This window comes from Corvus moneduloides, chromosome 5 (assembly GCF_009650955.1).
Source record: "Corvus moneduloides isolate bCorMon1 chromosome 5, bCorMon1.pri, whole genome shotgun sequence".
In the NCBI taxonomy this organism is placed as follows: Eukaryota; Metazoa; Chordata; class Aves; order Passeriformes; family Corvidae; genus Corvus; species Corvus moneduloides.
Window position 1 is genome coordinate 59,115,959 of NC_045480.1, and position 288,358 is coordinate 59,404,316.

The 288,358-nt window shown below is 39.4% G+C and overlaps 3 protein-coding genes across 4 annotated transcripts; 2 read left to right on the forward strand and 1 right to left on the reverse strand.

Annotated features, from left to right (window-relative positions):
• The first annotated feature begins 14,980 nt into the window (after positions 1-14,980).
• POU4F2 (POU class 4 homeobox 2) lies at positions 14,981-17,064 on the forward strand. Its single transcript, XM_032110392.1, has 2 exons — positions 14,981-15,575; positions 16,023-17,064. Exons 1-2 carry the CDS (start codon positions 15,270-15,272, stop codon positions 16,962-16,964), a joined length of 1,248 nt encoding a protein of 415 aa, XP_031966283.1. The 5' UTR covers positions 14,981-15,269; the 3' UTR covers positions 16,965-17,064.
• A 3,809-nt stretch (positions 17,065-20,873) lies between these two features.
• Positions 20,874-22,662, forward strand: LOC116444413 (translation initiation factor IF-2-like). The gene is made up of 3 exons (XM_032109783.1): positions 20,874-20,962; positions 21,215-21,304; positions 22,359-22,662. The coding sequence occupies exons 1-3, from the start codon at positions 20,881-20,883 to the stop codon at positions 22,583-22,585; spliced, it is 399 nt and encodes a 132-aa protein (XP_031965674.1). The 5' UTR covers positions 20,874-20,880; the 3' UTR covers positions 22,586-22,662.
• A 10,933-nt stretch (positions 22,663-33,595) lies between these two features.
• On the reverse strand, positions 33,596-151,299 carry TTC29 (tetratricopeptide repeat domain 29). Of its 2 annotated transcripts, XM_032110314.1 has the most exons (12): positions 151,225-151,299; positions 148,379-148,475; positions 145,953-146,036; positions 132,319-132,542; positions 122,489-122,674; positions 105,325-105,537; positions 102,609-102,694; positions 87,418-87,509; positions 81,804-81,927; positions 78,573-78,810; positions 35,655-35,727; positions 33,597-35,274 (listed from the first exon to the last, which is right to left on the reverse strand). In XM_032110314.1, the coding sequence occupies exons 1-11, from the start codon at positions 151,232-151,234 to the stop codon at positions 35,690-35,692; spliced, it is 1,392 nt and encodes a 463-aa protein (XP_031966205.1). In that variant the 5' UTR covers positions 151,235-151,299; the 3' UTR covers positions 33,597-35,274; positions 35,655-35,689. The 2 variants fall into 2 exon arrangements, with proteins under 2 accessions (XP_031966206.1, XP_031966205.1); XM_032110315.1 differs by lacking the exons at positions 145,953-146,036; positions 148,379-148,475; positions 151,225-151,299 and adding an exon at positions 139,300-139,392 and having other exon boundaries at positions 33,596-35,274.
• Positions 151,300-288,358: the final 137,059 nt, after the last annotated feature.

Genomic DNA, 288,358 nt, shown 5'->3' on the forward strand with positions numbered 1-288,358 from the left:
ACACATGACAAGTGGACTACTTCAAGTAAATAGAATCTGGCATTAGTAAACATATCACTAAACAGCTAAAAATTTCAGAAAGACAGCAAAAATTTCAGAAGAGGCACAACCACGGTTGCTGAAAGAAGTTATTCATTTAATGGCAAAAGTAAGCTATTCCCATTTTCTCAGATCAGTATATAATTTGGGGGGCTGTCTATCTTGGGATAGCCTATTTTTACCCTTAACGAAGGAACATAAAAATTCTAATCAGTTTTCAAATCTCAGGAGTCCAAAGAGAATTTGCATATCTGCATAAAGAAGGACCTGGTACAGAAGAATAAAACAGGAATCTTTTGGATTACACAGGCTCAGGTGGGATGCTGCTGTGGTCAGTTCCCCAACAGGATTTAGCACAGTTGGAAAGACCTACCTTCTTTCAACCCCTCCTCTGGAATGATGCCAGCTGTAATTATACATTATAATGAGCGAGAATCTTGAATTCACAGTAGAGCAGTGAAGTTGTTTCTTCTCACCTTCAGTAATGTATTTCTGCCCTCCTTCTTCATCTTTGCTGTGTTGTTTTGTAGTTTATGCCAAGCAAGTCTCATTCTTCTCATTACAGACAAAAATCTCTGCTTGTTGAAGTGCTGAGAGAGCTAATTCTTGTTGTTCTCACTTGTTACAGAAAACCTCCTGCCAAAGGAACCGTTTGGCTTAAAATATTGTAAACAACCTCTCCTCCTTTACCCGCCACCACAGCTTGCTTTTAAGAAGTCTGTTTTCGTAAACAGTGCATCTCATCTGCTCAAAACAGCATAACTGGGAGTTGCCATATCAAATACATTTATAGAAGATGGCAGCAAAGGAATACCTTGACAGACTAATGATGACCTCCTGCAAGTCAGGCACTTAAAAGGCTCGTTTTCCTGGTTAGCATATTAAAAAGTAATGGCTGAGTGGCACTGCTTCCACTCACCTGTCAAGGGTAATACCTGCCCTGTGGGCTACTGTGGAAATAACACCCAAGCTCACCACAAAGGTGGCTACCAAATAAGTCAGTCTGACAGGGGGATATGAAATACACAAGTTAATATCAGCTTCCAGCAGACACCACAAGAGACTGAAGCTAGAAAAAAAATATGGACTTGCTTTTTCCTTTGCATGCTTTGCCTTGGTAATGCCCATGGATTTCTGCAGCGTTTCTTCCAGGTTAAAAGCAGGGTGGGAAGGATGAGCTTTGTTAAGGAGAAAAGCTGTCTTTGTATCTATCTGGGTATTTCACCTGGTGCCTAAGCACTAGTCTCTTAAAATACAAATGCACACAAGCATTAAAGTTATTTAAAAAAATAACTGTAGTCATTATCTAAACAGGTCTGTGTACTCCTAATGTAAGTAGAAGGGGCAGGAAATGCCTCATGTCCATGACTTAGAAATTCACTGACCTATGGTCTTGCACTTAGATACTTCCACTCAGCCCAAACATTGGAACTGGAGGCAAAAATGAAGTTCACGCTTTGAATTTGATTTATTCCTCGAGACTTCAAAGCTGGGCAGAAATTCTTGGTAGAAAGGGTGAAGAGTGAAATCTTGATTCTATTCAGGTTAATAGAGCAAGTGCTCTAAACAACTGAAGCTTATCCTGGCTTTAGTTTCCAAATTCAAAGTCCCAACCTCGTGGAAGTCCCATTAGCATTTCTGAACGTATCAGAGACCGACACACTTCTGCTGAAATAACCTTTGTGTCTGAGTGCATGATTGCTCATAGGGGTCCCACACACCCCAGCAGGTGCTGGGTGATGTTGGGTGAATTAAATTAATTCTTCCTTGGACAAAACTCACGCTAAAGCCCACTGAGCTCCTCCAGGTGGAATGAGCAAAGCCATATGCAAGGAGCTGGGGCTGTTCCCCAGAGACAGGGATTAGTGTTTGAAAATGGGAGAGCAGAAAGAATTGCTCTAAAAAGCAAATTGTTTTTCCACATAAACAGGAAAAAAACCCAAACAACAGAATAAACAGCAAACTTAAACCAACTGGGATGATTAAACCAGTTTTGGGCTCAGCATGTAAGACACTTGCAATGCCATCGGCTTCCAGATAGGTATTTTTCATTAGGCTTTGTGCTTGTTGTTTGCTAATAAGAACAAACTTTTTGTCACCTTTGAGTGGGATACATAGGTATCACAGATTCTTAGAATGGTTTGAGTTGGAAGGGGACCTTGAAGATCATCTGGTCCCAACCCCCCTGCCATGGGCAGGGATGTGTATGGCAGGACGTGTCCTAGAGGTTGTTTGTTTGTTTGTGTTTCCCTCCCCTCACCCCCCCACTGGAGAGTTTTGAGAAGTTTCCTTCTTTGTTTTCTATTTTACCTGCTGTATTACCCTCCAGCTTCTGAAGTTGCATGGGTTACTATTTATTCATCATTTTGCTTTATTAAGATGCAGTTCAGGTTTTCACCTACGTTGTATGTTTTGCAAACATGAAATAAGGATCTAAAAATTCAAAAGACTCGAGAGTATAAAGAACTTTTCAGACACCTGCTTTCTGAAGAAGCCTCAGCAGATAGAGCAATTCAGCAGTGCAGAGCTGTTACCTGTGACCTAAAATAGCTTCTAATGCAGCAAATTATTTTAGATATCAACATTGTTATGCTGGAATAAATGTAGAGCTCTTTCTACATTTTTGTCATGTTCTGATAAAATCCCAGGTCTGACAGGATATCTTGACGAAAGAGTCCACATGAAATATGTTGCTAATTATTTATACACCTCTTCAAAGGCTCAGTGCTGCTACTTGTACTTCTTACTACTCGTACCTACCCAGGCCCTAAAGCTGTTTTTCAATCACTGAACTGAAACCCCTTGGAGTAACAAGTTTGTAATAGAGGTTCATAAACCTGGCAGTGATTAACAGCACAGGTTAATCAAATGGGTGTAGAACAGGCTTTTCCTCCCTTTTTCTTTAAAGGAAACTGGCCCCAAGTGTTTTTCCCTTTTTGCTACGTGGAAATAAATTTGCAATTAACTTTTACTTATTGGTGTTGTAGCGGCCTCTGAAGACCCGAGCCAGAAGCCAGCACTGTTGTGCTTCCCAGCACATAAATGTGTGCCAGAGGACAGCAGTAACTCTGAAGAGCTGACAACTCAGCACCATCCCACAGCTGAGCTCCAGGGGCCAGGAATGGGCAGAGCCCAGCTCTGCCAGGACCCACTCCTGCCTGGAAAAGAGCAGGCAGCCTCATGCTCATCTGTCACCCTGGTTACTAAAGCCACTTGATGATTTAAAATAATTAAGAGGAATTGTCCTCCACTGGCATCGGTTGGTCAGCTTCTTATGAAAATCAAAATGACCAAGTCCACCTACTGCTGAATCTCCTGCATTCAATCCACTCCAAGACCAGCAGGACATAAGACTCCAGCATGCCCTGCACACAGGGAATCAGTATCCAACTTCAGCTGTTTGCAATTGGACTCTCACTGAACATGCTGGAGTAACAACAGGAGAGGTGAATTTGGGGTGGTTACCAGGCTGGATGGCAGCTGGGCCTAGAAGCCTGAACTTCCAAAAACTTGAGCCAGTAAGAAACTTCAAACAGAAAACAGCTGTCAGGGGCTGGTTTCTAAACCCTGAGCACATTGTTTATCAGTCAGCAGCCACAGCATTTTTGTATAGGATTTTTTGGAGCATGGTCATGAAATAAATGGAATTAAAATCTTGATTCAATTCAATTCCAATTGAGAGAAATAAAAGGAAATTCCTGCACTGCATTAGCTAAGTGTAAAGATGAAAAAACCCTTTTGAATTAGTACTGAAATGTATGAGATTTGCTTCACCTCACTAAGTCAGTGGGGTTTTTACTCAATGTTAATTGCTTCTAAAAATTGCAGACTCCAACCACCCACAGTCTGGGTGTGTGACAGACTGAGCATGAACACCCAACACCTTCTCTCAAGACCCTCCCTTGCAGTTATGCAAACCCCAGACCTCCCCCGCTACCAGCTGAGTTTATGATAACAAAACCACCACATTAATCCAGAGCAAACTCATCTTCCTGTTTTACAGCTCACCTTCCCCACGAGGTCCTGGCAGTTCCCAGGAGCAGCATGCACCCCTCATCCCTTGCCTTCTGGGACCTCTCCTTTCTCCCAGGCTGTCAATGCTCGGGACTGGAGCATCCAGGTGCCCTATGGGGGCTACGCTAAGCAGTGCAATGACTGCCATGGGGTTACTCTGCTCCCTTACCTCATCTCAGCCACTCACCAGGATGGATTTTTTAAATTCCTGCTTAGATTTTCATGTTTCTAGAGCCCCCCCCTATTTCACTTTGTTTTGGTGATGGGCATGGGATTTTTGTATCAGCAAGTCAGAAGAGCAATTGAGACCTGAGGTAGAAGGTAGTAAGCATCAGTCCCCAGCCCTTGGGTGTGTTTGTTCCATACCTTGGACCAGTCCTGAAGGAAGATTTTCCTTCTGCACAGTCAAGGATCCACAAAAAGTTTGAAAACCCCATCCCCTACAGCACTAACCTTCACCACAGCAGAGGAGCAAAACCCCGAAGAAGCAGTGGTTTACTTTTTCCCCTCTAGCACCAAGTACTCTCTGTCCTCTACCACTTTTCCTGTGAAACACAGACCTTTCTAAATAACAAAAGCTACCTTCAGAAGGCATCTGTTTCCTGCTCACATCTTGCTCTGCCATCACCTGTGATCCCACTGTCCTCTACCTGCTTTAAAATGCTGTTCTCATTTTTCATGACAGATTACAGCAATCAGGAGCAGATTAAAAAAAAAAAGTTATTTGCACAGAAGCATAAACTATTGGTAGACTTCAAGCAAGTTCTGAACAGCAATATTTTAGGAATCTAAATGAGACACAGACAACCAAACTTGTTGCTCTTTCAGGTAAAGGCCAAATTTCTCATTTATGTCCTGTACAAAACTGTTGGGGGTGATTTATCTAGAAGAGGATGTTCCCTCTTCCTTGCTGCTACTTAGACAAACTCTCAAAGAGGGGGAAGAAAGGAGTTGGCAAGAACATCACAAAACCTGAAATAATTTCTTTGTTAACTTATAGTTGGTGTTGTTTTTACTACCGGAAAGGGTTCAAAAACTGATGTTATAGTCCTGACCTGAGCAATGCTATAACCTGAAATCTTAATATTCTGACAGATGCCAGTATAGAATTTAAGGTCCAATTCATACATACATTTACTAACAAACTAGGAAAGTGCTAACTTACAACAGAATTTCTGCTTGCATAAAATAGAGGGATGATGATTTCAAGAGGTAACTGCGTGTATGCACTAAAGGACTAAGTTTTTGTAGTCTCTGGTTTGCCAGCAATTTCTTTAACTGGAAAACTAAACAAAAAAAATAACAAGCAAACCTCCCCAACAAAATAAGACTGCAAATTCCACTTAGAAGTTCCTTAGTTTTAGTACTACTAGTACAGCCTGTCTCTCCTCTAGGTTCAGCTCAAACTCTGATTTGATGGCTGGTCTTTGACTTGGCAGGGGCTTTGCCCACTAAAAGTGCACCAGTCCTGCTTTCATTTTTCATTTCCATGGCTTTTGCTCTGCAGATGCCAGTGGCACTTTAGAAGCACAAAGTCCCTGAGTTCAAGAAAAACCAGCCACTGTTCATACAAATGCAGAGATCTGTTTTCCATTTTACATGGAACAGCTCAATTTATGAAAAAGAAAGCTGATTATTGCAATGAAATCTCGCCTTACAACAGATGAGGCCGTACCACACAAACTCAAATAGTGAATTGCAGCCTGTTTTGAAGCCAGATTTAACATTGGACTGCCTCTTTAAAATAGGCAGTCTTGCCAAAGAGCAGCACATCTCAGCTCTCAGAAGAAAGCTACCCAGCTATTCCCAGGTCTGGCTGAATTTTTAAAGAACACTGAAATGTTTGGAGCATTCACACGTGTTAATGCAGCAAAGATGCTTCCAATTCACTCAGTTTTTTCTGGCTTAAAGTGGAATAAATAAAAGCAAAATCTAGTCATGTACCTTTGCTGAATTAATGTTTCTTCCCTCCCTCTTTAACCAGCTTGGCTTCTTTATACACAGATGGTGGTCTTGGTTAGGGTCAAGGTTGACACAGCAGCTCCTTCTGTTCCCTGACCCATTGTCACCACCTTTCACACCACTATAATGAATGTGTAAAATCATTGTCAAAATGTTACCAAAAAGATAAATTGTGCAGGTACAGAAGAAAGTCTGCTATCTCCTCCAACATCATCCATTTTTATTACGCCACATTATAAATTACATTTTTCATCATGTATCTTAGGCATGGAAAATAAATGCACTAACCCTCTAAAAATAAGATTCCTCACTAAAACCCTCTACAGAAGATACCACTCCAGAGCACACATTTACAGCTACATCATAAATCTTTGGTAAAAATGGGATTTATAAAAGCTGTGCTGACACAGCTTATCTACAAGATTGTGAAAACGACAGCCGTGTGTAGAGTGCTCACCCTGCTAAAACACAGCTGTATGAATATTGAACATCAAACCCCACACAAGCCTTCTGACCTCTGCAGCAGCTCCCAAACCAGCCCTGCCTGTGTCCCTTCCCAAGCCAGGGTCCCACTCACAGCTGGAGCACAATTGTGAATCAAATAGAGCAAAACTCTTTTCATCACTTCCTTTCCCTCACTTGCCTGCAGGAAGGTATTCTCTCCACCTACCTGTTCTGGGTTTGTCTCCCCACCACATTTTAGTATCAAAAGCAGCTGGGCCTTGCTAATTGATTAACTTCTGTGGCTTTGGCCTCCAGACAAGTAACCCTTACTTGTCAGGTTGCTGAACTTGTCTGGTCCTCTGGTTCATTTTTAAGTATTCTGAGCAATTGATGAGCAGAGATTGAGCCACCTTCTTTCTCACTCGACATGTGCCCTGCAACATACTGTGACATGCCATGAAACATCCTTCTGGGGACACAGAAGGGTATGAGATGGTAGAGAGATATGAAGTAAGAGCTAAACCACATTTCATTCCACCATAGACCTCTGGCATACTCTTGCAGCAGCTGAGTCACAACAGTCTGCTGGCCACTTGGAGCAGGATTTGCTTCTGGCTGTGGTTGAGGACAGGAATTTTCCCAGTTCCCTAGAAACAGGCAGTAGGGCCAAGCAGCAAGAAGATGCCAACACTAGGGCACCCAGCCAAATTCTCTGGAAGCACTTCCAGGAGTCACCCTTCTCAGAGCAAACTTTCAGGGCTCCCCAGGGCCTGACCCCGGGTTTATCCATGGGAACACAGAGGAGCTCTGGCTGTCGCTGGCCACCACGGCACTAAAGTATCACTGGGACCACGGCGGGAGAAAGAGGAGGGCCGAGGGAATCATGGTCCTGAGCTCACCTCTCCAGCACCTGGGCTGCCTCGACCTCCTGGGAAAAAAAAACAAAACAAGCCCCTCAAAAAAACCCAAACTTTCTACTCACTACCACAGACTGCATTTTAATTTCCTGGTTGCCCCTGCTGTATTTATATGGATGGGGTGCACCCCAGCCCAGCCCATCCCACCGTTCCGCTCCTCTTCCTTTCCCTTCCCTCCCCTCCCGACTCTGCCGTGGAAATCCTCGCAGGACCCCGCCCTTCAGCAGCGCAGGGCCCGACTCCAAGCAGGGCACTCCCGAGTGCATCCCTGCTCACTAAAAGACATTGCACAGCTGTCAGCACTCACAGCAGACCGGTTCAAATGGTTGTAAAAGCCTCTTCAGATCCCACCTCCTTATTTGAAAATGTGCACAAACACTATTAAAAATCATATCAAGCTAATAAAAACAAAAGCAAAATCATGCCCTTAAATAAACTCCTAATTATCCATGCCAAGCAAACAGAAAAAAAAAACCACCACAAAAAGGGCAAAAACCTCCTCGCCATTTTGGCCTACTTTGGGCTAGAGTGTCTGGACCCAGCAGGAACATTTTCAGAGGCAGGCGAGCGCACTGGGAGCCCAGGTCACTGGGAAAGACAGGGATGCTGGGACCTGTTAGGAAGTGTTTCCTCGTCTCATGGGTGTACAGCAACAAATTCACTTACCCAAGGAAACACGCTGGCCTAAACAAGGAAAGAAAAATGCATTTTACTCAAGAAAGTTCACCATGTCAGGGCACCTACCAGGCAACAGAACTGCTAAGGGATTAACAAGTAAAAATATGATTTGATTCTGCATTTCCTATATATACACAGCAACAGACACAGAGTCAGACACATGCAGCTTGATGATTTGAAAGGTTTCAAATGACAGCTTCTTTGGGTTGTCCCAGGTCTCCCCTGTCAAAACAAACAGTAAAGAAGTTTAGCATGAATTTAGTTCACCCCAATTCAGCAAAATATTTAAAGCAGGATGTGTGGATAGAAGTCCTTGTGAGTAAATTCCTCTACAGAAGTTTGTGTTACATGCTATAGACTGAGTTGTCTGCATTTTAAACTCTGCTTCAGATTGGCTGTATATACATCTGTCAATTATTAATCTCCTGCATTTTTTTTTTCTGGGCATCACTTCTTTTTTTTCTTCAATTTTTCTTTACCTTCACAGTTCCATTTTCTGAGCTGTCTTCTTTCCTGCATGTCTGTGTGTTTGCAGTTCTTAACACAGAACCATTTAATAAGCTTTGATGTTCCTGGCAAAACTCCCATTGATTGTCTTGATTGCCTTTGTAAGAGATTTCACTGGAATTCAATGGCTGTCTCAGGACTGGGAAAGATACGTGATAACACAGTCCTAACCCGCTGCTTCCAACAGGAAATGTTGATGCAAGCTGGAGATGCGTTTCACAACTTGATTTCATTATATTAACAGTCTTCAAAACGTACAGTATTTCATTTATAAAAAGGGATAGGAGCACAGGTGGATGCCTGCCCATGCTCTGTGTGGGAAGGGAACGGCTTTGATGTATGCCTGGAGGTTGTACAAAAGGTGGAAAGCATTTCTGCTGAATTTTAACCAATAAAAAAGGAAGAGGATTTGTGATTAGCTTTGAATAGAACTTAACCAAGTGTCTGTGCCCACAGGTAAGGTGGACAGCCCCCAACATTATCATTGGTGTTACGCACAGATACATCTACTGGGAATTAAAGCCTGGTTTTCCAGGGCTAGGTGAGCTCAGCATGCCTGGCCTTGCAGGGACCGATGCTCCAGCACACACATTTCCAGGAGATGCTGGGCCTAGTGGGCCTTCCCCATCAGTCAGGTTCCAGTCCCACCATGCTCTGATTGTGTGGACATAGAATCAAAGGAAGAAAACAGTAATTCCCAGACATTTTCCACCACCTATTCATGGAGCAGGGTGGGTCCATGCCAGACCTCACCAAAACTACAGAGACTGTGAAAGCACAATCCATGGCATGGCACACACCAAATACCACAGGTGTACATTACGCACCTCTCACCCGGGGCCACAGGACCCTGTCTCCCTAAATAAGTATTTTAACACACTATTTAATGGCTCTGGGGTACAACACCGACTCAGTGACACAACTGTGCCTGCTCAGAAACACGAGGTTTTCATCACTTTTTCAAATGCACGTCAACTGTCATAGTTTTTTCTTCCTGGCTGAAAGGAGAAGGCTGCCTGGTGAATCCTGGGGACATGTCAAGAGATCAGCCAACACCTTGCATGGCAGAAGGGGGAGAAAAAGAACTCAGATTTACCTTGAAAACCCTGCAGAAGTAGACGGAAGACACTGAAAAGTTACAAGGGCTAAGAGCTCCGAGCTGAGGACGTGCACATGCTGGTGATCAAATTAAAAATTACAATATTTTCCCTAAGTTAGAGCAACTCCTGAAAGATATCTGAAGTGCAAGCACCATCTTTTGTTGCACCAAGTGCCTGGCACCAGCCTGCAGGCACCAGGCTGAGCACACGCGTCCTCATTGCTCCAGTTAAATGGCATACGGAGGGAGAGAGGAATTTCGTGCTTAATTAGGGAATGTGTTTGGAATATGATTTGTGATAATACATCTATAACAAGGGGAATTAATGAAAATAATTAATGAAGGCTAATCCGAGATACCAGATCAGCAAGAGTAGGGTCCCAAGGACATTCACACTGTGATTTATACTTTTTTTTTTAATGATCCATGAGATCTTAATGTTTTCAATGCAAGTAGGAGTTGAGGATGTGGTTAGGGAGGGCTCCCACCTGTGAGAGTATTTGCAAGGAGGGTTCCTGTGTTCCTGAGAGAGTTAGATCTGAATTTATTTGCTTTGTATTATCCAGTGTTTCTTTTCCTTTAGAAGCCACTTTATGTCTGAATTCCCCTCTTCACAATTTTATTTTGATCTCTAAGGAAGAGCAGTGAAGTTTGTTGCACATCCAGCTGCTCTAATTTTGCGGTGTTTGGACAGCAGGTGTATCTCAAAAAAAACCCCCCAAAACCAAATCCAAACAAGCAGAAATACAGGCAAAATCACAGCCTTTCAGGACGCTCACGACCCTTGAGCTATAAAGCACACAATGGAAACTTGGATTAAAATGAAGGTATTCAAAATAACTTTTATGCAGCGCCATGGCAAGCCAAGCAGGTGATTGCTGTGCTGCTACCAGATAGATGGCACAGAATAGGGGGCAGGACAGTCACCATTGCCTCTGGTGTTAGCCAAGGCTATGGATGAAAAAGGCCTTTCCTGAGGTCTCCAGGGCTGGCAGAGCCTTGGGAGAGCCTGAGGATGTGTGGGAGCATTCTTGGTGCCCCACTGCCATACTGGGCCCACCTCAAACAGCAGCTCCAACAAAGAAGAGAGGTTGAAATCCATGCCAAAATGACTGCCAAAAAGCCCTGTACAAAGCCAGGGCCTGCCTCCACCTCCACCCTCCCTCTTGGAAAAGCAGTTTTGGGATAGCATCCTGGGTGCTGTGGGGAACGTGCAGTGTTTGTGAGCAGAGGAGAGGCAGTGCGAGCTGGACGGCTCCTGCTTAGCAGTCTGCTCACATCGTTCTCCCACGAAGAATATTCAGCTTTCTTTGTCTAAAATGTTGAGTGGTTATGAATAGTAAGGATAGACTATCTGTAATTATTTTTAAATTATTAATGGTTTTGTTAGATCCCTTCACTTCTACATTAGGTTTCTGTTAATGTAAGTTAAATCAAAATGTACTTCGGTTTCCAGGCAGCTCCCAAATGTATTTTTCATTCTTTCATAACATTACTTCAAGTTCTCGATGAGGTGTCTATGATAAAGTTTGCTCCTGAGCCGGCAGACTTCCAGTCCTAATGAATTCAGTGAAAGGCTCACCAGGCAGGGCTCTCATCAGCCGGGCCGGATGGCGAATGAGGAGGCCGTGGCTGCATTGCCCGTCAGGGTCCCACCCCCAGCTTCTAGGTGTCATACCCTATCCATGAGAAGGAGCATGAGATCCACGGGGGGAACACCAATGACAGAGGGAAATTTGTCAGAATAACCGAGTTACTTTATTGGTGCTTCCCATCGCGCTTAGGAGACTCAGCTTGTTATGCCAGGCACTCCTGATCAGAAAATATCTGCGGAGTGCCTGGCTCAGGGGACAGACCCTGCAGGAGGGGAGGAAAGGTTCCCGCTTGCCACCCTGCCCCAGGAGATGCTCTCGGCTGGGGAAAAAGAGAGGGACAGAAACACGGTTTTCTCCCTTCTCGGAGAAAGAGCAGGCCGGGCAGGGTCCGAGGGTCCGGGAGAAAGAGCGAGGCCGGGCCCTCACCCCCCGCCCGCCCGGCGCCCCGCTCCTGCCGAGGGGGCGGCGCTGGGGAGAGGAGCGTGTGGAGTTAAACGCGTGCATTCAACACAAACGCCACGAAAAATGCCTGGATAAATTATGCAGAGGGATTTCTGGATTTCTTTCAAGTAATTAAGTTTCGATTTCTTGCATTTATTTTAGTGCCAGGAAGCACGAGGCGCCACGGACGGCAAAACTCTTCATTGATCGTTCCGGGCTTGAAGTTTGACTTCGTGACTTGACTCGGCTCGCGGCGGCGGCGCGGCCGCGGATTTGGAGCGGGGGAGGAGATTTGGGAGAGGGGGAGCAGGGGCCGGTGCGGGCGGCGATGCCGGGCTGGAGGCACAGAGGGGGCCGGGGATGCCGAGGCATCGCTGGCGTGCGGGGATGCCCCAAGCGGGGTGTCCCGGGCCGGTGCATCTGTCCGCACCCGCGGAGCCCCCGCAGCTGCGGGGCCGGGTCGCCCCCCGTGCCCGGATCCCCGAGGCAGCATCCCGGAGGCGGCGGGGGCCGGGAGCCGTGTGGGGCACCGGGCGGCAGGGCCGGGGCTGGCGCTGCCCTGCCCTCAAAACAAAGGTAGAGTTTGCTCAAAGTGTAGCCCGCATCTTAATGGATTAAAAATTCATAGGGCGCATTAGGTTCGGTAAAATATGAATGCGCGTCTTTAAATTTTAATCGTAAATCAGAACATAGATACATGAGAGGCGACAGTGATTTCTCCCCAGATGTCTGCGTGGGTCAGGGTGTGGGCGTGGGTAAGTTGGAGGGGGGGATCTCCTTTTATTTAGGCAGCCCAGCGGTGCGCAGAGCCGGCTGCGGGGCCCGCGGGGCCGCTGAGGTGCCGGGGGGCGGCGGAGGCTCCGCGCCTGCTGCGGCACCCCCGGAGCCCCTCCCGACTCCGGGCGGGGGTGCAGATGGGCAGCGCGGGAGCTCTACGAAAAAAACCCAACACCCAAACACAAACAAATAACCCCAAAAAATGACCAAGAAAAGGGAGGAAGGGGGAAGGCAGGATGTGCTGGGTGGAGGAGCCTCGGGCAAAGCGCTGCCGGCAGCGGGCACAGCAGCAGCGCGGCGCTGCGCGGGGCCGGAGCCGCGGCGAGTCCCTGAAGCGCGGGGAGCCACCGCGGGGACCCCCGGGGTCACCCCCGGGCCCGGCACCGAGGAAAGCTGGCCCAGCTATGCGGCCGCGCCGCTCCGCGTCCCGGTAGCGGCCGTTCGGAGCGGCGATGAGTGCTCAGCGTTTTGGAGATCGGTTGTCAGTTGCTATTAAAATCAAGATTAATTCATATTAACGATATGCGTTCTCAATTCTCCCGTGTGACAGCATACATTAGAACAACTATTGCGAGTAATTAAACTCAGTGCGGGAGGGGTTAAATGTATAGCGGGGGGGGCGAGGGGGGGTCCTTCTCGCATTTCTTTCTGCCAAAGTTGAGCCAGAGACCCGGGCGGGCAGAGCCCCTTCCCCGGCTCCACGCACCCGGCAGGCTGGCTGCCCTCGGACCTCCCCGTGCCAACGAGGTATTTTCTTCTTCTTCTTTTCCTTTTTTTTTTTTTTTCCCTTTATTTTTTTCCCCTTTCCCCGGAAAGCGGGAGCTTTCCCTCGTTCTCCCGCACACCTCCCGGCACGCCCGCGCCGAGGCGCGCAGGGCTGCGGCCGCTGCTGGGGAGGCGGAGGCGGGGGCGCAGGAGCGGCCGGGCGCGCTGCGGGGACCCCGGCGGAGGGAGGCGGGGGACAGCGGCCTCCCTGCCAGCCCTGCCCGCCACGGGCGGGCCGCGCCCCGCGTGGGCTCTGCCCGCGATCGCCTCAAAACGCGCAAAATATTATTGATAGCTCTTTCTTGGGCGTTGGAGATGCTTGATGCTTTAGACTAATTAGACAAGCCAAAAGCCTTTTGAAGATTAAGCAAATTGGACAACCCTTGTTAATTAGAACATAATTTAAAGTTTGAAATTATATCACTCATGAAGTAGCCTAATTAGTATGACGATATGTTAATAGCCTACCGAGACACGAAGCGCGGAGGTTTGGCATGAACTCCTTAAAGACTTGCAAGAAAATCCTCTTTCCTATGTTGTCATTAATAAAAGATTTCTATAGACTTCAGCCTTTCAACGGTGACATACAATTTATAGTACACCCAATGCATTAGCCCATAGTGCTGCTCAATTTTTTTACTATTATGAAAACTAATAAATTCGTCAAGCTGAATTAAGCATACAAATCAGATGAGGCATAACAGATTACATATTGAAGCGCCGTGTCTCCCGAGCCTAAATGAAATTTCAATCTAATAATTCCTTCCTGGCCCGGCCATAATTTGTTTAGAGATGTTGTTCTACTTCTTTCCAAGCGCTATTCACACCATAATTAAATGATACTCAAGCTTTTAACTTTGATTTATTTCATTTCTCTGAGCTGGCGACAGTGAGAGCTGATACAATGTAATTTTTTTTATTTCCCTTAAAATTACCAAGTCTGCTGTTTAGGTGAGAAATTAAACACCTAAGCACTTATTTTAACCTTTCTGCTGCAAAGTGAAATTCATGGAAATAAACCCGACCACCTCCAGGAAAACTGACTTTCCCCGATTTCTTTTCTCTCTTTCAATTTTTTTTTTTTTCCTTTTCTTTCCTTCTTTTCCTATTAGACAGGCGTAGGAAATTGGCGGGATAGCGGTGCGCTTTTGCAGGAGGATCCCTCCGGCTCCCCGCCGATGGGGGACGCCGGCGGGGGCAGCCCCCGGCCGCCGCTCCCGGCCTTTCCCTGTGCTGTCCCCGCGCAGCGCCTGGCGCACCCCCCGCCCCTGCCGCCCCCCGGAGCGGTGCCGGAGCAGCGGCGGGACACTCTGGCTGTAGGACCGTGGTGAGCCCGGACGGGACTTTTCCCCCCTCTTTTTTTAAAATTATTTTTTCTTTTAATGGAGGGTAGATTTGAGGCGGTGGGGTGGTCGCTTCCCCCTCCTTTCTATTTTTTTCTTTTTTTTTTTTTTTTGCCTTTTTGGCTTTTTCCCTCCCCTTTCCGGGAGGCGACGGGGCGCGGCGCGGCGGTGAGTGTGGGAGCACGCGTGGGCGTGGGAGCGGCGGGGGGCGGGCAGGGAGCGGCGGAGGAGGGGGCCGGGGCCGAGGAGGCAGGCGCGGAGGGCCCTTCCCGAGGAGTTGGGCTGTAGTGACAGGCGAGAGGGGAGGGGAGGGAGGGGAGAGAGTAAAACCCACCGGCGCGGCGGCGGGGAGGGCACTTCGCGAGAGGCGAGGGCCGGCGCCGGAGCGGAGGCGGCGGCGGACAGCGGCGAGCGCCCGGGCGGAGGGCGGGCAGGCGGGCGGGAGGCATCCCGCGCATCCCCCGCGCATTCCCGGCTCGCCGGAGCCGCCTCTCCCTCTCGTCCCCGGCGGGGCTCGGGCAGCCGGCTGGGGGGCGAGTGGGAATTTTTTTTTTTTTTTAATTTTTCGGGGGGTGGGGGCGCGGGGCTCCTGTGGCTTTTCCGGGGGGTTTAGGCCCCCGGCCCCGCGCCCCTGCCCTCCTCCGGCGGCCGGCTGCCGGCGGGCCGGGCCGCGGCGGCGGCGAGCACCATGATGATGTCTCTGAGCAGCAAGCAGCCTTTCGGCCTCCCCCACGGCGGCGGCAGCGGCGGCGGCCTCCACGAAACCAAGTACTCGGCCCTGCACACCGCCTCGCCCTGTCCCTCCGCCGGCGCCGCCGCCCCCGCCGCCAGCTCCCCCAGCAGCACCGGCACCGGCGGCTCCGCCGGACGCGGCTCCGGCTCCGGCTCTGGCCCCGGCGGCAGCGGCGGCTCCGGCTCCAGCTCGGGCTCCGGCCCCGGCGGCAGCGGCGGCGGCGCGGAGGCGATGCGGCGGGCCTGCCTGCCCGCCCCTCCGGTAGGTGCCCGCCGCCCGCCGCCCCGCTTTAAGGGGAGCCCCTCGGTGGCCCCCCGGATCCGCCTGATGATTTTTTCATGGCCGTGCAGCAAATCACCCGGCGCCGCCGGGCGCTCGCCCAACTTATGCATGCGGCGGCTCTTGCCGCTCGTATTAATTTTTATGACCTGGGATGCTGCGTGCGGCTGGTGCGTGTGTCCGTCCGTCCGTTCGCTCGCCCGCCCGCCCGCCGCGGCTCCTCTGTGCGAACGGCTGTGCGCCGCGCCCGCTCCCTCGCCCCGCTCGCTCCCTCTTCTCCTCTCCTCTCCTCCCCCCCCCACCCCACCCCCCTCCCTTCTCCAGGATTTCTCTTTTAACATGCTGGGAAGGTTTTAGTGGCACGGCGGAGTGCGCGGGGAGGCGAATTCCCTGCTGAGCGTTATGTGTGCCTTCTATTTGCAATTGCAGAGCAATATATTCGGCGGTCTGGACGAGAGCCTGCTGGCCCGCGCCGAAGCCCTGGCAGCGGTGGACATCGTCTCCCCGAGCAAGAGCCACCACCACCACCCGCCGCACCACAGCCCCTTCAAGCCGGACGCCACGTACCACACCATGAACACCATCCCCTGCACCTCGGCCGCCTCCTCCTCCTCCGTGCCCATCTCCCACCCGTCCGCCCTGTCGGGCACCCACCACCACCATCACCACCACCACCACCACCACCACCAGCCTCACCAGGCGCTGGAGGGGGAACTCTTGGAGCACCTGACGCCGGGACTGGCGCTGGGGGCCATGGCGGCCCCCGACGGCGCCGTGGTCTCCACGCCGGGCCACGCTCCGCACATGGCCGGCATGAACCCCATGCACCCGGCGGCGCTGGGCATGGCCCACGCCCACGGGCTGCCGGCCCACATGGGCTGCATGAGCGACGTGGACGCCGACCCCCGCGACTTGGAGGCCTTTGCCGAGCGCTTCAAGCAGCGCCGCATCAAGCTGGGGGTGACCCAGGCCGACGTGGGCTCGGCGCTGGCCAACCTGAAGATCCCGGGGGTGGGCTCCCTCAGCCAGAGCACCATCTGCCGCTTCGAGTCCCTCACCCTCTCCCACAACAACATGATCGCCCTCAAACCCATCCTGCAGGCGTGGCTGGAGGAGGCCGAGAAGTCCCACCGCGAGAAACTGGCCAAGCCAGAGCTCTTCAGCGGCGCGGAGAAGAAGCGCAAGCGGACCTCCATCGCCGCCCCCGAGAAGCGCTCGCTGGAGGCCTATTTCGCCCTGCAGCCCCGGCCCTCCTCCGAGAAGATCGCCGCCATCGCCGAGAAGCTGGACCTCAAGAAGAACGTGGTCCGCGTCTGGTTCTGCAACCAGCGCCAGAAGCAGAAGCGCATGAAGTACTCGGCGGGCATCTGAGCCGGCCGCGAGCAGCACCGACAACATCAGCGTCATCGTCACCGACAAAAAATTCAGTAAACGAGAAGAACGACAAAAAGGAAAGGAGGAAAACAACCCCAAACAACCCCAGCCCACCCCGCCGCCCGCCCCGCGCCCAACTTTTGGGGGGAACTTCCCCGCGGAGCCGCGCCCGGACCCGCCCCGGCAAGTACCGCTGGTTTTTATTCCTAACAGACCTCGCCCGGGTGGCAGCGGGGTGGCCACGATGTCATGGCTTTCTCGGGACCCAAACTTGAATCTAGAGTTGAGGCTTCGCACCGCGAGAGACGTCTCAAAAGTATTTTGATTTAAATAATAATAATAATAATAATAATAATGATTAAAAAAAAACAGATGGCAGGTTTTTCTGCATTTACACTGCGTATTATAAATATATAAATATATATATATTTTTACTGTGGTTATTATCCTTTTCCTTCTCTGAAGTTATAACGCTTAGGGAAAGAGCTGATCCTGCTGTGTTCACTGGTCTTCAAAAGCTATTATTAGATTACTGCCAAACAACCCCTTGTAAATTATTAATTTATCTCTCTAGCAACTTCATTTTGTGCTCATTCTAATTAATTACACCTCTTTAATCTAAGTCTTGATAAAAGTAAAAAAAAAATTGTTAGTGAGAATCAAATATTTTGTGTTGGTAGGATTTATGAACGTGAGCTTTTCTTCTTCTGAATGTCCCTTTTGGCCATTTGTAAATTGTCACCTGAACCTAAGGTATTTCTCTGGCGAGTATTCTTATTCGTACGGCGTCGGCACCCTATAGTAGATGTCCTACATTATTTGTGTAGCCTGATTCACTGTCCGAGGTATTTGTTTACCGCGTTACATATTTAATGGGGATTCCCATAATGTCCCCACCACACGCTGCTCCCGAAGTGAGAAAGGACGTGGCCGCGTAGGTGACAGCGCTTGGGGGGTGGGGGTGGGGTGGGGATTGTCGCTTCGGGTTTCTTGCCAGCACAATATCCGTCTTTCTCGGTTTCAAAGGTGTATCGCGACGATATTCAGACCGGCTCGGTTATTTATTTATCTATCCGATATTGTTTATTTATTTGGTCGGTTATTTATTACCTTTAATTGCAACACTTTCCCACGGAGGAAAGTCCCTTTTTGGAAGTCTGTTTGTAGAAAAGCCAAATTAAAATTTGTAGGGAAGGGGAGCGAGCGAGCGAGCGAGGCTGCACTGCTTGTAAATTCACAACCGGTTTGGTACATTTCTTTTTGGAACAACAACAATAAACTGAGGGTACTCGGTTGGGTACCTGTATGTATTGTAAATATTTCATTGGCGTTGACGCACATATAGATATATTCTTACAGATTTCGCTGTATCGCTGTTCTATCCGAGACTGTTTGAAGTCTTAAGTTCTGTACATGACCCGATTTCGTTGGTTTTTGTTTGGGTTTTTAATTTTGTTGTTTTGTTTTGTTAATAGGAGGTTTATTTATTCTAGTAATGTACTAAGTTATTTTTAAATGTTGTTAAATCGTCTTTCATTAAAAAAAAAAAGAAAACAGGATTTTAACGTTTTATTGGCAAAGCGCGTTTGCTGCTTCTTGTTTTTCCAGCGCCAGCCTCTGCCCGAGCTCCGTGCCCGCTCCGGACAGGGGGGAGCGGCCCTGGTCGGGGAGCGGCCCGGGGAGCGCCGGGGCTGCGGCTGCAGCACCAGGGACAGCTCCGCGCCTGCGGCTCCGCGTCTGCGCGGCCGCGTCTGCGCGCGGGAAGGGGGGACATGGGGCTGTGCAGGGTCCCCGCCGAGCCCCTGCTCCCCGAGCCGCTCTGTCCCCCGCCCCGGCGCGGGGGAGCCGGGGGTGCCACGCAGGCAAACGCGTGAAGATAAACCCCAAATTTGAAAAGGGAAAAGTAATTTCCCCGCGCGGTGCTCACAAAAGCCGGGGGAAAAAACCGACGGCAGCGGGCGAGGTGGGGGGGAGGGAGATCATACACGAACCGCTATTAAATATTCATATTTCCGCCCAGCCACCAGCTCCGGCTGTAGCTTCAAAGCCGCCCGGGCACGCCAAGGGTGCCGGCGGCTCCGCGGGCGCGGAGGCAGGGCCTGGTGTCCCGAGGTCCGGCGGGCACAGGCGCCGTGTCCTCGCCGGTGTCCACACCCCCGCCCTCCCCACGGCCCCCTCTAGCCCTTGTCGCTGTCGCTACCGTCGCGGCCCCCGCAGCGCCACGGCTCAGCCCCGCGGGCGCGCAGGGCGGGTTGCCTGCTCCTCCATCCGCGCCCGGGGCTGGCAGCTTTTTGGGAGGGGGTGGCGCTGTCCCGCGCACCCTGCGCGCCCCGCCGAGACCCCCCCCGCGCGGGAAGTGCCTCCCTGCCCCCTCCCCCGTGGGCTGGGCTGCCGCGCAACCTCCCCGGGCGCGGGGCTCGTTCTGAGAAGTGAGACAGGGCAGGAGGAAGCAGGGAAGCGGCGGGTCAGGGGGCCAGGGTGAGGCGGCCCGGCGGGGGCAGGGCCCGGGCGCACCCCGAAAGCAGCAGAGAGCCCCCCCAGACAGGCAGCAGGCGAAGGCAGCGAGCGGCGAACAGCCCCTGAACCGCCGCTGCGCCCTCTTAAATGAGCCATTCACTTAAAGGCTATTACGGGCGAATTAATAAATTACACAGCGAATTATTAAATCCAGATAATTACAAGGAATAAGTAAGTAATCATTAGTTATCTCAGCTAATTACTGTGGGTCAGAGCGAGCGAGAATGTGAAATCCTCCTCGGGAATTGAAATTAACTTTGCACAGTGAGTCTCTCTGCTTGACATCCCCAGTCTGTAGGCACATGGCAGCTCCCCTGTGAGCTCGGCTTTCTATTTAACTTGGAGAGAATGGAAATAAAATTAAGTGGCGATGTGATAATAGGAAGCTGCTTAGAAAGCAAACGCGGTGGGTTTTATTTTTTACCTTTTACTGCCTGGAGATAGATCGCTCTCTGGTTTGCCAAATTAAAAACCTGGGGCAATTAACCGACTTCTCCCACTACCTGCCGGTCCCGCACTTGCACATGATCAACAAACGAAAAGGCAGGGAAGAGCCGGCGGGCTGTGGGGTGTGTGGGGGTGCAGAGGAGCCTGGGATCCGGGAGAAGCGGGGCGGGCGCCAGGGCAGCCCCTCCGCTGCCCGGGCCGAGCAGGGCTGAGGCACCGGCGCGCTTTGTTTTGGGAGACAATAAGCTGACGAGCTCTAATGAGGGTCCTCGTCTCTTCCGCTGATCTTTCGCCAGATCCTCCAGGAGCCCCCCCTCTCCCCCAACACCCATCTACAGCATCACTTCCCGGCTTTCCTTCACGTGCATCTTTTGTAAACAGCAGATCTACAGGCGGAGATGCTCACGCTGCTCTCGCCGGGCTCTGCCCGCATTAAAACAACAACAACAACAACAACAAAAACAACTGCTGTGCGTGCACGGCGAGGAAAAATATCTCGGCTTCTTTGCCTTTATCAATTGCAATTAGGTGGACAGTCTTCCCCCTCTTTCCTTGCTCCAGTCTGGGATGATAATTAAAATTTAATGAAGCCTGGGAGTAGCAGAGCTCTGTCTGGGGACTGTGGAATAGAATATTTTAACTGTACATTTACACCAAGTGTCTGGCTTCAAAGACGTGACTGCTTTTAATCTCGAATTAGAAAACCACAGACCTGAAATTAAATATTAGCCACCCTCGGCTCCCCTTCCTTCCCGCCACACTGTCACGCCTGTGTTTGCCTGCCTTGCCCCACGACACGCACACACCCGCGTCTCGGCTCTCCAATTACCCTCGCGTTAATAATAAATGGCTTTGCCAGGGTGCGGATTTTCCCCTTTCTTTTCCTTTTTTTTTTTTTTTTTTTTTAATAGGGTTAATGCAATATTAATTGCTCGTAGATGCTATAAGAATGCGCCGCGTTTTTCCAGGAACAAATCGATGGAACGGGGCGGCGAGCGCAGAGCAGGAGGCGCAGCCCCGGGGCCGCCCGGGTGAGTACGGCCGCTGGCGGGGCCCTCCGCGCCCGCGCAACTCCCGCGCCCCTTCCCGCCCCGGCCCGCTGCCCCGCTGGGGATGGGGGCGGGTCGTCCTTTTCCTCCCCAAATCCTCTCTCCGGGGAAACCCCAGCAGCGCCCACTCCCGGGACAGCCCGGCTGGTTTGTGATCCCGGAGCGGTGACCGGGGCGGGGAGGATGGGAGACAGCGTTCCCCTCCCTCCTTCATGGTTGTTGTTATTTTGGCAGGTGAGACCCCCAAGCCCTCCCGGAGGAGGGAGCCCGGCGGCGCAGGACGAGAACCTGCCCCGCGGCTGCGGCTCGGCGCGCCCCGCAAAGGTAAAGGAGGGGCTTGGAGGGAAGACGAGGATACCCCGCAAGTCAGAGAGGCGGGGGGTGGGGGATAGAAAAAGCATCACAGCCTCCACCAGCCAAAAAATCCCCAGGCAGCCGGGACCCGCTTCCCGGGGTGGGGGCGTTGCTGACCTGCTGACACGGCTCCTCCGTGCGGGAGCATCCCGGAGGCCGGGCAGGGCCGGGGGTGGGCGGGCAGGAGCCGCGGCCGCTGCGCGGGGTAGGTCACGCCTTCCCTGGCCCGGGGCCGGGCCCTCCGCTGGCACTTGTTGACAGAAAAAAAAAAAAAAAATTAAAAGCAAGAAATAGAAAAAAAAACCAACCTAAACGAGCAAACCAACCCAAAACCTGCCCCCAAACTGGCCACGACCCCCGAACGAAAACAACGGAGGGAAAAAAGAGGCGCTCCAGCGCGCCGGGCGGCAGCTGGGACACCCCGGGAGCGTCTGTGTGCGTGCGGGATCCGGCTCCGCAGATGGGCCCCCGCCCCTGCCCAGCCCTCCGCGGGGTGCAGCGCTGCTCAGCCGGGCGGGCTGAGGCCCCCGCGGGCGCTGGGCACTGTCCCCCGCAGCGGCACAGCCGCCCACTGCCCCCGCCACCAGCCCCAGCAGGACGAGCCTTCGGCCTCCTCCTCCTCCTCCCCCCGCCCGGGAAACCCGGGAGCCCTGGGGCGTGCGGAGCGGTGCCGCTGTGCGGGGACGGTGGTGCGGGCGCGGCGCCCCGCGGAGTTTGCGCGGCGGTGGGGCCGGGGGCTGCGCGCCCCGTCGGGCTGCGGCATCGCTCGGCGGCGCGGCGGGGCTGGGCTGGGCTCGCCTCCCCGTTTATACAGAACAGGATCATTTACATAAAGTCCTTAAGGCAAATAACTGTTGGGGCTCTAATTTATATCTGATCGAAAATTAGCCGTCATTATGCGCTCCATTAGCAGCGTCTTTAATGTGCTTCTAAGCACCATTTGTCAAGCGGCTTGTTAATATCCTTCAAGTCTTTAAAGTTGAGAGCTCATTAAAGAGTGCGCTCTGTTATTGATGTAATTTAGATGAGTTTGGAGGAGCGAGTGCGCCGCGGACAACCTGGACGAGCGGGGAGAGGCTGGGGCTCCCCCCGGGGCTGGGGGAGCAGCACCCCCGGCGCGGTGGCCCCTCACGGTCGCCCCTCACGGCGGCGCCGGGCCCGGCCCGGGGCCCGCTCCGCTCCGCGGCGGGGCCGGGGGGAGCCTCTCCGGGCCGAGGCGGAGCAAACCCGGCTAATGATGTGCAGACGTGACTCCGCCGCCTTTCCCCCACTCCATCGGAAGAGCATAAAGGCCAATAAATTACCTCCGCTGCTTATCTGAAAATCCATCTATCCTGTCGCTATTTTTTTTTTCCCTCCGCTGGAGGAGATCGCGTTTGTGCAACACGCCGAAGCCGCCCCTCGAAGGCGGGCTGTGGGGCAGCGCCCTCCGGCCCCCCCGGGAGGCTTCGGAGCCCGGCTCGGCCCCTCCCCGCCCCAAATCCTGCCGAAACCAGCTGCTTGTGGGGGCAGCCCCGGCTGAGCTCTGTGTCCCCCCCTCCCCCGGGCAGTGCGGAGCCGAGCGGGGGCTGGCGGGGAGGGTCCTCCCCTGCGCCGCCGTCCCCGGGCTTCCCCCGGGCGAAAGCAATAAAGCGGGTAATTAGACTGCTAAAGACGGATGTAAATAACGGGGAGGAGGCGGCAGTGACAGGCGTGCGACTGGGCCGCTGCCCCCCGGGGATGAGAAAAGGAACCCGCAGTGCTCCCCCCCCGGCTCTGTGAGAGGTGCCCGATGCCCCAGCGGCCGGAGGGCCCCGGCAATTCAGGAGGGAACTCACCACCCATCAGAGGGGCCCCGTGGCCCCCGGAACCCCCACAGCGTGCAGGGCGAGGGCCAGGGCAGAGGGGATGCGGTGGGGGAACTGCTGCAAGTATCAGCAGCCTTTCAAACCCCGCTGCAGCCCGGCAAACCCCCTGCAGGGGCTTTAAGTGGCCTTTCACGCAGGCTTCTGTCAAAGAAGTGTTTCTGTGACCCCACGGTCCCAGGGACCCACGGACACGGTATTTTTCCCAGAAGCGTGATGTATAAGCAGCCACACGTGTGATCCAGCCCTGCTCAGCTCTCGGGCAGTGAGCCTGGGGGTGCTCCCCATCGGTGCAGGGTGGGGTGATCCAGCCCTGGCCCTCAGGTGACAGATGGCTGATCCTGACAAGCTGGACACATCTTCTGCTCTTTGCATGCTCTAGCACGGTGTCCTAGTCCTAGATCCTGGAGATGACCTGTCCTAGAGCCACCACCTCCATACTGGTCCCCAAAGCTCTCTGGGCAGAGGAGGAGAAAAGTACCCTCAAGGCAGCAAGCAAAAACACCACCCTGGGTGGGCAAAAGCATGAGGCACAAAGAACCACCAGGCGGCCCGAGGGTGACGTGATGAGCTGTCTTTGCAGATGTGATTGTCACCAGGAGCACACAGGAGCTGCAGCACAGCAGCACATTGCCCTGAGCTGGCTGGCCTGTGTTTGCTTTGTCCATCTGTGTGTGGCATTTGGGGACAAAGTCCTCTCAGGGTGTGTGTGGGCACATGTGGGTGGCCTGCTGGATTTGAGGAAGGCTCGTTGCGTGTGGGAAGCCCTTTCTTACCCATCTTTTCACTCACTCACAGCTTTTCTCTTGCCTGTGGCACCACATTATTTTGAAGGGAAGACCACGGAAGTAGGCAGGATAAACTTTGAGAACACATATTTTTTTTAGGGAGGACAATTACAGGGAGATAGCTTTGTCTGTATTGAACAAAGCTATTAAAAACCAGGGTGTCAAACATGGACTTGCCCATGCCAGATGGGGAGGGAAACCCATGGAAGAGTCTCATGTTATGACCATGCCAACATTTTATGGCAGCAGTGGTTGCAGCTTTCACAAAAGTGAAAAGCAGTTCAGTTTCTTGCCACATTTTGTGGGCAGAACTTGTGGATGTGCAGCAGTGAATGAACCATGTCCTATTCCCACTCCCAGACACTCTTGTGGGGGGGCTTCTGGCAGTGACAGGTATGGCAATGCCCACTGGGCAGCAGCAGGAGCCCCCTGGGCCAAAGAAGGGTTTGATGAGGAGGGCTTGTGCAAACCTCAGCATAATAAAAGCCTCCACCCCACAGGTACAAACACACACATAGACACAGTGGATGTCGTGTAAAAAAAGGCAAAAGGTGTCACCTTTTGAAATAGTTTTTACATCCTGAGTTGTTGAATTTCTTTCCTGATTGCTCTTCACTTCAGAAATACAGATTCTTTAAGAATACAGTCTTAAAATGCAGTGTCTTTAAAAATTACTGTGAATGGACACATCTGGTGCTTGATACTAACCCTCCCGAATTTCTTGCACCTAAATACATTACACAAAGGTGCCCACAAAACTTTCCTAGTGGCCCTTCCTCATGGAGAAGGGGCACCAGTCCCTGGGGGAGGCCCAGTTAGATCCCCTTGCTGATGGCTGCAGCTCACCTGTGATGGGGGAAGTGTCTCCCTGCTCCCTGCTTCCCTCCTACCTGGCTGCACCTTAAACCACTCTTCCTTTCAGCCTCCACCGCCAGGCAGACACGACGGGGATGTCAGCAGTGGGCTGGGGGTGGTGGAGCGGTGATGGGTCTGATCCCTGTCTCTGTGCCTGGGTTATTCCCCTGTCTGCTCAGGAAGGCTGGGGAAACACCTCCCACAGCCAGGGCATTCGGAGAGGGGTGGCAGCCCAGACGGTACCTTTGCTGCTGGCCCTGCTGGGGACACTCTTAACAGCCAGGGGCAGGGCTTGCAGCACCTGCACTACAACAAGTGTCTCACTACCCTCCCAGGTCAGCCGAGGGCATGGGATCCTTGGAGGCCACCTAGTTCAGCCTCTCTGGAGCCTGAGATGCTGAAGTCAGCATCTCCTGGCTGTGCCTGCACCAGGGAACGAAGCAGGGCAGGGCACGAGCCTGGCCACAGGCAGGTCTGCCTCCCCTGTGCTGGCTGGAGCTGATGGACACCCTCCCAAGCAATGCTTGGCCATGGGCTGGGGACAGTGTCTGCTCCAAACAGGCTGTTCAGTGGTGCCCACGCTGTTTTGAGGGGGCAGGGGAATAGAGGAAGGGAATCAGCCATCATGCAGCGCTGCTTGGCCCCAGGCTGGAGAAGGGCTCCCAGCTGGTTCTGCAGACTGGCTGGGATGCAGCCACCAGAGACCTAAAGCTCTCTCTCTTCTGTAGAGCCTCTTCCCTGACGGGGAGGTTGGGCTGTGTTTGGCCCGGATATGAAGACCAGACCCTCTCCCCCCAACCTGCTGAGCTGCTGTGTCCCCCCAACCCAGGCAGCAGCACTTTTAACACGTGGAATGGTCTGGATTAGAGCCAGACAGCTGATGGGCTCTTGCCCACACCCAGGTTTGCCAAGCATTGGCACCAGGACTCGCTGAAATTCTGACCTCGCCAAAGACCCTATTGCCTGTCCTTTGGATGATCCCAGAGCAGCCCTGCATCCTGGTGGCCCCACATGGGTGCCGATGAGCAGGGACAGGGCAGGTGCGGGATGGAGCCAAGGGGCTGCTCTCCCAGGCAGCCCATGGGGATGGAGCACGAGGCAGCCCTGGGAAGGTGTGGAGAGGGTTTTCCTTCTTTGAGGCAGCTGTTAAAATGCTTTCATTTAATCAGCCACAGAGCGCACGGCTCAGTTAAACAGCTGGCACCTGGGCTGATGCGTGGGGATGTGTAATTCTGATTCCTACCTTTCTGTTTCAAAGCTGTGTCGTTTTGAGCACTTTGATCCAGAGACTAAACTTATTGTGGCATATTTATGTATATGACATTTTCCTTCGCTCCTTTATTTATTTATTTCTGTGAAACACAGCACTGACAAGGTTTCCTAGTGCCGAGGCGGAGGCGCTTTCTGAAGGAAAACACACGGTCCAAACTCCAGCGTGTGCTGCAAGAGTCCTGTTTTATACATGTCAAGGCTCCAACAGCAGGAGCAGTGGCAAAGTGCGGAAGAGCTCATGCAGGAAAAGGAAAAACCAGGCTGGGGGTGAGTGACAGTGCTGCATTCCAATGGACCAACTGTTCTTTGGTTCTATGAGGATGCTTTCTTCCCAGAGTTTTACAATTCTTTCAGGGCCATTATGGCAATTCAGTGCTTTTACCCCTCCCTGATAGTAGCATACTGATCCCCAAAACATTCCCAGGAAGCAGGGATGTGCCGCTATCCAACCTTACAGCAGAGGAAAACAGAGAAGTTTGGGACGAGGAACTGGAAAGAAGTTTCCCAAGTCCTAAGAGGGCTCTTAGAACTGGGACAAACCCTGCCTCATCTGACAACCTCCAAAAAAACGGAACCAGTACCACCCTTGAATTTCTCACTCCCAGGACACTGGCAGTATGAGATGCTCCATGAAATACCATTCCCCTTGAAGCAGTGGTTTTAATTCCCCAGCAGTGGCACTGCAGTTTTCTTAAAGCTCAGCCTCAGGTGTACTGCAAGGGGGAGGTGAAAGCTGACTTCCCTGAATTTGGGCCTTTGGGTTGGGTTCTCTGGTGTCAAATAAGGCACAAACTCCGGCTGACATTAGAAGATGGAGCATTAATAAATCCTCTTGCCTGGGGCTTTCAGTACCTGTGTGATTTTCTGCCTTTTCCCTTGCGTGGGACACACATGGGGTCTGTCACCTCTGTCGGCTGCACAAAACCTGTGGGGATATATCCACAGCTAAACCCCTTCCCCATCTGTTCCATTGGCTTGAAGTGGGCTTAAAACACTTTTTAAACTGGTTTGAGGCTGGGGAGGTACAAACAGAGGCACGAACAGACAGGGACAGCCATGTGGAGTGTGGTCCCCTGGGAAAAGAAGGGGGAACCAGGAAGCCAGGTACCATCCATGACTGAGCTACATGAGGAAGAGATGCTCCTTGTGTGGACATTTCAGCACCTGGGGCACCTCCTTCACCCTTTCCTGCCTCCCAGACAGCTTCTGTTCCAACAATCCTCATCCTGCCAATGCAGCAGCAGCCCCAGCTCTGATGGCTGAGGCTGGCATTTATTATGTGGATCCTCCTGTCTATGGACACATGTGAACACCAACAGCCCTGTTACCCACGTGGAAACGGGAAACCTCCTTTCGGCAGAAACATTTTAAACATCCTCAGCAACTGTTATAGAAGGTCTTGGGCTTCACCTTAAGAGACCCCTGACTGATGTTAAAATTTAACTGGGAAAACCCAAAAGGCTAAATTTAAAAAAAAAGGTTACTGCTTGAAAAGCAATGGAGGAATTGCTGGGGCAATTCCTTCACTTCTCATCTTTAGAAAAGACTCTCTGACTCATGTACCTCCAAGCTGAATCCCTGGGAAGTGCTGACACCAATTCTCCCTTCACCCCTCCAGATCACTTTTCCCTTCTTTGCCCCTATGGGTGTTTGTGGGCTGAGTCTGCTTGCCCAGAGGAAATCAGCAGGTGGCTGGGCTGCTTCACTGGCTTTTGTGCCAGATCACAGTGAGATCTCAACCAGGTGCATGTTTTAGGCATGACAGTCTTTGAACTGTCCCTGACTGAAGAGAGAAAAATCAGAAGCTTTTATCGCATAAAGGTACCTGTACATCCGAAGGAGGAAAACCACCCACAATTACAGGAGAAATATAACACTGAATGTAGTTCATTTTCAGTCCAGGCTTTCTAGGAAGAAGATGTTGCTCCACCTTTTCTCTCACTTCAAAATTGCAAGCCTTGCCTTGATCTGGGAAAGCACTGTGCTCAGATTACGGGCAAATACGATAAACCAACATCTCAGAACATGTGTAGTTCTTTATTTTGAGGTACCTGTAGGCACTTTTGGCTGGCATTTCATCACACCTCAATCTTTTTTCTACAGAGGCAGAATCACCCTGATACACTGTAAAACAACATTGCTTGCTACCTTACACCCTAGGCAGTGAGCTGTAACTAAGATGCACACATGCAACCTGATATTTCTTGTGCCAAACACCTCTGCAAAGCCAGCTGCATGACAGCGTCACATATATAAGTCATTGTATTGCCCTGCTGACACCCCCTGGTTAGAAGTACCCCTGAAAATCCTCTTGGAGTACAAAAGTGCCAGAAGAATAATAATTGTAATTACAAATCTTAACTAAATACACAGTATTTATGTGGCCCTTTCAATATTACATTTCCGTGGCAAGTTTTTCCATTGTGTGTCGTTCAGTCATGTTGGGACAATTTGTTAAATAATGTAGAGGCACTTCATCATGGAACAACATTTGAGGTGATTTACAGTTCCATCTTTTAGCAGCACACCTGTAAATCGCTATAAATAATGCTACCCCCTATTAAGGAGACATCAGGGTGCTTCCAGATAGACGGAATTAATGGGGAGGCAGTTGTGGATGATCCTGGGTAGAAAGCACTGCCAGTTTGGGTTGTTCCAAAACACAGACCTGCACAGCCCACAACCAGGCCTGCAGGGGAATTTGTGGGATGTCCAATCAAGTTGCAGAATGGCAGAGTTTGGAAGGCACTTAGCAGCAGGCTGGTGTCCAGAGATCAGTGACATTCCAGGCTTAAGTACCTTTGTTTCTCTTGCGGCTCTAATGGAATTTTGACAGGTAAGATGTTTGCAGTGAAGCTTAATTTGAAAGAGCTCATCTTTACTTCTCATCTGTATCAAGTCTTCATTCAGCAGCAAGGATAAAACGAAGGAAGGCTATGAAGCATTGGAATTGTGGAGACAGAGGGGAGACTTTGAATAAAGGTGAAGAAGATAAAAAATGAGTCTAAGGAAAAGTGGGGAAGAGGATACAGTAGGCTCAAAAATCTCAGATTTACTGTAATTAGTATTTGTGTGTCAACTCAAAGCCTTTCTGCTGGGGAGTGAGATTCTTAGTTCTGCTATGAATATCCACCTACCTGAAAAAAGAGTTGGGTTTTTTTTTAATGATGCAATGCTGTATGTGGAAAATGGTGAGAAAAGAGGATCAAGCTCCTAACCAAGGACTGGCCATGGCAAACCAGACAAGATCATAGAAAGTACTTACCCCAGATGAGTGATCATCATGCAGGGAGGCAAAAAACCAGCTGAAGATGGCAGGACCACTTTAAATCAGGAAATAAACCTTTTCAGCTCATAGCACTGTTATGAACACTTGCATTTCAAAGGTGTTGAAGATGATTTCCAGGTAGAAATTCAAAAGGCCCCAGTACAGAGATCAGGAAGAAAAGGTATGATGACCCATAATTTGGGGCTGCCACATGCAGATTTTTACTTCAGCTTGCAATACCTGTGAAGACATTGAAGCCTTTGCTTCAGAAGTCAAGAGCTGACCTGTCCTTCCGTTACAGGAGAGCTGTCACAGGAAGGAGCTTTAGCACACACCTGGAATGGTCTTCAAAGGTTCAGAAACCAGAGGAAAAAGTAAAAGAGCTTCCTCTTGTCTTCCTTGAGCACAGCTCTGACCTACACCTGAGACGAGACTGAACCAAACTTACTCTGTTTTAGAGGTAGAAAAGCCTCTTCCTGGCTCTCTTAGTCAACACCATGACAGGCTCGTGAGTCTGGGTTTGGTTTCACAGACTCTTTCAGCTGATGAAGACCACTATATATTTCCAGCACCTTTTTCCTTTGAAAAAATAGTTAACTTCAGTCTCACAGTCCTGAAGATATTTTGCTCTTGTCTGATATTAAGAAGCGCACAACAGGGACTGCAGAAATGAATCACAGCATCTGATGGTGAGATTAAACCCAGCAGCTTTCAGGGGAAAGTGCATTATCTCACTGATGGAAATACCCCAACTCCCTACAGTGGGACGTGGGATGTGGGAGAAACAGAGAGGGTGACTAAGGCAAGCATACTTCTTGCAAATATATTAGTTTAGTTTTTTTAGTCTTTTACTTTCCTCATCCTTACAGCTTGTTTTTTTACTTACTTTCTATAAACTACCAAGTTTTGTGGCACAGATAGTTTCAGAAAGTAATTTTCTAGGCAGGTTCCACTATCCTGAATTTTCTAGTCAGGAAGAAGGAGGAAAAAACCGTAAACATGACTTACATAGTGACTCCACCCAGGAACACTGATTAAACATCACCTGCTCCGAGGTGGTTTGGTGTGTGTGTGGAAGTGCAGTCTTCAGCAGGTGTTTATTTGTTTCTGCCAAAAGCACAACAGAACCTGAACGTGTTGGTGATGTTGTCCTCCAAGAACAAAGGTTTGTAGAGGCAAAGTAAAAGCAAAAGCCCTAATTAATCTAAATTTTCTAATATCACAGAGCTCCTCTGAGAGTATCAGGGCTCAGCAGATATGAAAGCTCATTGCAATTTAGAATGTAAAAGTTAAAGGGGTTGCTGTGAGAGAGAAGCAACCAGGAGATGGAAAGCAGGTAATCCTGAACTTCCCTTATCATAAATAAATTTTGGGTTAATCTGTACTGCAAGCTTGGCATGAGCCGTCTGCCCAAAAAGCAGCCAGCAATGCCAAGGAAACCTTTTTCCGGGTACTTGTGTGGAAATTTCCTCAGCCGAATGATGCTGAGGAGCCGGGAGGCGGACAACACTTATGAAAGCAAACAGCAGAGAATAACAGTGACCACCAGGCTTCAAGGAGGGCTCTCTCAAGATGTTTTGCACTGCTGTGGTTAAGTCCAGATTTAAGTCACTACAATTGTAAACTGTGAACTTGTGGCCAGATGGGACAATGTTTTCTGACAGTCCAGGAAGACCAGAAGCAATGTTGTCAGGATTAGAACAGCTCAGTGCAGGAGGCAGCAGCTTGTCAAAGCTGATTTACTTCTGTGTATGGGTAAGTATGTCCCAAATCAGGGGCTGGATGTGCCAGTCACAAAAGCTGCCTCCCAGAGACAAGGGTTACCTCTCATCCATCTGTCTGGTGTCGGAGATCTCCATCCTAGCTGGGTTTGGAGCTGAGTGGGAGCCGGAGCTACTGCTACTCCGAGACACTCCTCTTAGGATGCTCAAGTTCCCAGACCCTGGCTCGTCCACGTGCTACTGAAAATCTGTTGTCCACTGGTTTTCTGTGCCACATGTCCCATGCTTCAGGAGACCAAGCTGCAGAACTGAGCAGGAAAGTGAGCAGCTGCTGGGACCACTTGAAAACAAATCCCCCTGGGATTCTCCTCAGCTCCTGGAGACTCCAGGCCTGTGTCAAATGAAGACTCACACATGGAAATACCCATTAACACGAGTTATCTTCAAAGACAACACACACATTCTATCTACTTGCAAGCATTTGTGTGGCAAATATGAAGGTATTATGAAGTTATGTTGTCAAACAAGACACAGGTTTGTTAAAAAAAGAAAAAGAACGAAGTCCTCATTCTCTTCTTTGTAGGAGCCGTGTTCAGAAATACCTGCCTGAATCTCAGGACAAAGTCCCTGATGTACACCACTGCTGAAGGCTGAGGAGTTCTCACCTCATGTGTAACAGCTGAACCTCACAGAACTACTCAAGGCTTTAACCTATTTCTTGCATTTTTACATGTATATTATTGCTTCTTCCAGTTACAATCTACTTTTTCCTAGCAGGAAATGAAAGTGTATCTTTAGTAATACCTATCATCAATCTTATTTATTCCATATCTCTAAGTAATTATATATAGAGTATTTCTTAGTCTATATTCGGACGGCCTATTTAGAGATGAATGGATTCCTTCCAAAATAGCAATGACCTTTCTGTGACTCAAACATTAATTTTCTAAATGGCATCACAGGTGAAATACCTTATACATCATCATAATTAACAAGAGATATCCTATTAACTCAGAATAAAAACATGCTTTTCATAATTACAAACAGAATCCTTTCTGAGATACAACCTTCCTCTCTGCTACGAGTTGTTAGTCAATACCATTGGATACATCCACAGTGAAACTTACTAAAACCCCACCAAAAAACCACCTTAGTTGTCAGCCTAACATGTCCTAGGCACACACAAAATGTAGATTTTAGAGACATTACACTTCAGAACTATCCAGAGATTCATCTGCTATAATATGTTTGACAAGTCTCTTGTTTGAAATGGACAACTGGCATTATAGGCTAAATTGATCTGCCTGCTTTTCTAACTTTGTTAAAGTCAACTCTGCCTGTGATTTCTCAGCGCACAGAAAAATTTGTAAACTGCAATTCATAATCTCTCACGAGTCCTCCTTTCTGGCTGCAAATGAAGGGTCAGGAGATCAGGTGCTTTCTGGTAAAACTTGGAGGAAGGATTGCAAGGATAAAGAACGAGGCAGGGTGGAGAATAATTGTGTTCCATAAGAGGAGCTCCTTAAATTAAAGCACCTCTCACGTGAAGAGATAAAGGACAGAAGTTCCATTACACCAATGTGAGCTCTGATCCCTGCAGATCTTACAAGCAGGACTGTGTCTGATGAGATCAGCAAAGGGAAGTGATGTTGGGAGGGCATTGGTGATTCAGAGAGTGGTGATTTGTCTTCTGCAGTAGCACTGGGTCAATACCTCAGCCAAGTACAGCGAGCACTGTGCTTTCAGCTGGAGCCTGTGAGGTGTTACAGCAAGGCTGCCGTGACCTGTGGAGCTCTGACTGCTTCTAACAGCGGAGAGGTTTATTCCAGGATCCTGTCCAAACAGTAACATATGGAACAACATCCTGCCTAACCTCCTGGCCCCATTAATTTGAAGAGGGAAGCAGAGCCTTCATTTTCCCACTGAAAAAGTCTGCAAGGGGCAGAACAACGCCTGCATTCTGCCAGACTGAGAGTTACTCATCAGACAAATTGTTACTGGTATGGGAGACAGGTATATTTAGCTCAATAAACATAATTTGCTCCCAAAGCTTCCTGACTTTCAAGAACAGAACTCACATTTACATTGCTATAAGATGATAAATTTCCCCTTATTTTTATTAAAAGCTGTATGATGAAAAAGTGTTAAAAAGTATGGGAGAGTTAATGCTCTAGGGGATTAATTCATGACCGTTTTTCACAAGCAAACAAGAATTATCATGTAGTAACAAGTGCAGATTGGCAAAAAATAGTGAAAACCATGGATGCTATTTAACATAACTACACAATAACTTTTGAGACACATGAACAGAATGTTCACTTCCTGCAGAAATGTACACGGGATTAAAGGCCCTTAAGAATTTAGAAACCTGCCCTTGACAAATTGATAATTGTCTTTTCTAGACTATTGGTGTCATTTATGTTATTTTATGTACTTTTTTTTACTACAAAGGCCAAATCCAAATACGTAATTTCTTTCAACAATATTTTGATAAAAGAAATTTCAAATATCTAAAATTAGTAGTCATGCTATACTTACAAAGATTAGAAGAGCTTGTAGATAAACAGGATTTAAGACATTATTTGCAAAATTGTGCCAGTTTCAGAATGTTTTTCTTATTTCATATTAACACTACTAAAATATAAGGGGTAAACCTAAAGGGTAAACAATACAGATGTTGTTTATATTTAATTCATAGTCCTGTTTCTCTTTCTGGTTTCCATAAAATGTTTGCCTCTTTTTAGCACTCAGCAAAGAGATTTGTTGCCTTTGTGTGTGCATAATTGCATGTGGGAATATTTCTATACAACTTCTCAGCCTTGCAAAAGCCTTCTAAATTAACATTGTTATAATAAGCATGGTGTTCAGACAATAAAGACCTATAAACAAAAGAATAAAATTATTGAGCTATTTGTATTTAAATTGCATGTACACAGCATTTTGGATCAAAAATAGTCTAATAAGAGCTGGTTAATGATACATTCTTACTATTCTTTAACAGGGAGAAACCCTATTGTCAGATGTCAACCAAATACTCAGACTACAATCCTGAAGAAAACCATGAATTGAGTTATTACTATGGCAAAAGCTAATGCTTGCTCAAACACCATCATAAAACCTGATTATAGTTCTAATGGACCTCGCTACAAACTCTGAGTCTGGAAACCTCCATTTAAAGAAAGGAATGGTTGGCTATTGGGAGTGATAAAGCTTTGTTTGTTTAGTTTAAAAGAAGGGGTTTTCTAATATGTGAAATTATGCATCATCAATTTTCCTAAATACAATTTGAAGGTTCCAAATCCTATTTTTATGTGTATTTTGCAAAGTGTTAACTTCCATCTTCTGTCCTCTAACTCTGCCTTGAGCCAACAGTGGTGGCAGCAGATTCTGAGGACTCTGAGGTGTCTGAGGACTGTGAAGACCACAGGTGTCAGTGGGTCATGTGGGGAACCCATTGTCAGGAGTTTCATCAGCTCAAAATGGGACACAATTCTCTACACAGAGTCTAAAAACAGTGCTTCAGATTATTAATCAGAAAGAACCTAAGCAGAATTTTAGTTTACCTGCTGATGTAAGCGCAGAGTCACCGAATGAGTCAGGTTGGGACGGACCACAGGGGGTCATCTGGTCCCATCTTCAGGCAGGGTTATCCCACAGCACATGGCACTGGATTGCATCCAGATGGATTTTAAACAAACCTAGTCATGTTTTGAGTCCAATCTGTGTTATAGATTGGATCAAAATTGCACCATAGTGTGTCACCCAGGCTGGATCTATTCTATTTCAGCTACTGGTGAACCCCAACCTTTACACACATGATAAAATCACTGGTAGTTCTATGTATAAGTTTCTCTGAAAGGGATCATAATCTGGGATTTAAAAAAAACTCTCCAGACACATTTGGAACCTGATCTTTCAAGGCACTGAGCATCTTGGATTCCCATTCATGTTTAATATCTTAACAGGAGGATCTTGACACTTTGGAAGACATTAAGCAATAGGGGCACAAAGTACAAACCTTCTATTCCGCTACTCTTTTTTTAAAAAATTTATTTCAATGACAGATGCTTTTTTTGATAATAGAATTTTTATGACAAAATCCTTGCTGAAATTCCTACTTTGTTGCATGTCTCTTCAAGGATCTTCCTGTACTCATTATACATCAGCTTCTCGGTCAGTAAGCAGGCAACCTCTAGAATAAAAAACAGCAAATAGAAAAATATTAAAATGTCAGAAGTTTATGTATATACATTGATATCTACATGTTTTATGTTTGGGGTTGGCATCTGATTAAGCAGATTTGTTTCTGTCTCAAAGGCTTATTTCTGTAAATTAAAAGTAATTACACGATCAAAGGCAATTAAATTCTAAAACTGGGAATATGTGTAAAAAAACTGAGGGAAGTGTGAATTCATTCATTTATGAGCAGGAAAAATACTATTATTTAGACATAGTAAGACAGAGATGATGTGCAATTGCCTGTCAGAATCAGGTTAAGTATTGATAGCAATGACAATTTGTAAAAATAAGCATATTGGTATAAAGTCTGCAGATTATGAGCAAATACTGTACCAGGAAGATCTAGAGCTGGTGTCTTGGACAGAGGCTCACAGAGGCTTTGAGGCACTTGTTTCTTCATCAGGTTCTGTTATTAAAAAAAAAAGTACGTTGTTGTTTTAGACTTACAACACTTTTAATGGTTAAAAGGCCTAAAAAGTTTAATTGAAAAACACATCATACAGTAAAAAGTCACAAGAGAAGGAAATCTAAAAAACACAGAGATGAGCCACAGAAAACATAATCCTAGAAATACAGAACTGAAAGGGATTTCTGCTCTCATTTGCAGCACTCCTGTACAGCAGTTCTCCAACAGGACAGCTGGGTGGGACCAGCTGGGGAGCCGACAAGGGAGATGCATTTGGGAGAAGACGATGGCCAAGACAGCACTGAAAGATGGTGGGCAAGAGGAACACTGTGCAGGGGAGGAAGTGAGCAGTGCAGGAGGCAAGAGAAGGCTGCCACCTCTCAGTGGGGTCTTCCTCATGGGATGTGATCCAAAGAACAGGTGGCTGGAAGGGCATGGCTTGACTCTGCAGTTCTTGACAGCCACACGTTTCCTTTGCTCCAGTGATCTGTGAGGCTCAGCCTCATTCCTTCCTCACTCCATTTCCACACCAAATTCCCACCTCCTGGCTGCACTTTCTGCTCTGCGCCCAGGGACTCTCCAGAAACATACCTCCCTCTACCTCATTCCAACCACACCATCCCTGGGGCATTGTTCCTTATTTTGGGAACTACTGATCTGCTTCACCTCCTCAAATGAAGGAAGTGCACATATATCTAGTCCATCCCTGACATCTATTCTCCAAGGCTTCTGATGAAGGCTGTTTCACAACATCCCTAATCTCTCTGTTTCAGTGCTTCACAGCCCTATTGCTCAGTTTCTTCCCTAATACTTAAGATAAATATTTATTGCAAATTAAACTGATTTTTCTCTTGTCCTACCTTTTGCAGACACACAAGAGCAATGGAAGATTGAATAACTCCTTATAGCTTGAGAGACTATTTTCCTTTCTCTAATCTTCTCTTTTGGAGGCGAAGCAAACACAGTCTCTTCAATATTCAAAAGGAATTCACGTTTTCTTGACTCGATCCTCCTCCTCAGTTTGTCACTACCTCTTTGTACTGTGATGCCTAAACCTGGACTTTGTCTTTCAGTCACAGCAATACCAACAGTGCTTGTATGGCATCATAGTTTAATTCATGGCCAAAATAAATCATCCAGTTCTGGTGGGGATGAAAAATAATGTTTAAGGCAGTGTATCTGCTGGTGCAATGTTTGGAACAGATTAAAACTACTGGACTACTTAAGACTCAACAAAATTTATGTTTTGTCATTTCATAGACTTTTATTAAGTATAGTTGCTAACTAGGATTTTATCCACAGTTGTATGCAAGCAAGAACAGGATAAGTAAATCTGTGAAGAATATCAGAGAATTAGCATTCTCATATGAAGTCCCATTTTGTATGAGGGCACTGTACATGTTAGTCGTTTACTCTGTATTTAACAGTGTAGTTATTCCAGGTGACATGTCCTGAAACCAGGCCTAAAGTAAATAAATCGGAATTCCTTTCCTAGCAGACCATGTCTAAATGAAAAAAATCTAATAAAACCTGCACATTTGGTCTGGTTTAGGAACTCAACCAGTAGGAAGCAGCCCAGAGCCCCAGGCAGTCCAGAAGTGTTTATAGGGGTCGGAACTATGCTGTCCCACCCCAGTTTTACACCAGCGCAGTGTTGTTGCTCTTTCCAGAGGCTGCACTTTGGTGGAAAAGTGGTGCAAAGCAGGTGATTCAAGCCCAAAATGTGTCTGAGTACAGCAACATCTGTATTTCCTGGGAAACACGAAGAAAAGCGTGTCTCTGACAGCTACAGACACTGATACGTGCAAGAGACGGTGGCGATGTGCACATGACAGATGGGGAGTTACAGCAGAAATTGCTTTTCTCGTGCACCTTTTGGCCTTTTGCCTTCACACTTGGACACCAAGCTATTATTGGCTGATTAACAGTTCTGCCCTCCCAGCACATATTAAGCATATCAAGGATAACTGATGGAATACTGAGCCATAAATGTTTTCTTGGCATTTGTTTGGCCTCTGCTATTTAGAAACAATAAAAGCATCTCATATTCATAATGATAATACATATATACCAACACAGATCACACCATCAAGCATTCTCCTTCCATCTTATTGTGCAAAATGTGGATATAACATTAATATGTATTAATAGAATGTAAATATAATTAATCATAATAGGATGTTCCTGACAGATTATCATTACTGTTGATAAAATATAATTAGAATTGCCTGATTGGATTTTCAGTGCAGCTAGAATAGGCATCTCTCTTCCTTTTGTTTCTGTGTGTCTATCTACACAACACTACACTTCTAAAAATCTCATTATTTCATGATGTCTCTGGGAGAAAACAATGCAGAGCTGCAAGTCCTTTACATGATATAATTAGTGAAAAGTCATACAAAAAAAAAGAAGGCCACACCAACAAAGACTGAAGCTACAACTAACTCTAGAGAGGACAGGAATTTTAGGCACCATTCTCTCAAAAGATTATAAAGAAAATGAAACAGTTCACAACTGTATTCCTGAGACTGCATGCCCATGTGATGGGAAAGCATTCAAATCCAAGGTCTGCATTATTCAAAGACTGCTGGACTTTATTAAACAAGAATTCCACTGAAAGCTCCATGAAGTGATGAAGTCATAAGTCATTATTGTTTCGGGCAGCTGAAACTGCTTCGAAAAAAAAAAAAGAAAATATTTTGAGGAGATGACAAAAGTAAGAATGAGAGTAGCCCACAGGAACCCAGAAACCATTTTTCAATGTGTTTTCCAATAAAAGAATGAGGTAGAGTCTACTGGAAGTAGGAGGTGGTGGGCTTGGATACAAAGAAAGGTCTTGCTTGTGCCCTGCCACCTCATCACTGGAACTCCCTGCTGCAGGATGCTGAGGATGCAGTAGTTTTCTGTGGGCTCAAGAAGTGCCATGGCAAACAAATAGGGGAAAAGTCCATAGCCTCTCCTACTCCTCCACTATAGCTCACCTCCTTAAGCAGCATCCTACAACACATTACCTCAAACAAGAGATGGAAACATGCTGTTATGTTCTCACATGGATTCAGGTGCAGGTACACAAACAAGACCCCATTTGCAACTCCTGCTAATGAGACTGAACTCTCTGAACTACAAAAGTAGTAGCATTTTCATTACATCTATTTTACTTTAACAGAATTAACTTCACATATTCAGATTCACCATTAGCCAATACTGCATTTTTTGTCACAAAAGGGAGAGAAAGTGACACTATCTCGACATATTATCATGTTGGTGTAACGCAGCTGATGAGATATAATCCATTATTGTAATTTAAAAATTACTTGCATTTTTAAAGGTCATGCCGCTGTTTTGAGTTATATAACCTGAAGAATGATGCAATGGTGTAGGAATAGAGACAGAGCAGAAAATAATATGACTTCCAACAACATGTTCATCCCACACTTGTAGATGATCTTCCCATGTATTTTTCTGTCTTGATAAATGAAAATGGATGTAATGCCTTTCTAAAAGCAAGTTGGGCCTACCTGTTTAACCATGTATTCTGACTTGGTTCACTTGGAATGGAGGTAGTTGTACATGGAGGTTTTATGAATATAAAGATTAACGAATTTGTACAATTTGGGCATGCAAAGCATTTTCATCAGGCATATTCCATTTAGAATAAGCAGTAAACCATATATAAGGGTTGTGTCAAAGTTTACTGAATAGGGCCCTTGGTAGCTAATGTAACATTTCTCCAACAAATCAAAGGTATTGTTCTATGCTCACATGAATATACAGTAGCCATTACCTTAAATTTAAAACTCACTGTGAGCAGCAAACACACTGTGGGGATATGAAGGCCATATTGTATCAGTGGAGTCTGCAGAGATTTTCTTCATATGGCTTTGCCTGGTTGAAATATAAGTTGCAGTTGAAAGCTAAAGGGATTACTTTTGAATAGTCATCACAAAGGTTGATTATATTCGTATATCATTTAGCTGGACCCTGCAGGCTATTATTCCATTAGCTGTGCTGGCCCTGCACTGTCAAAAAGTTGATCGTATAATGTAAAAAGGGTCTATGCTATGTTAAGGTATGTGGAGTAACTTGAAGCAGTAATCTTTTAAGAGCAGTACAGCTCTGTACTTCAAGGTAGATTGCATTTAAAATAAATACCCACAAAATGGAATAAGTACAATAAACCTACCCCTGTTTCCTATTTTTCCTTCTTCGAATAGTCTGTATGTAATTTGAGTAAGTTAATTGCACCAGGTAAGATATTGGCTATGGAGTATTTTTTCATGCTCACCGCCAAAGAACTACACCCCAAAATAGCTGTGTCTTTACATGAAACCCTCATGGAAATGACATTTCTGGTGAAATAGGTTTGCTGATTATGCTTCCATTGCACATGCAAACACACACGCATTTTCTTCCAGTGCTTAATAAAATGGATCTTCAGACGGTTCCATTATGTGGATGCCATAATATTATTTTATGCTAAAACATGGACAGTGCATTAGATTGAAAGCATCTGACTGTTCCAGGAGGCAGAGTAATCATGGACTATCCCTAGATAGCAAATGCTCCCATTGGGGAAACAATACCAACAACACAGGCTAATGAAGCACAGCAGTTATTAATCATGGGCATTTGTAAAAGCCACACATAATAGAGACGGACTCCCAAGATTAGGAAGGTTAGAAGGTGGGACCGAGAAAAAGACAGAAGATCATCCAATTGCATTTTAGAATAAGTTTATGGATGAGTATTTGCTTCAGTACAGTTGTGCCCGTGCTTGCCTCTGTCTTTCTAAGCAGGCAGAGAAAGAGGAACAATTTAGGCAGCTTGGCTCTCTCAGCTTTCAGATCCTTGAAGGACTATTTGGCAAAAATAAATAAATAATAAACACACACTTACAAGACCCTTAGGGCTTATGGCCTAGTTGGAAGTGAGACAGTGCTTCTTTTATCAGACAAAGTTGTTTAATTTAGATCGTAAAAGCAAGAGTTGGTTCTCTTTCCGTACACCATATATATTATTCAGGGCAATGAATGAGTCTTTATGAGTACAAATGGGAGCCTTTAATGAACTACAGCAAGCACTTGAGCACGTAGGTTTCTCTGAATAAAGGCTTCACAGATGGGTAAGTTTATGAATGAGAAGCAGAATTTATTTCATAAGCTTTTCAAGAGCCTACTCAGGCTATTGCACTATAAGGAAAGTGCAAGGTTTTTCTGGTTTGGGTGAGAAACCCTAATGGGAATCCGAATTTTTCCCTGACTAATAACTTGCATTGTTTACTTATTCATATTCAACAGTTCTCAGACAAATTAATCTTCCCCTCTTACATAGTTTGGGCATGTTCCAGACATTTGTACGACAATGGAGATCTCTCTTGATCTTACATTTTTCAGTTCTGTGCATTGTTATACACTCATCTGTGACATCTTTTGCACAAACCATTTGTTGAATATCAATTATATCAAATAACAGCTCTATCAGGTCAAATTGTTGACTGTAGAGAGAAAAGCAGGGATTTTTCTCAAGGCCAAAATATGACACTGTGTCTTTTGTGTGTCTGGAAGTTAGAGATCCCAAAAATTCTACGCAAATATTGGTGACACAGAAAAATCAGCTTTGGAAAATAATCATCAAGAAGATCACTTCAAGCATGAAGAAACCTAAACAAAAGAACTGCCAGTTTTTAGCTCATAGTTTTACCTTTACTGTCAACAAATTCTACATTAAATCCAAACTATTAGCTTAAAATTTCAATACAGCATCTTGTCTCTAGCTCTACTCGGAGTATTTGCCATTCAGTGCCTTGAAACATTCTCAAAGGCAAAGATTTCCAGCAATGCAAAGCAGGTGAGCATCTGCCCAGCTGGTTAATCAAAGTTTCCACAATGCAAAGTAGAGTTCCCACATGACCTAGAGAGGGGTTTCTTTTCTTTCTGCTCCCCTCCAGGTGCAGAATGAAGATCACACCTGGAACCTAATTGCTGGAGGGACCTGCTGAGAAAGCAAACTTCTGAGCAAAGGGTGGCTGCTTGTTCTTGTGGTAGAAGCCAAACATGCCCTTGGTTACCCTGAGAAGCTGGTGAGCAGAGAACATGCAAGGAGTATAAAAACACTTCTATTACCTCTATATCTGCCAAGAGCCATCACTAAAGATTGAGCCCAAGATCTACTCAGAAATCCATATGAAAGGAAACTCTTACCTTGCTCACAGTAGAGATATTCCTATAGACTTTTACAGAAATGTCTGTCTCGATGTATGCATCGAAGTTTTAACACACATCTTTGGAGTTATGAAAGAAGTCTACTCTCATTGCAAAGGGCAAAGAAGCAGTAAGTGGGCTGATGTTTCCGACAACATACTAATCATAACAGAAGCAGCATATCTGTTCCTAATTTGTGTGCAGAATTATTATGGCTACTTCACTTTAAAACAAAGCAAAGCCAGGTATACTGGGTGCTCAGTACCTAATGACAGTACAGTAGCTGTGAAAACACAGATTTCAGGCATAGTGATGATTCCGACAGCAATTCATACCAAAGCCACTACATTGAAAAATTATTGCTGTCTTCCCCCAATTCACTACAGTCCTTGTGCTGTAAATTTAAATACTCTGCTGGGGAATCTACTCCGTGTGTTTACTGTGCAACCTTCTTCTATACACATAAACCCTCGTCCCTTATCCTTTACTCATACAGATGTAGTGCATTTTTTCTGTTCAGTGCTTGGTATAAAGGCACAATTAAAACATGCAAGACAGCATAGCAGGACAGTTCATATCTCCCTTTTGTGAACACCATCTTCTACCCATTGAGCAAAACATGCCACTGAGCAGAGGAGCTCAGTATTAAATCACTGGCAGTGTGTAATATTTATTTCTGAATATGCAGCTTGATGTGTCTTCAAAGGATCTGACTGTCACAGAGTGCTTAGCACCCCTTTCTCTGAAATTCAGCTTCCTCAAAGGTGTCCCAGGGGAGGGAAAGCTGGGAAGCACAGGTTACTTAAACACGTCCTCTTGCTTAACTGTATGCCATCATCATGCTGAGGTTCAAATACAGTATCAGCCTGATCTGACTAAAAGCATCTCTGATTTTAGTTCTTTTTGCTTTATCTCTGTATTTTGACATGAGTGTCCTGTGTAATTTTGTTGAGAGTTTCTTGTTCTGCAGATCTCATTCTTTATGTTCTGGTTTGGCTCTGCTGTTTTCTGGCCTCTAAAGGTTTACCTACTCTTCTATAATTGCATATATAAGAGCACTTCTTCATGGCTGAGACTTTCAGCATTTCCAGTGACTACTCTGCCTCGTGGCTTGCAAACTGTTTGTCATCTGAGGTCTCTATAATGCAGTCTTTTTTGCCTGGGAAACTGTCTTCCGAGAGCTTAGCCAAAGGTATCATCTGGGCACAGAAGCGGAAGCCAGAGAAGCAGAGAAAATCCAGCAATGCATCTGCTTCAAAAAAAAAAAAAAAAAAAGGAATGCCAGGGAGATTTTTTTTTTCTCCTTATCTGACTTGACCTTTACATTTTCTAAGGCACCTTAGGCATGACTGCATCCTCTGTGGCTAACGAGATGTAGGAAGTGTCTGGAAGATTATGTTCTTCAAAAAGAAGTTATGGAATCCTTTATGGAAGTATCAATTTTTTTGTGACTGAGCTTGTCTGGGGAGAATATTGTTCCCCTCTAAGATTGATGCAAAGTGCTCCAACTTATCTTTTAAAAATAACCAACAAAAAACAGCTGCTGGAAATAAAGGTCCTGGTTTATGCAGGGTCCTTGCATTCACATGTGGCGACATGGGTGTGCTCCCATGGGCACGTTGGAGAATCTTCTTTGTCTCAGCTTTCCTTGCTGATTTTACCAACAGATCGAGATCATAGAATCAGAGATCAGACCTAATTCTCCTCACCAGGCATTGGGAACAATACTTTTGCTGGTCACAGCAACACAGGGCATTTAGTTTCTCCCTCCCAGTTTTTGAATTTATGGCCATGTTCTTCCAGACAACGTGTGACAACTTGAAAGGCCACTACTTGTCTTTACAGATAAGTAGAGAGCTCCAGCTTTCACACCAGTCACTCACTTCTTTTGATGAGAAATAGATTCGCATGAAAAAAAGATTACACTGAAAATGGAAATGGATTTTCTGTTTTATTAGCAGTAGCACAAGACTTGCGAGCTACTTTAGAAAGTTATAGAACTACAGAGACTTAAGAAAAAGCCAGCAGAAGCTAGAATTTAAAAATAAATGCTCTGGCTAGTCTGGGCCCAATTCTCAAGTGATGCAGCCAATGCAGCTTCACTGAAGTTAGCATGGTTATGTCAGCTTTGCCAAATTGCTTCAAAACAGATCTTTTTAGAAAAAAATTGACTTCAGAAATTTTAAATTCACTTTGAATTATACCATTGTTTTGCTCTAGGAACAGCAGAGATTAGAAGCATACACCAGGCAAGCAAATGTCTTCATGAAGTAAAAGATGTCACCCACTCCTCAATCACAGTGATGAGAGGCACCAGCAGGTACTCCCAGTGTCCAGACACTTAATGGGGCTGAGGGGAAGCATGGACTTATAGATGCAAAGGAACAGAGCATCCAAGGAATGGATGACCTGGTTACTTTTGGACCTTTTCCATGACCACAATGCAAGGGGAGAAAAGGAAACAGGGTTAAATTAGGTGTTGCTGCTCAGTTCTGTCCCTCACAAAGGTACCAGCGGAAGTGCAGGCAGACACCAGCTGCTGCTGGTTTGAAATGCTTTCTTAAGATGAGATAAATCATGCAAAGCTGCCAGCTGAGAAATAAGGAAGGAATTTTTCCCCAGGGCACAAGTCTGATAGAGATTCTGGCAGATTTTTTTTGTTATAAACTGTTCCCACAGTCGAGGAAATCTGTTATCACATTATCTTAGGTTTGAAAATATCACAATTTCCCCAAATTCACAAAGTGAGTGGTGAACTTGAGATGATTTCAAGTGTCTGAATCTACTACAGACTGGGAGACCCCTTGACTGTGCCATGCCCTTTCATGGGAGGATGTGAGAGTCTCTTTGGAAACTGGATAAATTCCAAGCACTAGGTAGAAGACTCTGGACAACAGTAATTTGATAATTTAACACCAGTCTGTACTCAGACAAATGTTTGGTGCTTTGACAGGAAAGAAGGTCTTCCCAAGAAAAACAGAAACAGTGGCTTAAAATCCATGCTGGCATCTGCATGTTCTGATCAAATCACAGCCCTACCTCATAGCAAAGCTCACAAGGTCTAATAGACAAAAGTCCTTGCTATATATTAGAATAAGACACCCCTGCTTGGAGGTTTCAGAGTCCCCAGGTCACAGGCAAGCCTGCCAGGCATGGCAGTGGGTAAAAGCCCTGGGAAGGTTTACTTGCCCCACTGCAAGTCTCCCTGGTGAACTGCTGGCTGTGGCTCTATTTAATTCTTAATCTCTGCATCTCTGTTTAATTCCTAGCCGCTTTAGAGACCTATTGTAACACAGCAGTTAAAAAAAATATTCACATGTACTGCCAGGCCTCCCCAAAGAGCACTAACTTGACACGTAGGCCATGACAGCTGGGCTTGGACTACTAAGAAATCTAATCCAGGGTTTCCATCATCTCAGTTGTTGCCTTTCTTTCATTACAGTTTGACTCAGCCTCTAATGGATTCAGCTTTATAAAATCAGAAAAAGAGGAAAAGAAAGCAATTTATTCATGTTTCACTAGAGCTCACAGAAGACATGAATTTTCTCTAAAAATGCAAATTATTTTGTGCCACACAAGCGAGACTGGGCAGCTAAAGCTCTTAGAGGAAGGGTCTTTCCCAGGGCTAATGTTTTTATACCCAGTGATTGAATAAATCGATCCCTTTTTTATCACATCCCTTCTGTTCTCCTTTTTGTTCAGAGGAATGTAACCAATGGTACCAAAGCACCCTTTTTAATTCTAAGAAAACTGATTATGCGTGTTAATTTTGTTTTTAATCCCAGACATATCAAAATAAACACCACAGGCATGCGTAGCTGAAATCAATATCTCTTAAGCATCAAGTTAGTAAAAACAAGGATTTAGTAAGAATCCAAGATGTAAAAGACTAATGTACAAACTAAGCCTTTATTTATGTAATGTGCCGTTATACAAGCTCAATATAAACCTGAAAGAAACTATTTCAGAAGAGCAGAAATGGTTTACTTGCACTGCATCAAAAATGACCCCATAAGACCTCCTTTACTGAACTAGCCCAGATATTTAATGTGAACATATGTTTTTAAAGGATTTCTTGTCTTATGTCCAGTCATTCTTGTTAATTCATGGGACAGTATACTGCAGATGTGCTTTTTTCTATGTTACATAAAGCAAAAATTACATTTAACAAGTGCGAGGTTGGTCATAAAAAATAAATAAAAATAGACTCTTAAAAGCTGGGAAATCACAAAGTGAAGCTATCAGTCATTCTTATTGAGAAGGGTGAGGACAATGTGAAATAAAACTTGCACATCTATGAAGAGACATTCCTAATATGCCAGCACATGGCTGTTATTTCACATTCTCTATAGGTTGCTTTCATTGGCCCAATATTTCTTCCTTTAGGGTAAGCTGCAGTGCCCATTTGCAGTAGATGCCCTTTCTAGTCACTGACTTCAATTTTAATAGTAATTAAATTCAACATTTTAAACCTAGATGCAAGTTTGTTTCCTTCAAAGAAGAGACAACAAATCAGTGTTTCTGTGCTTTCTACATGTGGGTAACAACTTCAAACTATGTATTTGTTTAACAGTAGTGTTATTTGTTAATATAATTGATTAATATGCAAATAAAATAACTTTCAGATTAATTTTCTAATACTAATTTTTGCACTTTATTCATATGCAAACTAATCAGACCATTATGAAGAGTTTTTACTTCTGTATGGTTTTACTCCTTCCTGAGTACAGAGGAGATAAGCAATACCACTTCAAAAAAAAGGAATATTCTCTTCTACTTTTCTGCTGACACTAAAGATCTCCATCTTGTATCCATCATTTGTACTTTTCTTTCAAGAGTTGGTATAAGATGGCATTCAGAAAGAGGAATCACTCTGTCTTCTAGGACATTGTTAGTTTAGAGATTGCTAAATTCACCAATATCAAAAGTATAGACATCTCAAATACACATTTCCTTTATGTATTTACATTCAAATTATTATTTGTAATGGCAAAGTAACTTCACAATTAACAGTTATGTAAAAAAGGCAAGTTCAGTATGAAATTTGTTTTCTGATTTTATGGAAAAAGCATGTCACAGATAGAAACGGTTACAACTCAGTTCCCCATGAGCTTTCAGGTCATGCTTTAACAAAACAAAGTATTTTTGTTATAACTTCATCTGACGTTTAATCTCACACATAAATGATTTACAATTAAATAAAGGCAACAGCTCCTGGAATCTTAAAAGTAGTTTTAGTAGAGAAGTTTAAATTAAAAAATGAGAGATTTATTTTGAAGAGTTCTGGATCTGTTAATGGACAACTAAATTTAGTAAGACAATGCTAAATAATGATTTTGTATATATTATGTTTGCTCAGGAGATACCTAATTCCCCAAAAGTAAGCGTAAACAAACAACCCAATATAAGCCAAACTACTGGTTCAGGTCTGGACTGAATCCTGACTTTGTAAAACTTCCCAAGTCACTTTATTAACCACAGGGAGTATAATGTCAATCAAAGGTTACAATTTTACCTATGTACTTTTATGTACTGTTTTTTTTATAAATGTAGTTCTTCACTATATGCAGAAAGTAAATAGAAAAAACAGCAGTCTTAAGACACTGTGAAATAAAGGATTAAAAGTTAAGCTGTTGAAAAAAGGACGTGAAATTTTCATAATTTTTTTTTGCAGACATTAAATAAATCACAACATCTTAATTCAAGCACACATCATACACTTGGTAAGAAAATATGACCTGGCAAAAAATGTAATATGCCAGCTTTGAAGATAAATTTGAAAAGCTCACACAACCTACCACAAAGCACACATTGCACCTTCTGAAATTTCCAAAAAAAGCCAGCAAGACTAGAACCTTTCAGGACTCCTTTACAAACTGAAGACCAGGCAAAAATGGGCCACAAAGGATCACAAACTGATTTTTTTTTTTGTTTCTTTCAAGTCCCTGCCCCTACTTTTTGGGCTACCAGGTAGAACTTTCAGAAGATACAACTCTTTTCTTCTTTGAGTGCTGATACTTTCTACTGTTTCACCACATTTATGCATTCCAAACTATTTCTGTCTCTCTCTCAAGTACCCGAAGCCTTCCAGGACACTTTCACTGAACTATTCCCTCCATTTGTTTCCCCAAAGAGGTTTGAATGTTCTTCCAATATCTTGATGTTTTTTTGCCTTTTCTCTTATACCCCTTTTATACCCTTTTACAACTTCTGTATTCTTAGTGCTTTTTGCCTACATTCTTGGACTTGTTTGTCAAGCTAGGAGACTGAACATTTTAGAAGTTTCGTAGCTAGGGATCAAAATGCCCCAGACCCCAAGGTCCCCTCCAGAACACGTTTTTTTAAACCAAGATAGAACCATTCAGGGGAAGGTTCCTTGGGGAGAGGGGCGCTCACTCGAGCCTCTCATTGGGGAATCTTTGATAGATACGCTAATTAGTAAAACCTATAATGTTATACCTGATCTTTTGGGGGTGTGCATTGCGGGGTGCATTGGGGTGCATTCGACCTGGACGTGTGCACCTAAGGATCCTTCAAATAAACACAAAGGTAAAATCCATTTTTTCCTTCTAACCATGTTTGACTCTTGATTTTAAGACCAGGAAAAGGCATCAATCTAATGCAGTGGTATTTGCCTAACTGCAGACAAGATAAAGCAATACTCCTTGAATAAGCCTCTTTTTCCATTCCCATTTCAATTAGGATGTTATCTCTAAATTCAAATAATGGTACTTCGCTATCAAATCAAACTTCATCTCTGATCATTTAACCAGTGCTGTGAGGAGAGAAAAAGGAGTGAAGTCCCTATCAGGAAAGCATTGCAGGGAAAAGATGAAAGAAAACCCTGAAGGCAGCAAAAATGTGAAAAGAAGGATGAAGGGAAAAGAAGTGGAAATGGTCATGAACAATACAGCAATGTAATTTTTATTTCTTCAAACGAATAAGGCAATACAAGGAAAACCAGTAAGAGACTAAAAGTTTAGTAACCACAACATGTTGTATTCTGACACTGATTACTGGGGACGCTTCTCCTGAACTTTTCAACATGCAACAAGGAAGGTACAGGTGTCTCTATTATATAGCTCTCAATTAAAAGTAGAACCAGGGCCTCTGTAGGTTGACACGCCTGTAAGAATTTCCCCTGGATAGCCCAGGAGGATGTAGCTGTTTTGCAATCACTCTGTATCCTGCTCACTTGCCACTGACACAGGAAGCTGCTCTCTGCTACACCCCAGGAACATCAGCTGCACACCCTCACTGCAGCTATGAACAGCTGATCACTCCCTGGCTTTAAAGTGAACCCTAATGTGAACTTTCATGGTGCCAAGATATCAGGCAGAATTTTCTAAAGTACGAAAGCTGGAAGTTTTCAGGGTATGGGCATAAAAGTACAAGTTAACCCAGTGCTTTATTTTATGATGACCACACAAAAATAACAGAGCACCGATCTCAGGTATCACATCTCCACAGATTGCATCATTTTCCTATTTCTATTTGTGTCCCTAAGAATGAAATAGTGGGAAAAAGCATAATTACATATTTATTTTTCTTTTTTCTTTCCCAGAAAAACAAACACACACACACAAAAGTTGAACGAGAGCTCAGTGACTAAAACATAACAGCAGAAAGGCGAAATGTATTCTTGGGATGGTGGTCACGAAGGAAGACCTCCAGCAGAGTTCTACATCAGCATTTTTATTTCCTAGATAAGAGAGGAAGAGTCCCAAATGGAAACACTGTTAGAGTAGGATTAGAACAAACTGAGAAATCAATCAGGCAAGAAAGTTGTACTTGCTCAAGAGGTTTAAAGGACATGTACAAAGCTATTGCTTGAATCAGCCTCAGTACAAGAGTAACATGGAGCGCTAAACAAGACATTAATTAAAACCAAGAATGTGTCATGGGAGGAGAGACCAGTAAAAACCTGACTTGCATACCAGGCAAATTAGCTACAACTCTAACAAAGGATATAATGATAGATAAGTAAATTAAAATGTTATAATGAGGAGAAGAAATCAAAATAGCTTTTGTAGAGGTCTCATGAGGTTATTTTCTTTTGAGGAATATAAGAGATCTGGATGACTATTACCTGGCTGATTAGATTCCCAGAATGCTTCAGATACCTTCTCTGGATCAACAACTAGTTAAAGGTAGAAAATAAAGATAAGAATGGATGGATTCATTTTCATTATGAAGAAACATCAGTAGTGAATGCAACAGGGATCTAAGGCAGAATTTGTACAGTAAACATTTAAAAAATCCCAAACAACTCAAAATGTTAGTGAACAGCAACGTGACAGAACCTACTGCTGACAAAAAAATGACACAGGGTAATCAAAATCAAAACTTTAAAGAACTTCAAAAAGAGTTTGTGACTGGGCAATAAAGCATCAGATAAAATTCAATGTTGATAAATGCAAATTAATGCACTAATGGAAAATGTCTTTCATGCACAGGGAGACTGGAAGCTTCAGCTTGATAGAAAGATGACTGATAGCAGGATATAAAGAGATATATCTATTTTCATGAGTGCCATGAAGAAAAAAAGAGTGAGAAATGATAACTTACTTTCTTACAGAGCAAAAGCTGAGAGGCAGCAACTGAAGCTGCAAAACAATGGGCTAACGTCAGATCAGGAAGCTGCATTTTAGCTGCCAAATTCAATGAGGTGCGTTGGCTGCCAGTTATGTAACAGAAATGCCCTGGAGAAGTTCATGGACAAATACAGGAAAACCTATTAAATATAATGGGATCTAGATCCGACTTGTTCAGGAAGTCACTGACTTGCAGGTTGCTGAAGATATGGAGAGAATACCAGCAGAAGTCTTACTTCCAAACATCCTGTTCTTATTTTCCCCTAATCTATTAGCCACTGCTGGACAGACACCAGGCTAAACAGGCCTTTGTCTTTTACAGTCTTTTTTCCATATATCATGCTAGTATTAGAAAAGTAGGATCTCTAATCATGGAGATTAGAGAAGAGTTAGCATAAAAAGCCTACAGAGAAACTCTTCCAATGTTTTCCATGTAGGAAACAAGACTTAAATGACCTCTGCTAAATACTACCAGGGGTTTTCATCACTCTCTCAATTTCATCTTTTTGGTGACTAAAACTCATTCTATTAAACTTGACATTTTCTGAACATTAACACCTGCTTGACTTTCATCCAAAAGCTGCTAACAAATGATGGTTTGTGAGTGCTGATCCCTCCAAGATACCAAATGACTATTTTTTCTCACAAGAATAACATCAATTCTGCCTGTGGTACTAATGTAAAGGCATTCAGACTGTTTTTCTATGGTTTTTAACAACAATAGAATACATCAGCAGTGCCATGGAAGGAGTGGATGCTAAACTGTCACCTCCACACTTCAGCCAAGAGCTGGATCTTGTGCTCCATATACTGAAATTGGGAGCACACTAGTGGTTATTAAAAATCCCAAGGCAAGCACTGATATTTACAAACAGGAGCACCATTTCCTAGAGCAAGAGGAGTTTGCAGGCTGGTCTTCAGCTTGCAGATCATCTGCAGCCACCCTGTGGGAGGACAGTTTTTATAAATAAAATATTTGTGAACAGCGGTAGTTACAGCATTATTACAAAGTCCAAAAAAAGATATCAAAGGGCAGTGTTGTACGTGTTGAACAACAAGTCTGCATTTTTTTTTCCATGACCAGCTGTATACTTCTATACTGTGCCCAGAAAAACAGAATTTTTAAGGTAGTTTAAAATGCAATGCAAGACACATTTTTTAAAAACTGGTGATACTACTTTTGTATACACATGGAATTATTTTTATCTACACTATTAGCTATGGTTGTTACCATTTTTACATACTTTGCTAACATGTCTTGAGGTTTTTTCAAGTAACTCAGGAACTGCCTTGACTCCCCACTGATAGGGGATCAGCCCAATTCCTATGTGTTTGTTGCCGAGGTGGGAAGGACTTAGGTAGGTACAGACTTCACGTTTTCTCTGCTTAGAAAAATTATAACTTTAGGATTTGGGTTGTAATATGGCAAAAAAAACCCCCAAAACCCCTTCTTCCTCTGCTATTCTTTGTCATATTGAACAGACTCAATTTACTGAAACTTGTGTTTGAATGAAAATGCTAAACAGTTATTGGATAAAATGTTTATAATACATCTATCATTTACATTGAAAAAAAAAAAGTGGGCTAGACTAGAAACCTGCATAAATGTATGAAAAGAGGGTCATCAAAACACATCACCCAGCCTGAAGAATATGCCAGCAACACAGAGTATCTGCCAGACACAGAGGCAGGAACACAATGTGATACACAATCTCAGTTCTTTGTAAACAGAACATTACACTCAGTTGATTGATGCGAGAGGCACAGGTGATCCCAGAGCATGCTGTGGGATTAAACATTACTGCCACACCCGTAGATCATTCAGTAAAACCTGGCAGGAGTTTTAATCCTTTGAAGGATTGTTACTGCATCACTGTCCAGACTTTCAGAGATGTTATCAGTAGGACAAATACAAGTATCTGTATTGATCTTGCTGTTTCTTCCTACACAATGTCATTTGCTTCAATCAGAGACTAAAATAGAGTTGAGTCTCCATTTTGCATGACCACCAAGCATAAGCATTATGGGTGGCAGTAATTTATGACAGAATTTTATGGCAATCTCCAAGATTTTTAGGGTAATGCACCATGCAAGTAGGAGTTATTGAAAGACAATAGTTTTGTAGGTGGGTTTGAGTCAGATTTCTCAAAGAATCTCTGGATTTCATAAAGCCATTGGTACCAATATTTTAAAAAAATCTGATTTTCTTCTGATATACTAATGTGGAAGTGTTCAGCTTGGTTCCTAACAATTATTGTCCACAACTGACCATGACAGGATTGGTCACAGAAGACTTGGACATTAATCTTTTAAAATTATGTAATTTTATTTATTCATAGGAAATGCCTAAAAAGCCCACAAAAAAGAATCTCCCACTGTTTCAGGGATGTATGTGTGTGTGACAAGGCTATCCCTGTGGTTTCAGTGGTCCCTTTTTGTAAAACAGAGTCACTGCTCTCTCTGTCCTTCTAGTAATCACAGAATCTTCAGAACTAATCTTTCCAAGCAAGCTTCCACTGCAGATTTTGTTCCCTGCATATATTTCAGTTGTGAAATAGGAACCATACAGAACATTCCTGGATGATACTATCTGAGCTGAGGGTCAAAGACGGCTTGTATTGCTTTGGGTAGCGTGTAGGAGTTGGAGAAGACCTTGGCAAAGCATCATCCCTAAAGTGTGTTTTTGTTGTTGTTGTTTATTTTTTTTCTAGCAGACTGGTGCCTGTTGTTCCCCTTTCACTTATTCTATCTTTGGTGTAGTATAGTATACATAATTTAAATAACCAGGGAATCTCTCTGGGCTCAAAACCACCTGCTGGCTTATATTAGCTAATTAATGGTGATTTATCCAAGTTACTAATTTGAGTGGAGCTGATTGCCTTTAGGAATTTTGAGAACGTTGTAAGAATTTTGATTATAATTATGCCTATTTGATGGGCAGTCTACTTAAAATACTTTAAAAAAAAATTACCTACCAGCTGATTTTTAACTGTGCCAAATGAATGACTGTGTTGTTTTCCAACTTGAGATCATGTATTCAGGTAGTTTGTTTACTCTGATACTCAATTTCATCTGGGTCTGACTCCCTATCATTTTCTCTTTTCTATCAGGGTTTATTTGCCTAGCTTTGAAACAATGACTGCTTGAAAAATAGTCCTCATCTTGAACCTGCGGAGCTTAATCATTTTCACAAAAACTAATATAGCAGATTCATTTTAGCCAAACTTCTCTGTCATGCTGACCTGATTCCCAGGGCCTGAAAGTGTGAATTTAATGGCGGTACAATGTCTGAGGTAAGAATATAATAGAAACCTCTCAGCAGTATATCTATTGGATCAGTGTAATTTCTTTTTTCGCTACTGGTCTCAATGTCTCTTAAGGCAATCTAGTCTGCAGACAGCAAAGGAGACCAGCCTTCTCTTTTATTGTGATCCCAATGCTACTTATGCTAAACAAAGAATCAAGTCCCTTGATAAGGTAGACAGTAGACATAAGCACATAACCCTAGAGGAAAATTTATTCTATTAAAAAACTTACTCTTTTGCTGTGAATTTAAGAGGATGCTACTAGGAGGTCTATCCTGAAGAACAGAAGACAAAGTTATTACAGCTTAGCTGTATTACTATTGCTTTTTAACATTAGGGATAAGGATTTTTTTATCTTAATCATTTTCAGGTTCTAAAAATGAGAATTACACACTACATTCTCTGGTGGTAGATACGTTGCCTTCCAGTACACATTTGTAGATGAAAATTTACCAGAGGTAAAATACTTCCTCAAACTGAAACAACTGTTTCCAATGTAACTCAAGCACGATAAATTCTACTTCTGCTGGATTTACTGTCATAAAAATACTTTTATTGTGCAAATTCCTTCCACAGAAACTTCTATGATAAAGGAAACTTAGGATATGACCCAGAAGAACTGTGCTCTCACAGGTTCCCCTTTATACAAAGCTTTCTGTCAAAGTCTTGTCTACTACTGAGGAGGTGGAGGAAATTGTAGACAAGTTTCCTAAAAGCCTCAATTAATTTTATATGAGAAAGTATATGAAAAGCTATAATTTATAGAAAGTGTCTTTAAAACTGGATTGCTCCATTTAAGCATTTTATTCCACATCTTTGACTGAAATCCAAGAAGTGCAAGATAATAAAGAATGGTCCTGGAATAATACTGCTGTTCAGAATCAGAATCAACTGTACCTGGATAATTTTGGACAGACACTTTTCTAACACATTCTTTCAAAACTTCCAAAATCACACACATCTCTATCTCTCCCTAGGCTTCTTATAAATGAAGTGTGCATTTCCATTGGGAGTTCTGGGCAATCAACATCTCAAACTGCTTTAAATATTTAGGTATGGTTTTCACTGCCTAATTATAAATAGCCAGTATTAAAGAGATATGACCTTGGGTTTCAGTGAGCTCTTTCCTTGAATAACGAAAGATTAAGAGAAGAATTAATGAATTGCTGTGCTTTTCTGTGATTACTGAAAAAACAAGAGAAAAAGATGCATCAGAGAGAAAAGGTGAGTCAACATTTGCAAGGCAAATCACTGCCAAGGAGTGGAATAAATTCCTATCTCACAGTGCACGCCCTCAGTGCTTTATCCTCTCCAGATATTACTCTCCATGTGCTTTTCTTGTAGTCTGAATCCTTCTTGTGGTGTCAAATATTACTTACTATGACCATCAGGCTTTTGTCCAGTTTAGGCTGCTCTTTACTGTTATACTTTTCCTCTCTGAATAGTGTTCAACGAAATAAAGCAGAGACAGAGTAATTTTTTCATGTTCATTCATTAAAAATTACCTTACTGTTAAGTAAATTGGAGACAAAGGACAGAGGTGTTACAGTTCACTTCTGCAGTTGAACTTGTTCAGCCAGATCACAGCAAAAGCTACAAGGCTTTTGTTGTCTTCCACAGCAAAATAACTACAGCTACTGTTCGTTTTTTCACACAAAAAACACACCTCTTTTGGCAGTGAAGACAAAGCCAACTCTCCCTCCAGTTCCTCTACAATCTTTGATCTCTTAATTCCCATTTCTCCTTCCCCTTGATGTTCTGGTCTCTCTGATCTCTCTTCATCACTACCATGTATGTCCGCATAATCTCCCACCTGTAATAACTTTAGGACAACCAGAACCCCATCCTTAATTTCTGGCAGACATGCATTTCTCAGGAAACAAAAAACTAGGCAATCTTGCAGTGTCATTTTAGACCAGTTCATCAGTGATGTTTTCATTATGACTGCCCATATTCAGTGAGCAAGTCAGTGAATCATGTCTATGAACAACAGACTTCCAAGATTTTATAATAATTAAAAATATGCAAAAGAAATCCAAGGGCCTCTTTGTCATGTTATTTCATATTTAATGCATTGTCTGATTTAGCTCACTCAATTGCTGGTTGTGAACACGTGAGTTTTGCTTAATGTGTTGATAACATAATACTCCATTTTAATTTGAGTAACTTTTTGATATGTTTACTTAGTATGTGTCCAAGAAAAAAGACTAACCTTTCAGTAACTAAATGAAGTAGCTAAATTTGGGAAAAACATGATATATATGAAGTGTTTGCCATAAGCACGTACTAAAAAAACAAATGAAAGTATAAATTACGTAGAATACCCTCAAAATCTGCTGCATCCCACATTCTGAAAAGCAATTTATTTGAAGATATATGGCATTGTGATATCTAGCAAATGCATACCTATTAGTATTCCCTATTTTTTAAACAAGGAGTTCTCCCAATTCCTCCACCACAAAAATGAATATGCTGACTAATAAAATTAAATATTGTTTACCTGAAGAGCTACTATAGAATTAAATGATCTTCATATTGCTAACTCCCTTCTTCACAGCTGGTGAAAACAAATAGAATTTAAATTCAAATCTCTGAGCAAGGGATAAATCAAACTGTAGAATGTACTTTGTTTAGGCTCTATTCACATGTAAAACATTTAGGACTTCTTGGTATTTTGAACACACTGTATTTTTCACAAATTAACTGTGCAGCTTTGGACTTATTAATCATTATTTTTAAAAATACTTTCTTGTGAAAAAAATGCCCTTTAATGCCGTTTACCTCATAGGTACTGTCTTGTGCAATGTACTTATTAAAAAGAGCACATCCCTGTAGCCCAGAGGGCTGACAGCTCCCTCCAAAGCTGTACTGCTGCTCTGAGCTAACCTCCAGGGGCTACTCGAGAGTGATGCAGCCTTCATCCCCTCCTACAGAGTCTGAAAAGATCATGCCTACAACAGTCTCAACCTCAGCTATCCTGAGAAATGCTTTTCCTAAGGTGGTTACTGAACTCCACTTCTGGTAGAGAGGCAGTTTGGCTGAGCAGAGAAGGAAAAAAAATCACCTATCATTTTCAAAAAATTTCGAACAATTTTATGAAAGAATAAGAGCATGGATTCAGTGCAACTGAGGGCTTTTTTCTCCTGCTCAGACACAGGTAACATTTGTTTCCATTATATCACTCATCCATGACTTTTTATCTCACATGATGAAAATATAACAAAGAAATAAAACTGCCAAACTCTGAGCCTTATGACTGAGACAGGGAATGCTTGCAGACAGCACTGAAGAACAAAAAAAGCACTGAACAAATTCAGTTCAAAAAGACTGATCATATCCTGAGGTACAGCTAGGGCTTTTTTGTTGTTGCCTGTTAAAAGTGGCACAAAATCTTTAGAGATTTTTTCCTCCAAAGATGATATTTCTCTAGTTTACTAGATACACTGTTTTGCTTTGCATGAACACCCTCTTTGACATTAAGTTCAGCCTTCAGGCTAGCGTCGCTTATCTCTGTTTCCAAAAATCCTCATATTTGATTGTCACATTTATTAAGTCAGGCTCCGAAAAAAACTTCCATCAGTCTGTAGCCCTTTTCTCTTTCTCTTCCTCCTCCAACATGTAAGCAAATAATTTAAATGCTTGTAGGAAACTGCTGAAATTATAGATACAGTTTAACCATAAGGTACTGCACCAAATTAATTTTTCAAATAGTTGTCTGAATTTCAAATCTATAAATATTTGTAATTTCTAGAGGCCAAAAGACATGGAAAAATACTCAAATACTTAATATGTTACAATATAGACCCCCATGCCCCAATTTTCTATTTGCTTAATTTCCCTTGAAAAGCCCTAATTTCTTGGGTTACAGATTCCTTAATATTGAGTAGAGGAAGAAAACACTACAGACCCAATAGGATTTCTGTCAAATTCATCTTACGTGTTAGTTACCTATGGCTAACCTTGAGTTTACATGGAAACATTTTTAAATTGAAAAAATAAATTTTCATGAACGTCATAGTATATCAGAAGTCTTGGCAGCAAGAGAAACAATCTTGTGAGTGCACATAAAATGTTGAATGAGAAAATGGATCTCTTGGTTGATCCCAGCTAGTGGGGAAACAGACATTTCACTTGCAACATGTGGTCATCTTTGAATGCTAATTACCAGAGGTTCTAAGATTCCAATAATGGGAAGAGATGGAATGGTCCTGGGTTGGAAAGTGGACATGAAAAAGACTGGTTTGTTATTCTAGCCAGAGAGAAAAGAAACAGGCCATGGAAGGAGGGAAGAGTCCAAACTGCAGTTGTGAGCTTTGCTCCAATAAGTGGATTTCATTCTCAGTCTTCATAGCCCTCCCTCACATTAAACCTGAATAGGAAGCTGATTCCAGGCTTTCCAACAAACAGCAAAAATGAATATTGTTGCCATCAGAATCCATGGGATGGAAAAATTTGATACTTTGGTAGCCTTGAAATGGTTTCTGCAGAGAAGAAGAGCATAGATAAAAAGAGAAGAAAGAGATGGAGAACTTCCAGAAAGGAAGGGATAAGGGGATGAACTGGGGTAGGCAAGGAATATCTTTCAATATCCTGAAGCCAAGAAATATTTTTGAAAGCTGTTTTACAAAAAACATTAACATCTTAAAGCTGACTTCACAGGTGGGCAAATTGAGACACACAGAAAAGTAAAGTTTTTCCCAGTGGCTGATCAGTAGCATCCCTCCATGAACTGCAATTTTTCAGTCCACTACTTTTAGTTCAACATATCATGGACAAAAAGAAAAGATCATTATTTATTTTATCGCCCTCTTCAAATTCTGCAAAGCTCAGACCTGCTATTTTGTTCTTCCCTCAGTCTTTCTATAGACACAGAAGCTCCAAATCTACCATTAAATCAATACTTTCTTTTGGTCATGATTTTTAGCTCCTTTTCATCCTTCCTGCACCTTCTCCAGCTGTTCTGCATACTCTATAAAGCATGAAACCCAGCACTGCTATGATACTAAGCTGAGACCTTATTGGTGTTGAGTAGAGCGGAAGGATTACTTCACAAGTCATCATTTTTTAATACCCCAGTAAGATGTCTGCAGGTTTCACAACAGCCTAACACTGTTCATTCAGGTTCAGCTTGTGATTTGCTGCAAGTCCTGATTTTTTTCCCACCCTCTACAGAACTGGTACTTGCTCCCTTTAGGTAATTATGCCCTTGATTACTCCTGATTATATACTCACACATAAACACACACAAAGACTGAAAATGTTACATATGTTTCTCAATTTGCCAAGTTCCTTTAGAATTGCACCACCATGAACAAAATGCTTACATTCCTTCCCTAGTTTGTGTTCTCTTCCAACGTAAAGCATACTTACTATTCCAGTCTCCAGATAAGGAATGAAAACATAACCTAGTACAGACTCAGATCCTTGTAGAATAGCAAGCTAAACAGCTTTCCATTTCTAACAACAGCCACAGATAGCTTTTATTTGTCAGAGGTTTTATTAATAATCATTATTCACCCACTTGATAGTAGATTCAGGTAGTTCAGGTTTCCTTTCTTGCTTATAAATGTTGCATATAATACTATATCAAAAGCTCCAGACAGATTATATCCAATATATTCTCCTTATTTTAACTTCTTTACCTGGAAGTCCTGTTGCTTGTTAATTATTTAGGCTTGACCCAATTAATATTAGCAAATCCATCTTGGCTGTTGCAGATTTCCTTGTTTTCTTCTAGATACCTATTAAACATCTGGTTGTATGTTCTGGTATATTTCCAATATAGGATCTTAAGTTGATCTGTCTGAAATTCCATGGTGGCTCCTCCTTTTTCCATTTCCAAAAACAGGCATCAGGTTTGTCTTTTTCCGCTACTCTGGAACCTGACTTGACCTCCATCAGTTTCCAAAAATGGCTAATGACCTCGAGATCGTTCCAGCCAGTTTTTTAAGGGTTGTACCATCAAGTTTCTGTGGCCCATCTGATTTGAAGCTCTATCTCCTCTAAGTACTTTCTAGCCTACTTTCCCCTGTTCTAGCCTGGGATCTTGCTGCTTTTTTTTCTTGTGGCACATATAAACTCAGTTTGCCACATGATCCCAGCTGACCTTTTCAGTGAAGATTAAAGCAAAAAAAGCATTAAAGCACACTGCCCTCCCCTAGGTCATCTATTAAGAGTTTCTCCCCTCTGTCATAGAGCAGACTAATACTGCCCTTGATCTTCTGCTGGCTAATAACGTGCTAATAGTTTGTTATCCTTGATGGCCCTTGTTAACTGCATCTCTACCACAGCAACTCTTATTTTGTACTTTATCACAACAGGAATCTTTTCTCCTCTGCCACATGTTCTACTTTCTCCATCCATTTCTTCATTCTGTGTAATTAGAAACCCCAAACACTGTTATATTGGTATATAAAAGGAGATGTACTTCTTGAATGCACCAAAACATACACCTCTGCCTGCAAAATGTCCTGGTGTTAAGAATTTTTCAGTATTAGCAGGAATAGAGATGCTATATAAACAATGCTTTAACCATTTATTGATTGGTGCTTTAATGACATCTGACTCTGCTAAAATCACAACCAGATGATGAGAAACCCATTGTTTTATTTAAACTCGATGTTGCACCACAGCCAATATCAGAGACTGAGTTTAGGGATAAAAATTGGTGCTGACAAAAAAATTCACTGGAAAGGAAATAATATCAAAATTAAACATATCTCAGCACTGGACTTTTGGCATGTTCCTTAGTACAGCTACTGAGAGGTGGGTATAACAGAAGCAGTTCCCCCAGGGTCTGGCAGCAGTGAGGGCACCATCTGGGTTCTGTGGTCTCAGAAAGTGCAAGGGGAAGGGGAGGGAAAACTCAGGAAGGGGGATGAGAGGGAAATATTATGAAGGGAGATGACTGCCATGGCAAGTGAGAATAAGAGGGAGGGGGAGAACAAATGTTTTGCTTCCTATGGGGGCCTTAGAGCTCCGGCTGTCTCTATCCTTCAAATGTGGAATTTACCACTTAAATCCCATAAATTATTTTTTTTCTTCTCCAACTTGCATCTGAAAGTAAACAACAAGCAAATGAGCAATAATTAAAGGTCAACCTTTTAAATCTTATTTAAACCTTTTGACTGAGCTATTTCTAGAATAAGTCCATACCGGACCCTCACTTCAGTGAAACTATTTATATGGGCAGGGATTACTCACATGAGTAAGAATCACAAATGTATTTCCTAATACATTTGCACCAAAAAACCCCAATTTGATCCATTTTTCTGCATGTTTCATGGATGCAATTTGAAACAATGAAGAAAGGCTTCAAGAGTGATCTTATTTCTGTTTATCTCAAGTTGGAAAGAAAACAAATTAATAATTTGCAAAGCAACAAAATTCAACCTTGAAATGCCTCTGGACATCAATTGTTGAAAGAAAGGAAAAACAAAATGCAGAAGGAACATGGGGATTACATTTAAAATCCAAGGAAAGAACAGCTTCTGTACAGAAGAAATGTTTGCTTTATACTCGGCACAGATGCTGTACAAGCAAAATTCTCAGTATATTAATATAAACTGTCTGAAAAAATTCGACCCGATTTCATAAGACCAGCAAAAACAAAACAAAGGGAAGCATGACGTTTATGGGTTTTTCCTCTAGCACAACCATGCAAGCTGAGCTGTGAAACTGTGATGGAAATATTAGAGCTGTTGTGCCTGAAAAAAACGCAGTGATCATTTCATTCTTCCTGTCTTTTAATGCTCCAGGGTTTTGGAGACGAATAGGAGCAATAAGTTCACTTTGCAGAATTAATGCTGTAATTCTTTATCATAAGAGCAGAGCATTACCTCAATCTGATTTTTCTACAAAATGGTTCAAAGTCTATTTTTAATGATGGCCCTAATTTGTTAACACCTTTTAAATTATTAATCCCCTTTATATTCAAGTAGTTATTGCATGTCATAACAATGTATCTATGCAGGGAAATTTAATAGTATTTTCTGCATGTCAAGAAAAGGCTTGTTCTGCAAAATGCTATTAAAACTGATAATGAGCTAAATATTTGCCATAGCAAACACTGAAATTACTATATCAATCAACTTTGGGTTCTCTTATTCAATAAACAAAATTTAACCTATTAACTTTGCCTAATTTTAGGCAGGAAAAAGCTTGTTTTCAGGCATATCTTGCCCTTGACTTCATATCTTTATCATCTGATAACTACATTTTCCTGGCCAATTAAGCCATTGTTTTGAATCAAATGTAGCAATATAAGCCTTTTATTCTGTCCTGAATGCAACTATATTACTGGATCCTGAATACGATTTTCTCCCAGCAAATTTAGACTACATTTTAAAGCTCACATATATCACAGGAAGACGATAAGCTATGTTCCTGAAGACACCTTTCACATTAAAGCAAAAAAAAAAAAAAAACAACCTTATATTGCAAATCTCTTAACTCTTCAGATCTCCCCAGATCTGTTTACGTGGCAGGTTTCTTGTATTAATATTTTCAGAAAAAAACCTCCAAAAATACAAAAACCTGCACACAAGCATCACTGCTGACAGGCACGAGAAGGAGAGCATCCTCTTTCACGAGCATCTGAAGCGTAAATCTGAATGCTGATTGAATACCTAACACCCCATTCCGTGACAAAAAAGAGGCAGGTTCCATCTCTGCCGGGTACATGCGAGCTGGAATGGTTTATTACATAAGCTGGAGTCTCGCCTCGGCAATGTGTGCTGCTGTGTGATGCTGCTGCTCATGCATAAGTGGCTGCACTCACCCGCTCGTCGCTTTTGTCACTGCAAATTGTTGTGTGATCAAGAGGGATCAAAGCGCACCCTCTAGAGGCTAAACAAAACCCCCGGCCCCGCGCACGGCGCCCGCTCCCCTGCCCACACCCGGGGGCTCTCTCTGCCCCAAGTCACCTCTTGCAAACGAAATGACCACAGTCAGTCATGAGAGGGTATTAAAAATATCAGCTTTGCCTTGGTTTCTCGATGTAAAATGCTAGAAGGGAAGGAGTGCTCCTTTGCAAGTGCACCCTGCATAGCATTGCTGTCCAGGGCTGTAGGGGCGTGGAAATTAAATGAAGAATGAGATATATTTTTTTAGCCCGGCCTACAGTAAGAGTCATGCCTTGCTCAGGCTGGACCTCCATCATGAAGCTCATCATGACTTCGAAGGAACATAAAGGAAGCAAAGTGCAGCCAAAAGACACGCTCCCACAGTTTCATGGAAAAGGGTGTATGTACTAAATTCAATAATCAGAGAATCACACAATGGTTTGGGTTGGAAGAGACCTTTAAAGGTCATCCAGTCCAACAAGCAGGGACTTCTTCAACCAGATCAAGTTGCTCAGGGGCCCATGCAACCTGACTGTGGATGTTTCCAGGGATGGGGCATCCACCACCTCTCTGGGCAACCTGTCCTAGAGTTTCATCAGTTTTATTATAAAAACCTTCTTATTTATATCCAGTCTAAATCTATGCTATTTCCATTTAAAACCATTGCCACTCATCCTATCACAACAGGCCCTGCTAAACAGTTTGTCCCCACCTTTCTTAGAGGTTCCCTTCATGTGCTGAAAGACTGCAACGAGGTTTCCTCAGAGGCTTGTCTTTTCAAGGCTGAACAACCCCAGTTCTCTCAGCTCTTCCTCATGAGAAGTGCTCCAGCCCTCTGACCATGTTTGTGACCCTCCTCTTGACTCACTCCAACATGTCCATATCTTCCCTGTGTTGAGGATCCCAGAGCAGAAAGCAGTAATCTGTATTTCTTACTGAAAGTCAATTTCTTAGTATAGAATATTTCCAATTAAATGATGGAGAGCCACTGCTGAATGGAAATTAACAGTTCTGTGTCATTTAAGTAAGACAATTCTACTTGCAAAGGCTCATGCTCGTGGACCTTTTTCCTCAGCTTACATTGAAATTATTGCTTCTTTTCTCATATTTCACATCCTAATTAAATAAAGCACCTGTGTGAAAGAATACCAATTTCATTTAATTAGGGGCAAGAACAGTATTAAGCTATTTTTCCTATATAAATTACTTCAAGAGTTGACCTAAAAGCACCAAAATTCCCCTCGGAACAATACTGTCATGTTAAATCTCCTACACTTTGCTCTCCAACACAGAACTCTGTTCATTAAGAAACAATTTTCTATTAAAGATCTTACTTTTCATAACGAATAATAAAAATCATGATTTTTCAAAAGCATACAATGGATTGATTGTTAGTACATGTTAAACTGTTTCATTATTTTTTCTGTTCATCAAGACAGATCAAATTTTTAGGCAAACATTTGCAATTGCTCATGCATATACTTGCATTGATGTAAACAAGACTGAGCTTGTGTCAGGAATTTGTGTGTAAATGCCGTTAAATGATAACAGCAATTATGCCCCTAGTGAGCATAATAAACCCGTGAAATCCTGAATACCTTACGGTTAAATTGAAAAGAATCTCCCATTTACAGAGGGATTGCTGTTGGAGGTTCAGAAACCTTCTCAGTTTCCTTGCAGTGACATGCAATACACAAAAAATTACCATTAGTGGCTGTAGTTTCAGTTAAAACTGATTTAAGGAATGTGCTTTGTAGTTTCAAGTATTTCTTCTTACAGCGCTGCTCATATGACAGGAAAACGAGGATAAAGAGTGACTTTGCAACAGGGGAGTGTTGCTCACTTCTGTCTCACACTGTGCCAACACAGAGAAGCACATACTGGAGCTACATCATGTGGAGATGCAGTGTGTATATGTATTTCATGCAGTCAGGAGGCACAGGGTAGAACACTCCACCACAATCAGCCAGTGGAGACAACTTCGGAATAAGGAAAGATCTATGAAGAGCTAGGATTAATTAAAAAAAAAATTGAATTTACTGGGCAGTGTGTCTGTGAATAATCCCTTTTTAAATCAAAACTATTATTTAAAGTATTAAATAAAAAACAAAGTTTCAGCTAACTCCTGCAGCAACCAAATTTCACCCTCAGACATGACAGAATCACAATTAAAACAACACTGATGGAGGAAAATTTTTTCATCTGTTTCCAGGAAAATGAGGTAAGAGTTGCTGTAAGAGCACAATCCTTCAGTCTCCTAAGTAATGATTACTTCAAAAGCCCTTAAGCCCTTGCTTTATCTACAGAAACTGAGATTCTCAGGCACATAGGAAACCTCAGTCTAGTAAAATGAAATGCAACAGCCTCCTTAATATCTAGACCACAAAGTTCTGTGTACACAGAAATCACCAGGTCAGGGGAAAAGAAGTTTTCCCCGTAACTGAGACTGTTTATGTCAGACATGAGCAAGTCCCACACACGCATCCTCAGAGACAAATACTTGAAAATGTTTACAGATAGAGAGGCACTAGAGACTCAATGGTTATGAAAACTTGAACAAGAAGCTCAAGTTTATGGAAATCAATAATGGAGAACATATTTCATTTTAAGTCTGACAATTTTCTTCCTTTTTTCCATTAAGAACACACGTCCCCAAACACAATATAAAAACCAAACCAGTGTGTGCCTCTACAGTGCACAGTGTATGTGTAAGTAGGGGAGAGAAACATCCTTTTTCTCCAGAGAAGCTCCATTAATCAGTCTGGAGATTTCACAGCACAGTGAGACAACTGAAATTGGTAGAAGAAAATCAAACACACCTCTATTTCACATGGAGTGAAAGAATGTATGGAAGATCAGCTTGCTGCCTGGCTATAAGTATTTCCACAGGATACACTTTCTGTTCAGCTATGATGAAGTCATTTTTCTGAAGCAGAGTCTCCTTCAGCAGAATGTTTGCTGGATGCAATTTGAGTGGGTTTTATTGATCATTTGATCTAGTTGAAGATTGATGCTTTTGGTACTCTCTTCCCTTAGTTATAACTTCTGCAGAAGACAAACACAGCCTCAGATTTTCTTTTCCATGAATGAGTCCTAAGCAAACAAGAGCCTTGCCAGCTTCTAACTTAGGTAGAAGCGTCTCTGTAGGAAACTTTTACTAATGAAGGCAGCTATTGTTAGATCTTAGTTGCGATAGAAAAAAGAGGGACATTTAGAAAAGAATTTGAGTTGAGAAACTGGAGCAAGGGAACTACAGCAGATAGTTTTAAAAGAGATTCTAAGATGAGAAAAAACCCTAAGCCCTTAATTCAGTTGTTATGGAATGGGAAAAAAAAAGAATTAATGAAAAGGGAATAAATGCATTTGACAAGGGCTCAAAAGGTGAGCTATCTGACTTATAAATATTTTGATTTCTCATTGCAGAAGACTGGCAAAACAGGACTCAGTACAGCTTTATGAGAGTGCAGAGTTGTGAAAGCACACACTAGTACTGTAATTTCATTCTTTGGGGATATAGATTCAAGTAGTGAACTCTGAACCTAGAGAAAAATCAGTCTGGTTTTTGAAGTATCAAAATATCCAGTGTAGAATGGATAAAGAGTCTGTTCAATTCTCCTATTTGTGTTTGTAGAAAGAACATCCTCAATCACAAATAAGGATCTAAAAGTATTTTATTTAAGTTCAGTTGCATCCCTAGGAAGAGATGAAGTATGAGTGGGTTAATCTGGTAAAATGAATTGAGAAATCTAGCTGCTTTCCTGCTTCAGAAACTTATGTAAGGGAAAGAGTCCTGAATTATGTAAGAGACTTTGAATAACAAAGCTTCACAGCACTTAGGGAGACCATTTAAGAATATGTAGCAACCCTTCCCCCTGCATTGGTTTTTCTTGGGGGTGAAGCCCTTGTTCTGCCTGCCCTTTTGGAGTGGATATCAACCTACCGTGCTCAGCTGAGTGATATGGACTAGTCCTACTGGGCAGTGTAACTGCAAAATAAACAAGGAAACAGCAGCCTTGCATTTGCTCTCTACCTCCTTCCATCAGTCGTACTCATAAGGAAGAGCTACATTCCATCATATATAATTTATACTTAGACTAAGTAATCTTTATAACCATCCTCTTCAGAAATCACTAGAACATTTTCTTCTAAATACCAGTATGTGCCAGATAATTCCTGTCTCTTCCATTTACTGCAAAGAGGGAAGGGATGAATTTGAAGAATACAGAGTTTCAATTACAGACAACTTCCCATTTTTTTTCTTTTCTCTGCATAATTTTACCCTTTAGAACAGACTGCTGGTGGATGATGTGGAAAATCAATTGCCAGCTTTTTCTAAGAACAGACAAGACAAACTTCTCTCGGAAATTACATAAATACTTTGTATTGTTGCTCCTATATACGGGCTGGAGAAGATGACTTCCTAGAGTCCTTTCCATTACTATTTTTCGATGATCCTATGCTTATTGTCCTGGCTCATTAAATTCCACAGTTCTGGAAAAGACTGGAGATGATGCTGCCAAGGTGATTTGGGCGTCTTCAAATTAACCCCACAGGCTTTGGCACTGAGAAACACAAAGACTGCCAACTGCTCTCGACTTTTTCCCTAGCCTGCCTCTGATCCTTCTAACTGGCATCTATTCAAAGTAAGACTGAACTTGTACACTTCTGTGTTGAAAGGAATCAAAGTCCCAGAGATTACCAGAGTGTCCCAGAGACAAATACTAGAACCAGATTATTTTAAATAGCAGATTATATGGGAACTAAAAGTAGGTTTGATTGTTCTATCCAAGTATCCCTACGTAAAGAAAACCTCTGCTTCCATGTCTTATCGTATTCAACTCCGATGTCTGAGGCACTTGCATCTTCACAAGTGGTGAATATCCCAAATCTCTCCATCCGAAAACAATTATTTCCCCTTTACAGATTTTATTGAAGACAAATCTCTTTCTAACAGTGCCATTAACACATATCAAAAGAAGCCCAGGGAGTATACCCAAAGAAGGCAACTGAGAGGTGCTTTACAATACTGGGAAGCAAATTAGATGAGTTAACATTGACGATAATTTAACTAATAAGCTAAAAATATTACAATACAACTGGAAAGAAGCAACAGAGTAGCAGTTTGTTGTTATTTGGCTTAAAATTTCAGAAGACGCAAAACATTTGCTGTTGCGTCAGCCTTACTGATGCCACTCAGCTTTCAGTGTTCTTATTCAGATATAGACAGGCTGTTAAATGGTGAGAGCCACAAATAGTAGGTTAAGTTATTCCACATACATAAAGTCTGACTCGAGGGTTCAAGGCTCAGCCTGGCAAGCTAACAGCATGTTCTACAATTATGCAGATAAGAAGCACTTCAGCAAACAGCATTTGAAGAAATGCCATGCTGAAAATGCCACATCACTACGACACTGAACAGCATCAATAGTGATGGTTGCCTCTTTCTGCAAATATCAGATGTCACAGCATTCAATTTATCTGCATCCAAAAAATGTTTTCAAACTTGCACTGTAAGGAATCTTAGTTCCTGAATTGATACTCAATTCTCCCTGGAATTGAAAGGGATGGAGGGATGTCTTGTATTGGAACCTTCTTCTAGCACTTCCAAAAGACTGACACTGATGTCTTCAGTCCAGTCAAGGAGGGGAGTAACAGTGTCCTGCTGTTTTGGTCCTGTGGTGACAAAATTGATATGAAGAAAGAATTACACTGCAATTTGCACAGTATTACTTTATGCTGCAGCGCGTGCATGGTATTACCAATTCCAGATGGCTCAGGGAACAAGGGATTTAATTTGAAAGAGAAATGTTGCAAGAATCTAAACACAGAACTTGAATACAAGGTTCTAATGACTGAAATGTAAGGCCTAGATCTACTGCACAAGGTACTATTATAGACCACATAATAAATTTTAAGGTGATGTCTAAAAATCATAGGAAGACCTAAATGAAATTTAAAAATAGCCTGAGTAAATGTAGCCTACAAAACTAAAAATAAATAAAAATCAAGAAGCTGTAAATACGAGATGTATTGTATGCACATAATGATGTGTGTATTTATATATTTTATGGGTATAACTGAAGAACAGAGTTCAAAATGCCCTTGAAAATCTCTACACCCCGGTGCAAATCCTCTAGATCTCTTATTCAAATGAGGAAATAAAACCCACTCCGAAAATAAACTCTTATTGTCACTTCAATACAAGGTTAAAATGGATCCATTGCTGACTTCATCCATTTGCCAGTTGTTGACAGCTGTCAATACAGAGATTTGATTTCTTTATCCAAGCAACAAACATTACATTCGTATCTTCAGAGAAAGATCTTGACTGTGAGCTGCAGTTTCACTGCCCCAACTCAATTACTGCATTCTTGAACTGCAATGTATTCATTTGTGGGCAGTGGGGCAGCCAGTGGGAGGGTATTGATTGGAGTATAATGTCATGTGTAGCAACGAGAGCAAGATGAAAAGTGTTTTCTGCTTAATGGGTTGGTATTAAGTAGGTGGGAATGGCTTCTAATTAGCCAACAATTGCTGTGTTTCTCAGTTTCCCTCCCTTCCCTCCTCCAGTCGGTCACCAGCTGCCAATCTCTCTCTCCTTTTCCTTTTTTGTGTGGAGTTCATTGCTCACTGCAGTGAAAGCCTTTGTTTAAAAAAGAGGGCTCCCAGGGTCTCATCTGCCAGGGTACAGCTTGCTGCCTGCGATGAGTAGCAACTGTCAGTTTATTTTATCTCAACCTTTTCATCATTCTGCTGAAACTGGTCGAGTGAAACCACCTGAGAGACCTGAGGATTCAGTACCTACAAGTCATTAGCCAGGACTGCTCAGTCTCTCCCCACACAGCAAGTCAACTGAACACTGCTTAAAATATAGTCCACTTTAACCCCATATTTTCCTACGGACGTATTAGGACTCCTCCTGCATCTTCCACATTTTAGTTGCATGATCATTCATTAAATATACTACAACTATGATTAGTGAGAAATATATTTTCCCAGCAAATATATTCTTTAGAAATACAAAATATAACACAGTAAAATCTAATTAATAGAATAGCCTCAGTCTGAACCTCCCCCTTATCTAGGTTATGTTCTCCAGCACAAATACCATAACTAGCAACTCCCCCAATTATTTGAACCTCTGCTTGTCTTGAAGTTTTTGATAATGCAGTTCAAAGGGACAAAATCTACTTATAGATACAGTTGTGGCACCCTCCTCAAATCAGTAAGATTTTGTGGGCATAAAAAAAAGCAGTTTCTGGTCCACAACTTTTAACATATATGCAACATTCTCCTCTCTTTGCCATGCAGTTTCTCTCTCTGTTGGTACACACACATATATGTTCATGTACTCCACATGCACACCCACCTTCCAAATGGCTAATGGAGTTGCAGTACAATCATTAAAAACTTATCAAAGTATGTGAGAGAAAGAAATATTTGATTTTGAACTAAAATAAAATGAAATGTATCTAAATCAAATTCCATGTCATTAGCCCAAGCTATCTTTTTCTGGTAACCACAGCTAACTTGTTGCAGTCATTACTAACAGTTTTAATACAGCAACTGAAGTATTGCTTTCCCTGTACAAACAGTGAGCCTTTTCAAGATCTATAAGAGATGACAAGAACAGAAATCCAGTTATCCTTCAATATATCCGCTGATTTCTTAATGCTTGAAATCGTTAATGTTTCATCTCAATTCTCTTCTTACTGCAGCATAAGTGTGCATACTTGTATGAATATCAACAAAATGAAATATAATTTGATTTCATACTATTCTCAGAACTGAGCTAAAGGTACTAGTAAGGACGAGCTCACTCTTGGAGAATTACACATTTCAAGATGCTGTTTGGCAGATTTAAAGATTCTGGAGTCAAAGAACTGGGCTCCATAGCACCCTGAAGCGACATTTTCCACCAAGACCCTGACGTGTGAGGTAAACAGAGGGCTGCAAGTGCTGCACCCAGGATAAGAAGCAGTGGACACTGTGCAGCACACGTCCCTCTCCCCTCCTGGTTCGTACCAACTGGTTTTCCTTGACACCTCTAGTATGAAGTTCCCATTCCTCAAATTCTTTGGGTACACAACATAAGCTGAGCAAGATTACTCTAGAGCACAGGTATCCTCCATTTTTCAGCTTCAGTTTTCTATCAGCAATGAGTTAAATGCACAGTGCTAACAGATGCCCGGTTGGGATGCACAGACACAGTCAGACAGCTCCGTGCCTCCGTTCATGTGACCTATAAATACCAGACAGTGTGAAATCCACCTTCACAAGAAAGACGGGAGTTGAGTGTCGGCTTTCACAGACATTGTCATTAGCAGATGAATAAACATAAGGTTTACTTACAAGGGGTGTTGGGCACTTGCAGTTCCCATTTCAAAAACTGCTGCGGAAGATTAATTCCCCACAGGAGCCGACACCAGCTACACTTTGTTTGACTAATATCCGTAGCAGCTCCACATGCCAAAAATTAAAAAATAAGCCAGAATTTTAAGGAAAAGAAACTGTATTAAACCACTGTAGCAAACATGGAAAAAATATGAAAAAAAACTTGAATAAGAACAATTTCAAATCACCCTCTCCATATCAATTACTCTATTGGATACTTACTGATGCCAATATTGTAGGATAGTAGCTTCATGTTCAAAATGATGTACTTGTATTACACATGATGAAAAATACTGTATAATTACTTGGCTCTGTGGCAAGACTTGTATGAGGCCTTCCATGGGAATATTCTGTATTATAGATAATATTGAATGCTTAACTGAGTGAGTAGAAACAAGCAGATGAGCCTGGAGGCATGGTCATCTACTTAAGCATGCATTTGGATCTTCAAGCTAATTAATCACCCAGCTGTGTACTTAAACTTAGTCAATCCATTCCCACTTAGGTGACTAAGATCTATCCAAAGGCCATTTTGATACTTCACAATTTTCTATTAACCAACTTGTCAGGATACTCAATAGGAAGTGTGATTCTTTCCACTTCATTCTCTGATCACAGTGTAATAAAACCACAGAGCATGAAGAACAGTGTGAAAACAGTAGGAAAATAGAGAAAAAACTCTCAAAAATCTGCTATTGATTCTACTACAAGCACAAAACATATACCTAAGAAGATATAAGTTGAGATGCGAGCTACTGGGGGGTATAGAGGTAACTGACTTACACTCCTTAAACATTGGCATAAACACGCATAAAATTGGAACTCAGAGTGAAGGTGCAGGGCCAAAAAAGGAGAAAGAATAATTTGCAATGTAAAAGTGAAGAACACGCAAGAAAACACAAGAGAACAGACAGGGAATGAAGAGAAACAAAAAAATAATAAATGTTTCAGAAACAGTTCAAAAAATCACAAAACATCTCTGGTGATTACAGAAAAGAATAAAGAGAGGTGGATTTTTGGGCAAAAGAAATACGGTTTCATAAATACATAAAATTGTGGAAGTAACACTGCACTTTTCAAAACAGATTGGCTCATTCTAAATGGAAATCATTTAAATCTTGACTATCTTCATACCACAGAGTCTTAATAAAACCAGCAATTTGTAACTTAAACATAAGAGGAACATAAAAGGATGTATCTAGGCAGGGAAAAGGATCTCAGAAAAATCTCTCTCAAAGATGCAGAAAAGAAAGCTGGCTTGGGAAACCCAGGAGAAAGAAGGTGTTTGATACGCTGCCTGTGACTCCTGAGATGACCTAAGGGTTCTGTTACAGAACATACACACTGAACACAGTTTCTATGTCTTGGCTTTGATTTCCTGTGTCCAGAGATTGTTGGGGAGCTTTGGGTAAGGAAGGGTTTGCAGCAGAGAGCTGTTTTCATGTTGGCCTGAGGTCTATACTGGTTGGCATACATGGCAGACAGCACCAATAAAAGATTCTTTACAAAGTCTAAATGACAACAACCATCTCAGTATTAAACAAACCCACAAAAGCCTGATCTCTGGCTCTTTATGAGGATCCATTCTCCCTTCTGAGCATAAACCCACTAGATACACCTCTGCTCGTGTATGCAGCAAAGAAAAGGAAAGGATGGGCACATGTGGAGAGGCCCCAGGGCCGCTCCAAAAGTTTTCCAGCTGGCTGTTCCTACTTTGGCCCTGCCACATGCCACAGGGGACTGCCAGAGCACAACTCCTGCGGGCTGTTTTGTTTTGTGACTCTTTTCATCAATGCTGCAGTCAAACCTAAAACTTATAGGCACCTCAAATCAAGGATTTCTCCAGAAGTGACCTAACATGGTGGGCAAGAGCTTCAATTTCTTTTGCACCATTCTATAAAATCAAGCAGGACTGAACTTCTGCCCTGAGAATAGCCACTTTTTAAACTGCAAAGGAACTCCATTTATGTAGAAGTACTGACAATGCAGTGCACAAAACTATGCTAGTTCAGTGCATAAAGCTACACTAAAGGGTCTGACAATATACTGCAATTTGAACATCACTTTCAGTTTTTTTTTTTCCACAGGAAAGAACAATTTGCCTTATTTAGGAAACCATTTTCTGCTGATCTAGGGAGCTTGTCCGAGAAAACACAGCTGGATGCCAACAATATTTAGCACAGGACCTGTCTAAAGGAAATGCGTGGCAAGATTTAGATGGTTCCATACAAAATACCAGATGGCAAGAAACCTAGATGAGATCCAAATTCTCCTGTGGGTAAAATGTTTTTATATAACTATTGATGACAAGAACACTCACAATCACAGTCAGGGTGATATTTTTTTGAACCTATAACACCACTTAGTCATAAAAGAACTGCCAACACTCAGCAGACTATGAAGAAACTTCAAACACATTAATCCATGGTTAAACATGAAAGTGTTCCATGAACCCTCCTCTCGAATATGGTACAGCAAATCCACACACCTGACCTAGATCTGATCCTGTCTAATGATTCCCAATTATTTAAGTCAGTATTTAAAAATAAACCACATTTAAAGCCCCCTGGATGTTGCATTAGTACCAAGCATGAGAACACTGAATATCAGCACTCCCATCTTCTCAAACAACTTCAGCCACCAACAGAAAACAGAACAAGCTACTGCACTCCTGGCAAAACTGACACAGATGTTTATAACGTGTTCTCAGGCTCTTCACTGAGGATCTGGTGCATCTGGCCACTGATCACAGTGTGCTGAAAAACCTCCCTGTCACCCTCAGTTCTTCTCTCCACACTTGATTCTTTCTGTAGTCCAAGAAATAATCACTCTCACTTACTAAAAATATCAGTCTATCTCTAAGCAGACTTAATACATACTTAAAAAAACAGATCCCAACTAATAATAAATAACATAACATATATGAACCACATAAGCTGATTTTCAGAAACACACCTGTTCCATGCCATCCACATCTATACACAAGCATGGTCTATTTCAACCCTTAGTTAAGACCGCATCAAGACTTAGTTAAGAATATTTTAAGACTGTATCTAGCATTAACATAAAAAAAGACTGATATTTTTAAAAGCTAAAGGTGAGACAAGATAAAATTTAGCAAGTGATGAGTGCTAGGTGACGTGAAGAAAGAAGAGGCAGCACAAGTTTACCAAATTTTAAGAAAAAAAAAAAGACAGAATCACCTCTCAATTTTTTTTTCCTGATAATTTTCCTAAATAGATATATTTCAGCATTTTAAACCCTGGTCTTTTTCCAGAAGAGAGCAAAGAATTCTGTTTGAGAAACCCCATAAAAAGGTACAGAAGCCATCCTGTGAATTTCAGTAGGGGACTGAAGCATTTGAACTGCTTTCAAAACAGGCTTATTAAAAAGTGAGCCTTGGAGTCTGTACTTGGTCACACACCTCCTTTACATAATTTAAAGTCATAGTTCTTATTTACCAGAGTGAACAATAATGTATATAATTATATACCCACTGTATATAACGAACAACAGTGTCTATAATTCCCTTATTTCATGTTTAGCTGCATTTTCTGAGAAACCCCAAAATCTGTCTCTAAAATCCTTTCAATTTCTCCCTATTTCCAGACTAGCACACAGTGCACAGAGTACTGAGAGGGAGGAGGTGACACTAGGAGTTTTCCTGGAATTAGTGTACTTTAGACAAAAGAGAGAGTAAAAAAAAAAGCAGTTTATCACATTATGAAGCAGCCTGTTCTGCTGTTGGACACCATTACCAAAACGGCCCATAAATTACACCTCTCTGCTAAGTTACAGCAGAGAAATGTTAACTGAATTTGTTTAGCATAATCTTTGATCTCATATCTCACTTCTGACTCTCCCATCCTTTAGGGATAATCCTTTTATTAATGAATGACAAAGTTACACACAAGTTCAAGCTAAAACACACCTGGTAAGATTGCTGTTTTATAAAACATTAGCAATTTTGTGCTGGCCACAGCTTTTACAGGAAAAGGACTATAAAACATCTTAAAGAGCTTTCAAAAATGTGACTCAGTAGGATGAAAATGTAATTTTTTGAACAACACAAAAAGGACAGAGTCACACTGTGGAAAGTACCATTCCTTACATCCATGAGAGGAGGCTGGAGAAAGAATATTGAGGGACTACATACTTGGGAGTAAGAACAAAAGCTCATTGGATTGTATTTTCCAAGCTATAGGTTTAGCTGGAAAAACTGGAAAGTGCATGGATTTTAAATTATATTGAATGCTTCTCAGGTGTGGAATGCTAGAAATAGTCCTGATCATGCTGAAGTTGATGGGACCAGATAATTTCATTGATCATAAGACTTCACAATTGATGACAATATGCAGTATTTAAAGGTATCATAAAAAACTCCAACAAAATAAACACAGGAAACCTATGGTAAAATGCGTCAATTTTGTCAAGTTCTCCAAATTCAAGAAAAGTAAACCTAAATTGTGGTCACACTAGTATGTAGCACATACTATTTCTCAAGAAAACAACTGAAGACTTTGTAGGATGAGGAAAACATTGTCTTTTAAGTCTACTCTTAAAACTGTTCAGATGATTTCAAGCATTCAAGGGCTCTTGCTGAGGCACAGCCCTGCCAGACACAAAAACCTGGACTGAGAGTTACCAGACTCACAGAAAACAATTTCTGGTCAGCATTTCATGTCATCAACATGCAAAATCTGATTCAAAAATTTCCTGCCTTCAGCGCCTTTAATTATTCTTCTTTCCTCTAGAAGGCAGCAAGTCAGGTGATTATTTATTGAAAGACCTGTGAAATGTTTTCTCATCAGACAGTGTTAGGCTGTGGGCTCCTTTTTAGGATTTTATGTGGAGTCACAATCCTTTGCCTACTGATTCTGCTGATAATGTTTTTTATACATTTTACTAAACATAAAAAGAACAATAAAAACATATTTGTTGTTGCAGTGGCATCTCACTATGATATAAATAACTCTCTTGTAAGTGAAGTCAGGTGACTGAGTCAAAGGCAGCAGATAGAAACACATTCTCCTTTGCATTTTTAAACATTGTTTTCTGACAATCCCATCCCTTTTGTCCATGACAACTCTGGTCAAAACGTCTATTTTATTAATAAATGTTGAGGTAAATTGAGTAATTAATGGTTCTTCCTGCCCGGTTATTGAAATGATTGATTCAGAAAATAAGTCTTGGTTGAAAGACATAAGGTAATATGGCAGTACTTGAATTTAAATGTAATTGTTTCCCCACTAGCTTAAGTATTTCTTTTGCCTAAGACTACAGAAACTACTCTTATTTTTTTGACACAGAAAAATTTTTCAGTCAGAACAGTTATAAATAAAAACTTACTACCTTTCTTCTCCCTTCCATTAAATTTCCCTGTGGATTAAGAACTACCATTGTATCTTGTCTTTCTCTGTTCTATCCTCAAAAAGACTGAGAAAAATCTAGTAGATTATCAACACTGAGCTGTTTGAAAGAGCTAGAAATACTGCTCTATTATCACAGCAGGAATTTCCTAAGTGATGAGTTCATCATAGGATGCACAGACATTCTACTGGAAGGTAGAAAAAAGGCTGTACCTGAAACTCAAAGCCAGCAAATCCTAATCTTGAACTGGTGCCAGGTCATGTTTTGCCAGACAAAGATATTAAAAATGTAATGCCAGTACTAACGAGAGATTTGGCACACGAAACATGAGGAATGTTACAGATTGTGCTGACAGTGTGACACTATGTTTTCCTGGATGTAATCTGGGTATCATGAGAGTAAGCTTGGAGCACTAATGAGAAGAATGATATTGAACTGGAAGAGCTGCTAAATATGCAGTAGCCACAGGGTTCCTGGAGTGAAGTGGAACTGAAATGAAAACTGCAATACTGGAAGCAACAGAGGGTAAACTAGGCAGAAATACAGAAGGAAGAGAATCTCAGCAGGCAAAACTTGTTTGTGGTACCACGCTTGCCAGGACATAAAGGGCTTTTCTAATCATAGTCTGTTTATCCCTGAAGTACAGTTAAAGAGGAGCAGGAATCTCGAGCTTAAAGGGGCACATATAATTTCAGGATATAAATGAGTTTCACAACTGACTGGAAAAAGCGATATATAACAGAAAACCCCTTAAGGTGCAAGAGCTCAAATTCATATTGGAGATACAAAGTTCATTCCATGTCTTTGAGGTTCCTGTGGTTTTTTTGCTGTTGCCATTGTTGATTTTTGTTTGCCTCCTATTTGTATCAGCTACAGATATAAACAGATATAAAATTCTTTATGGATTCTTTTTTTGACCATCTCTGTTGGAATTCTCGGCATTTGCACTACAGGTCTAGACAGGAGACATGCATCCAAATAACTCGGACAGTCAACAAAATCTCTTAGTGTGCTAAATGTTCACTTATTGAGACACAAATCACAAATACAGCCATTGAAAAAGTGCTACCATCACTAGAACTTTCAACAGAATGCTATCTAATTTATCTCTTCAGCCTGCAAATGAATGCCCATGTTCCATAACTCTCAGTAGCTCCAGTGTTGCCTCTTGTATCCTGACTCCTGTTAAATTGCTAATATCTTCAATTGCCACTTATTTTATATACAAAATTCACCACTGAAGTTTTACTTAATTTTCCACTTCTATGAAAGGGTGAGATACACAAGAAAACAGCAGCCTGGCAGTTCTTTGTCTTTGGGAGTAGGATTACTGAGGGAATAACATGGTAACAGAAGCTCCATATTGTGACCGCCCCAGCTCTCGTTTATTTCCACTGTACTCCAGATTCACACTCTTCACAGGAATGCAGAGGAGGAAGTTTTAAGGTAGAGTAGACTTATACCTCCCCCTTCCTCAGTACAATGCAGTTTACTACTATCAGTACTTGGAGATAATGCATAATTCAGTTTGTCTTGTATCAATGTATTGTACAAGGGAAAAAGAGCAAAGAAGATTTAACCCATGAAGAAAGAGGTCTACTCCACACAAAGTCCTCCTCTGCTCTTTCTGAGATAAGGAAACATAGTAAAGAAACCAGACTTGGCTTTATTTTTTCCTTTTCTCTCTAACGCCAAGCACAAGGATACAAAAAATAAAGCAGTGTGTTCTTCTGGATTCAGAACTATGCCAAGCAGAAATTGCTTCTCGCTTTTAGTATAAGAGATTGTATTTTTGGATGCACTTGAAAAATGTACTGCAAATGAAGATTATTGTTATTTTCTTTAAAGATTAAAACAATTATAGTTTGACTAAAACATGTAAATGTGATGTTTTGGCAAGCAGCACTGAAAAAATGTAAGTTACCATCCAGAGCAACTACTACCATCCATTTCTACCTGTTATATTGTATTTTAACTTGTTAAATTCAGCCTCTAAAACAAGCGCACTGAGGAGTAAGCCTAACCTCCATTCTGTACAAGGATTAAACCCAGGAAATAATTTAATAAAACTCTGTAAGAAAAATGACTTAAGTGTTGAGGACAATCCAGCACTGGTGTGTTTCATAAGCACTGCCTTACCGCCTGTGAGAGGGTCAGCGCACGCGTCACTTCTGCTCTGCTTCCATGCCAGCAGGCACTGCAGGCTGCGGGGATCTGCTGCTGCCGAGGCTACGTGGCTGTTAAACGCCACCATCAGCTGGTGAGCCCTCGCGATGCCACAGTAACTCTCTGCTTCAGCCACCAAGGGCAAATTGCTTAAAGCTTTCGCTGCCTCAGAGGCCTGACTGAAATATTCGAGAGCTTCATTATAGTTCCCCTGGTAAAGGAGAGAAAAAAAATAATTAAAAACTATTTGTAGTCACCTGTATTTTACCTTAACATTAGAGCCTGCTCCTCTGATGCCTCAGAGATGTGGCAGCCCACAGAATGACTCATGGCAGGACATTAAGCAAATCACTTTCCCTTGCTGTTTTCTAACCTCTAAAATCCAGATAACACTGCTCATGTTTTTCTCAGGAATTGAATGGTTTTTTGGTTATCTCTGTAGAATTTTGAACACACAAATCCAAGTATATCAATGCTAACTATTAATAAAGATTGCAGCCAGGCCATTAGAAATTACTCCTATTCTTCCATGGCATTCAATATATCTGTGGGAGGAAAGGTCCTAATTTATGGTGGTACTAAATTCTAAAGAATAAATCCTAAAACTGGAAAGAAAGAGGATAATGAAGTGATAGACTTAAAGCACAGAAAAACCCAGAAATTAAAACTTACTCATTTATGGGGGAAGAAAGGGATAACCAAAACCCAGGGGTACTCCTAACCACAAAAAGAGAAACAGTAGGAGAAATGTAACCCAACTGTTGCTGAATAGAAAACTCAAATCATTGATCTCTTTATCCTACCACTGGTGTGGAATTCTGCTGCCTTGATGGCAGAAACTTCCTGACTGAAAACATTTTTAGAGCTGTCTTATCCTTTCACTCTCATCTTGATTTAATAAGATTGAAATTCCCTTCTGCATAGAGACTGGGAGGAGACACTCCAACTGGTACCTGTTTCACTTGAAACCACTTTTTAGGATGAAAATTCCTATAACTGCTAAAATGTTCTTATAATTAAAAAAGGAAAAAAAGAGTTATAGAAATTCCAGTAGTCTTTCAGCTTTGTTTAATACAGCAGAAGAGCAGAATTAGGCCTATGAGGACACAGCAGTGAATAAAGAATGATAAGCTGTAATATAATAAAAAGCAGAAACACCTACCTACCATACTCATGGGAACTATAGCAGGTTAAGTGATGCAATTAGTGAGAGGAATGCAGCAAATCAGACTAAGAAACTTGAAAAAATTGAAATGAGAAATGACAGAGCGTGTCATGCTAACTTCAGAGTGTACATATTAAGTAAGCAACCTGCTTAACAAACTGGGGAAAATGAGACCTAATACTCCTACATAACACAAAGCCAGGCGTTTTAGGAAACAAGAAACATCTGGGTAAAACAACCATGACTAGAAAGCAAACTGAGTGTACAGAATTAAAGAAAGAGTGCTGGTGAGGAATAGTGAGATGAGAGAACTGTAAAGATACAGCAGCAGTATGGACAGAGAAAAGTGAATTTGGTCAAAGTGACTTGCATTTGGAAGAACAGGAAGAGTTATCTCCCTGGTTTACTAAAGGTCCCCAAGGATAGATCTGGATATAAATAAAGATATCTTTAATTTGATGGACAGTACTACTGCAAATTTTATCACTGGGGGATGTACAGAGTTGAATAAAAGGACCCTAATAAAGACTTAACTTAGAGAATACTGGTGATGACAGCTGACACCAGCAAGCAGTGATGCAAAAGAGGAAATGTTAATTTCCACTCAGTTTTGGTAAACACTGCTGACCTTGCAGAAAAAAATGGTATAGAAAATAGGGAATTGCAGACATCAAGAATTTTTTATTTATGTTTAAACTAAGTATTTAATATAATTAATAAGATTAAGTTACTGCACTTCTTCCCTTCTATACCACTGCCCCAGCTCAAGGCAGAAAATTCTGAACTGAGAAAGAGAATTTAAAGAATAATCAAATAGAGATTAATTCTTAAAATACCAGTTCTATTGAATTGATTATTAGCAATGGTGGCAGAAGGAATGAAATACAGAAGTAGTTAAATAGAATTTATTAATTATTTTTCAGATTTGGAGAAGAATAATTTGGCACAGTGTCATATCACCCTGCTTTCTGCTAAGTTTCAGATCCATTTTACAGTTACTTCATCAAGTTGTCAAAGACTCAAAAACTTAGTTTTCAATGGGAAATTCAGCATTTATGCTAACAACACATGTAAACAGAAAACTCTCAGGCTAATTTAGAGATTAGAGAATAAAAATATTTTCTACTGCTTATGAAATAAAACCAGCACAAACAGGACAGCAATTTTGGTAGTGGGAGTTCTCTGTAAGAGGAACCCAGAAAAATAAAAGGGCACTTAGGGGTAGTGTAAGTGAAAAGGGGAAAGTACTCTGTTCAATACATTACACACGGAACTTATGACAAAAAAATAGGCAGCAGAAGATAGATAGGGTATTTCCATTTTTATTTTATTCACAGTGAAAGTTTTTCCTAAGTTCCACATTATCCAGCATACAGAACAGATTCTTTTTATTACTTACTGTATCTAAATAATTTCATGTAGCATTTCAGCTCTAAAATAGGTGTTAAAGGACTCAGCAAGAATCTTTCACTTTTGCAGCAATGTCTCTAACCCTTTTGATTTCAAAACCCAAGTGCTACTGCAGTGAGAGTGGTGACAGAAAAGAAAGTCCTTCCACTACTAACAGACCTTTGACAAACTACTTGCTGCTAGAACCCATTTCATAAATTTGGCTGAGAGAGTGTAGAGAAGAAATGGAGCTAAGATTATAAACAGCTCATTAGCATGCAATGCAGTATATGTTCACGGATAGTGCAATAAAATTTCATTTGCATTAACCAATGACTCTTTATGGGCATATATGGCCCTAATGGTAATTCGGATTTTTCACAACGTGGAAAGTTGGTCCTGATATGAATTTGGAGGTTGTTATTCATCTATTTTAGAACAAAGCTCTGTGTGTTAAATATAATGTGAATCTCCCCCCTTTCCCAGAAAATTAAGGAACATTTCATTTAGTCACAGTGACTTCTCCTTTGGTAACTCCTACAAGATGCAACACTGGGATCAAATCCTCCTGCGTCATCTCATACACAAGACCAGACTTTACCAAGAAGTAAAGCAAGTTGTTTGAGATCATTACTACAAACAGTACTTACTCTTTCATTGTGAACTTTTCCAAGTAAGACGTTTGCATCCACCAGGCTTTGGCTAAGATGAGTGCTCTCAGCATCCTTCATAAACTCTCCCAAGTATGTCACAGCTTCATCTGATTTTCCCTGACTGAAGCAAAGGACAGGGACAAAATTGAACATTTACTCAAATATTCAGCTTCTTCAAATGCTGAGGATCTGCCCCCTTGTTCTGAAGTAACTTTACTTTGTGGTGACTCATCCATGACTGGATTTTATTTCCAAATGGCCTCTAGCACTCCCTGTGCTGAGCCCAATGAGACTACTCCACACACAATGTCTGAGGGCAAAACTGGATCCTTTCGGCAAAATAGAACAAAATTTTTTTCAGAATATTGTGCCATATTTAGAGGCCAAGAATGAAAATACAGGTGGATGATTTAACAGGGGTTTTAGACCTTCCGTTTTTAAATTTTTTTTCTACTGAGTTGCTGATAATATTTTCAATTCAGCTGGACCTCACATCCTGACAAAATAGGGGAAGGAGGTATGAAGGCTGTTTTTTCAGTAAAGCTTTCTGTCATTCAGAGCTGCCATTTCATGCTCTAGAGTCTGGTGGTGCAGCAGCAGCTCCATAAAAGTGCTGTATCTCAGTTCTTGGGGGGACAGCCTTTCCCTAGAACACAATACTGCCCTTTGGCTGGGTGGATCAAAGGTGGCCAGGGTCACACAGGCAAACCTATAAACTGTGGATTGCAGGTGCCACCCCCAAATCCCAGTACTCAGAGCAACCTGAGGTCACAGCTGTATCTAACTTGAAAATTGGCTAATGTACTTTGACAATAAAATTTGCAGATTTGCCTTTTTTTTTTTTTTTAATAAAGCCAGTCATATTAACAATATAAGATCTCAGCAGCGTGACTGCAAGATATAAGACAGACGTCTGAGCTTGCTTGTGAATAAGGTACCATGCGCTTTTTTCCTTTAAGGCCAGAGTGTTACTCCAGCTGACCTCAATATTAGCCATGAACTTGAGTCACTAATGTAGGAGCATAGCGTGCTAAATGTCAAGGCACGAAGCAAGACAGAAAATCCAGTCTTAATTAAGGATTTCACAGAAATAGGAGTTTCTGTAAGTGATAAAGTATTGTGATTTATTTTCTCACCATCTTAAGCCACCTTCAAGTTATATTCCTGCAACAAATGACGGCCTGGCATTTACTTACATTACAGTTTTTATTACAAAATATATTAGGGATATGTGCTTTCAAAATCTGGCAGAACTCTGCACTTCCCTGCTTCATGCTATTGGAGTAATTATAACAGCCTGCCATGAAACAGGAAACACAGCAAAGCTTAGCTGCAAATTGACAATATTGCAGTGATTATCTGTATGTGATGAGAAGGCAAGATTGCTGCAAAAGGATGCTAAATCACTGCAAACTAACATTCTTGAAATGTTCAAGTATATGCCACTGTAAAGCTTAGTGGTCAATTAGCAGACTTGGATTTACTAAACTTTCCTAATGTAAATATTTTTTTACTATGAGAATATGAAACATACCAGACTGTAAATATTTGCCAAATGTCAAAAGGCTTCTAAATTTTAGAATTAGAAATACATATTTTTTTAACCTATTTTTTTTCCTAAGAAAAGAAAATCAAATGTTTCCCTACAGAAATACAGCATATGATTTATATAAGTTAAAGGACAAGGTTAAAGTGTTAGACAAATATTAATTCCAGTTTTTCTAGTTTTCTATATGCAGTGCACAGGTGCAACTTGAAGAGCATATAATATGGTATAATCATTAAATCCATTCAACCAGACCTTTGAGAGTTAAAAACATATATTCTGAGGAAAAGGACTCCTTGGTCCAAGGAATGAGAATGAAACAGTGCAGAATATTTGTGTATCAAGGTGATTCCAGTTTCCAATTGGGAAAACAGGACTGTTAACACCCACATCCCCTGACAACTGTCCAATTATGTATATCACACTTGGCCTACTGTTTGCAGTAGAAGTAATCAATAAAGGATGTGGTTGAGTGAACATAGATTTTGGTTGAACCAATGCATGAAAACTTAATCATTTACTCAGAGTGGAGAAATCAAATAGAGCAGAGATGAAACAGCCACTAAGGGGTTTGTTGATTGTGCCACCAAGTTTGTGGGCTAGAGGCTGAAAGTAATAAAGCAAATGGAATCAGTGACAGGAGAAAATGTAAAAAGGTTTTCTTAATTTCATGAATTAATAGAAATGTTTTGATGTATTTTTGGCCATTTTTTATTTTTCATATCAAAACCTATGCTCCACATATAGAAAGTACGCAAATTGCTACAACATATAACCTGTTTGAGGAAAACAGGAATCAATTTGATACATATCAGAAAGGTATTTCTCACTGTTAGAACTTCACTTATGCCAGATAGCGATTGGTTGGTACAGTTTAACAATTTTTCAAAGGAAGTACTTTTAAAAGCACTACAGCTTGAGATACTTTAAGTATGCTAGAAGGATTACTGAAGCACCTTATCCTGCACAAGACCTGGTAACATGATAAACAGGTCTTTCCTACTCAAAGGGCTAATATTTTATAGTTCCTTCAAAAATCTACATGTTATTTTATACAGCCATATACTTTCTATCTCCTTAGACATCACCTTCCTAAATGCATAAAATGCAATTTCCAAAAGATATAGTCATTCATGATCCCACAGAACAGTTATGATGACTTCAGCAGAAGAGATTACACATCTACAGCAACTCATTTTCCAGTTTCATGCTAAAATGCCCTATGAGATTTTTACCCCTATTAGACTTTTATGAAAATATGCACCTTTTATAGGATTGCTCATGTGATGGAATTGGATGTATAAATCATGTGTCCACAAGAAGTCATTACCATGGTGGACACTGGCAGAATAAGTCAAGAACATGATGCTATTATGTCAGATTCTTTCCCCTGGAAAATGACATGCCTAAATGCACATGATAAAGATTTTCAGTTTCCCATGGGCTCTGGAAACATCTGCAGCAAAGATTTCACAAAATATTCCAAAGCCCTTCTGAGCGATTCAGGAGGGCTCAGGTACTTTCTCCAACCTGTCACAAGGAATTCAGTGCAAATTCTCACAGACATTATGGTTGTAATGCTTTTTTTTTGGGAAGAAGTTTTCTTCATGTGAAGATGTTACCCCTCAAATTTAAAATTATTTACACAAATCTAGCCTAAATCATATAAAAATACAAGTAAAGGAAAACAGAACAAACTGAATACAGGGATTCTGTCACCAGCAGTAATTATTGGTGCATTTATCCAATATGTTCTGTGTCCAGCTCTGGCATCCTCAGCACAGGATGGATATGGACCTGTTGGAGTGGGCGCAGAGGAGGCCACTAAGATGCTCAGAGGACTGGAGCACCTCTCCTATGAAGACAGGCTGAGAGAGCTGGGGTTGTTCAGCCTGAAAAAGTCTCCAGGGAGACCTTACAGTATCTGAAGTGAGCTTATAATAAAGGACAAATTGTTGAGCAGGACCTGCTGCAACAGGACAAGGGGCAAAGGTTCTAAACTGAAGGAGGGTCGATTTAGACGAGATGTACGGAAGAAATGTTTTACAATGAGAGTGGTAAAACACTGGAACAAGGTACCCACAGAGGTGGTGGATGCCCCATCCCTGGAAACATTCAAGGCCAGCCAAGATGAGGCTTTAAGTAAACTGACCCAGTTGATGATGTCCCTACTCACTGCAGGGGGGTGGATTAGCTGACATGTAAATATCCCTTCCAACCCAAACGATTTTATGATTCTATCATTCTATGATTCATAGGTGTCCAGACTTTTCTACATACAAGTTTCTCAAACAACTGAAAGTTGCTGAGAACCATCATGATATTTTACAGGGTTGACCAGTAAATGCCTATCACATACCCAAAGCTCTTCAAAGCAGATACATATGTAAGGTGTTTAATTTGGTAAATGCTCTCATGGCATAACTAGCAGATGGTTTTTATAAAAAGTACTGCAACAGCCATTTTCCAAAGAAAGGGTTTATGGTGGGGTCTTCACCATTGAATAGATTAAATCCCTGATCCTGTATATGAGACTGAATTCCTCCTTCACCTGAATCAATCAGAATGTTCCCCTTCTATGAGAATGCCTTAAATACTAAACTGGGGAGTTTTACTGCTCTTAGTATCTGCTCCCACTGCTCCTCACTACTGTTTTCCTTCTTTTTCAAACTGCAACAACTGGAAAGCAGTGGGACTGTGAATTCCTGGATAGCTGAAGACTGCTCCCAGAAGGTGTGGAGTACAGATTTGATGCAGAAGAAAATCACTAGCCACTCCTTCCTTAGGTCTGCTTTTAAGAAAAGAATTGCATTGGCATGGTCTTTCAGATGAAGGGTTTAGCAAATTGACTTCAGAAAGATCTCAAAATCTGCAACTTTTGAGTAAATAAATATATGTGCCCTCATTCCAGAATGCCTAAATCACAGAAAGGAAATTAATATACATGGTTTACCAGGGATGTTCTCTTGACTATCTTAACCCAGCCTCTACCCAGACTTCTGCTTTTTGTGAATACAAGGAGCTCATGAATGCTACTGAGAGCTCAGAAAACTTTTTACTCATTGCGGAACCACTCATTGTAACAGCTGGTGTTTTAGCTACCAAATCTTTCTTGGTTAGGCTTAAGAGAGTTTTAAGACTGGGACCTGGTATTCTTCATCTGTTCTGTGTCTTTTTAAATATCTTATCCCACGTCCTTACTTAGGATGCTCAGAGTACACGTAGACATGAATTATGCATCAGAAGAGGACTGTGGTTGTGGCTGATCCCTATGTGCTCTGATAAGGCCAAGAGACAAGGGATCTGACTCAAAGAGGAGAATTTGCTCTGCACACTGAAATAAGCCTGGTGACAAGTCCCTCTCCATAAACAATTGCCAAGCTCTATCATGCATCATATGCACTGAGGTCTTCAAACATAGGATAAATCAAGAATAAGCTGCAATCTTCACTTTAATCTCTTTTTTCCCTACCTCATACGATAATTTCATTAGACTAATTTATGTCAAAATTATTTGTATCTGAACGAATTCACCTGGAGGAAGATGCTGAAACAAAAATATCAAACACAAACATCATATTTGCAACAAATTTGTACCTAGTTACACATGCACAAACCAGAAATGTCTCCACAGAAGTGAGTGTAATAAATGGAAGCTTAACGTTCAGAAAATATTACACTGAGACACCTAGTGAAGCCTGCTACATTCTTCCAGGTTTTCTCTCTTTTTTAAACCTGGAAAATAGGCCTGCATTTCTATTTTCCGGTAAGGTAAGGTCCCCCTCTCAAACAAACAAACAAAAAAAACCCCAACAACTTAAAAAGCCCTCAAAATGTGGAAGAAAAAGGACATATTATAGTTTACAGGTAAAGAAAAACTGGGACCATACACTTTAAAAAACGTGTAACAGTTTAAAATAACTTCCAATGAAAGGGTCACTTACTGCAAGAAGGGCACTGCTTAAAATTTAAGCAGTCAGTAATGGGAAGCGACAGACCTCTAACAATTTAAGTCTTTCACAGCTGAGTGAATCTCCACTGACAGACAAGGATGTGCTAACCTACCTTGCCAGGATCTTGGCTACAGCTGCATATGCTCTGCCCAGGCCACCAGAATCACAAAGGCTTGTGAAGATTTCTACAGAGGTCTTCAAAATCTGTGAAGCAGGAAGATAAAACCGGTAAATATCCCAAAAGGAATTTCCACTTTTTATTCCTCTCCCAATCTCTCTGTCCACACAGAAGACAAAATTAAAGCTTTCCCACTTCTACAACTGTTCTCTAATGAGCCATAATGGGACTAGGGCTTTGGTAATTATTTAGAGTTGTTTGAAACTACAAAATAATTACAAATCAAAAAGATGTAACTTGCAATTATATCTCTGTATTTTGGCAATTTGCAAAAACCAAAGAGGTACTCCCTGATTTGCAGTATAAATTTCCTTATCCATAATTTAAAAGATTTTAAGAGCCTGTGCTTTTATGAGTTTCTGATAATCAATAACTTTAGATGGTATCCTTTGCATTCATAGTGTTTTAGAATGATATGCTGAAGTACAACTCAATATTATCTTTCTTTCTTTAACCTGTCACAATTTATCTTAGTACAACCCAGATGCCCCAAAATTGAATAAATTACAGGTTATACATTTAATCTATGTTATCTTAAAGTCCTGTAGATAATGCTGGTATTTTTCTGATTATTCATACACAAGCAGTTTGTTAACATTAGCTTGGAATCTACTCTACTATTACGAACCCTCCCATAACTAAAGGCTTACAGCTGCTGCATAAAAACATATGATCTTAATTTAATTTAACACTGACATCACCTGTATTGCAGAATTTCTCTTTTCATCCATTTTTTTTTTTCAATGGCGATGACAGGAGAGTGCATATAAAATTAAATCTTATTCTTTCATCCCTCCTCTTTGTTGCTTGACCCAATCTATTACACACATGAGAAAACAGGAAATCTCCAAAGACCCTCTATGGAAATCCTTTTTGCACATTTCCAAGAAAGCAGTAGTGAATGTCATTTACCAGCTCTGAAGGGGGATGGGAGATGCCCAGGGACATATGACAGTATCCTGCATGCCCCAGGATGCCTATTTATACTGAGGTAAAAGATTGGACATTTTCTATTAAGAGTGCATCCCCTGTCCCTGGCAAAGTGCATGGTTCAGAAGAAGACAACCTGTGTGTGCTAATGCTGTGGGTGTCACCATTTGTATTGCTGTTTCCACCACTCAGATGTCCTGGTTCTTGAAAGAGTTTTACTACATGCAGCAGTAACCCCGGACATGGATGGTAATTTTTGGCTACATAAACTCTGTATGCACAAAAAATGGCATTTATTAATGTGCACTGCCCTATTCATCATCCTTCAAGTACTTTCTTATCAGCTCTGTTCTAATGTTGCATCCTATCCTTGCAGGTCATTGCCAATTGATTTATCAATGCATTAGGTGTGACAGAAAGAGTACAAGGGCACCTCAGTTAGGAAGTTGTCACATCAGTTCAGAACTCTCCCTAAAGTGAATACATACTCGATGTTGTCAATGCCTGCAGTACATCCTTCTAATAATCCAGGATGGTAGCAGGAACACAGACAGGTGTCCAAGAAGTAATTCTTATTATTGCATTTAACTCAGGAGACCTACAGCATTTGTTGTAATCATTGTGTCCATATTAGAAAACCTGCTTTTAGAGTGTCAGGAGGTGTCAAAAATATTATGTGCTGGACTGAAATCACTCCTACTTTACACTGGCCTCTACAATATTAAACTTGGACATAGGGCCTGTAGTCATTACTGTCTAGCACAGAAAGGTTACTTAGGAACCTAAGGCTTTGGCTACTATACATTTTATTTTTCTATTAAAGATATCACAAAGCCTAAAAAATAGAGGTAAGTCCAAGGAACAATCATACATAGCATAACTGAAGTAAAAAGTTGGTTCACTGCATCACTGCAACAGCTGCAAGAAAGAAGGAAGTAAATGAATAAAGCCACTCATTCATATTGATGAAAAGTGCTCATTTTGGTCCCAGGTTACTACTACTCTATACAAATCAGATATTTCATTCTAAATAATGAGGAAATAACATTAATTAAATCATCTACATGAAAGGGAGGAAATCATGATAAATTAGCATAGAAAATGTACTCTTTATGTCTGCATTTTAAATGACTCCTCCAGCTTCAGGTAATACATAGGGACACAGAAAGGGACACAAGAGCTTGATGGAAAGGAGCTGTGTAGTGCCCCTGGATGCCACAACTTCCCAGTACCCATTTATGTGAAAGAAGTGAAGAAAGGTCTCTTCTCCCATGGTGTATGCCTGACCTTCAACATTCAAGATAGAAACATTTCAGGACCATTTCAGGATAGAAGAAGAGAAACAGATAGGGCAGGCTAAAATGATGGTTAAACACAAAAGAATTATAGGATTTCACCCAGTCTCTTGCAATTACAGCACATTTTTTATATTTATTTAAAACAAAAATATTACAAAGTTTGCATGCTGGAAAATCAAGTCAAATCAACACAGTGATACCTGCCAGAATCTGTAAAAAGCCTAAAACCAACAAATAGGTGTGCAAATATTCCTGTTTATTTTTATGGGATAGGAACAACCAGTCCATCTAACTGGCTTCCTGTGGATACCACATAGGAAAAGACATATATGTGGCAGAGAGTATTGAGTGGGCAGGGCTGTGCCAGTCATCTACCAGCTCTCTGAGAAGTGGATAAATATTGGCAACACATATCATTTGGATCTAATGAAATTTATAGGCTCCCAATGAAAGTTCACCTTTAGACAGAAGCATAGCCAGAAATGGGTATTTTATATATACCTATTTTGGACATTCTGTGCAGGGGAAAATGACATCCAAGGAAGAAGTGAAATAATTAATAATTAATGCTGAAAACTCCTACACAAATGTGCAGTTTTAGTGGATGGCAAAAATTCAGACAACAAAAGAAAAACCATCTTATTAAGGTAAGATTCTTCTGCTGCAGTATTTTATAGCAAATATTGTGTTTGAAAATGTCATCTTAGTAATTTTCTTCATGTTCAGGAAATGTTAATAAAAACATACAACAGTGTGTAAAGACATATTGAATGGGAATATGTAAGAATCTATACTGGTAATGTACATTAAAACCAGAGAGTTCGGGTATTATAGAAATTTAGCTAAATTTCCTTCTCAAAGGTTAGACAAAATTTCCAGAGATTTAGACTTACTGAAGGGGCAAAATGTCTTTTTCTTTTCCTTTACATTTTGTTTTGTTTGTTTTTTATTTCAGAATTAACTTTGTACAAAGAATTCTGAGGAAGGAAGCTGTTGCAATAGATTTGTCTTGATCATACTAGACTCCATTATAAAATTTCTGTATTGTTCCAAAGACAGTTTGATACTACTAGCAACTAGTGGGAAAAGATTGTTGTATATGAGGTTGAACAGAGTAGATTAATGTACTATATAAAAATATATAATATTTTTATATTAATAATCTATATAAAAAATGTAACCTAAGTTTAACAACACAGCAATTATAAAAACCACACTGATTCTGGTCACAGATTAGTTTTTGGATCAATGTGACTGAGCACACCGACTGTCTCAAACTTTCTACTTCTCTGGGTCTGTGGAAACACTGGTTTAAAAAAACCAAATAACATGAAAGTCAAAGTCTAATACAGAAATGAACAATGGGTTTAAATAAATTTTCCTCCTTCGTGCAGAATGTGGGAAGGTAGAAGTTTAAGGTGGACTTCAACTTTATCTTCCATGTAACAGACCACAGGATAGATCCTGTGGGAGCATCCATTCACAAAATCAGCTCTCTCTCTGTGTCTTTGTAAGTCTGTGGTGTCTACAATTACAGTGTAAAAATAAAGTATTAAGCTCTGCTTAAATCCACAAACTAAAGCCTATTTGTGGTATGGCTCTCACACTAATTCTCTAGCTGGAGGTGAATTTCATATTTACCTCATTTTCCAAGAAAAATATTAGTGAGATCTCAGGCCCAGATTTACTTCTCAGTTCTCTCAGCATTACGCCAGGCTGAACCTCCAGGGGTTATTCCATTAATATAAAACAGATACAGGAGCTCCTCCCCCAAGAACCCCCTCTATCCAAAACCCCACTCTTTATTTTTTATTGTTGTCACACCTGTAATTTTTTTATATGTGCATAAAAACATGCACACACACCCCCTTAGCATACACAGGACTCAGACAAAAGCACAGAGGCTCTGCTGAACACTGATACATCTGGGGATAATGGACAAAAGAGCAAATATTGAAAGTACGAATTTATGTTGAATAAAGAACATCTATCCAACTCAACACAAGATTAATGTTACTACCAGCATTTCACTGTTTTGGTAAAATACATTTCTCTGACAAGCACATGATGAGATAATGTTGATTTATAATACTGTAACTTTAAAAACCACAAAAACATAGTTCTGTTCTCAGCTTTAGATTTGATATTGTTGCCAAACTTTATAGGAAATACATTTATTTTGATTTCTGCAAATCTAGCTGTGTTTAGCCATTTCACAGCTGGTGAGCAGGAAAGATGCTTCTGCTTCATTTACAGATCTTGAACATGAATCAAACAATCAACTGGACCATTAGTCAAAGAGATCAGTAGCTAATGATTCCTGACAGGCACTGCAGTGGCAGGCTAAGGCCCAGCCTGGCTCGCAGCATCTGACAGTATTTTTCTGAAACCAACAATAGGTGTTGGTAGACAGAATGCAATCAAGTGAGACTACTGGCTTCATACCACTTAGTAGCCCTTAAACACTTTCAGAAAAAACCACATAGTTCTGATGGTTGCTAAAGGATCACTTTGATATAGGCCAGTGAAAATAAGAGACATCAGTATGGTATGCATCGGCACTTTGCAGTTCAATGAACTCTGCCCAATAGCTGCCCCAGAAATGCATATTTAAAAATTACAAAAAAGTGCAGCCTTTATTACCATAATTTGAGTGGTTACATACCTGTGGCCATCCTGAGTAAGATCAAAGAAAAGTTTCATAATACAAACCCAGATGTATTCTTATTTTTGCCAAAACCTAGCATGAGAGAGGTTGGACAGCAAAAAGAAGATTGTATTGTCCATGTAGTGTATTGATCACAATGAGCAGAGCTCATTGATCCCAGGAATATTATACACTAGTATCAACTGAATGGCAGGCCACACCTTGTTAAATGCTGAATGTGCTCAGGCACAGTGAGCATCCAGGGTAGAAGCTGCACAGCATTCCACCTGCAGGCTCACAGTTCAGGGATACAGAAACTGGGTGCCATGCCCAGGAAAGAGGCAGCACTCCCTGATTTGCCTGAACTGTTACTTCTCCCTTTTTACTCACAATTCAAATTCACCAACTCAATCCTGTGAATGTTACTCCTTGCCCTTAGCCACATCCACTTACACTGGGCTAGTTTTGGATAAATAACCAGAAATCCACAAATGCTGTCAATCTTCCTACAGAGACAGAAAGAATTTGTCTGGAATTGGCCAAACTGGTCTGTTCCAGAACTCCTATTCCAGGGACTTTATTTGGATAATGCATAGCATAAACACACATCTTAGAGCAAGGGGATCAGGGACAGGCGAGGGAAGTAGAGGAATCCACCCAGAAGTCTGTCCAAGTCAAATGTCAAAGTGGAACACCCTTGTTGAAGACTTTCCAGAGCTAGGACATGGCTATCACTGAGGTGCTGCTTGGCTCCCACTCTCCCTTGTGGGCAACGAATCCAATCCACACTCCTCCTCCCCTGATCTACTGGGCTATCAAGTGCAGCATTTACCCTTATGCTCTACAAACACTCAGCAATAGACACTTCAGGTTACTTGTGTCGGCATCTGCTTGAAGGATTAAAGGAGGGAAGACAAACATTTCACTCATTCCTTAACAGTCTATCAAGATCAGGCCTAAGGCTTTTTGCCTGCATCAAGTCTTGTCTGCTTTGTATAATACTCAGGGCATGTACATTTTGCTTTGATTCTGAATGGGTGATATGTAAATACAAGTAGCTAATTGAAAAAGTTCCTTTCCCCAGAGTAATTTCAAACTTCTGTTGGCTTCCAGAAGGTCAGGAGTTCACCCTGTATGCTTCGTTTTGCTGCACAGAAGGTTTAAAAGAGATGAAATATACAGATGATTGAATAAATGTTAACTTTTATTTCTTCATTACTGTCGTTAATTCTGGCCTTCTGTGCCACTAATAATTATATTAATTCTGATTCTTTACACAACAACTTTGCAGGAACGAAGTAACAATTTCCTTATTTCCTATACCTCATAAATGGTTTTATTATTTATTCATATTTGAAAAATTTTTTAAAAGTCATCCAGGTCCTTCAGAGCAAAAAACGATGCAAACATCAAATCCAAGTATTTTCATTTGCTATTATAGTACAATTTGAGATTTCCACTGCAGAAGTAAAGGTTATTGCAATCTATATTTAGGACAGGAATGTAATGTTTTCCAAGCCAGTCATTGTTGACATATTTCTTCAAAATAAAGCATGGCTTAACAGTCTGGAGTGAAGAAGCTTCATCTGTTACCCTTTAACAGCAATATAAGAGGAAAAAACAGTTTATGTATCCTTTCCATCCTGACAGATGTGACAATAGCTGGAAACACTGTGCCTGCCAAGAGCTTTTATCAAGTATGTTATAACAACTAGTAATAAGTGTAAATAATAAATGGCTACGATCTTATGGGAAACAGTGGCAATACTAAACAATTTTTGGTGCTTGCTGATGGGAATCTGCTAGTCCTGGAATTCCCTGGCTTCCCAGTAGAGTTTTGGCCTGACAATAAACAACAGTTTAATACTTTATCTAATCCCAGCCAGGAGGTAAGTTCAACAGCAAGCTTTTGCAGATGTTCACATCCAATAATCTATTCATAATTGATGAAACAGGGAGGTCAGATGTAATGGTTGCTACTATTCCAGCAACAAATAAATGGTTATTGACAAAACAAGGCAGTGTGGCGCTGAGTGCTGAGCAGTGACAAGCATGAAACAGTGCTGAGACAGAAGTAGTGATGTGAATACAGCCCTTCATCTTGAGAATTCCTCTATGTGATGTGTGGCACAAGGGCCACTCTGACATATAAGCAGATGGAGGTGACTTCTAAAGGAAAAATGAGATTCTGCAAGTACATAAAAGACAAATGCAGAGCCGGGGGAAGAAACAGGAGAAAAGGGTGGACAGGACTGGAAATTGGGGTAAGTGCAATAATGTGAATTGTTAAGAAATGTTCTTGTATAGCAGCACTGTGATCCAGATGTTTGGACTGCTTTTATTAGATTGTTGTGTCTGCATGAATGTACCTGGCTGTCAGATCACTGTTGGCTGCTAAGACAATAATACCATAATATAAATATGTGCATGCTTAAATTCCCATTACTTCTTAGACAAATCACCTATATTCTGCTTCATGCTTACTAATATCTTGAACAGATATTTTTAACTACACAAAGTTTTCCTAGCTAAAAGCAAGCAAGCAAGCAAACAAACGGTTAAAATTTGCATAACAATGGTAAAAACCGCAGAGATAAAGTAGGAAAGTATAAAACCAATTAATGTTAGTTAAAAAACATTACTTTTCTGCAAACCAAGATAAAAGTTAAGGAAGAGATCTCCTTCAGCTGAAAACCTTATATTCTTCAAGTTTTAACTCATGTAATGCAGTAAAAGGATTAATAGACTCCTATTGACTGAATAAAACTTGAGTCATTTAGATGCAAATAGACACTTGAGATCTTCTGCATCCATTTCAGTGCTAAAAGATAGTAGTATATTACACAATGTTTATTGTGTAATATACTACTATGAAGAACAGCTGAATGAAATGGGGACCTTTACTGGTATATGTAGTCATAAAAAGATTTCAGACAGAAATATTTTAAATATTAATATTACTAAAATCATTTAAAGCAGCAAGGAATGTGAAATCGATTTATTTAGAAGTCCAATTTATTTCACACTTTGCTACCAATTCTTTTGATCAGCTCTGAAATAATACATAAGCTGAAAGCAAAACAGCAAAACAAATTGCTTTTAGCAAGGAGGCACCAAGCTCTAGGTTTTACACTGGCATGCGTCAGTGTTTTAACTTCTCAGGTTATTTATCTGTCAAAGGATAAATTTTAAATTCCTCAAGATCTAATGCCTGAATCAAGACTTATTTTCCAATTTAGCCATCGATGGTTCTGATCAAGCAAAGTTGTTAAGCATCTGCCTACACCTGAGTATATGACTTGTCCCCCTGAAGTCATTGAGAATAACTGAATTGAAATTCAAAAACATATTTAATAAGTGAATTGCTGTAGCTTGAACTATACCAATTTGAGAAACCAATCTAATTTTAAAGGCCTTACTTTACAGAATTTCTTTTTATCATCTGTTCATTAGAATTAACTATACAATGGAAAACAAAACCTCCCAGATTATGAATACATTTGCATTTAAGTACGGAAATTCCTGAATTTGTACAGTGTGGGTACAAATGTTTCCTTTCTCACAACACATTAAGAGTCTGACTTCTGTAAGGAGATTATCTAACAGAATTAGAAAAATTTCTTGCAGTTTTTCAGCCATTTGCTACAGCCCTGGGTATAGAATGTGCAGTTTCACAAATGAATGTACAGTAATGGGCTGGCAGTTCCTAGGATCTTGTATGTTACTGTTATCAGATAAGATAAGCTATGGACTTAGACATGCTGTAGCTATCCCTTTCCCTCAATTATGTACAGCTTTTAGATCCTGAGGTATAGCACACCTAAGCTAGAAATCCAGTGTGGGAATGAAATGAGGGGAAACTTCGCATTGGCAGGGGTTTAAAAAAAAAAAAAAAGGAAAATAAAAAGGGGTGGGGGGGGGAAAGAAAAGGAGAATTTTTTTATTAGCTACTCTAAAAAAAGTTTCAATAGAGTACAGAGAAAATGCCTAAATCACATCTTGTTACTGACAGAAGACAGTTATTGGAGATTAGAACTCTCAGTTGGGGCAAGGGGACTAATTGTAACCTTCTTTCCCCTAAGCAGACCCTGTCTGTGTCCATAATCTCTCTCCCAACCTGGGAAAGCACAAGGAAGAGCCACCTGCACTGGCTACACCAGCAGAGAACACACAAGGCTGCTTCATCCCAGCAGCAACACCAAAAAGGTGGGACCTGAGCTGAGGCTCCATGACTGCCAAGTGCTCTGCCCTCCATGCCTTGTGAAAACCAGATGTAAAGATATTTTTATTCCCTAGCAGAGCAGTTTAAGGAATTTTTATGGCTTTGTCCTCATTTTTTCAAGATATTAGAGCTGAGCAAACCCCCAGTAAGGGCAGTTTCCTTCTTTTAACTTCAAACTTAACAGTTAGCAACAATTTCACAGAAATAATTCAGAGTTATACAAAGGATTCTCTTGATCTTCGAATATCTCTTATGATGTAAATATACTTTTACTAGTGCTGCCCTGCACTCCCCTCCAGTACTTCTCCATACTCATACAGAAAGTGGGTCTGTGTGTGTGTCTGCATGTGTGTGTAAGGCAATAAAAAAAAAATTAATAACAATAAAATAATAAAATTTATCATTTTTAAATAGGGTCAAAATATTACCAGAAATAGATTTTGAAGTTTGGGAAACCACATTTGATATGTTAAATAGCACAACTTCTAAATACAGGATGCTTAATATATATATTTTAAGTAAGGTTACATAATCTTATATCTAAACCTAGCAACTTTCATGCTGTTTCAGAACTAGAAACAAAGAATCAATGTCCTCCAGGCATAGCCCTCAAAATTGAGGTTTTAAACTTTTTGTCACCAACTTGTACTCAGGTTCCTGAGAACACCAGTGGTCAGATAACTAGAATTCTGGAAAGGTGCTATAGTTTTATCTAATGGATTGTGCACTCAAACCTTCAACTCACTGCAGTTGTCCTACTCTTTTGGGGTGTATGAATGAGTAAACTGAAAATTGTAATGGATGAAATAGAAATCCAGCCATTCATGGTGTTTTGGTAGCCGTTCTTGTGGGATGAGACTCCTGAAGAGTAAGGTCAATATCAGCAACTTGCCATTTATTTTCATTGTTGCTGTGGGAAAACATGGAAATGTGATATGAATTTCTTATCACCAGGTAATAGATTTTTTATGTATTTAATATTTTTTGTTTCTCATGGTCTATAATTTTTGTAAAGCTAGACTACTGTAATTCTGCAGCAGTACTGCATTTGAGAGAGTTTTCTTACAGAGGACGTTCTTGTGGCACATTTATTTTGACAAAAAATCCACATTGCTGAAGGGAGTTTTTGTGCTGCCACTAACCAAGCAAAATACAATTTGAACCACAGATTGAAAAGGAAAATGACACCATGTTTCAAGGCAAGTGTAGTGGACACCATAACACCAAGGCGCAAATCTGTGTGGTGCATGGAAAAGTATTGAAGGAAAGTAGCATTGCTGCGTCTCAGGGATAATCAGAACATTTTTTTTCCCAGGTTTTCAAGAAACTGGTTAAGATAGGAAAAATCTTATCTACATTAAACCAACAGAAGAAATCCTTCCTTCACTAAGAGACTGTTAATTTTCATCTCCAAATAAAATGTTAGAACTGTCTTCCACGTTAAGAATTAAGTGCTAAATTAACAACAAAAAAATTAGTTGAATGATCAGACATTCATCTCTTTCCTGAAGTTCCAGGTCTTTTTTAGTATTCTCAACACAAATAAAGTTAATTTCTTAATTCCCTCAGCATTTGAGTCAGTATATTTTGTCAGTATATACTCCCAATAATAATTCTCTCAGATAATTTTGTTTGTATTATCTTCACCAGCACTTCACTGCTTCTTCTAGCAGCAGTTGGATCCTTCAGGAACAAGAAATTTAATCAGTTTCAAAATTGAGCCACTCCTTTCTCTGTACACAATCTATTGTCAGTGTCAAGATCAATCAGAAGTGCCTACCTTCTAAGAAGGCTCATAGTTTTGGGTTTTTATTCTTCAGATATAAACCCCACTACATTCCTATATGAATACAGTTTTAAAAACAGTTTAAAAATCACTTTAATGAAAGTGGAGCCTCTAGGAATGATGAGACCTCTTCTTAAACTGGTATGCTATGATGTTTTTCCAAGCACGTGATGCCATTTGCTAAGCTGAAAATGTTACACTTCATTACTAATGGCTAAATATCACTTAGAGTTGAATAAAGGACAATATGGATGATTTAAAAGAAGGAAGTTTGAAATAATTTCCATTGAATACTATCTTTGAATATGTATTGTGAGTCTCCATTTGAGAGGGGTTTTTTGTGGTAACAATAATGAAAGCTTAAACCTAGACTCAGTGGTCTACTCAGACTCCACTGACTTGAAGTTCGGCCTTCTAACTCCACACGCTCATTCTTCTCAACCACCTTACCCAATGTTTGGGAGAAAAGAGGATACCATTTATTCTACCTTTTGGAGTTCTTTTACTTGCTAAGATCCTCCTTGATTCACCAAATCCATCCATCCATCCATATGGGCATAATCCTTATAATTATATATAATAGACGTAATCAGATAAAATATGCTGTACATACCAAATACAGAATATCTGCACCCCAGATACACTCATATTCTCCCCAGCTGCATGGGAGGAGACAAAATTTCCAGTTGTTTTGACATAGACTTTTTCAGAAATTAAGTTTATGGTCATTAATACTTCTGATTGCTTCAATAGGGTCATTTTGAATGTGAAGATGTCTTTGCAAGTTCATAAATTTTCTTGTTAATTTTATGCCTGTGGCTTATGTATCATAATTCTGACAATTCATGCAGATAGCATTATGTCATAAATTACCACATTTAGCTTCGCATGAGTCTCAGTACTCATGAATACTGCCTCTTTTATTTAAATATGTAACATCTCTGAAACGCAGGATTCAATATCCAAAATAAAGGAACTTAGAAAAAACCGTAGCACTTAGATGAGGAATGAGGACTGGAATTTTCCTAATGACTTGGGATGCAAATCTAGTTGAAAGAGAAAAAATCCATGATACCCTACACTTTGAAGCATTCTTGAAAGCCTGGTCTAAGAAAAAACCCCAATAAATCCCCACATCAAGCTTATGCAAGATTTCTAATGACACAGAAATGTTTCACTTAATACTCTGCTTGCATAATGAGTCTGAGGAAAAAAAAAGTAAACAGTAACTTTTACTTTAAAATTAGCCTAGATAGAGAACTCTCCATGACAAAATCAATAATGTTTAACATGAAATCTATATAATGTGAACTATTAATATTTCGTGGAAAAAACATTAGGCTCGATTACAAACCAGATGATATGAAAAATACTATGAACATATCCCACTGCTATTGAATGTAATTAGTTCTCAGGCTTTTAAACTTGCACATACTTATATTTTTACATCTGAGTAGCTCCACTGAAATCAATCATATATATCAGATCAAATTAAACTAATTTATACAGATTATACACCAAATCAAATCATGTTAAACACCAAGTCCCTAGCAAATAAAAACCCTTCTCTAACAAAACCAGCCCATTCGATACAAAGCGACTGCATTTTTTTATAGAATAGGCTGCAGCTTAATCATTTCAATCTTTAATTACTGCATCAGATAATGACTATTTTGAACATATGCTTCTCTGCCCTGCTAGAAGACATGGATGAAAGAGAAACAAGTTCATATGCATGATACTGTGTGTGCATGTTGGGGGAGGCTAAAGAGCAAAAGGAACCAAGTGGCAACAATTGGAGGAAATGGTGCCTATAACAGCTGCTCCTTTCAGATTCCCCTAGAAGGAGACTGCCTGAGGTGGACCACAGCACAAAGGGATAAAGAAGATGAAAACTGATGCAAAGCAGGGAAATAACTGCTGAGACCCCTGAGTCTACATCCGAATAGTCCCAAGCTGTGTGGCAAGACCTCTTTAGCATGCTACAGAAGCTGGTGATGAACTACATATTACCATGAGGCAAACTGGCTCCTAGCAGTATTGTCTGCATGTTATGTGTAATGATAACCAGTGGGCCCTTGGGAACAGGAGGCAATGATTTCATCTCCGTAAGCATCTGAGCTCCCCTTGGATAGAGAGACCATTAAACTGAGAACAGAAGGGTAAATTTTAGGCAATGATTTCCAACTGGAGAGTGAAGACAACTTCTGCTCAACAGCACTGTCAACCACTGATATTTTACTGCTGTTTATATTGATCACTGTAAAGGACAAAAGGAGCTAGAACTGTATGCCCTTTTCTTTGTCCCATGGAACACACTATATTTTTTGAATAAAAGTACTTAAAAAGTTTATCATGTAATATTATTGGTAATGCCATTATACTAGAATATGCCACTGTATTATTAACACTGAAAAGTAGTGGTATTTCCATTACTGTTAAAATAACATTTTATAATCTTAACACAAGGTATCCTTTGTTTTTGCCCTTGCACATTGCTTCCCTTAACTGTCAGGTGTTTTTTTAGGACTAAAAACATTAGACACAACCTATTATATATTTAAAATTAATAGTAGTCCATTACAAAATTCAGGGTTTCAGAAGCTTCCTTAAAAAAAAAAAAATCTGCATGCAACAAAAAGAAATGCAACTTCCAAATGACTGCTGTAACTTTTTGACAGGAGACATGGGAGAGCAATGAAGGGAAAGGAATAGCTATAAAATGTAGGCAAAATTGATCCTGAGGAAACAATGCCAGGACAACTAATATTTTTGACACTTTCAAGGGCAGTTTGATCCTTTGTATATTCTGGAGAGATTAAGCATGCATGCAGGCTTCTTTATTTAGCACATTTGTTTATCTTGTTGCTCTTCAGAATTTATACAGTATAAACTTAAGATTCTGAGCATGAGAAAAGTTGCTCAGGTAAGAATGCCAGCACACTTGTCAGGCAAAAAAACCAATGGCAGGTAAACTTGAAGTAGGAAAAATTCTCATCTAATCTATCATACTGTTTTCCTGGAAGAGATCAAATATCATATTCTTGTTGCTGCTGCAACTATTAGGTACAATTTTATAAAGTTATATGGAGCTTTTTAGTTTTGAAATATTTTCACATTCAGCTACAGGCTTTAACTGCAATTCATTGAGAACAGGCTCCACCTTTCCAGGATTCAGTTGATTTATGCAGAAGATAGGACTTTCAGCATTGAAAATTATGTATAAAGGTGGTCGATAACGTCTAAAAAAATCATAACATAAATGAAAAAAAAAGCCTGTAAAAGGACATTACAAGACAGAAATCTAGAACCTCTCCTACACAGCAGAAGCCAAGCAGGTAATACTGAAATATATGAATTTATTCTGGGATTTCTATTAGTCTGTTTCTGAAAAAAACAAACAAAACAAAAGCCACCAAAACAAAAAGCACCATAACAAATGACCTCCATAAAACAAGTTCATTAATAGAATACTGAATCATTCTGCAGTTAAAAGAACAAAAAGAAAGAGTAATTATCCACCTGATTAATTGCAATAATCATGAAAAATATATACAAATTTGTTTTCCACAGAACATTTTTAGGAGAATCATGGAGGATTGTGACTGATGACTGGCACAAAAGAATCAAGTTGCTGCTTATCTTTCCTCTCATGCTGACCTATAAGGAAGTAGGGAAACCCTCCTTCTACACTACAATTTCACATGTACAACTCTCCCTGTCTTAGAATTATTAAGGCTCAAGGGAAACGTCAGAGAAGGAGTTTGAACTCAAGTGTCCACAGCATCAGCATTAGAGCTTTTCAGAAGTAATTAATATTTCTTCTAACTTACTGATTTTCTAACAATCTCAATGTGTGAACTGATATATTTTTCATTGCTGCTTACAAATACACTTTACCAAACTAATTTGTAAAACTGGTGTTTTATACAAAACCCTAACTAAATAGAGACTATTTTGTATATGCACATGTACAGGAAAAGGAAAGCCAGTCACATATAACCTGAACTGTCGATTTACATTGTTTCTACAGATCCAAGCAAGGAAACCTGGACTACATCAGTTCTGGAATTTATTGGAACCACAAATGCTTGAGCCACATGGATCCCTGCCTACAGAACTAGATAGAGTTATAAAAGGTCCATGAGCCAAGTCTCTCCAAGTTTTCCACTCTGCAAATGCCTAAGATGCCGAGGAGGCAGAGAAAGGCACTGAGAAAGCTAAAGCAAAGAATAAACTTACTGCTAATGCTGTCTCATGTTCTCCAGAAAAATGGTATGCTAGACTTAAGCAATAGGCTGCTTCTCCTTGCATCTTCATATCACCTCCTAAAGAAAGGGTTAAAGGTAGAGTTACCAGCATGATCTGAAAAAAATGACATCGGTACAGACAGCTCTTGCAGGTGCTTAAATAACATACAGATGTTAAAATACTGTAGTAATTTTTTTTCTTCTCCTTACCCCTGCTGTATATCTCTTTCAAAAAACATGTAGTGGTAATTAAAAATAGAGGCTATAGATTCTAGCAAAGTTCACCAAGGAAGTTTCAGCAAAATCAGAGAAAATACCTTTCAGTAATGAAGTACAATCAAACTAACATGTGTAAGGTTCTCAGTTATTAATTGTTTAATAATGGTCCTAGTATCTTCACATTAGAAAATTATAGTAGTCTCTCTATATACTCAATATAAAATAAAAGTGGCTACAAATAGGTAATAAACTTTAATATATAAACACAAGATACATCTTGACTCACACATTTTGCTAATGTGAATCTTAGTGAAATACCGAGAGAATCAGTTGACCAGTTTCATCTTTCTTATTCTCCTGTCTGTTTTACAAGCTACTGTAGGCTAAAATAGCTAAAAAAATGGGTAATTTACACTTGCAAACAGTACTTACAGAAAATTCTGTATAGGCTGTTGCTAACTAAGGTGCATCACATTTTCCCATGCCAGGTTTTATTTCACTGATAGATACTGGTCTAACAAACACTGCTTGCTGGTCCTTTTGCATGGCTCCCTCAACAGAAAATCAACTATTTGATACCAAAATAAATATAAAATAATTGTGTAACTTCTTAAAGTATCAGACTATATTCAAAAATTTCCCTACAGAACATGAGTAGCCAAAAAAACCCCAACCCCTGTAGATGAAATTAAATTAAAAATAGCCAAAAATCCAATCTTTCTGTTGCTCAATATCAATCTGCTCCAACACAATCAACCTGAAGCATAACTGCATATCAAGATATTTTGTAAAATGCATAAATAAATGTAGTTGAAATGAAAAGGGAGATTATCTGCTTGCAGTTGTCAGACTAATTCTTTCTGTCCAAATACACAGAAGCCTACACCTAGTTCTGAAAGTCTTTGAATTATAATAATTGCTGATACCATAGCAGTGCTCTATCTATAGCACTTAATATGCTCCTTAAAATTATTAAAAGCCTCAAAAACTCAAAAAGCCTGATGGTCTTTTCCAATATTCAATATCCCTTAAAAGGGTTAATAAGACAAAAGGATACAGAAATACAGTTTCACAGAAGAATAATAAGTTAAAAGTTGCTCGGGACATAGAGAACTTTCTTCCTCAAGAAGATTTTGACAGTCTGAAGTGGGTAGTATCTAATCCTAATCCATAAAATACATAAACATAGATGATGGTCCAGAAGGACAGAATGGACATAACAGATAACATCCAGTAGCCAGTATGGCTCTGGAACGAGGACTGGAGAACTCCTCAGAAGTTCCTAAAGCTTAAATTTAAAGAGAACAACAGCACATGTATTGTGCATAGTGATATGTGATACATGCCTCAGGAAGATGTGAAAGTGATTGATTTGAAATAAGGGAACCAGAACATCTGCCTGGTCAAAAAAGTTTTGGAAAGACATCAGATCCAGTCTGACAATCCTTTAATATCCAGCAATTTTCACTAGCAATAAGAAGACATTGATAGGAAACTTCATCAGCAGTCCTTCTAGTTACTACACTAAATATTAAGAGGAGAAGTTTAAGTGTAGCTGTGATTTAAGCATATATTATAGACAATAGCTGTAGAAAACACTACAAGCTTGTATTATGACCTGTAGAGTCATAACATTATTTGTCACAAAAACTTATTTTAAAATTTGGAAAATATTTCAATTTTTTTGCCATTTTTGATGGTTTATCTATTGCAACTACTACTCAAAGACCAGGTCACAGATTAATATTCCGCATACATTATTAAATTAAAACCCCCTAATGTATGTACTGATAAATATTGAATTATTATGTATTTAAATAAAACCCTTCTTCATTGTGAGGGTGCTTGAACAGTGGTAAATCTTTTCCAGGGCAGTTATGGAGGCTCCACCTGTGGAAATACTAAAAACTTGACTGGATTTAGTCCAAGGCAGCCTGCTCAGGACAACCTTATGATTTCCAGAGGTCTTTCTGCCTACCTCTGCTGTTCTGCGATTCTGTAGTTTTTTACTTTAGGTTTCAAAGCATTTATGTGTATTAAGATAGAAAATTTTGCTGCTTATGACAAAAACCTGTATTTTTCGAGTATTAAATAACTGTGTAGAGTGAAAAGGTAACTTTTTTCCAGGAGATAAAATCAGTCAAAAACTGCCAAATCAACAGTGACCAGCCAATTAAAATCAGTGACCTAAGCTTCCATCAGTGACCTCACTTTCTGATTAGGGGTTCACAGTTTTATATTATTATTCCCACAAGGTTGTGAAGGTTTTTTTGGGAGATAAAGCTTTGAGGAACCTAAAAGTTTCTTTGCTGTCAGCAAGAAGGCATTTCTGCTTTAGTGAGATCTACAAGTGTATTGACAGTATTTGTGTTTGAGTTTCATAGGAAACAATCACCCAGTCAAACCCTTGACACTGTCTACTTTACTCATGGGAAAATCATGGCCCACACATCAAACGAAGGAATGGGAAAGCTTTATTTTCCACCTACCTTCTTTTGCCATCTTTAAAGCTTTTATTAGCGTTTTGATGGCCTCTTGGTGTTCTTTATTTTCGAGCATTTTGTCTGCTAGCAATGTATAAATTCTCCAGAGATGCTGACATGCCAGTGAAGTGTAAGCACAGCCTGTCTCATCCTTCCATGGTGTGCCCTCTGTTAGCTGATAAAATGTTTCAAAATGCTCAGCAGCTTTCATGATGTGACCTGAAAAACATCATTTGTAATTAAAATCAACGATCAAACGTGCAGTCAAAAAAAAATTGTAAAAGTTCGTAGTCTATAATAATTTTATTGTTAAAAGTAAGTTGCAGCCAAACATTCCACAGATGTTTCAAGACTCTTCAATTCATAACTCACAGATCGCTGGAAAATACTGCCAAATCTCACAGCACCCAGCAATGCTCTAATTTAAATTTATCACATTTAAAATTAGCTTTCCTTTGTAAATTCACAATGTTGAACGGGTGTGATTTCATGGATGCAAAGTCAGGATCTTCTAGAAAATAAATTTATTCTAGATTCATAAAGCCTTTGTGATTCTCATACATCAAAATCACACCTATGCATAAATAATCACAACTGAAACTGTTCCTCAAGTTTCTTTTTCCATAATGAAAACCTGTGCTGAAAGATTTGAAATGTGGAGAATAAAGGTATCAAAACTGTGGAGAAAAAATAAAAATCTTCATTCAAACCATTTAATTGCTGAAAAAAAGAATTATCATGCAAAGTAATTTATTCAACAGTTATTGCAAGGCCAACTCTGGTGAGTTTATCTAGTACATTTACTGCAAGGGCATTAACCATTGATAGGTTAATTATTGAGCCTGAAGTAATATACTCCAAGGCCTTCAAATGTAAGTTACTCAAACATCTTTAAGGCAAAGGAAAGTTTGAAGATAGAATTCAATTCATTTTCACAAGCAAGCAGTTTTCCCTCTACCTTCAGCTGGATTTATCTCTGTGCATACAATTCAATCTAGGAGATTTCCATACCTGCTGACAGTGGAAATTCAAAGCTCTTGGAAAGAACAGAAAAGCTTTTTCTTATACTTAATGGGTACAGAAAAACTGCTGGGAAGCAGGTAAGATAAGACTATTTACATTAAAAGAAAAGTTTAAAAAAAGCATTCTGGTCACAGTGTCTTGTTTAGCAAAGACTATTCTGCAGCAGGGAGAACTGTGAACGTGACCTTGCCTTTATAAGTTTGTGTGTGTGTGTGATGGAGGAATCTTGTCCCATAGATCGTCAATATATCAACTACTATTTCTATTAAAAGCTGAAATAAACCATACAACAAATTCACTTAGAAGTGGTTGTAGTTTACACCTCTTCTGAGAGGTGATTTAAAAGGAATTATTGCTGTTTTGCAGTCTTTTTTTTCAGTGCTGCATTCAAACTTCAAAAAGAACCCGGAAGGAGAAAAGTTGTTTCCCAGCTGTAGGAAAGGAAGGGAGAAAAGCTTGGAGAAGGATCCTCTTTAAGCATTCATGGAGAAAATGAGGTTATTTTCCCCAGGCCTCCAGCCAACCTAGAGGCAGCAGAACAGCTATGACAGATTTCTCTTATTAACTCAATTTAGATTTGTCTTTTGCATATGTTACCCCTTTATAACCATGCTTTCAACTTTGCAATATAAAACATAACTCATCTTTATTAGAATTAAATTTATTTTCATATTAAGCTTCTCTGATGATTAAAACGAGTTCAACTAAAACTGACAAGTAACAAGAAACTCCCCTTTCAAAGACACAATGAATTAAATGAGTGTCACAGACAAATAATTTTATGGCTCTACAGCCTACAATTTGTGTAAGAGTCCCCAAGGAGACAACAGGTGCTGAAGAGTGCAGTGCCAGGTGGAAGGAGAGATACCAGGCTTTACTCAGTTCCATTCTAGCTAGGGACAGGTATTGGAGAGACGGTCCAAAACACTGGCAAAACAGGAAAAGTTCTACACAATCTTTCCAAAATGTCCCATACTTGACATCAGACTGCACAAATAGAAAGGCACAGGGAAATTATCACAACCAGTACAAGCTGTTTACAGGCTCCCTGATAGTACAGAAAATAGAGATGTAGACTAGCTAAAGCCAGATGAAAACCCCTGTCCATTCTCAAGAGGCTTCCAATCCGAGTTTTTGTCTGTCCAGGCCAGATAACTTCTTAAGGCACAGTCAACTCAGCAGTCAACAGAATTCCAGTTATCCAAGTTGCTAAATGCAGATTTAAGATATTGGAGAAGATCAGGTTGGCTTTGTGACAAATGATTGAAAGCTGAGTTAAAATTTAATGCTAATAGGTAGATCCAGCATTTTGTTCACTCGGATTCTCATAAACACATACAGACTCCTTCTTGGAATTCTCCCCAAAGTTCATTAATAGATATACTGTTCTTTTGAAAGGGTACAGTCATACAGTTGAGTCATCGGGATACACTCCACGAGTAATGGATTCTTTAATAGAATTTGATTCATGTGTTTCTCAAAAACTTTTAGTAGGAATGGGAAGCAGCAAACAAATGAGTGGTATCACCTTGAAGCTGAACACCGCATCTGAGCTTCTCCTAAGACACTCTAACGTGATCTCTTAAGAGGACCCATCATTTAGGTAAATAATACTTGCAATCTTAAGAATTATTGTTCAGGTTGTTAGAACTATCAGGTATGGTGATTCTTACCCAAGCTTCCCCTCTTGCAGTATCCCCTTGAGAAAGTTTCTGTCAGACTAGAAATCGAACTCATGCATTCCATGTACCCCATAGTCCTCAAGAGCTGGCCAAACCATAAGAGCTGTGACCTGACACTCCTTTTGCCAGATCTCAATGATACCTCTTAGGAAACAATCCATCTACACCAAGCTTCAAAATATGAAAGAAATATGATTTTTTTGGTAATATTCAAATGAATCTATACTACATTTGGCTTCACTGAATTACCAAGAAAGATTATGAAGTGAAAAGTGAAACAATCTGCTCACAGAAACACTAAATAGAAAGTGCTGAACAAAAAGGCAAAATACCTGCTAGTTTCCTAAATAAGGAAGAGATAGAATTCCTGACATGAAAGCCCTTACATGGCTGGGAACGTGCTCACTGAAGACTCTCCCAAATAAAACTGGCTATGTGGACACTTCTCAAATTCACAGAAGGTAAAACGTTTTAGACTTTGGAATTTATTCTTCCATTAAAATAACCTGAAATCTCATGTTGCCACTGGCAAATGACATATTTATTTAATCCATAATGCTTACGTGAAACTCAAATGTTGTGGGAAAATAATCTTTTCAGGGCACTGGCGAGTTTATGCCATGTCATGAGTCAGTTCAGCTAGAACTGATCTGGCCAGTGCACTCTAATTTTTAAACATGGAACTACTGCAAGTGTTGGCTGCAGACATACATAGAATGCCATCTAAAAATCTTGAAAAACATTAAAAGAAAGTAATTAGCCAATTGCAGAACATTTCTGAGAATAAGAGCATTTTTATCTCACTTAGGATGTGACAAGGCAGAGTTTTAAATTACTTTTATTATGAACTGAAAAAAACCAAAAGACCAAAAAAAGCAAAATGAGAGGAAAAACAATGGAGTAACAAAATCACTTGAAATAGTTTGCAGAAATGTATTTTTATAGGTCTAGGAATTCAAAGAGAAAATCCAGAAGGTGTTTCTAGGAAATCCATGTTTGAAAAATTGCAGAATGTTACACAAAGCAGTAAAGCTATTTTCAGTTGGCAACATTAATAGCAATTGCATATTATTCTCACACCGCCATGCAGAATTTCTCTCAGTGGATACCAAATTGAGTTGGAGAATCTCCGATGTCACTTTTTCCTTCTTATAAAAGGAATCAAAAACCAGAATGGCAACTCTTACAACATATGTACTACCACTACTAAAATTTTACACTTTTATAATTTTTTATAGTTTAATATAACTCGGGGCATAACAAAAGAAATCCTATCATCAAGAGTTTAGTCTTAAATACGGGAGGCAAACATTGTCACAATATAATTTTGGGAGTAGAAAATCAGTTTTAAACAATTACATTTGAATATAAGACATTATTCTGACACAAAGATTTTTGCTATAGTTTTCACTCAGTTGCTTCAAAGTAAAAAAAATAAATCTTTTCATTCAAGGAAAATAATTCAATGTAATTTTTTAAATACTGAAGAGAAATGTTTTTAGATCATCTAAAAGTTCCTTTATAATTCTCCTTCTTAAAACCCAATCCAAAACCACAGATTTTTTATATCAAAATAGATATCAAACGAAAAAGGGTATATATGGAGACTACTATTTTGCTTTTTTTTTTTAAGTAGAAAGATTGACTAGATATTAACACAAATGGGTTTAAATGTGAAGCTGCCATAAAAGCAGGCACATAAATGTAATTCTCCCAGCTGCTATTTTGATGCACATTTTTGATTCCATGAATATTTTATGAAATGGCCCAAACTAAAGCCATATAACATTCCTGCATTACTGATGCTTGCGCCCGTAAGCTACAAACATTAGAGGCATGATTGAGTGCATTAAAATGAACTCATTCAGCAGTGCATTGATTACTTGAAGGAGAAAAAAAAAAGTTACTCCCACTTAAGAAAACAGCACACAAACCTGAAGTTTTCAATATTGAAATTAGCAACTCAAATTTGAATAGTGTGGTATTTAATAAATAAAGGCAGTGCTAAACTATCTAGAATTCTCTACATACAGTCCTGACTTTAATTAGGTGAGGTGTTAATTAGGTCCACAGATTGCTTTCAGTAGTGTACAGGTAATTTAAAATGTCACAATCTGCAAAATGCAGTGACTGACCTGCTCTAGCTCCATGCCTCAGCAATACTGAGAGCACCTAATGATTTCCTTTTCTATCAGCTCGAATATTTGCCAATGAAAATAATGCCACAGAAACAACTGCACAAGAAAAGCGACAGGTCTGTTAGGTACCCTGCCACAGCAGCACCACTAGAAGCAGAAAGCACATTTAATTCTAAATTGCAAACAGTTGTACAGGGCTTCAGAAAATATTCCACTGTAGATAAAAACAACAACCTAAAGGAACAATAAACTTTATTGTGGTATGTTTTAATCAAGAGCATCTCTTGCCATCAGTTATTTCACTATACAATGAGAACACAAAATCTGGTTGAAGCATCAGTTAATGGTAACGAAAACCAAAAATGTTATTATCTTTCAAAAGATATATACTTACAGTTTGGTCTAACTGCTTGAACCACTTGTATTATGCTCAGTTTCTACATTCAATTTTGACAGCACTATTCACGCTGAAATACTTAAATCTGCTACAGTTTTCTATCTACAAAGATTGTTACAAAAGTGTTTAACAGAGGTGTGTTCACAAGAAACATAAAACAGGGCTCTCATTCAGCAAACAGTTGAACCACCTCAGACTCCTGAGGTAAAATTAACTGTAAAGAAGCCACTGGGACAGCTCTCACATGCAATAACCTGAATTCACGTGCCTGCTGAAAAAACAAGAAAAAAATTGCGGAAGGGATTTAAGATAAAATTTTGCGGTTTCGTAACTCTGCAAGATCCATCTCAAACAAAACCAACCATCAGACAACAATCAAAGCGAATATTTTAAAGATAATGGATAAAACCTTATATTAATTTACTTTACAGAAGCTTTTTTTTTTTCAGAAAGATTCCACCATGAGCTTGACCAAATGACATAGGCAGCTCATAAGAATGTTGCAATGACCATGCTGGCTCACCACAGGGTATTCTGACCATTTCTCCAGTTTGACAATGCACCAGCAGACCTTACCTGGAGTCCAAGTTGCCTAAGGTGAGCTGAAATCATGCCTGAGAAGTAGAGCACTTGAGGACACAAAGGAGAAAGGAAGAGAGAAAAGGAAAGTTGAGCTTCACACAACCTGAGATGTAGCATTGGTGGACTGACTGCAGTGCAAACAGACAATATTTTATCTTCCCTTCTCTGGGTGAAGAACTGCCAGGCTAGTCCTTGGTATTGCAGTTTAGAGGATGGTACATTATTTCTGTTTACATTACTTAAACAAATGTGTGTTGTCTGGAAAGAAAATCATAACTGTAGTAATCCAGTGAGCATTACAGCATATATAGTCTTGTCCTCTGAGGACCTATATTACTTGCCTTAAAGCTCAAGCACTCAAAATACACCTATACAAACCTAGAGGGCAGTGCAGACTGCAGAATCCACAGAAGGACAGTTCACACGTGCTGTATCACACCACCAGCACACAGCGATGTCAAACGTGTTCTAAAAATGTGTTGCTTAAAGGGTTCTCCCAGAGACACCTCACAAGGCAGGGATAATGCTGGCTTTTCTGGTTGCCTGGCTGCTCTCTAATCCCTTCCCCTTCTGCTGCCAGCACTACCGAGCTGCAGACAAGAGGGTTTTCCCACAGGCAGCTGAAATGACAGCTGCTTTGGGAATGGGGTACTGGGGACCAGCAAGGGAAAAAAAAAAAAGACAACCACACAGGCCCCAAGTGAAAATTCCACTAACTTGTCTGTCTTACATTCATATTCAAATGAACCAACACACAAAATTCTGGTTTACAATTAAAATTCCTTTATCTTTTTAGGTTAACACATTTTATGAAAGCAGCACTTGTCAGATGCCTTCTTCTGATTTGTTTGATTATATATAAATTAACACTTTTTGATATACATCAATTTTAATCTAGAGGACAACATTGCAAACAATGTTGAACATTAGCTAAATGATCACACACCCATTTTAGAGAGAATAGAATTCTTGCTTCACAATAATATTCAAGCCTTCTTTCACGTTTGCAGAGCATCAAAGTGCTTTCATATGCAAAGACTACCAAGGATGCAAAACGCATCCAGGAAGCTCACACTGTAAGGCTCCAGGCTCTGGATGAGAGTGGGCCCACATTCAGTGGGATGCTCCCATTTCAGGTTCCACAAATATTTCTATGTCTATAGGTGCAGAAAGAAAAGGCATCAGAAAACTCAGTGATGAATGGCACATATTTTTGCACCTCCGTTTCTTAGGGCTTGAGAGTTTAAATTCAATAGAACTAAATGAAAACAAGTTATATTTAACCTCAAAGATTAATACAATCATTATCTTTTAAATGGAGAAAGTGACACTGAAGCAGATTAGTTTCACTAAATTACTTTTTTTGCTATGTCAAGTCAAATACTTGCCTTGGTTTAAATACTTCTTTTGGCAGTGTTTACATTTTGTTCAGATTCTACCCAGTTCCCCTTACTCTTCATAGGTTCCAATAATAAATTTATTATCAGATGCAGTGCTCCAGCACTGGAGCTGTTCTGTGGTGCAGATGATTTACTTCAGAAGTGTACTTTGAGTAGCAGCTGGACTAATGACCTGCTAAGATCCCAACCAACCTGAATGATCCTCTGAAGAGTAACATATATTTTTATTAACAGCTTCATGTTTGCTTTACCTATGGCTTCTACAGATCATTGGTAATGGCTGAGGACATGCAATTCCATCAGCTCCCAGTGACACTGGATAGGCATCTCTGGAAACAGGCTCCTTTATCAATTACTGAAAGGAAACACTGCCTCCAGGAAAGTTTATGATGACAACTGCTGGTCCAGCTAGAGTATTCCAAGACTTCTCAAAGCTTTGAAGCAAAGAAAAAAAAAACCCATGAGTGAGAGGGTAGCTTCATCTCAGTACTAGTCATTAAGCAGTAAATAATTAAAACACCCTGGAAAAGACAGGTAAAATACAAGCAGCAATGTCAGTAATAGACATGAAAGAGAAGAGAGGGAAAAAGAATTTAAAAAAGCAAAGAAATAATTCATTTGAAGTTTTAATAAAGTTTCATTTGCAGTCTTGTTTAAAGATATATCAGACTTTGGGGATGTAACCTAATTACATTTTTATTCTAAGTTCTATTCAAATATCTTGGACTTTGAATCTTTAACACAGATCAAACACAGTATAATTTACTCATGGCTATCCATACTTTAAAAAGATCTCTTCATTAAATGTCATAGTCTTATGAACATGCACATAAAGCAAACAGACCAATATTTGATACCAAAAACATTTAGAATACGATTGGTACAGAAGTGTCTATATAAACAGTTCACCTGAGTGCTACACATTATATTCAAGCACACAGCAAAAGTTTTTTCTAAAATATTTTGATTTCATAGTTCAATGTAGACAGCAATCATTTTTTTCCAGTAGTTTCATGACTTGAAAATGAACTTTACAATCACTGAACTCCTAAGAATGGAAACTAATTTAGGATCTTTTTTCATATGTCAAAACTTTTAATGAAAATGACATTTTAGAATTAGCACCTGTGCACTGCTGTGAATATTTTGAAGAGCTTATTAGAAAGCAAGAATACAGACCTCTCCCCAGTTATTATATCAGGACTAAAAGTTTCTCCATTTGAAGATCAGGGTAGGAAAGTGGGAGTGACCATGAAAGGATTAAGGAAACTTAAGTTTTTCTTAGTGTAAAGAATATTATTACTTTCCTGTGCTTAATAATAAACCTTGATTTAAATCAACGGAAGCAAAAGCGTGTAGAAAGCATTACATTTTCACCGGATTTCATTTCAGAATTGAAAATAGGAACACTACAGAATTCTACCTGAGTTCTCTCATTCAAAATATCTTCATTACCTACCAATACCTTTTAAAAATAAGAATAAAAAAAATTTTATGAAAAATATTTTTATGAACTTAACAGACCCCTTCTGCTTTCATGTTGCATATTCAGAAACTTTTTCCAGATTTTCTTAAGACTATGCTAATTTGAACTGAAAACATTCCTAATTCCTATAACAACAATTCAAGACAGTAGTTGTAGCTCAATACCAGTAACAACCCTGTAATAATAAGATGCCATTTACTAGGGAACTACTTTCTGCACTTGCAGGAGGATAAGCTCAGTTATTTAATAAACCTTTAAAATCTGTCCTCCCAAGAATCCAGCAGGATTTATGGCTGCTTCTGTCTGCTACTGGCTGGCAGAGAAAAGCAGCATATCCAAAGACTAACTCCTAGCAATTTGCTGCTTAAATTTTTAAAATTATGCTCTACAATCAAGTTTTTCCCAGCCAACTTATATATTCAATTCTTAAGCAATCAGCAAAACAATATAATCACTTTGTGAGATAGTGCAGAAAAACAGAGGAGAATTAGCTTCAGTTGATGTGGTGAAAATCAAGGTCTGGAAGTGCCTTAAATGGTCAAACTGAGCATGCAGAATTCCATGTCCCATTAAGGGAAGGCTTCTTTATGTCTTTAAAGTTCCCTAATGTGGAAACTCTTTTAAAATATATGTCTCTACATGAGTGTAAAATTTAGCAACAGGTTTATGTAGTCAAAGACATGGGATTTGGAATCAAGTGAGTATGTTTACAGGTCTGAACTATTCCTGCATGCCTTTTTCTGAAAAAGCAGTTTGGAAAACTATAATCACAACTAGGAATAAATCTGAGAAGTTAGTTAGTAGTTTGGGATATGCAATGTGGGGCAAGGAGGGGGGAATATCATGATAAACCAATGGGATTTGGTTACTACTGGATTTGGTCTGTCATATAAATATGTATGTTCCCTCCAGACAATGAAGAGTACAAAAAGACACTTTTACGTTCCACAGGGAACAAGCCCATATGATCATCCTGCTCTTCAGCTACTTTCGGAGTGAATTGCAAGCTAATTTGGTAAGAAGTCAGTAGGACAGCAGGTTCCCACCACTTTAAAAAAGATTAATATCTTGAGGATAGACATTGATCCAAATTCCAGACAGACAGAAAGACAGGAAGAACTTGCTGTACATGTTGAGACAGCAGCACTCTGCTTGGCCAGGGAGCAGCACGCTCTCATCCAGCTTTAGTTTATCACAGCACACACTGATAAATGTATTCACAGTACTCACCAAGTACAAGTGCTGTAGAAGCACACAGGAAATGGTACTGTATAAATGCAGAACAAACAGGTTCCTGCCCAAAAGGATAGAGAATCTCTAAATCTCTAGAACTATGACTCTCCTTAAAGTCACTGTCATGTTTTAACTAGCACACAAGCTTCCTATATAAAAAAAATACATAGGAATTTATATATTTAAATCCTTTTCCCCTTTTTGGCCCACACAGTGACAATTCTCACTATAAAAAGAAAGAGAAATATAATGATGAGGTTGATGTTTTAACAAAAATCACAAACTTCACTGGGTATCATTTTAAACCAAGACAAGTTGCTTACATAAAGGAATCTCCAATACAGACACAAGAATAGACAAAACCTATCTTTTAGCTGATAATATGAGCTGCTTTTGTTCCTGAACAAAGAGGTGGGATTCACTTTAGGTTGGCTTCTTCCAGTGTCTGACCTGGGCTTGTGGATACAACAGTATGGAGATCTGAGATACTGGGCCTTATGGTGGAAACATAACATTGTTAAATAGACAGGCTGGACAAATGCAGCAATTCTGCTATCAGTGACAGCTTTGCACTCCACAGGTAGTGAGGAACAAATTAATCTCTCCTCACAAATGCTGTCACCCTGGTTTGTTTTATTTACCAGCTGTTTGCAACTATGCAATCAGATTGTAAAGCAGGGCATTTCTCCATTATACTATGGAGGATTTGCTGTTTAAGTGGGCTTGGCAGACTTGCTGCACAGATAACAACATAAAGCTCTATTAATGTAGAAGGTGCCCATGGGCCACCCATCCCACAGGTGAATTTTATTCTGGCTATACTTAGGAATCGCCTAAAAAGAAACTATATTTTTATGTAATTAAAATAAAGTTGCAAAATGTGCACACACAAAAGCATATGAAATTTCATAAGCCATTTTAACTTTTGCCTTTTTAAACCTTTTTAGTACTTCATTTTGCAATATTAACATTCTCTTTTTTATATGTGAATATAAATGATTTCTGCCTGAAGGCAAACCAATTGGGGAAATTCTGCTTAAACGTGCATATTTCCTCTGCATAGATACTCAAGAATTTATGCTGAGCTTCTCTCAATTATTCATACATTACAGTTTTCAATTAAAAAACACTTGCCATAAACAATTCTAAATACAAAATCAACAATTTCTTAGTAAGAATGGATTCTTAGCAAGAATTTCTTGACTAAGAACAAGTAAATAAACAGTTTAGACTTTATGTTCTAAAATCAAGAGATGCCATGAACCATCTTGGAGTCGTTTTAAAGCAAATATATCTAGTAATTAATACTTAAGCTTCATAACTCAAAGCTATCCTGTGCAACCTGTTTCAGGTCTACGCGCTTTGGCAGGGCAATTGGACTAGATGATCTTCAGAGGTTCCTTCCAATCCAGCCATTCTGTGAAATGCCCCTAACACACAATCAGAATCTTTCCATCAACTTCTGCAATGCCTTGATAAAAATTTGAATTTCAATATGATGGCAAACTGATAGGCAAAATCCTACACCTCAGTCTCAATTGAGATTGTTAAAGTCTGCAAGAATCCTGTGGTGTTTTTTTCCCCAACAAATGAATTAAACTTACAAGTCTGTTGTGTTCAGTAGGTCTTTCACCCAGAAAAGTTTCTATTAAATTCCAACATACAAAATAGATTGTATTTTATCCATGATCACAGATAAAACAACTATACCTTTTCAAACAAATCAGGTGCAATTTATTAATATTTTTGAGGTAGGTGCAAAGGGATCAGAAGTAATCAACTCTGGCATAACATTGCTCTGTTTGAAAAGCAATCAGACCTTAACATTGTTTATAATCAAGGCAGAGTTGGATTAGGACTGAACACTTATAAACCCTTCATTAAATTGCAGAATATGGCATATCTTTGAAATCCCTAAGCTTAGTTTAGAAAGGACTAAAGGAACTCATTATCAAGGTCTCCTAAGATTTGCAATCTAAAAAAACACACAAAGTTGGACAAAACTGGGTTTCTGGATTAGCTGTATGTTGGGGGAATCAGCTCTGAAATTACCAGCATTGCTATTTGCTTTGTACTCGGTCCCTTTCTCTCACTAGTTCCACCTGTCTTTAATCTTTTCAGCCTGTAAAGACTACAGATAAAGTATTACCTCCAATTTTGTTGATCCTTACATGCTAGCAGAATATAAGCCTGATGACTAGTTCAAAGTCACCACTGCCTTGAGACTAATGGCATCACTTCCACACGCCCCTCAGCTCTCATACCAGGGGAGATCCAGTTTCTGGCGTGGCACTGATAGAGTTTTGTAACTCATTGTGAAAGTTTTATTCACTGGACTCTACTGTGATACTTATATGCTTTCTCAAACTAGTTATTTAAAAGTATCCAGAAACGTTTCCAAGTACTGCAGCTGACAGGTACCCTAATTTCAGATGTCTGCTTTTGCTATGCTTTTGAATAATATAGAAATTGATCTGGTTTTGTTGTAACTTATTTGAAGCAAATAGCTCCAACAAGTAAAAATTCCTTGTTTTCCCCAGACTGCTCTTTTTATTGATGTAAGTTATCTTAAACTTTGGAATGCAAATATATAAGGTGTATATCACTTCATGCATGATAGCTGGTAAGCATTTAGCACAAAACTGAAAGCACTCAAATATTGCAACGACGTAAGAACCTATACAAAACAATACTAGACATTGTGTTTGTCAGTGCACTCACACTGTTTCTTCTGCAGGATACAACAGTGTAAACCTCAAGTTGACAATTCAGCAGAAAGTTAATAATATAGTCTGTCATAAACTATGATTATAAGCTTACTCTCTGAAATGCAGAAAGTTGTACACATTTATAATGACTGATATTACTTCTGAAAATGTATTCAAAGCACAGGAAGAAAAACATTTATTTTAAAACTTGTATTTCTGAAGAGAGTTTCTATCGCAAAGCCTGTGCTTACTTGGACAACAAGTAATTCTGCAGTTAATGTGAGAAAAATGTGTTAGGTCATTGCATTTTCAGTGTCTGTAAAGTGACATCAGCACATTAAAGAGCTATTAAAAAAAGTAATAAATGAGCAACTATAGTAAAATAATGAGTAACTAAAGTAATAAAATGACTTATTATCAGCCCTCTGAGGAAAGACAAACTAGGGAGCACAGCTAATTGAACAGTATCATAATACGAACACTCCTACAATAATCAATGAATGCTTCAGACCTTATTTTACAGGCAGACTATTTTAGAGAAGAGGTTAAAAATCTCATTCTGTGAAGAAAGGCCATTATAATCATGCTTGCTCCAAGCAGAATGTTCCATTTGTATCCTGTAGCAGCCTACTCACTTATTATTGTTTTCTTGCCCTTACTGGCAGCTACTAATGGCCTGCATCCAAATATCATGACTGAAGTCTACACCACTGACACCTCAAATATTTAGCTTTGAAGATTAATGAACATAAGGTTATATCCAGCCTTTAGGACAGGGACCAGGCTGAAAGTCAAAGAACTTTAAATTTGATTACACAAAAATTACCCAGCAAATTTATTGATTTTCTTCCAAGGCAAACAACAATCTTTACAAGTCCATGTTTAACTTTATACTCCCAAGCAATCAGTCCTAAGCATATATAGACAGCTTCCTTTCCCAAGTAATGAAAAATACACTACTGGATGAGAGAACTGAAAAGAACTGGGACCAGATGTTTACATTTAGTCCCTTAGATACACTCCCATAGAAGTGGGCATCTGGCTAATTTGGTTCAAAAATTAATTACAAAATTGTAAATAACTGAAAAAAAAATATAAAATGGCAGAATTAAAATTTTATTTATAACACCATGAATACTGATGCAATATTATACAATGCCAAGCCAACATCTGCTCTTACACTTTTTCTCCAGTCAAAACTCACCCTTGGATCAATTTTTCACCCTTGGAAATAAAAAGAGCATGGAATACATCTGCTATTTTTTTTCCTCAGCAGTCCCTCAAAGCAAATCCTATGCTTACTCTCTCAGCTTCCTTATTTTTTTACCTCTCTCTCTATGGAAAGAAAATACTTGCAACAGACAGACCCCATAGATTCAGTGGAGCTTTACCCTGGGCAGTAAAAATCCACTTTGCTTTATCTCTCTTTACTAAGGTTAATAAGAAGCTTCTCTTCTAAAAGTTTCTAATATTCTTCAGAAGGAAAATAAAATTTCTGCTCCTCTGATCATCTCAGGCTATATCATAACTTTACTTACATGCTTTTGTGGTGGGCCTCAAGATATCTAAGTATTTAACAACTTTTGCTTAAGACATCATAAAAGTAGAAAATGTTTTCTTCTAGGCAGTGCTTAGATAACAGTAGTGAGTCACACTCAGAGCCTTCAAAATTACAAGTAGATACAAATGTTTGCTTGTCTGCACCTTCTTAAAATTTTATTTTTTAGTAACTCAAGGATCAAGTGAAAAGATTGCAAAAAAAATTAAAGTCCAGCAATTTTTCAGCAATTTTATTCTACTGAATAAGAAGTAGATAACCTAACTAAGCATTTTTCATCCCAAGTAAAAATGATTTGGTTGTGACCGGTTGGGCTTTAAGCAACTGCTATATTATCAACTGGGAAACCAGATTTGATCAACTTCATTTCCTAGAACAAAACAACACTGGAGTAAGTAAGTAATCAATCAGATTATTACCAAGCATTTAAAGAAAACATGAAAATATTATAGCTAATGTCAATATCTCAAGAGTGGATATCATCAAGCCAATCTTCTATTTAAGTTAATAAATTCCTTTCTCACTGTTGTATAACTTCTGTGTAAAGCATTAGGGAAACACAGTTCACCTGCAGCTGCTATCAGGTGAGTGCAAATTAGTTAGGAAATCCTACCTAGACCTTCGTTATCAGTAGTTCACTGTGAGTGTGGAAAAAGGTGTTGAGCTTTTGATGGGATACCCTTCCTTCTTGGACCAGGGTAAAAGAGCAGAGGAGGCTGCTGTTCTGCTAAATTCTTTATTTCATAGTCTCATAGCTTTCCTGAAGGCAGAGTCCAAAGGGGGTTACATGATAAAGCCAAGCAGCAGCAGCAACAGCAGGCAAAACCAGCTTCTTCTATATGCTCTATATGCTCCATATATTTTTTCTCACAGAAATGTGGATTATATTTGTTAATTGACCAATAAGATTAACACGCGATTCTAGTTTTTCTTTTCTTAACCTATTCTGGTCTAATTCTAACAGTTGTAAGTCTTACACAAGTGTTACATAGGTATTACACAGATTTGCATATACAGTTTCTATCAGTTCTTATGGCTTATGTGAACATTCTGTCTAAAAAATGTGAACAGTATAATTCTATTTATATTTTGTTTAAAGTAAAAAATTCTGTGAAAAGGTAACACTGCTGCAGCAAGAACTGTGTTTAAGGTCTCTGCTACAGCTTTTTAATGTTTAAGGCACTTAGCATATATTTCTACTAAAAGTTAAAAATCTATATTTCTATTTCATTTTGGTGTGGCTTCATGTATCTCAGCTTGTCCAAAGGTTTTAATTCAATCCCTGGGCTTTGGCTTCCCTCTGGGCCTGAGTCCAGAGGAGCTTTCACTCCAACAAAAAGGTATTCAGTGTGGTTCCACAGGTACCTCCCCTATGTCCAGTTTATTACTTAGTGTTTTCATTAAGGATTTGATTTACAGGATAGAAAAATACTTGTAAATGTTCTAATTATATCAAACCAGGAAGAAGAGAAAGCATGCTGAAGGGTAACTTCAGAAATCAAAACAATCCTGACAATTTCTAGAAACCACCACCAAAACACAGGATGCAACAAACTGCATTTAGGTACAACTAACTGGAGACCTTAGAACAGGACAGGTAGTTAACAGATCTTCAGAAAATAACTTAGAGATTACTGAAGGTCATGAACTATCAGTATGCAACCCATGCTGAAATATAGAAAGTAGATGTCATACCTGCAATCACAAATAAAAATACCATGTGTAAGAAAAGTAATCCTTCCATTTTACTGATTATTGGTATGTGCTCAAGTTTTAAAACTGAATCCAGGTCTGGGTGTTGCAGGCAATAAAAATAAGGCAACAGTTCACAGGAAACTGTGTGAATGACCAGTAGTCCAGAAAGATGTGAGGAAATATAAAAAAGGTGTGATGTGTCAGCTGTAAGAGAACAAGAGGAAAAAATAGGACAGCACCCTTTCAATTAAAAAAAAAAAAAAAGAAAAAGAAAAAGAAAAGAAAGGCTGCAGGCTTTTGCTGGGAAATTGGGCCATCTTTCCACACCCATTCTGTCAGACATTTAATAGAATTAAACTATTTCCACAAAATATTTCAATTTCTGTGAATCTTCTTTTTTTTTTTTTTTTTTTTTTAAGTGAAGCCACTTTATACGAGAAACCAGCCACAAGTTGAATTCAGAGTTGGAATTGTTTGAACCCACAGTCAAGTTTATAAACAAAACCATAGTGGCTACACAAATCACATATTTTAAGCAATAGTTAGGCATGCAGTACACTTAAAAATTAGAACTGGAAGACAGGCTTTATTCAATTACTTGAGGCTCACTTATTGCTTGTCTTCTCACAACATGAAAGGATTTTATGCAAACAGAGGAAAACAATTCTTTTATACTCAGACTGCTATCCACACACAAATCCCTCTGCCATGAAAGGGAATATATGCTTTTAAATACAGAAACAAGGTTCATTTTGATATAAGAAAGCAATATTGTTTACAGTGAGAACAACTGTTCACTGCAACAGGCTCCCCAGGGATGTGGTAGAGTCCCCATCACTGGAGGTTTTTAAGATGCAATTGACAGGGTGCTAAAATAACCTCATTTAGGCTCTCTTTCCATGAAAGGTTGGATCAGATGATCTGTCAAGGTCCCTCAGAGCCAGGGTTGTTCTATGATTCTAGTTATTTCTATTAATATCCTCTAATTTCAGAGACTCACAGTTTAAGGATGTGTATGGAGACATGGAGCTTGTGGTGAGGTCTAAGTCTGAAGCCAACACCAATGTGGCAGTCACGTATGAACAAAGAGGGCGTCACTTGCAGTCAAGAGAACCAAGAATGTAATTTTAAAAAGAACACAAAAATACAGGCTGCTTATCTAAGTGTAAATTGGAAGCAGGATTAAACTTTACAGAATTACATGTCTACAGCTCTTTTAATTCAGCCCAGATGCCATCCAATGCAGCTTTATGATGTCAGTGACTTACCTCGTTCTTCATTGATGAGGCCCATGTTTACATATGCTTGTGCTTTTCTCTTCCCACCATCAATTTCTACTAACTGAGCAGTGTTAAAGCTTTGCTCATAAAAGTAGTTACTTAACCATTTGTCCTCAGGCTCATTGAAAAAGCAGGCCAAGCTAAGCTGGTTATCATACACCTCCTCATAGTGCCCTTTAAAAACAAAAATCACAATAAAAATATCAGATTATCATCGGTGTTCAGAAATTTTGCATGCTATAGCAATAACCATATAATGAAAATTACGAGCTATTTATATTTCCACCATTCAAATGCCATCAAGTTCTGCTATGTGTCCACTCAGAGAAATATAAGAGGAAAATTATAGCCCTACAAATTAGGCACAATTGAAAACATATTTTTGTTCTCATTTCTGTGTGCAAAACCAAAAGTTGGTTCAATAAAACACACAGAACCTGGATAAAACACTGGCTAGTCAAAAGAGAAGTCAGAGTGGGACTGGAGAAGCATTTGTCTGAGCCATATGGCCCTGAAAAGGCCCAAGAGCTTTCCAAACCTTAGGCCTCTAAGGTAGCAACTGTGTTGATGGAGATAAAGGACCAAAAAGAACACTCTGCAAACACAATCCATTAATTCATACAATTTTAAGCGTTCAAAGTATGGCTAACAAGAAAGGCTTTGAGTTTTCATGTATATTCCCATGTTTAGTACCTTAGCACTCTTAGAAATCATGGACAAATTGAAATTGTACACCTTCCCCTAAAAAACCCCCCACAGTTCACCAAAGTATGGTTCTCAGAACAAATGTGGAGAGCAGGGGAGACTCAAAGTCACAGATTTTCTCTGTGGCCTGAAGTTTGGATTACACTGTTTATCATCTCAGAGAGCTGATGAGCACACATCATCCCTAAAATTTACAAAAAACCTTCAAGTGCTAAATCTAAGTACCACTACAAAATTATCCACAAATATATTATTCACAATTTCAAGTTACAGAATAACAGTGTCTACAGAAATAGTTATTTCCCTTAGAAAAGCACCTTTAAAAAAAATCAACAGGGTCCCTTCCTTGAAATATTCCAAAACTTTACTAATTTGGAGTAGAAATCTGAAACTTTCCTGACAAATCCTGTCGTACTGTTTCTCCCTAAAGAGAATTAGAAAGATCTATTCCTCATAAGATGCTGAAAAATCTATGAGATTAATAAAGCACAGCATGAGCCTCTATGTTTCATGGCTAAAATAAATTAATTTTCTCTGCAAACTCTGCTCATGCCAGATGTGAAACTGAATAATTAGCTAAACTTCCATTGCATATTTGGTGAGCTACTAAGTGTGTTTGTGGCTGTTAAATGAATGTGAGCCAAATAGCCAGCTCTAAAAGGAATTTCCATGTAGTTGGGTAAAGAAGGAGTTAAGAAGCACAGGTCTTGCAGCAGGTGAGAGACTGTTTGGTTAAGCTGGATGTGCGAACAGAACTGCTTTGCTTTTGGGAATTCTGCAATTTATAAGCTTTGCTCAAAATAGAGAGAAAAGGAAGCAAAGAAAAATACCCTCTTAATTCTGGGTCTGAAGCACCACACAGAAATCAAGTGGGAAAAAATAAATCTTTTCAGTGTAGGCAAGATCTCAAAGTCCAGACCTTCCCAAGTGTTTTAAAACTACGATAACCATATGAAAACACTTCGATCAAAAGATGCAGTTAAATTCTCCTCTTCTGCTATCTACAAGAAGAATTGGGGGAAATCCAGCTTCCAAAAGGATGAGCTTAGTGACTGTAAATTGTACCATCTATGCAAGTCACTTGCACTATTTGGAACACACAGCAACAATTACTCAAAACAAATACTTTATATTCATCACTAAACCACACAAGAGGGTTTTGTCAGTCTCATCTCTAGTATGTTGTGTCTCAAAATTACAAATTACAAATGATCTAATTGAAGAAATGTAAATCTCTCATTCTCTCTGTTGTCACGACTGTTATTTGACTTCAGGATATCTTGATAAAGCTCTTCAGTGTGTTGCACAACACAGTAAGAACTTTATTCTGTCTTTTGAAAAAGCCATGCTACCACCTAATGCTGTCTGCAGACTTCAAGATATTTATCTATGACTTGTTTCTCCTCCTTTTTTCCTCCATCTTGGTCATTTCAGAGAACACTGTCTGAATTCTCCCTGCCTAAAGTTTTTTGAAATCAAGCTGAAACATTTCCCCCATTCTTGAACACTCTCTGGTTTTGTCTTTTGATTCAAAAACTCATTTCTCTAATCATAAATAACACTTTTTTGTTGTTGTTGCTGGTGTTATTTTATTTATTATTTTCATTTCCTGTTTATTTTCTCAGTTTTCTCTTCTATGAAGTGGTAACCTCAGATTTCTACCTTTTTAATAATTCCCATTAAAAATATACAACATTATTATTTTGAAGCAGTCTGTATATATATACCTTTCTATTTCTAGTATTTTAAAAGAGATAACATGCCTTCCAACACGAGTGATTTACAATCTCTTTAAAATCACAAAACAGAAATAGCTCAGAAATTACATTTAGGTTATCATCTCATCATTTGCATCTAAGGTTTTATACCAAAACACCAGCGTAAGTTTCAAAATTCAGCTTTGAGAGGAATAATTATCAATATACAGACTTTATGTATTCCTAATCTGAACATTCTTCATGGCTGAGAGTTTTCATGCCTTTTGTTTCCCCTCAAGACAGAAAAAAGTACATCTTAGGTGCCTCTTTTTCAGAATATCCCAGAGTGTAAATCATATAAAACCTATTCATACATTAGAAATTAAGACTTTTTTTGGTAAAACAGCCTCAAAAAAAAATCTGCAAATGATTCTGGGATGTAAGTAACAAAACTGGGTTGGGCTTCATATACCTATATTCATCTGAGTGCATGTGGAATATATATATGTTTCTAACAGATATATTTATACATCTGTATAACATCATTACCTATCACACATATCAACATTATTTTTATACTAAATCTGAGACACAGCACTGTACCAGCTACTAAGAAGAAAATTAATTCTATCCTAGCCAAAACCAGGCCAACACACAGAGACAAAGTTGAGACTCAGTTGGGATTCATCCAAACTAACCAATTTAGATATGAATAGGAGTTACCTAGGATCCCTTTCCTTTCAGTGAAGAAAAGCAGATACTTCTTGGCTGAGATTTATCTCACCCTGACTTAAACAACTCTTGCAGCACAAGGGAGGGCTTTTAGAGATTATCTCAGATGTAGAGGCAGAGCTTCCAACAATTACAAGCACACAACCACATGAGCAGAGAAATACAAGACCTAATTATAACCACAAACATGAAGATAACAATACACATTATATATAGATCACAGCTAAGGGAAAATGAACTAGGAGGATACCAGAGGATACATACAAAAGATTGCAATAACACAGAAAGGTAATTGGATAATCATTGAATACACACACACTGGATATAGATTTGCTCCTTTGAAATCATTGCTACGAAGTATCATGGCACTTATAAGACATAAAATTACGCAAATAACTTCAGGTAGTGCCCTACGAATCCCAAAGGATGGAAGTGACCTGAGGCGGACTCCAGCTCCTGCCACAGCTTTGATTGAATGAACTTTAATGTGACCCTCTGATGACGATCCTGCCAGTGCATAACAATGAGAAGTGCACAAAGACAACCATTTCTCTGTCATTGTCTTGGACAGTAGCTGACCAGATATGCTGGCCATAAAATAAACCCCTAAACCCCAGACTTTTAAAAGTCATATTGTCTTCTGGATTCAAAGTCTGAGCTACCAATCAAGAAGTTAATTGATGTTATTCTGACAGTGGCAAAGATGGTGTTTTAGACCTAGGGAAAGTGACCTTTTACCTCCCCAAGAGAAGACTACTGGAATAGTAAATACTCTCTTCTATAAAATCTCCAAGAAGTAGTTCAGATATTCAAGGTTTGAACTCTGATTTTGCAGAGTAAGTTCTCTACAACTGATAATAGAATTCAAGTACACAAGTCATCTTTATGTATCTATTGATCAAAAAAATGAAAAACAACTTCCGAATTGAGTGTCTATGTACAAAACCAAAGTATTCCTATCAAACCTTGCTGAGATCATTCTGTTTAACAGAGATTAAAAAAAAGTCCCTTCAGCTTGAGCTTAAGCATTAAACCCCATATATTAAGCACACAGGGTATCTGTATCAGGATCTCTTTAGGCACACCTTAGCTGTCAAGCAACATCTCCCCTCATCGTGCTCAAGGCGTAGACCCTGATCAGCCCACTGAACAATACCTTTGCTCCTGGGCTCTTCCCAGGACCTATTCCCTTAGCAGGCATGTGCATGGAACAGAGGATCACTCAAATCCACGTCTGCATGCTTGCTGTGCTCAGCTAGACAACTACTAAGTAGTGCAGTGCAAGGGATAGTGAGGTGCAGTTTGAGTATGAGAACCCCAACAGAGCTAAAAGAAGAGAAAAGAAACACAGGTCAGCAAGCCATCCCAGTGTGACTCAAGTACAACTTGGTGTCACATCTCTATGATCTCCTTTGTGACAGGATGCAGTGGAAGAAAGGAAAAGTACAGTAATGGTCTTTAGAGAACAGATGAAAACATCATGAAGAGATCCTGGCTTGGTGTTTCCCTTGAAGAATAAAAAGGGCAGCTGTTCCATTTTCCATTAACAAGAACTCGCGCTGATTTTTAAACTACAGGTATCGGAAAGAAAATTTTCAACATCCAGTTATGACTCAGTATTTTCTACTCAAAAAGCCACCAGTCAGTCCTTTGTTCCTGCCAGACAAAGGCCATGTGGAAACTTTTCAAGAGCTGTTAACACTCATCCTCCACTTCAGTTAGCTGTTTAAAGTGTGTATGACTGGATTATAACTGACTCTTGAAGACACAAAGGAGTGGCCTAAGGTCAATTAAGTCACTCGGAGTAATTTTTTACGTCAGAATGAGACATTATTAATGCTGAAAGTTTCATTTTTCTTTTACCAGAAAGATCGAAATCAATGACTTAATAGCAAGACAGCTGCTGGTGTGAAGAACACACAGAGAAAGATCCAGGGTGGAGGTTGATGGATCAAGAAAAAGCAGAAACTGCAGTAGAATATGGTGCTGCAATCAGTTATTTCCACCTGAATCTATACATGGCAAGGAATCAGTCCCTTTCACTTGTTCAGAAAAAGGATGCCTCTACACCCACAGGTAGAGGACCACCCAGCCATCCTTTTTTCCAGAGAGTTTATTCATAAATGGATAAACTTTTTTCCTGAATGTTTAGCCATAAGTCCACAAATGAAGCAAGTGAAAATGTGAGTTGCAAGCATGATGACACCAAGTTTCAGGCAGGGTCTGTTTCCTAGAGTCTACACAGAGCACACCACTCCCAACACTGCCAGGTACACAAAGGGAAAACGCTTAATGAATGTACCATCAATGCAAAAATGCTAAGGAAATGGTCAGGGTATAATTTTACTGGGTAAAGGAAAAATCCAGCTAATGATAATAATATAAAGCAATTAATTGGTAATCTGGAATGCTAAAGGGGGACTCCAAGCTACTGCAATGAAAACATACTACAGAAACTTTCTAAAAAGTGCTGCTTCTGTTGAAGTCAATGGTAGTTCTACAAGTGGATGTATTTCGAGATGGCTCTGCTTCTTTTCTGGACAGAATCACTTCAACTTTTTATAAGACAATTACAAAATAATAAAATCTTCCACTGGTGTCCAGCAACTGCTGCATTTTTTCCTATGATAAAATATTAAGTAGGGAATAACAAACCTGCTTAGAAAATAAAACAGTGTTCCTTTGCCCAGCCCCTAAAAAGCAAACAAAACTATGCCTCATCCAAGCAAATATTAAAAGAAGGTTTGGTATGTTATACTTTTTCCTTTTAATGCATAACCTCTTTCCATATTTTTTTTTCAAAATAGCATGGGCAATATGCTTATTGCAATGTTTCTAGCCCAAGTCTAAGGCATAAGTGTGAAATCTTACAGAAAAGCTTTCTACTGTAAAATGCTAAACTCTGTTTTCAACCTTAAGTATATTAGACAAAGACTTTCCAGGGCCAGCACATCAAATACTCACGCTTTCTTCATGTAATTTATGAAAAGACATCTTTTACAAAAAAAGCTAATGATAACTCATACTGTCAAAATTTTTCTCTACATTGAAGTGAGGGAAAAGAAGCCAAGTTGTCACTTCTTTCTAATTGTATGCGTCTGGTAATGTCTAGAACAAAGGTCAGCAGCCTGCAGCACATGCACAAATTCAGCATTTAGCACACAGCATAGCACAAAGGTTGAGTGGGGTCAGGAACCAGGAGCAGGTGGAATCTCAGAAAGGCAACAGCTCCCAGGTTTTAACTCCTAGTTTCCAGCAGCTGCTCCAGTGATCAGCTGATAAGCAGTGTCTTGCCCTTTTGAAGGCATGTTCATACCCAAGGATTCCATCCTCTGGCTTTGGCACAGAGATCTCTACTACAGTGCTGACTGCCCAACACATGTTGCAGCCACTGAGCTATGGCATTTTCCCTGGTTTTGCGTTCCTGCTCCGGCAAAGCAGAGTTAACAGCTGGGACATCTCTTCCTTTAATTGTTCTTGAGCTGAAACTTGCTTTGCATTCCTTTCAACTACTACAAGCAAACCATCTCACTCTAGCAAGTACTGATATATACAAAATATAACTTGCCTTTTGAAGGAACCCCCAGCATTTCCATATACATGCCAAGAAATCACTGTATACACCAAATGCTGAGCTGTGCAGATCCATTACTCTGGCATTTATCCTCCATTCTTCTGTAAAAAGCCCTTCAACTATACATCAAACAGCTAAACTACCTCCTTTTTTTTCCCCTAAGCTCCTGAAACCAGAACTAGTAAAAAAAAAAAAAAAAGAGGTTCATCCAGGATGAAGGAACATCAAAGAATAATTAACCCCCCCCCCCCCCCCCAATTTTGAAATCAGAAACATTTACTTTACTTGTCTAAAGAAGACAAGATAAAAATACAGTCAAGCATTGCCAGTACTTCTGCCAGTGCTTCTAGAATAATGCAGAACTAGGGGCAAAATAACTCCATCAGTCATTTTTCTGAGAAGCTGCAAGGATTAACATTCCCTCTCTATTTTTTAAATACTTGGGAGATATTCAAATGCAACAAAAATGAGTTTAAGATGGACAGAAAAAAAGTTATTTTCTTTGCACACAGTAAAATATTGGTAATAGGCAATAAGAGAAAAAAGACAATGCCTATATGATTTGAAGTTCAACCAAAATTTTCCATTAAAAATGAAAACAGAGGGAACCTTTACTGCTGTGTGTAAAGGTAATGAGTCTGTACAGTGTAATGCTGGTAAACAAAATGTTACTATTTTCAAACCCAGCAGTAAAGAAAGTAATTGCTTTTTGATATCAGCCTGCACATTGTGTCAGATGGCTCTGGCTCAGTTCTAGGAAATAGCTTACATCCAGCATAGTAGTGTCCTAGAACTATAAACTATTAATATTTTCCACCAATAAATATGAAAACTGAATGTGTACATAGCTTGCTCTGTATACTACAGTAAGTATCATAAAAGTCTAAAATTAGAAGTTCTAAGTTACACTCATAACTAAGACAGCAATAGTTTATGATCCAAAAAGCAGGTGAAAAAAATTAAATAACAAATAAGAAAATTATTTGCTGAATTAGTAAGTGGAGTTTTGTTTTCCATATACCACTTCAAGTTCAAACCCCAACACTTCACGATACTTAAATTCATCAAAAAACGTACAAGTCATGAATTTTTTACTGTAATTATTTATACCTGCTATCTCTTTCTCAGCATAATCATTACCTGAGATAGGTAAAATTTCAGCCAACCTTATATTAGCAATATCAACCATGCTATAAACTCTCACAGTTTGCTGACCCAAATATTACTTTCACCCCTTTAAGCTTGAACTGTGGCAGCTGAAGAGCAAATGCAGGTCAGCTGCTGTTGTGGCTGCTACATCATGGTAAGTTCCAGCTGAGGTGAACTGCTGAATGATTCTTAAATGGTGTCAACTGGAGTTGTCAGGAGATCATAAGCCAGAGCCCCAAGCAATTTGATCAGAATCAGAGAGTAACTGGATTAGCAGAACTACTGAATTAGTGTTTGATGAACTGCACAATTCATGTGAATCTTCACTGCACTGCTGGCTCTCAGACCTGCAACATGAATTACCATCCACCCCTTCATGCACCAGGCAACTCAAACCTCATTTTATACAAACATTTGTGCAAAGGTTTGCATTGAAACTGGTGAAAAAAAATCAAAACTATGCTCTGATCTAGCAATTCAATAAAGATGCGTGCCAACTCTTATTTCTCATTATTTTTCCTTCTTTCATTTTAATTAACAGGCAAAGTTGGGAGATATTCTCTCCCAGAGGCAAGGTGCAATCAGGCAGCTGGTGGTAGTACCTTGTCTCTGGGAGAGGTGAAAGACTTACTGAGCCCAGCACACAAGGAATGCCAGGTTCAGTGAGAGAAAGGCAGGAACTGCACATTTGGCGATGCCTTGCCTCTCTGGGAGCCTGTTTGCCACCTAGGCTGTCACACATCAGTCTGTAACACTGAAAAAGATCATGCACGGAAGGCAGGCAAACTGTTCTCCTCAAGTGGCCGCAGGGAGCAGGCCCATCGAGATAAGCCATGTCCAGCACTTTTTGACCATCAGATATTGGCACAATGCTTCTGTCAGGGCAGTCCAAGCCTCAAACTTCTCTCTTAAACTCTGCAAGCTACAGGGGTGCCTATTCAGGTTTTAGTCATACTCCAGGCAAAGCTGAAGATTCCTTCCAATCATGGTTGGCTGGACTTCCTGTCAAGAATTATAGTGAATTAAATAAAGAAACACAACTTTTGGCTTTCATGGCAAATATAAAATAAACATTTAAAATTAACATTTTTTGAAGTGCCAAAAGGGTTTCTTTTGCTGTTCCCTCTCTGAAATGAAGTTGCCTGTTTCTAAGTTTCAGCCAAAAAGCTTAGATTCCAAACTCACAAGCTTTACTGTAGATTTTCATATTTGTAATGATCAAAATGCAACTTGAAACAACTACAGTGACATCAACTCAGCTATGAAACAGGATTACAGTTAAAGCTTTATCTGCCTCCATCCCTATAATTATTCCAATGGAGAAAGATGGAGTAAGTGATGTTACTATTTATAGTAAAAGGAAATGATAAATATGAGTGCTTAGTGAATAGCAGGCAATAGACAAACTACAGTAATTTGGAGTTATGTCTTCACTAATATCTAGTAATTCACAGGTGGCATGTTACATCTGTGTGCTGTATTTTATTTGACATGTTCACAATCTTTTTTAAGTCAGTCACAAATCCAAACACAGTTAGCAGACAGGGTATTTAATAAAAACAGATTTATAAAACTATTACTGTGTGAAACAGCATTTCACCTATTAAATTTTTCTAATACATAACCAGCTAGTCAAATCAATAGAGGAAGAAAAACAACAAATAATGAAACTATGAGAAAATAATTGAGATGTTATCAAAGCTATAAATACATCAAACATTTCTGATGATATCAAAAGGCACTCTGCATGTTTTTCCCTTTTTTTTTTTCTTCACAAAACCTCTCCTGATATCTGCAGCTCCTAATCATTTATTCTATAAATACAGCTCAGTTGACTAAGGCTGCAATGTGCTGAGATGCAGTAACGTTTCAAATTCATACATGAAACAATTTGGAAGCTTCCCCCAGGCACTGGCGGCTGCGGCTCCTGCTGCTCTGCTACCCACAATCCCCCCATTTACCTGCTCGCCGGGCTGCCTCAGCCCTGGTCAGGAAGTGGTAAAGCTGATCCAGCTTATCAGGCTGCTCCTCCAGGGACTTCTCATGCCATATGGCTGACCCGGGCCCTGCAGCCTCCCTCAAGGCATTCCACTTCTGGATCAGAGTGAGGAGCTCAGAGAAGGACTTGTGATAACCCTGGCGCAGCATGTCTATGCAGATGTTCTTCTTGTATGAATTCCTGTAACTGGGAATAAGAAAGGGAGATTTTAAGCCTTTAAACCTGTATTCTGTTCTCCACCTTACCAAATAAGTGCAGATAACTACAACAGCTTTCAAGAAGAGACCTCTGCAGTTCAGCAGCAGGGAGTGGGTATTATTTCTCCTGCTCAAAAAGAGATCTGCTAAAATATGATTGCAAATGCCATACCCTAGGGAAGCAAACATGGCAATAATGAATAAATACCAATATATACATTGAAAACACGTTAAAAAAATACACTGGCATTCTTTAGCTGGTATTTGGTTAAAAAGGCTGACTGATGGGAACCACCCCCCCCTCCCACCCCGTGTTTACATTAGTTCATGAAAACACAATGAACTCTTAGTTTGCTTTAAGACAGTGCATGGGGAAAATTGAGGCACATTCCACATGTCAAAACAATGCACATGTTGTTATAAATATATTGTTATATATAACGTTATTACTATGTGTTACATATATGTTGTTATATGTCAGTTATATGTATATGTTGTTATATATATATACACATTAAATAGTTTTGTTGTAGGAAAGGATGGCTTGGTTTAAAAATGTCAAACAAATGCTATGCCAGAAACATAATCATTAGATACTATTTTGCTTCTGTTTAGCATACAACTTCAGCTGGTTTGCTGACACAAAAGTTTGTTAATTTCTCCCTAATTTTACAATCAAATGATGCTATGATGAATTTTTATTGAAGTTATTGCCTTAATAAACTCTGATAAGATGTACATATCAAAAAGTTGTGTAAGCAAATACTCTCAAGTGGTAATACACCTTTTGAAGTATTATTTATGGAAATAATCAAAATATTTCTTTTATATGGCAGGAAACAATCATTGTGTCCTATTCTGGAGAAAACTGTGAGTCCAATGGGACTGCAACACAAAGGTACAGATAAAGGTAAAGGCTTGCAGGGATGGGTGTCCAGTGTGGGAAAACAAACCTTTATCCCAGTAACGGCAAGGACCAAGATGTGTTACCTTTATCTGGTATATTCCATTAAGTTTCCAAACTGTTTTCAAGACTGTCCTTTTAGATTAAAATCCATTTAAATTCAAATTATCTCAGCTTTGAAATAAATATGGAATTCTGAAAACTGAGATTTATAGTGTATGTAATAAATTCAGGTATAAAAAATAATAGCTGAATGAGACTAATACCTGGAGCCTAAAAAGAGCTATTGCAATGCTTTAACAATGTTGATAAGATGGAAGTGATGTGAAAAACTTCTTAGCTAGATATCAGTGATATGGACAATGAAATAGCAATGTAAGATGTAGGAAGAAAATAATCTGCATTATTTCATATTTGACATAATTAAAATCTCTTACTACATATATGCACATTAATCCTTCACCTGTATTTTTCACATTTCAGTTGCAGAACTGAGCATAAAAATATTAAATAATCCTGATATGATTTAGACCAGACAGTACTGAATTTCTGTTTAATATAAAGATAGTTTTTTTGAGATTGAAAATCACACATTGCTCACACAGATAAGGGAAAAGATATAACTATTCTGCACCAGAAAATATTTGCAATATTTATCTTAGAAAAATAAATGACAAATATGTTTAAACATTTTAGTTTTAATTTGCTAGAACACGCTATATTTGACATATACCAAATGTACAGTATATAGCTTCAAAATACTGCAAAGATACTATGCTAATACCATGCAATGTATTCTCTATTTTTTATATGGCATACCTTTTTCTTTCCTGTTTAAAAATTCTATGTAATTAAAAAAAACCCTGAAGAGTATAGGTAAAAAATTCCTACCAACTTCCAAAGGCCTAGGAGTGAATCCTATAGTAATATAACTCAGAGAAGTGGAATAACAATCTGCATAGCAGGCACACACACATATCTATTTATTTATACAATGTGATCTATATATGTTTGTATGTGTGCATGCATTAGATCATTAGATGTACTAGAAGTAAGCAAGGAAGTAGTGCTAAAAGGTATCAGCAGTCACTACCCAAAATGTCATTCAAGTAATTTTTAACACTCACTGCACGCTCACTGAGCATAGAACAAATATTCCTAGAAACAGAAAACTGTGTCCATGTAACACGTTATTTTCTGTAGACTGATGTATTTTAGTTGAAGTCAAAGCACATTTTCCCCACAAGAAAGCATTATTAGCAAACCAATACCGGAAAACAAAGCACATAGTACAACATGTCAGTTTTAAAAATCAGTGTCAAGAGTGTTTTAATAAATCCCATCCCAATTAATCAAGAAATTGAAATAATGCTGAAGTAATCCTACTGTGCTGAGCACATTTTTTTCTGAGGCAAAGAGGACTGATTTTAGCACACAAGCAATGAAGCTATCTACTGTAAAGCCTTTCAAATTTAGTGGCATAAAAATAAAAGTAATCTCGGTTATAATACGTAAAACACACAATAATAATACTATTGTTTCCTTAAGTTGCTGTAATATATGAGCCAAAAGTGACTGATCACACACAAACAATAAAATAGGGCAAGAGATTAATGGTATTATGGGGATAAATGCTATTTGTATCACCTAAAAGAGTTTGACACTGCAATGAATTCTAAAATTGTTACAGTTATCAAAGTGCTTCCAGGTGAAAATTCCAGTGTCCTTTTTTCCCCCCATCAAACAGTTCTTTTGAACAGAGGTGTGGCATAGGTGACAGCAGTAAAGTTTTCGTGATACCTTGATATAAACTATAAATCCTCAATCCTCAAAATCCATTCCATCCTGCTTTTTTTGATGCCATGCAGCATGCAAAATCCAAGGTTATATTTTAGATGACCCAAGATTAGTTGATTTCTAATGTCAGTATCAAAATGTGTTACCTAAGGCTCCTTCCAACTCAGGATATGCTCTCATTCTATGATTTATTTTATAAAATCCCACTGTTAACATTAGCGTAGTGTGTTTCTATATTAATAAGCAACCTTACACTAAACACTTTGAACCTTACTACCTAATAAATTATGACTTATTGTTAAACAAGCGAGTTGGTTTTTCTGCATTCGCCCACGCCGACTTGAGGTTTCCTTTGAACAATTATGTTATTTCCAGGAGCGAAATGAGAAAAGACTGTCCTTTGCTCGGAGCGGAGCCGTTCACGGGTTTTAATGGTCTCTGGGGGCATCTGCTGGAAATGTGGGAAACTGCAGGCAGGATGCGCGGATCCCGGCGCAGAACAAAGGCCTCCGGCCGTACCCCGGCACAGGGCGAGGGGCCACCAAGGCGCTCGTCTGGCCCGCACGGTCGCCTGCAAGCCATGGAATGTATCGGACCAGAGCGAGCAGAAAGCTCTGTAATGGCAGCCGGGTTTCATTTTAAAACTGACTGTGGCGTGACTGCAAACCCAAAGTCCTCCCCCTCCTAGGGTGATCATGAGATCACGCCAGAGAAAAAGGTTTCAGATGGATTTTTTTCAAAGCAAACTATTTTTTAATGACATCTGGAGCATCTCTATGTATTTATGGTTAAAACAAAGATACCAACGAATCTGGTTTTAGTATAAAGCAGAATTGGTTTGGGTTTTTTAATCCATGAAACTCAACAGATGAGAGCTACAGCACTTAACACAAAGCCAGGTGATGCTGAGAATCCCCCGTTCCTCTGCCCATGCACTCATTTCTGTCATTGCTGAAACCCCATGATGTTGCTAAATGTTTATTTACACAGGCTGGGCAGTGAGTTCCAGGTGGATCTGATTCCACACCAGCAGTTACTGTGATGCAGTGTTATATCAGAAAGTGCTGAAAAATTCTGTGAGCTTCTGAGAGTGTCTGTGTCATGACAGGTGTTGTGTGTCACAGGAGTTTTCAGCACCAAATAAATAACAACCAAATGTTAAAGTTGCCATTTTAGTGGCACCATGGTACAGGGGATGATTTTGTGCCGTGTAATATCACACGGGTGGAATGAGCTACTTATTGAATGTGGATCTGTGAGCTTGAAAAGACATTGCTTGTTGCTAACACTGGGCTTAATTTAAGCGTACCCAGATATTGCTACAGGCATTTAAATTTTTTACTAAATTATACAGCTATTTCACTAATTTTCTTATATGGATTTCTTTTTGTATTATCATTGCTATTACAAAAAGATCTAGAGTCATGCTGAGAAATCACAGGAATCTCATTCACTGCCTTTACCAGTGCAAAAATAATAAATAGTAAACCTTCAGTGAGATTAATGAAATTACACTGTTGTTCCAGTCTCAAGGACTTTTCTGTGTTATGGTATTGCACTTTTACAAGACCCTTAAGCAATGCTGGGAGATCGGCACAGCACCACACAATGTTCCCTTTAACTTAAAATCCTCCACGATAAGGCTATTTGCATTCTACCCTTCACCCTGAAAGACAGGACAGAGAAAGGAAATTAAGAGGCCAAAAGCCAGGTATTGGTGTTAGAAATAATCAAACTAGTCAGTATAGCATAACAGAATCATTCATCAGGAGCTTAATTCTCCATGCCTGCTGTCTGATGTGGTCAATTACAGACATGCAAAGTAAGTCCAAAAGACTACTATTTTCAGATGGCAAATGAATATATATATAAAAATACATATTTTTAATATCAAGTTTCATATACTTAGATTCTGTATGTCTTAATTAGCACTTTCAGTTAATTCCAGCTGCTGATTACAATACAAATAGCTGTATTGTACTGTAGAAATCCCATTTTGTAAAGAACAAAATGGCATGGCTTAAACAACAATAGTATATGAAATATTAAAGTGTACTTCTAGTGTAAAATAATTACTCTACCAATTATTATAATGTTTAAAAACTGTATTCAAATAGGTTTCATCCACTTGGGATTTCTTTCTGCAGTTGGTAAATCAATGACTGATATAACTGCCTTAGATAAGCATCACAAAATTATGAAAAAATAATCAAGATATATTTGCTTAAGTTTATTTAAACAAATTTATTTTACTCTCCCCCCATTTCCTGTCTATAACTCTACAAGAAAATTAAAATTACATAAAGTATGTGAACGCTAAGCTACTTTTTGTTTAACCTATATGCAAAAAACCACAGTATAAACATAGGGATATAAGAATTTCCTCCCTAAGATTTGAAAAACATATGCATTAAGTAAAAAAAAATATAGTACATAAACCACAAAAAGCCAAATATGCTGTAAGAATTTGTAAGTTCAGGCTGCTCTAGGAACTGAAAGAGGAATTATTTAATTGTAGCTGGGCAGCCAAAAAACAAGAACAGTTTTGCAACACCACTGGTGACCCATGCCTAAAATTAGTTAAAGTTTGTGCAGGGAATTGTTGAACACAAAGTGCTCATGCAAATACTTGGCAAATATGGAAGGTGAGGATTTGCCTTCAGTGCCCAGGTTCCAGTGGTGTCAAACCCTGCACTCACACTGCTGACGACTACACTGCCACGTTCCTGGGCTGCAACCCACCAAAGGTGGGCACACAGCTCACTTAAAAATACATCCAAGTCCTGTGATACCCCAATTCCGTGTGAAAGTTTATCCACGTAAGTATCCTGGTAAGTCAAGCCCTTAGATGGTCCAGGCACTCAGCACATTTCACCACGTACTGCTACTGATACAAAGCTATTTAACTGCATCAGGGCACAGCCTCTTTAATCCTGGTTTAAAGACTGTCCGTTTAAATACTTTTCTTTTAATGAAATATTTACTGGATGGTAATATGTTAAATTTTAGACTATAGTAATCTCATTAAAAAAAGATATGACAGTACAGTAAATGCCATTAAGCAGTAATAGACAGTTAGCTTACACTTCAGAATATTTTACTACTAAGGCTGAGAGTTAAATTACATTGGGGTGGGGTGCCTGCTTTTTAATTCCAAATCACAAACTTGAAATAGCTAATATCCTATTACAAAAAAGAATAAAATCCACAACCCCCCAAATGTTATAAAAAGGATTCCCTATTCTAATTATAAATAAAAAAATATTGCACAGCAATTTGTGCACATCCTGGGAGGGAAAACATCACTTGCAATTGACTTGTAACAATACAGATTTTTTAAAGAAGAAAAGCTTTTTGGAGCTATGTATCCAGAACTATTAAAAGAAAGATGAAAATAAAGCATATATAAAAAAAGAAATGTAGGCACCTTATACCATATATATATATATATATAGGTACAAGAACTTTCATCTTTAGCAAGGCAGTGTTTTTCATCTCCTGCCTCAGTCACTGGATTGTTGTCAAACCAAACTTTAACCTAAATCATGCAATCAAAGGGGGATGCATACCCTGTCAGTAGGACCCCACAAAGAACACATATATTGAATTCACTTCCTTTTGTTCAAAGCTACATAAAATGAAAAATTAATCAATTATAAACATCAAAGGATGACACAGAAAAAGTATTTTAAAATGAATGTAAGTACTGTAATAATTAACAATCCTAATTAACCCAGAAAATGGAAACATAAATTTTGCAATGAACTTTTGAAACATTCTGTCCCTAAACATAAATGCAAAGAAAAAAATATCTTTATTTAAAGCTAAAAGTGCTACCCTTATAAAAATTTTCATCATACAAAAGTACACACACCTGTGATTACTTCAAGCATAATCAGAAGAAAACTATCTTCATTAATCTTTCTGCTTTTCTTTCTAAATTAATAATCTTCCTTAACAAAAAGTAATCCCAACCATACGTTATGAACTACTATTTATCAAAACGAAGTATTTCTCAACTTCCCTCTTTTATTTCAGAGCTGACCTGATGGACTCAGAGCTAGAAACACAGGAGTTTGGAATCCTTTCCATTTGACTTGCATGATATCAAAGTAGTCGTTAAATTTCTCTGCAAGTTTCTTTCACAGTGTACAAGACAGATAAACATAATTACTTACTTCCTATATCTTCTCAAGCTGATGTTATGAAATATCATAAAACCCTATACAAGGCTCTGCATTTATTGCAGTATTGATATGAACAATTCCCACTTTCGCTTTTGCTTTTGTTTAGGATATCTCTTATTCAAGTCCCCAGCTGAATTGACTCAGTAGGATAAGGACAAATAGACCACATGGAGACTGAGAAGAAAGGAAAAGCAAGGATTTTACACAATGCAGGATTCACTGTGAAAATTATCAGGAAGTCATGACTGTACCAGGGTGGATTAGACAATATTTCTTTATATCAGACTTTTTGTGAGTTAGAGATGCTTCACCTTCATGGAGTGTTTTAGAAATAGAAATCAGAATGTGTATTGCTTGTACATTATCTTCAGTAGTAAATATTGTTGAACTATTGAGAAATAAAAACACTAAAAAACCATAAGACCAAACTTAGTAAAAACAACAAGTTACATAAAAAAAACCACTTCAGCTCACTGTGTTCTTCTTTATTAAAGTATGTCATGTATTTTATCTTTGCAAGAGTTTGATGAGTTTTTGCAAGTAAAATTCTGTTTCCTCTATACTTGCTAATAGTCATGAGAATCTGTAGTTTGCACCTTCCCATTAAAAATGTATTGTATTTTTTGAAATTATTCACCCCGCCTTTTATCCAGATCATGTCTTTGAAAGGAGGAAGTAGATAATAAATGGAATAATTCATGATTTCCCATTAAATATGAAACTTTCTTTTGCAGAGTTTAGAAAATGAAGTTCTACATAATGTACAGAAGTTGATTAGAACTTTTTTTAACCTTTTCAAGAAAAATCTTTCACATTACACAAATGCACAGAGAAGTTTCTCTAGGAAAGGCAAACCATTCGCTTCCTACACAGTTCTGTTCTTCAGATCACTGCCTAATTACACTAAATAATATGCTTATCAAGCCCAAAATTCACAGAGATCATTCCTTTGACCAAAAAGAATGTGTGCCTCTAAGTGCTAAAATCTCTTTTTGAAAGTTGTTTAATAAACATTGAATCCTGGTCATGGCAAGAAAGATTGTTAGGAATTATTCAGACTGAAAAAAATACATATTTAAATAATATTGTGAAAGAAATTTAAAATTTATCATCTAGCTCACTAAGTGACTTGTGCCATCTCCCTTTCCACAACCAGCAGGGAGTTTGGGACAGAAAGCCTTAATTTAAAATTTCTTTTACCATGAAAGGATAGATTTCTTTGGTTCTGATTTACCCTCTTCCATAGTTCTTAGTATCTAAAAGTGAAGAAATACGCTCATAAAATGTAAATGAGTTTACACAACATTGCACCAGTTTTCAACCAGAGTAATGTGAACAAAGCAGGCTATAAGGTGCTTACAGGTCCTATCCAAAGACTGACATCAGGAAGAACAGCAAAATCTTGCTAGGACTGAACATGAAAGGGAAGGAAGTTTACTTCTTTCTCTGTTTGCTGCTACGTCCTTCTTCAGCTGCCTTGAGCTCACCTCCCTCCCTCTGTCTTCATAGCATTGTACGCAGAAGAATGGAAGCGGCTCGCAGCAGTGCATCACTGGAAACAAATACTGTGCAAGCAAGGGCTAAAATACAAGGGAAAAGCAGAATCTGCACCTACATTTTATCTGTCTGCATCCCAAATTTCCTTCTGCAAGCTTGCTAGTAATAGCAGCTCTACCTCCTCCTTCCTTGCCTTTATCCCATATCAACAAGATATTTCTCCTTACCCTTATTCTTGGCAGTGCCCCTCTTCTGTCCCTTGAGAGCCTCACTTAATAACACAGAAATGGTCAAATCCACCTTACAATACAAAATCCCCACACCTAAATTAAGCCCCTTCAAATTGGGAAGCCCCAGGAGAGATTCCAGATTGGGAAAAAGAAAACATGGCAATATGATGTCAGTGAAAAAAAGGTCCCCATCTATTTTTTGAGTAACATAAGAAGTCACCTTACTAATTTATGTGGTAGAGGTGACAGCTACTAAAGGCATGGGTTAATCAAATCCCCAACCAGCTATTTGTGTTCAGCTTCCTCAAAGCACTGGTCCATCAATGCAAAAGACCAGAATACAGACTAATAAAGAAGCAAATAAATCAAAAACTGAGTACTGAAACTCTCATGATTTAAATAACTTACAAACGAAGGACAAGGTCAGAAAAATCTCAGTCTAATAATAGGGTTTACTAGTCCATCATGGCTAGGATGAAAATAAAGAGCAAAACACTCTTCATATTAGGTCTTCTCCTCTCCATCAGCCCACAAACCCCATTTTTCTCCTTCAGGGAGCTCTCCAGATCATCCCAGCCTCTAGTCAGGTAAGGAAGTTTCTCCCTCTTTAGTCCTGGAGGACAGATAGGGCTGAGTATTCAGAGATCGACTGGTAGAAGACATACTGATGTAGGAAAGAAACAATTTATTTCCACAAACTCATCTAGCACTTAGTCCCTCATAAATTTTCCCCCATATTTTTTTCCTTAACTCTACCTATCTGATGCTGACACTGAAAAGAGCAGAAACTTGGGGAGGGCAGTAAATAATTTGTCTCTGACTGAAGAATGGAAAAATAATCTTTTATCAGATGGCAGGAGATTTAAAATGGATCCTGGGCCACTTCTGTTCTGAACTTGACAGCTTCCTGTAAAAATGCTGCCTCAGGAATTAGTTTCTAAGACTTCTACTTCATCCTTTTTACAGCTTTCAAAAACCTACAGTTCTGCAGTGTGGGATTGAGTGGTAAATGTATGTGCCTACATCTGAGCTCGTCACCGTACAATCTCTCTTTAAGCAATGGAGAGAAATAGGTGTTTCCAAAGTATAATCCACTTTATTCTAAAGCACTTGTCTGGATCCTAAAAGATGGGGCTCAACTAATCACACAACTGGGCTTATTAACCTGGATCAGTTAAACCTGGGTGAAAGCCCCTTTGCTCTTTTTGCAGGGAGTTTACAAAAGCTATACTTCACTATATTCATCAGTCATCACTGCTAGAGCAGAAATTTTATGTTCCATTTTGCAGTCTACAATCTGCAAAGTAGTTTAATGATTCATCTTCCCAGTATTGGCAGAGATGGCCAACAACTGCTCTGGAGAACACAGCCCACCTGAGAATTAAAGCCTTTACCTTTTTCTGTTCCAGCTAATCTTAATGTGGGCCAGCCATTGGAGAATTCTAAGCAGAACAGCCCACTGTATCTCCAAAACATCCGACAGAATGCGTGTCAGAGAATCTTGTCTCCTGCCTGAAAATAGTCATCTCAGAGCCTGTCTTTACTGACACAGATTTATCAAGCAAGCTTTCCACAGCACACTGATCCACTGCTCACGAGACAGGAAACACAAATACAAATTTTCTGCATACCTAGGTAAGCCTTTACCATCTCTGTATAATAATTTGGATTTCATTTGCCCACCACAGTCTTGAGGACAGTAGAACTCCACCACTCAACTCAAATGTATTTAAAATACATGTAGTAACATCACTAATGTAATTTTTTTTTTTGGTCACAGCTAAGCAAAGCTGTTCCTCTCATCAAATACATTTCAAAGGCTCTTTCTAGTCTTCAACTCTTTTTTGATGACATGGTCCTCTTTGGACAATTTTCATTTGTATGAAGAAGAGAGAACTGTTACTTGATCTTTCTGGCCCTGACAAAAAGATCAGGAAACAAGAATGACAATTTCAAATTCTGGCCCATTTTAGGCTCTAAACTCATTTGAAGACTCAATCCTGGAATCAATCTCTTGAAAAATGCTTTACTTCACAGTTCATCATGAACTTCTTGACTCTTAGTTCAGTCAAAAGAACTATTTTTAATTTTTACTGCAATCTGATTTTGAGCTGTTAATGACTTGGTGAGTCAGGACTAAGAACAGAAAGTTGCAGGGAAAGCACACTGAAGGCCACTGGAGTCAGCCAACCTCGTCATACAAAAGCCTATTTCTGTGGCAAGAAAGCACTCATGTTCTGCATTAATGAAAGTTTTACTTTTTTTCCATTTCCAGATCCTTGCACCACATTCACTTCTTATTTCAAATTAAAGTCTTTGAGAAGGAAGCAAAACAAAATCAATGAAAAAACAAAGCAATATCCTGTTTTAATATCATTAAAGTACTATCTCTCTTAAGCACTATTTTTTCTCCCTCTTCTGTCATATCAACCTGGGACAAAAAATTATTACAAAAAAAAAAGAATGAAAAACATCTCCTCATTTTTCCACAGGAAAAAAAAAGAGATGATATCATGAACACACTTAATGGAATTCTTCTCTTTTCCTGTAGTTTGGAACACAATACAACATTATACAATACAAGAATAACTGCAATCTTTTTCCTTCAATAGCACATCTCAATTTTAAGGAATATTGTGAAGGATAGAATTTTAGGGAAAAGTTTGAAAGAATGTTGCTTTTTTCCATAAATGTAATACTACCTATACATTCCTTTATTTAGAAGATAATAAACTTGTTGTTTGCCTAACACACACTTTTAAAAAAGCGTGTTTAATATTAAGCAGGAGTGTGGCTAGAGGAATTTGTATTGATGAAATAATCACTGGCATATTAAGTTAACCTCCAAATTAAACAAAAGTGCAGATATTTATGCATCAGAGGAAGGAAATTCAGTCCCTTTACAAAGAAGTGTAATAATTTACTTCTGAAATGGAAATAATATTGAAAAACTGCACAGCATATTATAAGCCATCTCTCCTATTTTTAAAATAATAACACCCGTTGTCTGCTGACACAGACCAAAAATTACACTGATTTCACTAAGATCATTTGCAGACATGGCATTGCCTTACTTTATAAATTGGTTTTAAATTACATTTGATGCATTTAGTTTTTCCTGACTAGATTAGCATAGTACTAATATAACTGTGTAGTTAGTTTGTTACCTTTTGTTTGCTCTCAAATGATTTTGTCAAGGTTATGGAAGAGCATTAGTAAATTATATCTAGAGAGAGAAACTTCATAACTGCTGATCTATTATCAAAAGCTAAAATTCCAAGAAGAATTAAATGCACAGAACATGAATGTAACCTTTTAAAATAGGTACTTTAAAAATCTCCATAGAAATAATCATACATATGATATTTCAGTTTAATCTTCTAAGAGACTTTGGTAACTTTGGAAAAACAGCCTCTTACAAAACGGTAAGGGAACTCCACTTTGTCTAGGTATTGCAGAACAGATGATAAAATTCCTGCTTCATTGTGATGTCCTTGCTGGTTTCCTTTTCCACAGTGTCCAGACTCAGGGTTTGGATATAAAAACATCATTTAGGAGGGTTTTTTGCATTTTTTTTTTTTTGTTTGTGGTTTTGTTTGGTTTTTTAAATAGCAGTGAAAAGTTGACCTGATCAAATCAGAGCTGGAAAACGCACTTTGAAGCCCCAAGGCCTTCCTAAAATAGTGGTGATTTCCTGTGTAATCACCTCAGAGAGAACACTTGTGTCCCTGGCATGGTGTGTGGAAGTTCACTGGGGCTGATGACTGAAACAGCTCCCCGGGAAGGCAACCCAGCTTGTGACAATTGTTGGAGTGTAATGAGTAGAGCAGCCACAGCTGGCACCCAACCAGGGTGACAGTAAGGGAAGGTACTTAGTTCTGTGCTTGCTCCCCAAGGTCTGATACTTCTAGTAATTGTCTAGATTTCAACGAGGAAATTTTTAGGGAAGGTTTGTAGGCACATTCTTAGGCTAGGAAGGAGAAAAGAAGCCTGTTTTGCAAGAAACTAGCTGGTGGAATTGCTGTCTGACTGATAGAATGTTTTTATGCTGCAAGGGTGATGTTGCAATATTCATTGTTAAGGTGCCTAGAGCCCTTGTATATGCATCCTTTTATTATTTAAATATTGAAATAAATAAATCAGCTCACTTAAGCAACCAGCAATTCAGTTTGTTCGAATTCTTTCATTAATTTTGATGGTGCTGAACCTCAGATCTGTTGAAAGACTCTAGAAGAATAAGTCAGTCATAGTCTCTTGTAACTTCTAAATGTAAATACCTCAGCTGTAAGAAATCAAAAGTTATCTAGATTTCTTTCATTCACTGGGTTTTTAAATAACTAATGGGGTATTAAATGCTTCACCACAGAAGTTAGCACTTGGGCTTGGCTAAATAGTAATTCAAAATTACAAGAATGTGTATGTCGGTACACTAAGCTCCCACCCCAAAGGAGATATTTCACAAAGGCTCAGAAAAAAAAAGAGAAAGGAAAAAAAAAGGCAGCACAATATAATAATTACTGACACAATCTTAACAATAATGTTACAAATCTGATCTAATTGGTAAATATACAAATTAGTAAAAGCAAGGAGATAAATGCTTTGATATATTTAACATCAGGAGAAATGAACCATCATTATTTAATATCAACTTCAATTTTTAAATGCCAAGTTCCACTAAAAAGGGTAGGGCCTAGGGAACTTTAAATTTAAATGACTATGATGACTAGAAACAAAGGAAACAATAAACTTATGGATGTTAAAATGCCTCGAAAAAGCCAACTTACGCAGCAGCTTCTTGTTTTGACACCCCTTTGATATTCTTTGCCAAATAATCATCTGTGGCATCTTTGTCTTTGATCAAATGAATCCTAAATTTAAATGAAAAAAATTAAAAGAAACACTGTAAGGTGCTAACATAGACTTCTGCAGCATGTATAATATATTATCATTGCCAAGTAGAGCTAAATACTGAAATATTGACAAAGTAATGTATCAGACATTCTATAAGCACATACAAATATCTTTTTAATTTTTTGGTCTAGCTATTTCAAATTTTTTTTTCAATTTTTTTTTTTCAAATTTTTTCAGTAGCTATTTCAAATCTTTATTTATAAAAGAAAACAGGTGGTATTAGCTTTCAGGGATCTGGTTATCTGATATTTCTGTCTAAACTAGAAGAAACTGTGTATCAGCTAAATCAATAATAATTGATTAAGCTATCCATATCTAAACTGTTTCCTAAACCAGACCATTACATTTTTGTATTATCAGTATGGACCAGAGTGGTCCAATTTATTTCATATTTAGCTTCTTCAAAATTAAAAACAAAGTCAAATCAACAAAAGAATTCCCAAATCCAGCTCAAATGCAGCACAGTGCAAAAGGTGGTCCACAAATTTCAGGATGCATGGATCTAAGTTTAAAATTTGAACTGTGCATCATTTCACCTTTCACTTCAGCCATCATATCTTTGCATCTCCACTCTGATACACACGAGATGCCTGGAAAGGGTAATATGCACTTACTGACCATAAAGTGTATGTAAATAGAATCTGGTATCCTGGCTGTAGAGGATGTTATCTTTATAAAAGTAATGTGAATTTATTTTTACTCTTCGGAGAAAGAGCATAAAAATTGTCTGGTTAATCACTCAAAGATAAAAGAAATTCAGCATTAGTGTTCCACATAAATCTATTACTTTGCTCTTCCTCTGTCTGTATTACACTGCTGTCTTTCATTACAGTGATGAGAGTAAACTCTTTTCATAATGTTAGCTAATATAAGCGTCATGCTCCTTATTGCTCTGAGAATACCAAAGACACTTCATGAAGTTCATTTAAATGAAAACAAAATAGCTAAGCAAAGCAGAGATATTTTGACATATCTGTATTTAAAATAATGTAACAGTGAAAACTTCCCTCACAAATAGTGCCTTTAAATTTGTTCCAGAATTTGCTGCTGCTGAGTGGCACCAGGCTTGTGCTTCCAGGCTGCACTTAAGCCATAGGAGTTGCTGCTGATCTGGCTAAATGTACACCTTATGGATATTGCCATAAAAATTCCCTTATAATCAACACCAAAATGTATTCAATATCAAAATTTTCACATCAAAATAATTACAATTTAGGAAGATATTTGGAAGAATGGAGAGAAAGTCAAAAACCCCAGACTGAAACAGTGAACTACAACAGGCAAATTCCTATCAGCTTGCTGCAATTTAATCCTCACTGCAGTTAGAAACCACCTCAAAATGAAACAAAGGAAAGACTGATGCATTTCCATTATCCTTACAAAGGTATTTTAATAAATAAAAAAAAAAAAATTTGAAAAATCAGGGGGAAAGCCCTTAGAATCATATACAATTTAAAATGCCACCTGCCTTATAGGCAAAGTATACATTTCTGACTTCTGATTGGTAACCCCCTCAAACATAAAGAAAACTACAGTCAAGGGGAAAAATCATAAGCAAAAACTTGCAAACTAATTACTCTTTACAAAAGTTCTGTAATAACCAGTTTTGGACTGATGCAACTACAAACATTGTCATCCATCATAAAGCATTTAGCTTACTAAGAATAACAAATACTCCTCTCATCCTGGCTGTTATTATCAATGTTGTTAATGTAGCCATAATACAGAAAAGACAGGCAGGTGATACTTAGGAAAAAATACACTAGGAAATGCCATCAGCTCAACAAAATCATTATGGCTTCCTATATGCAATGAGAATTAAAAACATAAAAATTAATTCATTAATTAATCAATGTGGCGAAAAGAGACTGTGACTTGGAATAGACATTGTTTTTTTATACAGAATTGAGGTGAGGATGGCACTTGCTAAAAGACCCGGTTTCTTTTCCTCCAGAAGTTGTCACTTGCTTTTTCTAAGCTGTTTTATCCTTATTTCTCCAGTGTTTCCATAATGACTCACTGTTCTTCATAAAGTGTATAAAAAGAGTCCACTTCTGTAAGTTGGCTCCTATTTAATTTTAAATCACACAGTTATTAAAGAGAAATCCATTTTAATCCAATGGACACCTTCTTTTTTTCTGCCTTTTAATTGTAGAACTTTCCTAAGAGAGAATTTCCTTGCCTCTGATTTTTGTAGTTTTAAATATTGCAAAAGAGCAAATATTATTTGTCACCTCGGCACAGCTGACTGAAGTTGTTCACAGCAAAAATGATGCTTTGAAAGAGAAGAGGTACCTACCTTGCAAAGTCTAACGGGGGGCAAAGAGCCTGCTCTATGAACTTGGGATGTTCCCCTGGGCTTTGGAGGACCGCTTGAGGCAACACATTCAATTTAACTAAAACAAACAAACAAAACCAACATTACTTGAAACAACCCCTTCACAGCAATGCAGGTTTTTTTCCTTCTTGTGCTGCTTCCCAGCCCACTCTCTGTTATTTCCAGTGCATTAAGACCCAACTCCAGTTCCACAAAAATCACAGCCCTACTTCAGTAGGACATAACACAAAGGAATGGTCATTATCTAACTTTCCATGGTTTTCTCTCTTTCGCTGAGGTGCTTTTGATTTCCATAGGGACAGCTGATTCAGGAACCATACCTGCATGGGATTCCCTGTGCTTCCTTGAGCTATCTAGGTTCAAGTATTGATAACAAATTAATACACAACGTGGACAAATGATGGGATATACAGTATGAAAAGCACTGTTTTAATGTTCAAAATCCTACATAATTAAAATAGAAACAATCGTTTGAAGGAAAAAATGTAAATAATGCTATACTTACAACACAGGATTTTACTTAAAACAAAAGCCAAAAGCCCCACAGTTATGTAAAATCGTCTAGCTTGTCATTTTGAAATACATAAATGCTAATAGGACTTTTTTGTCACATAGAGCTACTGTGTTTTTTCCCCAAGTATTCAGTCTACACTTCCTACCATTAAAGTTTCAGCTGCCAGTTCCTTCATTTTGCATGTCTGTGATCTGAGGACGTTAGCAGCAGGAGCACCCTTACTTTTAAATTTGGTTTAATGTAGGTATTGCATGCCCTGCTGGTAGGCCTGAAGGCATAAACTTTTAATAGGGATGGAAAAACAGAATATAATAAGAGGGGGGAAAGAATTTAACTATTTGCTACATTTAGTGAAAGGAAATTTAGTTTTTGGGAAATAAGTATTTGATATTAATCAATTTGTTACTGAATGATTAGCATCAGACTAACAGATATTTTATATTTTAGCCTTTCTGGGATCAAAAGCCACTTCATTGATGCAGTATTTTGCTGTGGTTATAGTGAAGTAATTTTTAAAATTGTGTTACTTAGAACTGAATAATAAGGAGAATTATAGTTTGAAAAGATGACAGGATAGGATATTTCTCCTAAGTCATTCTTTTGGGGACTCGTACTAATGATAACATTTTTTACAGAAAGAAAAAAGGTATTATTTATAAATAAACTGATCTGCAATTAGAGGCAGCAACATTTAACAGAAGTGTGTCCTGGAAAATAAAAAAATATGGGTAATTCATCACTACAAAAGATTGCACTTCTCACAGAGAATGACAGGTTTGTATATAAAAACTTTATCAAAAGGAAAACTCCTTTTCAGGAAGATGCTATTCAGTGGGAAATAGTAATTGAACTTTGGAACAACAATATTGAAGCCCAGAGAAGACTTGCAAAGCTTTTGTTTTTAGGTATTAAGTGGGAAAATGAAAACAGCCATGCCTTATTGGCAACTGATGAATTTGGCAAGGCAGCAGGGCTGACTGCAGCTATGGAGCAGAAAAAGGAGGGGAAGCACCTGAAAAGAGACCCCCACAGAGCCTCTGCAGCCATGGAAAGCTATTGATGGGGAGCTGTAATTTGGGGACTGTCTCATGGCACCTGGCTGGAGCACACAATAGCTCCTTGCTGGCTCACACGCCCCACGTTGCCAATACACAAAAGTCTATGGGAAAAGAGGCTGTCATGCACACAGGTCTCACATGAGGCACATACACAGACATTTTTCTTAGTACGTTCCTGCCTCACAGGTACTAAAATACTGTCCTGGCTCCTATTTCAAACTCCAAGCTTGGGAGAGAAAAAACCTCCTAAACTGCTCCTTAATAATGCCAACCGAACTTTTACTTTAGACTTGGGAGGTTGCTTTCAGAGTGAAATGGAGGGTGTATTTCCCTCATTTCCAAGGTAACTGTCATTCTTACAGGTAAATTACAACCACAGACACATGACAGAAGGCACCAGCAACACATCCTTCTGAAACCCATGCTATTTCAGTCATGTAAATTTCGTTGCTGGTCATTTAAAGACCACTTTACATTTTGCTCCTTTATTATAAAGCCCAAGCCACGTCTCATTTACTTAATCAAACATCCACAAAATTCAGTGAAAGATGAGGGGGTGCAGTTTGTTCCTCAAGAAGTGCTCGACTTAATCCCATGATGGAGGGAATCTTCCCATGGACTGGAATCGCTCCAAGGTGCACTGAAGCCGAAGGTAAAACACCAGCTGATTGCAATGGTGCCTTTCCCGGCACCTTTTGGGAAACCTGTTGGCTGCCTCTTAGCTCTTCCCACACGTTTTTCCGAGGTATTAACTGGAGGCTGAGGATTTCCCAAGGAGGGAAGGAGGTGAGGAAGCAGGAATGGCCTCGACACATGGATGTGTTTGTGGGCATATCTGCTGCAACCCGGCACCTCGTAAACTAAAAGGACACCAGAATGTGACAGGACAGACTTACTGGCACGCTGCTTTATTACACTGAAAGTAAGAGAGTAAATTGATTAAAAAAATAAAAATGAGCAATAATTTTTTGAAATCAACAGCCAGCATGAGAGATGCTATTTGTTCCAAGTAACCTGGACGAGGCCGCGGCCCCAGCCCGACCCGTATCGTGAATGCCCTCCGTCCCTGCGGCTCCGGGAATACAGCCGCCCTCCGCTGCTGCCTGGCGGTCACCAGCCACCGCCCAGGGACACTTCACCTTTTGTCTTCACCTGTCCTGCTACATACCCTGACCCTTGGCTCCGGTACCAATAAAATGTAACCCCCATCAGCCGGAGTTCCCCGGGGAACAGACCTGGGCTCATGGCGCGGCCGCTGCAGGAGCTCTCCGCCGGCCCGGCCCCTCACGGGACGCCGCGGCCTCGCCATGGCGACGGGGGCGGGCGGCGCTGCGGCCGGGCGGCGCTGAGGGCCGCGCTCCCGGGAGCCGTCAGGCAGCATCCCAGCCCTTCCCGGCGGGCTTGCGGAGCCGCTGACGCGGGGTTAGACCCTGGGAAACACGGGGGCTGGGAGAAATGGGCACAAGGTGTTGGTGTGCTTTCCAGGAGCTCAGGTGAGCTCTGAACGAGCTGCCTCAAACGGGAGCATCCCTCAAAGCTGAGCAGCGAGTTTCTGAAGCTGGCAACCAAAGAGCCAGGATCGTATGGATACCTAAGGAAGTGTGGGCGATCTCTCTGATGATAAATAGACACCTGCACTGAGCAGGTTTTCTTCTTTCACAGAATAATAGGATGGTTAGGGTTGGAGGGCACCACAGTGGGTCATCTGGTCCAACCTCCCTGCTTAAGCAGGGTCGTCCCAGAGCACCTGGCACTGGACTGTGCCCAGATGGTCCATGAATATCTCAGTGAGGGAGGCCACAATCTCTCTGGCCAATCTGTTACAGTGTGTGGTCACTGCATAGTAAAGAAGTTATTCCTTGTGTTCAGGTGAAACTTCCTGTGCATCACTTTCTGCCCATTCCTCTTGTCTTATTGCTCAGCACCACTGAGAAGAGCCTGGATCCATCCTCTTGGCATCCCTCCTGCAGATACTGACAGACCTTCATGAGGTCCCTTCTCATTCATCTCCTCTCAAGACTGAACAGGCCCAGCTCCCTCAGCCTTTACGTGTAAGACAGATGCGCCAGTCCCTTAATCATCTTTGTTACCCTTCATCCTTCCAGGATTTCTTTTCCTCTCTGACATCCTTCAGGACTTCTGAGTAAGGGGAAAGAGCACGTAGAAAAAATATTAGACTGAATCTCTGAGTAAGTGACATAACATGAAGGCATTTGGTTTGTTGAAAATGTCCTCGCTTTCTGTTGATGAGAACCTGCTGCTTAATTTACTGTCACAAAGGAGCTGTTCTAAGGGGCTGGCCTGTTAGGGTGTCTGAGGGCTGGTCAGAAATAGAAATATTGAGAAGGAATCAACAAGTTTTTGCTAAGCACAAATGAAAACTATAAGAGAAACCCAACTGGGATGTTAGAGAATATAAAGAACAGAGATTTTTCAGTGACTTCTGTTTTTGTGTTGGAAACTTGACACCAGCAGGAGATCATTTTTTTAGCACAGATTTGACCTAGTTTTTATTGCTACAACTGTTTGGAAAACTGGAATGTCAGAATCAATTGCTATAATCTGTTTTGGAAGGATCAAGTGGACAGAAAGCACTTCAAAAATGGCATTACCCGTTTCTGAGTTGATAGCAATCGGAAACAAAGGATCGTGAATGTTTATGGGTCAATGTTCTAGTGGATAAGTCAGAAGCTGACAGGGTACTTAGCTGATATCAAATCACACTAGAGAACAGCCTGACCTATGCCTTACCCACCTACAACACATAGGGAAAGCACTGCTGTACTGAGTGAATTTCAATCTGAGTGACATACGCTGAAGGTCTCATGCTGCCAGTGTTAAAATGTACTTGGAATTTCAAAATATTTAAAACGTCAATTTCCTAACTCAAAAAATGTTGCATACAACACAGAGGAATTCTATATTAGACGTCATCTTGTCAGATGAAAAGGAATTGATCACAGAACTAAAAATTAGCCATAGCTTAGGTATAACTGATAATTATTTGATCACATTTGTTATGTGCAAACAGAATTAAGTCCAAGCCAATAATACATATACTTAATCCTTTGAAAGGGCTAATTTTATAAAGGTGAGCACTATTACATGGTAAGTCTGTTGGGAGAAGAAATTTAATCTGAAGTGGGAGAATAGTAATTGGAAGTGGTTTAAGGATGGTAGTGCAGTTACCCACTCAGCCATAATGCCACAACTGAGGAATATGTTTGCTGAAAATCCAGGGTGGTTTATAAGGCAAACATCTGCAAAACTGAAGAAAGAATGTGGTGTCATTCATGTACACTGAAAGGCAGGGGTTTTAGAAAATTACTGTGGCAAGTAAAAGGTTATGAGGGAAATATACATGTGGTCAACAGAGTTAAAATGAGGAAATTGGAAGGCTTTTGCAAGTATAGAATACAGAAAATGATCTGAATAGTAAGAAGACCCTATTAAGACATGAGGATGAGCGCTTTAACCTTAATCAGTGACAAACTCCAAATATTAAAGATATACATATTTATTCTGTGCATTTGGGAAGATGGCAGCTGATGTAACTATGTTGTTAGTATTGAAGAGTTGTTTTCTATTCAAATGATGAGGGAGAATGGTTCAGTTACTGAAAGAAAACTGCCATTAAAGCTTTTGGAATGAACATATCAATCAATGTTTATTCAAAAGTTCTTGGAACACTAAGACTTTTTTCAGGAGGATGAAGCTAGTATTGTTCTAATACCTTAAAAGAATAAATGGGATAATAATAGTTTACCCATGTGACATTGATCAGCCAAAATACAGGATAGACAATATTTTTAACTCAGTTAGCAAATAATTTAAAAGAAGAAAGATATTTCCAATTACTGTGGGCTTCTGCTAAAAAATCTATATATCCTGGCAGAAAAATAAAGCCTGGCAAGCAGACTTTGCTTTCTTAATGATGCTGCAGGTTTCACTTATTGATGTAATTTAATTAGACTTCAGTAAAGCATTTGACTTAACATTTGGCTTTTTGAATTAAACACTTCAATGACACAATTATTTGTATCCTGTACATAAACTTACAAAGAAAACTTGTAAAAACAAAAAAGATAAACCAGCAGATTTAAAATTACTCTTAATATTCTGGAATGATATCTGAAGTACTTCACAAGCAGACATTTACACCATGGCTACATCTCCTGTGTTAAACATATATAATTCATTTGACTTGGAAGCAAAGTAAGAATTTTTTTTTTTTTTTTTATGGAGATGTGTTCAAAGGATCTTGCATGCCAAACAATATGTAAGTTAGAGAGAGCACTCTTTAGCAGAGAATCAAAGGCAGTCTACATCTCCATAGTAATATGAAGAGGCAGTAGCCTTTCTGTGGTTAAGGATGAAACCAGCTCCTATTACAATGCTGTGTTTTAGCACCAATTTAATTTGCCTAGAAATGTTTGGCCTGCAAGTCCTGAAGGGAAAGGATGTCTGTCCATGGAAAAAAAATTCAGTTGCTAGCACTTTTTTGTTCCTATCATTAGAGTAGGTTTTCTCCCAATTCTGTAAGCAATGATAATGTCCAAGGAAGGATAATATTTCATAGCAGATACTCTTTGCAAAAACTGTGTGAAGAACTAATTTTCTTGAAAAAAAATTGATTTCAGACATTGGCATATTCAAAAATGTAACCTAGAGATGCAAAAAGTACAATGTATTGATCATTATGAGTAGCTGGTACCCTTAGGAAATATGTTTGTGCACCTTTAATGGTTACACGGAAAAGGAATTGCTGTGCTTAAATGTGGCAATGCCTGAAACTTACCAGAACATATCAGGATACTCCTGAATATTGAATACTTGAGTACTGCTCATTAAAAAAATAAGTGTTTTCATTCCTGCCTAACTGTCCATCTTTGGTCCCTGGTAGTTTTGATTTTCCTATTACTTATCAACCTGTCCACTACACAAAGACCCCAAATCTGAAGTGTCCCCAGTCCTTCACTTTAGAAGGGGGAAAAGAGGAAGAGACTTGGTGCAAATTAAAGTATCATGGAGAAGAGTATGAAGGGAAAAAAGGAGGAAAGGCCAGATTGTTAAAAATACAAAACCAGGGAACTGGAGGGGGGCAACACTGAGCATGCTACCAAGTAACAACCAGTGTACAAACGTTTTCTTGGCATTTGCCTGAGAGCACCTAATAAACTAAGTCAAGAATGTTGGAATTGCAAGTAATAACTGCTTTCCAAAACTCATGCTCTTAAGTCTTTATATCATGCCATTGTAGGCCCTATATTCTATATGCATTACAGACAAAAGTGCCCCAGCATGCACTTTTTATGTCATGACAAACCGAAATTTATCCCATCAATATCTCCTCCTGGTTCTGTTTACTTATTTCAGGTACTTTTATAGGTCTGCATCAGATGGATTTTCACCTACTGAAACATTTGTAACATTGCCAACTTACTTGTTTGGCCTTCTTTTGAAAGCTGTCTAGAAAGATTTATATAAAAAGTTAATCAAACTACATCACTGACTCAACTCATCAGTACAACTTTTTCATCACCATAACAATATCTCTGTGACATCTAGCTTATCATCATGAATTATGGGGGAAAGGATAAACAACCCATTAAGAAATTAAAGGCCCACAAAGGTGCAGTTTGATAAAGGATAAAAAAACCCACGGGGTATGTATAATAAAATCTCTCTCCCCTGAAGAGTGGTTGTTATCTTTCTTTCATGAGCGTCAAAGACCTGGAGCTTCTCAGTGCCTCAGGCAAGTGAGTTTGAAGGTCTCCTTCATAACTGAATGGGAAATTGTAATCAGAATTAGCTTATGACTGTTTATCCTTATAGAGCATTTTAAAAAATGTTTTGTGTGTAGAACTGATATTAGTAACTAATAGAAAAAACCACTGTAATCACATTTAGAAAACTTGACTGTATTTTCAGTATTCAGTGTGTGGTTATCTGTTTATTCTGGTGTATGTTGGGACAAGCTCTTTCATGGAGAGCTGAGCTAAATAGTTCTAATCCATTAATTTGTACAGTATTCATTCTGTAATAAATGGAAGCCTGGGTAAAAGAACAGTGATGTACAGATAAAGATGTCTTTACAACCCCAAGAGAAATAAGTTATTCTTAAATAAGTTTTCATTTCCTGAGACAAAATATGCAGCCAATATTCTTACTGTACTGCAATTAATTATGCCTTTCTTTATCCTAATGGAAGGCAGCAGTATTTACAGCCTTTCAGACTCCTCTGAGTGAATTTCATGATTCTGTACGTGGTGTGACTTGTGGCTGAATGAGAATCTAACTCAATCAAAGGAGGTGCAATCAAAATGAATGACTTAAGAGATGACAGTAGAATTATCCTGTACAGTTCTGTTCCTTGTATGAAAAATTATGCTTAAATTGGTGAAAAAAATGATTTGAGATAATAAGAAAGTCTGCCAGCAAGAGATGCTCATATTCATGAAACTCCAAAGTTTTGCACTTGGTCCGTGAAGATTGTTTGTTCTTGATTGATATTAAACTCTTCTTTCGCCATTGTTTTCTAGTTCTGGTCACACCCATTGATTGCATCTCGTCTAAAACACTGATACAGACAGGCAACAGCAATTATTTACAGATCCCATTTTGTGATGGAGCCCAGCCCTGAGACCTCTGTGCACTAGTGCAGTGTAAATGATAAATAACAAATAATAATATGCTAACTACAGAGAACAGATGTCTTTTGAGGTCGGTAGATCTAAAATTCTCTTTCTAGATGACTTCTGGAAAACTGTCAGTGACAGCCAGTGTTGCCTTTGGCCTGTTCTCTGTTAGCCCAGCGTTTATAAGATGTGTTCAGGTGGGAGAATACCCAGCAGAGGCTCACCTACAGTTTAAAGGCTTACCTATAGAGGTTTATAACTTAAAGTAGGGAGAGTGAAAAGGCATGGAAAGGTCACGTCTAGGAAAATAATGTGTTGTTCTTATATAGTCTAAGACAATATTTAGGTGTGTCATGCCAGAGATAGTTCAAATTCTTTGGGTTCAGTAGGTCGGGTGATTAATGGATGTTTATGCGCCACTGTGTAAACTCTTATCTAACAATATAAGGCTAAGAAATTTGCTCCTTTTCTGGTAGAGTAGGTATTTAAATTGAACTTTGGAAACTTTCAGGGTGAAAAGCACTTTGTAGGAATACACTTCCACATCCAGTACTGCTGGGTACTTACCTCCAAACTGAATGTGAAATTATGCATTGTGATAAACCTGTGCATTAAACTACTGGAATTTTGTCATAGTGTCCCTACCAAATTATTTTGTGAAAGTGTCTCATACATTGTCATAGGTTAGCAAGCATAGTCCCGGAAGGGATGTCCTTGCTAAGAGGTGCTTACAGTTTCCTCTGGGACCTGATAGAACCTATCAGCTGGCCAGTTTGAATATGGACAATTCTTTAAGCCACTTAAAGTTGTGACCACCTCTGTGATTCACATTTAAGAATAGACAAACTCCCCCTCCAAGCTCTCTGTCATTTCCGGCGCTGGGACAGGTGGCTGCGGGCCCCGTGCGGGGGCCAGCGGGCCCAGCCCAGGCCCTGCTTGGGCCAGGCCGGGCCGGGCCACGGCCATCCTGGAGCCGATGGACCTGTTCCAGCCATGGAACCCCCCCCCACTGCCTTGCCGTGGGCAGCCGGAGCGGCTCGGCTCTCCCCCCTCTCCACTGCGATAAGAAACATTCAACATTCCAGCTGCAAAGCTGCAAGGCCGAGGTGAGATTAACCCTTTTTATTGCTGTGAAGAGCTGAAAACCTGAGGGAAGAGAGAGAGGAGATGCTTAAAGCTGAAATTCTGTTGTGAAGCTATGATATATCAGAGTATCCCGTTGTAATTCCATGAAGATATGGGGGGTGGAGTGTTCAGCTCGTAAGCAAAAGCACCTGCGCTGAGATAGGCAGATGCTGACGCAGCTGTAATTTCATGAGAAGTTTGGACAGGGAGAGATGGACCAGATGAGGACTTTTGCTCCAAACAGGAAAGGAGAAAACCTCAGTCCCTAGAGATGAACCAGATGAGGATTTTTGCTCCAGATGGGAAAGGAGAAACCTCAGTTCCTAGAGATGCTCCCAGAGATAGTCCTAAAGATGAAGATGATGAAGACCCTTTGCTCCCAGGGAAGGAGAAGGGCCTCTGTTTTTGTTTCTGAACGGCTCAACCTTAAAATTGTGCCCCAAAAAACTTCAAGAGTGGACCCTCGAACGTGGGAAAACCAATTGCTATCTGTGTGTGACCTTGAACAAGCTGCAAGTCAGGGGAAGGGACTCACACGCAGGCAGAGAGACTCCTCTTCCTAAATGGACTGAACAATATTTGGAAGTGGGTGGCTCTCTCGTTGTGATAATGTTTTCACAGCATGAGCAAGAAGAGACTTCTCTTTCTAAATGGACTGAACAAGGTTATTATGGAAGTGGTAACAGACTGAACATCTTATGGGTTGTCTTTTCACATTGTCAGTGGGAGAAGGGAGGAAGGTGGGGGGAGGAGGAGAGTTCTGAAGGTGGTATAATTTTTTTTTTTTCTTTTCTCCCTTCTTTTAGGTCTGTTAATAAACTTCCTTATATTCTTTCAAGTTTGGTGCCTGCTTTGCATTTCTCCTAATTCTTATCTCACAGCAGATAAACAGTAATGAGTATTTTGGACCAAACCTCTTACACATTAGATAGATTGTTGTTATCAACTAGACACAAAAGTGATACTGAAATTACAATGGAGGCCATTTTAACATTCCCTATCAGTGACACGAATATAGGCTTCATTTATTAATTGTAGCTGATTAGCCACAAGGCAAACATTTAATTAAACCTTGGGAGACAATAACATTGCACATAAATTATCCATTTAAGAGCACATAGGTCTTTATATTTCATTAAAAATTGTTTAACCAATAACAACACATCTTAAGTTCAATCTGTATTTGCACAGATTTGAAGTCAGAGAACTCCCTAGTGCATTGCTGGAGGTTTTTTTCAGACATTTATTTCTTGATGTATTTTGATTTGTATTTACTTACCGCTTGTTCATGCTGTTTTCCTGATTAGTGAGACTGCCACTCAAATCATGGGTTAACAATTGATTTAAAAAGTCCTACCAAATTATTTACATTTAAAATTATTTCAAAATAGTCTAAAAGGTATGTTAGGTGCTCATGGGATTCAGAAAAGCAAAAATACAAACAAATATGGTGTATTATTGCTATATATTGAAGGCTTCTCTATTGAATTATTTGTGTCCAATGCAGCTGTTTTCTGTTCTTCTAGCACTGGGATTTTTTTTTCCTGTAAGAATATATGCTTATTGTTTTATATGTTTTTCTGAATACTGCCATATTATATTAAATGTAGCTTAAAATTCAAGCAGCAAGATGACTACTTAAGAAACTGTTATATTAGTCTAAAATTCAATTTTCCATAAAAGCCCCTTACTTTCCATGAATTTGAGAAGATCATTATCTGCTCTGTTAAGTAATTTTAAGAACTGAGAACACCGTTAAAACATTTGTGGTCAGCCATAAGCTTTGTGGGCAGGTCATTTTTCTTCAGCATATGTTTTCTACCCAGGACATTTTCTGAATATTGTAGACTGAGGCAAAAATATCTGACAAGTAGCTTGAGGGAAAAAAAAAACCCTGATAAAAATAAAAATTATTTTGATAATGTAGTGCACTGATTCTTATTTTGTATAATTATAAGAGCCCAAACTCAAACTTATAAGATCTTGATACTAAATTCTATTTCACTATCCTGTGATAGTGTATAAGGAGCATAGGGAAGCACGATGTGAGGTATACTTGATTTTCCTTCAGTATGTTTATATTTACATTAAAAAATTGCAAAAATATCAAACAAATATTTGTGTCTCAAATATTGCAGGTATTTTCTGAAAATAAGTCAAAGGATATTCCTATAAATGTTAATGCCAGCTCGTATGCCTGCCACCTTCTTTACCTGGCTTTTATCTCTGTAGGCAATACTAGAGCATGAATCTTGCCTCTCTCTTTTCAAATTGCCTTATTTATAGGAGTGCAGGGAAAACAGTTTCTGCTTAATTGTGGGATGAAAGCACTTCTGAAAATCAATCTGGTGAGGTATTACCAATGCTTTGCAAATATTTACTTCTTCTGCTAAGACATTGAAACCAGACAAGCTACTTTGTCTTGTAATAGCACTTTTCTTTAAAAATTGCAGAAGTTAAGTAAATGAACAAGCGAAGGGAACCAATATGATTAAAACTTAAGAGATGAGCCCTGTAATATCCCAAACTAGCCTCTTTCCCTTCAGGTATAGGAATAGGCTCAGAGACTTTCCTAACCAGTTGGGTTTTTTCTCTTTTCCCATTTTATTTTTGATTTGGAAAGCAGAGAATTAAAAAAAAAAAAAATCTAGAAATCAATTATCAGATAAAAGCAAGCAGACAAAATAACCACACCAAAACCCAAAAGCTGAAACACAGTAGATTTGCACAACTGCCTGTGAAGTTAAATGTAGGTTACTACATTCATCTGGAAAGATATTTAGATGGCAAATGGAAAGTAGCTGCTGTGAAGCACATCACATTTATATATAATTGAAGTACCCGAGAGTAAAATACTGAGGCACAATAGGTGACAACTGATAAAAACAAGAGAAGTATAAAACAGGATACAAAACTCTGGGGAGTACAGAGAATATCTAACAAAGGCTGAAGAACCTACAATAACTGTATCTAAATTACCAGATAATACAAAAATAATAACTGAACTGAAAAAGCCTGAGAATCCAGTGAAGTGCTGCTGTTGGAATGATACTTTACTGGAATCAGCATTATTTGCCTGATTTTCTTCACTACCATGCAAAGAAGAGGAAGATTTTTAGCTGCCTGCAAGATGTCCAGAACAGGGAAGCAGGAGTTTCCCAGCAAAAGCCAATGGCTTTACTCATTCTTTATGGATCTGCCTCAAAACGAAGTGTTCACAGATGAAGGTGACATTTATTGTCCCTCAGTCTGCAAGGATGTCTAAGTGTAACTCAAGACTGATCCAGTCTAGCCTTACCCTTATTTTGCTTGCTTATCTGGTCAAAGTAAAATCTTTCGGAGAGTGAAGCAGAAGACAGCAACGGAAATGACAGTTTAGGGCCATAAATCCTGAAGAAGGCATTATCACTATGCTAAGAGCTGAACTTGATCTGCATGCAGTTGCAGTAGGCTTTGACGTAAATGCCTTTGTCTTGTGGTGACCACAAGGTCCAAACTGTTGAGTCACATTCTCCCCTAAATGTGAAACAGAAGTTTGTGTCAGACAGTTTCTTGTGAATTAGGCTTTGGGAGAGCATGTTTATTGAAAATAGATGTTCTTGGAATTCTTCCATGGACAAACTTCACCCTATTGTAATTGTAGTACACATCTGTGTCGCATTTTCACAGCACAGTTTCCTCAGATGCAGAGAATTCAGCCATGTTGTCTATCTTGCTCTATCCTGGCCATCATTTTCCACAAATTTACAGGTGCTCTGAATTTTAAATCTCTCACTCAGCTCCAGAGAGGATGATGCTAAGGGCAGCTTTTCTTGGGACTTGACCATGAATTCAAAACTTTCATAACCTGGAGCACTGTGCACAGTTCTGGTACCACTAACATAAGAAGAACACGGAACTGTTGGAGCAGGTCCAGAGGAGGGACATGAAATTGGTAAGAGGACTGGAGCACCTTCTCCTACGAAGACAGGCTGAGAAATTTGGGCTGTTCAGTCTGCAGAAGAGAAGGTTTTGTGGAGACTTTGTAACAACTTTCCAGGCTACAGGGGGGCTACAGGGAAGCCAGAAAGGGATTCTTTGGCAGGAACTCCAGTGACAGGAAATTTAGGAAATTTAAGGAAATTTAGGTTAGACCTTAGGAAGAAATTATTTACTGTGAGGGTGGTGAGGCACTGGCACAGGTTGCCCAGAGAAGCTGTGGATGCCCCAACCCTGGAAGTGTTGAAGATCAGGTTGGATAAAGCTTGAGCAACCTGGTTTAGTGGATTTTACCAGCCCATGGTAAAGGGGTGGAACTAAGTGATCTTTAAGGTCCATTCCAACCCTTAACATTCTATGATTCAATGATTCTATAACAATCCATTACCTTTATGCCATTACAACATCAGTCTTCAGCTTTGTCTTAAAGTGTTCCGAGATAGAAATTCTTACGGGGTGATTAATGATCATTTCTTTGAACAATGTTATTTAAACAGTTTGAACTAAGTACATGGGAACAAGCTGTAGTTTAGTAATATGGCCGTGGCTGAGAGATGGATTATGGCAATATTAAAGACAATAATTTGAGTTTACTTCAAGAAATATCAGAAGCTAATATCCATAATGAAATTCAACATTAACTCCTCCTGGATGATACACTGTAATATCAGCACCCATCTGTCCTTGGTGTTGGATTTGTTGAGAGGAATTTCTGGTCTCCAGAACCCAGGATGGAGGATTCAGCCAAGATGCTTCTGCTTTGCAGAACCAGCCTTCTCTGCCATAACAATTTAAACAAAGTCAGGGTTAAGAATCTTCCATAGTATAGGTCTATAATGACCTACATTGTTATCTTATAATCATCTAATTTTGTAATTTTAACAGCTGCCTTCTTGTCCACCCTGTGAACTTTGCCTCTGAACTCTCCCCGAGGCCTCATAGTGAATCCTTGCCCTCTTCAACCTGAGCAGAGTTCAGGCACTGCCTTGCCTCTGTACTCAGCCTTAGCAAGCAGTTTCCCTGTCCTGCACACTCCCCTGAGAGCTGGGTCCCTGCTGTCGAACCAGGAAAGACTCTTTACAAAGACAAGCTCCCCAGGAGCCATCAGGAATTTCTTTCTTTTCTCTTTTCTGGCAAAGGTTTTTAAAGTATCATAGCAGATAAATGTGGTGATTGAAGTGTATGAAATAGAGGCATTGTAGAGATCCTATCTTGATTTTAACAATAAAAAGAACTGAAGAAAAAGGTATGAGAGGCAGTTGTCTGGCTTGTTTCTGAAGAGCTGGGGATTCTTCTTCCTTGTGCCTCATGTTTTTCTTGAAATATTGGTGTTTCCCTCATTTACAGCTAAATACTTTCTTTTTCTAGAACTCATAGCAAAATGGACCTTCTTCCTAAAAGAGCAGTCCTTTGTTTTTTCTGTCTTTCTCTTACTACATTTTTCTCAGTATTTTTATGGTATCTTTTGAAGAGGGACCTAATTCTGTATCCATACAGATAGGGAGTAGGCAAAGAGGGCAGCACAACACAAAGAAACCCTTGCAGGCATGCCCAGAAAAACAGGTCATACAGCTTATGGCACAGTTATATCCATGAAAAAAGTAAGAATTACGTATTTCATTCTTCCCAGGAAAGATTTAGTCAAGAAACATTCAGATCACTTATTTATGTACATGAAGACACATCATGACATCACTTACAATGTCTAGTAAAAGTAGTGGCAAAGGTAGGATATCAACATAAAACTGTAGATGGTTTAAAAAATAAAATGAAGGAAAATTCATTAAATAATGAAATAAAATGAATATCACTCATTTGTTCTTATACAGTTACTGATTGCTTATGGAACAATTTGATTTAAAATTTTTAAGTCTTTGTAGAATATCTGTTTCATTTGTAAGTGAAGAAGCTCCAATCAAATCTGCCACTCAGTCTTAAAAGATTCTGTTTGGTTAAATAATTTCTCCTCCAAAAATCTTGTATTTATTTTAAAGGTGAAATAATCTCTCATTATTATAAGACCAATAACTGGCAGGTTAGAAAAGTGTAGTGGTTTGGTCCAAAATACTCATTACTGTTTATCTGCTATGAGATAAGAATTAGGAGAAATGCAAAGCAGGCACCAAACTTGAAAGAATATAAAGAAGTTTATTAACAGACCTAAAAGAAGAAAAAGAAAATTATACCACCTTCAGAACTCTCCTCCTCCCCCCACCTTCCTCCCTTCTCCCACTGACAATGTGAAAAGACAACCCTTGAGATGTTCAGTCTGTTTACCACTTCCATAATAACCTTGTTCAGTCCATTTAGAAAGAGAAGTTTCTTCTTGCTCATGCTATGAAAACATTATCACAACGAGACAGCCGCCCACTTCCAAATATCGTTCAGTCCATTTAGGAAGAGGAGTCTCTCTGCCTGTGTGTGAGTCCCTTCCCCTGACTTGCAGCTTTTCCCGCAACTGCTTTCGAGGGTCCACTCTTGAAGTTTTTTGGGGTACAATTTTAAGGTTGAGCTGTTCAGAAACAAAAACAGAGGCCCTTCTCCTTCCCTGGGAGCAAAGGGTCTTCCTCATCTTCATTGTTAGGACTATCTCTGGGAGCATCTCTAGGAACTGAGGTTTTCTCCTTTCCCGTTTGGAGCAAAAGTTCTCATCTGGTCCATCTCTCCCTGTCCAAACTTCTCATGAAATTACAGCTGCGTCAGCATCTGCCTATCTCAGCGCAGGTGCTTTTGCTTACGAGCTGAACACTCCACCCCCCATATCTTCATGGAATTACAATGGGATATTCTGATATATCATAGCTTCACAACAGAATTTCAGCTTTAAGCATCTCCTCTCTCTCTTCCCTCAGGTTTTCAGCTCTTCACAGTAATAAAAGGGTTAATCTCACCTCGGCCTTGCAGCTTTGCAGCTGGAATGTTGAATGTTTCTTATCGCAGTGGAGAGGGGGGAGAGCCGAGCCGCTCCGGCTGCCCACGGCAAGGCAGTGGGGGGGGTTCCACGGCTGGAACAGGTCCATCGGCTCCAGGATGGCCGTGGCCCGGCCCGGCCTGGCCCAAGCAGGGCCTGGCCAGGCCCGGTGGCCCCCACACGGGGCCTGCAGCCACCTGTGCCAGCGCCGGAAACGAGAGAGAGCTTGGGGGAGAGTTTGTCTATTCTTAAATGTGTATCACAGAGGTGATCACAACTTTAAGTGGCTTAGAGAATTGTCCATATTCAAACTGGCCAGCTGATAGGTTCTATCAGGTCCCAGAGGAAGCTGTAAGCACCCCTCAGCAAGGACATCCCTTCCAGGACTATGCTTGCTAACCTATGACATTCTCCACCCCTAATCGGAAGGAAAAGCAAAATCCAACTCTCAGTCTCTCTCCGGAGAACAAGAAACTGAAACAACTGGCCAAAAGCTGACTGGAAAGCAGCATGCTGGGTGCTTCCTCGCTCCCCTGCCACAGCTGGGGGGAAAACAAGACCCTGCTATCTCTGTGTGACCTTGAACAAGCTGCAAACTGCTTTGAAAAAGTTTTGCTCAGTTTTTTTCCTTCCCCCTCTCAGGCTCAGTTTAGAGGCATAGAAAGACACAGAAATTAATTTCTGGGCATAGGCAGCGATATGGGATACACATCATAAGGTCACCCCAAGACAAAAAGTGAAGCAAATCTTTAGAAAAATTTACTTGCTGTTTATATCTTTGAAGCTGCCAACTATATTTTCAGTAATTGATAATACTGTATCATAAAATAAATAGACGTGTTATACTTTTTTACGTTTGCATAAAAGTTGAAGCAGAGGATAAATATACCTGATAATTGTATGTATCATTCGAAAGTAAAATTGATTAACTGTTGTTAATTTCCCTCTGGGTTAAAAAAGTTTTGGGATTGAAAATTTTGTGTACCTATACAAATCAAGCATTTCTCCTCCTTTAAAAAATAATACCACAGGATGTCTGTAGCCTTTAAGACACTCTAAGTAATAAGAGTAGTACTGCAGTTTGCAGTAATTACTGTCGAATACTCTGTTTTATAAAGATGGCACTTAATATTTCACCCAGTAAAACTCAGTTATTCATGTTTTAAAATTAATGTGGTGTAAACATGTAAATATTAAAGTGCAAATATACAGTTATGCAGACAGAGAAGCAAGTGTGAAAATCTAGACTTCCCTGTCTATGTTTATATAATCTGCATACATTTGCATTTCATATGATGTTATTATAAAAGGGTGAGGAAGCCTTCATATTTTTTGGATGTGGATCTTATTACTAAGGCAGAAAGTGGTAGCTAATGCTGAGAAACAGAAATGCACACCAGTAAGAATGTGTGAATCTAAAGGCTAAATGGAAAACATCGAGTATTACCGAGTGGTTTTATTCTTTGATAGACATCTGAGTTGTAATTTGTAATTAGTAATCATTGGTCTAACTTTTGCTTGTGTCATGATTTAACCCCAGCCAGAAACCGAGCCCCAGGCAGCCCCTTGCTCACTCCTCCACTCCCCTGCCAGCAGGATTGTGGAGAAAATTGGAAGAGTAAAAGCTGGAAAACTGATGGGTTGAGATAAAGACAGTTTAACAGGGAAAGCAAAAGCCACAAAGAGCAAAACAAGGAATTAATTCCCTGCTTCCCATGGGCAGGCAGGTGTTCAGCCATCTCCAGGAGAGCAGGGCCCCCTCATGCATCACAGGCGACTTGGGAAGACCAGCGTCATCACTCCAAACATCCCCCACTTCCTCATTTTCGCCCCCAGGTTATACACGGAGCATGATGTCACACAGTCTGGAATATCCCTTTGGTCAGCTGGAGTCACCTGTCCTGGCTGTGTCTCCTGCCACTTTCCCACACCCCCTTGCCAATGTGGCAGTAGAAAACATCTCCACATTATCAACCCTGTGTTCAGCACAAATCCAAAGTACAGATCTATACCAGCCACTGGGAAGAATATTAACTCTGCTCCAGCCAAACCTAGCACAGCCTGGCTCACAAGCACAGCAGCACGCACAGCTTTCCACGCTGCCCCTGTTACTTCTATTTGCTGTAGCCACAATTATTGCAGCATTTGTTGCATTGGTAACAGCCAAGTTACTTCACATGAGCATACATTTTTCAAATGTTGTTCTGGGAATAAAATACTGATCCCATTGCATGTTTTCCCTCCCAGGACTAGCTGATGTTTGTTCAAGTTCAATTTCAAAATGAGATTTATTCTGGTGCTGTAGGACTAGGTCATACAGAAGATAAAACACTTGAAAGCTTTAATGTATTTTCATTGTTGTAACTAATGGCACCTTCAGAGTAAACCAGGTAGTAAAATTGGCAGCTGTGATTTGCTTCTGAGTGCACGACATGATTTAAGTTATCATACTACCATAGTTAAGGTTACGGCTGCAAGTTAGTCTAAAATAATGTCCCAGATGTCTTTATATCTAAGAGCTTTCTATGCTGATAAGAGAATTCTTGAACACATTGCTTGCTTTTGCGTACAATTTTTTGTACTTCAAATATTTCTGCATCATTCCTGCACATATGGCCATGGTATTTTAGTCCTTATTTTCTTTTCAAGTATTAGCATCCTAAGTGGAATAAAGAGTTGATGTCAGGTGTCAGTTTGCATCTCCTTTTTTGATTCCAGTCTTGTGCTCTGATTCAGGCATTCCCACAGCTTATTCCAGTTATATCTTTTGAACTTCCTGTTCCCATATAGATAATTGGGTATCTTGCACAGTCTTTTTCTAGACAGAATAAATGTGCCACTTTTGGGTTATAAGTACAATCTACGGTCAGTTTTTATGCAGTATTTATGCACCTCTTTCCAGAAAGATTATTTTGATGCTAATTTAGGCCACTGAAGAGCACAGTGAGTAATCACCAGCAAATTAAAACCTGTAGACAAATCAGATCTATTATTTCATATTTTTCAGAATGATGACAACCAAATGAGGTGTGAATAACACATCTATTGCCCTCCCCACCCCCAAGCCCTTCTCAAATCCTGTCAGTGACATAGAAGTTCGCAATTTTTATGGTTTCATTTCTGTGAACTCTCCCAGGGTTTGTCTATTTATGAAGTGGCAGGTACTTCTGGAAAGTAGGGATTGATGTAATATGTAAGAGAAAAGATCTTGAGACACACAACTTTTCCCACTTTATTTTCCAGAAATCTGCAGAACCAGCTGGTAGAAAATCTGAAATATTGATTAAACATATTATTTGTCCAAGACCACTGTGTATAATGTTTCAAAGTTGTTTCAGCATTAGGGAACAAAATATAATATGAAATCATCTCAGTGGAATAATCAGAATTTGTACATTATACTATTATTGCAGCACTTGTAAAAGGAAGCAAACTGTGGCCTTGCAATAGATTTTTGAAATTCTGTGTTTGTTTTGTAAGCACATCATTGATACAATAATGCAAATTACTCCGGTAATGTGACTGTGCAAAGCTCTCAATTTGTTTTACTTTTTTATAGTTATGTATTATTCATGTTGCATTAGCATATGCGCTGTTTATTTCCCTAATTGTAACAAGCACTTAATTAATTACACTATAACCTCTTGAATCTATAGGCCAACTGTTGCATCTTTAGTTAATATTTTAAAGTCTCATCTTTTTCCATTTTTCCATATGTCTTTGATGTTTTGTTTCTTACCCTTCTTGTTTGGGTTCTCTGTGGAATAGTCGCAGAATAATTCTGCCGTTCTCTTTTATGACTGAAACTTGCATTTTAACAGTGGTCTGGAGATAGTTTCTTCCTTGTGAAATATCAGTTTTAATAACAAGAAAAGAAAAATGCCATAAATCTGCACTAACCACATAAAGCTGAAGTCTCTGAGAGACTGATTAACATTGAGACTCTACACAGGTTTTTCAATAATTAGAGGATGTGCTTGCATGGAGCCATGACTGCTCTGGCCTTGATGCCATTTCCCAAAGCAGGCAGCAATTATTATAGCCCACAGTAAATTTCCTACACTCGTTGCCTCCAGCCACTGAAGATCTTTTTGGAGTAAAAGTCTCTTAATTTTCTACATTCTTCTCATCATCTTGGATTAGCAGCATGTTCTATGTATTTTCTTCAGTTGTTTTAGAAACAATTGACATCTGCTTTTCTGCTGCAGCATTTTCTTTGCACCTGAAGTTGAAGGGATCTGATCATAGCTTTTATTATATTAACATAGTCCTGGAGCTTTTGGCAGGGCAGCCAGAACCAAACTTTTACCACTGTCTTTGGGCTCAAGTGAGTAACCCCCACTCAGCACTCCCAAGCTTTGTGGTGCAGATTATATTTATGTATTGTTCTCAGATTTTTATGGTCTCCATGGTTCACAAATGAATTATTCATTGAGTTAGAGGGCTCCTTCTTCTGTGATACATTGTCTTCACCTTGTTCTGTGCTTACTTTGACTAGAATTTTATTTTATCACAAAAACACCAACTATAAACTGACTCATCTAACCTTAAAAAAAAAAAAAAAGATACTCATGGCTAGTAAATGAAATATTAAGTGGTTAAATTGAAAGTGGTTATATTGGTCTCTAATTATACAGGTCAGATGCTGCTAGGTATTAGTGGGGAGAAAATGCCCAGGTTGCTTTCTGTAAAATAATCTTGGATAGGGTTGTGTAAGATATGAAACCATTGCTGGTGCACTTCATAATTTGCCTTTACTCTTGTCAGCTCATCCTAAGCCTCTCCATGGTGATACAGTTAAATACAATAAAGGAACTTTTTAAGCGAGAAGGGACTTAAAGCCCTGAAAAGATCCACTGTAACAAATTGTACTTTCAGTGCAAATTTTCGGACATTCATTCATCAGTGTTTTGAGCTGACTTGAGACTTACCATTAGGAAGACCAAGGATATCACTTTAAGAACTAAAAATCCTTTGGAAAAGGATGTATGTGAAACTTAGGATGAATTTGCAGAATGAGATAAGGATTGAAATAAAGGCTGACATTGAGAAAAAGACTGAAAGAGAAGGAGAAGGAGAATAAACTTCTGACAGGGAACAAGTAGTTCAAAGAAATACAAATAGTAAGTGAAGAAAGATCAGGAAATGTGGAGGAGGATGAAATGTTTAAAGATGTTAGTTAGAATGTGAAGAAGAAGCATAACTAATGTTAGTGGAAAAGGGTAAGTTATTAAAAACCTGTTGAATAAACTTCTGGAGAGAAAATAGAGGAAAAACACTGTCAGACTGGGTATTGTGTGAGAAGAGTGAAAATGCGGGTAAATACAACTGGATTTCCAGTGGACTGATCTCAGAGTTGCCAAGTACAGTGCCTGGCAGTTTTGAAGGGTTTTTGAAGTTTGAGATGTCCAGGGCAGATGTGACATGTAAACAGACTTTCCATTCTCAGCTAGTTTTGGTAGAACAGGTTTGAACTGCCAGATGGGAATATCCTGATAAAGGAACTATCTTCTTATTGCTTTTGCTGAAAAAAACCCCAAAACCAAACAAACCTGTGTTAACAAGATCTTCAGTCTGGCACAGTAACAGTTTCATCTCGCATTTCTCTTAAGGGAGTGGAACACAAAGTATCCTTTTAGCATATCCTCTCAGTTGCAAAGAAATATTAATAGTGGTGGCTTTGATTTATATCTTTGTGTGCCAGGGAATTGGTGCTGTGTTAGAAGAAGGAGCTCAAGTTTATGCTTTATTCTTTCCTAAATAAAAAGGGAGGAAAGCAGCAAACTCTGAAATGGAGAAGAGTGCTCTTCCTAAGCCATTTCAGAAAGAAGAGAAACCAGCACTGCTGCATCCAGCAGAGATGAGAAGAGAGATCCAGTACTAGGTCGAGAGAATGACACACAGTAGTGTTGCTTGGAGCTGACCTTTTCTATACAGCATTGAAAGAGCTGAGATAAAGGAGTGACTGATGCTGGAAGAAGGAACTTTTTTTCTGAGATGGAAATTCCAGCAGAGCAGGTGGACTTATAGGAGAACAGAGGATTTGTTTAAGAATCCCCATAAGATTTTTGTGTGGCAAAAAACTTCATGCCACTATATGTTATTAGCTATAGAATATGATCAGTTATGGCTGGTAGGGGAATTAGATCTAAAAATTTTAAATTATGACACTGATAAAGAACAATCCCAGTAGCCAGATTTGAAGATTAAAAGCAGTGACTACTCAGCCCAGTTCCTCAGACCTGTTTTGCCAGGGATAAAGTCAAAGCAAGCCCTACAAATCCTATGCCTTGGCATGGTATTAACTGCCAGAGCACCGTAGGAAATGGGACAAGATAGCAAATGCAGACATAACCAGTCTCTTCCTGCCATGGAAGAGATTAGCTAAACTGAAGGTGACTTAGAAGAGTATAAATAATGTGACACTGATAAAATGCTTTTAGTCCAAGATCTTGAATTAGATCCCAGTTAGAATCCTGTTCCATGTGGAAGGAACTTGTTCACCTGCATAACATGCCCTAGACTTCATGGCTCTGAAGCTGTCACTAAAACTTGTCATGGATTTCCTCTTTTTCCAGGCTTTAGATATTTACTTAACAGTAATTCCGAAAATTGAACTTACTCAGAAGTTGAACTTGGTCTTGCAGAAACATTCCCCACGTTTAGTCCCTAAATAGGTTATTTTGTGCTCTGTAGTTTTAAATTTCATGTCACTGAAATCAGTCCAACCTTCAGTGTGATTTTCTTCTCTGCATATTTGGATGCTTCTCTGTGTTTAAAACTTCCTCTCCACTTTGACTCATCTATTCCTAATTTCCAAGAATTTTTTGAATGTGTTACATCTAATTTGTCCCCTCACCACTACTTTATGAACCCTACACAAAGCTTCTTCTTAGCTTGACTATTTCAGCCTTCAATGTAGTATGTCAGCATCTCCTCTCCAGTGAATTCCCTCCATGCTTTCTTGTAAAAATTCCACTGCAAAAAATAACTCCCATGTAGCATTGTATTAGGCCCCATTCTAAAGTGCAGATAAGAAATTGTTTGTGTTTCTTTTGTCTATTAGGAACATAAATTATCTTAGCAAAATCTAATATTAGGTATTAATCAGACCTTCATTTTTGTAATTACAGGCAGTATGCATCACAGCTTCCCATCTATATATTCCAAATTTCATTGGTTTATACCCTTTAAATCAAAAATACATTTTAAATAGTAAATGAGTAATGTTTAGAAATGTGAGGCTAGATTCTCAGCTAGCATAAAGGATCTCTCACTTAGCCATGCCATTTTTCACAAGCTGAGAACATGGCCTATGACCTCCTTTCACTTCTTGTATCATGTGATGGAAATAGAAAAAAAATGAAATCAATGAGATTTTCAGAATTATTCTCTAAATAAGGAAAGTCAGGAAAACAGATGTTTCAGAGTTCATAGCTGTTAACAAATATTTTTAGGAAGTAGAATATTTTTACTTTCAGAATTATTCATAGTGCATTGGTTTTTAGTTGTTCTGCAGTTATTGAGATCATAATTAATAATGCATTTCCTAAATAAGGGGTGTTCTAAATGGATTAGCATATATAAATATATTTGTATTTTTATATGCACATATTAATAGCAGCTCATCAGTGTATCGTGTTCCAGATTTGAATAGCACTTTAAAATGCAGTAACAAATAGTCAACTGAGAAAAAAAAAAAAAAAAAAGGAAAAGCTTAGTGCTCCACCATAGAACTGTGTCTGGCTTTGAAAAGGGGTAAAGACTACAAAGAACTATTTCAGAGTGTACACCAGTAGACAGAAGAGTGAGAAGGAAACATCCAGACAGGGAAGACTGTGTCATAGTTCTGCACTGAGATGTCATATGCCTTTGTATAGGTGAGAGAAATGTTATAAAGAGAGGAAGGCTGTTTCTGCCTGATTTGGGAGGTGTATTTATCCTCTTATGAGGATAAATAAGTGATGTTACTTAAACGGTGCAAAAAATGTTTTAGTAAAAAAATTATGATACTGCACTGTGTTATTTTGAGCTAAAAATAATTATTAAAAAAGTATTTGACCACACTCACAGCTCGTGCTTTTGTGTCAGGACAGTAGGTGGGATCAGCAGTGGCAGAGACAGTGTATGAATTAAATGCAATCAGGAAGAAAGAAGTTTCCAGTCTAGAACACTGAATAAGGCCCTCATGAAAGAGCAGCTCTTTATTTCCTGTGGTCAGATCAAGGGCTGTGCTGGCTTTGCACAACCAAGTGCAGTGCTCCCAAGGATCCTGTGCAGTCCTGCCTCGCAAAGCTCATGCTGCACCCTTCTTTGTTGGGCTATTGTTTCCAGTGCTAGCTGAGTTTAGCTAACCAGGGATGCTGACACATGATAATGAAGTTACGTCTTTATTTTACTAGGTAGACAGCTGCTCTGAAGTTACGATGTTATGGGATTCCACAAAGTTTATTTTTTCTTAAGGCAAAACAGGTAATGATAGAGTTTGATGTTAAAATTGATGAAACAGACTATCTAAATAGACTTGTTCAGAAATATGGGCAGGAAAGAAAACAATACACCAGGGTAAAACAGCACCCAAGACAGATTGATCAGAGGGAGCAGAAAAAGATATAGTTAGAACTGAAGACTGAATAAATTCTCAAGCTGTTTGGTATTATTCTGGAAAAGTATGGCTGGCTGTGACAAGAATGTTCTGAAGACTTAACAGAAGAAGGGGTGATCAAGGTCACATTTGTGACACTAGAAAAATACTACACTGAGAGTTGTTGACTTTTTGTCAACAGGAGAAACAGATAAAAAGAAAAAAAAAGGTAGGGGGGAGATGTATCACAGAAACAAGCTACCTATGCTTTTCAAATTTGAGTTAAATTTTGAATTTACTGCAAAATATGCACAGAGAATTTAAAATTTATTAAAAAAACTTGACGGAAAAGTATGTTGAATTTCTTTTACACTAAGACATGGCCTCTCTCAAAAATCTGATGTCTAAAAGCATAGTTTCTATAGATGTTTTCTCTTTAACTTGCATACTGTGTTTGCTCAGTTTACCAGCCCAAAAAAGTTTTTGATCTTTTTAACATTGTAGTTCCCGTCTAGCAGATGCAAGACTGTATTCTTTTGGTTTCAGAAATAATTTTCAACAATAGAAAACAAAATTGAGATCCAAGAATGCTTTCTTTTTTTCTTTTTCTTTTTTTTAGTGATGCTGCCAAAAGCACAAAGAATGCAGTCAGCCTCTTGAAAGCAAAGTAACTCCCAGGGCACTGCTTGTCAAGACTCTTCAGAGCATTCTCTTCTGTGGATTCTCAGACACGTAGCACTGGCTGTCCATTATTGACATTGCTGCCATGGCTGTGGAGCAGAGGAGCTACTGGGGCTGTGCATCACACGCACACCTGGACCTTTGCAACTCCACGTGAGTAACTTCAGTGCCTTCTGCTTTACTTGTTTTTAGGAGCAAAGTTGCCCTCACAATTACAAGCAGCACTTTTGCTGCTCTTCTCAGCAGAGTTCACTCTCTGTGTCAGACTCTTATAGTCTTTGTAGAGCAGAGACTTTTGAAGCACTTTCCTGAGATGTCTAAAATGTTCTGGGTGTGTTGCTCATGATTTGGTACATAAGGTGATGTCTTTTCCTGGTCTTAAGAGTCAAACACGGTTAGAAGGGGAAAAAGGGATTTTACTTTGGTATTTATTTTAAGGATCTTTAGGTGCACTACATCTAGGTTGAATGCACCGAAATGCACACCATCATGAACCCCACAATGCACACCCCCAAAAGATCGGGTCTAACGTTATAGGTCTTACTAATTAGCATATCTATCAAAAATTCCTCAATGAGAGGCTAGAATGAGCCCCCCTCTCCAAGGAACCTTCCCCTGGATGGTTCTATCTCAGTTTACAGAATGTGTTCTGGAGAGGACCTTGGGGTCTGGGGCACACTAACCCTTACTTACAAAGCTTCTAAAATGTTTAGTCTCCTAGCTGAACAAACAGGTCCAAGAATGTAGGCAAAAAGCACTATGAATACAGAAGTTGAAAAAAGGTATAACAGGGGTATAAAAGAAAAGGCAAAAATCATCAAAAGGAGAGGCTTTCATTGCTAGTGATGCCTATTTGTATGTTAAAAAGGTAATTCACTTTATAAATACCTGTGAGTAATTTCCAACTTTCTTTTGGCATGTCAACAATATAACAAATTATGAAGAAACAAATCATAATTTAATACAACTTCCCAAATGCTCTCTCTAAAGTCCTTAACACTAGGATAGAATAAAAATACTCTCAGGAGGCTGAAGACCAACAGGATATAAGGGACTGGTTGAAAATAGGGTGCTGTAGTCAGATCTGACTTGCAAATCTGAGCAGGATACAGAAGATAAAGAGGGACCCTTTGGAAGGCAGAGAAAATTGTGGCTTACAACTTGATTGCTCCCTACTGTAGCATCAAAACCCCTTCAAATTATTTAAAATTAAGACTATTTCTCATAATCTGTAGCCTGTTAGCGAAAGAGATGATTTCTCCTTCCTTAGATATTCTCTCTGTTATTAGTTCCTGCAATTGTATTGAGTTTCATGGATGTTTACTTGTTTAATGGACTCAGGATTAAATATAAAATTATCTGAATTTCAAATTTGACTGATTTTGTTAACTTAAAAATAATTAATTAAAAAATCTCATCTATATGAAAGGCTTTTATCCCAGATTCATTTCTTGGTGTTTTATGACTGCATGAACTTCACAGCTTGACTTAAGAAAGGGCCTCTAACATTTAGATAAATGCCACTTGTCCACGTGCAGATGTTTTCTAATTTATTTGAAATGATTTACACAAAGTTACTTATTCTGTTCTGTCAATAGCTGCTGTGCAATTACTTTCTTTCTAGTTTCCAAACTATAAGGACTCTTTCCTCTACGTGGCCATCCAGGTCACACATCTCCTTGTCCCCAAGGGGATGAGTTTAACCCCTTGAACTGGGTATCTTCTGTTCTCTGCTCTAAGCTTAAATGGCATTGTTTATGATAGTCAAAAGAATGTTTCTTCTTGCCCTAGGACCCTTTTTGATTTTGGTATCAGGAACTTTCTGAACCTTCCTTGTTAAAATAATAGATGAAGAAAATCCCTTTAATTACAGTAATTTGTCTTGCTAAAGAAAATTGCACAGAGACTGTTTAATGTGTCATACTGTGCTTCAGTTTCTGGACCAGAACATTTATGAAACCACCTAGTTTTATATTCCTAAGACAAGGCTGGACTGGACAGGCATAGTGGGCATTCATCATTTTTTAGGGGACTAGGACAGAGTTCCCTGTTCTCCATGACATTCCCCCTGAGGGGCCATCCTTGGATCTCTGCAGAATCATCGAGAAAACTGAGGGTAGGGAATAGTTTTTGTAAGAGAAAGTCTGACATAAACTAGAAAGAGTTGATAAAAGATGAGTACCTGGAGGCTGTGATAATCATTACTAGTATGAAGAAAGTCGTCAAGGAATGATTGCTCATTGTCCCACTTTTCAGAACAAAAATTTGGGAAATAATTGCTTGTAGACATTAGGTGTAATCTAATCTGCTTAAAAGATTAAGTCACCCTCATTCATTTTTAAAATCTCATACATTGGAGATATTTTTGAACTTTCCTTTTTGTCCCCACTGCAGTTCCCATATAGAAATTTGTTTTGAAAGGATCCATAAAGATGACCTGTGACAGATTCCATTGGACTCATCACTGTACATTGTTCCATAGCACAGTATCACCTTAATTGATCTTTTGTTTTTTACTACATGATTTGAGTGATAAGAATATAAAGTGTGCATAAAATCAATACCCCATCATTTTTTTCTTTTATAAATCATATATACACCCATAAATATGGTGTGTAGTTTTCCCTGCTATTTCTGGACAGCTCTAACTCCATATGAGCTTAATTGCATTATTTAATCATTTGTATTCTATTTTTTTTATTTAGTAAGCTCCTAGTTTGGATGAGAAATAATGAGAAGTCTTTCAGAATGCAGATTAATGCAGGATTTTTTTTTCTCTGGCTGACATTTCCTATAGACCGACTGTACAAATGTCATCTGGGAAAATAATATTTGTCACAAATGTATTAGCATGAGGAGTAAAGTAGAAAAAGATTTTAAAGAAAACCAACTTGTTGTGTGTTTCTCTGTTTCTTTCTTTTTTTTTTTTTTTATGGAATACCTGTATTTTCATACCATTGCTAATCCTGCAGAAATCATGGCAGAGCTCTCTTCATCACTGACCACTTGGGCAGGATGTGGCCAAAGCTTTGACAGAACAGGCAGTGCAAAGGGTCACATAACACTATGCAATTCTGTTTGAGCCTGCAGGTTTGAAAGGAGGCTCAGCCATGAAACAGGAGGTCTTTTTCCATGCTCCACTATCTCACTGAGATTTAAATAAAACATTGGGAAGTGAAACAAGTTGAGAGTTCTTTGGAGAATGACAGGAACAAACCAAGTAAGCAAAGAATCACTGGTTTGGCACCAGCAGGGCACTTGTCTGCCAGTCTTCCTGAGCTAACAACTTCCTGCACAACAACTGGTAAGGAATACAGTCATCCTAATGACAAAATGCTCTGAAGAAGTAAACTTGTTTAGTTGTGTACCTGGCAACTTGTAAATTGCCACAATACCATTAAACACAAAAGCCACCAGCTGCAATTTCTTCAAATTCCAACTTCAGTCATCAGCTCTTGCTTCATCATCAGTGTAAGAAAATTATCTAGAAATCAAATTGCTATTGCCAGTCCAACTCTTTCTGGGAGGCTCTCAGAGGTAGGAACTTTTCCTATATCAGATGTCTTCTGTTGTCAGCTCAGTGTGAAATGAATGTTGCTGCATTAAAAGTCATAGCAGAATCAGGATTTTACAATGGCTCTTAGATTTCTACAGCCGAAAGAGAAATGTCCCAGCTTCTGGTTGTCTTTGTACCCAACATGAACAACAACTGTTTTATTTTTAAGAGAGGTGATCCAAATTGAAGTAAATCTGCTTTCAAAATATTCAAATCAGACAGCACCAAGCCAGCTCTGATGCCAAGAAAGTCCCTTTCTTCTCTCTCATCTCTTTCTCTTGCTTTTAGTCCACTCTTCTTTTCCTTCCTGTGCTCAGCTTTTGAACTGAGGTGTCCCTCAGCTCAAAGGAACTAGTCTTCAGTTTGATGTTTTGAAACCTTGCCTGGCCTCAGACAAGTGACTAACAGCTCAGCCCCTTGTAGGTGTGAGAGATGAAACAATGTCCAGGGGAGCCCAGATTGCTCCAATCCCCTTCCATCCAAACAGAGCGCTTAACCTATACTGTCACCTCAGTGACGAGACCCTTTATGTTTAGCACTTTCTCTGGATAGTTTAATATGAAGTAATTCCATTAATGTTTCATACTCTTGTTTCATTAATTTTTTGAAGGAAGAATGTATTATTAAATGTTCAGTCCCTTCTCTCTTATCAGTTCAATTAAGGTACGTATAGGAGGTACATCCGTAAAAATGTCCTCCAGCAAAACTGGAATTAACATCTGATATTTTGAGGATTAAGAAGGCCATGAAAACCACAAAAAAACCAAAAGGTTTTCAAGCTCCTCTTACATATAACACACACAGAAAAAAAAAAATGCAGTTACTATTTTGTTATTAAAGAATTAAGTTTCAGCTTGTAATTCTAAATTGTAAATGTGACATAAAGTCTACTCTTTAAAATAAGTATCTTTCTGGATGAGGGCCTTTCCCAAGTGTATTCAGCCTTTCCTTCCCAAGACAACCTTTATCTCTGCTCTCAAATTATAAGCCCTTCTCTCCATTTCTTGCTAGTTTTCTTTGTCCCTTTCCCATTTCCACATAACCATGTTAAAATTCCAGGGTTGTTACCTAATAGTTCCACTTCAGTAATTTTTAATGCTGTTTATTACCACTACTTATTTACTTTAGATGCTCTGTGAGTGTCTCAAGTAAATAAGTGGTCTCTGTGAGTGTCTGTGAGCTAACTGCATGAGTGGTGCGTTTTCAATGAGCACCGTGTCTGTTTATTTCTAAATATTTGGCTGTGCTATAGTTCATTCTACTCTTCATAATTCAGTTGACTTTAGAGTTCGATGACACAGTTAGAATGAGCCCACCTCAGCACAAGCATGCTCTTTTAAACCACTGATAGTTTTGTGAAATTGGTCTACTCCATATAATAGCTGTGGTAGATCCCAAATTACTGGGAATAGGATCCTCCTTGCAGTGGGTGGTAGAGAGACTTGAACTGGGACCTGACAGCAAAAAATGCTCCAATATCACTATAATGAAAAGCAAGATTCATGAAAAAGCCATTTTCACTAAGTCTTACCCCTTATGATGTGACTGGGTAGTGGCACCAACTGCTCCAGGGCCTCACACAGGCCATGCACAAACAGGATGATTCTGTCCCAACAAGCCCTCACATCAGTGTTCTGCACCAAAGCAGCTTCTCTTGGGATTGGGCCATCTACAGCCCTTCCCCAAAGCGTAAGGCAGGTTGTCAGAGTTCCCCAGAGCTGATTCCTTCTATTCCTGCAGGGATTCCAGAACCCTCACATTCTCTCCATTCACCCCCACTTCCCTACATGTGGTTCTTTTCCTTCTCATTCCTGCATCCTATATAGTGCAAGCAAAGACGTACAGTATTTTGTTTTGGATTTTTTTTAATATGCTGTGCCTAATGAGAGGCTATATTCCTGTGTGTATTTTACAGAGTGTTCTGTGTAATGCCAATCATTCCTTTGACTTTATTGCCATACTTGGGAAAATCTTTGTGATTAATGAGTTTTTTTACCCATGTGAGCAAAAAATGAAGAGATGCCATTTAAGCCCAGTGAGTTGCGGAGCAGGCAGAGGAATCAGCATAGGGTTGTTTATGGATTTGACTGACTTCCAGCTTGTTACACAACTAAAATAGTGAAGGAATATTCTTGTTTTACCTTTTAATAGAGCACTGTGCTGTGCAATATTTTCATCTACTGAAAATGTTTTTTATAAAGTATGGATAAAGCATGTATATTCAAAAAAAATTCCCACTTGTGTAAGTCAGTACATCAGTGACATAGTTGCAAACACTTTGTGAAACAATGTATTAACTCAGTAAAATACAAATGTAAACTGTATATTAATTGCTTTATGTGCCCTCCTATACTCATGTTTTATTAACTTTTTAATATTATCAAGTATCATGCTAGAGTGTGATACTCCTCCAAATAAGGTACTATTTTTACTCGGTTTATGAAAATAAATGAGCATGTCAGATTAGCATTTTGATTTTGCATGAAAGCACATAATGTTTTTTCTTGTATTCCCTGATTGTTTCAAGGGCATTGTATCATACCATAAAGCTGAAGACTCTTTCATCTTTCTTCAGATAAAGTTGCTAATTAATCTTAATTTTACATGATATTTAAAGACTTTAACATTTATTATTACCATCAGAACCAAGTCCTAACATTATTCAGATTAGGAATTTTTTAATGTTTCTCTTACAAAGTAGAGTGATGACATACTCCACCACCGCCTCATTCCCTTCCCTGACTAGAATTTTATCAGAGTACAAATGTTAAGAAGCTCAATGAAAATACAGTTTAATGCAGCCAGTTAAATTGCCTGAGAGGAAACAGTGCATACAGATTTCTTAAAGCCTTTCCCCTCAGGCCATTAACTAAGAAACTGGTCACTAACTGCTGGTAACAAACCATTTTGGAGGGATTATTGCTATTACCAGAATTCAGTGGTTTATGGCTACATTTTGTTAAAGACATTAGGAACTGTAACATGGACGAGCCCACAGTACTGGAAAAAATCCTTCTTTTCCCTTGTGGTTAATGATAGTTTTTCTTCCAGCCCAGATGTCTCGAATAGTGGTTTCATTATTTCTCATATCTCCCAATGCTGTAAAAAAGGCATTATGGTCAGGATTCAAAGGAAAAGAGTGAAACTATAATACTGACTTCTGGGAAAGTGTGGCTCTTGTAGAAGCCGCTATAAGTAGACCAGATTTTGATGATTTCCAAGAATTGTAGCTGCCACAAAGAACTGGTAGAACAACACAGAGCAGCTTTCCCTTCCTGTGATCAGCTTGATGAAGGCACCAGTACTGCTGAACACACCAACAAGGTTTTATGTTCATTTGACATAATATTGTAGCTTAAGTTTTAGGTGTAAGAAAGGAGTTTTGATCAGTATGTTTCTAGCACTCCTCAGTTAGTTCCATCTCCTAATTACTGCAATTCACATAATCTATAGTATTAGCAAAGATGGGTCAGCCTTTGTTGTAATGGAAAGTGCAGAACTGTAGGAAGTTCAGCACTTAATTAGGAAAAGTTCTGTGGAAATATGAAAATCTTTTTCTTTTTTTTTTTTAAGGAACTCCATCTAAGAAGATATTTTGACAGCTTGGTTGTACAAATGATATTGTTGAGTTAGAATGCAGATTACAAACACATTATTTGCATGGAAAATGTGTTTTTCACTCTATTCTATCCCCCTCCATCTTTCAATTTAAAAAAAAATCCTAGATCAGAACATATCATTAGCTGTGCTTCTTAGTGAACCTGACTTTCCTCAAGAAATTTACATCTTTCTCTCATTTTCTGTTAAGGTTTCTTACCCTGTTTTCTCACCTAAAGAATTATAATGAGGTAGAGAGAATGAGATCTATGGGGAAAGCACTGGACCTAGAGACTAAAGGTAAAAGGATGATTGATGGTATGAAATTACCATAAAAGTACAATCAGGATCAGATTTTAAAATGAATTTTTAAGCAGCCTAAGAGATACTCTTTGATTTGTAGTCTGGTGGAATGGATAATGTCTCATTCAGTGGATAAAGTTTCTCACTGTGTGACTTGAGCTTTTTCTGATCTTTTTGACTGGGAGTAAAATGGAACCAAAGCATAAAGTGGTTTTTAATGCTGAAAATATCAAAAGCAATATCCTTAATGTCAAAACCTAGGCATAGCAGGTGAGAAAAGAAAAATAAATATAAGATAATTATAGTGTTGGTATTATTGTATAAAAGACACTATCGTCTTAAGCACCTTCTCGGATCTGTAAAAATATTTTTAAACGTAAGTAAGGAAAGGGTCAGATCTTTATGTTGAAATGTAAAACCTCCTGATCTTTAAACATTTTAAGTATTTGCAAATTTGTCAAATCAATTTTCAATCCAAGACATATACTATAATTTATGTCTGAACAACACAGGACAGGTATTGCAATCTCTATATAACTAACAACAATTTACGGTGCAATTGGTGGGTCGGCAAAACCAGAATTTAGTGGGTATATAAGAGCATAAAATATTCTGTAAAATTATCCTATATAATTGCATCAAGTATTAAAATTAATTTACAAAAGTTGCAAGTTGAAATTAGGATATTTTTAACTTTCTAATTTAGCACATTCACATGAGGCACCTTATTGGCTCTGTAGGATTGATATGAGAAAGCATTACATTGTTGACAGGCTTTTATTTAAAAAGCAAAATTCTTCCGATTATGATTCCTTTTTTTTCGTCCCCCCACCCTCTATTTTATTTATTTAATTTAGAGGATTTAAATCTGATAGTAAATTTTAAAATAAGAATCCTTTTCTTTGTAAGCTAATTCACTCCTTTCATGTAGAATGAAATTTATGATTAATTTTCTTCCTGCTATATATATAATAAAAATGTCCATATATACCATTTTATGTGTAACCTCAAAGGATTTATTTTATTATATGGATCCTTATTATATGGCTGGATATTCTGATATTAAAATTACAGACAATATTTTAAAATAGTTTAGCATTATAAAAAAAAAAATCCCAAGATTTCCAACAGTTGCTTCTTATGACAGTTTTCATTTTTTTCCCTCCTCCTGACAGTTCCCATAATGACTTTAATCATATAGTCTGGAAATGGAGCAGGTTACTGAACAGCAACAAACTCACTGGTCAATGTCGGTGTCACTTTTCTGGGAGCAGGACTTTTTGAGCATCAAGGAACTAATTTTAACAGCCTGCTGGAAAAGTGTTAAGTGCATTAACTCCCTGTCAATCACATTTTTAGCATGCTGGCCAAATTATTATTATTATTTGGCTCAAGACATTCTATTGAAACTTATTTGTATGGTATTCTTATCTGTGTACCTTATGTGACTAATGATGATTGTTTATGGAGAGGTGCCTGTCCAATTATTTTTGAAGGAACGCAAGAATGCAGAATGACTGGAAGCATCAGGTTTTTGCCAGAGAATGCCTCAGGTAAGAGGAGAATGGCTAGAGGCTATAAGGAATCACAAGAGACAAGTCAGAGTCGTAAATTGGGAAACTGACATATCTCATCTAATATACTTGCTAACTAGGCCTTTAAAAACCTTGACATTTAACTAAGTTTGTGGAAAAGTTATATATTTTGTCCTTTTCTATTGGCTATAACTCATTAATATGATGGACTGAGGTGTTTATAATCATTATCAGCATTAGCAGACTAGCAGATGGGATCATTTAGAGATCCAGTTAAGCACCTAACAACTGCTCAGTTGTTTGTGTAGATTGTGCCTTTTTCAAAGTCAAGTCAGTCAAAAATGATATTGCAAGTTATTTACCCTTTTGGTACTTCAGTGTGTGAAATGGGATGAAAGAATGCTGGTATTCAGCTGAGGCATTTAAATAATGCTTTGGAAGTCCTGGCCTGCTTAGAACAGACTGCAATCCTTACTGTAAAACAGAAATTTCTGATGGTTTCAAGAAAAAAAAGGTAGTATAAAACAAACTTTGCAGTGAATGCTGCCTATTAACTCTAAATGATTTAAATACGTTAGGGGCTTAACTTTTTTTTGGTGAAAGTAAGTTTTGTCTTTACCCATTAATGTTCCAAGGATAAGATATCACTGGATAATTAAATACATACCCTGCCCTGATTCTGATCCTATGTATACAGATTTGTATATAGGGGGGAAAAAATCTAATTTCTATGTAAAAAACAAACCAACAAAAATTCAAGCCATGGAATTCTGAGAAATGAACAACAAAAGGAACTCACTTCAGTATGAAAAGGGAAGATGATCACAAAAAAAGCAGAAGGAGGCACTGCAGCTCAATAGCTAGAAAGGAGTATGTTTTAATTTCTGAAGAGCTCCCCTCTCTGAAGAATTAAATTAAAACAATATACTTTGCAGGCAAGCATTTTTATTCTTAGGAATTTCCACAATTTTTTCAAAAGGCAGAGAAAGTATGAAGAGAGCTAGTCAATGGAGGGAGGGGGAAGCTATTAAGGATTGTTTTCCCAGGGCAGGAAGCTGAAATTCAGTAGGAACTGGCATTTTGACAAGCACTTTGTATTTCCAACCAAAATGGAGTCTTGCTCATTTAGTGCAACTGGAAAACAATTAATTGAGGCACACCCCACCCCCCCACCCCCCCCTTTAATCTTACACATGAGAAACTGCATTGACTTTTAGAGGACTTGAGTTAAGTCTACCAACACTAGGAATTCATTCCTTTTACCTAATGTATTTTGGAACATGAATAAATTATACGGCTACATATTACAGTAGGAGAGAAAATGACTGCTACTGCTCAGGCTGTGTGACGTTTGCCATGCTATCCCCATTTTCAGCAGCTCGTAACTTTCTAAAAACTTCTGGCTGCTGGGTGAAATTTTTCGTAGTTTAGGTCTCTGTTGGATGAAAATTATTTTTTGAAAGTTTGAGGGACTCGTTCCATTATTTCTGGATATGTGTGAATAACAACATATAGCCCATCAGGCAAACAGTCTTGTTTCTTCTGCACTGTACTGTCATCCAAATGGAGAGTGGAAAGGGGATAATTTTCTGGGAATTTGGGGACTGCAAATGAATAATTTCATGTCTGCTCAAAGAGTTGCCTAGTTACTTTTGAAAACAATGAAAATCTTAGAGGGCTTTCCAATTTCAACCACTGTGCTGCTGAATTCCCTAAGCTCTTTTTCCTCAGCACATTTTTTCAGGTGATAACCACACAAACTTGTCAAACATAAGTGTTCTTTATCTGGTCACTTATGATCAACAGTTACTTGGCAATGTTTTGACTGGTCTGAGATCACTGAAGATTATGTTGGGTTATATTCAAGTAAGCCTTCAGATGTAGTGAAATAAAATCAGAATGTTCCAGCATGTGCAGGCTCCTTGAAATGCTGCATTCCATTAGGAACCTAATCTTTCAGAGGAACACAGCAGAGGACACATTAATTTTCTTCCAGTTACACTTATCCCGTTGGTTAAAGAAATAAGAAGGCATTATCCAGTTGGTTAAAGAAGTAAGTAACTATGAAATGATATCTATGCTTGCAAAAAATAAAATCTGACTGTTTCAACTGTTTCTCCCATCCTCTTCAGGTAAGAAATTCAGTTTCACAGGTGTTCTGCTAGGAACCTTCACAGAGGTAGCAGACTCCTAAATATTGATATTTACACCAGAAACCTGGCTACAAATTATTGTCAGCCAGTGAAGAAATAGCAAGAATATGCTCTCACTCAATGTCAACAAAACCCAGTAAAATATTTTAACCAACTGCCTGCAAACTGAGAATGATTGTAAAAACTATTTGGTATATAAATGCTTTAGGTAAGAAAGGAAATAATTCCTATATCAAGAGGCTGAAAATTAGGCTTGTAGGACAAGAGACATAAGTGTGGGTTTTCTAAGTTCCAAGTGCAGTGGGGTGGCTTTATCCTACAAACTTAATGACACTTTCATGATATTCATCTCTGGGCTGGTGCCAATTTAAATAAAATTACTAAATAAAAGTGTATAAGCAAAATATTTACTGCAATCTGTAGAAATAAATTCTTCTGGAGGAACAGCCTGGAAGAGAGTACATCTTCCCTCCAGAATGAAAAAAGGGGTGAGGAAGAGTTGCTTGCTTTCTTCCTTAAAAGAATTCAGTGTCTCAACAGTCAATACTTAATTGATAAATTTGGACACGGGATTGGGAAAACTGTTTCTTTCAAAGTCCTGAATGTAATCTCCCTATCTGAATTTACAAAGCAAGTATATAAACAAAAAAGAGGAAAAAACAATATTCCTGTTCTTGTCAGTTCTTGGCATTTGGATAAATTCCATAAAATACATCTCTGTACATGGGAGTGGATTATTACATCTTTGCTATCATGTGAACCACGCTATGTCAGGTTTTAATGCTGGGTCTAAACTTGCAGTTTACCATTTCTGTAATGCTGTAGACTAAAACATCAGACCCCAACTTGACCAAAATTCCAGCTCCAGCCACAGGCTTCATTGCTTAAATATATTGTGTTTCAGTGTTATTTTATAGATCCTATTTCACTGTTTTCCATGGGTTAATTGTTAGGAATAAGTGAGTAGAATTTAATTACTTAGAGTAATAGCAGCAGGTAATTGAAAAGGAGATACAAAATGGTTTTGCTTCACTGTGAGGAACTGTCTGTTTCTGTGAAGGTCACTGAAGTCAGCAAACCAAGTTAATACAAGCTGCATGCAGTACACTAGCTAAACTTGCAAAAGCGTTTTCTGGAAAGGTGTATATACAAGTCTTCCAGCTGAAAGGACAGTTATAAATCAGCAGCTCAGTACATTCAAACTCTACGTGCGTCCAAGTGCTTGGAAGGCATTTGTTGTTGTCAGGTTGGCTTCTGGGCTCAGCTCAGCACTGCACATGTGACAGCTGCTGACTTCAGTGGGACCTTCAGTCCTACACCAGTATACCTCTTTCTGTCCAACAATTCCCAACATTTTCTTGTCATACCAAGGTACATGGAAAGGGAACAAGAGTAGAACAGGTCCTATCTAAGTCTTTCTTAATTCTGTCATATATAAATATTTAAGGTTGAGGAACAGACAATCAGCAGCCGTGGCACCCCTTGTGGCATTGTGACTGCCTTTCCAAACTCCATGCATGGGCAGAGCTGTGGGTTGGCATTGTAGCATGGGAGAATGGAGAAAGAGGGTTGGAAGCTAGATTAAGCTCTATTCCTCCCATCCTTGTTTCCCAGTAATGCTTCCTTTGTACCACTGAGCTGTCTTTCCGTAGAAGAGTCCTGTGGAGTGTCAGAAATGTGAATCTGGTGCAGGGGAAGTGTATAAAGACACAGGCAGAAGGTTTTAGATGGAAGTAGAGCTGAGATGGAGGATGAGAAGTGAAGGCACATAACCAAGCAAGAGACAACTGATAACCTCAAATATCTTTTCCCATAGCAAATTTCTGTGATCTGAGGTCCAGATAGTTTTTGATATGTGATACATAAGTTATTTATTATTATATAACTTGACCTTGACTCACTTGAGTCAGTCAGCCCTTGTGCTCACTTTTGTTCTCTGTGTCCAAAACATTAATCAGTATTTCTGTTAAGCAGGTAATCCCATACATCAGAAAAAATATGACATTTGTCACCTCATATATGCAGTCCTGGCCTAAGGGGCATCAACATGACCGGGGGGCAGCAGCACCTAGTTTGGGGGATCCTGTCCCTTAGCTTTCAGGACAAGCTTACTCTAATCACATAACATTCAGTGTCTTAGTTTCCTCATCTGTAGGACTTGGATAAGAACTTTCATTTTATTTGTAAATACATAAGAACACTTCAGAGAAATAGATGTTACTATTCCAACTGGAATCAGTTATGCCTGAATCCCAAGGTATCCCAAGTCTAGGCAACACCTTTCAGTGGATGAGAAAGGCACCCATGCTAGACAGAATGCATAAATATGTGTGAATGGAGCAATTAATTTAATCTATTTATTTTAATCTTCCTTCTCCTGTGTTGGTACACTTGGTCCTGTTGTGCTTGAGAAATCTAGGCTTGGCCATTTGAAGTAACTATGTTGAACATATTTGTTTATAAATAACACACACAGAGGCATCTCTGCAGTAACCAAGACAAGAAATATCCAACTCCCCTCATTCTATTTTGGTCACTTCCTAATCTCAGTGCATTCTTGGCACATGTGCAAGTAATCTGTCTGGTTTACAAGAGGGTACATTATCTGATGTTATTGGTGAAAACAGCTTTAATAGTCCTCTCTGAAAATAGCTCTGAAACTCTGACATCTCTGTTAGGTTCATGTCCATTTTACTGAACTGATCTTCTTTCAAAAGCCTGTAATATTTTCTTTTCTTTTCAGTATTGCTAATAATCGGTCCCAAGAGTGACTTTAGCTGTGTCCCTAATCTTTAGTTGCATCAACTAGGTTGTTTAGATGTGCCTTTTTTTTTTTATCAACACTTAAGTGAGCCTTTAAAAGGCAGTTGTTATATCTTCAAAAATTTGTCAGTTTCTATCTGCAATCTTTGGGATACAATTGCCTGATGCTCAGTATACCTGGCTGTAGGAGACTGCATTTATTTTCACTACTGCTTAAGAATAAATGATTTCTCAGAAAAGAATGACAAGGAGCATACATCCCTTTTCACCAGCAGGAATTGCTTGCAGCGATATCAGGGAAGGGGTCGTTTACTATCTTTAAAAATTGCTTATCCATTGCAGGTTTAATTACAACAATCTTCTAGTAATTGAAACCTTCCCTTATAGCTAACCTAATCTGAATTCAGATAGGTTAGACCAATGTGTAGTTGACATTAAAAAGCACAGATTAATTTTAGGAAAGCAGCTGACCTCAGTTTCCTTTGAGCAATTATATTTACCATTCACTCTTTAATAATTATTGTTTTCATAAGTCTTGCAACTTAGAAATTTCCCTGCCCTCCAGTTCACATTTTTTTAAAACTCTCTCAATCAATTTAAAAACAAAGGACACCATTTGTTACTCACCCTTTCCCAGAATGACCAGCACCAGCAAAGAAGTGAGTTTTTTAAAGCACATGCTTTGAGCATGTGAGTATCAGGCTTACCAATACATTTTCACCGACATCTGTTTGCTGTGAAATGCACCATTACTCCCATTTATTGATAAAGAACTGAAGTACAAGACAATTTACTCCATCTCATACTGAGGAGTTATGATAGGACTATGAGCAAGGTTGAATTCCCTGATCTTGATAAAAGGTTTTAACAACATATCACACAAAATTATTAACCAAACAGAGATAAACTTGGCTATGGAATTAATAATGCTTGTACATTGTATTGTTCATAATGTTCATTATATGAAGATGAAAAGAACAATCTGTCTTATTTTAATATTACACTTCTTGCTTTATGTCTTAAAAATCTCCCTCAAATTGCATGTTTTGCGGTGTTTGTATTGGGGTTGATTTTTGGGGAGACTATTTGTGGAATACGTAGGAACTGATGGAAGAGTGATTTTCAACTCAACAGCTTTGAGAGTGGCAGGTGCCATTGTGTCTCTGCTTTATACAGCTTGTTTGCAACTATCACTAAGGGTTTGTAGATCTGTTGGAAGGATGGAGATGAATAAATAGTGTTTATGGCTGTGAAGCAATTTTTGTTGGATTATTTGTGGATATAAAGAAGCTTCGCTTGTCTAGTGCTGTTAGGGAATCACTAGTGGAGAATGTGACTAATTAAAATAAGAAACAGGTAGTCATTCAAAACAAAACAAAATAAGCAAGCTAAGTCTATAAGTAAAGCATAGCCTGACTGCAAAGTCATTATTTTAGGGAATTAAAGTTTTGCCACAATCATTACAGCATACAATAATATTTACATGTTTGTACATTCTTTTATGAGTTTGCTGGCATGGTTGTCCTCCCAGGCAAATTTTACAACATGGTAAGAAGCATATTTTTGACTCAAGTCTTCAAATTATAATCCAGGTTTTCTTATTGACCATTAGACTGCTGATGCATTGCCTGTGGTAATTAAACACAAACTCGGTGGAAAATAAACACGTTTTTTTTGTTAAAGGTATCTGTCAGATCAAGGGGATATCACTATTATTGTCTCAGTGGAGGGCAGAATGTTTGAGTCAACATTTTGCCAAGACTTTTGGGCTGAATTCTCTTGTGTCTCTACAAGAGGTAGAGGAGCACTGTAACACACCTTTGATGAAAACCAACCCATCAACTCTTGGTGGTCTGGATTTTATATTGTGTGATTTTTATAACATACAAGATGTTCGAATTGTTAGACAGGGTCATTTGGAGTAGACCTTTGGGCTGGTTCTTAGAAAGATGCAAAGAACTTTCACTCAAAGCATTTTTGGTACCTGTGCTCTTCTGTGTTTTTCTGACTTCTCATCATGAGGTATGTTTTTGAGGGTAGTGGAGGAAAGCCACTGGCAGCAGCAGATTCTTTCATCATGTTGGTCTTTCTATTCCCTGGCAAAGTTGACAGTCAGCAACTGAATATGCAATGGCTATAAATCTTGCAAAATGATTAGCCAAAGGCTATCATAATTCATACACTCTTAAAGATTGAGAAGTGTTCTACCTAGTTGGGGTGCCTTTCCAGATTTAATTCGCGTTACTCTTTGAGTTAGCCTAATTGAAATGGAACAGCCACCTTGCAAATGAAAAAAACCAAACTGCCCACCCTAATATGTGTCTTTTTTTAAAAATCTTTGTGGGCCTATAACTACTGAAAGCTTTACTTTGAAGATCACAAGAATCAGAATATAAAAATATATCACCCTTATAATAAATGTTAATAAAAACATAGCAAAAAAGTGAACTGCAACTCCTGTGTTCCCTATTGCTTCTGCTCAATCTAAAAATGTTGTTTTCTTGTCTTTGTAGACCTGCAAAATTATTAAAAAGCTGCAGCAGGTTTCTTTTCTTTCCCACTAACATGGAGCAGTTAGCAACAGGTAACTACAATCAAATGCCCTTAGCATGCACTTTACAGTCGGAAAGACAGACAATAAATAGCTTTTAAAAGCCACATGTACTGCTATGCAGCTTTGGTACTTAATTGTTTGCTTTTTCTATCTGATTTATGAGATATTTCGTAGATTTTACTGGTGCTCAGTGCCACAAGACTGAGCACACTAAGAACTTCTATGCAGAAGCAACACAATGTTTTAGCATTACACAGCAGCAGAGTCAAGTTAACACACCTGGTTTGTGCATCCAAAAGCCATAATACAAACCAAGTGTAGAGTTAGACTCTTCAGAGCATATTTTTGTCTCCCTTGCACTGGAGTAAAGCAAACACTTCCCTGAATTATTGTGTGAGACTTCCCCTGTGTTTGCTTTATACATGTAGGGTAATTTGGGGAAAGAAAGGGAAGACAACTTTAGTTAAGCTAAACTGCAGCTTTGCAGTTATATGAACAACTAGTGTGCTCACTGAAATTCTGGCAAATATCTTTCTGACAGCTATTTGGATGTGCACACACAGCTTCCCCCCACTTCTCCCCCCAATGAAATGGAGAAACTTGTGATGAGACAATATTTAAGAATTTGAATGGAAATGAAAATGAAAAATGAAAATGCACAAAGTGGATTTAAATTATATGATTTGAAGATAATTTTGCCTAAGCTATGTGTCACCCTCCCATCAATTTTCATCTGATGGATCCTGGGGGAAGGCAAGGAGGAAGGAGGTATCATCCCCACAGAGTGAGACCTCTGATAGTCACAGAGTAATTCAGCCCAGCACCCCATGAGACTGGTGACCTGAGAACAGAAGCATAATTTCAAATCATCAGGCACAGGTAAGTGAGTGTCACTAGGCCAGATCCATTTCAGAAATCGTTTCACTGCAGTCTGTAAACAGACAAGAATAGGGAATGTTGATACTTAATTGTAGTTTACACTTAATTGCAATTAACATTTTTTCACATGAATAAGATTTTTAGTGTGGAGAGGTTATTGTGTAATCCCATTTTTATTTCATACTTATCCCCATATGCTATTTGGCTCTTTTAAATAGTGTTAGTATTCTCTTTAACGGCTTTAAATACAATAGAACATCTACCTTTTGATTTATAAAATATGCTTATGAGATTAAAATCATGTATGGTATTAAAATACATTGGACTAATGGAACCACTGTCAATTAAAAGACTGCTTCAAAACTACAGGTTTTGGTCTCAACAAAGTCTCTTCTAAAAATCAGCCCTTGAAGCTTCTTAGGGGAACAACCTGGGACTTCTTCAGTCAGCAGGGAGCTGAACTCTTGAGCTCTCACTGCTCAGCACAATTCATAGCTGCCTAAATATCTTTATAATTCAAGAATTTCATCTCACCTGAAGTGTCAAAGTAGAATACAAATAGAGAAGTGACCTTTAATCAGTAACTCAAACCATAAAACTCCTGTGTTTGGAAACGATCTGGAAGCAACTGCAATCCCACCACAGCAAGCAGGCACACACATCCTGTGTGACATAAAGAGACATCAGATTTAGCTCAGCCTGAATGCATAACAGTGGGGAGATGAATCTCCAAAAGGAAAATTTGTGTTTCTCTTTGCCAAATGAATGAAGGAAGAAAGCACTCTTGGCTCCAAATATTACTATTTGTCCATAAAAAATAGGGAAAATAATATTTTGCATACATTTCCAGCAAAAATATGTCTTTTCCATCAGGTGTATTTTACCAGAAGCCATTTCCTCATAATAAAAAGCAGAACACTAGCAACCATTAGAGTCTCCCTAAAATGCACTTAACAGCAATAGTTGTGATATGGGTTTTATTGATTTTCATTAAAATAAAAGATTTTTTTTTAAACAAAATTTTTGGTGAAGAAGAAAGGGAATTCTTTTAGTGAAAAGACTGAAAAAGATCATATTTTCCTAATGCCACAGTAACTACTTCAAAATTATAACAACAAGAGAAAATTTTGTATTCATTTTTTAGACACAGTTCTCACAAACCAGATATACACAAAATAATCCCTTGTAGGTGCTGCTTAAAGATAGGCCTGGAAAATCTCTGTATGGTGGACCAAAGTATGCATGCAGTGTCTGATAGCTTTATTATATGTATAAAGAAAAAACTACAGAAGGATGTGCAGTGTAGTATGACTGGGAGAAAAGAGATTTTTAGATTTCTCCACATTTCCTCTGCGAGGCTGTGTTGGCGGCACTCATATTAATTTAATTTTGTGACTATGTTTCTTCAGTAAATATTCAGTCCTGCCGTAACAGATGATTTGGGATTGCATTGGCAGAAGGAGCTCCAGCTTTCATTTTTTTTTTACATTCTGCTGTTGGTCATTTCAGACAGCATTCAAGGAATGTGCAAATGAAAAGAAAAGGCACTTCAAGCTTCTTGCTGCTGTAAGAGGGGCTCTTTCATTTACATCACTGGAATGTACAAGTAGTTTCAGAAGAGTCAGATGAGGCCCACGAGGCCCCAGTCCTCACAGGCTCACAGCAGCATCGAGTTATTCATCAATGCAACGGGTTCTGTGTGCACAGAGAGCCTCAGAGAGGCCACACTGCCGCTCTGCAGACCCAGGGAAAAAGCAGCCTGACAGAAGGACTCACAAGAAGGATATAAGAAATAAAAAGGGCTGATCTGTAATGCACATCTCCATTTGGATGTTTCTATATGGGCACGATGTTCATCGAACATCTTTTGAACCATGGATACTTTTGTTTAGGGAAATGAAGCCTGTGTACTGCAAGAACAACACCTGCTGGTGTTACCTACACATGTAGACAAACAGCCCCTACCTGCTGCATCCAAGTACCAGGAATGCTCCCTGGCCACAAGTGCTGCCCACAAGACCCAGAGTCACCAAGCTGTACTTGAGAAGGATTACACATAAGATACTTTTGCTTAGATATTTACCCAAGAGAAAATTCTGTCATTTCTGAATTTTTGCCTGAAAACAGAACAAGGCAGCATTTCTGAATTTCTTCCTAATTTCTCACAAACCTCAGGGAGAAAAGATTTTGAGCAGTTCAATATAATGTAATAATACACAGCAATACATGAAGCTATCTACAAAAATGGAATGTGACATGCGAACAATAAACATTAACTTTTTTTTTAGGTATTGACAGTTTGAAGGTAATTATTGGAACAGTGAGTATGCTGACATCCAGAAGGGCTGTGCAAGGTAGTTCAGAGAGAAGAGAAATAGAGATTTATCTGAGTTAACACCCAAAATAAAACCTCATTACTTAGAGTTGTTCTCCTGCCACTGACAGAAGTAACAAAGTAGAACTCATCATTACATTATGACATTTCTTTTAATGTTAGTTAAATGGAGGAGACTGCAGAGTTTCTCGATAGAGTTTCTTCTGCCAATATACACGTGCGCACACACACACACCCTCTCACATGCTCCTCATAAAAATCAATACTAAAAAGAGAGAAACCAATCACAAAAGACCCCTACAAAAACCGTGGATGCCTGTTCCACATGTTATTGCATGGTACACTGCTGCTACAGTTTCTCAGCAGGAATCATCAATATAGCCCCAAGAGACCAAATGACATCTTTGTGACTGGCTATTTATCTCTATCTCACTTATGTCAGGAAAATTTGTATTAAAAGCATAACAAATGATTCTTGAATTTGTAATATCTAATTCATGTGATATAACTAACTGCTCAGTGATATATTAATGTCAATCTCAGTTAAACTGGTCCAATTTTGTTTCAGTTGCTACCAGAAATGAATGTCACCCTTACAAACTGCATTCATTTTGAATGCATTGAGTATAATGCAGTACAGTGTTACCTTCCAAAAGCAATTTACAAGGGTTTTAGTGTATAAACGTGTTAGCATGTTAACCTGTACCAGCCCTTTAGCCACTGAGGAACTAAAGCACAAAGATTAGCAAAAACAGACTGTAAAAGCTTTTCTCTTCGGCTGTATCAACTGTAAGAACAGAGGATGAAGCTGTGAACTTTTTTGTAAGGGGAGGGCAGTTGCTAACACAGTGCAGTAAAACAGAGGAAAACACTGCAGTTTGAGAAAGAAAGGGGATGGCCATATTGTTGCTGGCCCTTTCATGCCGTTCTGGTTCACATGTGTTTACAGAGTTGTGTCTAAAAATGAATAAAGAGTAAATACTTGGAAGAGTAAAGTTACTTTCTGAGGGAAAGGCAAGGGAAATGTATCCTGTGCAGGGGGTGCAAATGAAATATATGTACACAAGGAATAAGGAACACTTGCAGAGAAGAAAGTGGGAGCCATGAAGTAGAACTCGAAGGCTTGAAAAGAGATTGTAAGACATATAGCATAAAAGAAGGGGAAAAGGAGTCTTACAGGGACAGCTCAGGCCAAAGACTAAGAGGGAAGAACATGGTTCAGAAGAAGGAGAAATGCAGCATAGTCAAAGGGTATTTTGGTTTCATGAAACTGAGAATGAAAATAGATGACAAGGAGAAAGAGTGACATTTACAAAAACATTAATATTCAACAATTCTAAATAAACGAATTTCCCATTCTTGAAGCTGTAAAATCACAGTTATAATAAGGTATATTACAAGTATAAGCAAAAGGTTCTCTCTTTTATGAGGTTGAGAAGCTGCAAGCCAATTTCTATAAGAGTTGGGATTTGCTTTGGTTTGCAGATAGAGGAAACTATTGAACAGCAGTCTTAATTTTGAAAAAGGGACTTAGAAGTTTTTAAGCTTTTAAGCAAATTGAAATAATAATACTTAGGTATATGAGTTTTTCTTGCATATCTGGGACGTATATTACTTCTAAGCCTTACTTAATGCTTCAAACACATGCATGACATTTCATAACTGAGCTTTTAGCTGAAAGATCAAGTTAAACATACATATCCAAGAGAGTGGGCCACAGTGACAAGTTTAGGACTGGGTAAATCAAGGACTGTTAAGAGCTGTCAAGATTTTGTGGAGTCCATAAAGAAAATTTCAGCTCTTCTTTAGTACTGAAATCATCTCCATTCCTTCCAGAAAACAAGAGAGATTTCCCAAGCAATTGTGTTGCAATTATCAAAGACTCAGGGGGGTTGTTGATGTACAGTATGCCCACTGTAGCATTTAGGATAAAAGGAACTGGCCACTTTTGAAAATGGTCTGTCGTGGTTTCACTCTATGGAAGACCACTTGGTTGCAGGTAAAACACCAAGATATGAAAATCAAGTTTTAGAAATCTCTGTCTTAAACTTAATACTCCTAGAAGCAACAAATGGTCTCTGCAGCCTTAGTTTCCTTGCAGTTACCATCTCTTCTCTCTCTTGAAATTATCTCCATGGCTTTTCTCGTACAACTCATTTGCACGGTTGCTGGTCCAATGTGTGCACTTCCTTGATATTTTAGTTTGTGAGGGATCATTTGCTGAACAGGGTTTCACAGGTTGTTGATCACAGTGTGCAAATGTTTATAATCAGTGAGGGCATACAAATGCAAAGCCTTGCCACCATTTATTAAGTGACTTCTAGAATCAGATCGAGCAAATTTTCTTCTATGAACATGATGCAGCAATGAGCATTCCCCCTGCCCCACCAACTGCAGAGAAGCTAATTTTGTTTTCCATTTTATATTACATTTCAGGGAGCATATGGTGACTAAATGTCTTTCACAGGTTCTGCTAAATGTTTATCTCATGAAGGTTTACAGAGGGTAAGAAACAAGCAACTGTGGCTGCTCCAGCAAAAGTGTCAGAGTAAGCAAAGAAACCTTCACTGCCCCCCAGTCAAACTTACATTTTTTGCAGACTTGTCCCCTCAGACCATAGGTTTGCCACTAAACTTTGCACACGAGTCTTGGATGTTTCCATTCTTGGCTTGCACTCATGCAGCAGAATTATTTAGACAAGCTCTAATTTGCCCAGTTTGGAATGGGAGGGAAAATGTATGGTGCTGCCAGGCAGAAGATTATATCTTCGTTTTGGTTGAGGTTTCAGGCACTTCAGAGAGCCTCTGGTTGTGGCTGTCACTCTGTGCCAGACTCACAGGCTTTTTTTATTGTCCCTGTCAGTTAGCAGCCCAAGGTTACTGCCAGCTCTCTGTCAGTGCTTTGATTTTTGTCAGCTATGGCCAGGTCCTTTTAGTTATCTGCTATCTTTTCAGCTTTGTTCAGCCTGAGCTCTACTTGTCTACTAATTAGCTCTTTGGAGATTTCCCTTTTAAAACTCACTATCACAGAGGACAGGAACCGTTCAAAAGTTTTGTGCTTCATAGAAATTCCATATTCATCCACATCCCATACAGCCATCTTTTTAAAATTAAAAGTGGCAGGTCAGGCCAATTTAAGGTATATAAGCAGCACAGCCTGGAAAAAGATACCTTTAGGTTCTTGATCAGGTATGTAGATGAATGACAGAAAAAGAAAAGAAAGGTTTCCACTGAAAGGACCTAGGTGTACGAATAAAAAAGAAACTATCATTCTGTGTAACATATTCTCATTTTCTTTATCTTCTGGTGTGCAAATATTGTGCTAGCTGAATATAAAAGTAGCACAACTTTAGGGTACAAAAAAAAAAAAAACCACACTGTAACAACATCAAGAGTGGTCTTACATCAAGGAGGGCCCTGAGGATGTCTTTGTTGTCAACTTCAGAAGAAAAGAGAGGAACAGAAGAGGAAACTGGCAGAAGGAATAGATGCCAAAGAGAACTCAAAGGATTAGGTCCGGGTGAGGTGATCGGTATTCGAAAACAGTCTGCCTTCTGGCTCTGATCTAAGGGAATAGGCTGGCAGCAAAGCCAGAGGGCATAACAGCACAAACACACCTTCAGCACACTGCTGGAGGCTTGCCTCAGTGCCTTAAAAATTGTGGTAGCAATTAGAAATAAATGTATATAAGAGCAATAGGCAAAAGTGCTCTATTTATGAATAAAAGTCCTCTTTTTACATAATACTCGGTCTACTTGTATCTTCTTTTCCTTCTTTTTTGACACTTAGTATGTTTTTCTCGTGGTATCTCTTCGATGCTGTAAGTTGCGCCTACATTGCACTTACATAGTGTTAATGCCTGGAAGATGAAAGTAAAAACCTTTGAATATATTAATGCTATAACACAGATGTCTTACTTTTTATACTCCTTTTTTAGAAATATGGTGTGGTTAATAATGATGCAGATTGTGCTGGATGGATGAGCAGATGAAACAGGGGAATACAGATTAAATAAAAATTTCTTCAAAGCTTACGTTTGCTTCATAATTTAACTTCTGTACTTGTCATGATAGTAGTAGCTAGGTGCAACTATGCATAATCACATTGTTCTAAAATATCCTCGTGAAACAGAGCAAACCTAATCTAAACAGCACTGCCACACTTGTTCAGATAACGGGGGGAAAAAAATGTAATTAGGAAATGTCAGCTTGGCTCCATGGATGATAATAATTACAAATCTACAGTTACAATAAAATATACACAAACACTTTTACAGTGGAGAACCAAACATTTCTTACTGAAGGCAAGGCTGCAAAGAGACAGTGAAATAATCTGTCCAGTCCTCCTTTTTAGATACAACACCTCACACACTTTGTGTCTGATTCCTCTTTTTTCTGCTGTCATATTTGTCTTATGCGTTGGACTGCAGAAAGAAACACAGACTTGGCAGCTTTTGCTTTGGTAATGGGAAGGCTCCCTTCTCGGGACACTGCTAACCTGGGTGATGTCTGGCCAGCATGTGCTGACTCCAGAGCACTCACACTTCTATCTGAGAGCTGTTTTTGTTTTTCAGAGATCAGGTTTTCAATGGCCTGGGTATTAGAAGGAGCTTCCAGGATAATTTTTATTCTCTCAGCTCACTGTGTACATGGGGTCCTTTGCTCCTGATGTTTGGCCAGACTGACAGATCAACAAACATTTAGTTTATTTTGCTTTCATCTTTGGAAGTTTCCAGCTGCTTTTAAAACTGTCTGTTGACATATTTGGAGACTTCACACATTTTTTGTATTTCTCGCAGATGGAAAATTTTTGACATATTTTACTACAATATTGTAATTCTGCTTTTTTCATAATCTTTTCCTTGTTGGATTAATCGAAATTGGGGCACGAAGGTAACATAGATATTTCAACTGATGCATTGAAAGCATTTTGATGCCACCTGCTACTGGTTTTAAGAAAAGTTCTGACAGTCACACTCATTTTCAAATTGATTTGCAATCGTCAAACAACAAAATTGAACCGACCAAATTTTGTATTAAAAAAGCCAATTCATTACTTTCATAATTTGCATTCCGTTGATGACAGCAGTTTTGATATGAAAGCTGCCTGGTGTTGTTTTTGGAGTAGCAATGTTCCAGACACTTTCTCATTGGCATCATATTTTTCGTCTGTCCCTACCTTCTGAATCCAGCATTTGTGCATGGAACAGCCAGTCACCTGCTCCAGGGTGACATACAGCATGCACCAACCTGAAGCAGTTGTGTCCACATTGCATCTTTGTTCAACCCACACCTTAAATGATTGGGAGCAATTTAGTTCAGAAAACTTATGGATATTAAAAGTCTCTCAGTCTGCTTTTCCTCACTAGGAAGGAGGCATACTTCAAGTGTGGGTGGCTGTCATGTTCCTTTAGCCTTTCCAGGTTTAGGGAATACTTATAACAGAGAGCAAGTGACCCCCGCATAACACTGTTGGCAGTCATTTCTTCTCTTGTTTTTCCCTTATTTTTGTTATGTTTCCCTAGCTTGCTCATAGAAACAAAAGGATGTTGCAGACATGATCTACCTTGAGTTTCCCCTAACTTCAAATTATTAGACCTGAGCATGCTGATCACCAGGATACTTGTCTCAAGGAGCCTTCTTAGCACATTTGGCTGGCAGCATTAATATTCTTCTACAGAAAATTTAATCCACATTGTCTCTCAGCCTTCCATTTATACTCTGCAGTGTGGAGACTAAGGTAAACAATTGCTTGCTTAATGCAAAATTGCCTGCTTGTGAGACAGTCTGTGCTTTCCCAGTCAATTCAGATATGATTTCCTCAATTACAGGCATCTGTTACTGATCTTATCTCAGTATCATCCTATATAAATGAATTGCTCTATGCAAATGGATTTTGTCATTTTTTCACCAGATGTGATGATGCTTATCCAAATCAAGGACAGTGTCTCCTCACTGAGTTTTTCCACTTGCTTATACTGATAACATTTAATGCATCTGGTGAATCATTTTATTTAGCTCTAGTATATTACAGTCCTTAAGTACCTCTTTGTAGGGTATGCGAAGCTACTGCCCTGGAGGGACGTCTGCTGAGATAAAGAGATTGAGCAATCTCCCAGCAGGACCCCCCCATGGAAGGCAGCTACTCTTGAGTTACAGTGAGAAGACAGACCCAGAATCTTCTGGGAGACCCTACACAGATCCTTTGTAACCCATTGGCCTTTACCCTCTGACACCCACCCCCTGTATCCCTATAAAGCTACTCCCCTGCCCCTTCGAGGGCAGAGAGAGCTCGTCCCTGGCTCCCCTTCTCCGGAGTACGGACCAATAAAGCTGCCTCGTGCAGAACCAGCCACACGAGCCTCTCGTCTCTCTCTCTCCCTGGTCTGGCCTGGAGGCTGCCCTGCGGAGCTGAGCTGAAATCACGAGCTGACAATCACTAAAGAGCTGACAGCTTCTGCACGGGCCCTCCTGGCCAGCAGCTGAGGGAAGACACAGGGCCTCAGGAAGACGATCTCTTTTGGGACCATCTCTCCGGACCGGTCACAGCTTCCTCGGTCAGAGCTACTGACCCCACACCAGCTGCCATACCTCTTCAGTAATCTTTTAATAGCTTTGTTCCAAGGTGAGTATTTTGCTTTGACTAATTTTATTTCTTCTTCTGTGTTTTGGATTGTTTGTCCTATTATAATAGTTGAGGCAATGCATACCCTGCACTTGTAGAGTGATTCAGGTGGTCAAAACCTGGGTGAGGATTCATAGAATACAACAATTGCCAGTGCATTTGCAGCATGTTTGGGAATCTTCTGAGAAATGCCTCATTGTCTGTGCACTGGTGGATTGGCTGTACTGGGCAGCAAGAGGAAGAAGAGGGCACCCCAAGAGAAACAATCACAAGAAACACGTTATTGTCAACTTTAAAACAATCAGTTCATGATGAAATGTATTCCTAGGAAAGGAGAATGCCAACAGTAGGGGATATTTCTGGCCTTAATGATTTTAAAAGCTACCTTCTCGCCTCCAAAAAACAGAAGTCGCTTGAACTTGAGACTGCCTAAAGACCAAGACCAGTAAAAGAAAGAATGCAATGGAAATTGAATTGACAGAAACTGATATCAAAAGTAAGGTTCAACTAGTGGACAAAACAATGATGGTGCTCTACACTGCTCCTTTCCCATATCCATCCTACCTTCCCTGCACAGAGTAGCTCTTGAGGGTGGATACATCAGGAGTTGTGGCTATAGGAAGAATTACAGGCTTGTACCTCCAAATCAAGATTCACGAAAAGTTCATCAAGCTCAAGACAATCACACTTGTTGAAATAAATTTTTTTCTAAAACTCTTGGTCATAAAGAAAAATTCCAGAATATGATGTAAGTATAAAAAAAAAAATCATGGATACCTGCCTAAGTTTGCGGAGATGTGTGTTAATATTTGTGTATGAGAAGCTCCCCTAGGCAATATTTCAAGTTGTTTTCCTACGTGCCACATTGAAAGTGCAATATGGACCTTTTACTGGGGACAGGAATATCTCTCTAGAAAAAGGAAAGACAGACAGAATCATGTTAACTCCAAACTCATTTTCTTCCCAAGAATTTAATTAAAGAGACAAGATTTCTTCAGGACTTTAATAAATACTAAAATTCCAAAAATCAGTTTTTGAGGGACGTAGCTATTAACATCCTTACTTTACAGAGAGGAAAAACCAAGACAGAAGTTTTGCCTAAATGTTTTTATTGGTCTTCATTTTAGGTCCCTTGCATTTTGGATGCCCAGATCTATATTTTCTCTTGCTGTTCTCCTCCTATGCCCCTTCTTTGTCTAAAAGATATTGGCCTCTCCCAACTGCAGCTAAGAGTTGTGTCAATGCTCATTGTCACAGAAAACTAAACTCAAATTATATCAGGTAGAAGTCTAAGTGTTAAAAGTTTCAGTGCAAGAAACGGGACTCTCAGCATCTTACTGAGGTCTTTGAGATTTGATTTCCTCTAGCTCAGCATCCCTGCGCAAGAAATTCACAGTGCTGCCACCAGGTACCTATGTGAGTGCAAAAAAAATCTTTCATAAAAAAGGCCAAAGGCCAAACAGCTGCTGCATAAATGCTTTGAATGTCAGGCTCTGCAGTGGTGAGTGGTTATGGGTACATCTACAGTCTTTCAAACAGACAAGAGCCTACTTTGCTCATTCTCTGGGCTTTCCAGGCAAGGATCATTCCAAGCTGAAATCCTCCAGCCATGGCCAGTGCTTTGATGAACCTGGGGCAATGGGCCCTGCAGTGAGGAGCAGCATTACATAAATGGGATTATTTGGCTTTCAGCTGCCCGGGCTGCAGCAGAGCCTCACATCACGCAGTTACAAAAAGTTCATAGACTTATCATAAACATCATCTGTTGCCTTGCTCTCTCAGAAATAAAGGAATATAATGATGCAGAAATTTCATCTTCTCTCACGGTTGGTTTCACACATTTTTGCTCCTTACCAAATCATTTTTATGTCTTTTTTTTCCTCTAAAAATTAGTATTTTATTTTTTCAAAGAATGAAGCCACTCTGCAAGGGAAAGAGTGTTGTGGAGAGAAGACACAGCAGGAGTTTAGGAAGCTTGGGAGTTTTCCACATCACCATTGTTTTCCTGCCTGTAAGTGCAACAAAATAATTGAGCTTCATATGATTAATAAAATAGGAAATTTGTGTAACTTCTGGCTCTCTATATGCTCTGATACATTAAAAATGGTAATTACCTGATTTTTACCAGGTACTGTTAAGATGAAGTGACATGCTTTCCTTCTTTTGAGCAGTTAAAAGAAGTCCCTCAGTAAATACAACATATTTAGTTCACTGGTTTTTAATTCCCTAAATCATCCAAACCTCACTCTGTGGCACTACATAGCAGGCAATATTTTCATGATTTTGTCTTTGCTGATTTAGTAAATAAGGAAGGGAGTTTCTCTGTATTTTTGAAATAAGCAGCAGGAATTTAAAAGCTTTACAATGGCCTTCAGCAGCCCTTTTGTCAGACTAAAAGATGCAACTTGAAGCTGAGGCCCCCACATTCTTTTCCTTCTAGGCCTTTCAAAAGTCATTTATGCTGTTACAGAGAGCCTCAAAGACAACTGTGAGGTGAGTGGAGACCTGTGGTTACTTACAGAAGTTGTCTACGTGTGTACATAGGTAATATGCAGATTTTGACATCCCTTTGTTGCCTTCTCAGTCTTCTCTCCTCTTGGGAGAGAACTGGCAGATCCCTAAAAATGCTACCCCATTTTTTAACAATTGAACTAGTTTAACTTTTGTCCGGATAGGACAAAAATCCTGGTGATATCTGGCTAAGTCAGGGGGAATAATATAGCTGGCTATAGATGATTATGTAGAAGGGTTTTAAGTCCAGAGGAAGTGAGAAGAGGAAAACAAGCAAACAGGAGATAATCCCAAGATAAATGGAAACAATTAATGAAAGTTGCTAAGAGAGAGAAGAAAGGAAAAAGTCAAAAAGTGAAGAAATTAAACATAAGAACATCTGTTTTAATTTAGGGATGCAATACCTGTCTTATGCTGTTGCTCTAAAGGCTTGAGCTTGTTCTCAGCCCTGCAGGACTGATGCATTTGCCTGTCAGCTTGGGGTAGGTGAGCAGAAGGGCTGTGGGCAGTGAGGGCTGTTGGCAGTGTGGGATGGGGTTTCACCTCCAGCCTTTGCCAGACACAGAAATGGAGTGTTCTCCAAAATGCAGGCCTAAAATATATTGCTTGAAACAAGACTAGAAATACTCAATTTCCTACTAAATTTCTGATTTAAGCTACCTGTCTCCTGCTTCTAGACCAATAGATAAATGGGATGTAATACCCTCAGCCTAATGCTAATTCAAAATTAAACACTGTTCAGCCCATAGCTCTGCCAGAGAGATTTAACATGCATTTTGAAGGAGGAAGAGAAAACACCTATTATGTTGATTAGAAAAGCATACAGGGATTTGTGTGTGTAGCTGAATCAGCAAACAAAATCCTATAGGAGTAGGAAAGTAAGTGAAGCATAATCAAACCATGCATAGTTTTATCAGTGTTTGAAGAATAGACAAACTAATAATTAACACGATATTTGACTGTCCTTGTGCCAGTTCTCAGTAGCTCCTTAATCCTCACCTTACTCAGGAAGAAAGAAATTTTTGAAAGAGGAAAGGGCCCAATTGTTTTTCAAACTAGAAAACAAAGAGACCTGAAACACTTTGAAACTAATCTAGAAAATGGATCACCTCCCACGCATTCCATCTGCAACATCCTTCTGGTGGCAGAGGTGTACCTTCCTGGGCATAACAGCCACATGCATGAGATGGTAGAGGAGATTTCAAGACTCAAACTCATAGAATACAGGTATTTCATATCTTCCATATTCAGTTCAGTTAGTTTACAAATTTAAAAGCGTTTTTGTCTCTCAAACAATGTAGTGGTAGATGAAAAGGGTGAAGAGTATAATTAATAACAAGTAGGATGTGTAAAAACACAACTTCCCGGTGCCAGAGCAGCATTGAGTTTCTACCTGGTCCCTTTTGGGCTAAGCTGTTTGATCAGCTTCCCTCAGTCTCTGTGGATGTCCTTATACCAGTCTAATTGAAGGACCCCTGTTCTCCTTTTATTTTTGCTCTATGAAAAATGCATTGGAGATGTCTTATAATGAACTTTGATATGGTGAAATGATAATAATGTCCTAATTATATATAAAAATGTAATTACACTTGCTACTATTATAGAAAAACTCCCTTTATAATGAAGTGTTATGTTAGAAAAAAAGATTTCATTATAGGCGGATTCCTTTACTTGTTAATTTGGCCTGTGATTCATCCCTTTAATATTAAAAAAATTTCTAAGCTACTTTTGATGTTTCTCATTTATGGTTCATTTCTCTGCTCTGGCACCTTAAGATGCCAAAAATTACAAACTTATTTAAGATGTACTTAAAAATGCACTAGTTCTTTAAAAGGAAAATGAGAAAAAAGGACTAAGATTCCTTCTTCTGGTTAGAATATTTTATACAGAACATGGAACCAGGTTAAATACCATCGCCATGTTCTCACTGACCAATTGTCTTTGCTATTAAAACTTTCTTTCTCAGCATATTACTAAATGTAGCATCAAATAGTGAATATTGCTAAGGAAAGGAAGAATAGTATTAAAATAGATCATTTAGAAAGATCAGTTCACTGAAAGAGGCATCCAGACACTTCTGAAAGTTGCAATAAAGTGACACTCCTGAGCAAAAGCTGAAACAAAAAAAAAAAGAAAATGAAAGAGAGAGAATTGACATAGTGTGATCTCAGGTCTAATATAACAAAATTGATAATGAGTTCAGAATATTTTCCCTCTTGTATCATAAAAACAGTACTCCACGTGTTTTTGTGTGCCAGCAAGATTCCCACTTCATTATATGGTAGTTTGCAACTAATCAGCTGTTGAAAAGCCAGGCGGGGAAGGTGTCAGTAAAGCAGGGATTTGCTAGTGATTGAAAAAGATAACAGTCATTTTCTAGAACAGGAAATAGCATTTCCCAAACCAAACAACATGATTTTGAGGTGATAGACTGTTTAACCAATTACACTAAACTACATAGCCACTCTAAACAAAAATCTCCTAAGATTTTTAAATTTTTTAAAATGTAAATTATTTTAATAAAGTATACATCCTGGCTTTTATCAGCTTTCCAAGCAAAGAGCTTCAGTTTCCTTTAGCATGGAAGACTCCTGACCCTGTCCATTTGCTGTTTCCTCCTCTTTGTGGAGGAAAGGTGGCCTCACTACTAGCCAGCAGCTGCCAGGGCTCCAGCCCTTGCTGCAGTGGGTAATGGTTCTACGCTGTTATAGAAGTATGAGGAAGAGATCCATGCACCTGAAAGCTGCTCTGTATGGACACCGAATGAAAGAGATTTCTTTATCCTGAAGCCTTGCCTCATTTCTGTCTTAAGACAATTACAGCTGTAACACCGCTAATAATAAAACCCATTTATCTATAGTCAGAGCTAATGTATTCTGTATGATGCTTACACTGCATCATGCTCCCCACTCTTGCTCTCTTGACAGAAACCTGTGTGGAAATGGCTTCCTGCTCTCTTTACATCCATATACTTCTGTTAGTCAGCAAATCAAGGCTGAAAGGCTCCAAAAGTCTGTTTCCTTGTGGGTGCAGTAGTGTCAGGCATGTTTTCCTCACGTTACACTCTTGCAAAGCTACACAACGTAAGAGCTTCAGTCCTGTGAAGGTTGTTACACAGAACATCTTGGTACCAAGAATTTTAGTCCACACAACTTTCTGCCTATTTTGCTTACCTGAATAAATAAGAGATCCAGGAACTCTTACTGTTTAACAAATATGGAAAAAAAGTGAATTTGAACATAAATATTCCAACTTAATTGAGACTGTAACTCTCCATCTACGTGGTTATATCTGCATTGGTCAGGAATCCTGGGTGTTATTTTCCTGCCCCACAATATCTTGTGGTGACAGAATTTGGTCTGACATTCTTGCCTTAAGTGAAGATAGTGTGCAACAGGCATTTGTTAAAGCAATATTCCTAGGGACTGCCATTCCTGTGCTGTCTCACATTCCAAAGGATGCTGTACCATTCTGTCTCACTGTTGTACAACTGTACAATGTTAATTCTTTCCTGGTTAAAAAATGAACATTTAGAAAATTACTCCTGCTTGAAGACTAAATTAATATAATATATAGAAAAAGATAGATACTAAGCAGGAGTGACTGGTGTAGATTCTGGTGCCAATACTGCACTTTTTTCTATAAGGTATAAAGACTCCTGATCATGATACCAGAGTAGGTAGCTCTTCCAGAGCATCCTCTCAAAACACCTTCCCAATGAGTTCTTACAGCAGCCCTGCATAACACACTTAGTGATCATTTCTTCAGTCTGCAAATCAGATTCTCATCTTAGTGTGCATTTCAGCTTAAACAATTCAGTCCACAGAAATAATTTTAACGAGGCCCTAAACCTGGAGGGCTGAGAGAGGAAGAGAGGAAGGGACATGCCCAAGACCACAAGAGCAAGTCACCAGTAGGACCAGGGCACAGGCAGATCAGCAACAGGGTGAGCTGTACTTCCAGCTGTCCTAGTGGAACAGCTCATTCCTTTTCCATTTAAAAGCCCCTCAACCTATTAGTCAACCTATTTGCAAAATCAGCACGAGCATTTGCATGTCTAATGGCATAAATTCTGAGGATATTTTTGGAGTTGGAGAGTCCAGATAATTAAAGAAAAATGAGATCAAATTAAGAGGTGGTGCTGAATATATGCATTCCCAACCTACTGCATTCTGTAGCACTATTCTTTCTTCAGAGAGAAACAAAAGTAATAAAATCAGCAGGGATGTGAGGAAGGGCAGGATAGAGACTTTTAAAATGGAGCAGCAGCTGCAGTCCACAATAGGGCAGCAAGTGTCACCAAGGAGATGCAATCTCATGCACTGCCACAATGCAAAATTCCCACCAATTTTTTTCTCCTCTGTCAAAGGAGCCTCACATGAGTAACAGCAGATGAAGCAAAATTGGTTTTGTAGAGGAAAACTAGTTACAATTCTAATCATAGAAGAAGTTTGAATTAATAAAAAGGCATATTTTACTCTGTTCCCTTTTCAGCAACTTTGCCTTTTATGAAGAGTGTGTTGGCATTCCTCTGATGTTTTGGTAGAGATTTTTGGAGTGTTGTTTCTGATCACACTAAAACTATTGGAAAACGAAGGCTTTACTTTCTGCTTGGTTAAAAACACAGGGAAACATTTTAAGAAATGCCTCATTCAGCCTTAATTATGTCCCTGCCTAGGCCATATCTGATTCCAAACAGATATTCAGTGTTGGACAGAGTCTTGTCCGCCAACTGTTATTTCTCCCAGACCCTTGCAACATCTACCTCAACATAGTGTCTGGTAGGTGCACTGATGGGGCCCTGGCAGGGCTACAGAGCTCAGTGGGCATTTAAACTCATTTACTGACAGCACTTCTGGCATTCAGAGATGCTAATGTTGACGTACCAGGCAAGCATTTCTCCTGTTAGCAAAGCCTCACACAGCAGAGCAATCACAGCCATTTTTGACAGAAAGCACACCTTTGAAGGCTTTAAGATCCTTGCAGCCTTTAAAAATTTCATTCTAAGCTAGCCAGTTGCAGATATTTCAAAAGCTTAAGATTCCCATGATCAAAGGCACTCCTGAATCACACTATTATGTTCTCCTCCTTAAATCCTGTCTGCTTGGCAGTGTTGGTGAGGACTTCGGCAATTTATTACTTCTACTCGTGAAGCATATTGAAACATGCAAACTGTATGCACAGAGCTCCTCCGCAGTGTCACATATTCTGTTGACATCTCAGGATGTGACAACACGTAGCAATATTTTGAGAAAACCAGATTGCTGTTTATCCCACCACTTAATTTAGAAAGCTGAAAAGTGATCAATGTTTAGTAATATCATTGTAAGCAAGAAAAACATGTAGTTGCCACTTTGTAGTCATATACCTTGAAAGTAACATCTATTTGAAAATAAAATTGGGGGCAAAATTTTCAATCTCTGACTTGAAAATTTCTAGCCAGTTTTGCTTTGTTTTCCTGTCTGCAAAGGCAGAATGTATCCAGACAGTTCTGTGCAGATGCCAGGTAGTTCACCATACATGATGGTTGGCCATACAGCTCCTCACCTGTGTTTTAACCAGACTGTATTTATTAGCATAAAATAAAAACATTCAGGTCTAAACTATTTTATCTATGTTTGAACCAAATAGCTGAATATGAATATATGTGCAATTTGTCCGTGGAACCTACATGATTATTTGTCCTTGCCATTATGACAAACAGAACTTCTCTTCTTAACAAGAGGGGAGAAGGAGGTTGGGATAAAAATTAGATATATTGCAGCCTACTATGAGCCTTAATTCCTATCTGTTGTCTCAAATTTGAGGAGCAAGGACAGGAAGGCAACAGCTGTTCCCACCAAGAAAACGAGCTCCGAGAAAGATACCAGCTAAACTCAGCTCCCTTTCTTACGTGGGTCTGTGACCTACTGTTACCTGGTTGTATTCTCTTGTAGTCTAAACCTTTATCTTGGCTTCTAAATACTTGGTTTTCTCAAATACAAAAAGCCAGAAATCAAATTACAAAATATTAGCACCTGTGGCCACCTCCAAAAGATTTGAATCAGACTCCCCATATTCTTCATGCAAAATGAACACACAAGCAAATATGTAAGAATTAGCATTTGCATCTGCCATTATCTTCAACTTTTACAGCTACCTACATCATACAAACACACATCTGGTTCTGATTTTACATTTATCTGTTCATGAGAAGTTTTGACATTTTTTAATCTTTATCTTATCTGAGGTCATGGGGAATATGCACCATTTTTAGAAGTACTAGTAATCTCCACTTACCAAATTCAGAAAGAGACATTTAGGACACTCCAACAGGCCAATGCTCTGGCATTTCAGGTTTATCCCAGAATTAGCAAGCAGGATAAAGAGATTTTTAAGCTGCAGAAGAAATGATACTCTCTAGCAATAATGTCTGACCAGGCAACTGATCTACTGTAAAACAGGTTTTTGTCTAAGCAACAAAAAATCCCCAAACTTCAGTAAAAGCTCATATTGCTTCTTTGCATACAAAGAGCAGCAGTTTCGTGTAGCAGAAGCAATTGCATTTTTGGGGCAGAAGGAAGGGTAATATTTGCCTCAGTATTGCAATGGCAGCTGCGTATCCAGCACTGCTAACACTGATGTCCTCACTCAGGGAAAGATGCTGAGCAAGTCAGGGAAACAACACAGACCAACCAGTCCTGTAGCTGTCAAAGAACTGGAGGTGAGGATTTGCCAGCAGTAACTGGATCAGTGGCACTGAAAACATCTATCTCCTCACAATCTCAAAAGAGGGGTGAGGACAGCAGAGCCTTGCCACAACCTCCAGCTATTTTGGCAAAATTACTTTTGCAGAGAAGGTTCTCTCATCTCCCTATATCATTTATGATGTATGGACTTTGTCACAGTTATCTGCAACAGCTGCAGTTGAGAAGTGGCAAAGAGAATCTAAAATAACAGTACAAACAGAAATAAACTAGCAGAGCCACAATATAAAGCAGTGTCCTAGGCAAAGAGAAATGCATTACGCACTGCTTTCCTAAGCTGCTAGTTTTACTCGAAATAAACCCCACATATTCCCATCTTACAAAGAAATTAAAAGGTATTTTTTCTATCCTACTGAACTTCTCATGAATAAACAATCAATACCTGGGAAAAAACTACAATTTGCAGTTCTAAATTCCTGCGGTTTCTTTACAGAGTGATTTCACACTCATCACTTCCAGCTGGTCCAGTAAGCCCCAGCCACCACTGAATGAACAGCACAAATTGCTAAAATATTCTAAAAGTAAAAATGGCAGATAAAACCATGATGTTTGTGGAGGCCCAGAGGCAACTTCAATTAGGTCGGTAAGGGAGCCCAGGTCATTTTGCAAGTCCTGACAAATCTGAACTTTATGAATTCATATAGATGACCAAAATATTGGGAAGCCATAAGCAGATGCTCAGCAGTGCAGCAGAGAAAGTCACACACACTCATGGCTCTTCTAACTAAAGCTTTGTGCTCAGTGCTGGAAAGCCACAAGACACTTTCACTGACTGTGACACAGAGGAAGCACTCTGTAGAAACACTAGTGAATTTGATGTAATTTTTAAGTTCCTCAGGGTTAAGTTCCTCATAGATAATCACTTGCTTTATGAAAGAGCCTACCATATCCCGTTTGGAATTATTAAGACTGTTCATGGAGTGAAGCCTAGTCAGCTTGATTAAGTGCAGCAAAACATCCAGTGATGTTCGCCAAGTTAGCTGAATGATAACTCTTTAACAGCTAGGAAAATCATGCAAACAAGAAATATCATTCCAAATCAAACAAAACATATATTTGGGGGAGAAAAATACCTTGAAACAGAACCTCCCCCGGTTTTGAGAAGGTTTCATCTTGAAAGAGAAGCAATGGCAACAATCACCAGGATGTATACTGCAAAGAGAGGAGCTCCTGCATTTCATCATAAACTGCAGTGCTCCAGCAGGACAGACTGCTGTTAACAGCAAACCAAGAAGCCCACAAAGTCTGCATAGAAGCTTTGCTGACTTTTGAGGGGTTATTCATTTTTAACAGGTTATTCAATTTCAAAAATTTCTGTTGAAGAGTTTTCATTTGAAAATGCTGATTTTACATCCATGATGAAGGTAGGAATTGTGGAGGGTCCCAAACACGTACTAATACATTTTTACAGAGTATTAACTGAGAATCCCTGTTGCAAGTAATCTCTTGTAGATTTTCCTTGTTGCAAATAAAACTATCAATACACTATTAATAAACTGGAATGTCAATTGTTCTTAGCAACAGAAATGTCACAGAAAGCAGACATTCTGCCCCAGGAGCTGCACAAGCCACAGACTGAGTCACTACGCAGCAAGCAGCAATATTTAGCTAAAGCACTGATCCTTCCATTTTTTAAATTCTCTTGATTTTGTGTACTGTCAAAAACTTCTTATTCAGAATTACGGCAGCTTGAGTCCCAGTCTTTGGGGAATGTCTGCAAAACATTTCAGTGTCTGATTCTTCAAGTAGCTCATTAGAGTGATGAAAAGCCACATGATGAAGGGGCAGTGCCATGCATGAAGAGCTAGGGGTTCCTGTTGTCTTGAATTATTAACAAGTCAATATTTAGTGGACTGTTCCTGCCTGCCTGCCTACAGCAGGTGGTACCCCACTGCCTTTCACTTGGAAAGCATCTGCTTGCTCTGAGCCTCCCCAGAGCTTGCTACAGTCATTTGTTCGATTTAAGACAGACATTGTCATTATTCCATGCAGCACTTCACAGAAATATTTCCTACTAAATGCTTGAACCATCTGAGCAGCACTAGGTAGGCTGCAGGCTTCATTAATAATGCATCCCTGCTTATCAATAGATTTAGACAACTGGTATTTAGAAGCTTCTTTAGAAGGAGTGGATTTTTTTCACACCAGTTAGCTTCATTCTGTCAGTTCCTTGATGTAGACATTACATCCAACTGAGTTCTGAAAGGCAGAGGTGCTAAAATTGTATTTGAGCTGCTCCCTTGCTTTGGAGAACCATTTGACTGATGTAACTCTTCAGATCAACTCCTCTGTTATTTTATTCTTTGCTGGTTTCCGGGTTTGGGGGGAGGGCTGGAGTGCAAGGTTACATTTACAGTAAAATGGAAATTTACCTTTATCTTACTTGAAATACATGGAAACATTGGCTTCACATTCTCTAGGTTCCACTAGAACTTCTCTGGACTCAGGTCACAAATGAGGGGGGAAGATTCTATATTAGTTACCTTATGATTTGCAGAGGAGTGTCAAGCACTTTTGGCAAAGCATCAAGAATGCTAAATGCAGATTAAAAATGTAAAACTATTGCTCAGATCAAAAACAGTGTGAAAAAAGTAGTTCATTTAAGGAAAAGGAATTTAATATAGGGAAATTTCATTAGGGAAAGGGAAAATAGCGATACAATTTCATTTTGCAAAAAACTGAAGAAAAACAAGCAGCCTCGAATAGCTGTGCCATGATTATAGAGAAGATGTGCTCAGATCCATTTTAAAACTCCTACCAAGCCTTCCTTCTGGATCACCTCCTCCATCACCCCCTTGCTGAAGCCCACAGCCTTCACATGGATTTCTATAGTTTTCTTGTTTGCTGGGCTGGTTCTGTTTGATATCCAAAAACTGGATTTTTTGGTTTGGTTTCAGTTTTTGTGAAGCATTCAAAGAAATGGTTAGAAAAACCTCATATGCACAGATCTCACATACATTGTCATCTTTCTTTATGGCTTATAGAAATCTCTTCAGTTTTGTTACCTCCATCCCTGCAAGTGAAAAAGCTGCTGTTTCCTGCAGTTTCTGTCTATTTGTCTCTAGAGATGCTCATTTCTAGCTGATGTGAACCATCCACTCAGCAAGTTCACATTTTTTGGTAGACCTGGAATGCTCCAGTGCTTTCACATCCCCCTTGTCTCTGACTTGCACAAGGAAATACAGCTTTCTTGCTTGCTGTCTCTTTTTGCTTGACATACTTCCTTGACTCTTAATGATAGGAAATATTCTAAGTTGGTTTTTTTTTTCTTCAGCTGCAGGAATTAATTGAGAGACATCAGCAGAAAGTATGGAAATATTGACGTACAATAGCAATGGACAAAATTTGCTATCAGGTTAATTGCAGATTGCTTTTACTATAGATTGTTTTTGATGTAGAATTGCTGGTTGGTGCTCTGAGGACAGAATTAAGATATGGGCAATAAAGCCAAAGTTAAAAAAAATAATAAATAGTTTGTTCTAAGAATTTTATGCAGCTATATGAGAAATAAAATTATTTTGATCACAAATCTTCTAACTCCTTTGAATTACACAGTAGGTGAGGCTTTTCATAATGACACTTATTACAGGGCATTGAACTGAAAGGACCTCTTTGGAAGTAGTATGCATCCTATCCCTGTCCACTGTAACTAGGTCACACATGATTTCTCCAAAGATGTAAGAGCATATTTCAGAAGGATGACTTTTGGATCAAAAGGCAGTTCAATCTCTTTGCCTTTAATTCCACAACCTAGCTAAGAGGTGCCAGCGATAACTAATTCACAGCTCTGTCCACCAGTAACTATTTAACTGTTTTTAAAAACTTGCTTATTAAATTAGGAATGATTACTTAAAGCAGAGACATTGTAAGGTACAGAGAGGCAATGTACTAATCATGTTTCTTATGTTTTGTTTTCTCTTTTAAAGGACAAATTCTCTGATGCCATCATTAGGAGCCTACAAGAATGATAGAGAGGGACTATTCACAAGAGCAGGTAGGGGCAGGACAAGGGGGATTGACTTTACTGAAAAGGAGTAATTTTAGATTAAATATTAGGAAGAAATTCTGAACTGTGAAGGTGGTGATGCACTGGAACAGGCTGCCCAGAGAAGCTCTGGATGCCCCATCCCTGGAAGTGTTCAAAACCAGGCTGATGGGGCTCTGAGCAACCTGGTCTAGTGAAAGATGTCTCTGCCCATGGCAGGGGGATTGGAACTGGATGATCTCTAAGGTCTCTTCCAACCCAAACCATTCTGTGATGGATGATATGCCTCTAACAGGGTAAAATTCATCTGCCATGAACAAAGTTAATTAATTAACAAGTTTTTCTTCCCCATCTATATACAATCTTGATCCCTATCTTCACATCTTCAGTAGCCAGAAAAACGCAGTAGATGAAAAGAATGCGCAAAAACAATGAAGGAGCAAAGAAGCAAAACCAGCAACTCTTCTTGAAGCTGAAGCAGTAGAGCAGCACAGAGCTTCATGCTTTGGCTTGGAGATGGACAACACCTTCTAACTCAGCCTGTTCTTCACCAGGACAGTGTGATTCCTCTGTACCACCTCAGGAAATTATTTCACCCTCAATATAATCGGTTTTTTGACTGCCATCCCATCAGAATAAAAAAAAAGAAATGAAAAAAAAAGGAAACCACTAAAACTGGTTTAATAATTTTTAAAGAGATTTTAAATGATACTCACTTTATCAAGCTGATGAAAATGACAGTAGTGTCAGAGGGTAACAGGTTGCTAATAAATACAATAGTTTAAGAAAGTGCTATTCTTGTCATGGAAAAAAACATTCTGAGAAAAAATAATACCACTGTAATTCATTTTTGAAAGCTATAGAGACATCTTAGATGAGGAATGCAGTTATTAAAGGCAAAAGTACACAATATGTTGTAATGAAATGGTTGTGCTACACACTTCATTAAATGTTTTGTGAGGCACCTGGGAAATTCCAGCTCTCCACCCTCAGAAGGAAGTGTTTGACATGGCTGGATCACTAGAGGAAGCACAGAGAGCTAGCCTGAAACAAAAAACACTGCCTGCCTTGGTGACTCCAGCCTGCAGGCAAAGCTGAATGTGAGCAAAGATTAACCAAGGGGCTACAGGAATCTGCATCTATTCTTTCAGTGCAAAAATTACGGTTCCAGGATTCGTTGAGAAAGACCTGAACTTCCAGCATTCATAAAGAAGTTCATATGAGCAAAGCTAAAGTTGTGAGCAACAGCACTGGGGAAAATCCGACAGACTGTGCTGTGCACGTGTCCATTGGAAGAAAACACGCTTGTCATATGAGACGCTGAAAGGCTTAAAAATTCAGAGAGCACAGTAGGGAGTCTTCCAGGAAGATTCAAAGGACTGATATGTTTTGAATATGTTGAGTGTTTGATTTACGATATTTAAGGGTAGAAAATAAAGGAGGAAAAAACCCAGTCAAATTTTATATGAATCTCCGAGAAACAGGAGCTCACGAAGGGCAGATGTGCTGGAATATCTATGAATATTCTGTGTTCCTATCATTTCAGAAGCTCATCCTTTTTGTAAAAAACAACCCCCCAAAACACCCAAACAAAACAAAGAAAAGCAAACCCCTAATTCTGTTCTTTAACATTTTGAGCAGCATTGTTGATATGATGCTGTTTACAAAGCATGCTTTATAGTTCTAGCTCACTCTAATCCACTGTTCGTTCAGACATGCAGCAAGAGCACATTACAGGCAAGATCCACGGCAGAAGAAAATATGCTTATATCACAGAAGCCAGGGAGCTGCTGAAGTGCTGGTCTGTCCTTAAAAATATTTACAGTCATGCTGGAAACTTGAGGACTCACCCAGCAGAGTGAATAAGAGCAAGATGAAGATATTGTTGCACAATGCTCTAGAAATAATATGTAATATCAACAGTGGTAGCTTCTCTTTTTGCTCATGGTTTATCAAATCTTGCAATCTAATAATTTGTTTTCCCTTAACTAGGATTTACAATGTCATTTGAAAACTCTTAATATAAAATAAAGATTAAAATTTTAAATTAATACTTTCAGTGGCAAAGCTTTTATTAGTGTCTTAGATTAATTGCAATAACAATTAATTCTGCCCATACCCATAGATTCATTCTCCAAAAGCCCCTATGGATATGAAGCCAAAGTGTGTCACCTGGCACACACACAAACCAGTATTTCAGTCTCAAAATCTCTCCTTGAAACAGCAAGGCCACATGCAAGTCCTATGCAGCCTAACTCTCTGAATGGCAAGCCAGAGCGCTTGTGTTAAGATTCGTTTATTGATATTCTAGCAAATAAAACAAGCCCCCTGAAGAGGTTCTTCCAAAATACACTGTGGTGCAGATTTTGGCAAAGGGACAAAGCATGAGGAAGTATTGGGACAATTGTCCTTTTTTTAGCACTTCTCAATAACAAAGAATCTGCTCTCAGGTGTGTGAGGTGCTGTTTAAAGCCACCAATACATCTCTCTATTTAGTGTGAGCATGCTCCTTGGAAAAGACATAAGATGAGAATTTTTCCTCCTTGTTCAATTTTTGTTTGCAAAGCTGAATAGCCCTGCAGGGAACTGAAATGAATAGTAAAGTCTGGTTTAACACAGCTTGTGGCCATTCTTGTCTCAGTTCTGTATCTTTTAACCTCCAGGGCATAATTCTTCCTCCTAATCAATCCCCTTTCGCATCCCTTCTGGGTTCTCTTCTTACTTTTAACACACAGTTTAGGATGACTCTCATTCCAGGGAGATCTATACTCTTTCCTAATAATATCATCTTGCTTGCTGCTGAAACTTTATTTGATTCAGAGTTATTATATGCCTCTCCCCGATTCAAACATAGATCCTTCCCAGCACTCACTAAATAGCCTCAGTTTTTCAGTTTGCCTTTCTAAGGCCCCAGAAATGTGGATTTATCTTTTACGTTTCTCAGAGACAGATTTGGACAAAATTGAACCTGCTCTAAGTGTAGTTTTTATATCCAGACTCTTTAAGTCTTGCTATTCAGTGAAACTATGCATAACACATCATTACTTCTTGCTAGTTCACTGATTGGTAAAAATAATCTACTTTAGTTTACTTCAGAGAATATCCAAGATCTGGCTTTATTGGAAAATAAATTTGGAAAAAGAAGTTACAGTATTTAAATGTTTGGTTTTTCAATGGACATTTTTTGGTCTTTGGATAAGTTCAAGTCTTCCATGATCACATAAATTCCACTACTACTTCCCGCCCTTAATCCCCACCCCACCTCACAAAATGGATATTATTATCCAGTTCCAAACCTTGGATATTTCTCAACATGCCTGCTCTTGGTGGTCCCATTTTTCATTTTACTAATACACAATGCCACTACAGTCCCAATGGCCTCATCTGTTTGCATTTCACTTTAGGAAACTGAGATCAGAGGGGTGCAAAGGAGAGCACCAAGGACACAGGGAGAATATATTATTCTTCTCAGTTTGTTCAGAAGTTTTATGTGCCCTGACAGCAACTAAATGCACTTAATAAAAATATGCTGCCTGGTGGTACAATACATTCAGAAAGTAAAATCTCACCCAACACAGCACCAACTGGTTTGGTCCCACATGTGTCCCTAACCTTCTGCTCTTCCCAGGAAGGATATACTGCTCAGGAGTACCTTTTAACAGGATGAAGAAAATAATATGATTTAATTTCATGCTTAAGAAGTTGAGTATTAAATGCAACTGTAAAAGGAAATGAATGCAGCTTCAAACTAAGCAACAGTAACACGCTTTCTCTTAATGTTCTAAGTAAAATGTCAAGATTTTACAGGGCTAAGCTTCTTTCTGTGTAAAAAATCCACATTTTGAACTGCTCAGATAAATGTCTGCAGTTCCATGAAACCTGAAATCTCTCTGTGGTATTTCCATCTTCATTGTTCTTGTCCTAAAAGCTTTTTTCCTGACATTCCTTACTGCCGGTGCCACCAAACACTCGCAGGCAAGAGGGCACAGTCTGGGCCTTCTTATGCTGAGATGTGAAAAATCAATTGAATCCCCATCAGATGGAATCACTGGAGCAGAAAGTGACTAAACACTAAAAGTTATTCTGTGATACCAAAGTCTTGAAAGAGGATACTGCAAACACAATCTGCAAGCTAAAATATAGGGTGATTATATTTATAATAACTCTGCATGGTATTGCTATTTTGGGGCTCTGTCCTTCTACAGATATGCTACAACTCACTGCTCAATTAATTTTCTTTCTAAATAGTTCAATTCTTATAACATATATATGATATGATATGCTATGATACACACTGATATATCACATCATGATAGTGAAACATACAGAATTTTCCATTCCATTACCATTATGCATTAAAAAGAGGGTAGACTGACAGCAGAGTCTACATGCTGTGATAGGAAACATGATTTTTATTTCTGGGGTATTTTAAACTTGGGGGATTCTAGGCTCTATATCCTTATTTTACTAAATAAAATCTAATTATTCTATGCCACATATAGTATCTATAACATATAATTTAGCCCTGGGTATAAATAAATCCAACCCAACTCATATTTCTTCACATTTTTTTTTCTCCTTTTTTTCTGTCGTTTTCTGTATTTTCTGCTGATTTTACCAGCATCTTCTCTAGCCAATTCTTTGTTTGTCTCGTACACTTCGCATACTGCCTTATATATCTGTGCTAGCATGCAGCTGAGCTGCAGGAAGGATTTTTTTTTAGTGTACTCTCTGTTTTTGTCAGTCCTATTATAACATACTCAGGATGATATGCTACACTTGAAAGCTTCTAGTATAGATATAAAGAAATCATATTATCTATTCCCAAAAGAATGTTGATCATAACCCTTTAATCATAATGCTAATCATACACATATTTGGAAAAACTCAAGCATTTTATGGTTGAGCATAGGAATAGATGTCAAAAGATATATGCTGTTTTCTTGGCTTTTGCACAGTCTTGTGGTCTCAAGGAAACTATCTGATTTTGTTTTCTAGCTTCGTTTACTTGTCAAAATACATGAATAATATTGTCCTTCTTGATTGGGTAATGCTTGATTCAGGTCATGTTCACGAAGGCTTTGAAAACACAGACTATGCCTGGCCAAAGAGGTGCAATTATTAGCTGTCAATAATGTTTTATAGAAAACACCACAGCTGAACACTCATCAAACTGGTAAACTGGTAGAAAGAAGAAAAATAAAGAAAAATAAAGGAAAAGGGGGAAAACACAGCTTTGGAAGAGCAAAAGACTAAGCCCAAGTGTGATGCAAAGAAACAAACTTTTGCATGAAATCTTCACAGTCCGCACAGCCACTCCTCACCTGAAATGTGAAACCAGTATAGACACACAGATGGGTCAAAATGAAACCCTCCAGCTTTATGTATAAACTCTGTGCTTTAGGTACACTGATGCTAATGGCATGAGGTCAATTAACTTTGATCTATAACGACAAGAGCACTAGCTCCCTAATTTAGTGGAAAAAATAAACTTTGAGCAACCCTGAACACTCCCCGTGCTCCACTATGTGTGCTCCTGATCAGAGCTGTAACTGAGCACACTCTAGTGGTCCCTGGCATGCCACGAACACTGTGCACACAGAAGCACAGGCAGACAGAACAAATGGCTCCACACATCCATCTGTGCAATGTGACACAAAGCCTCAGCTGTGGGCAGCTCACCCCAAGTTTCAGAACCCCTGGCCTAAAGACGGGTGACGTTGGATATTTGCGATTTCTACTTTCTGTAGCTCACTTCTCTTTGAGATTATATAACGCTTTATAAGGTGGCTGGGGTAATTTATGGAAAAAAAATGCACGTCATTAGATTAACCAGTTTGAGATCATAATTTATCTCTAATGGCCTTTCTTTGACAAGAAGAAAACAAAAGAAAATTAAAGCTGATAGGGCTGTTCTAGTAATGTCAAAAGTTGGCATTCTTTATCACTCTTTAACTTAAAAGCAGTCCTTGTCAGAATAATGATAAAGGCATCATAGAAATTTTGCTTTTCATCTGTCTGACATATAAATCAATGATCCAAAAAACAAATCATTATATATGTATTTTTTTTAAAAAGTGAATATAAAACAAGCCCGCTTGTCTACATCTTTTATTCATCTCTGACAGAGTCAGTTATACCATTTCTCTGAGCACGCACTCACAGCTGAAGCTGCTCCCTCCTCCCAGTTATAACACTGACCCCGTTTAGAGAACACATCTCAACCAGAGGCACCGAAATCAGTAGCCTTTTCCAGGGTGTGAGCTGACATAATGCGCAGCTTTGCTTCCTCTGGGGAGCAAGCACTCTCTTTATCACTAGGACAAATGACCTGGAGGAGAGGTATCCAAGGCTATTTCCTTATAAATGCCAGATCAGATCATAACACATTACTGTGACTCACTGTGTTAATGACCAGGCACTTCCATTTGCAGGGAAAACATGAGGGTGCTTCCAGCTGAATCCAAGCTCTGGCTGTCAGGGTACACTTTCCAAGCAGGAACACTACTTTTAAAACTTCCCTTTCCCTTCCAGCACACACCTTTGAAATTCATCGTTATGAACAGACCAAACCATTGCCCAATTAACAACAAACTAACAAATATTATCAATAAACAAGGCTTACCTTACAGCACTAGTGACCTGCTAGAAACAGCATAAATGACATCCTTCACATCAGGGGAGGGTGGTTTTAAGCTCTGAAGAGGCTCCTCCAGGATCCTTCACTTTGTATTTTTCTTTACTTTTTTATTTTTTGAGTGCAGGTCCTTATTCCTCATTGTGGGCAAATGCCAGCAAACTGTACACCCTTTTGCAGAAGTACAAGACTCCACCTTGCCTTCTGTAATCTGAAAGTTGAGAAGGATTAGCTGAGCCTAAAAATAGATATATATATATATATATATACACACATATACATACATATATATATATTTCAGGCTTGAATTAATAAAAAAAGCTAGAAATAGAACTATTCCATATTTTGGAGGGATAAAAAAATCACACCCTACTATGGGAACAACTAAAGTTAAATTAAGAAAGAGAAGATATAGAGAAGGAAAATAAAGGTTAGATGACAGAATATGAGATAGACAAGGAAATAGAATGAAAAGCAAAGGATTAGAAACAATAAAAAGAGGGAAAGTGCAGTAATAATGCATCTGTTAAGTTTAACATAAGTCTGGGGAAAAAAGGAAAATATTAAACACCCACGGTGAACGGAAAAGCTTCCTGAAGGAAAAAACCCAACCAAACAATCAAAAAAACAAAAAAAACCCCAAACAAACAAGAAGAAACCTAGGAAATCAATGAGAATGCATTTGAAGGGAAGGAGAAATATAATGGTGTAAAACAAGGACATAGGCCTTCACATTGTTCCCCAATTCGGTTGCCCTGCAGTCACAGAGGGCCATATCATGGAAGCCTAGATCAGAATTGCCCACCAAATATTCAGTTTATGTCAGGTCATGAAACACGTAACAAGTGTAACAAGTGTTTAAATAAACAAAATGCTTAGTGCACCAAAATAAAGTGTCTGAGGCAGAAAGCAAAGTAGAACGTGTATCATAGGGCCCCACAAAAGAGGTGTTTTAGGTTAAAATGCGTAGAAACTGTACCCCCACGCTTTACAGGAAAGTTAGGGAAGCATTTATTCCTGCTACCTTTACTGATACTGACCTGCATCCAAAGATATATGGAAGCAGAGGATACTGGAGACTTCAATTCAAGCTCCTTTGATAACACAACTGTTAGGATGCACCATTTCTCTCAATGAAGGTATTCACAAGCCTATATGCATTCCTCAGTGTAGTATTCAAACGTATCCTTAGAGGTAGGAAATGTATTTTCAAATTAGGAGCGTAAGTGCGAGTGCTCACTACTTTCGTGTCAGATGGGCTCTATTCCTTTCCAGGTCTGAGAAATCTGTGAGAAATCCTTGAGCTCTTACTCCTACACTGTTTTCGGAAACTTAACTGAACTGTTCTAAAAACAGCATTCAAACTGAAGAACTTACTGCAACTAAAAGCTGCTGGCAATGGACCAGGCAAAGTATCTGTCTCCTTCCTCTGCCAAGGATAGCGGGTCCCTGCTCACTATGCTTTTATCTGTGTTTATCCTCTAAACTCAAAGTTGGCAGCACTTGGATGTCTGTGTCAGAAGGGTTAAGAAGTTTTATATATATAGACACACTCAGACCTATACATAAATACATACATATATAAATACTTATATGGGCTTCTTGGTTCCACAAAGAAAAACTTGGGTTTAGGCAAAAATATGTTTCCCTTTCTATATAATACCAACCACATGCCTGGTTTTGAGCAACACAATTACTCTTCCCCAGAGTCATCAGGAAATGGATTCAGTAACAACATCTGAAGAGTACAGAATATAGATCAGTCCTTGTTAAGTTTATATTTGATATGAGTGTCATGTTAGAGAAAATGCACAAGCATAAACTCTCCAGACAGTAGATTGCCATTATTAGCTTTTCCCCAAGCAACTCCCTGACACCTGTTTTCAGTACCTTCAATTACATTAAAGAGTGAGACAGAAGCACATGGGTGAGAGTAGAAGCAGTATCTACAGGTTGGATCCTTCATCCCTATAAAACCCCAAAGAACCTATACTTACTCCCCTTACTCTTGGTAAATTAACAGGTTTTGCTCATTGAAGGGTTTTGTTTCGTTCTAAATTTCTGCATCTCTTGTGCTTTCCTTGTTACTTCTGTATAATGATTACAATTTACCATTTTACAGCAGCATATTACATTTCATTGAGCTTAACTCCTGTCATTTATATGGGTACTAACATTTTGCAGTAATTTCTTAGCTTAAAACTTTTATTACAGTCTTTTTAAAGATGATTTTTTTTAAAGAGGCAGTGCAAGTGCCTGGTTTTAACTTCAGAAATATTCATGTTGATAGCATTTACTAGAAATATAATAATTAGCTAAATAAAAAAATAGTAGTTAAATCAGGATTTTTTTTCAAGCAAAAAACCCCAAAATTGCTACACTTGTTATCTTTTAAATATCTGTTATTCAGCCAGTCTTTTTAAAAAAAAGTCTTTACTTTGTCAAAAGGATATATATTCAGGACAGCTGTGATAAATAGGTAAATGCTGGAATTTCTAATCCCAGGCATGATTTGCTGATGCAAATTGAGTACAAATGTATTGCAATCACATTTTTCCTTCTGGTTCTGTACATGTTTGGTAGTGTGCAAAACTTCATACTGGCAATTTGCACATACACACACATTGCCCAGGGTGAATCATGGCAGAAAATTAGACTTTCAAAGTTTCGTTTTCAGCAGTAACAGAGAGTGCCCTGCATTACACAGGCTGGAGATCCATGACACTCAGCTGTATGTAAAAAAGACAGTTTCCCAACTAATGAAACCATCTATCTTTTGTTCAGTCTACAGGACGACATAAAGGTGATCCTTTGAATTAAACTTACATAAAGCAGGAGTCACAGTGGCTAAGCTGAGTGAGGCTAAGCATCCACATGAACCTATAGAAATGCATGTTTCATAGCTGTGGACAAAGATAATGGCATGCAAGGAACGCTATTCCAGAAAATGATGTAGCCTTTCATCCTTAATAACCAAATAAAAAATGGGAAGTCAGTACTTGGGAGCTACTCCACCAAGCAGATCTCCAGGAAACAAGGTTCCCCACAGACTCTTCCTTGATGTTAAAGCTTCACGTGAAACATTTATATGCACGTAGCACCTGGCCACAAGACGTGGGAAGGCACTTTTATCACACTGGCTGTATTTCTGTCTTAAATAATAGATTTCCTCCTTTTTTTTTTCTTTTTTTTTCCCCTTCTCCTGGAAATGGAATACATCCTCAATAATGTTTCTGTCTTTTTTTTTTTTTTAACATTTAAAGAACCAGGCAACCTTGAAAAACTCAATATCACACAACTTTAAAAACTATTAATACCCCTCAAACTGTCTGGTGCTGAATTTTATCCAAGTTTTTAAAACCAAAGCAATCCAGTCAAATTAAGTTAAGCATTAATTAAATTAAGAAGTTGAGGTTTTTTAAAATGTGTTGAGTGTTTATCTCCCGCCCACGTTTCTTTGACATCCAAGCACATGGATAAACTGTGCACAGACTGAGTCCAACTGAAACTACACAAGTCACTTGAATGCACAGTATTTTCCCAAAGGCACTCCAAAGGCGTAAAGAACAGCAGTCTGTGAACCTTAAATTGCTGCTCCAAAACTAGTGCCAGCTTTGCAGTGATTGACTCACATGTGTCTTAAGCAGGAGTCAACATATCAAACCTGTAAAACAGCTATAATATATGTGCCTCTACATAATGCAGCTCTATCTTTGTCTTCTTCAAACTACTCTTGTTTTTATCTACATCCCTAATGTAGCTTGCAATCAGTTATAAGTGCAAACCTCCATGATAACAACATAAAGCAACCTCAATGCTTCCACTGAAGCAAACAGGAAAGCACACAAAGGACAAGTAGCTCAGTGCAATGTTTATTTGCCTCTGATTACATGAAAAATTCAAAATTTTCTTAACAAGCAAGAAATCCCAAATTCTGTTATCCATTAAGACCAATATCTGTTGAGAGCACAGGCAGAGAAAATAAATTAATTTTTGTTTGTGCAAAACAACTCTTCAAATTTTTCTCAAACAAAAAGGTTTGATTTTGCTTCATCTTTGTCCATGTCCTGCACTTTGGCTAAGAGCAAACCAGAAAAAGACAAAAATAAACAAACCCAAAAATTCTACAAAAAGAACCCAAACCCAGAATACTCAAATGTGAAAATTAGGGCATTTGGTCATTTGAGTTCCTGCTTATGACTCCATTGCTACTGTGACACAAACAGATTTTTCCATGGTTTAAATGCAAGAGAAAACATATTTCAAGAAAAACTGTGAAAGAAGTTTTTACCCTGGTTTCTTCTGTGGTCTGGGACATGCAGAGTTTTGACAAGAAATTTTAGCTTTAAACAGCCCCTTGTAACTGTGTCTCAACTTTTGTCCCTTTTGCAGTATTCCCAGGGACTTCAGAAATAAACATTAAAGAGATCACAACTACACAGGAGGAAAACCAGCTGTAGAGTCTGCACACAACTCAGGAGTAACAAATGCAATTAGATCCAGAAAAAGCAAATGAGGAAATATTGGAAAATTTCAACATCATTTTCACTTCTCACTGCATCAGAAATCTTTGCTAAAAAGCCTGATTTAGATTTGCATCACGTAAGACTAGGCTTTGAAATGAGGAAAAAGCAGCAAATCTTTTCCTCTGCCAGCCCAACACAATGTGAAATACCTAAAAATTTTGTGTCAGTACAGTTATTTTAACAGCACTCATTTCTCCAGATGATTTTTCTAGATTTGCGTAAGTGTGGGAGAATAATAAACATTCCTCTTTTCTGCCTTCCCCTGCATAAGGTGCATTGTTTCCAGTTCACATTTTGGAACCCAAGGCATGGAAAATTTTCTGCACAAGCCACAAGTCGTGGGTTACAGGGTCCTCCCTGTCAAGTGCTGCAGTGCTCCTTAAGCTAGTGTGTGGAGAAATGTAGATTCTCTGAATTGAGATTCAAAAAAACAGCCCAGCATAATAAGCAGGAGCCCCATTGCATTTTGTGGCAAATAAAGGGAAATGAGCACAGTCCCAAGCCAGAGAGTTAGAGCTAGGAAACTAGAGCATTCTTCTGGGACACAGGACACAGTTAATCACATTTAGTACACCCCAGCTTTCCTGGGCAAATATCACAACCACTGAGCAGCTGAAGCAGCATTTTCTACCCTCTCTTACGTATTTTGCTGCGTCCACTCTAAGAACAGCAGAAGGCAGAGCACAGGAGCTGGGACGGGCAGAGAAACCCCAACTTCACGTATAGTGAAAACCCTTCAGGATGCTGCAAAGATATAAAATTTGGACGAAGACAAAGCGCAGATACCTCTGTGAACAGTGAGTCTCTGATGAGAACTTACACTTGAAACCATCACTGCTGAAGTTAGCTGATTTGGCTTGCTAAATGCACTTATGAATATAGTTGCTTAGCATGAGGCTGTTTCTTGCCCTCATTAAGGCCTTAGAGAAGAAGTTAATTGCAAAGTCCTCCTCCAGCACATTTACATGAGTCCAAAGGCTGGGTCTTGGTGCATCCTTTACAGGTGGAGACAACTAAGATTGCTTCATAGCAGTGTGACTTCCTCAAAGGGAACTAAAGGGGACCTGGCAATCGTATCCAGTCTTTGCACTGATCAATCTCTTTAGGAGACACTGCAAGAGAAAGGCCAGGCTTATGGCCAAGCTCAGTCTAAATCTTGGTACTAACTCAACTTCCTCTGTGACACTGGGCAAGTCGCCTACCAGTCTCTGTTATCCAGCTCTAAAGTGGGAATTCAGGGTGCCTCCATTATTTCCTCACCATCTGCCAGGTCTATTTTCATTGCAAAACCAGGGCAGAAAATGTCTTCTATTATTCATAGGCTGAGGCCAGGCAGGACTAGAACACCTTCTCATCTGACTTTCTGCTTGCCTGGGGCTGTTATGTGGATATGCAATACTCACTGGGCAGCTGATCACAAATGGGGTCTCCAGGTGCTCTTTCAAAAGAGCCATAATAATATTAACTCAAACACAGTCATCACCTTCCTCTATCCATCTAAAGCACCGGGCCTATGTAGACTTTGGATGCAAATTTTGTTGTTCTTACAAGGACAGCAAACTTCTGTGTGGTTCTTCTTCATTTGAAAGTTGTTTCGGAAGAAGATTTTTCAAAATGAAAGCTTCTGACAGAGTTCATAAATGTAAGGGTATTTCAAAGAAAAAAATACTTGAACACCCCAGATCCTGAACTGATAATGGTGTGGACTAATGCACTCAGCACTCATGAAATTTTTCTAAATTAAGCATGATACAGCTTCAAGAGAACATAAATTCTGGAAATCAGGCAGACTGTCTGGGCATGACACATGAAACCATATAAATCAGACCTCTTTAAATTAACTTACCCCACTCATCAATGTCTAAATATTATAAGGCTTTTCCAAGTCAAATACCCATATTCTCATTGTTGATACAAGTTGACAAAAAATGAGTAACTTAAGTTTAAGCAAATCACAATTCTCAACTTCTGTGTGTTTTCTGGCAATGTCCTCAGTGGCATTATTTGCTTTCTGTAGGTTTATAATGGAGTATTTAAATGGCACTCAATTCTACTTAGGAGAGGATCAAACAAAATTCAGCTTAATGAGAATGAAGTTTGCTCCTCACTTCTGCTTGTATAAAAACCCACACTACTACTCAGAGTATTAGCAGAATTTTCATGTTTTACATTTTGATGAACTCGAGTAAAATAGAAGAAAACAGTGAAAAAAAAAAGCCCTGCAACAAGAAATGTGACAGAAAGCATCATACACATGCTATGACATCACCCATTTAATCTATTCATGACTGCACTACACACTGCCATCATGACAGCTCCCAGAAAAACGCCATCATATTGACAAAGGCAGTGATTCACACTGTTTCTCAGACAAGCCTGTGTGTTTATCCTCAGGCTTTCCAATCCTTGTTTAAGGAACTATGATCATCTCCGTGTCAAAATTCAATTTATCAGCTCCAATATATGTGAAGGAAGTGAAATAGAAAGGCTAGCAGCATGCAAGAATAAAACAAGATGATCTGATCACCTCCTCTGGACTTACTGTGACACCTAGCACTGAAGGGAAGGAGCTGGAAGATGTGCTGTCCCCTTTCTGTCTCCTTTCAATATGACCAAGCTGATTTAACTACAAAATTTGAGACAGAATCTAAGACAGTCCTTGACTATACTCCCTTCTCAGTCAAACAGCTGTGAAGGCATCTTCTGTGAGAACTTCTTTTAGGAAACAATACACTGAAGAATGAAGGTCAGGTTTATCAGATCTGAAGATAAAACCTACTTAACTTAAACACAGGCAGGATAATAACTTGGCTTTCAGGGAAGGCCCTATCCAGGAAAATGTCCTATGGTCCAAGAATTAGAATAGACCCTGTTATGCAGGATGGGGTGAGAGAAACTGATACTGGAGCTGGAGGAATTTAAATGAAAATGGAAAGCAGAGGGGCAAGTGTGCCACTACCTGGGGTAAGAGCCTGACATCAGGAGTAATCAGGAGGTAATGGGAAACTTGTAGATTTGGGAGGGATATCAGCTGATCTAATATAATGCTGGAGAGAGCTGGGCTTGGAAGACAGCAAACCAGGGAGAGCTAAAGCAAAAGTGAGCCAGGAAACTGGAGAGAGCACTGAGGTAGCCACAAATGATAAAGAGAAATGAGATGAAGGATTCAGGGATGAATACCAGGACAAAATACAGTGGCAGGGAGGAGAATGAGATGGAAGGCTGAAACAGGGAAAGGAGGACTAGTCAGACAAGGACAGAAAGCTTCAGCCTTTGAGGATCCAGTCAACCAGCCAAGATTCCTTCTCACTGACTTAGATGGGATGGGAAAATTTCTCCACTCCTGGCAAGAGGTTCAGGAATCCACAGGATGCATACCCTTTCTTCCTTTCTACTGACAGACATAAACATAAAACATAACTCCCTGCTACTGCTGCCAGTGACACTGTTAGCTCAAGTTGCAGATGGCTGTCAGAGGCATCCAGAGATTACCATCTTGCTGATGACCCCTGTGAGGGGTGTTATGAGTCCACAAAACCTAGCTCAGTGTTTTCACTTTGCTTTTCTAAAAGCCTAGGGAATTACACAAAGTATTAAAAACAATATTATGCTTGCAAGTAAAGAAACTATTAAGATAAACGATATCAAAATTAAAAATTGCTGTTCTTTTTTAATGTACTCTCTCCCTGTGGTGCACACTGTTCTACAGTGATTACTGTAGAACTACTACTGTCCTTATTACTATCCTTAAATTTTTTTCTTGTTTATTTTTCTGTTGTTTTTGCAGTTCTTGTTGTTTTGTTTTGTTTTTAATAATGCAGAAGATGGGTGGCAAATCAGGAGATCACTATAGCAAAAAAGAAAAAAGTATATTCTTAGGGTCAAGACAGTTAAGACAGTTGAATGCTGCCTAAAAAATGAGATTCCATATCTGCTTCTGTACATAAAACAAGGCAGGACTAAGCAGAAACCGTAACTAACCTGATGACCACAAATTCCCTCAGTTCTTACATATCCCATGTGAAATATCTGGCCAGGTTTGCTGAGTACTCATAGTTTCAGCCGAAGTATTATAGTGGTTTTCTGAATGCCTAATAGAGTATAAAAGCGCAGAGTGCTTTGAAAAGCTTTTTCAAGATGCCTCACTATGACCAGCAGAATTGATAGCTGTTTGGCAATTTTAAACTCTGTCTCACAACACTGTCCATGTTGCCCAGTAACACTGCTTGATTTTGTATGGATATTGCGAAGTATTACAGAAGTGTCTGCAAGAAATTGCTAACTCAGTCATCACGATAGAATATGAATATCCTATCTCATCTTTTTCTATGAAGATAAAGCATTGAATGCTGGTGAAGTAAAGACCATCTATGCTGAAAATAAAAATGCACTGACATGGCAAAAATAAACAGTGCGTGTTTGTATACACAGACACTGTAATTTCTATTTCTACGGAGAGGAGAAAACACAGGATGCATGGACAGTGTTAAATTCAACATCTGGGCTTGATTTTTTCAGCTGTAATAATGCTTTGTTAATCCAGATTTTTGAATGCAATATGCTATAAACTCATATACATCATATTCAGAATTTATAGGAGAGACAAAGACTCAAAATTTGAACCAAAGTGCAACCCATTTTTCCTGCTTATGGCAACCCATTTTTCCTGGTTTGGATTAGGTCATCTTTAAAAATCCCTTCCAGCCCAAACAATTCTATGATTCTGTACCAGTTTGGGATCTGTAACCTGACATGTTACTTTAGAACAAATGGCAGCATAAAGTTCTGTCAAAGATAAACTTAATTATGTGATATTGACTAATTTTCTGGCATTGAGACAATCATAATTCATTCCAGTAAGAACAGAACCAAGCAAGTCCACTATTTCCACTTCTGTTTTTCAGGCATAGTGAACTCTGTGGGACACATGGATTTTAGATGTTTTATCCATAGGAAGGAGCACTGCCCCCAAACCATTACAATTCTAGATAAAACCAACAAAAATTGCACATCTGGGAAACCTACCCCATGCATGGGCGCTTGTGTCAGACATGACTGGAGCCTGTACGGGACCTTTGTTCCCCGGGTGTGCTTTGTGGCCAGCAGGACCAGGGCTGGGATCATCCCTTGTACTTGGAACAGGTGAGGCTGCACCTCAAATCCTCTGTTCAGTTCTGGGCCCCTGACTGCAAGAAGGACATTGAGGTGCTGGAGTGAGTCCAGAGAATGGCAGTGGAGATGGGGAAGGGTCTGCAGAGTAAATCCTGTGAAGAGTGGCTGAGGGAGCTGTGTTTAGCCTGGAGAAAAGGAGGCTCAGGAGACCTTATTGCTCTCTACGACTCCCTGAAAGGACGCTGTAGCCAAGAGGCGGTCGGTCTCTTCTCCAAGATAACAAGCAACAAGACGAGGAAATGGCGTCAAGATGCACCAGGGGAGGTTTAAGTTTGGATATTTGGAAAAATTTTTTCACTGAAGGGGTGGTCAGGCATTGGGACAGGCTGCCCAGGGAAGTGTTTGGGTCACTACTGATGAAGGTATTTAAAAGACGTGCGGATGCGGCACTTGGGGACACGGTTTAGTGACAGACCTGGCTGTGCTGGGCGAGCGGTTGGACTCGGTGGTCTTACAGGTCTTTCCCAGCCCTGAAGGCCCTGTGATTCCACGGAACACCGCGTTCCCTGGAAATGCGCTGTGTGGGCGCCGAAAATCGGGCGAAGAGCAACGGCGACATCTAGCGGCGAGACGGGGCGCCTCGCACTCCTCATGGCCCGGCGCGGGAAGCGGCGATCCAGGGAAATCTGTGTCCCCGGGGACAGCGCCGTGCCTCACGCACAGGCTCGGACACCGCGGGTGTCACAGTCGCAGAATGGGCTCCAGGGTCAGAAAAGATCTTTAAAGGCCATCCAGTCCAACCCCGTGCGATGAGCAAGGACATCTTAAACTACATCAGTTGCCCCATCCCAACCGGCTTTGAATATTTCCAGGGATGAGGCATCTACCACCTCTCAGGGCAATATGTTCCAGAGTTTCACCACCCTTCCTCCTTATACCTAGTCTAAATCCACCGTCCTTCAGTTTAGAACTATTGTCCCCTGTCCTACCCCAAAGGACCCTGCTAAGCAGTCCATCCCCAGCTCTCCTGTAGCCCCTTTAGGTATTGCAGGTGCTATAAGGTCCCCCTGGAGCCTTCTCCAGGATGAACAACCCCAGCTCTCTCAGCCTGTCTTCATAGGAGAGGTGTTCCAGTCCTCTTATCATCTTCATGGCCTCCCCCACACCCATTCTAACAAGTCCATGTCTTTCCTGTGCTGGGGACCCCAGAAATGGATGCAGCACTGCAGGTGGGATCTCACCAGAGCAGAGGGGCAGAATCACCTCCCTTGACCTGCTGGTCATGCTGGTTTTTGGTTGGTTTTGGGGGTTTTTTTTGCATTATGTTACAATTGGCAAATGCATATTCCCAAGTCATATCCAGCTTCTCTTCTACCAGCACTTTCTGGGCAAGGCTGCTCTCAATCCCTTCATCCCCCAGCCTGTATTAATACCAGAGGTTGTCCCAACCCAGGTGCAGCAGCTTGCACTTGACTGTGTTGAACCTCACAAGGTTCCCAAGGGTTCTCTTCTTGAGCTTGTCCAGGTCCCTCTGCATAACATCCCATCCCTCAGGCATTTCAAAGCAGCCTCTCTTTTGTCCATAGATGCCAATTTAATATGACAAACTCTAAAGAGGCTCCAGTCAGGATGCATGTTTACTTGCTTTTTCAGAAGGAAAAAAAAAAAAGTAAATTCTTAACACCACAACACCTCACATATCAGATAATAAATAAATAAATAAATAACTAAATGTCAAGAACCACTTACTGAAGAGACTATGAGGCATTTTCTGGACACATTGGCAAAATGTATTTTTCCACCTTTCTATCTCAGAAAGCTGAATCACTTTTGCTGTTTCTGGAAAGCTTCATTCAGCCTAATAGTGACACTTACTGGGAAAACATGCCATGGAAATGCCAAGGCCAAATGGCTTAAAGCTGGCATGTCATAATCAGTTGAAACAAGAGCCTTAAAAATGGGAGTGCTGGGCAAACACAGGCAAAATGTGGTCACTTTCTGTTCTAGGCCAGAACGTATACAGGCTACAAAAGGAGATCAAACTAAATATGAACTACTTTACAGCCCAGGTGTTTTATTACATCCATGCAAGTCGTCCCAAAATTTCTAAAAAGAAATGAATTTTCAGTTGCTGGAACTGTCCTTGAAAAATAGGAAACATCAAGTACATGACAAAAACCTTTTGAGGATTCATCCAATGTAATGCCTCCATGGGATCGAGTACTCCGAAAGTGTGACATAGGAAATTTCTTTAGCCAAAACCAAACGTTTGTGAGCCCTACAGTCAGTGAGGCTTCTGCTTCTTTTTTGGTTTTGTACCAGAACAAAGGTTAGGAGGCTTATCCTGTCACAGGCTTTAGTAAAAGGCAAATAGAGCTGTGATGGTTTAAGCCGCAGTCACACATCTCTACCAGTACTGGCTTACATTTTTCCAAACCTAGTACTCCCAAATCTGATTTACGAGAAGGGGATACGCACTTTTTCATTACTGTTTAAAGCTAAAATGCTTCACATTACAACAGCTGAGACTTCCCTGACTCAGCTTAGAGGCAGAAACTTCCAGCAGAGATGCAGCTGAAAGCTGCAGATTAAGGAAACAGTTTAAGGTACAATATCAAGATTCACCAGAAGTTGTCTGTTAAATCCCCAAACCAAAAAAACTTAATGAAATTTTTACAGACATACACCTGATTTGCTGTGTCCTAGAAGATGGCAAGGAGGGAAATTAGGCTTAGCACGTATATCACAGCAGTTTTCAGTATACAACTGCTTTTCTTAAAAAGAGGACACTTATCCTTAATGTGCTACCAACAACTCCTGCACTCAAGGAAGCCCAGATGAAGCATTTTCAAATGCTTGCTGGGTCCCCCTTGGCACTTTACCATGCCATAAATTGAGTCTCTCCTGATGGGAGAGAATTTGCTGGAAGTCCTTGCAAGGAGTTTGAGAGAGAAACCGAGACGTCTCCTCTAGTTTCAGTGCTTCCAGATAGTTGTTTATTAAGTCTTATCAGAGGAACAGAGCCACTAGAGTGACCCAGGTACAGCATAGAAGGAAAAAAAGTAGGAGTGAGACTAATTATCAAGATTTACACAGCCTTTTAAAGATATTTTAACCAATAGTTACTAAAAATGTATATTATTTTCACTTTCCTGCCAATAATTCAGAAACACGACTAGGAACTGCGGAATTTTCTATCCAATCATTCCAAACCACTTTTACTGCAGAGCATGGAGTAGTAGAAGAAGGAGAAAAAGGTTTAGAGAACAACAACAATCCTCCATTTTGATGGTTTTTTACTCTTATCTATGTACTACAAAGAGAAGCTTAAAACCTCTAAATTTTTCACCCTGTGACAATCTTACATAGTAGTCTATCACGTAATTCACACCACTGTATGTTCTAGTTGTTGTCTGACTGTTGGTAATTTTTTCCAAGGTTTGAAGCTAGAACAGTGTTGTTCAGGGGGGTAAAAACCCTTAAAAACAGGCAGAGAAATATTCTCCACACTCTGGGTTCCTACACCCCTGACTGAAATGATTCTGGCTTGATTCAAGTAGCAGAGTTCTTACACACAGCATGCAGGGATGCTTCTTACACACACATCACACATCTGTGCAGATGTGGAGACAGAAGCTGTGAAAAGGACACATGAAAACCAGAAATGACCATAACAGTGAAACCTTTCCTTTTCCTCCTGAAAACTAATAACAACACTACAGCACATGCTGGGTAGCAGCAGTTTGCACACGTGCCAGAAGAAAGCAAATAAAATAAAACTTTAAAAAAAATACTAAAAATGTCTTAAGAATTACACAAGCCAAGCCCTTTGAGAGAAAAAGCAGCTCTCTGAATAACCAAACATTGGGTCCTGGCATTAGTTTTTAGAGTTGTTATTCTTCTTCTGTATGACTGCAGCAGCCCTGAATGTCTATTCACCCTTCTGAGGTCCATGGAAGAATCTATTTATAGCTGTGGGATACCAGTGCTAGTGCATCATGACACTGGCCTCTGTTACTGGAAATGATCCTGGAGGATTTACAGGCAACAGAATGAGTGACTGGCACATCCTATCAGAACAAGAAGTTTTAGAGAGGAAGTACCAAAAAGAAAAGAGAAGCCTTGAGATATACAGAAAGGTTCCCAAAACAAAACAAAAAAGATGGAAAAGTCTCATTTTGAATTCAATTGCCCTAATTTACAGACAAGTAAATGTAAGTAAACAGCCAAGTATACAGCCAAAGTATAATTTCTGTTACATGAGCTCTTGGATGTTCTAATCAAGATAATAAAGGTCTTAATTCATCATAGGTGAAAAGCATCCATAACTACAAAAAAGAAAGCCAAGGGAACCAGACCTGATATGCACTTTAAAAAAACCTTGTCCACCTTACTCAGACTGTGCATCACCACAAAACCACTAGAATAAAACTCCTAAAACTGATTTTGCTGGAAGTTAGAGAGTTATTCTCCTCTGCAACCCATCAGGACAGTATCTTCACCGAACCAGAAAAAAAAAGCCCTACTGAGATATCAGCTGACACATTTTTGCATCTTCCACCACTTTCTCTTTTCCATTCCCTTGAGTGCTATATCAGTCAACACTTCACAACATCCACATTCCCTTATCAACCATCAGACATTAGTGTTCATGGCACTCCACTGCAAATGGATAGGCAAGTTTGACACATGACTTATTTATTTTGGAGATTTGAGAAACTGTGATTCTTGGCTCTCGGCATTTCTAAGTTTGGGAACAGCTTTATTTATCACCAGCTCTGAATTAAGGCTGTAAAACTGCTATGGAAACATGGAGATGGTCCCTTAAAGGAGAACTGTGCAACACTGCAAGTGAAATAGTTAAGCACAATGTCTGGTTATTAATAAAAGCAACTGAGCTGCTTGCTAAGGGGTAAAGCCACAGCAGTACTGATATCACTGGAGTGCTTGCCATGCTCTGGAATAACAGGACTCTATTTATATTCACTGGTGGACAGACCAGGCACTCTGTGCTAAGCACAGGTGAGGGTCAGTAAGAATACACAGCTGTGAGCTGTCTTACCTCTTTGAAAATACATTCTCGAGTTATGCAAATAAACCACTTTCAAGGTGTTTTTCCTAGAGTTTAAGGGAAATCCACAGCGCTCCCACAGTTCTAAATGTTTCTGGGTGCTCAAATGTCACCCAGTTGGAAAGTTGCTTTGCACAGTGTCAGCAGGAAACTCCTATTAGGCTTTCCAAAGGGCATCCCCACACCAGTCACTGCATGGAGAAAGAAGGGTATCCTCATGTATGGCATTCCCTGCTAACTCATCTCAGTACAGTTCATCTACAGCACTTGGAATTTATTTCAGAAGAAGATACTATTTCATGCAGCAGCAATGAATGATTTGCTTTAGCAGGGGTCATTGTTCCATGACAAAGGAGTCTGTTGCTTGGACAGGGCAGAGTGTCACTATAAATATCAGCTTCTTACAGTTATTTCTCCTCTTGGTAGTGGGTGACATCTGGAATGTCAAATCAAAGAACAAATGTGGTAACTGTGTCCTATACTGTAAAATCAATAAGTTAACAACTCTCCCTGGATCCTTTATTCTAAGGCGAAGTCTGTACTGTCTATACTCTTGTCTACAGTAGAAGATATTTAACGGTGAAGTTCATATTGCAGAAGTCAACAACAGTCCAGAAAGTGCTTTGCCTCAGTTTGAAGATGACATGTTCATAAAGGAGTCATTCCTCTGAGGAAAACTAAAAGAACTGGTTAAGTCAATGTAGGCAGAACTCAAAATGGTGCTGATGGTTTTTGCAGCCATAGTATTTAGGTTATACCCTACCATTATATAGGAGATTCAGGACCTTTCTAAACGGGAAAACTTGAAGCTTCAGTCAGTCATTAAACAATAGACTTAATCATAGGGAATGAGCTGCATCTTCTGTTCTGACAGGGTTGTGTTGGGTTTGTTCCGGTTCTGCTATCTTGTCCTGTTGTGCAAGCTGTCAAACTTGCATTAATAGTAAGAAAAGTCTTGCTTCTATGTTCCCTTTCTCTAGGTCAATGGGATAGCCACTACCTTGGAATAGGGGCTGTACCTTTGTTTCCCTGATGGGTTTTGTTCACATGTGCTCTTGGCCTAGAAGGTGCAATTGCAGCAGATGCATGTCCACCTTGCCAGAAGATCAGTCAGAAAATTCAGCTCATTTCTTCAATAATTCTGCCTTCCAAAAACTGTTAGCAAGAGTGTTTTTAAACAGGTATGGAAAGACCAACGTCAGGAGGAGTTTTACACAGACTGAATGTTTCAGGACATAGCGGTAGGATTCAGAGAGCTGATGCTATCCTAGAGGATCAGTATCCTACTCTGATGAATCTTTACAGTCAGGTTTTGGGCCAGGTACTTGCTTTCTAGGCACCAAAGACACTTTTCAGGCCACATACTGGACTGATGTGTGCTGGAATAGCAGGCCAAACTCTATCTCCACAAATAAAAAATACTCCACGTGGTGATTGAAAAGGAGTATCATATACAGAATGAATAAAGAAGTATAATTGCACCATAAGGTCTGATTTTTATATGAATTGTGATAAGGAGTAAGCACTAAAGAGTTACCTCAGGATTGCCCTGCCCAGCACCACATGCTTCTTCCACATGCAGAGCCCATACAGGGCAGCAATATCCCTGTTTGTGTATAACCTACACAGACACCACGGGGCAGACAGAATCCCTCTGTCAGCACCACTCTCAGCTCAGGGACTGAGCTACTGAGCTCCAGCAGATCCCCTGATTCCCAACTGGTGCAGCTCCCCAGAACATTTGCTTGGAGCAGAAAAATCCTTTCTGAAGGCTCTCCTCTTTTCCCAGCTCCAAACCTCATTTCCCAGTCTCCGTAAGACCCACGGCAACCCATCAGTGCTCTGCAGGCACCATAACTTTAGCCAAAAATATTTTTGGCTCTTCACAGGGTGCCCCTTGAGGAACTCAAGCTAACTGTCCTCTGAGCCGCTAAAAACCCTGAAACTTTCAGTGACAGACCCCTCCCTCTGCCCTGTGTGTACTGCCAGCTGTAAGGAGAACTGTTTCATCTCCTTTTCAATGCAAATATCCTACTGGTTTCTTCTTAGTGCTATGATGCTTAAGTTACTCTGCCATCACTTAGTTGATGATTTACCACCTTCATGTCATTCATAGATGATTCAGTGGAACCCAGAACAACCAGGCACTTACTGAAAAGAAGGCATTGGGAATGATATTGAACAGCACATAGGGACACTAAAATGCTTGCTGTCCTTGAAGGCCGCATACTTTGCACTTTCCTAAACCTACACTGCTCTGGAGGCTGACAATTACCCATTTCAGTACATGATTAAAATATAGGGCTCTTTGTGGGGTATCCCCAAGGTTCTCTCTGTTCCAGTCATATTCTTCGCCCACACTTCTTACTCCCAGTCCAACCCATGCTAGAGCAGAGCCTAACCAAACAACCTTAAAGGTGATGTTTTAATGTTTTCACAGGCACTTTCCATCCTGGTAAAAAACTTCTAAGTACTCCTTGATTTTCTTTCATCCAGTTCAATAAGGCCCAGCTACCAGGGATTATTTTTGCTTTCTGTTTTTTTCTTTTTTATTTCTGATTGCTCACAGTTTAGCTAAATCTTGACTAAACTAATGATGTAATTAATCATAACTAAATAGATAAATTTTAAATACCACTACTACAAGTAACTGATATGATGCTTTTCTATTTATGAAGAAACAAACCAGATTGTCAGTATCAACTCAGTTTCTGAGGAGTCGCAGCAGCATATTTTTCCCCAAAGTGACCCAGAGAACACACAAAACATCTGTCCTCAACAGTTTTAAACTGTCCTCTGGCATTAGCTTGGCTTTCTCTCCATGTTATTCTTTTTTTAACTCAGAACAACTTTTTCCAGTCATCCAGAGGAATCTCCAGTAAAAACAGACAAGTCATGAGTTGATGTTCTTGATATTTTTAAGGTTAAATAAGCATTTTTATTTTGAGTAAATCAACAAAAGTTCCTACAGATTGCAGTGGAAACTACTGATTGAACTGAAACTTTGCCTCATGTTTTATGAGGCTGTATACACATCTCTGTAAAGAGGAAGGGCATAAGACTTATTTTTCTTTAAATCACAGAAATAGTTTAATTCTAGCTATGTTTTCAATAATACTGCCTTCTGCATGACAGTTTATCCTAGGATTTACACCCTCATGTAAAAAGATCCCGGACTTTCACAGATACATGAGAGTGGAAGTTTTAAAACATCCACATGGGAACAGACCCAGCGCCAGTGAACGTGGACACTGCCAAGGAAGGGCTCATGTATGGAGAGGGAACGGTCAGCAGTGGCTCAATGGATTACCACGTGGTCAAGGAATTTGAATCCACAGCAAGAATTCCTTCCCCAGCTGGGCTGGCCTGCTATTGAAGTGACACAGGTCTAATGCTGTCTACAGCAAGACATAATTCTTTACTCCACTGTTCCTTCTTCCAGCTGCCTAATCAATTAAGGCCCCAGATATTATACTTTCAAAAAATAGTTTTACTTGAACAATGACAGACTTGCATTGGGCTGTTGTTTCTGATTTCTGTTGGTCTTAGGTCAGCTCCAAATACAGGAGAGAAGTCTGAAGCAAGAATTCCTGGAAATGAAAACATTAATTTCTCCCAATGAGCCTGAGAATTTAAGGAGAAAGAAAGGTCAGTCTAATGAAAAATACCACTTTTTTCACTATTCTTCCCACAATTAGGAGGAACTTAACAGCTGCAACCATTTACCATTTAGTAAAAAAATGCCCTTTTTGAAGGCGAAATTTATTATTTTTTAAAAACTGTTGCTTAATCCCTCTCCAATAAATCCTCAGAGATGAGGTATTAATATAGGACCTCGGATTTCATGTGTTGGACAGATTAACTATAAGCAAGCAATTTTTCTTCCCCTAGCAGCAAGCTTCTTGCCAGTAACATTGTCAATGAGCACCCTGGATTTCCAGTGTGTAACAACCCTAGATACATTTTATGCTTTCTTTTAGGACTAGTGTTTTTATATGTGGCAGTGGAATGTTTCTGCATGAAGTCTTTGGTAAGTGATCTGATAAACCCATCTCATCCATGCTACCAAGATAAGCCCAATGAAGGAGATTAAATTAATTTGTTTATCCTAGTAAACAGGAACTTGGATGACGGAACATAACTTCTAGTAAGTTCTAGGAACAGAGAATTATATGTGCTAAAGGAATAGGGTGGCACAAGGACAGAGACAAGTTAGCCAAAAAAAGATGCAAAGCTGGAAATTGTAAAAAAAGGTTTGTAATAATGAAAACAATGATGAACTGAAGTAAAAATCCATTTTAAGGGAAAAACCTGGGTGGGACAATGGAACAAAGAAATGGAAGCAGATGAAGAATACATGCAAACCAGGGAAGGCTAAGACAATTTTATGTGGATATTTTTCAATTCTCCAAAAGGAGCATGAAGGCAGGACAAAACAGCCAGGATCAAGTGATGGCTCAAGGACTGCTGTCAAAAGGCAAGCTCAGGGATGTTCACTACTGGAAATAGTTTACGAAAAGGAGGAACTATCTTTGAAGAACAGCCTTTGTCTGGATCCCTTAAAAAAATAACAAAAACACCTTGTTGGATCAAATCTAGCACAACCAGTGAGAGATAAAGATTGACAGGAGAAATAAATCATATAAATAACAGAGCCTCTGACTGTCTAGTCCTGTTCTGGAGGACTGGAGTAAATGTGACCACTTACCACCCAACACCTTTTTCAAGTTACAAGAATCTGTCAAGTTACCTTGGTGTTTTCTCCCTGAGCCATTTGCAGTTTATGGAAATACTTCTTGGAGTTTGGCTTCCAGCGCGTTACACAGTGTTCCAATAGTGGCTGAACTAGCACCAAACACAGTAATGTTTATCACTTTGTTCTTGCAAGAATTTCTATTGCTTATTATACACATTTGTTCTAAGTCCTCCTGGAACCTCAGCAAAGCTGATTGAAAGAAGGCCTGGAGTGCATGATACATAAAATTAGTGCTTCAGAGGAGAAATCTCACACAGAAATTCAGCTAACAATCTTAGTTCCTAAATAATGCTTTGTTGCATGAAATATCTTTTGATTGCTCAGACCAAGGCAATCCCAATCATTTCCTGATCCCACTTCTGGATCCATTTCCATCTGTTTCCTTACATAGAGGTTCCCATTCTTTTACTTGTTATCTTCTAGTTGCTTTTAAATATTAAATAGCTGAGGAACAAGAATAAGCTCCTACAGGGCCCTCTAGAAAGACTCCTGAATGATGACTGCTTTTTCTCTACAAAGAAGAGAGGGAGGTGTATTTAAAGGAGGTTATCATCTTTTAAAATTATTTTTTCCTTCCTAAGAAAAACCCGCTAGGTTTGGGTTTTTCTTTGTTTGTTTGACAGAATACAGACCATGAACAGATTTACTGACTTAACTGGACTAGCCACGAGGTTGGAATTATGTATGTGCTTCAGCATCTTGCCAGATGAGTAAAAGAAGGGTTAGTATCCTGAAGAATTTAACAATGTACTAAAAATTCAATGGAAGGGAGTCATTTTAACTATGACATGCTTGCATGCACATGCCTTTACCTGCCAACGGACCTTTGCCAAAAAATTCAGGGTCCTGCATTGGTTTGTGTGTTTTGAGTCCCTTCTACTACAAAGAAGAATCACGTTCAGGCTAATTTTTCTATTATATAACTTACTTATTTATAAAATAAATAGCTGTAATTACTGAAGTCTGACAAGATTTTCCATACAACTAAATTCTGATTTAACTGACATTGGTTATAGAGCTTATTTTTGCTCTCGGAGGCCTCTTCAGTGGTTAGTTGGCATCTAATCCTAGGGTTAGGACCTTAAATTCCTTTCCTGGCATACTTGGCTGCCAGATGGCTGCCTGCCATACCTATTTGGATGGCAGGTGTCTTCTTGGATTGCTCTACCCTCTCTTATTGAAAGTACTTTTTGGTCTATTTCCTATATTTACTTGTTTGGAAGAGGGCCATCACCCTTTCCTGAAGAACCAAAGATGGAAGTTAAGAAGAGACAGTAAAACTCTGGGAACAGCTGAAAATACCACCTGGAAAAATCTTTGAATAATGAGCCTGTATCTTAGCAAAGACAAGGTAACAATCTTCAACAGCAGAGAAGTTGCTGCAATGAATAAAGTGATTAATCTGTTGACTGTGCCTGTGGCAGACAGAAAAGAAATAGTGGACTTACACAGGCATATGGGGGGAAAAAAGAGCACCTTTTTAATGGCATGATTAGTGAAGGCCTGGAAAAGATTACCTAAAAAGTCATAAAATTTCTGGCATCAGAAGTCTTCAAGAAAAGATGAGGGAAGTGTTTTCAGGAATGCCACAGCTACAGCACAGCCTGCCTTGTCTGTGATGTCATGACATCTACTTTTAGTCTATTTTTCAGTAAATCTTCTCTTTTTTGCTCTATCTTTAGGCAAATGAAGTCTTAATACAATTGCCTGTCTGCCCAAGCACAGACTTAGGCTTGTATCAAACTCTCAGCAAAATGTTTAAGTATGTTCCTAGACACACAGCCTTGCATGAGACTGGTGACTAAGGAGGAATTGATTTAGGCATGTGTTTTCTATAAGGAAAGTTAGCAGCATTTTTTGTGGAAGAAAAACCCAGACACTAAAACTTTTAACAAGAAATCCCAGCAAATGGTGCAGAGCATTTTTTATTTCTTGCAGTCTCGGCCTCCACATTGGGAAAGGAAATGAAAGCTGCAGCAAGTAAAGGAAATTATAGTTTTTCTTCATCCCTCCTACACATGCATTAAAAAGAAGGGATGTGTGGGAGGAACATCAACATGTTAGCCCATTTACATTCCCTTTGCTCCATTTTCTCTGTCCAAAAATCAGAGTTCAAATGAAACGTGAGAAACTGTAGTCCAAAAGCAGAAAATCTCAAAAAGTGTCAGAGACTGTTATGGGAATGAGGACAAAGGCCTTCCAGAGTGCATCAGTTACATTAACATCCACAAATTAATTACCTTACCTGCCCTGAACTTTAACTGTGCACATAAGTTTAATCCCTAGTGATCAAAACTTAGTGATATGTTGTAAATTTGACGTGTCCTCTGTGCACATCTATCAGAAGTTTTAATCCATACCACTTAAACCAGAAGAGGTTGCACACTCTAAATCAGTTTTGTCACTACTTAAGTATGAAGTTGAGACACTCCAGTATTTGTTTACAGACAAAATATTTAATCTAACTGCAAACCCTATGTAAAAGTGTCTGATTCAGCAGGTCTTTGACAACACTTCTAAGGTATGACCAGTTTTCATACACTTAGTACTTTCCTATGATGCCATTGGGTGTCAGAATCATTCCCTGCAATCACAACAGCTACAGAGTTTATCCAGAAAAACAAACTTGGACTGCAGTCCACACAACATCGTTAAAATCTAGCAAAGAACTTTGATGTTGCTATGACCACCATAACAACTTAGTATAAAAACAATGCACTTTGTCAAGCCCATCTTCAGCTATTTGCTGTGAAACTGAATACTTATTGTACAGTCTAAGTCAAATATTTGTTTATTAGAGGTTTTTTTTAATGTCAAAATAAATTACATTCTCCTTTTTGCAATAATTCTTCCAAGTTCTTTTTAAAAGAAAGTGTTCATTTTGGACGATGATAGCTAAAGTAGAAGTCTCTGACACAAACTCAGCTTTCTAGCCTGTGGGCAAAACATAAAACTGCTGTTAAATTGAAAGGAACCAGAAAATGTATGGTGAAACTCATCTGTAGAAACTTTTTCTAATAACAAACATTTGTCCAGTGACACAAATTCTAAGTAGAAACACATCACAAGGTGTGTCTTGCAGTGTTACAGCAGCAGAATTCAGGAATGTTTTGCTGAGTGAGTCTGAAGACCAAATATTTGTGGTACCAAACCATGTAGATGTTACAGCATCAAATACCCCACTTCACACACTCACACTCTCTCTCTCTCTCTCTCTCTATATATATAATCAGCATAATTTCCATGTGATGAATAAAACTCGAAGTTTTGTAAGCTTCTAATGTTCATTTCATTGATTTTTTTTTTTCTAATGTTCATACCATTTGCCTTATTATACTGGCTGTTTGAACCTAAACTGGCCAAACTATTTTTCAAACTGCCTGGCAATGTAACAAATACCTTTTACTGATGCTGCAGGAACAAATCTGACAATTTTATTCCTGGTTCAAATAAATCTGTCAATAAATCTGAGCTTACAATAAAACTGAAAAGTCATCATATTAATCAAACATTAAAGTAGGTGCTTCCAGTTCCAAGCAGAATACTCTCATTCCTTCTCTGTTCTTTATTATGTGCCCCAGCACTACAATTTTGTATTCCTTGGGAAAGATATAAAGGAATGTGTCCTTAATATTTTAGTTAGCTTATGTTCAACCCTATCTTGAATATTAACCTGAAATGCAACCTAAACAAACTATAAAAAACTTCAAAAAGTTCACAAATCCCCACGCTTCTTGATTTTAATAGAACACAAAGTTCTTATCTGGAAAAGGTGGTGTATTTCTAATTAAAGAGAGGTTGATAGAGATTTCCAGAGCACAGAGACTCAATCCATTTATAAAATTACCATATAAAAGGCAAAGCCAGGATAGGGGGGCTACTAAATGTGAGCTAAGGCTCACCACTAAATGTGATCCAAAGCTAGGTATTTAAGTATGAAAAAGGAGATGGCAATATCTGTTCATGTAAGTACTCAAATTTTTTCCTCAGTAGGAAAAAAATAGCAGCAGTTTTAAGCTGTTACTTATGCTACTGCATACATGAGACTGAGGCATCACTGCAGCTTGAGTAACTTGATGACCACCCATTTCTTGATATCTTGAAGTATACTAAGTAAATTAATTGCATGAATATCGAAACAGTCATCTGATGTTGAGATTTTGAGCAGTCTTCATTGTCCCTGGTTGCCCTCAAGCACTGAATATAACATAAACTTTTTTTCTAGTTTATAAATTAATCAGCTAAAATAAAACTGCAATGGTCTGAAGACATCACAGTGAGAAAAAGGATATTATCTTAGCTCTGTAAACTGCTGCATAGATTGAGAGGATCTTGTGGATGCTGCCTGAGCCCACAGAACTGGGTACACTGAAAGTGCTTGCTTCTGAGTTTGCCAGCATTTCTTCAACAAACCAGAAAAACAACTCCCAAACTCTCCAATGAAAAGAGAACCCAAACGAACAAGCCCCAAACCAAAACAAAATCACCAAAACCACACACACACAAATGGTTACAAGACCACCAATTGCATTCTTAACTGACCCCCACACTGAATTCATCAGTGGGCCCAATTTTTCAGAATGAAGTATTTTTCTTGGAGACATGATTTCTTCTAGGCTCCTAAGTAGAAAATTGGGTGTTAGAAATCAGAAATCTTATTATAGGGAGAAGCTTTTGCTTCAATTTTTTTTCAAGATGATTTATGCAGTTCAGTTTTAAGGGTTATTAGTGTTCAGTTAGCAAATTCATCATTTTGCTCCTTTTTCCAGCACACAGCTTCAACAGAAAAAACAGACACCCTGTTCTACCTAGCACTGAGTGCAACCATGCCTTCTCAAAGTGTTTGATGTCAAACAACATAGTCATGATTACTGTTCATCTTTGTCCAAGATGCGGCAGTCAGCTCACATCCAACATTTAAGAGCATCATGATAAATAGCTGTTTCTTGAAGTGTTTACTCAACACGGTTGAAAGGCTTTTTTTCAGCCCTGGCTCAATGGGATTTCAGCCTTGAGCCAGAAACACTGTGATCTTTGGGGGCTTACAAAGCGTGAGTGGCCTTACAAAATCTAGGCAGTTTGCCAAAGGCTCTTTTTTTTTTTTTTAACTTTGTTGAACTGTGGTGGAAGGTTAAACAATTCACACAGTTTTGATTCTCCCTACCCCCAATTTGCCTTGTACTTAATGTCTTCTTGTCAAGAAGTAAAGTATCTTCGTAATGGGATGGATGGAACCCTTTCAGCTATTACACAGCAGTGATGGTATTGCTGGAAATCTGAAACAAATGTTAACTTCAATCCTTTTCAGCTCAAAAGAAGTAAGTATATTTGCCATGCTGAAAAGTTTTCCCATCACATGGTATCAATTTTCTTATAGTTCATTTAAAATAATAGGAAAAAAAAAGTCCAATCCCTGAGAACTGGAGAACAGGAAGTGAACTGCTCATGTCAAGGGGCAAGCCTTGGAAATCTGACTCCAGGAAAAGAATGCCTTGTTTCCAAAAGCACTAATGCACACATCATACAGTTGCAAGCATGTTTTCACACATGCATTTTAATTTATGCATGTTTTGTGGCAGAAAAGGTCCGTCACTTAAGAACCAATAGAAGGAAAAAATATGCAAGCTATTGAAAATTAATGTTTGAAAGCCTTGGGTCATTCTGCAATTGCTTTTTGAGATTAGAAACAGATGTCTCCTTTCTAAACTGTTCTGAACAGTATATTACTTCAGAAAACCCTCTACTGGACACAGATTTTATGTCCTATTGTGAGCCACAGAAATTTTGTAAATCAACACTTAAGTGAGCAGATACATTAAGAAAAAACCCCAACAAACTAACCAAACAGACTATTATGCAATAAAATGTATTTCTGTTCATTTTGACAAGTGCTGTTTTATTCCTGATCCCACTGTCAAATGCCCTCATAAAGTCCCTTTTATAGGCTATAAAGTTCAGCTGCTAAATTACTAGATAGATTTAGGCTGAAATTTTCAATATGCAAATTATATCCTCAGTAGTGGGGGAAAAAAAAATGTATCTATAGTTGCTTAGAAATGTATACAAAGAAAGGGAACCTTACACATCTCCCTTTAAAAAAAGTAAAAAAATGTAAGTTCAGTAACAGTTTTTCCACTTTATGTCTCCTCTTCACCTTCAGAAAGGCTCTGCCTGCAGCTCAGCTGTGAGCAGCAGCACTAGCAGACAGACATTCACTTTTTTGGTTTGAAAATAAGAATAAATAGAATAACATTATGCAGATTGTATCTGTCATCATTCCCAGTATACACCAAGATGAGAATGTACCCCACTAACTTCTGCTGCTAAAAAACCACTGTCTAAAATAAAGGCCCACATTCTTGCCAGGATTTCAGTGGAATAGCAGTGAGTGGGTGGGTGCCCACATGAACAGGCCCACTGGCAATTTTGGGGAGCTACATTAATATTTCTATCTCTGTGAGCAAGCCCTCTAAGGTCCTGCATGGTATGTTTTCCAAATTGTTGCCAAATATCAAGACATATTACTAAAAATTCCTCCAAAAATATTTTTATTTCTTTCTTAATTTCTTTATTTCATCTTTCGATAGCATCTTTCTATAAATATTCAGTCAGTGAGGTCATGCTTTGGCATTTTTGCTCAAAGGGAGCATTTTTGTTTATGTCAGCAGGAGGTTATGGGACTGCCCATGGAATGTTTGCTGTGAGCTATGAGCTCCAAGGGGTAGACAGCAGAGGCAAACACATTTCTACTGGGTAAGTTATTGAGGGGTCTGACTGACTCAAACGTGTCACAAAAAGCTTATTTCTCTCTCTGGCTACTCTGCAGAGAGGATGCAAAACTCCATGAAACAAATACTCTGATGATGGGCTATACCTTGGACAGAATAAATAACATTGTCAGTACTTTCCTAAAGAGTATTTTGTATTACTGTAATAGTTTCCTTTGACTATCCACCACAAAGGTCTTCCAGTTTAGTTCACTTGTTTAATATTGATAAATAAAACAGAAGCACATTGTGAATTCATCTCTTCTTTGTACTGTACTGTCCTACCTATTGCATAATCTGGTCACATTTTGGTATCTTGCTCCTGTTGCAGCATCCCATATGATTGCCTATGTATATTGCCAGGAATAATATTCATAAATAATTTACAGCTCAGACTCGGAAAACAACGTTTTGAAGGAAATGCGTTGTTTATACCAACAGAAAGCCTTGTGGTAGTTATATAAAATGGAACACAATGTGTACAATACAAATTGTGAGCTGTTCCCTCACTCAGTCCCTGATGTTATTTAAATAAATAGGTACATTTTGCTTTAAGAAAATGCTAGGCAGCTTTGAGCTAACAGAAAAAACCCCAAAACTATGTTCTCATTTCCTTGAGGCTCACTTCTGAAACTTTTCACAGAGAAAATTATCATAATTTCAAAAATTAAAACTACTGATGGAGAGAATCAGAGCAAGCGAGCACATGGAGCAATTGCATTAAAATATTATCCTTTAACGGCATATTGGAGAGGTGGGAAAAGGGAATAAGTAATTTGTGAGAGAGTCTGATATACCATATAAGCTGTCTCAAAGTGGTTACCAGGTCTCTGACAGAAATGCAAAAAGTTGGGCATTTATGCTAATGAAAACCACTTAGTCACTTGACAGTTATTAGCCATGAAAATCTAATTGTATAATAGCATTGGGTAAGGGAATAAATCCATATTGTACACAAACAATTTACCCAAATGGTTTGTGCTGTGCGCTTAGGACCAAACTCACCTTTGCTTGCTCTGGACATCCCCACTTGGTTGGCAATCATTGCGCAGGCATAAACAAGGAGGACATTGGTTATTGTCACTATGAGAGTTTGACAGGAGCAGACAATTTCTGTTTCCACACACGTATATACGATCCCAGTAATATCCAACCAAAAAGTTTGGTGCATGCAGCAGTCAGATGCCAAGATCAGGCAGAATGGCACTTTAATCCCCAACAGGCTTGCACCACTCACTGAGCATAGGCCACAGCTAAAATAGATATCAACACAATCACATTAATCTTGTGAAGGGCCAGTTCATCACTTTGAGAGCAGGTGGGTGGTGAGCAAGCTCCTCCCAAAAGCTGGGGATGCATAGCCAGTCTTGCCCTCAGCCCAAAGGAGTTCCAACTCACTTTCTAGATAGTGCCTCTGAAGATGAGTCACAAAGTATAGAAGACACATGGGGCACCTGTAGTCTTGTGCTTATTCTGACATGGATGTCAGGCAGACATCACACCAGTGTCTGTAAGAGTGGCTTTAACCTGGAGAGCAAGGAGAACTCTCAGTTCTATTCTCTCTCTGGCCATCCTAAATTTAGTCCAGTTTGTAGCTGATCTTACCTCTTATCACAGCTGCTATCGAGGTGCTTATTTACTTTGACAAGTAAGAGAGTGTTCTTGGAAAGAAACCTAACTAAAGAAATGAGCAAAAGTAGTAAGATATCACCATCATATCTCTCTCTCTTTTTATTTTTTTAGAGAATGAAACTAAATTGAAGTCCTTCTTCAATCACACAGTTAAGTACGCATTTAATGCGGGCTACCCAGTCACATTAGTACATCTATTAGACCACTTACTTTAATCAGCCCTCAGAGAAAGACCACTGCATTAAATACATAAAAATTCTATTCCTGTAATTTTCAGTTTACTATTTTCCCCATAATACTATTCTAATTTCAACATAATGGAAAAAAAAGGCAACGTAAGCCCAGTCTTCCAAGCTAGAGTGGACAACCAAATACAGCACTTGTAGAGAGATGTTTATCTGAAGACTTACAGAAGGAATAAGCATCAACTGTTCAAATAAAGCAAAAAAATCCCAAACAAACCTATTCTAAACTTCAATTTGCAGTGTATCCTGCAGGACATAATGCATGACACTAGCCTATCTAAGCCCTTTGATAACCCAGCTCACATATCTTTGTCTCACTGAAGAGGAAAAGTTGGGAGATTAATTTATTTGTCTTTTCAGCTTGAATTTCACTTTTGGCACTCATTTTTAGGAATAAAGATATAGAACACTTTTGTCTTTGCTCAATATCATCAGTTGATATATTAAAAGGACAAAAGAGGATTGTGTCAGTAGCTCATTTAAACAGAACAAACTGACTTTAAAAGGAAAAAATAGCCTTTAAAAATACCACCTCTAGATGGTTAGCAGAGCTACATGAGGAAAAGATCTTTTAACTCCAGCAAGAAGCAAAGCACTCACCTTGCCTAACCACAGAAAAACTTCATCAAGAGATCATTTTTCCTTCATCTTGCTATGTAGGCATTCCTTTGTCTCTTCCTCTTACATGAGAAGAACAATTGACTATGACCCTATTGGCCTATTTTCTCTGTGTATCTGTACTGAACTAAGCTGTGAAGATAAACTGTGCACAGGGGACATCTGCTTCAAGTGGGTAGAAAATGTCATTAGTGAAACCTTTTTTGAAAGCCAGTTTGGCTTATCCATTCCTAGAGGCAGTCTAGACCAACACAACACAAGATGATTCTCCTTTAAGCCCCAGGCAACAAGTCCTGCTGTGACACCTGACAGAGGCTTATCACCTCAAATGAGGTTCACAGATTTCTACATTCACCTAAGAAGCAGGATCATGACTTCTCTCTCTCATGGCTCTTCTACTGGAGCCAGTGTTGCAAAAGTGCTTGTATTTTCTCTCAAACTCCATCTCGTAGCTTCCATTCGGGACACAATTGACCAGGACCATTACATGACAAGGGATGAGCTGTGGTGTTCCAGCCTGACAGGTAAGATGCTGAATATCACGCCAATTTTCTTATTTTGACACTCATATTTGCCTTGGACATCTGCTATTTCTCATTCCTTCCTAGTCCTAAGGGTGGGGAGACACTTTCAGGTGTCTAATACACATTGTCTCTAGGCCTTATCACAATATAAACAACCAGTGAGTGCAGCAAACTGCTGAAAGTAAGATGTGTTACATAACGCATAGCTGTGAGTGTTAATGTATCACTTCCACCTACATGGGCATCTCACAATACTTTTTACTAAGAAAAGAAAACGAGCCTTTAGAGTGTGAAGATCTAGAGTTGGCCTTTGAAACCTCTGTTTTACTTTTGGGGTACATAATTTATTCTCCTTTTGCTAGAAATGCTTGAGAGATATCATGAATGCTGCTGACCCATTCATGATTTCAGACAGCTGTAATTTTCATAATCAATCAACTATGTTTTCCTCTGATTGGTTCCCCCCACACCACTACACAAATGTAGCCATTTAAAGAGGGATATTTGAAACCTCCAAGTTCAAAACACGTGCTAAAAAAAAAAATTCCACTAAACCCTGCAATTTGGGTGTCCCAAGGTTATCCTTCTGGTTTTCCAAGTTACCTGTGGTGCAGTTAGATGCCTAAATGACCATTGTAATGGGACAATCTACCTGTTCATTAGGTACACATGCACATTTGAGACAATACTACATATGCAGTTGTGTGGACTCAAACTTCAAGAACTGTGTCCCTTAACTCGCCTTACTGTAACAAGCAGAATGATAGAAATTTAACACTGCATTTGTGCAGTGGAGCACTGCTAGGAATTCTCATAGGTTACCCTATGAGTTAAAGTCATCATCTTACCAGGAATTCTGCCTGGGAAAACTGCAGTTGCATGATAATGCTTCTACCACTGTTGACATTGTCTTCTCAAGGAGCCAGGAAGTGAATCCCCTTTGGTATTGTTATGATTTTCAAAACTTTTCCTTTCAAGCAGCTGGCTATAAGCTTTGAAGGGAAGTCAATCGACTTTCCATAGTTGGCAGTCAAAACGAGTTGAGAGCCAGTGAAAATAAATACTTCCAGATTATATTTCACCTAGGAGTCAATTTTATTCCCTTTAATGTCCTTAAAATGCAAGGAGGAATAACCACACTCCTCATATTTTGTCTCTTACACGCAGCAGTGCTCTACTGATGCCCCCTGAAGTGCAGCACTGCTTAACTCTAAGTCACCGACTAATCTGCCCATTTTGGTTCTTGTTTAGGAGAATTTTTAAAGCTATAAGAAAGACGCTTGCAGAAATCAAGTTTTAGGCAAGTTTTAGATCTCTTTGCATTGGTTAGTAGCTCCGGTTTGTGCTATGTATAGCCTGTTAATCAAGGCAAACACAAGGGAAGTCTAGGTATGCAACTTCAGGAATTTCTCTTCTAAGCACTGAGCCAAAACTGCCAGCCCTAATTTTCTTGATGCCAAAGAGCTTCACAGAAGTCTATTGCTAGCATAAGGCAAAGAGTACACCAAGATTATTTCAGGTATTGTCACAAAGAACAATAAAAAGAACTCTCTTGTTCCTCATAATTTTGTACAACAAGCAGCAACACAAGCAGCATTTTCAGGCCCAGAGAAAGGGGAGAAAAAATGAAACCCAACCACCCTTACCCTATAATACCTATGGGCAACTCTGGCTGACATCAGACATCATCACATACCTACAAATCAGTCTGTCAGATTAGAAGCCGCCTCCTTAACCTCATCCACATGGTTCCCATCTAGAACAGCTACACTGCCCTTACAGCACTAAGCAACGAGGAAAAAAGCTTGTTTACGTTCAGAGTCAAAGCCACAGTCCCCACACCGACCATTTAACAACTGACTTATCTTGTGAATTTGAGCTGTTTTCCCTCTTTGTGCCAGAACAGACCAGGCCAGTTTTCGGGGTGATGAAAACAATTTAAAATTAATCAGTCATATGCAGGACATTCAGGATTTAACTGCATGGTTTCCTTTAGACATGCTGCCCTCCCCTCAGTGTTATTCACACAGGTTAGATTAAGAAGCAGACTTAGATTTTTCTTCCTGATATACAGCAGTTAAATTTATATATTCCAACATATATTCATAATTTCTAGACTACAAACTACAGTTGCAGGGCAAACCCTTCTAGAAGCAGAGGGACTCATTTGACAGGAAGGACTGCTGTATCAGTAAAGAAAGACAGCACAGTGAGAGTTTTTTGACATTTGAATTCTGCTTGGTCTTTCCCTGTGAACATCAGCAAGAGCCTGCTCTGCCTTCTCTGTTAGTCCTCATTAGGTACCTGAAGACAGCAGTAAGAGTCACCACTGGCCCCATTCCCTAGAATACATGAAAGGGTTTCTTCTGAAAGTATAAAGAAAAACCCTGAATGTGTTCCAAAGTGGAAACATAATTTCAAAGCTGATGGAACTAACTTACCCAGACAAAATCGCCATTTTTTTCATCAACTGGAAAAAAGCAGGTTATCATGTATGAGCACTAAGAGCATATTCCGTAGGAGATGAGAACCAGCAGGGTGCTGTGCAGAGGGTTTGTTGGCAGAGATAGATCGTATCAATGTGATCGAGTAACTGCACTGAATAATTTGGTTTATTGCAAACATTCTTTTGGTATCTGGGTATCACATTCCTTATCTTGACAGGGCTTTGAAGTTCATGTCTAGCCAGATCAGATAAGAGATGATGCTACCTTATCTCAAAAGGAAACCCCCCAAAAACCAACAAAAAAACAACCCACCTCACATGCTAATTTAAAGCCTTTTTTAGACAGTTCATTTTTCTCTCTTAAGTATGCTCCTAAAGGCAGAAGAATGTTACTGAGTCTCATAAGTGAGAGACAGCAGCTGGAACATGGTTTAATAGACACACAACCCAGTAAGAATACTTAAAGCCCACAGCCTAACTTAAAGCCCACAGCCAGGGAGTGTCCTTGTGAAACTGTAAGACTTAACTCTCATGTCTGAGACAGGCAAATACTTCAAATGTTTCATTAAGACCTTAGGAACTGCAGCACCTTGTCTTCCAAGTTCAAAGTAAGTTTCAGTGAATTCACAGGAATGTTTGGGGAGGTTTTTAAAGGGAGATTTTTCCATGGAAAGGGTTCTTTGTTAGTATAAAGTGGATAACTGTAAGACAGCAACGTCTGTGCTGGGATGAGTAAGCAGTGGGAGGGACATACAGGAAACATCTTCTAACAGCAGCAGAGATGTTATTTCTAGGAATTTTGACCCCCTTTCCAGAAGAATATTTACCATCTAGTGTGTTATAAGATCCATTTAAATATTTAATATCCTCATCCAAAAAAAAGCTGCATCTTTCCAAGCAAGGTAGAAGAAAGCACACCAATCTCAGCTTGCATCTACTCATAGCCTTTCTGAAATAGAAATACTGGAAGTGCAGGGGGTATCAAATTTTATTGCTTCTTAAAGTCAGGAAAACATGTCCTTCAGAAATTGAGAAATTATTTATCATATTTGAATACTTAGATTAGAATCAGACACTGGAGATCTCCATAACTAAAAGCAAACTCTGCTTTCAATTCAGTTTAGTATTGTAAACTAATATTAGGAATGTCAAAAATCAGAGAAAAGGTGCCCAACCTTTTCACACAAAGAGTCAACCACACAGAGAATTTTGCCCCAAAACTCTAAAGGTCATTATGAGGTCTCTGCCATGAACAAAGCCATTATTTCAGAAGAGATTCTGTTTTCTTTATTGCTTTCATCTCTGGAGATGTCTGTAAGATGTTCATAGCAGGGTGTACTCCATTCTCACTACTATAAAACAGAAACCTTCCTTCCCCACAAACCTTCCTATAAATATTGATCTTCACTATGTGATTCTGTCAAAATTATCCTCTGATTTTTTCCAGGTTTCTAGATCAAGTTCCACCTTTCCATTAATCTTGCTTCTGAACATTCTGTGACCATCTCATTCCTTACCTTGAGTTACACTTTTTTTTTCAGAGCCATGGCTGAGAGCCATGTCTTTGGGAATACAGAAAAGCACAGAGTTCGTTTTGTTCTTTGCTTTGTTCTGTTTTTTAAACATCCTCCTCAAAAACGAGTTAAACCATGTGATGTCAATTATGAACTAGTAGGAACTGAGTGTGAATATCAAGCTTTTAAAAACATCTTTACACAGTTTTACTCCTCAAAATGCTAAATATTTTACCAGGTATTAGTTAACTTGTTATGGTAATAGGTGCAAACACTCCCCAAAAACTTAGCAGTTGATAGTCTAGTCAACTCTTTACTTTTCCTAAGGAGATATAAAGCGGAAATATGGAACACAGATAAAAGCTCAGTGTCCCACCTCACATATTTGTCAACCATCAAATCTAATGCGGGCCAGGCAAAAAGCAAGCAAACAAACAAAAAATCCACAGAATATATAATCCAACCTTTTTTTATCTATCATGAAGCTAATGAATGAATACTAGGCTATGCCTGAGGGAAAGACATTGATAGAGAATCCTGACAGAATTTTTTTTGTGGACACCTGTACTCAATTTATAGTTTTGGACATTTAAAGTACATTGCCTGGAAACCCTTAGTTTGGCATGATTAGTTCCATTAAAATCTGAACAGGAAGCAGAATCCAGATTTAGCCACCAGCAAATAGAACTCATTCTAGTCATGGAAGATAGCCATAAGGGTGCATTAAAAAATTACCAGTGTGTTATTTCTACAGTTCACAGCTACATTTCAGAAGAAAAACCTTGTGCATTTTGTTCCTGCTCCCATCTCTGGAAGTGCGGTATTTTTCAGACAGACATGAGCTTGCTACAAGTTCATGCAATCTCATCCTGCCCCTAGAAGATGCTTTCTAGGGCTCAGTACTGTGCTAACTTCATCCACAACATTTCTGGTTTGCTCAAAATACAGACAGCTTCTTCCTCTGACCCAGAAACAGACTTGCTACCTCCCACCTCAACACTGTAGTACTATCAGAGTTTGAGTCAGTAGAAGTCCGTTTAAAGAACAGCAAATGGAAACACATGTTCTCATCCTGATCAAAAATATAATGATTCTGTCTGGAGCTGTGAAGGTATAGAAAATTGGGAATGTCTGAGAAAAACAGCTCAAAGCAGGCTGGAAGGCAAAATATGTTTTGGGTTCTCTGTTTCAGCTATGTATGCATGAAAAAGCTCAGAGCCTTGTTATGGTTTTGGAGCCCTGGTAAAAAAAAAAAAAATCCACTCATTTTCAGTCTCCCACAGTTTTAGGAAGGGCAAGGAAAAAAAAAAGAGCTATCTTTTTTCTTTTTTTTTTTTTTGTAATTAGGAGGAATCAATAAACTCCTTTACAAGACAGAAATGGGAAGTGGGACAAAAAGCCTGTTGGCTTCTTAAGATCCCATGGTGAGTCTCAGGAACACTAAACAGCAAGTGGCATCTTTTTACAGTCAAGTTAATAAGCCATGCCAAGCATTTGCTTCCTAGGGAGAGTGCCTTCCTTTCCTCCACCTTGAAGACAGATATCATCAAGGCTTCATGGCCAACAGGCAACTTGCAATACAAGACACATTTCCACCCCTTCATATGGCTGATATTTGGCCATTTGCTGTGCTGATAATGGTCTGATTTTCCAGTGCACAATGCTTGGTTAACAATAAAACACACTAAGTAAACATCGCAGCTGATAAATCTGCAGTTGTAGGCTTGGAGAACCATCCAAGTTTCAATCCTTCAGAGATTTTTGGGTCTCTCCAAAAAACAGTCCTTTTATACATAGATTTGATTTTACTTCAAATTCTTTATAATCATTAGCACAAGCCAGTGCACAGGAGCAGAGATGAAAATTCCTTCTCACCTATTTAATTATGATTACTGGTTTAAGGGACACATCCTACTAACATTGGAATTCAAAACACACAGTCTAGTCTCATTGATTTTTCACCCTGAAGGTTAATTTCATGCAGTCATTTTCTGAGGCCTGCTGCAGTGACAAATTGTTACAGAAAGCAAGTTCTTGAGTAATCCTAGCTATGCAACACTTCCATAGTGAATACTGTCACTAGAATCCATCTAGACCAGGAAAAAAAACAACTGTGTCCCTGCTCATCTCCTGTCTCAGACACCTTGTATTTTATCTTCAGGGCTCTCTCAAAGATCATCTTTCTGATACTTGCATAGCAAGGATTGACTAACCTATTCTGAGAGATTTCTATGAGATAGGAAACCTCCATTTCTACTGCTTGTTCTGCAGTTCTTCCTTCTCTATCCCTCTGGGTACCTTCATAGTGCAAGCAGGATCCTCCCAACTGGGCAACAGAAGCAGTAGGTAAAGTTTATATTATCAATTTTTAGCTGTCTCTAGTACAGATGTGTCTGTGTGAGTCCTGAGAAAGGTAAGTTCCTATTTCTTTCCATTGTCTAGGACTCACATTTATTCATCCTTACAGAAAGAGTATTTTTCACTCAGTTCACATCTGTTTAACATGTGGCTATACAAACACCGATGCCAGGGACAGTCTGGGAGCAGGAAGGAGAGCTGGGAACCAGATGGAACCAAGTACTTTATAAGCGACTCTTGCCTTGAAAGAAATGCATTCGAGTTGAGGCCAAGTCCAATGAGACATTTCCTAGCCAGCACTATCAGCTGGAGAGGCTCTTGCCCTGTCCATCCCACTTTCTCCTCCCAGCTGTCTCCCAAAACCAGCTGTCTTTTGGGTGGCGATTTTATCAGCCAGTTTGGAGAGCTGATCTGGCTCAGTAAAGATACAGAACATCTCCTTTCCATGGCCCCAGAAATCTTACTTTAAAACGAGTTCTCTTCCCTGACTTGGTTCACAGCACAGCCACACTGGCAGAACTGGCAGGATTATAGAAAGATAGGAAAAGCAATCAGATTGACAATAGCTGCTCCCCCTCCAGTTCATTGCTTTAATTTCAGAATGGCATACCCAAAACCTTGTCTTTTTCCTCAATGCTCAGCTCTTCCACATAGCCCTGGATAAAAAAAGTTAGTTCTTCTGTCTATAAGTCTTTCTTCACTCTCATAAACTCAGAATAACCCCTCTCAGACCTGAAGTCTCTCTAGAGGTTTCATTTCAATGAAAACTAGTTCACAAATATTAGCTAAAAGTTGTTAATTTTTGTGCCATGGGAAGACACTTTATAAAGAGTCGCTAACGGCTGAATAAAAATCATGCAAGTTGTCCCTCCATCCATGCCATTTTTCTCCATATCTATGGATATTGCTAATGCTTCAGCTGCATGCCAGAACATTTGAGTCTGAATACAGATAGGATTTGGGACATATGAGCAGGTCCTGAGGTATCTGTAATGCAAGAAGCTCACAATTGAGCCGGTCCCCTTGATTCCTTCTGGAGCCAACAGAAAGAATAGGCAGTGCTACCATGGAGTCCAACCCATCCCAAAACAACACCCAGCCCATAATAACAAGCTTAGCTTGTTCACAGCACCGATGCTCATAGAATTTACCCATCCAGAGGACTTCAGGGGCTGGCTGGGATTTTACTCTTCATATTCAGAGTAAAGGTGGCAAAGACCAATCTTACAGAACAAAACTTGACGATGGTATTTGGGCAGGTTCCCAGGCACCCAAATATTCACCTGTTCATCTCACTCCACTCACTATTATCTCCAATTTCTTTCTAATCCACTTCTTTGCTCCTGCAGAGCAACCCATCTTCCCTGGTCAAAGCTAGATACCAGAAGCTTTGCTAGTGGCTTTCCTAGAGCACACAATCTTACTGCCCCAACAACCAATTCCTTGAGATTCATTAAATACTGAATATACATTTAGGTTCCTCTTTTTTTTTTCTTCAAAAAATAACAGACATTTTGCAACTTAATTTCAATTTAGCTTCTCCTGCCCTGGCTGTAACAGCCTAAGAGTACCATATTGTATTGAGAGACCCAGAAACAACATTATATCATCTCTCTGGCAATGCTGTCCACACTGTGATACAATACAGGGATAATCATTAAAGAATAAAAGACTTCCATTGCCCTTGGGTTCCTTCCCTTTTCCTGCTCTCTGCCCCTTCTGATCTTTCCCTTTAAGAGGGTGGTTTGTGAACATCCTGGCTGCCAAGACCATCAATCCTGCCCCAGGATGTTCAGTCCATTTCTCAATTTGCCACATTTCTTTTGTGGCCATTTCCTCTCCAGCATATCCACAACAACCCACACTTCTGCCTTTGGCCTTACACTGCCTCCTCTCCATTGCATTTTTTTCTTCTTCTTTGGCAATGTTTCATTTTTTCCATTGCTACAGAGGGCAAATGAGCAGTGACCTCTGTAGCTGGCACCAGGACCTCTCCTATGGCTAGAGAGGAGCCAGCCCCTGCAGGAGAGGCAGCCAAGTCCCTTTCCCAGGAGAGGACAGTCACCTCCCCACAGCAGTTCCTCTCTGCTGAGAAGCAGAACAGAGTCAAGTCAAATTTAGATATTGATTAATCCTCCGTTTTTCTATTTTCTTTTATGGCCTAAATTCTCTCAGGGGAATGCGGTAGCTATAATAGAGGGAGCTTTTTCCACATTTTTATCCCTAAGTACAAACTACACCTAGAAGAAAGCCATACAAATTTCTGCTTATCAGATTAAAAAAAAATAAATTGCAAGTTTTTAGATTTTAAGTGTCTGGGTTCCAGCAGAGATATAGTAGAAGTTCCACAATAGTACAGATGGGAAATTAATTTCTTAAAAATAGTATTTAATGGATGATGTGCTGCTTTCAGAGAACAAGAGTTCAAACACGCATGTTCCTGCTTTTCAGCTAGTTTGCCCTTATGCAATTTATAAACCCAGGAAAAGCAGGAAGCACCCTAAATATATATGTATTATATATTATTATATAAATTATATGTAATGGGATAATTTTTTCTTGTCATTAAGTTTCAATATTAAAATTGAAGGAGGTCTACTGCAACAAGCATATTTCAAACCAGGAGTCCCGTGGAAAGGAAGTATATATGGACAGATTCGTGGTAGATGTTTAGAGATCTTTATTTCTCCAGCCGCATGGTCGGGGCTCTGCTCAGGAACTCCTCCAGTCACGGGACCCGAGGGTCCTTGGCCACACCGGGAAACACAAACCAACCAATGGGGAATGAGGCTGACCAGGGGCAGGGAAACCCCGTGTCTCCCCCCCAGGGCCCATCTCCCAGGGCTCCATGGCAGGGGGGGAGACCCCAACAGAAGTCAAGTGTGACTTGCATAGTTTTGTTCAAAGTATTTGTGAAACCCCTGTCACAATCCTGCACTTACTCCACTGCCCTACAAGTCGCACAGCACTCGCTGTGAGTGGCATTTGCATCGAAGCACTCGGGCTGGGTGTTCACTGGCTCTTGCAGGGCCTCAATACATGCCCCAGACAACAATGGCCATTGCCATTTACATTGTCTGTGGCTTTAGAAAGTGCAAATTCAGCACTGCATGAACGGAAAGGGAGATGTAAAATTCCTTGTGTGTCCAAGTTTCCTAATGCTAAAAAAATGAATACATCAAATAATCATTAGTTGCCCTTTTGGTTTGGCATTCAGAGTCTGTATCACCCACAGGGTACCAATTCTGTTACAATCCTAATCACCTTGAAATCCCTTTTTAATTAAGTCAGAAACGGAGACAATGACCACCTTTTGAAGCTCCAGGCTCTCCACAGGTTTGTTGTTGGTTTTAACACACTGCAGGACCTTCTGTTTCAAGGTCATTTTGGCTTCGCCAAGTGGAAACAGGTCACGGTGACACGCAATGCTAGAGCTGTCCAGCTGCACACACACTAATTCTAGTTATTCCTGCGTTATTCCAGCCCTGTTTTGCCTCTTTCACTGCAGAGTGTCATAACACAACTGATTAGCATACAATAAATTCAGCAGCTATCAGGTCAAACAACTGTGAGGGCTCTGCATGGCAGGCGCTGGTCCAAAATGGATGTTGGTTGATAGACACAGGAATGCCACTTCTATCCCAGTGCAAGAGAGTGACGAAAGGCACGTCTGCAGTGCCCGGTGCTGGCTCCCTGCCTCGGGAATGCCACACCTCCCTTCACCGTGATAAACCCAGCTATGTTTAGCAGTTGTGGCCAGCAGGCTGTAGATTGCAGAAGCCAGAGCTGCTGTTTGACACACCAGGTGTCCCGTCAGCACAAAGTGCTTTAACCTTCAGCTGGGCTTGCACGTAGTCCTTGTGCTAGAGACACACATAAATCTGCGTGGTGAGGTGGGTCACAAATTACTGTGAATTAAACAAGGAATTTGTTTGGGGGAGTTGAGACGTACAGATCTCACTGCAGTACTTTGGTAATGAGAAATCAAGTTTTGCTGATGTTGCTGGGAAGTCCTGTGGGACTCACAGCTTCCAGTTGTGGGAAACAAACTATCAGAACAGAAAACCCTGGAAACCAAACTTAAAAGGCAAAACAAGACAGACATACTTAATTTTCTCTTCGGCAAAGATGTGCTAGAAAAGTAAATTCTACACTAATAGTCACAGAAACAAAGCCCTTTGAAACAAAAGCTCCCTGAGATATCCAACAAAACACATTTTCTTTGAAGCTGTTATGCTCTGACACAAAAGCATAATTGGGTTATGATCTGAAAGTCCAGGGTGATTCACACTCAGAAACGTTCGTATCTCTAGATGTGTCAGCTGTTGACATCGTGTTATCAAGGTCAATAATTTAGATTTTAAAAAATATATATATATAAATACACACACACACACATATATATGTATCTCCCTAAGATAGAACTGCAGTTATTTTTTTAGTTTATTTCTTCTGTTGGGATAAAAGAACTGCAGTTTTTAAAAAAGGTTAATAAATTTAAATAAAATCCTACTTTTTATGACCTAGATTAATTTCAGAGTGCTTTGTTCTGATACTCATAAAGATTAGATGTTTTTCATTTGAAAGAAACCCTATTAAAGTAAAATAAATTTAGGTAGAAAATGAACAAATATGAAGTGATCTGAAACCTTTTTTCTCCAGATTCTGTTTCCAAAACTTTGGAAAAAGAAAAAGAGAAATCTGAAAAACTTTCTTTGCAATGATCAGCTTCTAAGCCTAAGAACTCGGGAATTTCTCCTGAGGGAGGGAATAAATAAGCAAGAATAAGCAAAGGGACCATAAACCATTAGCTTTCCAATATTTTCATTCTTTCTGTGGTTGAAAAAACAGAATACAGTGCCAATTATGTTGATTGCCACTGGTATATGAATTAAAAAGTTTAATAATAAAAGCAAAATTCAGAATAAATTCAACAGTGTTATTTGAGGCTGCTCAGAGGGAATAAAAGAATTAAAACTGAATCATGACTGGTAGAGAAGATGCAGATGTAGGATTAAGATGGTCTTGAACATCCTTTATCCTACATTAACTTTAAGAGAAAGATGTGCACAAAGTTAGCAGAAGGGCTTCCATCCAGGTGTCAGAAGACAATTGATAAATATTATGGAGAAAATGAAGATGCAAGAAGGTGTGTCCCAAGCATTTCTTCAGCAAGAGGGGGAAAAGGTCACCAAGAAGAGCAAATTTAAAATTTTGATAGCAAAGTTACACTACTCAAATCAGCATCTGTGGGATTTTTGCCCAAGAAAACAGCAGAGCCATGGCAAGCCAGTAAAACCAAAGATGTGGGATATACAAGGGCCATTTACAGTTGAAGGCTGTGGGAGCCAGCAAGAGAGGTACAGAACTAAAACAGCAAGGTAGACAAATCCACAGCCTTTCCCTCATGCACTAGGCAGGTGACCCAGTCATAAAAGGAGATTAGGTTGGTCAAACAGGACCTGCCTTTCCTAAACCCATGGTGGCTGGGCCTGATCCCTTGACTGTCCTGATAATCTGTTCTGTGACCTTCTCTAGCACTGAGGTCAGGCTGACAGGCCTGCAGCTCCCTGGATCCTCCTTCCAGCCCTTCCTGCAGATGGGTGTCACACTGCAGCCACCTGGGACCTTCCCAGTGAGCCAGGACTGGTGATAAACGATGGAGAGTGGCTTGGGGAGCTCTCCCACCAGCTCCCTCCATACCCTTGGATGAATCCCATCCAGCCCCACAGACCTGTGAGTGTCCAAGTGCCACAGCAGGTCTCTGACTAATCCCTCCTGGATTGCAGGGGATCTATTCTGATCCCTTTCCCTGTCTACCAGCTCAGGCGGCCAGCTGCCCCCAGGATAACTGGTCTTTCTGTTGAAGACTGAGGCAAAGTACTTCAGCCTTTTCCTCATCCTTGGCGACAATGTCCCCCTCCACCTCCAAAAAAGGATGGAGATTTTCCTTGGCCCTCCTTTTGTTGTTGATATATTTATAAAGACACTTTTTATTAGATTTCACTGTGATGCTCAGATTGAGGCTTTCTGACTTTCTTTCTACATGACCTAACATCCTTGTACTCTTCCTGAGTTACCTGCCCCTTCTGTACAAAGGCTGTAAAGCACCTTTTTTAACACTGTTCAGCCAGGCTGGTCTTCTCCCCCACCGGCTCCTCCTTCAGCACATAGGGGTGTCCTACTCCTGCACCTTTAAGACTTCTTTCTTTGAGTATGCCTTTTGTTATTAAGAGCTGCTTCCCAAGGCACTCTCCAAACCAGTGACCTAAACAGGCCAAAGTCCATCCTCTGGAAGTCCAAGACAGATGTTTTGTTGACCTTCCTCCTTACTTTGCAGAGTCAATAACTATCTTTTCATGGTTTTAATGTTGGAAGATGTTCAACACAGAACTAAAGAAAGTTGTGAGGATGTATGGCAGCTGCTTCTAAATCTACAATTTGCACAGGGAGAGCTTTGCATCTTGGAACAGTAATGGAATAGCTGCAGGACTGCCAGAACTCACAGGCAGAGGGAAGGTTTGGATTATGCTCCTGTGGAGCTACAAGGAAGACACTTCTGGAGCAAAGCATCTGCCAGTGATAGAAACTACCTGCATAGAGAGAGACACATTTGAGAAATACCACGTTTGTGAAGCCCGTTTTCTGACTAACTTTAGTGCTATTTGGCAAGCCCCCCCCTCTCCATCAGTGTGTTTGCTTCAAAAATATTTCCATAAAGATTCTAAAATAAATGCAAGCTCTGTATTCTGACACATGGAAATTGCCTACAGCGCTTTAGCAAAGAAATCCACAATGTTGTTGCATGACAATTAAATTAACAAGGAAACAAAAAAAGGTAAGGAGCGCTGCAGAGCCAAGTGTCGATCCATTTCTTCCTTAACTGCAGTTTTTGGATTTTTGCCACTGAAACTGAAGAGGACCAGAACTCAGCCATTTGACTTCTGAATAATCTACCTTAAGATTACCATCATTCCCTTCTCAATTTCAGTGAAGATGATAAACATCTCTCAAATCAGCACCAGATACTTCTCTTAAATCATAAATAAATTAAATTCTTGCAAGCAGTATGTTTTCTGCCCAAAACACTGAATTTACTTTGTTTCCTTTTTTTTTCTTTCCTCTTAATCTTTTTTTTCATGCTCCCAAACCAATAGGCTGAGTTGTCCCCATGGGCTATTGATGGCATTAAAGTGGACTGTTCAGCAGCTGTGCCCTACTGCCTGCCCTATCGATTAGGTTCTCACATGGCTCTTAATAGGTTTATTGATATTTTGGATTCATTTGGTCCTGATTTTTGTCAACCTTCGCATTTTAACAGTCAGGTTCCATTTTGCTCAAGGAATGTACGCAATTAGTCCAGCTCTTAAAAGGCAAGTTCTTTTACTAACGATTTATTCTGTGCATTTATCTACCCATCTTCTTTGCCTTTTCTAGTGTTTCTTTGTTGAGTTGTTTTGGCCCTCATTCTGTTTTGGTTCATGTATTTAGGTAGGATCTGTGTATTATCTCCTGTTTTATAAAAGCAAACTATCTCCAAACCAGTTTTAATCCTTTTTGTGGACCCCCGTTTGCCATTATTGTCTGTCCAAATTTTAAAACTATTTTTATATTTGTAAGACATGTTAATAGCCATAAATTTTGAAATCCTTTGCTGGCATTAACTGGCATAGGATGAATGTTGTTGCAAGGTAACAGTGCTTTACTTCAGACAAAGATTAGTTTTTCTGCCTTTAAGAAGAAAGGCGAGCAAACAAATGTGTTTAAGTCTGAACTGTTACTCATTTAAGTCTTACTGAAGAGTAGAAAACAGATCCAATGAAAATATTTGTCCCTAAGTAGTCAGAGACTATGGAAATCGTGCAGCTTCTGGAACCTCTTCAAAAGGAAGAGTACTAAGTGTGCTTACTGATCACTGACAAATATTATGCCATCAAACGATTCCAAGTTCCTCATATGTTGATTATTTCAATTGACTTTGTGTAATTTTACAAGGTTTTCACTATTGAGATGGTGTCCTATTTGGCCTGCTTTGAAAGAATTAAGGTATCATTTCTGTCCAAGCCGTTTTCTCAGTATAAGAATCAGCCTTGTTTACAAGACTTATTTGCAGTTATTTTTATGCTCTTTTCCCAGGATGCTACTTCATGTACTACATTGCTTTACATTTTTCATACAACCTCGCTGTTTAGTCTTATGAGATTATGCCTACTGCTCATTTACAAATCCATGGTAACAAGGTGCCTTGCAGTATCAATGATTTTAAATCAGTGGGAATGTCACTTGTAGATTAGAGCAAAACAAAACCAACTATACCCTTCTACTATATTAAACACACAGAAAAGGATATGTTACTTTCAATCCACCCATGGAACTGGGGAAACCACAATAGTGCACTATCAATGGGTAACCAAGACATCAGAATAATTTTCTCATGTTCTTAACACAATTTGTAATCAAAGCTAATGCACAACAGCCAAATGATAATCTGCCTCACTGTGGGCTTCGTGATTCCCTTGGTACTTCATGGATATGTTAATTGCAAAAAAAGGAAGTCTTATTTTCTCACAGAAGAACAAAAATCTCAGTGTGACTTTTGTTCCTCTGTTGAGGAAAATCCCCCATGAAGTTAAAGGAAATTTAACTTTTGATTTGGTCAGATTTTCACCTCAGTATCTGCAACATTTAAGGGTCGGGGGAAGAACCAAGAATTCTGGATTTACAAAAGCTCCTCTTGATGAAACTAAAGGCTTTATAATTGGCACCATAAAGTCATTAAGCACATTTTTTAAAACCCTACATTTAAACAAACTGATAAACTATGGAAAGTATCAACCTTAAGTCTACCACACGGGGATTTTTGTTTGAAAGTAAGAGTTTAAAACTGCCTATGTGCTCATTCACTTAGTAGGGATTAATGCTGGGATGCCTTTTATGTTAGACTAGGCCACAACAAACAAATCAGAGATTTAGTAATGTCAACATTTTTATGTGAGAGTTTTTGTTTATTTTTGTTACTTCATTTTAAATCTTACGTGTTTTACCAATATGACTTCATTTAATTTTAAGTAAGTGTTTATGTACATAATCTCATTATTTCACTATCATGCTTTGAGCTTCATTGACAAACCTTCATCTGTTTTTAAAGTAAACAAATTCTTCAGCACAGGCACTGCTGAGCAACATCTGACATAATGAAACCCTAATTGTAAGTGAGGCCTCTGGACTCTCCTTTAACACAAATTAAAATGTATTTGAGGAAGTAACATTTTTCCAGGTGTTTCTCAAACAGTAGAGGACTGTAATACAATTTCTTAGAAGTAACATACACGTTTCTGGAAAATAGGTCCATCTATAAGTTATATTTACACATTGAGTTGCCTCGATTTTTAGCTGAGTTGGAACCAAGACTGTGTCTGCCTTTTGTTTACACAGAAGGATTAAAACAGGAGGATAAATCAGGGGTTCTTGGCTGGCTGAGGATTATAGAAATAACAGAAAGACTTCATAAAAACAGATAGCATCCTGCTTCAGATTTGCAGCTCCAAAAAAGTTTGGCAGGCACACACTGCGGTTAAAGCTTCCTTATTTGGGAAGAAAAGAGCAGTAATACTAAAAAGGTTGAGAGAAAAGCAGTGTTCTCTGAGAAGACTTAAATTCAGATAAGCTAAAGCAGGCATATATTAACTGGGCAAGCCTCAAACTGATGGTCTGATAACCACTACTTCCAACAGAAGAGTTTGGCTCTCTGAAATGTGTTTCCAGTCAATTTTTATTAGACAGCAATATTTAATATCTGAATATAGAGTGTTCCAGCTTCCTTTCCCTTTGAAGCCTGGAGTGCTACAGCTGCTCAAAGCAGGGAATAGGAGAACCTCGCATTCCCTTTGGTCAGCGGCATCTCCCTCAGAAGCCAGGAAGGAGGTAGTGCCAGCTGCTGGTTAATAAGCAGATACATTTTCCTGGAAAGCTCCAGGCTCAAAAACACACCAGATTGCCAACAACAAGGGTCAGTGTTCACTCTGTGCCATGCTGGAGAACTACCTGCCATGGGCAAGGTTGGAAGGGACCACTGGAGGTGACCTAGTCCAACCTCCCTGCTCAAGCAGGCTTCCCCAGGGCACTTTTCTCAGGATTATGTCCAAACAGCTTCTGAAGATCTCCAGAGAGAGAGACTCTTGTCATTTAATAAAATCAAATCCTCAGAGAAACCATGGGGTTAAAAAGAACCTCTAAAACGTCATCTGTCCTGTTTCTTTGACACAAGTACACTGTATGGAACCACAGTTACACCTATGTCTTTCCTGACCAAGAGTTTCTTAATTTGTTCTCAGAGGGCCTTCCCATGACAGACACTTTGCAGGGCTCCAGTGAGTCACATCCTGTTAGGTTTCCTAAAGACTAATCCAAGCCATCTTCGCTGCAGTTTCAGCCCACAGAACTTACTGTCCTCCTACCCCACCCAAATGTGGGGGAAAAGTCACCATCTGTGATGGCAGTGGCCTTTTATTAGACAATGACTACACCGGTGGCCTCAGTATTCTCTAGATTAAGCAGTAGACTTGGACTTTTTTTATAGCTCATGGCTTCTAGACTTGGGACTGTTTTTGTTGTCCTCATCTGGAAGTCCTTCAATGGACCAACTTCTTGAATAGCTGACCCACAATCCTGAGACATTAGTCGAGATGCTACGACACTTAGCACAACTGGGATCGCTCTCCTGTCTTGTGTGGTCTACTCTTGCTGTTGTGGCCGAGCAGAAAAAGTCCCTTTTTGCCACAACAGTGGCAACAAAATAATATTCACACAAACCAGTCCTTTTCAGACAAAAGGAACAGCATAGGAATGCAGACAGTCATCTGCACACAACATAGGTCCCGCATTATCACACCACCAAGAGGCACCTGTAGTGACAATCTTCCCTTTTCTGACACAAGTCTTCCCAGAAGTCACAAATCACATCTATTAGCCAGCTGCAAGGATCCCCCCATGGGATCTGATCCAATCTGTTCTCTTAGTAGCTCAAATAATGTAAAAATCACATGACATTACAACAAAGACTTCTTGCATATGGAAGCCAACACTTTCGGGCACAACACATCTTCTACCTGATCATACACCTCTGAACAGACTGTTGTGGGTCAACTCAACATTCTACATTTGAAATCTCTGAGTTCCAGGTGGATTTTGTAAAATTCTTACCAGATGATTAAAAAAAATTCCAAATCAAGTACATAATTTCTGGCAAGAGCATATTAAACATTAAAACCTGAACTCCAATGGAAATTAAAGATGGAGATATCCCTGAAAATCCCCCTCACTGCAAATATCTGTGTATCTGTCATAATAGTCATGGAATTTAGGAAGCTTGGAGACAAAGAGAGTGTATCACACATAGGCTGGGTTCTGTTGTGCTCAAGAGGATCTACAGGGATGCCAACAGTTTGCAGATCTCAATACACTGCAAAATATTGCACCTTGACTATATAACCCTTGGCTTCTTATCTCCACATTTGCCTGCTGCAACACCACTATCTCTTGATGGGTGTCTTCAAAAGATACAGGGAGGCTGAAAAGGATCAGCAAAGTTCTGGAAAATCTCTGGAGCTGGGAGACTGGGTAAGGCAGACCAATATTCTTGTAGCAGATTATTTATGGAAGTTTGGCTGCTGGGACCAGTTTGTACACAAACAAAACATGATCAGCAGTGACTTAAGGCCTGACTAGTTTTATATATTCACACAGCATTCAGGAAAAGCTAGAACTTAAAGGCTGATCTCCTGTAAAGGTAAATAGGCCATGGAGTGTCCCTTTTGCAGTTCACAGGCCACTTGGTTAAGCTGGATGTAGCTGGTAGAGAAAAGAACCAGTTAAATCTGCCCCTAAATTCCAGTTAACTCAAACCATGGGTTTGGCTCAGCAAAAAAACCCTCTAAGTAGTATTGCAGAAAACTGCAGCAACCGAAGAGAAATTTGGAACAGATTTTCTCAAGTGTTTCTAATGTATCCAATCTTTTCTCCCATGAAACTGGTAAGCATGTCCCTTACACACAAGGGAAACAAGCATACATGTATGTTTATATGCAACTTGAAGAAGAAAAGAAATCCATAGCTCCCTAATTGCTTTCAAAAGCCACAAATGATCCTAAATTTCTTTATAAACACAACTGACCAAATGTCTTCACAAGGTCAAAGTTCAGTTGTGTGTCCTTGAGCTAATTTACTGTGTTGTAAAAGTTGAGATAAAAAATTTTTAAAGCTATATAAGGAGAAGACTAGAAAGAATAATAAAAGCTACAGCTCCTGATAAAGGATATAGTAATGCATCAAACGGAAGAGTCCAGCCTTTATTTATTTCTATAGCGCCTGGAAGCAATTACTAAAGCTGAAGAGCTGTGGGTTTAATGTCTGCGGAACATTATTACATGTCAAAAAGATCCTAGTCCATGATTTAAAGGACATAAATGAAACCAATCATTTGATTAGAATTGCTTTAAGCAAAAATCTAAGTAGGAAATATTTGAGAAAAGCAAATGTAGCATCTGTAAATTAAAAAAAAAAAAGAAAAGAAAGAGAGACAGAAAAAAAAAAGAGGGGTAAAAAAGGATTTGCACTGTGAAACATGCCTTACTAACAAGCAAGTAAAACAGTAGAGGTCTGGAGGAGCTCCCAGCAGTGAATTACATCATTTACTGCAATGCTTGACTAAATTTCAAATGGACTTGGAGTGCAGAACGTTCTCTGTATAACACTAGCAGGCCAATGGTGGGCTCCAAATAAAAGGAAAGGATTCATCATTTACCATCCCTTCTGCAGCTTTCTTTTCATTACAACAAAAGGCTGTTTCAATTAGAGCTGTGCAGATTCTCTGTGCTGAGTTTGGTTCAAAGTGTTCTTATGCAATGCCAGCATCTCCAGGGATCAGCCTCCCTGCAGGCCAAGCTGTCCCAGTGCTGGGGCTGAGGTTTGTTTGGGTCAAGCTCTGCTTGCCATCTCTCCCCTCAGCTCTCTGGAGAGTGCTGGTTCTCAGAGAGGGGCCTGATCCAATCCCTTTCCAGCAATTTCAACTCTGCTGTCTCCCACCCTTCAGGCTGGGTCTCAAGGCTACTGCAGGGCACCAGGAAGGCACTGGCTTGGCAGCTCTCCTCTCCCCTCTCCCGATGGGGCCCTGCAGCTCCACTCCCTGTGTTTGTGTCTGCAGTTAACCACACACTTGTCTTCTACTTTCTCCTCTTCCAGCCACAATAATGCCAGAGATCCACATGCAATTGCCACCTCCCAGGTGTTCTTTAAGAGAAGAGTTAAAGGGATTCTAACAGGTTGTCCCCTAGACACACATGGATCCACAGGTATCTGGCCTGTTTAGAAATGCACATGTAATACTCAAAGCTTTGTGCACCTAATGGTACCTCCTCCAGCACTGACAAACTCAGACATGCAAAGGGTTACAAGGAGTCTGCAAACTGGAAGCAAATCCATTCAGATTTGAAGCCATGACATTGTTAACAGTCATCTGCATTTATGGAATTAATTCAATGCACTTGTCCCAGCCCACAAGCTAAAACATGACACCAAAAATATACTGCATTTCCTAACAGCGAGAAAGTACAAAATACTTTCAACAAATCTATTTCATGTCCGAGTCTCCTTTACAATGAAGTACAGTATTCTACAGCTGAATGGTAAAAAATAGATGGGATCCAGCTTAGAACTGCAAATGCCTGTAAATGGCTAAGTACTCAGAGAACAACAACATAGTAATTCTGGCCATTCCTATTTAAACGGAACAAACACAGCTGAAGGGAACACAGATACGCACATATTGAGTAGCCTCTGACCATTCCTGTTCACTTCTGTGAGTAATGGGGGCATCTCTAGACAGTATTTCCAACAAAACTGAACTCTTTTGCCCTAAGTATGTTGGTTTGTAAGTATAAGAGTGTGAAGTATTATGACATGCCTATTAGATTATGTCAGGCCCTGACAGCTGCTGCAAGAGCTAGCATTGTTTGTATTTTTGTATATAATATCCTTTCCACCAGACCCAAACTTTTTTCACTTTCTATTGTTAATAAGTTAAAGTATTCAGCAAGCTTTTGGCTAGCACCAAAGCCCAAATGAGTGCATTCAAAAGTACATTCTATTGTATAACACTACTGAGACTATTTCTTCTTTTCACTTATTTTTGCATCTCATAGCACAGTCCTATATTTAGGCTAAATCTTTCAGTCTTAAAACTTCCTCTGACCTTTGCCTGAGAATGTCCAACATTATTTTCATTAAACATTTGAAATTTTAGAAGGGAGTGATGTGCTCAAAGGAACTATCTCCCCTGCCACACCCATTCCACAGAAACATGCTGGTCACATCTCAAAAGAAAAAGGGGGACCTAACTATGGGAAGGAGTTGGACTGACACCACTTGTGTGGCAGCAGCTGCAGCATGCTGCACTCAAGAGTGCCAAGGAAATTTTCTTTTTATTTCTTCTTTTTCTCTTCCAAAATACAAAGTAGCTCAAAGACAATTTCTAAAAGTAATTATCACAGTCTAGTGGGTGAAACCAGACACTGGGAAATAGTAGATTTACAGTTACCTATATGTCACCATATCAAGATGTTATTATCCTTTCTGATTAGAGGACCATGCATAAATTTTCTCTGCAAAATGTTTTTCCCATAAGGATAGTAGGACTGTGTAGAGTGGCCCAATGATATAGCAAGGGCAATTCTGAATTTGGCATTTCTGAACTTTTGAGGGCTCAATTTGCAAAGCAAGTATTAGTAAAAAAAAAAATCCCACACTACTGCTAAACTAGTTTATAATAAAATCTTAGTAACATCCATGACATTCCATTAGTGCAAAATTCCGTGCTAAGGAAGGCATGACTACTTAATATATCTTGTACATAATTAAAGACCTAGGTTGATATTTATATGACCCCATGACTGAACTCATGTAGCATTAGCCTGATGTAGACGCTGGTTTTCCCCCCAAAATGGGTCTTACTACTTAAAACGATGGATGTCAATGCCCAAAAATTGGCAGTGTGAGGCATCTTTTTTTAACAGTGTCTGACATGGAAAACATTCATGAATAAGATTACTACAGTCCTTTTGTCGGTCTTCTTCAAAAACAGAAACACTTTTGTTTATCCTTCTTGCTTGCTTAGCTTTGGTTTCAGCAGGTGTGATGGGAACTGTGGTGCTCATTCTGTGTGTATCAGCTGGAAGTGGGATATACCTCGGATGAAACGGCAAATTAGCATGAAACTCCTCCCTCAGCAAACCTTCCCGTTTCCCTCAGTGCTTCATTCCAGGCAGAACTAGGAGGTTGCAAACAAAAGGGGCCCACTGCAGGGCACACACACAGACAGAGGAAATACATGATTGTTTAAAAAAGGAGTTATAACGAAAAAAGAAGCAATGCATTTACAAACCTTAAAACTCTAACATACAGATGCTTTTACACATAACACTGAGTGACACCACACAGAAACCCGTTCCCATTGTAGCTAAATGCTGCAGACAAACTATTAAATAGATATATAGAATGTTAGAGAAGAATAGTGACTACAGCACCAAGGGAAATCATTTATGTCAGTTTTGCAATGGAAAAATATTCTGAAGAAAAAGAGCTGAACTGAGAGAAAAAACGAAGAGTTTAGAATGACAATTAAATATGCTTGATCCCAACTCTTCTCAATTACATTCAAGACTGAAAAAGAATCACAATCCCTACTCCCCCCCAAACTAAGATAACTGTAAGTATCCCATTCCCCCATCTCTGGAAAATGACCAAGTCTTTCTCTTTAAAGTAAAGGCATTTCAGGACGAGACAGTCTTTCTTACACCAAAGTCCTAATTGAAAGAACATGGCATGACCTGAAGCAAAATGTTAATTAAAACCATTCTGCATTTCTTTTCCAAGCAAAGTCCTTTTGTCAGACTTTTATAGATTAATTTGACACACTCCCTTCCCTTGCCTGGAAAATTCTGGGGTTTTTTGTTTATTCTGTACAAAGCATGAAATTATTGTCCTTAATGCTTTGTTCTTTCCAATTGCATGAAATTTAGCAACATTTTCAAACATATTTGTAAGATGATGAAGGCCAGAGCTGACACATGAAAAACACGAGTGTGCTCCATTTACATGGAGCAAATCCATATTCAGCATATGTGAAAACCACACTGAAGCAGATAATTGATTTTTTTTGTCCTCAAAGCACTAAACTATCAATTAACACAACACACCTCCACATTTCTGATGGAAAATCAGTTGCAGAAACAGTACTAGTATAAACCCCTCCATCATCATCCAACACAAATACGTTTCTCTATTTGCATGTACAAGAAAGCTCATTTTTTTAGAAAGGCTTGAAAGAAAATTCTTTCTAAAATTATTTTTCTAATACTATTCCTTTCTCTCTTAGGCTATGTAGCCTCTTTTCACTCTTTTCCAATTAAAAATAGTGAGTTTCCTACCTCAACTGGCAACACCACTGAAAATGAGATCCCATCTAATCTTGTATTCTTCTAAATTCTCAGGTTCTAGCAGAAGATTGATGTTGTTTAGAGTGCAGAACATTATTCTTTTCTTTCATCCAGAAAACTCTCCTATGTCTAATTTCAAAGGCACTTTTAAATATACCAGCAGTACAACCATCCAAATTGCATAAAGTGCAAAAATTTTTTTTTTCCTGGAGGCCAACAAGACAGAGGGACTTGTGCAGACCATTCCATACTCAGTACGCTTCTATTCCCTTTTAATACATTGCCTGCCAAAACAAACACAGGCTGAAAAGACCAAGAAATTAAAGAACTAAACCCAAATTTTCAGAAACACAGCAAAAACAATAAAAAACCCTAATTATAAATATCAATTACATACCATGGAGAAAAATCAGATGACTGAAGAAAAGAAGATATACCTTGTTGCTTCTATCCCTGCAACATGGGAGGGAGGGGAAATTAAGTGCTTTTCCCATGGTGCATCCTTAGCCCAGGTAGCTGCAGTTACCTCCAAGGAAGCGCCCTCAGCTGAGGTGGGGAAGGCAGGAGCATAAGCAAGAATCTGATAGTAAATCAAATGGTTCTCAGTGGGGAAAAGTAAAAGGGGGTTGAGGGCTTATTAAGAAATTGCCATGTAGGAAAACCTTTGCTTGGAGAGTTTAACATTTGCCAAATGGATTGTCTTTGAAATACTTGTATATATTTCAATAGCCTTTACACTGAAAGCTATAAAATACTTATTGTGCCTACTCTGCTGGCTTGGAAATTGCACTAGTTTGCATATTTTGAATAAAATTACATGCACTGTTATCTCTGAGAAATTAATTTCTCAGACATAGTCTAAATAACTGAAAGTGGAGTAAATAACTAAACTAGTTGTGAATGTTTTGTTCCCAATTCCTGTTCATCTGTAGTTCACAGCCAAAAGGAATCCAGGGTAAAACATTTTCTGGGGCTACCTCCTGGTTTAAATTTAAGCTCTGAAAAATAAATGGAAGTTTAATTGAACATGGCCCTTATAATTTCTCCCTTCATAACAATTTGAAAATCAATCATAACAATTCCAAATCAAATAGCATTCTGATGTGCAGGCATGTAAGCAAATAGTTGAGATCTAAATTAAAACTGGAAACAATTTTAAATTTACAAATGAGGTGAGGAAACTTATCATTAAAAAAGAGACATGAACATTCGTAATTTTTTCTTTTCAGACTGAGTAATTTCCAAGACCTAAATAGAATTCCTTATCATATTTACTTCCAGGTATTCCTTTCTTAAATATGCCACATACATTTTGAGTTAGCATTAGTCTGATTAAATTATGATTTATCTTGGGCAAAATATTTGGAGGCCTAATTTTTGGAGACAACTCATATACAGAACACCTGCTGTAGTTGTGAGAGAAACATTTCACCAGAATCTCTAATAAATCTAATTGATTTTTGGCCAGAGTGATGGTAACTATTAGGGAAGCATATTTTATATCAGTGATCTAACTTGAGGTGACCGAAAACAGTGAAAGCAAAAGCTTTTATGATTATAGGACCACTAGCAATCTACTTGTGACTGAACTTCATCTGTGTTTTGCTGGGCTAACTATTGCAACAGGTTTTCCTCTGTACCATACATTCTGTACCAGTCCTGGTGCTCACATGTAGCACCAGGTCAGTTTTTTGCCTGTCTCCTGCCATTTTGTTTGCAAGGAAAGAGGGAGCTGGAGGAACAACCTATTCTTGGCCTACAGTTGATCTCTTTCTCCCTCCTACCACATTGCCAAGAAGTAAAAACATAACAAAAAATTATAAAGATAAAAGTAATTTTAAAGTGAGATACTGTTACAAAAAGTAGAGAGCAAATATAAATTATTTCCCAAACTATTAGTATTACCATATAACATCAAATTGCAACAGTCTTTTTACAAAACATATCTGCAAACTGTGCTGTTTTTCTGTGATTTATTGCAACTAATTACATCTAAAAAACACACAGATTTTTTGTTCTGAGTCTGTGAAATAGCTGGAAAAACACTTTAATTTTCAGAGAGAAAACTTACTGTATAAAATTAAACAGTTAGTGTATATTTTTGGGACATGACTTGTAAGACAATATGACATAGGGTGATTTATATGCTATAAGGAAGGGTATATAGGGGAATGAATAAGCAATCCAACCAGTTGCACTCAGCAAAAGCAAGTGCAACAGAGGGGTGCCAGACAGTACAGGAAGGTAACCCAGGGGTCAGCAAACAGCTCCCTGGAAGCCCTTTAAATCTTGTTAAATATCTCAGCTGAGCTCTGCTTGCAGCTGGGGAAACTTGAAATGGTCTTCTCCCTTCCTCCCCAAAGCTCCTGAACCTTAACACTGTGCAAGGACAAAAAATGGGCTCCAAAAATGACATCCTAAGAGTATAAGAGTGGCAGATCAAGTCCACCTCACCCAGTATAACCTCTCAGCCTCCAAGTAAAAGCCATTTAGGGCATTTTCTGAGCTTCCTGTGGTTTTCCTTCTCAGTTACCCCAACAGGTATCTCTTCCAACTACCAGTCAGTTTCCCTTTAAATCCATATTGTGGAAATAAAAGGTACACAGCTTTTAACAACGAATCCCACAGGTCTGCAAGCTGCTTGTTTTATCTAGTCAAGCATTTGTACAAAGAGCAATCTTTAATGTGGGGCTCAATATAGTACCTTGTCTCTGGAGCTGGAAGGCCAACAAACTGACAAGAGTGTCTTTACCTTCACCTTATGAACATCAATGACTTAAAAATTTGTTCCTTCTTTCAAGCTTCAATTGTCCCCTCTCAATTGTGCTCTTCTATCCTTTTGCTCTGTTGTGACAACACACCTTCAGACTCAACACAAAATTGATCCAGCCCACCCTCTTCACTCTCATCACAAAGTCACTTAAAAATTCACTTTTGTCTTTAAGCTTTGTGGTTGCTTTTTTTCTTTTTCTTTCTTCTTCCCTCCAAATCCCACATTTGGATCATTTCTAAATCCTGCTCTTTTTACCTCCAAAAAGCTCCAGACCTCTACCCTGCATCACTGGAAGTAAAACCTGATATCCAAAGTGCCATGAGTATCCAGCTTCACTGATGCAAATCCCTCTTGCCTGTCTTTCTTAACAGCAGTGCTGCTTGGTCCTGTACGAATAAAATAGAGCCACAAAGATGCTAAGAAGGGAGAACAGGTAAACTACAGGAGCCACAGGGAGATTTGGATGTCAAACATAAAGAAAACTCTAATTCAGCCCAGATCCCCTGGGCTTGAGAGTATGGCCAGCACAGATGGAATCTCAGGTACTGTTGCTGCCAAACTCTCATAGAGACTACATAGGAAATTTTCAGAGGCTTGTGATATGCTCAGATTTACAGAGATTCCTGACCCCAGGCTCTCCAGCTTCTCAAAAAAGTGGTAATAAGATTTTTTTTTAAAAACCATTGTGTAGACTCTGTTTTACCTTGAATTTGTTCTTTGTCTACTGAAACTTTCCCCAGAAAATCAGCCTAAGGCTGATGGTAGCCATGGAGAAATCAGGTCCACACTTTTCAAACTATACACTTCCATAGAAAAGGTCTCATACGGGAATGTGTTACATAACTTCAATGACAGCCACCTTTGCCAGCTTCACCTATAATGAATTTTAACAGCAAAGTATTTCATCTTTTGTTTTCTCAGCAAAGGACCACCTACTTTGTGCTGTGTGACATCCTACAAATGATTCATGCAGGCTCTTCCAGATTAAACTGCAAGCCAAGGTTTCAATGCAAATCTTTTGTGATCTTGTATGGTTAAACAGTTTCTAAATAAAAACAAAATCAGCAAGTTTGCTGTAAGTGTATTTTTAACTGAGTCTCATTGGTTGCACTCAGTTACTGAGAGCCCATAGAATCTCACAATGGTTTGGGTTGGAAGGTACTAATAAGGGTCATGAAGTACAAACCCCTGAAATGACCAGGGACATCTTCAACTAGAAAAGGTTGTTCAGAGCCCTATCTAGGCCTGACCTTGAGTGTTTCCAGGGATGGGACATCTGCCATCCCTCAGGGCAGCATGTGCCAGTAGTTCATCACATTCATTGTAAAAAATTTCTTCCTTATATCTAGTCTAAATCTTTTAGTTTAAAACAATTTCCCCTTTGTCCTATTGCAACAAGCCCTACTAAATGGTTCTCCCCATCTTTATTATAAGGGGTCTTTAAGTACTAAGAGGCCACTGCAAGGTGTCTCTGGAGCCTTCTTTTCTCCAGGCTGAACAATCCCATTTCTCTCAGCCTGTCTTCATAGGAAATTTGCTGAGGTTGCACTCGAGCCCTCTGTCTATGTCGTTTATGAAGACATTAAATAGCACTGGTCCCGTTACAGACCCCCGAGGGACACTGCTTGTCACTGATGTCCCTGGTCAGGACTGTGAGCCATTGCCCTCTGGATGCAAATATCCAACCAATTCCTCATCCACCTAAGAGTCATTCTGTCAATGCTTAATATATTATGGTTCAGTAGTATCTGGTCTCTTCTAACTCCCAATGCGAATCCTGAACTCAAGAAATTTTAGACATTAAGAGAAGGATTTGAGGTCCTTTGTTTAGTTTTCTTTCCTCCCTTGGCAACAGATTCAAGGGGTGTGAAGCAATTCTCTTGGACACTGAGTATAACTATAACTAATAATTTCCTTCTTTCTCCTTGGAGCAATGTACATTGACTTCTCTTCATTTCAAGGTAGTTGGCTGACACAATTCAAATTTAATTACTCTTTCTGCCTGATAAATTCCAGTCTCTGAGCAAATATGTCTCATTTTCAAGTTTGGCTAGACAGCATCAGTTTAATAAAGACCTTTCCACCTCTGGTGCAGCCTGTAACTTTTGAAATCTTTCCTGGATGACAAAACAGCCTTCTTAACCATAGAACTTTATCATAACAACCCTATTAAATAAAAAACGAATCCCTAAGAAAACTCTAATAAACTGATTGCCAATTATAATGAATTCTCCTGTCAGAATTGCTTGTTGTGCAACCAGAGCAGGTAACAGCAATGGTGATGGTGTCTTTCAAATTAAGGTTTACTAGGCAAGGAGGAGAATTGTCATAGTCATTCTAACTACATTCTTGTTTTAGCCCCATTGAGCAAAATTTCCAGTCTCTGAATGGTGGTAGTAGTCTAATTTGTATAATCACTGGATACAAGTATCCAGACAGCAAATTCTGACAGGGTAGATTGTGCTGTATAAATTCACACCTTGGCTTATCTGCCAAGACTCCCTGCCTAGACTCAAACTAATACAGCATTATTAAAGAATAATAATTCTTTTCTTTTTTAATTCTCAAGAATATCTCCAAATGGGAATTTCTATACATGAATTCATGCTTGGATAGCCCTTAGCAATGAGCAAAACATAGAGCTCTGCAGGGCTGGGGAAGTCACTTTCAATGCACCTCAAAAATACTCCGAGTGTCTTCCAGAAGAAGGAAGCCAAGCAAAGGCAAGGGGCATCTCTAGTCAGTCCCATTTTAAAGCTGCTAGGAGGCAACTACAATATTCTGACCACGGGCTGTCAAAGGACAAGCACAAACAGTTGCAATTCCCTTGGGAAAATACATCAGAAGCAGCAGATTTCTCAGACATGAGGCCAAGAGCAGCATTTGACATACACACAACTCAGTCTGCAAGAGGAAGATGAAAGGAAGTATGAGAAAGACTTTAAAACCAGCAACCAAGCCATGCTTTTTGTTGGGAGAGTTTTAACTCATGACCACCAGTAGCTGTTCCCCTCTTTGTTGTTCAAACTGAGATAGGTATCAGGCAGGTATTGAGCATGTGCTATTTGCAATTTCTTTCAGTGATTCGCATGTCTCTATTAATACAGGTTTTGAGTGAAACCCTGAAAAGAAAAGAAACAATTGGTGGTAAGACAAAAAAAAAAAAAGAAAATTTCGAAGACACAAAAATTACCCTTCCTATACAGTAAAAAGAATAAAACTGACAAAAACATTTCAAATAAAACTAGCAATGTAAAATGACGCAAACATTGCACTTTAACACCACTGTTCAGCAGGGGCCCTCTTTCAAGCTGGACATTTTTTTGCACCCCTTTTTTTTCTTAAATGAGTGAATTTGGCTTCCACTTTTTCTAAGAAATTCTAAGCAGGAGTACAATAGGTTTGGATAAAGGATCAATCTTGTTCAGTCTCTGTTGCACCAGTGAAGGGTGGGCTACTAACACTGGTTAGTTCAGCTTTCATGTGTACCATGAATCACATTTAGCATAAAAGCACCATGATCCTACATGGAACTTCCAAAGGAGGAATAAGCACCATGGGTGAGGCTGTTACAATGTTCTTACAAGGACAGACAAACCACTGATATTTAGCTAGAAAGCTTTGAATCAAGCCTGGCTGATGGTGAGAATACATTCTTACCCAGAGGATTCCCAAACCTAAGAGAGTGATCAATGCCATCCTTTCGTCAGCTTTCCCTGCAACTGTCTCCATAATGATATTGTCTTTCCTAGTGATAGTGGTAAACCTAAAAGGAAAAGTTCCCTTCTTATACACCACCTGATCTATCTTAGATTTTAATTTTTTCACAGCAGAAGACTGGCACGGATCATGGGCATGCATACAGGGTGCCATGGAAGACAGGAAAGCAAAATTATTGCAAAACTTTTTTATGAAAGAAAAATAATCTCAAACACAATTGATTTTAAAAGAGGTCTGGAGAGATGCTATTACTGGTCTTAGCTGCAGTTTTATAACCTTACTGTGCTGAAACAAAACATGAATACCAAGCACTGTCAAACCATGGACTCCAGGGGGATTCCAAATATTACAGTGCCTCCATTCTACATGGAGAAGAGGAAATTTAGTATTATCAAACTTCATGCTCTTTTTATAAGTATCTAAAAGTAGTCAAGGCTCAGATATGTTAGTGAAAGTGGATATATAAAAATGTATATAGTGGTGGATGGCAGAAACCTTTTCTGAGAGACAGACCTAGTTCCAGAGTGTTCAGCTATTGGCTGAATCTTGTAAAAAACCTAGTTTTGAAAGCTATGTTCTCTAACTTTTAAGAAAAATACAAGGCCCACACAAAATATCTTCATGCTCCTGAACTATTTGAGAAATAAAACCCAAGGACACATAAGCAATGTAAATTTTATCTATAATGAAAGATAAGACAATTCAGGGGTTTTTGTAAAGTATGTATTTGGCCTCTTTTCTGATTTTTGTAGTTTTAGAAAAATTTTCTTCTGGTGATACTGGTAAGATACACACTACCAAGAAAAGCAGTAAGGCTCAACACAGGAGCAGATACAGCAATTAAACTTCATGTTACCTCACAGACAAAACAATGAAAGTGCAGAAGAGGTTAATTGCTCCATATACTTATCTAACTCTTTCCAAATTAAGATATATTTGTATATATACACTCTGGAAAATAATCTCAATAAAATTCTGAAATAGCTTCATAGAATGACTTTAAACAGCCTGGCACATATGTGTTTATCCTAATTAATTGTGGAAGTGAATTATGATAAACTGAATAAAGCTATTTTATTTCTGAATATATATGCTGTACTTCAGTGTCACAGCATTAATCCCTAAAATTGCATTTGGTTTTCTTGAGTTCTAATGCCGAAAAAAGATATTTGGCTTTAAAAAAAATAAACTTAAGCATGTGATTGTTAAAATAAACTGTCCTTTGAAAGACATATTTTCAATAAACATATCCTAAGTTAAAGCACATACTTTGAGAATGTTGAATTAAAGTCTTGAGAAAACTCTACTTGAATTCACCTCTATACCTCAGATGGTCTTAATTAATACACTATTTGTTGATGTGTAAGATCTTAAATTATTCTGTTAACCACAAAAAAAAAAAGAGAAAGGGCATTCTATTGTGCATTTGAAAATGTCAGCTTTTGAAATAATGAACCCACATTTCTGAATTTCAGCTTGTTTTTCACTCCAGTTTGAGAACGATGAAACAATCCTACTTCAAGATTTATAACAACAGCTGTGGGAGTTACAAAAGCACAGAAGTGTCACTGGGAGTACATGAAAACTAACTTTGCCTCAAATTTTGCCTTCAAAACAGCTGAGTGTCATTTGCTTAAACTTTCTGAAGACTGGACATTATAGCTGATGTCAGGCATAGGAAGTGTCAGGCAAAAATCTATCCTAGAAACTTATGAGCAGATGTATCAGTCAGTATGAGTAACTTAGAAAGACTGCAATGTTCATGGCAAGCTGATAATCCATTTTAATGGAAATTTCAAAGCTATAAATCACACAGTATCATACAGAAACATAATTTGTTACCCCATGACTCCACCTGGAAGGAGTCCCATTACACCAGCTTCTTCTGTTTCTTTCCTTTTTTTCAGCAAAGCAATATCAAGTCATTCTTACATCAGGACAAACAAAAAAAAGTGCATTTATTGTGTTGTCACAATTGGCAATGTTTGGTGTAATTTCATGTGCTTCATGAGATTGCATATTCATGAGGACTTTAAAATCTTCAGCATTTTTATCCTATCCCAGAAATACCTTCTGATTTATTCCACAAAACACCTTTTTTTCCTGCAGTGCACTCTTCTTTCTCCTATGTCAAGATGCACATCATACTGTAAAAGCACAGTTACTTGCAATCAATAATGGATCAATTTCTAGTCAGTATCTAAAAGCATAAAACCAAAGAACCACTGCAGGCAAAGAACAGTGTGAGTGGATGGTAGAAAAGCAGCCAGCCAGTTCTGGACCATTGTGTAGGGTGCAAGGAAGAGAAGGGAATAAAAGGTTCAGTGTCCACGTTCGTGGCTGGTGTGAAACAAAACAGGCCTAAATGGAAACGAAATCCCAGGGATTCCTTAGGGCTGCAGGAAGAATTCTGCTTTCTATTATCCAATCAATATTTGGCATCAATGAAAGTATCCCCATGACTATAGAAACCAGCTCTAGCTTATGCAATTTTCCAGCTCTCTTCTCTTTCATGAAGTACATATGGCAAATGGACATAGACGTTTGTGTTGTACTAAGCATTTGTTTTTTAAAATACTTTCATACTAGAGAATAGCATGCCATAAAGTAATTGATTCAGCAAGGCAGCCTTTTATCCTGGGAGTAGCATAAGCCATTATTGATTTTCTTAATTCTGTAACAATTACTTTCACAATGATGTCTACCAACAATTGATTTATAATTTATCAACAACTAAACTAGAGGCTTTCAAATTTGTGCTACATTGGTTAGATTGATGCAAACCACATGGTAATGTTATGACTTACTTACTAAATTACTAACTCTTACAGCCAGGTTTCTCATGGAAATACACTAGCATTTCTACTTATGAATTCCAAATTAATTTCCCACCATAATTCACTGAACTTACAGTTTATTTGCCCCATGAAAGTTACTGGAAGAAAGTGTCTAGACAGTTTCAGAGAAGCAAAAGAAAAGTAGAGGGAGTGGAGACACAGCTAACCAGCACTTGATTCTTTACTTTAGGGATCCTTTCTGCCTGTGATCAGAGCTACCAACTCTCATGCCTCCATCCAGATTTATAAAATTCCTCCCACAAATAACACAGCTCTTGCAGTCAAATGCATACCCAGGAACATCCTCTTTCACTTGAAATGAAAGTCCTCTTCAGCAAACTGAAGTTTGAAACCAGAAAACAAGCAAAAATAAGAGAAACTGTAAACTTTAATGAGGAGAGGTAAAGGTGTTGATAGATTTTCTGCAAGATCATAGTTGTCACAGCTGTGATTGGGATAGACATCATGCATTAATGCTCAGGTAAATTAAACTATGTAACCACAGCATAAAACCAGCTGCAATAGAAGCAGGAATCAACTGAAAACTCTACATATTTCTATTAATGTGACACACTACAAACTGTTGACTTGCAAAAGTCATGGGTGGTAAATGAGAAAAACCACAAGATAAGGAAGAAAGCAAGAATAAGATGTACAAGATAAAAACTGCATGGATTTATGAGAACAAAGACAGCATTTATCAAAAGTTGGTTGTGCAAGTTACAGCAGCTTACAGTCATCCTCAGGAATAGGCATTTAAATCGCAAAAAATTCCAGGTCTTCTGTGTCTTGGCTATAAGAAACACACTCTTAACTCAAGAAATAATTAATTCAAACACAAATGTGTTTTTCTTCTGCATAAGCCAGGCCTCCTTTTGTTTGTAATTATTTCCTGAACAATGCCTTCCCTGTTCCATTTTCTGAAATAAAATCCACATTTGAGTATGAACCAACAGCAGGATCAGAGTTGGATAGGCTATCTGTGCTGGACTCCTACCTTAGTCTGCACACTTGGAATCACCAATATTGTATAAGATCCTGCACAACACTTGAACTTTCTTTTGGAGTTAAAATACTTCTGCTCTTGCCAAGAAAGACTGGAATTGCTACGTGCCTGATTTCCTATGAGTCCACATCAGTGTGCCAGCTTACAGGACGTGAATGAACATGACCTATGGACATGTACAAATTTAGACACGTTCATGGTATCAAAACTCTTCCTGCACACTCTGGCCCAGATTCTTGCTCAGTTAAATGGTGCAGCTCTTCTCGTGTGTCTTAAATTCTTCAGTGGGCATAGTTACCATTCCAAACTGAAGCAGTCCCAGCAATTTCAGCTCAGCTGCAGCCCAGAGGGAGAAGGCTATTGTAGGATGAAGTATTCCTAGTGATATTAATCCAGTAGGCTGAGAAAAATAGGACTGTAATGTTTTCTTTGCATTATATACAACACATGTAACCAAATTTAAATTTCTTGAAGGCTCTTCAAAGTAGCAAAGACATGAATCCAGTCTATGTGGGGAGGCTCCTTACTATTTCCACAAATAAATGGCACTGGTCAAGCATTTTTAACAGATACCAAAAAGGTTAAAAGACTAGGACAATAATTTTAGGATAGAAAAGGGAACAGTGACTTCAGGCTTTGAGAAAGCACTAATGTTTACCAACTAAACCTTTTGCCTTTTAAACACTAAAGGAAGAAAAGAACTGCCTTGCACACAGTGTTATGCCATTACACTGTCGCAGAAAAAACAAAAAAACAACCACCTGGTGTAATACTACAAAGAGTCTTTAAACAAAGAGGAATAGCCTGAATATAAGTAACCATATATATTCACTCAAACTAATGGAGTAATTCAAGGTAGGCCTCACAGAAGTGTGTTGTTCCTTCTTAATTTCAGATTCTTATTGTTCAGAAACACGTGGTCTTGTATCAGAGCAAGTCCTGGCCTGAATTGTATTCCCAGCTATGTCTGATGGAGATCAACAAAATTACTGTCCCTATGTACCCACTTTTTTTTTCTTATTTTATTATTGCCTATTTAAACTGTGAACTCTTCTTTGCAATTAGCCCCACTCTTCCAATGGGTTCGTAGAGCAGCAGCATAACACAGTGTGAACCTCATTTGAGTATCCTTTATTAGAATACTAAACATGGTATAAAAGCACTTCAAACAATGCCTCTTAGAACAGATGAATATTTATGATAAGGACACAGAACTCCTTAGGAGACCTGATGAAACACTGCGCTTGTTCATTTCAAAGGGCTCAGAGCAAGATGATTTGAGTCACCATTTCAAATTGTCCAGTACTTGCAGTGGTAGTGCTTTGGCTAATAATTTCAAAAGCTGCTTATTAGCCCAGCTTTTTATGAAATGTCAGAGTTCTTCTGGTAGACGTGTGTCATGAGTACAGAAGATAAACACTGGAACATTTTCGGACGTTGACTGACAATTAATGCCATACAGAAAGCCTTCTAAAACCAAAACAGAACACTTATAATTCAGCCACAACAAAGAGATCACAGAAGATTGTAAAACAATACTTTCAAACATTATGCAAATTTGTTTCACTTTTTAAACATTTAAGGCACTATAAAAATGCATATCCACTATGCTGCTTGTATGACCTTCTCAGAGATCTATCAGCACACATATCCTCACAAAAGCAGAAAATGGCTCTGTAAAGATCAAGCTTTCAGCCAAAGGTGAAACTCCTCATGGCTCCATAGTTTTCATGGACATAAATAACAATCATAACATAAGAAAAGTCATTATAATTTTATGGTACTTAACAAGTGGTTAGTAATCAGTGACACTGTTTAAAGGTGGTGTTTAGCACAATAAACAGGATTTTTTTGTTGTTGTTGGTTGTTTGGGTTTTAGTCTGAGAAGTAGAAAAGGGATAAATTGGTTACCTCTGTGGTGAAAAAGTGAGACACGAGAAAAAGTTACCAAAATCCTAAAATACCATTAAAACAACTTTTTAATCTCTAAGTGAATCTTTAACCACAATAACTGTTTTATTTTCCGTTTGTAGGCATGATTGAAAACAAGCTTTACAAGAAATTGTAAATGAAGCAAAGAGTAAAATTACCACTGGGCTGGTCTCTCCTGTAGTATCACCAATAAGAATATACAATGAGAACTTAATTTGTTCATTTTATATACACTGTGGATTTTTCACCAGAGATTCGTGAATTCAGTGGTTTTCTCTTCTATAACTGCTCTGACCCCCCAAAAAAAGTTCAAAGAAAGATTTTGACAACATGGATTAAACTTTTGGTTGTCTTTATATCTCAATTTCAAAAGTTCTTCTAGCTCACGTTCTTAGAGAAATTAATGGAAAGTACCAAATATTTTTAAAGATCTGGCCTTTATTTTCTTCAGAATCTCAGTTTCATTGAAAGTCTTAAGTGCCTCTGGTATTCCCTGCCCTGCTAAAAAAAAAATCTCAGTATATTAAGTTGAGATGCTCACTGATATTCCAGTAAAGAAATATTAGATTTTTACAGATTACACCTAAACTACTTTGGTCTTCAAGACTCTTCTGTGTATGTTGGCAATCTTTTTATATTCATTTTAGCTAAACCTACTATCATCAGTTATTATTTAGAAGTATTGAAGACAGTGATGAATGCATACAGGTATAAAGACATAACCTGGGAGAAGTTTTTACTTAATAGTAATCAGAATAAATCTTTCCTAACACTCTCTCTTGGTAAATCCTCATTTCTCAGTATTTCAAAATGTCTCAGTATTTCAAATGCAATTTCTTCTCAGTCTTTTGGATATAGATTATTTGAACTAGGGTATGATTTTTTACAGGCTATGACCAAATACTCTCAGTTTTTAATACACAGTTATATCAAACCTCAGGTAAGATATATAGTTCTAATTTCCTCCCCCTCCCCCCCCCACTCCTCCCCCCTCCTTCTTGCTTTCAGAGAAGGAGCTAAAGGTAGGGGAAAAAAGAATCAGAAATAGGAAGAAAGTTCAGTTTTGTCAATCACTATTAACCATTTCAAAGAGGAATAACAAGCATGAAAACAGTAAGAAAGTGATCTTCTGATGTAATAAAAGAGGTAGGCACGTTCTGGCAGAAGGGTGCATGTCTTCGTGCAGCAAAAGGGTGCTTCTCCTTTCCTCATCACACCTCCCCAGTCACAAGCCTCCTTAGGCCTGCAGCAAGATGAGCCTTGGAGAATTTTTCTCTCTGTATTGGATACAAGTGTTTTCATAAGCTAAATTTGCTTTGTTCTCTGTGCAGCTCTGAAGTTGCTGGTCCTGCTGCCAATAAAACAAAAATATAATGAAAGCTCGCTAGAGACATCGGAGAGCTGGAAGCTCCAGAGAGAAAGACGGAAGCTCTATTGCAGTTTTACAGAAAGAAAAACAGTGGTATGGAGAATGAAGTGACTTCTCAAAAGGCACTTAGCCAGTGGGAAAACTGGAAACAGTGAAGTAAATACCCATGTAAAACAAATGTTGTAAAAACCAGAGTAAAATAGAGACAAAGATAATCTCGTCCCCACTTCTAAAATATTCAAATAATATAGCACAACTTCAATGTCTTCAGAAATTTCAGTAACTCATCTCTTTTATGGTAGCTCTGCTAGTTCAGATCGCTCCTAACATCCTGCATTCCTCTCATGATGTTGAATTGGCTATTGTAGTAGTCTAAACAAAACATTCTTGTAGTCGCCTTCCTTGGCTTACAGCCCCATCATTTATTATGCTATAGTGAGCAGTGTTAGGAAGGTAAACAGCTCAGCTTAATCCTGTCTTGTTTAAATTGGCCCTTGAAATGGTCAACACTTAAAAATTTAGCACTCAGTACTTCATGCAATATTTTAGTACTTTATGCAATATTTTATTCTATGGTCTGGCCCTTATCTCTACAAACTCCTTGATTTATACAGAGAGCTGCAAACTTATGAGAGAAGATGTTTTCTAAGGGCTAACATAGGATTTTCGCAGAAAGAGAGCAGTAAATTTGGCTGACAAATCAATGTTTTACAGGCCTGACACGCCTGTAACTTCTTGAATGGCCCCACAAAATTACCTGTCAGCTGACTCCCGAAGGGCCTCCCCAAGGAGGGACGGCTCAGCCATTCAAAACACGGCATTCCCAGTTCCCAGGCAGTCTCTCCCACATGTGCTAGAAGCATCACATGTTTAGCATCAACAGCTGAATTTTTGGTGCGACGAAGTCTCAGCTGTTCGCAAGCTGGAGCCAGGAAATACTCTTTGTCTTCTCTGCACCCAAAGGAGTTCAATGGTTGGCCACAGCAAAGGCTTGTCTAGCCTGGAGTTGTCTGGGATGAGAAGGAAATTCAGCAAACAAGGGAAATGTTGAGGTAGAGAAGTGGGAGAGCTGGTTTGTGAATGTCAGTCTCTTGCAGGGTTTGTGGTTCCTCTTGGCTGACTTCAGCTCTCAGGAGAAGAGGGGTCGGGGCCATTGGCGGTGAAGGCTGGATTCCAGGAGGAGGATTACAATTTACCTCCCAACTAGACTGGAAAGTAGCCAACGCAGAGCTGCATCTGACTCTTTCATGTTGAGAAGATCATGGGAGAATAATCCTGAATTTTCTGGTTTTGAAACTTGAATTGCAGCCACAGAGACTTTTTGGTTTTCATTTCGCATTGTTTCCCAGAGTCAATACATAATCACAGAATAATATAGGTTCGAACAGAACTCTAGATGTTAAACCCACATGAAGTCCCATATGAAGTTCTTGCAGGAGTAATCCTTCTCCAGACTGCTCCTTCCTTTGACAGCCCCTTTGCAGCCCCAATCCACTGCAGCCCTAGGCTCTGCCTCTCTACCAACCCCAGCTCCAACCCTAGGCACTGACTGAGCCCCTCAGGAAGCCCCAGTGCCCTCCCCAACAAGAAGAATTTCCAAAGGGAAAAGTCTACTTGCAGACTGCCAATTCCACTGGCAGCACCTTTACATCCCCACTTCACCTACAGCTCTGGAATGCTAGACTTTGTTTCTCTGCCATACGTAATCTTAAACCTAAATCCTAATCCTAAACCTTCTTTGGAATTGGCTTAATTGTGGCCAAAGACACCCACCTCCAGCTGAGACCCACATGAAGATGTTCTCATGAGATGACTTTGGCAGCATCCCCTTCCTTTGCTAGTCCCTTACTACTTAAAGCAGGACCATATATACACTTTTGAAATTTACTTTAATCACTGAAATGAATTTGATGGGCTATTATAAGAAAGTGTAACCAATCCTATTTTTCCATTTATAATTTATCAGGGTATTAATCCCACATTTACTTAGGGGACTGATAAAGTTCCAAGAAGGTTACTAGGCCCTTATTAGTCCCTTAAACACCAGCTTTTGCTTAAATAGTGCCAGAGACAAGTATTTTTCCTGAGCAAAGGTGGTCACTTTTCTGACACTTGAGGTGTCTAGAGTGAGCAGAAAGAACCTTATTACAAAAATAAAAAGACAGTTCTACAGAAGGAGCAGAATCACCAACTCCTGTCTCCATCTCAGGTCTTTAAATTGCAGTTGGTTTTGATCTTGAGTACAACTGGGGTCAGACCACTGAATTTCTTCAAAAAGAAGGATGAGACTTCAGACTTGCCCAGTAGCCTTTTTCCTAGAGACCTGGAAAGTTTGTGGAGGCAAACATGAATCAACATCAATTAACACATAATCTGTTCACTTTTTCCAGTAATTTGACAGATACATTCAATGTTTTCCAAATTAAAAAACTCCTCTACTTAGCTTCTGAAGGAGAGATGCTTTGAGGTCAAGCTTTCTCAGCACATTTTGTAAAGAGCTTTGGAGAAAAGCAAAACCCAGACTTTGTCAGTGCCACCTATTTTGGGTTTTTTTTTGCATTTTTTCACTGTATCTTTTT

Excerpts from the sequence above, each read along its gene's own strand:
- POU4F2 (XM_032110392.1), top strand. The coding sequence starts at position 15,270 with ATGATGATGTCTCTGAGCAGCAAGCAGCCTTTCGGCCTCCCCCACGGC. Across the intron at positions 15,576-16,022 it reads CCTGCCTGCCCGCCCCTCCG|AGCAATATATTCGGCGGTCT; the intron begins GTAGGTGCCCGC and ends TTGCAATTGCAG.
- TTC29 (XM_032110314.1), bottom strand. Across the intron at positions 146,037-148,378 it reads CCCCCGTTAGACTTTGCAAG|GATTCATTTGATCAAAGACA; the intron begins GTAGGTACCTCT and ends ATTTAAATTTAG. Across the intron at positions 35,728-78,572 it reads CGCTGACCCTCTCACAGGCG|AACCTGATGAAGAAACAAGT; the intron begins GTAAGGCAGTGC and ends TTTTAATAACAG.
- LOC116444413 (XM_032109783.1), top strand. The coding sequence starts at position 20,881 with ATGCGCCGCGTTTTTCCAGGAACAAATCGATGGAACGGGGCGGCGAGC. Across the intron at positions 20,963-21,214 it reads GCAGCCCCGGGGCCGCCCGG|GTGAGACCCCCAAGCCCTCC; the intron begins GTGAGTACGGCC and ends TTATTTTGGCAG. Across the intron at positions 21,305-22,358 it reads GCTCGGCGCGCCCCGCAAAG|ATGAGTTTGGAGGAGCGAGT; the intron begins GTAAAGGAGGGG and ends GATGTAATTTAG.